The sequence below is a fragment of the Meriones unguiculatus genome, chromosome 11, assembly GCF_030254825.1.
Source record: "Meriones unguiculatus strain TT.TT164.6M chromosome 11, Bangor_MerUng_6.1, whole genome shotgun sequence".
Classification (NCBI taxonomy): domain Eukaryota; kingdom Metazoa; phylum Chordata; class Mammalia; order Rodentia; family Muridae; genus Meriones; species Meriones unguiculatus.
In genome coordinates, this window is record NC_083359.1 from 184,359 (window position 1) to 468,158 (window position 283,800).

Sequence of the window (283,800 nt, forward strand, 5' to 3'; positions counted from 1 at the left end):
GAAAGAGAGAAGATAACAGGAGACCACAGAGGCAGACCTGGCCACAGCACTTGCTCCTAAGCTCCTGGGATCCAGCCTCTCCTGTATTATAGCTGGGTTCCTGCCTTGTGTTTAAGCTTCAGTTTGGAACCAGGTTATACACACTAATGTGCTTGACTGGCTGTTGATAGGGGTCATACACTCACACAGAGGTGCCTGATGGGCCCGACAAAGACAGTATACAAGCCATGCCTACTCTGCCGCCTTCACAGGACATAAGGTTCTAGTTTCTGTGGTTTCACAGACTTATTCTTCTGGGGAATGACACTGGAATCCCAGCATTAAGGAAACCAAATCATACTGAGTATACCCCATAAGGAGTGAGTACCAGTATGTGGCTCAGAGGGACCAAGCAACAGGGCAGTGTCAGGGAACTAGAGTCCAAGATAGATATAAGAGGAAGGGAGCCCCCAATGTGTTTGAAGAATGGGGTGAAGAAAAAATGACATATCTTAAAGCCATAATCTTGGAAAAATTTTGGAGCTGGACCAAGGAGAGGAAAAGAGAACTTGGAGCCATCTTAATAGAAGATGAGTCTGGCTTCTTACAGGACAAGTCCACAAAGGCCTGCTACTCAGGAGAGAGGTCTGGGTGGGAGAGACATCAGTAGCCAGGCAGCAGGTGACACTGAGCTGGGCAGAGTGCTGAATGGGAGCAACAGGCCCAGGTAAGTGCTCTAGGGCCATCTGCAGGATTCTTTCAGAGAGGAGACAATGCTATGAGAGGGGACAGGAGAGCTGTCAGGCTCGTGGAAACCATGGAGAGGAGAACTTGGAGGAGGAAATGGTCTCCAGTGTCCAATGATACAGGGAGGTCAGGAAGGTCAGACAGGATGGGGGCTGAGAAGCTCCCAGTGGATCAGACGGTAGAACCAGCAGGAAGGGATGTGAAGAAAGAAAGATTTGGAGAGGGAAAGACTATGGTATAGGGAAGCCCAGGCAGTGAGTGATGGCTCTTCAGAGTCTGGAAGAGAATAATTTGGGCTTGGGTTGGTGGGATGGAGCAAGGGCACAGAAAAGGGTGTTCAGTTTGGGCAGAGGGGAGGGGAGATGCTGTGTAGACCTGGATGAGAGAGCAGAAAGGGAAGGAACACCCAAAGACCTTGGTGAGGAAGACATTAACTAGGTACCTCCTGGCTTTATCTTCCCCTCCTTCAATATCAGGCTGCCTGGATCCTTCCAGGCATCCTTTGTGATGCCAACCCAAATTCTTACTGTATGTGTCTATCTAAGTGGTGGTCCAGCCTTTGTTTTTACAGAAAGAGTCACAGTGCTTACTACTGTGGAGGGTGAGGGGGCAGCAGAGGCCCAGGACATCTAAGATAGGCTCAACTTTAGTGAAGTTTTCTATGTGACTGACACCCACCGGAGTCATAATCCAGAGTTTCCATGGGGCTGGCTTGAGCAGGATTGCTCTCTAGATCTATCTGTAGATTTAAGGCTTGATAATAAGTACATTTTAAAAACTGTTCCTTTTATTTTTTCTTCTGAGCCCACATGTGGCTTTTAGTAGCTTCCCACCTCTCACCCTTTGATTCTGGCTCTATTCTTGAGGTACTGAAACAGGACAAAGCACTGATGTGGTCTTCCTGTCTTAGGATTGACTGTCCCCTACTCTTACAATAACCCCCAAGGCTTCCCCTGAGTGCACTGATGAGAACTAGGCATCTGCTCCTTGTGCAGCAACAGCTGGTGTTTAAAGGCACCAGCCCCAAGCAGCCTGCCTATATCTGGATTCTGAAGCTGCTTCTTCCTGGACAGAAATGCTGGGTAAGGCAACTCAACCTTTGACGCCAAGTCTCCTAACCTACCTCACCCAGACCTGAGGAAGGTATAGGTGCTTTCAATAATGCCTGGGTCAGAGTGAGTGTCAGTCCCTCCAGAACTGGAGAAGATAGAATAGTCCTTTGAGTCTACATGAGCATGTCTAGTGATGCTTTGATTTTCCAAGATGGACACAGCTGTGGCCCAAGTCTTCATCACAGGCACCTTGTCTGACAAGAAGATACATGAAGCATCTCAAAGAGTCACAATGTCTCATTTAGAAACGGCTGCTTCTGAAGGCCAGCAGGCTGGTTTTTTATTAACCACAGGCTTCTAGCCTGTGTGGCACTCCCAAGACCTCTTGGCTTCTGCTGTTCTGAAGCACAACCTTTGCAGCTGTGTGGAGATTGGCTGACCTCTGCTGTCCACTGTCTGCATAGCATCAACCGAGCTGTCTTTGGACTCCAAATCGGCCCTTTTCTTCCACTATTTTTGACAGTGACTCTCACTAGAAACATATGCTACCCTGAGACTCTATATAGGCATTTTATGAGACAATTTAACTTTTCACTATGAGAACCGATATATAGTATTTTTTTCTATTTTACTCATGAACAAGAAAATGCTGGTTATGACTCAAGTTTACTCAAGATTCCATGTTTACTGGAATCTAAAAACATGGATTCAGTCTACTGATGAGTTCTGAATGAGCTTCCCAACTTTGGTGTGTAACAGGCCACTCCAGGCCTTTACACACCCAAGGCCGGCTGCTCATGCAACCAGAGTGTCATTTCTTTAAATCAATGATCTTAAACCTTTCAAACATCCACTCTGGCCTACATAAAATATTGGTGAAGTCACAATGTTGAAGGTAAGTTGTCATCCCCCGCCCCCCCCACCACCTAGGACAAACTAAAACTAAAAACCTAACTATCAAAATGATGCAAAAATGCATGTTTCTGTACTTTCTGAACTTACCTTCCATTCTACCCTTCAGTTGGATAACTAGGTATTTTGTCCACAATGGAGGAAGTGGACCACCTATAGGTGGATTCATTTATCTGCAGAACTGCCCAAATATCTCAAAGAAGAGAAAGGTATTGTCTTCAGCAGCTCTCCCAAAATGCTGTGCTAGATCAACCTTATGATTTGGTAGAAAGGCCCTATTCTAGAATCTCCACAGGGCACATAATTAGTGTGTAGACACTTTGTAGAGCCACTGAAAGGTTCTATGCATCATCATTTCAGAGTTTCTAATTTGTTGGATGATGCATAATAGGACTGATTCACATTGGAACTCATTATTTTCAATTTTGCTTTGTATTTTGAAGCCAATGAGTTTTTTTAAGCCTTGAATATTTTTGTAGGCTCTTGGCAAAGTCACAGGTCCCAGAATTACAGCTTGCCTTAACTAATGGATAAAGTCACCTTGGGGTTGGGAAGCTCATCAATGAATATATACTAAAGAGCTGTAAACTGCTCTTCTGGCCTTTTTAAAGGACAACATGGACAGGCCACTGACACTAAATATGTGTCTCCACTGGTCAGCTCTGCTGATGAATGGGGACAGTTCCCTGCAGATGACCCAAGGTGCTGTGTGACCAGCAAAGGATTTTAGCTGTTTCTTCATAAAGCAAAGAGATCAGAGGAGCTTGGTGATTTAGAGAATTTTATTTTAGCACCAGAACCCCTATGTAAATGGAACCTAATGAAGCACAGAGCAACCTGGGGTGGACAGGTTTCTTAGTCTAACAGCTACACAGTTAAATTTGTGAGGGATCTCACCCAGTGCCAAGCAGGAATGGATCGGTTTTCTCCATACAATGGTAGGTACAAGTGCCCATGAAATTCTTGAGCCCTTGAACAGACTGGTAGCCAGGCATTATGAACTATGGGATTAGCACCACTAATTCAAACACTCAGGAGGCAGAGGCAGGATGACCAACCTGGTATACATAGTGAGACTCCTGTCTTAAAAAGAAAGGAGTAGGTTGGGAAGAGGCATAGTGGTTTTCGTAACTCTTTGACAAGTAACATATGTTCTGAAACACATGTTTTCTTGATTTATGTCGTCTTTATGCTGTAAAGGATTGTTCACACATGGACAGGGGCAGGGTTGTTGGGTAAATATAAACCAGACTTTTGGGGGGTAAGCAATTATTCTTCCAATAAAACAAGTCAGCAATTTTCTGATGGATTTTAATGGGACTAATGCCTCTTTTGAGAAACCAATTACCTATGTATTCATTTCAATTCAGCCTTGTAAACAAATGGCCCTTAATGTATTTCAACAAGTGTACCAGTCCTTAACTAGATTTCATGTTTTTTTAATAATGATGCCTCACTGTCCACTTCCTGTCACAAGTCCTATTACTAGACACTTATTAGATGGGCTTAGAGAAGCCAACTGTCTCCTTGCTGCAATGCTATATATAGTAAAGACCCTGACTCTTGGCTATAACTAAACTCTCTAGATCCAGCCTACTTTTTCCTCTTCTCCTCCCCACCCCCGAGTGATGTGATGTGTTCTATTTTTTTGTTCAATATCATTTAATTTTTTCCTATATTATTGTATGTATATATGGTAACTCTAAGGATGGATGTACTTGTGTCACAGTGTCCATGTAGAGATCAGAAGACAGCTTTCTTTTTCTCCTTCTACCATGGGTCTGTTGGGGTGGACTGTGATCTGTCAGTCTTACTCAGCAAGTGCTTTTACCTGCTGAGCCATCTCATCAGTCTTGTTTAATTCTTGAAGTAAATTTTACTTCTCTCTCTGTGTGTGTACATGTGTGCAGGTACCTAAGGGGGTAGGAAAAGGGTGATAGATCTCATAGTGCCAAAGTTACAAGCTATTGATAGGTAGGTACCCAACCTGGGAACTCAGAACTAAACTGGGGTCCTCTGTAAGACCAGTAAGTGTTCTTAATCACCCCCCACCTCCATCTATGCTATTTCTACAGCTCCCTTGTTCTTTTTTGTTGTTTTTTTAATACTGTGACCCACTAAATTATTCCTCTATCTTTTAAAAGCTTTGACTGAAAGGTTAAAAATCACTGGAAGGTCAGTTTATGAAGACAGAAACACTGCTGACAACCAGTAAATGAAACCAGAGAAGGAACCAAAATAAAGGCACACAGTGGGAGATGAGAAACTGTCTTTTGATATTAAAAAAAGAGATCTAAAATTCAAAGAGGAATGTGATTCCTAAACTTTAAGAATATGCATGTAGGGGTAGAGAGACAGCTCAGTGGCTGAGGAGAGGACGAGAGTTTGGTTCCTAGCACTCACATCAGGAGGTTCACAGTGGCCTGAAATTCCACCCAAAGAATCTCACTTTCACTGCTGGCCTCCATGGGCATCCGAACACACATACCACACATTCACAAAAACGTATGTGTCAGGAGCCATTCTGTTAAGGCAAAATGCCTTTAATTCATTAGGCAGGGGGCTTTTTGGAAAGGGATCTAGTCTGTACCATGATACACTCCAGAACTGCTTCCAGTCTCTGACACTCATTCTTTGTGCACTGCTGCATCTCTCTTTGCTCTGGTATGGTGTGAATTGTCACTTTCTGGGTATTTACACACTCTGAACAAACTTTCTCTAGGATCTTATTGAAGATGTACTGTAGTCCAGATGAATTAATTCCTAATTATGGAATTCCTGATTGGAGTCAAACAATTTTAAAAGTTAAACTGTTTTAGAACTTAAATAATTTTAGAAAGTTTATGACTGCAATAAATACTTTTGTGGACCTCCAGATGTCTCAGTAGGAGATAGGCTTAAGGCAGATTTTGTAGTCTCAGACAGCCTTCACTCAGAAATCCTGGTATACTCCATAAATACAGGCAAGTTGGTTTAAACTTTCCATGAACCCAAATTATAATGGGACTACCAAGCAATGTCTAATTAAATACAAACCTTAATGTTAAAATATATATAAACTGTTCTGTTTTGTTAATACCTTGTCAACTTATGGCATCATACACTGTCATTTTAAGTTTATTTTGTTTCTTAGAATGAATTATTGTCCTGAACTCACTATAAACTTGGAGATAGCTGAAAAATATGGCAACAAGTCAGTCCTAATTGAAAAAGGCATGTATTCTCATAACTTTTAGACCCTGTTAACCTTTAGGCCTTGTCAACTTCTGTTACTCACTATATACTTATATAATGGATACATGATAAAAAATGTTTAGTTTTAAAACCTGTAACCTATTGTATTTTAGAATTCATCTTTTTTTGTGATTAATTGCCTTTTTGACTATGAGGTAATTCCTTTTCTGGGAGCTTTGTCTCAGAGGTATAAAGCTATGACTATACAATAAACATTGGTAAAACCCTGTTGGCAGAAGCCTAGTGGTGGAAGCCCATTGAATGAAAGCCGATTGGAATTCGCTTCATCCATGAGTTGTAAATATGTATACAGATATGTGTTTACGTGTAAATATGTCTAGCCGCCTGTTTGCATATGCTACATGAGTGTATGTCAATTGTCTGTATATAAAGAGCCCCTTTTGTATTGTCCATTGAATGTATGTATGAATATGTACAGGTCTATGTCTGATTGTTTATGTGGATGTATGGGCTGATACTATAGAACTGGCAGCCTAAATTTGCTACAGTTTCTGCAGAACAGCATAAATTAACATCATTGTCATATGTAAGCTTGTGGGAATTCATTGGCAAAGTTCTTAACTTCATCCACCTTTTCCCTTGAGCATATGTGCATGAATGGTCTTTGCTTACTTTCTCTTCTCCTTTCTTTCTCTTTCTCTTTTTCTTCCTTCCTTCTTCTTTCTTTTTCTTTCTCTCTTTCTTTCTTTCACAATTTACAAACAAGTTAGCAGGTTCAGGATCTAACTATCAGCCTAAGATAAGCAGGAAAAAGTTTACTTTAGCCTGTGGAGGCCTCCACAGCAGCCTGCTTGGTCCTGCGTAGAAGCTAGTCTCAGATCAAAGAGCCCCTTTTTACAAGTAACCTTGCAGTTCTGGCTAGAAGACACCTTTTACAATCTTGGCTGCAGAAAAATAAGGTGACCAGTTAAACTTTTCCCCCTTAGTAATAGTGTAGCCAGTCTCTAGACCTAGAGAAGGAATCCTGGGCTTCCTCTCCTATTTCTTTTTCTTTCTATCATCTTTCGTGATAGGTTGCCTAAGCCATCAGCTCCACGACCCAAGAGATAACGATCCTACCCTAGACTCTCACCAAAGCAGAGAGACTTTGGTAAGCAGACTCTAAAAGACTTTAACACATACGCAAATGGACATAAAGTTAAGTTTTTATTTTTTGAAAAGAATGTATGCAATGCAAATAAAACCTGAGCTTAAAATATTTAGTATCCATAAACAAATAAGTAAAGAAATGAAAAGAAAAATGATCAAAGGCTATGAACATGCAATTTAGAAGATCACAGAATGGAATGACCAAAGCTAACAAACTCAAGGGTAACCTGTAGAGCAGAAATTGCGGACTTCTAAGAACTGATGACTAGCTGGTGCTGCTGTTCTGAGGTTAGGTTTAAAAAACAAAAACAAAACAAAATAATAATAATAAAAAAAAAACTGGATTCTTCAAATAGAAAATTGTCCAGTGTATTTGGCTGCTACTTAGGAAAGGGGACTGCAGCTGCAAGGGTGAAGTGTGGATGGTTTCTGCGAGTTCACAGGAAGCATGGGAAGTACAGTGAAGACAGCAGAAAAAAGCAACTCTGGTCCTCTTCAGAGAATGCATCCTACAGCACCTCCTGTAGATATTTTAAAAGATTCAAGTTGAACTACTAAAGATTAAAAGTGTTAAGTGAAATTTAAAAAAGAATTTAAAAGCCACACTGGATGGCATTTATGACAGGTTAGACTTTGCAGAAAAAAAAAGGTTAATACAAACATGAAAACAGTGCAATATAAAATATCCAATGAAATATGGAGAGGAAAAAACAAAAGAGCATCAGATAAGGGTCAAGTAACCTATTAGACCCATGATTTAGGCCCATAGAGAGGCCAGAAAAAAACATCTGAAGGAATGATGGATCCCAAATTTCTGAATTTTATGAAGATCATAAAGCCAAAGTTTCAAAGACTACAAGCACCCCCAAATACAAGACAAAGGAAATAAAACACATCAAAGTATATCACAAAGTGCTCCACCAACAATACAGAGCAACACCTTGACAGAGGCCATGGGACACCTGTGTAGAGAAGCAAAGGCTAGAGCTTCATTGTTGCTGTTGTTGGAAGCAACACAAACCAGAAGAGAGTGAAGTAATGTCCTAAGTGTTCTGGAAGAGGAAAAAAAAAAAAAAAGAAAAGAAAAGAATTGCTAACCTGTAAATATGTGTTTCACATGTTCTATTCCATAGCACCAATGAGAAAGGGCCCTGAGCAGCGCTGACCAGCAGCCTGGCCAATGTTATGCTAAAGGCAAAGAAGCAACATCACTGCTGAGAACTCCAAAGGAACTCTAAAGATCACCTGACACTGTCATGCTTGGAAGCAACATGTAGACAACACTAGACTGGTTGTCTGAGTATCAGCTCTTCTACCACCATTCAGTCTAGAAAGCTAAATACTTGATTCTCAGCTTCCCTTGCAGCTAAAGGTAACAAGTATGACTCAGCTTGGGTCAGAGATACACTTAGAAGTCTCTGGTAAAAGTTTCTCTTCCCAGCTAAAATGAAAAAACAATGGTAGGAAGAACAATTACCTTGCTCCTTCCTCTGTGTTTTCTACTTTTGAGAATTCAGGAATTTTGGTTTCTTTTAAAAAATGTTATAAGAATGTGCCTTTGTTTTAATCGCAGGTGTAGAGACCTGGGCTGTCTGCAGCAGCTGACCATGATTTGCAGAAAACGTGTTCTAGCAGAAGCACTGTTTTACCAGCTGCAGATAGTTTCTGTGATTGTGTGATGTTTGGAATTTCTGGAACTTTTCAGAGGGTACATAAAAGTGAGCCCCTCCCCCCCCACACCACCAAGAGTCGAGGTGGGTGGTTGTTGATCCTTTAGGGAGGTTTGTTGTGGTTTGCTAGTAGCTGTGGTCGAAGAAGAAAGAAAAGGAAAGAAGACTCAGGGATCTTTTCCTTTCTCTCTCTTGTCTAGTGTTAGGGGGTAAAACTGGGGGGGGGATAAACAGTGGGAAAAAGGGCCCACAAAGTAGCAAAGACCAGCTACATATAATATGTAATTTTATATACATATAAAAGTATATACTTTAATGTTATGTTTATATAATTTAATAGTTTAATATTTATACTAAATATATAGTAAATTATATTATATATTCTTATTTATATATACATATATTAGTGGGGGGGCATATGTGTAGAGGTCAGAGGACAACTTTTGAAAGTCTGTTCTCTTCTTCTATCATGTGAGTCCCTGAAATCAAACTCAGGTTATCAGTCTTGGTGGAGGCACCTTTACACTCTGAGCCACCTTACTGGCCTTGCTTTTTGTTTTTGTTTGTTTTAAGATAGGATCTTGCTATATAGCTTTGGCCATTCTGGTACTTTTTTTTTTAGATGGCCTTGAACTCTTGGCAATCTTCCTAGTCCTGGGATTTCAGGTATGCATCACAACACTCAACCATTTCTTTTCAATAAAATAGGCAGTAAATATTGTAAACCACCTCCAGGTAATAAAAAAAGAAGATTATGGGAATAAGAAGTGACTTTGTTATAAGAATTTGCATTTATTTAGTTTTTCAAACTAACCTAGCTGGTACAACTGAAGGCAAGACACAACTATTACCTATTATAATAAACCCAATTATTAGACTGTGCCATTAAAAGGCTTTTTTGACTACAAATGGAGACTATTGCTCTTCATTCACTATTGTTACACATATTGATTTTAACATTGTATAACATATGCCAAGTACAGCAGCACTATTTCCTACAATGTGAGGAAGACACACAGTGCGGCTAACATTAACACACATGTAACAGGTACATTAACAATTACCTTCATCAACACTGTCATTTTCAAGCTGTGGAATGTGAAATATAGTATTATGGTAAGTACTCATTTCATTACATCTTTTACTTTTTTGATACTTTCTTGCTCTATGTATCTCTCTCTGCATTCCAGCTCTGAAACACAAGTGAAATGTGAAGGAAAAAAAAAAAAAAAAAAAACAAAACAAAAACTAGATAAAAATCTCTTTTACAGGACGAGACGAGGACAACAGAGAATCTGCCAGGATCCTGTGCCCTTCCTGAAGCATCAATGATCCTGAAGCCAGGTGTCTGGCTTTTCCAGAGTCACATTCAGCCAGTCTTCCAGATACTACTAAAATAGGAAACAGAAGCAGTTGTTAATGATGAAAAGACTGTGAGGAATTCTGACATAATTTCTAGGCTAAGAAATGGAAAGGAAAAACAATACAGTATTAAATGTTTCTTTATAAAGCTTTGATTTATTTTGTTACATTGGACAGAAACCACTTTTGTAGTAAAAAAGATTAATAAGGAACACTGTTAAAGAGAAGCAACTGCTTTATTTCAAAACCATTAAGAAAGTTTGTATTTAAGGCACAACTGGGCATGTTAAAAAGCATAAGCTGGAAAAGACTGAGAATTCTTTGTTATTGGCTAATTCTTTGTTAATAGCAGTTTTATGAGAAAGAGAGGTATTAGGGTAGCCTCAGGGTGGTGGTTATAACATCTCTAATAGAACATTTTTTTCTGACCTGAGCCCTCATTCTGGGGATAGCCCAGTAAACTTGCTGGGATTAAATAAGCGCCTGGAAGTGCTCGAAATACTGCTGAATCAGGATCATTTGCAGCCTTCTGTTCTAGGGGTAAATATCACATACAATATTGAAGAGGGCATCACAACTTCTTTCTCTGAGAGCACATGCTATACTTACCAGAAGTTACCATCTCCACATTTCCATGACTATTTTTCAGGCCTCCCACAATCCTGCTATGCAGAAATGAGGGGTTTTCTCAGTAGACCAAGCTCTAGAAAAGTTGCCAGAACCTTCAGTGGTTCTCAGCTTCACTACTACTGACATTCTCAGCACATGGAGTGATTCTGAGTTGGTGAAGGGGTAGGGTGCGGACTTGTGCAGCATAGGCAGTTAGCATCCCTGGCTTCCAGGCACTTGAGGCTAGCAGTGGCACCTTCCATGATGCCTCTGCCATCTAACCCAGGAGACAAAAATCACTCCCAACTTGGAAAGATAGATTTTAAATGTAAACTGCATCTTGCACTTTACTCCCTTGCATCAGTTTTTGATGATCTCAAAATAATAAATGCTTTACTGTGATTTCCAGTACTCTGTATGAACTAGCATCTTCCTCTTTTTTTTTTTTTTTTAATACCATGCCCTCATGTACTAAGTGGTCTTTCTGTTCCATACACATTTTCAGTTTGCTCCCACCTACTTTTTACAAAGGCTTTTCCTTCTGTGTAGAACGCACTGCCCCTTAGATCCTGGTATGGCTCACTGTTCGCCCACACAAATCTCAGATCAAACCAGCAAGGCTTTCCCTGACCATATTCTCTAAAGAAGTCCCCACTCCCTGCCACAAGATACCTTTTCCTTCACAGGGATACAACAGAACATTGTCTTACTTTCCCCTTTGTTGTCTGCCTTTTCACTAGAAGATCTTAGTCTTTTCCACTGCTATAGCTGACATGCTCTGACTAGTTCCCAGTACACAGTAGCTACTCAGTAGCCATCCTCTGCCAACCTCTCCCCTCAGGTCAGTTATCAATGGCTTCCTCTTCACTTCCCTTCCAAGATTATTTTTTATTAATTGACTTGCCTTATTTTTCTAACACCCTCTGACTTAATTTATTAAAAGTGTAGGTGGAACACTGTGTATAAAAACTTAACATGAGAACACTTTCTATGAAATATAAATGAAAGCCAATTAATATTTTATGTAGGTTTCAAGCAGGTATATAATCAGGCCAGCTGTCAAGAATCATAAGTTTGGCCCCTCTCAGCAAATTGCAATTCGTCAAGACATTCTAGAGGGATCTAAGACTACAAAACTTACCTGACATTCTAGAGGAACCTAAGAGTATTAAACTTAACTGGTGTTGAGACTCAGAGTGCCTCTTTGTCCATCGGCTGGGCTCATACAGTCTGAAACCTTTCTGTGTTGGCTTCAAGTTAATAGCAGGATGGTTTAAGGTGCTGCAATGTCAATGTTACCAGCGCCCAGAAACCACAGCCTGTTTCTTATATTGATTTATGGGCTTTTTCCACGAAACCAAAGGCGCTCGGCTCTTCTGGAAGCTGGCTGTCTGGCAACTCTTCAGTCCTGGCTATGGGCCATGGCCTTTGGGTAGCACTTCATCGAGCCATTTTGGCACTCTGGCGAGTGGCTTGCTTGTCCCGTCGGGCTGGGCTCTCTACGCGATGCACAGTAGTCTCCACCCGCAGGGATGACGACGTCTTGACGTGTCGGGAGGACATTTCCGTGCACTGCGAGGAGGTTTCCACGTGCTGAGAGGACACCTCGAGGAATCGAGGGAGTCGCTTCTCGGAGGGAAAGAGGGCGGGGCTCTCTCGGTGGCGCTGGGAGGTCTCCACCTGCCGCGAAGACTTTCGAACCTGCCGGGAGGACGTGTCCACGCGTTGAGATGACGTTTCCTCCCGCTGGGACGACGTCTCCACGCGGACAGTCGACGTCTCCTTGTGGCGGGTGCTTTCCATTCGCGGAGCAGAGGACTTGCTCCTGAGGGGCGAGGCCATCCTGCCGGTCCTCCCTGGTCAGGCGAGACATAGAGGCCCAAGGCTCATCCTGTGTCTCACGGGGAAAGGTGACGTCAGCGTGGCGTGTGACGTCAGCGTGGCGTGTGACGTCAGCGTAGGCAGCGGGACCCAGAGACAGGCAGACTACGAGGTGCTTCGGCACGCCCGGCTCGATACACGCGCGCGCAGCCGACCCCACCCGCAGAGACGGGCGGGGCCTCTGGCCTCACAATAAGGCTGTCCCCGCCCTCGTGTCCCAACCTGCCCCGCGACCGGAAATAAGAGCCGTGGCTTCCGGATCCTCGCTTACCATTTGAGGCTGCGGTTCGGTCGGGTTGGGTAGTGTTAGTGCCTCTCTTCTTGTTATGGCCGCGGCCGTCGCTATGGAGACAGGTGCGTTGTGCCTTGCACCCCGAGTCTTCACCGAGGGAACAGTCCTTCGTCCCGACCTCTTCTCCCGTTTCCCTTTTTCTGCGCAGTGTATCGGGCTTAACTCGTCTTTAGAGTTGGGACCGGCGGGGAGAAGGTGGCGTCCCCTCGGAGTATGGCCCTGTGTGAACATGTTTACTCCTAGGTTGCTCAGACCCTTCCTCCCCTGGCTCCCGGGGCGGGGCGGAGCTGACGGGGTGTACTGGAGTCTTCAACTGTCTGTTCTTTGGAGCTTCTTCCGTGAACTTGCCTGGAATGTCCGTAACCTGAGTATCTTTCTAGTGCGGATCACCGACCTCGCTCCGGTGTTAAATCAGTTTGCATCTTGCTTTCTGTTTTTAAATAGCACTTTGTTTTTGCTTACTGTATCACTGTTAGTAGTTGTGGTTATAACGCTTTAACGGACTGTCCTTTTTCGCTAACGTCCTTCCATAGAGCTCTGCAGGTAGTAAACATCCATCCCATTTATTTTCCTCAACGAACTTTAGAGGATCTCTTTACTGTTCTAATTTTGGAGACAGGGTCTCACTATGTACTGGGCCCGGAACTCCAAATTAGACCGTGCTGGCCGTGAATTCACAGAGATCCGCCTGCCTCTGCCTCTCAAGTGCTGGGATTAAAGGCTTGTTTTGTTTTGCTTTAAATCAGGCTCCGCTCTTAAATTTTTAAGAAAGTCTTTCCTGCACGTTCGAATTTATTTCATACGCAGAACCTCAAATTTCCCTCAAAGGAAGTCTCTTCCGCACTTTGATATTTGTTTATAAATTCATATTACCTATGTATGCATGTATGCTTATCTATTGGGGGACGGTGCATGCCCAGGTCAGAGGACAACTTTCGGGAGTCAGTTGTCTTCCCGCAACCTTGTGGGTTCCAGGCATCTAGCTCAGGTCATCAGACTTTGCTGCAAGCACCTTACCTGCTGAGCTGTCAAACCTGTGGTTTATTTTTGTTTCTACAATTAATATTTGTATAGTGACTTTTATTTGGGGTGATTTTTTTTTTTAACTGTCTTTTCTCCTAGATGATGCTGGAAATCGACTTCGGTTTCAGTTGGAGTTGGAATTTGTGCAATGTTTAGCCAACCCAAATTATCTTAATTGTAAGTTGAGTATATCATTAAGTGCTAGCTGTTGATGATTTCTGAAAGAAGAGATGCAAATTTGTAATAGCATTTACCTTGATATGTTTGAATGGGGTTTTACTTGAGCTGTAGGTATTAACTGACGAGTTTTTAAATTCCTTGTGTTTTGGTGGTACGGTTGTTAAGAAGAGCTACTTTATTTTAGAGATTACAAGTCAGTAGTCCAGCAGTTGGTTGATATAAAGATTGTTTCTTTATGCCTTTCAGTTCTTGCCCAAAGAGGTTACTTCAAAGACAAAGCTTTTGTTAATTATCTTAAGTATTTGCTTTACTGGAAAGAACCAGAATATGCCAAGTATCTAAAGTAAGTTTAATTTTTATAATCCTAAATGTGTATATATTTTATTATAAATACAAAGCACTGATATTTAGCAGTTTTCTGTGTCAAAATGGAAAACTATATTTTGAGTCTTTCTGCTTTTAGTTAAAATAAGATGCTGTCATCTCTTACTTGGATTATTACAGTACTCTCACTTATTTCTGCTATCATTCTTACTTCATTCCCTTCAAATGAAGCCAAACAACTGTCTACGTGGAAGCAAGCTTATTCTCTTAGTAATATCAGTCAGAATTTCTTTTCATTTTGATAAGATCTAGTTAACTGTTTTTGGGAGAGTTCTTATTAGAAGATTATAATGTCACAGACCTGGGTATTGAAAGCCTTAGCCACCTTCAAGTTCAGCCTTTCCAGCAGAGTTGTTGTGAGAGATGATTATCTTCGCTCTGGTTGGAGGCTTTTGCTGAGCGTCTGTCAGCTCTGTTAGAGCAGTTTATTCCATTGATAGGTAGAGGATAGATAGCTGTTCTTTATCTTGTGATCAGATAGACTCTACAGCTCTAACCTGTTTGTAGGTGTTTTTTTTCCCTGTTAATCTTTGCCCTCTTGGAGATAACAGCTATAGATGTATAACCTTCAAGAGATGTTGTGAATTAACCCGTGTTAGGCAACTTCATTATACTACACATGGTTTTAGATTTTTAAAATAGTTGCCCAGATGGGAAGGTTTTATGTAACCGATTTCTCTTGGAACTTGGGAAGAGTGGAGGCCTTCATTTTCCCTGGGCCAGCAGCTGGTTGCAACTGAGAAAAGCTGTCGGCTTTCAGACTTCCCAGCATGTGGCCTGCTTGTTGATGGCTAGTACACGCAGCAGCTGTGTTTCTCTCACATGTCTGTCTTAGGTGCTTTCATTCTTTCTTTTTCTTTCTTTCTTTCTTTCTTAGGTGCTTTCATTCTTTCTTTTTCTTTCTTTCTTTCTTTCTTTTTTTTTTTTTTTTTTTTTTTTTTTTAGTGTCAGTTTCCAGAGTTCTCAGGAACCTTTAGTTATGTGGCAACTCAACAAAATAAACATAGGCCAGGCAAAGTAGTACATGTCTTTAATCCCTACACTTGGAAGAAGCAGGAAAAAATCTGAGTTTGAGGCCAACATGGAATATGTAGTGATACCCTGGTTTAAAAGAACATAATTTGGGGATAGTATAGTTAGAGAGATGATTTTGTGCTTAAGTGCGCTTGCTGCTCTTGCAGTTTGGTTCTTAGCACCCAATGGCAGGTCACATGTCGCTGCTATAAGTTTTGATGCCTTCTGGCCTCTGAAAGCACTGCATACACATGGTACATAGACACAGGCAACAAAAGCCTGTGCAGAGGAAATAAAAATAATTATTTTTTTTTTAACTAAACATAGGCATTTGGGTGTGGGCAGGGTACTATAGACCACATGGCATTTCTCTTCCTCAGGACAATTCAACTTAAGTTATTTACATGAATTGAATGCTGTTACTTGTCTCTTCTGTTTATGTCTTATTTTTTTAAAAGCAAAATGTCTTTCCATTTGTATCTCCTCTATTTCATCCTGTAGACTTAAGAGTTAGTGTGCTGTAGCCTCTCAGAATGTGTCTAATTCCTTGTTCTGTAGTCTAATGTATTGCTACATTGTTGTCTAAAAAATTGATAAGGTACTGAGTAAATGCTACTTTAGGCCATTTTCTTGCTGAGCACATTATTTTGCACACAAAGAAACTAGAATGCCACCTTCCTGATACTCAGAGCTCAGTCAGATGTACCACTGGGAATTAGCCAGTGTAGTGGGAATAGAGCATTCTGAGCTAAGCTACCAATAATTACAGCAGCTCTTTATTTGGAATATAAATAATAAGCCTTTACTGGAAGGGGAAGCATAGCATTGGCTTTGCAGTGACAGCCATAGCCACTTTCACCCCTACCCAATGCCCCCTTCTCATTTTTATCTTATTACTTTCTCATCCTCCCTCCTTTTAAAAGCTCCAGGACAAAATTATTAACATTTATAAGAAAAATATCCCAGTGCAAGTAAGCTGTAAAATTTCTACAGCTGCCCAAAGGAGAAAAAGGAAAGGAGAAGGAAAAAGGCCTTTCCTCTTGAATTAAACTATTATGGAGGACAGCAAGATGGGTGGGGAGGGAAGCCAAGTATGGAAGCCCAAAGTGTTAGGGAAGGCATGCTTAGCATAGAAATGGGAAGAAGGAAAGAGAATGTTGCACTTGACTTTTCTGAGTATTTGCAAAAGGCAGTCAAAAACTGCATTGGAAAGAGATTGCCAGGATCCTCATTTTGATAGGGTATTAATATTAGTCTACTCTGTAGTTTGCAGACCCCATTAGATTCGATTGTGCTACTGATGTCTTGTATCTGCTGAGTCATCCACTTTAGGCTTATATGCTACATTTTATCATCCTCTCTGCTTAGTCTTGAGTTCCTTGTCCACTCCCCATTCCCTACTCCCCACTCACTCAAGCTCTTTCTGTTTCTCATCCTCACTCTGAACAAACAAAGACTTGCTACTATGTTACTTTGTCCTTCTTGGTTTGTCATAATCCAGTCAGATGAAGTCTGTTTGTCCCATTTGTGATGCTAATTTTGATCCATAGTTAGGTGGTGCCTTCCAGTTTTCTCCACATCAAATTACTGTTTTTCTTTTATGTTTAATATATGACTTGTGAGGAAAATACTTTGAGACTATATAGGTATCAATTTTACCCACTAATTTCAGCATTTTTTTTAAATCAAGTAAGCTTAAGGTTAGCCTGCAAAATAATGGGTACATCATGACACTTTCATACATGTGTCATTATACTCTGCTCTCATTTATTCACTCCCTATTTTAGCATTATTGCAGATACTTGCCTCACTGTTTTTACTGAGGAATTTTCCAATTCTATAACAAGGAAATGCATTCCCATGTTATTTACTCATTCAAACATGTATTTGAGAGTCAACTTTTGTTTTCAAGCACACCAGAAGACATCAGATCCTATTACAGATTGTTGTGAGCCACCATGTGGTTGCTGGGAATTGAGCTCAGAACCTCTGGAAGAGCAGCCAGTGCTCTTAACTGCTGAGCCATCTCTTGTCAGCTCCCAGAGTCAACTTTTGGATTGTTTTTATCCAGTGATTTCTCAGCAGAATTGCCTGCTGGAACATCTTTAGATTGGATCTTGTGAATATCTGGCATATTCCTATCCATGTCTAGTACTTCTTTTGATGTAATCTGCATCCATGCTATACTTTGTCCATCTTAACCCTGAAATAAGTTGTTTCAAGGAACTCTGGAAAGTAATATTTGAGAATGAAGCTCTGGAGAGTTTTAAGTATACTCATTGATATTACAGTGTTTTTTTTTTTCCTAGGCCCTATGCATACAAAGCTAGGAACTCCATGTGTGTGTTTATATATGCACACATACATTTATGTGTATTTCTGTGTGTCCATGTGTTAAAAGCCCTGAGGATGAACTAGAGAGGTAGGTCATAGGTTAAGAGCACTACCTATTCTTCCAAAAGACCCAGGTTTGATACCCAGCACCCACATGGCTGCTCACAACCATCAGTAACTTCAGTTCTAGAGGCTCTAGTGCCCTTTTCTGACCTCCATGGGCACTGTGTGTTTGTGATGTATAGACTTACATGTAGGTAAAACACCCATAAACATAAAATAATTTTTTTTAAAAGACCATGAGGACATACTGTTTGCAGTTCCAGCTCAGTGACACAGCATTTATTCTTCCTACCCTTCTCTTTTTTAGATAATCAAATATTTGGCTTCTTTTTACCTTAGTGTACTTATTTGCTCAGTCCTAGAGTATACATTATTTCTTGCTATAATCCCTGTGGAAAATTAGAGCACTGTATTTGTTCATGGTTTATTTTGGAGGAGGCATCTTGCAGTGTGACCCTCAAATTCAGTATTAAGTTTCCTGAATACTGGTAGTATAGGTGTGTGTACCTAGAAATGAATATGGTTCTGTGGAGTTAGTTGATTCACTAAAATAAAGGTTACCCTTTTATAGCTTCTGATGGAAAACCAATAGCTATTTATTAACATATTATTTTCAAAGTCTTCAGAGCCAATGCAATACCTCAGTGGGTACACATGCTTGCCTGTAAGCCTGATGACCTGAGTGTGATCCCTAGGATGCTCATGGTAACCTCCAGAAGTATCCCATGACATGTGCTCACTCTTCTTCCCACACAAACACTAAATGAATGAATGAATGAATGATTTAGGTTAAAAAGTATTCATATACCTAACTTAGAGAACTAGATGTGTATGGTTTACCCGCCAATCGTGACCCTGGCTTTGTAATCTTGGGCAATTTATGTAAGGTTTCTGAACTTTAATTTTCATACTGTTCTAAAATAAAATGGTGGGAGTGACATTTCAAACATGGTAGGCTTGAGATCATTTTTCGGGGAGTATCTGAATTAGAATTTGGATGCCTAAATTGATAATTAACTTATGAACTTAAACCCAGGTACCCTCAGTGTTTACACATGTTAGAACTGCTCCAATATGAACACTTTCGAAAGGAGCTGGTGAATGCTCAATGTGCGAAATTCATTGATGAACAGCAGATTCTACATTGGCAGCACTATTCCCGGAAGCGGATGCGTCTTCAGCAAGCCCTGGCAGAGCAGCAGCAGCAGAATAACACAGCAGGAAAATGAAAAGCTTCGACAGACCAGGCTGTTAGGACATGTATATAATGTATTGCTATTGTACAACACAGAAGATTCTTCTGCCTGCCTTTATTGTGGTAGCACTCAGAACCATTAATGTTATTTTTGGATGGCAAATCTCTTGTTGTTAATAGATTATTTTTGTTAAACCAGGATTGTTGTACTTTGATTTATCTGGGGACTTGTATATTTCAATTGCATTTAACAGAACCAAGTAAATAAGAATGGAAATGTTAGGTGTTTTAGAGCAGTTTAAGAACATGGGGGTGACATACATTTGGGTGATGATCTAAGATGATCTAAGTTGAGATCAGTTGATTCACTCCTCCTGTTTTCAGGAGAGGGGACTGGAGTCAAGGGTCTCTGAACCAGAGTAGGAACTACGTGAAGGCTTCTTTCTGCAGGGAGAACACATTCAGGTGTTCCCTGCTTTGTAAGGTAGCTTAGCTAACGGCGGCAGGGAAAGGCTGGCAGCTAATGACTGACTGGACACTTGTCCTTAGCAATGAGCCTCAAATACCTGTCTCTGGGAAAGTTAGCATATTTTTGACAAATACCACAATTAGGCACTGACTGTTTTAAAACACTTCTTTGAATTCTCTTTTAATCTATTTCAGAAAGGTTTTTATGTGTGTTTGCTTGTGTTTATGTGCACCATGTCCTGGTGCCTCAGGAGGCCAGTTGTGGAGGACATCAAATCTCCTGGAATAGATTTGAAGGTTGTTGTGAGCCACTATGTGGTTCCTGAAACCAAACCCGGATCCTCTGCAGTAAGAACTGTTAACTACTGACCCATCTTTCCAGCTCTAGTTTTATCTTTTCTTGAGACAGGGTCTCAATTTGTAGCCTGGGAACTTGCTATTCTTCCACTTCTATCTCTTGAATACTAGACTTAAAGACAGCTTCTAGGCCTGGCTCACATGCTCCCCACTCCCTTAATTTTATGTGAGTGAATGTTTGGCCTACATGTATGTCTATGTACCACTTGCATGCCTGGTGCTCCTAAAGGCCAGAAGAGTGTCAGATCCCCTGGAACTGGAATTACAGTTTTGGGCTGGCATGTGGGTGCTGGGAATAGAACCCATGTCCTGGAAGAACAGCCAATGCTTTTAATCGCAGAACTACCTCTTCAGTCCACATTCTTATTTATATAAAATAGTTGGGTTTTTCATTTGTGACAAGGTCTGGTTCTGTAGTCTACCCTTGCCTCAAACTTGTGATCTTCTTGCCTCAGCCTCTAAAGTGTTTAAGATTACAGATGTGTGTCACTATATATATGCCTAACACAATTCTTGTTTGAGGAAATTGAGATTTAGACAGTAACTTGCCTATGGCTAGGAGAAGCAGCCTGTGTCACCCCAAGAGAATCATATTTTAGACATTTGTGAAACAAAACTGCCTGAATTAAGCATATGAATTCCATGTGTCTTTCCTAAATGCCTTAGTGAAGTTCTATATTTCAAAAGCAGAAAAGGGGTTTGCAAATACACAGAATTTAAGGTAATAGTGCCTAACTGCTGTAGATTTGGCAGTTAGTTACTTTTTATCTTCAGTATTTCCTCTGAGCTACTTATTCCTACCATATTGAAGACTTATTTTACTCAAACCTTTTAGATAGCCATTTGTAACAACAAAACTAATTGGAGATTTGTATTAATTCTTTATTGTTTAGACATACACTGATTTTAATGTAATTTACTTGTCAATTCAAAGCAAGTATGTGTCTTTTAAGCAAACCAGGAAAGCAAGACAGAACTGCAAATCATCAATTTTTGTTTGTTTGTTTTTGTTTTTCCAGACAGGGTTTCTGTGTAGCCCTGGCTGTCTTGGAATTCGTTCTGTAGTCCAGGCTGGCTTAGAACTCAAGGATTCCCTGCCTCTGCCTCCTGAGTGCTGGGACTAAAGGCGAGTGGCTCCACTGCCTAGGGAAGTCATCAAATCCTAATCTTCGGAGAAGATCATCTCTACAAGGTTGGCCTGAAGGCACTCAGACTCCACAAGTTTTTGAGGCTGTAAAAAGAACAAGTTTTCACATTGCTATGAACGTTAATAGGGGTGGAATGAATTCTACTTTGAATGACAAACTTTTGAATTCATAAATTACACCATCAGAAACTACCAACTAGTTATAACAAGCTTTATTAAATAGTTAGGATATTTGTCTTAAGATGAATCATTAAAACACTTGGCCTGAAGGGCCTTAAACTTCTGTACCAGGAAGCCCCATAGACTGAAAACAAGAGACAGCAAGCTCAGTGTCATCTCTTTCAACTTTAATTTAGGATCCTAGGGGCAGGGCTAAAATAAAGGGAGAAACCTTTTAAACCTGAAAAAAATGGATTTGGAAAACATTGATGTGGGTGTTTTAAGGAATGAGTCAACTTTCTACTGAACGAAATCTTAAAAGTCGCTGAAAAAACACCCCAAACACTAATATCTGCATTACTAATAGTTCATTGGGATTGGTGGAAGAATGAACTCCCAACTTGTGTGTTTCTGATGCACTGAACAATAGTGTGATGTTGGAAATTAAATGTCAAGATCTTTTCAAACATGACTTAAAACAACTTGAGTTTTAACGACATTATAGCCACAACATAAAGGTAGATACTTACTGTTCCATATTTAAGGAGTGTAGGCACTGCAGTTAATTTTAGTTTTTGTCTGAAGTCATTATTTGGGTCTTTCCAGCTGTTCCAAAGGGAAAAAGAATGAAAAATACTATTTGGTTTATTACAGTTTACTATATTTGATCTATATTTAGCATATTAGAAATCATTGCTTTTGCTAACATTTAAACATTTTGAGGACGTGACTTAATGTATCACCCTCTGCAAAATTTACATTCAAAGTGTGGCTTACTAAAACAAATGTAATGGCGATAGAATTCTGAACTTTCCAGATCAAATTAATGATACCACGTGGCTGAACACAGACATTAAGTTTGAATTAAATAACTGTAATTGTTTGGCTTATCAGGCATCACCTAAAAAACCGAGTCTGAGCAATTATCTGAGGTTCTTTACACCCAACTTCTTAATAATCTAGAACATGTCTGGAGATACGGTATACATAATCACTTACTAATCTCTGTCTCCTACTTGGCAGTAGATGAACACGCAGTCTTCAGTAACATGTTTCAACCCCTCTCGAACGACTGGCTCAGCTTTTTAAAAAAGTTAAAAAGGAATTACACATTAACTGCGATAGCCCGCATCCTGCCCTTCCCTGCCCTCTACCATCCCCATTCTTAGACTTTAACCCGCAGTAAGATCGAGGATGTTAATTAAAGTCGGGTGTTCTCTTCTGGACCCTCGTTAAGACACATTAACTCTTAACTCTCGTTAAGAACATCAGAAGCACACATAATTGCTAACGGAAAGACTAACTTGAGTCCGGTCTTTGTCACGAGACACTAGTCATTTGGAGAATTTTAAAGAACCAGGTTCCAAGATCTGAGTCCATGATAAAAATGAGGGCTACCCTTGGCTGGAGCTAATAACGAGAACAAAGGGGACAGCTCAGACTCTTCTTCGGGTCTATGAGACCAAGATCCTCACCTCTTCCTCTACAATCCCGCTCTCTGGCTTTAGCAGGGCCCTTCTGTGCAGCAACCCTCAGTCCCGGTCTTACCTTCCACGCAGTCCGGACACCAGCTCTTCCCTTCAGTATCCTTAGAACCGCTGAAATAGGCGAAAATGGTCTTGCCCTGGTGCTCCTTTACAGCATTATCAAACTCTTCGAAACCGGACACGCTAACCTCGTTAAAGGTGGCCATGGGTGCAGCCCAGAGAGGTGCAGTCCTAAGGCGGTAGGTGCCTTAGGGTCCCGCCGCCTCAAGGCGGGGCCCAAGTAGGGCGTGGACAAGTTTCCGGGTGGGCGGTGCCCCCGGAGAGGAGCAGTGCGGTGCTACGGGAGCCTCGATGGCCATAACTCACCAGGACTGTCCTTTCGGTCTGCTGGAGTTTCTTTTTGGCGCCAGCTCCCTTTATATTTCTGTCTTTGTCCCCACTCTGGCCTCATGTTGTTGTACCGCGACGGTACAACACCTTGCTCCTTAAATGGCTCAGGAAACTCAACCGTTCCCAAGCAGCCCTGCGCCTGTTGCCATGGCGACCGAACGAGCGGCCGGAAGCGAGGCCTAGCTTTGGGTCGCCTGCCTGTCTCCTGGTCGCCGCGCCCAGACCAGGTGGGCTCGGGAATTCTGGGAAGCTGCGTTAGAAAGCGGGGACGAGTGAGAGAAGACTTTGTCCCGGTCTTGCCTTGCAGCTTCGCCCCTCCAATTACCATTCCATTTGTCAGACTTTAGGGGAGCCAGGGCTGGGGCGGTGTCGGGGACTGGGCGGAGGTACGGAGAGAGGTAGGAGGCAGAAAGGCAGCGGGGGCCGGATTCGAGTGTTGTGCGTGCGTGTGTGGTGCACGCTGTCTAGGGGAACAGGTGCAAAGACAGCGTGCCCGAGGTTGCGTTGGGAAAAGGAATTTTTCAGGAGCTGAGCCGGGCACGGGGACCTTTCCCAAGGTTGCGCGGGTGTACGCTGCCAGCGAAGATGCCGCTTCGTTGCGTGGAGGCTGGCAGGTCGCGGCGGGGTGTTCGCTCCCTGTGGGCGAGGAAGTGGTGTGCAGGGCTGACCGGAGGCTTTGTAGTGAGGTGCCGGGCGAAGTCGTCAGTTTGGGGAACGCGCTGTGCAAACATAGGGAGGCTGCAGGATGGTCGGCGGCCTTTGGGGAGGAGGACTACGGAGCCGGCAGGCCCCCCTGGGATAAACAAGGCCTTTGAGAAACCTGGGACTGCAGGCTCGGTTGAGGCAGCAATGGACCCCAGGACAGTGTGGGTGAACGGGGCTGTGGGCCAACCTGAGGTGGTTGGGCCTGCTGGGTCTGTGTGGGTGACTGGATCTGGGAAGGAGGAGCCAGACCATGGGAGTCCACCAAACTGTGAGAAAAATGGTCGTCCAGCAACACTTGGTCACGAGAGCATCCTCGAACTGTGGTTGAAGGTGCAGACTATGAGGGTAGCTTCAGGATGCTGGGAAAGAAGCAGAGTGGAGCTCCATCCTCATCCTGGGGGAGAGGAGCCAGTCGAAAAGGGTATTCCTGGGCGAGCTTCCTGGGTAGAGACCAGCCAAGGTGATGTCACAGGACCCTGGGTGAGAGGACATGCTAGGGCATTCCCCCAGACCTCAGGACTGTCCTCAGCTAGGGGAACAGGGGCAGGTTGTGGGAGAGTCTCCATCTTCTGTAGGCAGGGACAAGCTGGGAAGACGCCTTCTGCTGTGGGTGAGCCTGGGATAGTGGAGAAGGTAGGCTGTGCTGCCTTGGGCCCTTGGGAAAAAAGACAAACTGTGGCAGTGCCTGAGGCCATAGGATGGTCTGAGGCCTTGAAAGGGCCCAGAGCTGGAGAAGTGAGGGAATATGCGAGTACCTCAGGTCTGTGTGGGGGAGGGCAGTCAGTACAGGTTTCTGGGGCTCTGGCAGAAGAAGCTGTGTATGGGCATATGTTATGGGAAAGGGAGCAAATTGTAGGGAGTTCTGATGTGTTGATGGTACTGCCCAGGGCTATGGAAGATGAAACTATCCCCCAAGGGGTCCCAGGGTTGTGGCAAAGGAGACAAGAGGTGGAAGATGTAGGTTCTGGGAGTATTCCTGGCCTAAGAGCCATAGGGCAGCCTGTAGGAGTATCTTGTGCTAGAAAGGGGGGAGCTAAGTGTGGAGGTGACCCAGGGCCATGGGGAGCTGTGCAGGCTGTAGAGCTATCTCCTTCTGAGGAGCAAGAGGCAGGTTCTCAAGATGTCCAAAGCATGTGGGCTAGAGAACGAGCAGTGGGAGCATCCATAGTTTTGGGGAAGGAGGCAGATGATGCAAGTGTTCCAGGACTGTGGGGAACAAGACGGCTGCCAGGCTTACAGACTGTGGTGATACCAGGAGATAAGGAAGAAGAAACCAGCTATGTTTCAGGCTTTGGGGAGAGGCAGCAGGCTCTAGGGTCTCCTCTGGCTGAGCCATTACCAGGAACAGTTATGGAGGAGACACACAGTGAAAATCTCCCAAGCTTTTGGGAAAGGAGGCAGATCATGAGGGAGCAAGAGGCTCAGGAGCCTGCAGCTTTAGGGATACCTGGGGCTGTGGATCAGGATGCTAGTTGTGGGGGTCCCTTATGCCCATATGGGAGGAGGCAGGCTATGGGATTGATTGAGACAGAGGTGATGCCAAAGCACAGATGTGCTACAGAAGGAGTACCCTCAGCTCTGGGTGTACCGGTTGCCTTGTGGGTGTGTCAGGAAAGCAGCTCTACAGATGGTATGAACCTGCCAGAAAGAACTCATGCTGTCTCTGGGAGGCCCATGGCTCCTGAGGAGTGTTCATCTGTGGCAGAGGATGCTGAGTCTGGGTCTCTCCCAGGTTCATGGGGAAGGAGACCAGCTATTGGGGTTCCCATGGCTCCTGAAATACCTGGTTCTGTGGAGGTAGAGGCTGGCTCCAGAGGTTTCCCAGACTTGTCAGGAAGGACACAAACTGTAGGTATAGCTGCAATTGAAGGGGTAGCACCAGCTGGGGTGGACATGGCTCCCAGGGTATCTAGTTCTGTCAGGGAGCACATTAGCGCTAGGAGAATCTCAGATTCCGTAGGAGGTAGGCCAGCTACAGGGGTGTCCATGACTTTGGGATTCCCTTTGTCCACAGGGGATGAGATGCTTTCTGAGAGTTTACAAAGAAGACAGTCTGCCACGATGCCTGTGGCTAGAATTGCCACAAGTATGGGAGTGCCCACAGCTTCTGGGCTCTTTGGATCTCACAGGGTGGTGGACAGTGGCTGTGGAAAAAACTCAGGGATGTGGCAAAGAAGACAAATGACTGAGGTACCTGCTGCTGCCAGAATCTCTAGCCTTGAGAGGGAAGCAGGCTCTGAAGGTGTCTCTGCTCTGTGGAGGGTACACAGTGGAACAGTTTCTGAGGCAGTGAGGGGGCCTTTGCATCAGGGGATGCTTGCAGCTGTTGGGGTTCCTGTGGTCGGACATGTACCTGCTGCAGTGTGGATGACTGGGTCTCCTGGAGAGGAAGCAAGTGTAGGTGACTATGACCTAAAAGGGGTTACAAGACAGTCCATTGAAGGAATAAGGGCATCAGGGGAGGAAACAGGGAGTAGAGGGATCCTGGGATTTGCAGGGAGGGGCCAGGCTATGGGGGTGTCTTACGCCTGTGAGCTTGGTGGCAGGATGTGGGGCAGTCCAAGATCTGCAGGGGAGGATACAACCTATGACAATTTTCCCAGAGTATCTGCAAGGAAAACAACTGTGCTGGCAGTTTCAAAGGAGGACATAGGCCTTGGCCATTTCAGAGGTGATCTGCAGGGGAATGGGAGGAGAGCTATGGAAGGAGTTCCTGAAGCTGGAGTGAGAGAGAATGATTTGGGAGAGAAGGGAGAGGAAGGATTGTGAGGCACCTTCCAGTAGATATGCAGAAAGCATTTGAAAAATGCCTGGGGTTCTGAGAGGGAAGAGGTTGGGCAATGGTTTGTCTTGGGCATAGCTGAAGGAACAGGGATATGTAGAGACCTCATGACTCCTGGAGAGATACTTTGTGACAATATCACAGGGTATATAGGGTAACAAATTGGGAGACTTTTGGAAAGATAGGGAATGCATTACAAGGGAGGACTATCCCAGGACTCTTTATAGCAGAATGGTGAGGGGTGGATGTCCCTGGACTTCTGTTTAAATGTATGTGTGATTGGTGACTTGAGGTGTACAGTCCCAACTCTGGAGCTCATTCTGTGGCTTCAGCTCTAGCCCTGTGGTGCTGGCAGGCCAGTTGGCATTGCCTTACTTGTGTGCCTTCCATCTGCTTCTTGGATTGTGTCTCTGTAGCTTAGAAGCAAGGCATCTTGTACAACTGTCTTTATGTTCCTGCAAATGCATCTGCCTTTAAGAGGATCCAGTTTGTAAACTGCGGATTTGTTTTTTAAATTTTTAAGCTAGGTTTTATCTCTTAACCTGGAATTTCCCGATTGATTTACTATAGGATTCTTTAAGAGAACAAATTCACCACTGTAATTAAAACATCGTTTCTCAAAAAATTGCTCAATACATTCATGTTGAGCTAAATTTAAATTGTTATTCAAAGTACTCCTTGTGGGAAATAAAAGGATAAGACAAGGCCCTCGATTCTCAAGGAGCCTTGTCTAGCTGAGAAGCTGAGACACAGACCATAAAATAGGTAAATAACTATGTGTGGCAACGTCGTTAACCCATGAGTGGCAAGGCCATTCAAGTATGTTAAAAGATCTTTAGAATAGAGAGAACGAGGGTGGAGCTCCTTATAGCTTCCTAGATCATTCAGTAGCTCTGGTCTCATTATGAATGTATACAGAGTAGGGAAAATGGGGGAGCTAAACAGCTAGAAAGCCCTCTGAGCTACTTAAACCCCAGCTTTATTTAAAATCATTAAAGAATATTATCTGAGCCACTTAACAGAGGAAAACATTCTGTTCGTTAGGATTTATTCATATAGAACATGTTTATGAAACTGGTCACAAAAACATTTTGTCATAACAGAACTAATTTCTTACTGTAGACCCTTGGGATTTAAAATGAAAATGGCCCAACAGGTTAATTATCATTAAAATAGTGGCTCCCTATTCTTTTGAAAATGGGAATTTCAAAAAGAGTTGCTTTTATAAATACAAGATGTTGTAGATGGGATATTATATTCCAGAGGGCTTCTCTACCCCAGTTAGTGCTCAAATAATTGAGACAGAGAGCTTTTACATTTTAAAAACGTTAAGGCAGATATCAACCCACCAAGCTGTTTTGTCATTTCCAAGCTATACCCCAAGTTACCTGCCATAATTGTTCCTGCCTGGGCTGCTTTTGTTTCATCAAGCCAGTACTCATGGCCCGATGCTCATGGTCTGTAATGTCCCATGGCAACCTCCTCCTCTGGCTTTCCTCCTTCTCTCCCTCTCTGTAGTTCCCATCTGACCCCAAGCCCAGGAACCTAAGCTCTGTCCACTTCTCCAATTATTGGCTGTCAACAGCTTTATTTAACCAGTGAGAGAATATTGGTGAGCAAAGTTTACACAACATTACTTGGTGTATGTGGGCTACAGTCAGATCTTGGGGGGATGGGGTCAGTAATTTATCATTTGAATGCATAGCACCAGGCCAACCCCCAACAAGAAATAGACCCCTTTCTAAGCAGTCATTCTCCTTGTTATATATGCATGGGATTATGGGTTGCTTAATCTGTTGTTTGAAGATACACTGTTTAATTTCAGACATGTTTTGTTTAAGGGAGATTTGCCTGATGACTAGGCAGTCACTGATGTTCTTTATTACCTGACGTGATGGGACCAAGCCAGCCAGCTTCTACCTGTGTTCGTCTAGCACCCAGTATCCAACTAGATGGAATGAATGACCCCAGGAATCTCCAGATGCAGGTTGTTTTGCTGCTTTTCTTTCAGATATTTATTACAAAGCATTTTAAATATAAAGAAGAATTTAAAAAAAAAAGACATTGAACATTTTGAAGTCATTTTCTAAATTTAGAAATTGTTAATAATTTGCCGTTTTCTATCTCTAAGGTTTGTGGATAAGCTTTCCAAAGGAAGCTACAAATAGTGATGCATTCATTTTAAATATTTTAGAACACTTTAAAAGTGAACTCTCTTACCTAATTTTACCATTATCTCACTTAAGAAAATAACTTAAGAAAGACCTTCTATGTGTGTCTGAGTGTGTGTGCATGTGTGTGCAAGGGTACCTATAGAAGCCAGAAAAGGGCAGTGGCCCCTTCAGGCTAGAGTAAGAAACCCTAACCCTAACCCAGTCTTCAGGCGTGTGAAGAAAAGTTCAGCACTTGCTTTGTGGGTCTAACAGTGGTAGTCCAAATGCTGTGTTTAAAAGTTACAGATTAATTTTTTTCTACTCTTATTTTTTATTGTGGTTGGTTTTGATTCTCTGTTTTCTGTTGGTATTCCTTCCTAGGGTTTTCTGTAGTTTGTATTCCCCCTCCTCCCTGTGTATGTGAAACATTCACATACATTCATGTGGTTCCATTATAAACCTATACACAGGAAAGTGTTGTCCTCTACCTGGTTGTCCTTTTGTTCTTTCTATCCTGTTCCCACTCACACCCTATGGATAACTAATCCTATTAAGTCCCGTTTTTCTTTGTAATTTTCCTTTTGTCCTAAGGACCAGATGCATGCAAATATTCTTATGGTGACTTTTTTTTTTTTTTTTTTTTAATTACAGCTACTCTTTCCCACCTTGTTTTCTAAGAAGTCTCCCCACACCAGCTCCTAGAGCTGTTTCTAGAGACATCCTCATGTCTTACATTTCTAGCACTCTCTTCTGTGGCTATCCCAAAGTTTATTCTATGACCAACCAACCCCATGTGGACATGTAGGTTGATTTCAGTAATTGGCAATTACAAGCCATACACTAGGAAGTAAGCCTTTCTATGTGTACTGTTGGGGGTGCATGTGGATGGTATCCCAGAAGTGATATTAGACTGCTGTGGCCAAAGTAGCTGAATATTGCCAGATTACCCCCAGAAAGGAGTATACCTATGCCCATTACATGCTTATATTCTCCCCCTTTCTCTCCTTTTACTCTCCCTCTTCCCCTGCTCTTTCTTTCATCTGTTCTGTCTTTCCCATTTCCTATGTTTTTTAAAATGTGTATGTGTGTGCCTAAGTGAATTTGTGTGTATTACTCCATGATAATATGTTTCTCCACAGCCTTACCAAAAGCATGTAGTGTTGTACTCTTTTGTGGAATTTCACTGTCTTTATAAGGTTGAACATTTTTTAAAGATTAAAAAATTGTTTTAATTATATGTATGTGTATAGGTGTATGGATATGTGCACATGAGTGTAGGTGTCTGTTGAGGTTAGAAGCTTAGAATCCCTGGAAATAGTATTACAGATGGTGGTGAGCCTGTGCTGGAAATTGAACTTGGGTTTCTTCAAGAACACTGCATGCTTTTAACTGCTGAGACATCTTTCTGGCCCCAAGTTGAACTCCCCAAACCTCTGCAAATATTAAGAGCCTTCTTTTCTTTCACTTTTTTTCCTCTGCCTTTCCCATTTCTTATGGTTTCTTTCTTGATGTGTGTGTGCTTATGTGAGATTATGTGCACCATACATGTACAGGTGTCTGAGAAAACCAATAGAGGATGTTGGATGACCTTGAACTAGAGTTCAGGCAGTTATGAACACCCTAATCTGGTTCTGGGACTTGAACCTATACCCTCTGAAAGCACACTAAGCACACATGGCTGCTGAGCCATCTTTTCCACTGTTGTTCCTTTTTAACCTTGGTTGTTGGGAGCCACAGAGGTCCTTGTACTCACAGAGGAGCACTACAAGAACCACAAATGTTAACCACACAGGGGTGTCTCCTCATTGAAGGAGATCAAATCGGATGGATACTTGCATTCAATCCAGAAGGCCAGGAGTAGATTTTATTAACAACCTGGTGACCTTATTTTGGTATATGTGGAGGCAAACCTCACCCAAATTCCCCAGAATGGTTATTCCAGACTCTTCTCCCTTAAACCATTACCTATCCTTAGGAAAGATGTCACATGTACTTTTAGCTATAGAATCCACCCTCATGCTCACATGCCCTGTATAAAAGAATTTCTGTGTAGTCACATCTTAAGCTTTATTGTGCACCTGGAATTGGGCTGATTGGAATGGCTGTTGCCTGGAAACCTTTTCCCAAATTGTCCTGTTTTGAAAATGCTGACAGTGAACCACCTGGCATTAGACTCCTTGAAGTCTGATCCAAGTTGACAAAGTCAGTCTCCATTGGGTTTTCATTCTTATCTCTTAATGCTATTTGCTTCTATGTATGACACTTCCAGGGACCCCCTCACTCAGTTAAGTGTGTTTATGTATGTGTATATGCATGTACACACACACATATATAGAGAGAGAGCCCTTTGTACTTGCAAGTAATAGTTTCTTCTAGTTTTTCAGTTTTTTTTTTTTTTTTAGGTTTTGTTTGTTCTTTTTTTTTTTGAAACAGTGTTTTTCTATGTAGCTTTTGCTGTCCTGGAACATGAGAAAGCTGGAACTCACAGAGACACCTACCTCTGTCTCCCAAGTGCTGGGATCAAAGGTGTACGCTGCCACCACCACTACCACCTTTGCTGGCTTATTGGGGCTTTTTATTTGTGTGTGTGTGTGTATTTGTTGGTTCTTAATCACAGAGAACTATTTCAAATTTTTTTCATTTTATTTTTTTTAGACAGGGTCTCTCTATATAGCCCTGGCTGTCCTGGAACTTGTTCCGTTGACCAGGCTGGCCTTGAACTCAGAGGTCCGCCTACCTCTGCCTCTAGTGTTAGGATTAAATAGTGTATCACCACTGCCCAGGTAAGAAATTTCTTCTAATGTAGTCATATTTATCACTCACATATCATTTCACTTTCCATCATGTCAAAAATTCTTTTATGAAGCATGAATTTTGAATCATAGCTTAAAGAAACTTTTCTTGTGTTCATTTTACTCCCTCCCCCAGGGTATAGGTCAAATTCTTGGGTTATTGAATTGTCTTTAGAGGAAAGGCTTTCCCCAGATAGGTTACAGATTTCAAGTGCTGTTTTTTTAATCTGTGAGCCTTTCAGGTGTTTTTTTGTTTGTTTGTTTGTTTGTTTGTTTTTCCTTAGAAAAATTTTCCCTACTCCTCTATGATCCACCTTTCCCACAAAAGTTCCTAAACTTTTATCATATACATGTGATTATTTGAGTGCATTTATTGTGAGTGTTGGGATGATCTCCCAATGAAGGTATCCTGAAATGGGGCCACTGAATTCAATGACATAGACTCCCTTACTTTCCTTTAGTAGGTAGGCTCTTTTAAGTTTTAAAGTAAAAAAAAAAATATATATATATATATGTCTCTTGATCTGATAATCCTAGAGCATATTACTTAACCAAAGAAAATAATGTAAAAGCAGAAAAACAAACTAAAAATCCTAACTACACGCCTGTACCCATTAGTGGAAAAACTAAGAATCTAACTGTTCAATACAATGGTAGCTTAGCCTGAAAGGCTGGGTTTCAAAGATTAGAAAATGCAACCTTGAAAGCAGTTCATAAAAGCCATCAGGAATGTGGAAGCATGTTTATGTTTAAATGCAGAGCACTATAAGGCTATCTGTTGTGATGCAATCTAGTAAGAACTTAAGGCTTGGAAGCCTGAGGAACTGGGTTGTTTAGAACAAAGTGCTCATGTGGGTACAGGGTAAAATGTATTTCTAATGACCAGATTAAATTCTCAGGAAGACCTGGGGATAGCATCCAGTGGCTTAGGTCTGCTGTGTGATTTGTGCCTGTGGGGCTGTTTTAAGGAAAGCTCTAATGTAGGATCTTTGTGTCCTGCTAGAAACAAGGCAGATCTGTATTTGGGAGTTGGAGAAATTACTGGTTGCTGCATGAAGCTTTTTAAGTAGCCTTTATAAGCTATAACAGTATTCTATTATTCAGGTGGAAGGCTGTTACTGCAGGAGTAGGTGATTAAGTACAGAACCTTGTATGTGATGTATGTTATGGGCACACCAGAAAAATACCTTTTCATACAAATAATCTTTTGGGTGAAATATTAGGCACTGGAGTGTGTGTGTGTATCAGCTATGTAATATGTTGTTTTTTTTAAATGTGAGTTTTTGTTTATTTCTTACAGAACCAGCTGCAATTTAATAGGAATGTGCCTACACATCCCAGCAACTTGGCAGTCCGATACTTTTCCCCCCATGCGATTAAAATTGAAAAATTGAAACACTCAGACAATGAATTGTATCATTGTAAAGACTTGGACTTTAAAGCTGGAAATGACTTAAGCAGTTCTGTCTCATTTTCTGTCATATCAGAAGAGAAGCTTAGCTATGCTGTCCACCTTGCCAAAAGAGATGTAAAAAGAAGACAGTTTGAAGAACACATGAAAGATCATCTCAAAAGTCAGCCCCATAGTGCTCACAACACCAAGGAGGAAAGGAAGGACTCAAAGAATCAGGATGTCCGCCACTGCAGTCACCAGCCATCCAGAGTAGACATTTCCAGCTCAGGTGCCAAGGTCTATGTGTACACATCTCATCCGGGACGATCAGATCTTACTGTGCCAAATTCACCACCTACCCATGATCCAGGGCTTCAGCCACAGCCAAGAACAGAGGAACACAAAAACCTGTGGGAACAGAAAGGCCTGCTGGAAGTTCAGCGACTCCGAAAGGAATTGAGCAGCTGTATCCATAAAATAGAAGCTGTAACTAAAAGAGGTGAGAAAAACTCGATTCTTCATTTGATGAGATGCCATGGTGTGGTATAAGTCAGTTGCATTCATTTGGGACACCCTTTCCCAACACACACGTATACCACTCAGTTCTGCTACCTCCAGTGAGGTGGTTGGTTCAGAAGAGCTTAGCAACCAATACAAGAGAGTTTAGCTTGGAGTCTGACCTAGGTCTTCTTTCTTTGATGAGTTATCTCTTCTCACTCCCTTGTGTGTGGGTTGCCTGACCTTACATCTAACTCCTGCATCCTAAGCATCCTTGGATATTTGTCTTGTCAATACAGAAGGGCTTCTTGCAAAATTATTTTTAATTTGCTTTAAAAGATTATAGTATATGTGTATTGTAGGTAAACCTGCTTCGTATCTGACCACAGGGTAGAAGAGAAGAAATATAATCATCAGATACCATTTTTATAGTAATTTGTAATCTCAAGGTCCTAGCATTTCCTTGGGAAGTAACAGATTTGGGAATAGAGAGTAGGCTTACTATAGCCAACAAGTAGGATGTCAAGCCCAGCTCTTAGACAATGAGGCATAAAGAGTTGTGTAGCAAAAGGAGCTATTCGGCTAGGATAGTGCATAGTCTAAAATTATATTTTGCACTTAAAGTTTAATTAAAATATGAACATATACATATATACATGTTAGAGAAAAAAATGTAAGTGCCTTATAATGTACCTGTTTGTTGACACAAGGTAAAACTACACACTGAGGATGTGGCTGGACAGGAGACAGGAGGACTGAAAAAGAGATACAGTACGGATGGGTACAGATTCATCTACCTGCTACAAAGAAACTACCAACAGTTGCAGATTAGCAACATCTAAAACAGAAAATATAGGTTCCTGAAGAAAACAACTTCTACACACACACACAAACACACACACACACACATAGCCAGAAAGTCTCCTAAAGAGTCTGTTGTATAATACTTGAGCATTATGGGTGGTTCAGAACATCTCCACAGAACATCCCAGAAGCATTGTGGTTTGTTTCTCATGATATCCCTTAGTGTTAGTCTGTGGCATGACCCAGCCAGATAGTTTAGGTAGAAGCCCAGACTCCCTGGAACAAAATTTTCAGGTCTGCCCTGGTGATCTGGCCTGAAACCTTGAGAACTGAAGCTCTCAGGGGAGGCTGACCTGGCTTACTTTGTTTACTGGAGTATTTCAGTGGGTCACCAGTAATTATTAGAATCACCTTCATAGTGAAGAGTTAAAAACTCCTGCCTAAGCCAGTTCCTGTTCTTACAGGTATGTGAACTTGAATATTTCTCTCTGATATGTAACCCAAAGAGAGGCAGCAATAATTTGGCCTAGAGGCTCCCATTTGACTTCTACCTGTATGTGCAACTTCTGGCTTCAAAGTTTTGTCTTTCTTAGCAGCCTGATTGCCTTTTGTTCTTATTTGACTTTTTGTTTGTTTGTTTGTTTGTTTGTTTGTTTTGGTCTGGTGTTGGGATTTAACCACACATACTTGACAAGTGCTGTACTGCCAAGCTGCACTTCAGCTTGCCTCTTTCATGTGTAACAATTAATGAAGAAATCAAATTCAGAATATATTTACACAAGCAAAGTATTGCTTTTCTCAAACTTGTTAAGAGTTTTGTAAAAAAATCTGTATAAATATATTTGGAAACAGTAGTCTAGAAGAAATGGATAGATTGTATCTCCCCTGGGCAGTCTTCCAGAAATGGTCTGAGCTGATCCTTAAAAAAATACAGAGAGCCAGTGTGTACAAGAGCGTGCTTCTTGACACATAGGTGAAAACTTAGACATTCAGATGATTTTAGCACATCTGTCTTAATGTGCTAGAGAAAGAATTTCTCATTTGGATTCAGGATAAGAAATAATCTCACTTAACTTGAAAATAGTCCAGTAAAGATTTTGCATTGTGGATTTTAGCTCAGTATAAAAGAATTTTGAGACAGTGAAGTCACTATCCAAGTGGAATTTTTTTTGGTGACTTCTGGTGCACAGGAGAGTTTGCTAGCATCTTCCTGTCTCTTCTATCCCTGAGTCTGTACACAGGTCACTCACTCAATATTAACCTTGGCTGTTGGAAGTTACATCTGCTGAGCCAACCTCTGTTTCCATAGTAAGACCTGAGTACTATTACTATTACTCCATTAAGTACTTTAATACTTCTATATGTGGTTTTCAACCTAATGTGGAGAATGCTTTCAGATAGACTGGAAGAAGCTTTGGATCCAGATGAAGAGCATCGAATGCGAGTCAGGAGACAGGAGCAAGCTGTGCGCTGTGCCCGCATGCTCTACGTTCTTCAGCAACAGGTGTGGAAAAGCCAGGGGAGGTAGAGCAAGTGGCCTATTTGGTGATTTCTTAGGGAATTACAATTTTTCTTCTGCACAGAAAGATGCGTATAAAGGGCCCTACATAAATGCTAGGGAATTTTCAGGCTTAATTTCCTAAACTAATGTACTAGTAATTCAGATTCTTTGACAGAAAGATTTTGTGTGTGTGCGTGTGTGTGTGTGTGTGTGTGTGTGATGTGCATCTGACCAAGATAAACTATTGTTTTTGCCTGTTGTTTTTGGGGACATAGAGTATTGAATCTGTTAAAAGACATTTTTCCTTCTGAAAAAGTGCTTGTACATATGAACTTGGTCTTGAAGGGACTTTCCCATTTGCCTTAGGTTTAACATCATTTATTCTTTATTTCATGGTAGAGAATGAAGACTGTTGTCTTTCAAGAAACATTTAATGGTTGGTAAACAAGCATTTGCATTGGATTTTTGTGTATATGTAATGGATTTTTAAAAAAGTTTGTTTTAACTTTTAATTCTTTGTTAATAAACCTTTAAATCTGTTCTGGTCGTTGAAGTTACATGTTGGTTTTTATTGCTTGAACCAAAAGCTATACTTTGTTTGTTTAAAAGCAAAAGCCATGGTTAGATTTTCTTTATTCTTTTTGAATGCTGTGCTCATTTTTATTCTATACCAGCCAGAGATTGCTTTAGGCATGTGCTACACCACAAGCTACATGTATTTCCAGCTGAGATTGCTCAGAAAACAGGAGTCTACCATGTCTGATTTTTACTTAAAGACTTTAGTGGTGCTTAGTAACTCTCTCTCTCTCCATCTCCCTCTCTTTCTCTCGTGTGTATGTGTGTATGAGTGTGGTGTGGAAGGGTCCTACTGTGTAGCCCTGGCTGGCCTAGAACTTAGATAACCACTGTTTCTGCCTTCCTGGTGTTCAAAGATATGTGCCAGTACACCGAGTAGAAAGCGAAACTCTTTAGTGTGGCTCTTAGGACTTAGTGAGCTTGCCCTTCTGTCATTCATGTTCAGTTCTTTGTACACTGGGGACCTGGGGATATCTCTATTAAGCATTGGAAACTTGAAACCAGTCAGTGTGTTGGGGATAGGGGGATGAATGAGAAGCCTTATTCCGGTTTTAAGTGACTTGAATTAATAAGAGTTATGTTTGGGAAAAACAGGGTCTGTTTTTTTCTATAAGAAAGATCAATGGACAGGCATAAAAATTTCATTTCCCCCTTTTCATAAAACAGGTAAAAGAGATCCAGGAAGAATTGGATAAATTAAGTCCACAAAAAATTAAACATACTAAGAAGGTATGTTATAATTCTGATGAATGGTATTAATAGAGTGCATTTTACAGTGTGTTGTCAGGTTTATGTTGGGGACTGAGCTGCTAAATGTTAGTAATGTGGGCTTGCCTTCCAAGGAAAAGGATCTAAAGCAGATTGCTCTGTTGTCACTTCTACCATACAGAAAGGCCACTGTGTATGGCTGTTTCTGGTATACAGACAACAGTAAAGAGAAGAACCTGTTTTTAGAAAACTCGTGGTTTTATAATTCTCTTCTCTGCAAAAAAGGTTTTACAGCAGAGAGCACTCTGTATAGTAGATAGGCTCCAGATATTCTTAAAGGGTGCTGTGAAGTTAGGGAGTCAGAACCTGAAGTGACCATCTCACCATCTCACCATCTCACTGCAGTCACGGGCAGTGTCTAGGCTGGCAGCCGTTCATCGAGGAGCCATCCGGGCCTTACAGGTGTTTGTCGCTCAGTGTACTGGCCGAGGGGAGCAGCCGGTTCCTGCTCGGTGGAGGGAACTGGGCAGCCTTATTCGTCAGCTTTCACTGTGTTCTGCCAAGGTGGATGCTGATCCTTCCGTGCCAGATGTGGTCATAGACATCTTGCAGCAAATCGAGGTATGAAATGGCTCCAGCTTTTGTTAAGGTGCTGTTTCCAGGCGGGGAAATAACTGCCTCTCTTGTTCTAGTCAGTGAGAATACAAGACAGAGCTGCCACCTGTTAACTTTGTGCTTGTCAGAGAATATTATAAGTTTGCGTTTTTATTGCTTTTTACACTGTGATCTTTATTGCATTTCTTTTCTTTGAGTGTGAACCATATGGGATGTCAAGTAACATATACTGTGGCACACATGCCCACATATCATCTATACACACAGTCATAAGTGAATAAAAAGAGGGGAAATAAAAAGAAGGAAAATGGCAAGGAATTCTCAGATTAGTGTTTAATTATCAGTATTTGATCTAGGTAAGTTCTAGAAAAGAAACACTTGGGATACATGAAAGCAAGAACCTCAGATCTTGGGATAACTGGAAACATCTGGCATTCCGCAAATAGCATGCTCTAAAGTAAATGGACAATGGTTTAGTTCACATTGGAAACAGAGATAGCATTAACAATGAGCCCTGGCTTTATAGGTTCATAAGTTTGTGGAGTCCTGCAACACAATTTTATCCTTGCTTCAGTACCCTGACTTGCAGATACATTTGTTACTACTAATTTATATTGTTGCTGTCTTTAAAGCAGAGGTCTGAGAGATCTTTTGAGAGCTGTAATCAATTAGTCACCTATGCCAGTGTTACTTCTGTCATATATTTTCCTCCATAAATAGGAAAAAATAATCCTGTATTAGTAAGCTGTTGGCCCTTGAGGAAGAATGGCATAGTAGGGAGATTTCCCGACAGAAAAACATGTCTGGCTATCCGTAACTAGCCTGTTTTGCTTTTGCAAAAGCCTGTTTTGCTTTTGCAGTCCTGTTGTCTAGCAAATATCTGTTATTAACTTTGGTTACATCCCTGTAGACAGAGCTCACTATCAGGAGTTGAGTGTCAAGTGCAGATCTCAGAACTTTTGACAGCATATCACATCATGTCATTCATTCTCTTTTAACATACTTGTAAGAAATATTTACTGGTCAAAATAGTTTCATTTAGAGGGTCTATCTTCCAAATCCTAGGAAGGCTCTCAAGAGATTGCCCCATACTCTGAGCAAGAGCACCTTTGACTGCATCTTTAGCATAATGTAGATCTCCCCTAGTTTTGAAAGGATTCAGTAATGTAGGAAATTAAATTCTTGTTGATCATCCTTTCCTGACTTACTATCTTGTTTCCATATGTTCCTGTGAACTCAGCCTCCCTGATTGCACTCAGTTGTCTTTCATTTGTACAGACTGGTAACACCTGGTAATGAGTGAGTGGGTGTGACTCAGAGAATGAGGACCTCCTCCTATTAGTGGACCCACTAAATTCCATTAGCTTATGAAAATGTATGTTTAGTATAATGTATTTACTCACATAAAACACTACTTGAGTTTATGAGGTTTTGTTGAATTTTGACACCCTATAAAAAAGCACATACAACTATGTTCTGAAGACTATGGTTAGTTTTAAAGGTGATGATTCTGAATTTAAAGGATAGAGTGCCTCTTAGAAATGGTCATACTTGTAATATCTTTACTGTTGATTTTAACAAACTAAACTATTAAGAGAACTTGTGGAGATTGTCACATGTTGTAAATAATACCAATTTTAAATTAAATGAAACATCTTGTTATTCACTAGAAATAGCCATTTAATGACATATCTCTTTGGAAAGTGTTCTGTTCATTGTTGTGACTAAAGTCATACTCTAGTGGAATAAACTAAGAGAATAATGACCATTTCGTGACAGGCTTTGGAGTCTCTCCTGGAAAAGAAACTGTCACCTAAAAAGGTAAAGAAGTGTTCCATGGAAATTCAGAGCAGATTTTCTAATGGTAGCCAAAAGATCTCAGAGAGGCCAACTGTACTGCCCAAGAGTGAGAGGAGACCCTTGGTCACAAAGAAGACGTTTCTGCAGGAAGCCAGTCGACCTTCTGTGGCAAAGCGGCATCTTGAAGGTATGTGTCCCAAAATGTTACTGTGTGGTATTTTACTCTGTGAAAACAGCTACAGTAGTTACTGCACCACACCAGGAAGTCATGGTTTGTGACCCTGTCCAGGAGCTACCTTGTCCCTAGGATCAGGAAGTAGCAGCCAACATTGTTCTAGGACTGGAGGCTGGAATATGCTTCTCCAGAAGACAGCGAGTAAGTCAGATCCCCATTACTCTATCATAGTGCTAAGTTGACTGTATTGTTCTAGTGTGTGGATGCACACATATGCATTTGACGTTTGTGCATTTCTAGATCCTCATCCTAGAAGTGGGATTGTTAAGTTGTAAGGTATGCACCTTTGAGCAGATGCTGCCAATTTACCCCTTAAAAGTATATGATTATGTTTTGATAAACAGTATTTTATACCTCAGTGGGAAATGGTATCTTACTGTTGTTTATTGCAGTTATGTTCACTTGAGGGCTGTTTGTGGCTTCCTTACCCCTGTGCATATGTCTTCTGTGCAGATTTTCTCTTTTGTATTCTTTATCCCTCTCCTTGTTAGGTTTCATGTCTTTTACTTGTGAATATAAAAGTTCTGTGGATAGTGTAGCTCTTAATCATTTTTTGGTTTGTATGTATTATAAATATTTTCTCCTACTTGGTCACTTATCTTTGGAATTTGTTTATGATGTTACTTTCTGGTATAAAACTAAATTTTATAGGCAAATCTATCAGTCTTACTCATATTTTAATATTTGACAAGACAACTGATTTTTCTTTTTTTAAACATTTCTGGTCAGTTGCTCACCCTGAGAAACATAGAATGAGCTTATTAAGTGCAGGCATGCTGCTGGCACTCTGTTAGCTCATGAGAAAGTGATAGCTGTTGCCAGCAGTCTGAATCAGGTCATGGGGAAGCAGTGGCAGTGCAGTGCGAGTGCACTTCAGTCCTCGTTTTTATACATCAGCCCAGTGTGAGAGCTTTCTTCGTAGGGTTTTTATAAGTTCCTTGGTACAGTACTTCTGCTTTTCTGTTTTATAGTTTTTTATTGTTGTTGTGAATGAAATTTTTTTTATTAATTATGTAATTGGCTATTGCCACTTAAAAGGAAGCTGTTGGGTTTGTACATTGGCCTTAAATCTATGAGTGCCTTGAAGTCTTTTATTATGACACTTTTTTGTTGGATGTGCATAGTCGAAGATTTCTGAAACCAGAGAGCTTTTCTTTTTTGGTGCTAGAGACCTAGCCTTTTCACATGCAGGCAAATGCAGCACCACTGAGCTACACAGCCAGGTATACCCCCATGCCCTAAGTAGAGCCATCCTGCCTATGTTGCTTGGTAACCCAGGCCAGCCTATGACTGAGGCTGACCTGGAGCTTTGCAAAACTCATGTCTTAGACTTCTGGGTGCTAGGTTTACAGGTATGAGCCACAGTATCCTGCTAAGGGATGTGTCTGGTAACTAAATTGTAACATTTATAGTTTTTCATCTTTTAAAATTTCTAATGATAGAATATGATGTATGTTATAAACTGATGTTTTGGATTTGATGGAATAAAGAGTTTTGTCACTTGTTTTTTTTTTTTTTTTTTTTTTTTTCATTTTCCAGATAGATGAAATAATCTGTAAACATTTATAGGTCAAACCAATAAACTAATTTTCCTTTCTAAAAAAAAAAAAAAAAGTCCTATTTTATTTATAATTATAACTAGGATCAGTTGGAATCCATGCACCATGGGTTCCAAGGATTGAATTCAGGTTGTCAATGCATAGTAAGTCCTTCCTATTACCTGATACATCTTTCTAGCACTAATCCTCATTTTTTAAATTGAAGTAGAACATAGAGAAGTGTACAAAGTGCCAGCTCACTGCTGAGCTAATACCAGAAAAGAGAACTCCACAAACATTTAAACTGTCTGCACTGAGACTAGAGTGACTGCAGCTCGGAAATGCCCTTTATCCTCCTCCTTCTTACCCAGCCTCCTGTATGTATTTAATTTTAAAAAATATTTTTGTTTTTAATTATATGTGTGCAGTGCCCATAGAGAGCAGAAGTGGGCAGTGGATCCCCTGGAACTGGAGTTACAGGCAGTTGTGAGTGCCCTGGCATGGGTGTTGAGATGGGCACATGTTCTTAACTTCTGAGTAATCTCCAGCACAGAAGTTAATTTTGCCCCCTTAGATGGCGTGTCACTGTATGGACGAGGCTAGTCTTGAACTGATAGAGATCTGCCTGCCCCTGCCTCCTGAGTGCTGGGATTAAAAGTTTGTGTCACAACGCCTGGCAATTGTTGGTTTTTTGAACCCTGTTGTAGAGCTCTGTATTTAACCTTAGATTAACTGAGAGTAATGACATGTTGAATTTCCTTTGACCTTATTTTGTGATTTTCATTTGTCAAAGTTTGGGGTTTTTCCCTCATTGTAGTTTAATATGTCAACATTTTCTTATGCCACTTTTCTTCAAAAAAAAAAAGTGATCAGAAACTTAAAAGTGTCTCTCTGTTGGTGCATTTGCTCTTCTGTGGACCCTGTACAGCTTAGTGTCCAACTGTAGCCTCAGTGGAGCACTAGGTAATGATAGGAGAAGCAGTGCATTGAGTGTGTGGGAAGGGGGTGCTATAGTTCAGCCCAGGGTCTGGTCCCGCAGATGGAAAGCTCAGCTCCAGAAGACAGCCCCACATGAGAACTATTTGCAGGTCTTGGGTTGTAACGTGACACTCTAAATCTGGGATTGGTGGGATTGCTCACGAACTCACATTTAGTCCTCTTAACAAAGGATATAGGTGAATAGGTTAATAGCCAGATGGGAGATACCTAAGGCCAGGAATGTGGGAGGGGGCATACCACCTCCAGGAACTTATATTTATATAGCAACCCAAAAGCTCTCTGAAGTCTATAATGTAAGAGATTACTTTGGAGCTTCCATCACATAGGCAGGATTGATTGTAACTCAAGCCTTAACCCATGTTTGTTGTATAAAAGCTACAACACATGTTCTACTCTTCCTTGAGGATGGGGGATGGAAGCAGAGTAGGAGGCCCTGTGCTCACTCTCCTTGTGACCTTGAGCAAATGCTTCAATTCTTTTTTTCACCTGAAGAATATTAGTAATCCTGGTCTTCCTACCCTGGGAAGGTACCGTAATGGGGTTCAAATGGATGTGAATTCTGTTAAAACAAACACATGTTTTATCAAACAGGAGGCTTGGTAATAGCTGCTCTATCACCATTACCATGAAGTGAAGCTTTGGCTATAGGTCCCTGGTTTGCAAGTTTCATGCATTTGCTCCTGGAGAGCAGTGTGCTACTCTTTAGGGGTTTTTTGTTTTGTTTTGTTTTATTTTGCTTTGTTTTGTTTTGTTTTGTTTTGTTTTGTTTTGTTTTGTTTTCTTACAATCTTTCAGAAGGCCACATTTTTCTCTTTCTATTTTAGACAGCACTCTTCCTGTTCCTAATTCTTCATTCCAATTTCCTGGAGTTCCTACTCCCTACCCATTACCTCCCAAAATGTCATGGGGAGCCCCAAGGGAGGGAAACTGTCTCTGTGTGATTTGGGATTTATGATTGAGCCTGAATGGATCAACTTCCTTGGATTTAAGTAATTGTTGGCTATCACATTTCTGAGAAGCTTCTGACTATTGATTACCAGTAGTGTACTATGTGAGAACGTAAGGAGCTTTAGGTCTTGTGGCTGCTACTCTAAGCCTCATACTTAGCTCCCTGTGAATTTGCACTGCATTTGAGGGCTGATTAATGCCATTCACAGCTGAAAAGGTGTCAGGACCCAACAGCTAATGCTGCTTCAATAGATGTAATGTTGGGAGTTACTAAACTGCAGATTGAGTACCAGGAGTTAGTCATTCTTCTATCTGGTTTATATTCCTTGCTGTGTGCTTTAAAAACTTGTAAGGAAAGCAATGGTTTTGGGGAATCTGGATCCTGGCCTGCTGCTGCTAAGGAATCTGAATAAAGCCTTCTTTCCTTTGATTTTTAAATATTCTTATTTTTTACTATATCTCGACCAGTTTCCCCTTGATCATTTCCTCCCATTCCTTTCTCCCAACCTTCTCTCTGTCTCCCACCTTCATCTACTCCTCCTCTATTTCCCTTCAGAAAAAGGTTCATATCATCCCATGGATATCAACCAAACATAGCATATCAAGTTGTAATAAGACTAGGCACTTCCCCTTGTATTAGGGCTGCTCAAGGCAATCCAGTATGAATAAAAGGGTCCCAAAAGCAGGTGAAAGAGTCAGAGACATCCCCTGCTCCCACTGTTAAGAGTCTCCCAAGAAGATAAAGCTATACAACTGTAACATATATGCAGAGGGCCTACGTCAGGCACATGCAGGCTTCCTGGTTGTTGGTTCAGTCTCTGTGAGCCACCATGAGCCCAAGTTTATTGATTCTGTAGTGTGATTTTCTTGTGGTGTCTTTGACTCCTTTGGCTCCTACAATCCATCCTCCCTCTCTTCCTCAGGATTCTCCGAGCTCTGCCCAGGTTTCTATCAATTTATGGGTGAAGCCTCTCTGATGACAGTTGGGGTGGGTACCAGTCTATGAGTATAGCAGATATCATTGGGAATCCTTTCATTGATTTTTTTCCTTTTTTCTTTTTTGCCAGTTGTGTTTGGTTCTATCTAAACAGAAAGGACAAAAATAAGTACTGTGTATCTACTGTGCAATTTAAAACATTTTACTCCTGCACTAGTGTTTTCTGAGTTTCCTCCCTCTTCATTTATGATTGTTTGTACTTCATATTTCCCCATTCCAATGGCTATGAATGCTAGCTTATGTCTTGATTTTCCTGGTTACTAATGTTTATCATCTTTTCATGCTGTTATTGATGACTTGTTTTCTGCCTAAATTGTAGTTTTTATACTTTGCCCATTTTTCTGTTGAACTGTTTATTTCCTTTATAGATTTGTAAAAGTTCATCTGTGTATTGATCCCATGTTAGTTACAAGTACTTCAGGGATCTCCTTCCAGATTTGGCTGATTTGTTATGGTGACTTTTTGATCAAACATTGTAAATTCAATGTAAATAAAACCCTACTAAGTCGATTATCATACTTAAGAGTCTTTTCTGTCTTGATGATGTGATGATATTATCTTTTCTTCTTAAAGCTCTGAAGTTTTCTTCCTTTAGGACTTTATGCTGTTGTGAGTTGAGTGCTGTTAGTGTGGGAGTGGATTCCACTTTGATTTTTGATGTGTGGACAGTAGTAGTCCTCAGTTTGCATCTGTTGGTCTGTGGCTCCCATCCTGTGCCATTGGTTCCTGCATCACTGTGCACTGCCTGACCATTGCTGCTCTTACTAAGATTCCCATCTCTGGTCAAGAAAGACTCCTGCCTCCACTTCATCCCCATTTTGTTGTTGTTATTCAAATTTTGAGGGCAAGTTCTTAGAATTTTACTCTTCATGTGAATTTAAAAATTAGGTTTATTATTTTATGTGTGAATGTTTTGCCTGCATGCACATATATGTACCACATGCATGCCTGTTGCCCTCAGATGTCAGAAGAGGGCATTGGATTTCCTGGAACTGAAGTTACAATTTGCTATGAACTGTCTTTGTGGGTGCCGGGAACCTATCCTGGGTGTTCAGTACTCTTAACCGCTGAGCAGTCTGTCTGGCCCCTTCATAAGAATTTTAGGCTCAATTTGTTTAGGTGTGTGTGTGTGTGTGTGTGTGTGTGTGTGTGTGTGTGTTTGTAGAGACTCACTATTGAGCCCTGGCTGACCTGGGACTTGCTATATTGCCCAGACTCGCCTCAGACTCAGAGCTCTGCCTGCCTCTGCTTCCTGAGTGCTGGGAGTAAAAACATGTGCCACCACACCCAGCTGGATCAGTCTGTTTAGATACACACACACACACACACAAATTTCAATTTGATATGCATTTGAAATTTAGGTCACTTGGTGGAGAATTGACATGTTTCAATGTCTAGTCTGTTTGTAAATAAAAACTTGATTCATATTTTCTCTTCTTTTTTCTTCCATGCCACAAAGTGTGTTTTATTTTCATCAATCATACAAATAATTTTCTATTAATATCCCGGGCAAACCGGTGAAATTTGGCAGTCTGATTAGTGAGTGGGGGAAGGTCTGGCTTCAAAGACCCAAAGGCTGGTGGCATAGGCGCAGAGTGCCTGGGTTCACAGTGCAGCTTGTGGCTCACATCCATCTTGCAGGTGGCACTTTCTCCACATCATGAGGAGGTCTTGGAGATCAGAGTTGGATAGGGGAAATCTTCCTAGGCTTTTAGGAAATCTCACTCCTCTTTTCCTGTTCAGTGGTCTCTTTGGTTGGCAGGGTATTCTTCTCCTGTATCTCGGTTTTCTTTAGCTTGGCCTTATCAAAGTTGGCTATGTCTCCTATGTCGGGCATGTCTGCCATTTTCTTGCAACCCTTAGAGTCTCATTCTGAGCTCGCATTCCAGGTGCTCCCACTCATGTTGCTGCAGCAAGAGACCTTGATTCAGATTTTCATTCATGCCCTTTCAATGGCCAGGAATATAACACTAGGACTGCAAAAGCTTTGAAATGTTTTTTGTGAAATTCCTATGAGTTTTTCATTAGATTTCCTCCTCATTTTCTTGGAGGTTTTTTTGGGGGGAGGGGCAGTATTTGTATGTTTGTTGTTGTTTGTGGTTCTAGGACTGGAATCTATGTCCTCATGCATGCTGACACTACCACTTAACCATACACCAGTCCCCACCTTGGAGTTTTTGTTAGCCATGTTAATGGGATATTTTTTCCTATTATATATCTTAAGTAGTTATTTTATGACTTTTGTATGTTGCACTTATGTGTAGATCTTGGCTAAATAGTCTTATTAGTAAGAGTTTTTCTATTCTCCAGTTCTCCTGAGTTATCTATAAAAAAGGTTTATTTTCTTTTTCATAGCCAATTGAATGACATGTGTTCAGAATACAGTTCATACTATATATCAAATATGTTGAGTAGAAAAAAATTGTAAGTGTTTTCATTTTTAAAAAGTGTTTAATCCCACCATTCAGGAGGTAGAGGGTGGTGGATCTCTGAGTTTGAGGCCAGCCTGGTCTACAGAGTTAAGTTCCAGGACAGCCAAGGCTACACAGAGAAACTTTGACTTGAAAAAAATAAAGTTTTTAATCTGAGGATGAAGCGATGGCTCAGTGGTTAAAAGCACTGGCTGATCTTCCAGAGGATCTGGGTTTGGTTCTCAGCACTCAGATGGTAGCTTACATCTATCTATAATTCCAGTTCCAGGAGATCCAAGGGTACCAGGCGTACATGTGGTGCACAGATATATATGCAAGAAAAAAATCACCCATCCACTTAAAATAAATAAATCTACAAAAGTAAAGTAAAATATTTACTTACATGCAATGTTTGTGCACCTGTGCATGCAGCACCCATGGAGTTGAGAAGAAGGCATCAAAAGCCCTGGAACTGAGATTATAGATGGTTGTGAGCCACGGTGTCGGTGCTGGGAACTGAACCCAGGTCCTGTGCAAGAGGATAAAGTGCTTTCAAATACTGAGCCATCTCTGGCTGCAGTATTTCCATTTTAGAAAGACAGTGTCTTAGTTAGGGTTATTATTGCTGTGGTGAAACACCATGACCAAAAGCAACCGGAGGAAAGGATTTTGTTCACAGTTCCATATCAAAAGCAGTGAGGCCAGAAACTAACACAGGTTGGGAACCTGGAGGCAAAAGCTGATGCCGATACAGAGGCCATGGAGGAGTGCTGCTTACTGGCTTGCTCATCATGGCTTGTTTAGCCTGCTTTCTTTTAGAACCTAGGACCATCAGCCTAGGAATACCACCACCCTCAATGGGCTGGTCCTTCCTCCTCAATCGCTAACTTAAAAAAGTGTCCTTAAACTGGATCTTATGGAGGCATTGTCTTTAATTGAGGTTCCCTCCTTTCTGATGATTCTAGTTTGTGTCAAATTGACATAAATCTAGCTAACACAGACAATTTGGCAACCCAGTGGAAATGTGACTAAGATCAGCAGGGGGCCGGTGAAGGGAGTATCTTATAGTCAAAAGATCTAGAGAGGCCAGTCTGGGTAGGAGCAAGAGATAATACAGAATTAGGATCACAAACAAGAACTGGAAAATCAGTAAATGTGGATCCTGATGTTGATGGGATTGGCCATGGTGCTTGGGAATTGGTAATTACACCTGTGGTGGTGTAGGTAATGGGGGTTGTGTGTGTGGCAACAGAGTTCCATGCTTTTCAAAGAGCCAGACTGGAGGGTAGTTTTTAGGTGCTATTCATTCATTCCTCCTCTGTGGATTAAGTAGAATTTCTCCTCTGAAAACTCTGTATAGATGTGTGTCAGCCTGATGTGGAGTTTCCAGTGACTCAGAGGCTGGACAGTGAACTTAATATGTTAGACACAGAGATCCTTCCAGAAGAAGACCCCTCTATATTGGGCCATGGTACTGGCTTCAAGGATGAAGCATCCTTGAAAGCAAAAACACAAGCAGTGAGAAAGAAGACCGTGACAGAGCATGTACCATTTAGGAAGAAAGATGCTTTGGATTCAGCCAGACATCAGCAGGTATGAAGTAATTTCTTTCTTATGATGCATTTATATCCATCTGACTTTGTCCAAGGTCATACAAGCTAATACGGGGTATGACCATCCATTTGGGGCAGATGGATGCCCTGAGCAATCTAAGTTGACTTGATGTAGAGCAATCTAAGTTGACTTAGCTTAATTCCAGGTTTGCTTTTTCTTTTAACAAAAGCCAGTTTGTAATGCTGTTATAGGATAGAACATTCTGTCCTTCCTTGCTTCAGTAAGATCCTAACTAATGTAATACCATGGTCATAATTAGGAAGCTTGTCTTGAAATTCAGTATTTGAAAGTGTTAAGAATTGAGAGGATTTAAGATTCTGTTTTGAGAGATTAGTGGGGGGTGCTATTCTTGGGACAGAATATGGCACAGTGGTTTTAAGAATACTTGTTGTCCTTCTAGAAGACCCAGATTAGGTTTGCAGCACCCACATGGTGGCTCATGGCACCCTGTAACTCCAGTTCTGTGTGGTTCAATGTCCTCTTCTGACCTCCACAAGCTCCTGCATACATGTAGTGAACAGACATATATGCAGGCAAAATACCTGTACACATAATTTTTTTTAAGATTATGTTTCTACTAAAGATAAATACTGATTCATAATTGTTACTGAATATTTAACAGCCTCTGTAGGTGAGTGCTTTTTAATATGGCTTTGGGAGCTATCTGAGTGGTTAAAGCTTGTGATCTGAAGCTATTTTATATTTTAAGTCTCTATCTAAAACTTCCATATGGGGCTGAAGAGATGGCTCAGTGGTTATCACTGACTGCTCTTCCAGAGGACCAGGGTTTGATTCCTAGCACCCACATGGTGCCTCACAACCATCTGTAACTCTAATTCTTCTGGCCTCCATGGGCACCAGGCATGCAAGTGATACACAGATATAGATGCAGGCAAAATACCCATACACAATTAATTAATTAACTGTTTAATTAATTACAAATTAAGCAACAACAACAAAACTTCCTTATGGTCCTTCAATGGAAAACTGGCCAGATGAGCACCTCTGGTCTGAGTACACTTACTGCATTGACTGCCACTCAGTAGTGCTGTCCAGAGACCAGAGACTTAGGTAGCAAGCCTGGGTATTATCACATGACCTTGGAAAAGGAAATTTGGCAGCTTATTATTGCTGTAAAAAAACACCAAACAGGGGAGGAACGGGTTTTTTTGGCCATGAAGGGAAGCCAGGGCAGGAGTTCAAGGCAGGAAACTGGAGACAGGAACTGAAGCAGAGACCACGAGGACTGCTTCTTACTGACTTGCTTTTCATGGATTGCCCAGCCTACTTTGTCATATAACCCAGAACTGCCTACCTGGGAGTGGTACTGCTCACAGTGAGCTGGCTTCTTTCACTTCATTCATTAATCAAGAAAATGGCCCACAAACTTGCCTAGAAGCCAGTCTGATATAGGTACTTTCTCATTTGAAGTTCTTCTTTGTAGAGGACTCTAGTTTGTGTCAAGACAACAAACCACTAATCAAAACAGGCAGTAACCAACAGGTCATGGATTGGGATCAGGTCTTTACTCCTTTCCAAATAAACTTGTAATGGTGTCATTGGGAAGTCAAGATTGAGCCTATAAGAAAGAATTCTACTCGAATGCTCTTCTCAGCCTCATGCCCAATGGTATTTGAAAGTGGTGTGTGTTTCATTGTGGGTAGACTACGATTCAGAAAGTTTAAATATTTTAGTCAAGAATATTTTGTAATTTAAAAAAACCATGGGCTTTTAAAAGGGGAGATTTAATTAAGGAAAAGATAATGAATATTTTAAATATAAATGTAGAAAAGTCAAGGATTCCAGCTCCACCCTCACCGAGGTTTACTTCAGTGTGACTTAGATGTTTCTCACATTTTCCTCAGAGTGCTTTTAGAATGAATGCATGAATGCATGCTTTTAGAATGAGAGGCACTTCACGCTCCAATGAGTCATCTGTTGAAACTTAGAGTGTCTTTGATACTTGTTTGGCTTTGCAATGCATGTTTACTCCTTGCAGGCACTCCACATATCTGAAAAAAAACGACCAAACCAACCCTACAGCAAAAGCAGGTTGCATCAGACAACAGTTTCATCCAGACTAAAAATAAACCGACAGCCTGTGAAAGACTACAGGCCTCCTTGGATACCTCCAAACCCCACATCCCCACCAGCTTCTCCTAAATGGTATGCAAAAGTTCAAGGACTTTGAGATTGCATAGCTTTATTTTCTTCCGCAGATGACACACATTAGAACAGATAACTGCTTATTTAAATAAATGCTTATTTGGGTGAGTGATATGTGAGGTTTTTGTCTTCAAGCCTATTGGTTCCATTTTGTACCTGTCTGTGGGCGGAACACCTCAGTGCCCAGTGGGTATGTGTCAGTGCAGGAAGAATTGTAGACTGTGTTGTCTGCTCTGCGAACAGACTGTGCTTCCCCAAGGCTGGGCATTATATCTCTATCTTAATGTCCAGTACCTACACATACTAGGCATTCACTTAATCTTGGCTGAATGAGTAAATATTTTTTAATAATTGTCATTTTAAGTCAAGTTAGCTGTAAACTCTGAGCTCATCCATAGTTCCCTGACTTTTCCTTATGTTTGGAAGCTAGACATTGTAATGCTGACATTACTTGTTACCCGCCCTTATAGTGTGAGGACAGTATGGAACTGCTATCCCACAGGGCTAGAGAGAAGGTACTGTTCTCGGGGAGCAGGGTCCAGTTTGAAACAGGCTAGGGGGGTGGGATGGCTAAAGATAAAAGGGAGTTTTTGCTAATGTTTGGGAGTCCTTGATGACACAGTGGAAAGAACTAGAAAGATGGTCTAGCAGTGCAAAGGAGGAGACACAAACAGCTATGTGAGAGCAAGGAGAAGGGGACTGACTGCTGGAAGGGCCTGGCTATAGGGAGCCCCCCCTTTCAGGTGTGTATGGTATGAATCTGTGACAGTTCTCACACATCACCCTTGGGAAGGAGAAGGAGCAGTGCCGAAAGAAGCTTATGTGACCAAAAGCTGGATCTTCTGACCGGACTGTGTGTGTGTTGGGGGGGGGTGTTTTATTTTGCTTTCATGACTGTGTTCTGATTTCTTTGTTTTATACGAGTCAATACAGGGTTGTGAGTTGAGTTGGTTGGAATTTGCACTGTTAACCAAATGTACAATATACTAGTTTCTAGACCAGAGGTTCTCAATCTGTGGGTCATGACCCCTTTGGGGTCAAATGACTGTGTCACAAGGGTCACATAGCAGCTACTCTGCATATCAGGTATTTATATTCTGATTCATAACAGTAGCAAAATTACAGTTATGAAGCAGCAATGAAATAACTTTATGGTTGGGGTCACCACAGCATGAGGAACTGTATTAAAAGGTTTCAGCGTTAGGAAGGTTGAGAACCACTGCTCTAGGCAGTACATATGGTATATGAAGACCTGGGGCAGATAAGGCTGCCTGGACCACAGTGCTGTGTGAGACCTAACACAGACACATAGAGGAATGTGACCTGGGATATTAGTAGTGACTGATATATTCAAAGCATATTTTGTTGAAGTACATTCTTTACTCTGTGACAGTCTTTTGTTAATTAAAATACTGACTGCTTCTTTGAGGCAAAGGGATCTTTTCCCTTTGACATTGGGCATGAGAGCTGGAGGATCCCTTCACATTCATTTTTTTTCATGTAGCTGCCAGGCACTGAGCTGTAGATCAGCATTACGTAGTTCTCTTAGGGCGAGTCACGGGAGGTGAATGAATGACTATAAAAGGCATCCTTTCCCATTCTGAGTAGTGCCGCTTGGCTAAAGGTGAAGTCCAGTCCTGGAGATGCTGCAAAGGAAAAGTCCCTACAGCAAGAGGACACCCACGAAGAAAGTCAGTTGGGAGGTGCTACCGAACAAGAAGCAGCCAGGTTTGTATACAGACTGAAGGAAAGCCCTTCTTGCCTTTCGAGTGCCTAAATTAGATGGTTGAACTTCCTATTACACTCTCCAGCTTACCACAAGCTCACCACTCTTTTATTCTCTCTTATTTCATTCATTCAAAGACTTCTATGTTATGTCGTTTGCCAATTTGAACACGGCACAGTTGTGTGCACTATGTACTTTTTTAAAAAGAGCAAATAAGACCATAATCCCAGTCTTTATTTGCAGCCAGTGGGAAATACAAGTAATTAGCTGTGTTTTAAAGAAGAGTGTGGTATACGTACGCCCTAAGATCTGGGCAGGGTTAGAACAGGGAGTGTTTACTTCTTGCTGCAGAGAATAAAGCTTCATGCAAGGAGGACTTGCACAGGCAGGAATAAATGTGAGGAGTATAATGAGAGTGTTCCAAAGGAAGATATCAGTGAAAACAGCTTGCTCTGTATTTGTTTGGCTGAAATTACTGTGGCAATTCTGGGACAGCAGAAATGGAAGTGGGTATTAGGGCTGGGGGAGCTCAGGAGAACAGCAAGGCTCCCGCGTGCAGGAAGCCCCTGCAGGTTCCAGTGTGTGAAGCCCCAGCTCCATCTTCAGCCCTTTAGAGATGAGTGGGCCATTGCAGAACATTCCATTATCCACAAATGAAGGAGTCAAAGCTCTTTACCGTGCATGTACAATAAAGCTGTTTACAGTTAACTTTCCCTTTTGTTTTTATTTGGCTTTTATACACCTACACTGGGCTCTGCTTCTTTTCTAAATAAGTTACATGTCCTGAGAGCAGAAGTGGTTGGCTTTCTTGCTGGCAGCTTTTTGTGTATAAATTAACTTGAAGAACTTTTATGCATAAATATCCTTTTATAGGAATATGTTGTGGGAGCTTCCTGGATACACAATAAATACATTACTTTTTTGAATCCTTTAATAGAGTCAGGATTGGTGCTGGGTTAGGGGGAGGGGCCTCATTTTTCCTCTGTTTCTATGGTAATGACACCCTGTGGCATTGAGGCATGGTTACCGTGATTCTTGTACTATATGTTAGGCTTCCTTGGCCAGATGCTGAGTCTTCCAAAAGATTGAAGGAACTAGAAGAATTTGAAGCCAAAGAGATGGAAAGAATGCGAAAACAGAGGTAAGTATTTGTTTCTAAGGGAAACAAAAAGGCTGACTTGTTCTGACTCCTTGGACAGTGAGTCCAGGTTGTTGATGTCAGTCACACTTGTGCTTACTGGCTTCATGCCTACTTAAGACTGTGAAGCAACCTAGGAGACCTGTGGTAGAGCTGAGATAGAACCTGTCAAGAGATTCCTGACTCTGCTTTGAGGAGAATTGATATGGCTTACTGCACTCTAGGATCATTTGGCTTGAGGCTGAGACTTCTAGAAGAACCAAAGAGTTGGATGAGCTAAAAGCTGAAGAAATGGATACACTTCAAAAATTAAGGTATGTGTTTGCTCCTGAGGAGTGATGGGGTATGTGTTCCTATTTTAATTGATCAATAGAGTTTGAATAGCCTATCTGGACTCTTGATCTCGTGTCATTCCAAAAGTGAGTAATGGAATGGATGAACATTTACATGTTTCTATGTGCACCACATCACAGTTTCCTGGTTGTGTGTTGAGTGTGAAGGAGAATTGCAAAGGCATGTATGATCTGGGGGGAGTTCTGTGTTTGCTTCTTGTTTGCTGCTTTGCGTGCTAGGTGCGTGCCAGTCTTTCTGAGGGTGTGTGGAAGTTCGTGGTGTGTGTGAATAATGAGTGTGGGGATGTTATCGTTTCACATGTTGGCATGAATGCAGTCTGAAGCTTTCAAATGATGTTGCTTTTCCCATTTATCACCTAAGAGTGCTGCCACCTAACAGGCAATAAAGAAATATGCTTCAGATGTAATGGTGCTGATGCGATGCCACTGCCACAGTTGACTAGTTTTATTATTTTTTTTTTCTATCTCTGATAGCCATTCACTGTTTAGTCAAATGAACAAAGCACTGATTGAAACATTTGTGTAATTTTATCGTCATTTGTGACAGCATTCAGTCCCAGTTACTGGGCTGTGGTTCTTTCATTAGAGACCAAGGTGAGTATGGTTAAGATTTCATATAGTCTTAGGATTTGAAGGATACCTCCTACACACATAACTGATACTTCCTGAGTTTTCTGATGTTTCCAAGAGGTGGGCAGCATGTATATGCACACCTCTGTGACGCTGTGGTCACTGCTGTTGGAGGGAGTCTGCTTCCAACTAGCTATTAGAAGGTTGACTGTTTGTGACTCCTATCCGCTTGTTTTTTTACATCTCATATATTACTTTGTATGTGATTTTTTTAAAAATACATGTTGCATACATGTAGAAAGACACACTAAATTCACATATATGGTTCAAAATATTATAAATGCACACTGTGCGTTGCCTCCCATACTAGGTAATATAGTGTAGAAGCTATACCTCCTTTCCCCTAGAGGTACCTACTGCCCTGACTCCTGAGTTTATCTCTTCATTACCTTTGTTCACAAATCTCCTGCTGATATATACATTTCTGCCAACAACCTTAATTTTGGAAATTGGAGTACAAAATTAGCTGACCATGGGAAGAGCAGTTTTGCTGGTATTAGATGAAGACTCAGGAGATTAAGTTGCAGAACCTGGATCATAACCTGACCTTAAGCTTTCCTTGGAGTATTTAAGAGCCCCACCCAGGACTTGTAGAGCCAGGGCACAAGTGAGTCAGGGCAGGCAATGGGGTTTACCACCTCGGGCTGTAGGAAAACTAGGTCCACTGAACTTCTGGAAGCCTAGTCTGGAAAGTGGACTGCCTGGTGCTCTGCCTTCTCTGCTCTGTCTGAGCAGCCTATCAGGATGAGGTGAGGACCCTTAGCAGATAGGTCAGAGGGTCAAGCATGTCATCAGCATCAGGGAAGACAAAACAAGGATTTATGCTAGGTTTGCTCACATGGGTTTCCATGTTGTTTTGTCCCCTTCCTGTTTGTGGTCTTATAGCACAGCCTTATTTAGCTTCTTCTAATAATTGCAATTTTAAAGCTTTATTTGACACTGCAGGTAGTTCTCACCCACATTGGCTGTAGGGTTTTTGTATGTCCGAGATGGGGGCTGTTGGATTATTAGTGGTTTTTGTTGTTTTGTCTGTAGGGTTTTGAATGTGATAACAAGAACATAGATTACTAAAGTATAGAACTTGTTGTTTGGTGATTCCCATCTTCATTTTCTGGACAAAAACATGCAGATATGATAAGAACATTCCTCATACAGTTAAATATACTTGGCCCAGATGGCTTTGTTGAGTCTGGTATCAGTGTGCATATCTGGAATTCCCATCTCCCTATGGAAGATTTCAGATCTCTGGGTGTTTAGGGGGCACACTTGTGGAAGCCTACTTTGTGTATCCCCTTGTGAATGTGGATGTGTTCTTTGATTACCCAGTCTTAATCACTTTTTTGCTGTAATAAAACACCATGACTAAGGCAACTTACCAAAGAAAGCTTACACGTTTCAGAATATTAGACATGATAGCAGCATGAAGGAATGGCTAAGAGTTCACATTTTGTTCTACAAATGGGAGGCAGAGAAAGAGAGAGAGACAGGGACAATGGTAATGGCTTTGGAACCTCAAAGTGCTCCCCAGGTGACACATCTCCTCTGACAAGGCCACACCTCCTAATTCTTCGCAAATAAAACAGTTCCACCAAATGGGACCAGGTATTCAAACGTGAGCTTGTTGGAGCTGTTCTCATTCAAACCACCACAGCAATCTCACTGATGGCAGAATGGACCTTCTTCACCCCTTAAAGGAGCCATTCTGCTAGGTTCTTAAAACCTAGCAGGATGAGCTAGGTGTGCTAGTGTTTACCTATAATCCCAGCACTGGGAAGACCACGGCAGGAAGATTGCCACAAGGCCAGCTCATTTTTGGCTTTGTCTCAAAAAAAAAAAAAAAAAAATACTTAGTTGGAGGGAAAGAAGTATTTTTTTTTTCCAGACATTTCAAATCTAAAAATGTCTGTTCTTTGCTTATATTTGCTAATTTTGTATATCTGTTATCAGCCTTATTATAGAAATCTTACTTGGAAATTATTTTAGTGGAAAATTTGTTAATATTAAACCTTTAATTATTAGATAATTGTAAATTCACACAGTTGTAATAATACAGAAAAATATTGGGTACTCATTTCTTAGCTACCATGTGTAATGTTTTAACAAACCGTTGACTACATATAGCCAGGATAGAGATATTGACACACTGAGGGTACATGTGACTAGCTGACATTGAAATAGTCCAGAACATACCCACCACCACCACCGCCATCCCTCATGTTGCCCTTTTGTAGTCATACATACTTTCCTGCTGCCCCCAGCTACCTCAGAGGTAAGCATGGCAGCTACTAATCCAGAGGCCAGCTTGCAGGAGTCAGTTCTCTCATTCAATTATGGGAATTAAACTCTGGTCATCAGCCTTGGCAGCAAATGCCTTTAGCTACTGAGCCATCTCACCTGCCCTTGAATTGACTTTTTCTTTCCTAATAAAATTTTCTGAAGAGTCATTCTGGTCACTATATTGATTATTCGTTCATTCTTTCTGTTGGTGAGGCAGATCTCATGGTTCATTAATCTTCATAAACAACTGAGGAACATCTGAGTTGTCTTTGGTTTGGTCATTATTATGATGAAAGATTGTATAAACATCCATGTATTGTGTGATGTGCTTTTATTTCTCTATAGTAAATGCCCAGAGTGAATTTGCTGCATTTTGTGTTTCTTGTATATTTTGGGTTTTGTCTTAGTTACTGTTCTATTGCTGTGCAGAGACACCATGATCAATGCAACTCTTATAAAAGAAAGCATTTAATTGGGGGCTTGCTTACAGTTTCAAAAGCTTAGTCCATTATCCTCATGGCAGATAACATGGTGGCAGGCAGGCTTGACGCTGGAGAAGTAGCTGAGAGCTACATGCTGATCTGTAAGCAGAGAGAAGGTGGGGGAGAGAGAGGGAGTAAGGTTCTTTGGTTTCATTTGGAGCAACTGAATCCAAGTCTACCTTTTACAAGACCCCAGGGAATGCATGCAGTCACTGCAGTTGGAGGAGCACTGTCGATTTGTCATTACTTTTTTTTTTTTTTTTTTTTTTTGCCTTTACCTGGAGGAGTTACATGATTATGTGGAATAGGACATTCTAGTTTCTTACTTGAATTTTCAATTTTACTTCTAAACAGTGTCTCTGCTACTGAGTTAGCTGACAAGGTAGAGGAGGCAGTATTGGAGCGATTGAAGCCCCTCTTGATCAAGGCCCAGGTAATTGATTCTCTCATTTGCTTGCCATTGGCAGTTCAGAAATGAAAAAGAGTTGTTACGTAGGTCACACTGACACTTTTTTAGAGAGCCAAGTGTCTCTTTGTTGGTGGGAGGCTGCAGGGCGATGAGCCTGCAGTGCAGAATGCGGTTTCACTGCTGGGGCTCTTTAACACCTCCAGACCACCACACAATATCCACTATCCATGTGTCCTCTTGTAGGTGGGGAATGAGTGGGTATGGGGAAGGGGAAGAGAAGCACTGCTTTTGAGAAGGGTGACATTTTAACTTGGGGAAGGAGTTAAGAGTCTATTTTCCATTCTTTCCAAGTCAATCTATTGATAAAGACAGTGTTCGCCTATTGATCTCCTGGATGCTGGTCTCTGTGACCTTGGTAACTTAGAATGATTGGTTATTTTCCATTTGGAGAGGGAAGTTTGGGGCACTTCTACACAAGCTGGGACTTTCTCAAAGATGAGATGATTTAAGGCATTCCAGTTTAGGTCACCCTCCTGTAAGCTGTAGGGATTCAATAGTGAGGTATGATGGATCCTTCCTGGAAGCAGAAGCCATGTCATTTTCACGTTTATAGATGAGGCCACATAAGAATGTTATGACTTTAATTGATTGAATGGCATTCTGAGACTAAGAAGTGTCAAGTTATTAAAATCCATGGAGATCCTCACATTATTAGCCTGAGAGAGCATCTAGAGCTGGAGCTGTGCATCCTCCTCACGTGGCTATTGAGCAAAGTATACAACAGGCAAGTTGAATGACTACATAACAACATATAGCTATTGTCAGTGTTTGCAAAGTTGAGAGATAAAAAAAAATGTCTGGAGCGCCAAGAACAACACATGACATTTGTTTTCATGAGGACCTTATGCTTTAATTGCTGCAAAAAGCCTAGTGCACCTAGAGCTGATGAATAGTTCCATACAAGTTATTCTCAACATGAATCATTTGTTTTAATATGAATTTGAATTTTTATAATCTATGAATGTATTTGTCCATTTTAATAGAGAGTTAACTCTTCTGTGGAAGTAAATAGTCATTTGAAAGATCGTCCGTCGTGTAATACAGCAGCAGCAGTGGCAGCCCAGCCTGCAGAGCAGGTATGTGTTGTTGGTATTCTGCTATTATTGCATGGTAATGTCTCCAGTCAAAGGAAAATGGTATGCTGATTATTTTGCAAACTACATTATCCTATTCAAAGAGAATGAAAATTATTTTTCTTTTTTTTATTTTTTTTATTTTTTTTTTATTTTTTTTAAATTTTTCATCAATTACACTTTATTCATTCTGCATCCCCCCATAAGCCCCTCCCTCCTCCCCTCCCAATCCCACCCTCCCTCCTCCCTCTGCATGCATGCCACTCCCCAAGTCCACTGATAGGGGAGGTTCTCCTCTCCTTTCTGATCTTAGTCTATCAGTTCACATCAAAAGTGGCTGCATTGTCCTCTACTATGGCCTGGTAAGGCTGCTCCCCAGGGGGAGGCGATCAAAGAGCAGGCCAATCAGATTATGTCAGAGGCAGTCCCTCTTCACATTACTATGTAACCCAATTGGACTCTGAGCTGCCCTGGGCTACATCTGTGCAGGGGTTCTGGGTTATCTCTATGAATAGTCCTTGGTTGGAGTATGAGTCTCTGGGAAGTTCTCTGTGTTCAAATTTTCTGGTTCTGTTGCTCTCCTTGTGGAAACCCTGTCCTCTCCAACTCTTACTATTTCCCAGTTCTTACATAAAATTCCCTTCCCTCTGCCCAACAGTTGCCCATCAGGCTCAGCATCTGCATTGATAGTCTGTAGGGCAGAGGCTTTCAGAGGCCCTCTGTGGTAGGTTCCTAGGTTGTTTCCTGTTTTCTTCTTCTTCTGATGTCCATCCTCTTTGCCTTTCCGGATGGGGATTGGACATTTTAGTTAGGGTCCTCTCTCTTGCTTACATGGTATATACTCACTCATATAGACATACAACATAGGACAAACCCACTAAAACCTGTGCATCTAAAGAAACTAAGCAAGAGAGAAAATTATTTTTCTTATGTGAATATTTAGTTCTGTGTCTGGATCAGCCTTGCGAACAGCTCACAGACATCTCTAGAGCCACAGGAGCTTATTGGTACACTTGGATCTCTTCCCGCATCACAGAGTGTAGATAAACTGTGGCCCTGACTGTTGATGGCCTATGGTAGAAGAATAGCCGCCCTCATTTCCTTCCATTCAGCCTACTTTGGATCATTACTGGCCTAATTTCCTTTCTTCTTAAAGCCTAATGTTTTTGGTAGCCAAGCAAGTTTTGAGTACTCAGTACATGACCATGCCTGGCCTAGCAGAAAGAAAGAAGGTCCAAGATAGAATTGAAAGCATTTGAGAAAAATAAAAATCTCTTTTCTTCTTGTCCAGGCTGATCTTCCTCTGGAGGATTTGCTTTTAATGTTTAGGGGACTGGTCCCTGTCCCTGTCCCTGTCCCTATCTCACTGGCCTTAGGGACTTCTGAGTAGAAGGTCCAAGTTGTATTCCTTTAGTTTTCTAAAGGTTGAAAGAAGGTGCTTGCTCAAAGCAAGTAACAGGCAAATATAAAGGAGTTAGGAGGAAGCAGGAGTGAAGTTTCCTTGGGAGCAACAAGACTATAGATCAAGAACTATTCAACTAATTTAACTGTTAAGCAGGATTTTAGCTGTAGTTTCGTTGTTGTAATTCTTCTGAGCTCCTCTTTTGTGTTGGAGTCCCATGTGAAGTCAGGCTGCTAAGACTGAAACTAAGCCTTCAATGGTCATTACAGTCTTGAGTGTGTGGTGACTTGGTGTATTTTTTGTACAGAGTGACCACTAAAAACCCCTTTTAGACTCCCAGTAAAGTGATGGGCTAGCATTTAACCTAGGAAAGCAGCTCCATAAGGCATTTCAATATGAAAGGAAAACAAAATGAATTACTAATACTAATGGTAACAGGCTTTTTATACACAAATTACTTTGTAGACATTAAATCATCTTTAATACAATTGTTTGAAAGAGAAAACCCATCTCTGTAGAATTCTGGGCTGTTAGAAACATTCTCATTGCAAGAAGTTTTCTAGGTTGTACATAAATATTTAGTGTTAAAAATAACCCAACAGAGTTAGGCGGTGGTGGATCATACTTTCATTCCCAACACTGGTGAGGCAGAGGCAGGCAGATCTTTGTGAGTTTTAGGCCAGCCGGTCTACAGAGTGACAGTATGTTCCAGGACAGTCAAGGCTGCGCAGAGAAATGTCTCAAAAAAACAAAACAAAACAAAAACAAAAAAAACCCAACCAAACAAAAACTAAACAGGCAACTAATGACTGAGAGAGGGAGAATCAGTTTTTCCCAGAGATGAAGCCCCTAATTGATTATCCAAACCAAAGTGGTCAATCCTGGAAATGTATACAAAAGCAACACTGAGTGATCTCAGCAGGTTGTATTTGTGTGTGTGTGTGTGTGTGTGTGTGTGTGAAATAATAAAGTAGAGGCTAGCAGTTTGAGAATAAGAGGAGGGTCATGGAAATGATTGGATAGAGGAAAGGGAAGGGGGAAAGTTTTGTAATTATATTTTAATTAATTTTTTAATTAAGTGGAAAAAATAAAAGTAAGCAAACATTAACTGTGGATATTGTCTTACTGAATTAGGATTTTAAAAAATAATATGTTATCTTAGGAAAGAGCTGAGAACTGTAAACACAGATTCATAGAAAAACTGTCTTTCACCAAATGGTAGTGGTGCACACCTTTAATCCCAGCACCTGGGAGACAGAGGCAGAGGCCAGGAAGATCTCTCAGTTTGAGGGCAGCCTGGTTTAGTGAGTTCTAGGATAGCCAGGGCTACACAGAGAAACCCTGTTTTAAAAAAACAAAACAAGGGGAAAAAAAGTCTTTAAGATGGAAATTATGGCATGCCCCACTACGGCCAGCTATACTCCAGCCAGCTGTACTCCAGCCTGTATAAGTGCAAAACAGTACTCATGCTAACAGACACATTTCTTAATTAATTAGACCGGTCCTGTTGGTATACTGTCTCTAGGTTATTTTTGTAATCTCAACTGATTTTTATTTCTTTAACTTTTATATTTTTTAACTTTATAAAATATTTTTATTTAATAAAATGTTCAATTGGTACAAAAATTAAATAATTAAATATATTTTTTAAAGTTTTAAAAATTCTTTATATCCCAACTGTAGCCCCCTCCCTCCTCTCCTAATCTCATCCTCCCACCCTTTTCTCCCTCTCCCTTCTCCCCTACTCCTCAGAAAAGGGGAGTCCAGGTCTTTTAACTTTTCTTCTTTATTTTTTTCTTTAATTTGTTTCTTTAGATTTTTATTTCTTTAGCATTCATTTACTTTCTGTAAAGTGGAAAGGTTGTTTTCAGTTGCCGTAGTAGTCGTTTTTCACTGAATGTTCTTGTGCTAAGTACTAGACAAGCTTCTTAGTGCCACAGTATAGGTTGGAAGATATGCCCTACTGGACATGTTAATGAGACAGGGGGATCTCTGAGTACCAGGCCAGCCTGGTCTACAGAGTGAGTTCTAGGACAGCCAGGGCTACACTGACAGACAGGGCTACCCTGTCTTTAAAAAAACCAGAAAGAGGAAGAGGAGAGAGAGAGAGAGAGATCACTATGCTTTGGGGTTATAATGATCAACAATAATCCTTAATTTTTTCAGTTTTCTTTATATCACCTTTTCACCATTTCTTCCTTCATTTTATAGGCTTCAGGTGTCATTTCTGAATCCAGAAGTATTTGTCAGCTGGATGACTGTTTGGAAGATACTGCTCATGAGCTCTGGGCTATGACTCATGATAAGATCTTAGGGTCAAAAACTTCAGCCACAATGGGGGACAGCAAGGACAGCCCAGATCTAGAGACCATGATGCTCCGGATGGAGGAAATGGAAGTAAGGTCTTGGGCTGCTGGTCTGTTTTGCCAGTGGGGCTACACCTGTGCTCCTGATCACACTGCTGACACTCAGTGTGGCAGAGCCACAGATCCTGCTTTTAAATCCAAGCTCTGTTGCCAACTAAGTGTAAGACCTTGGGTCAGTCACTTGCCTTGTCTAATACACAGGGTATTTGAGAATAAAAGATGGTATTTAGAACACCATCTGACATATAACTCAGTAAGTGGCCTGTACTGTAATCACTTCATTAACAGTGACTTGTAATTTCAAAAGCATGGAGACCCAGACTTGGTCCCACAGTTTGGACTATTGACTTTTGCATCTATTGTTTATAGGCACCATTCAGTTGCCTGTCAGATCACAGATGTCCTCATCTTTAATTTCTAGACTACTACCTTCAGATTGACTCCTTTTTCTTATAAACTTTTAGACCTCAGACATGAGCCATCCTACTGGATTATTCAAGGGCAGGAACTGTTCACAATTAACTTACCATGATTAGCTCATTTCCTTCTCATTGCTAAATAGGAAATTATAAAGAAGACAATTTTTGGTTATTTTTAAAAGTTTAAAGACGCTCTGTCCTAAAAAAAAAAAAAAAAAAAAAAAAGACGCTCTGTCCTATTCTTTTAACTGCTTTCCCTCTATTGGGGTAACTGTCTAGATCTAAGCTATCCTAAGAAGTAGAAATAGATAGCATCTGTCTGTTTAGAGACAAAACAATAATGAGGTGTAAAATACAGGTAGTCCATAGATGGACAGGGACATGATGTGTCCTCACAGCAAGCTCTAGAAGACAGGCTGGCTGAGGTTGCAGCCATGCTAGTCATGCTGATTCAAGGCTTCTGTCATTAGATGCTCGCTTTCTGTCCCCACAGACACCTGTTCTCATCAGTGTCTGTCTGCTGAACATTTCTAAACTTACTACTTCTGGTTTATAATGAAACTTACGTTTTCTCATAAATTAAACTTTCTTTTTTAAAGAAATACCAGGAGACAGTTCGCCAAAGATATAATAAAATTGTATATGCTGACCCTCACTTACGGATGCACGAAGAAAGAAATGGTAGGTGTTTCTCCCTAACTCCACCTTCAATATTTTACTCTTGAAGTTTTCAAACATACTGACAGGTTGAGAAAAGTTGTCCAGGGATGACCAAAATCTCCACCTTGTCCTGTGAGGTTACCATGTCGCTGTTTACCCCTTTGTCCTCAGTGCATCTCAGCTTTGCATTTCTGATGATCTTCTCTATGCATTTCAAAGTAAATTGTTAGATTTTACTCCAAATGTGCAGCGTCAGCTTCAGTTTCATATTTATTTATGACTTTGTTTTCTGGGGTAAATTTACATATAAGGAAGGGATAGGGCGATAGCTTAGTGAGAGGCTGAAGCAAGAGAATTGACAGAAGTTCCTGGGCCAGCTATGCAATGAGAGAGAGCCTGTCTCAAACAAAGGGGAAAGTCCTCACTTACATCTAAGGTTTCCCTGACCTCCACTCATGTTCCATGCTGGGCCAGTGTCTACATTCTTACATCTGCATCACTCACACTCACACACACTCATGCACCCACACGCATACACAAATTTATTAACTTGAAAAAAATTACATATAATGCACAAAGCTTATGTGTCATTTGAGGAGTTTTGACAAACGGATTTTTTTTCTTACCCAAACTTCTATGTAGATACAGTGCGCACTATTGCTGCAGAAAGTTCCCCATGTCCTTCCCAGTCAGTGCTATACTTTAGGTAACATTGTGCTTAGTGCGTGTTGATTAATGTAGAGATTTAAGCAAGTATGGCCTCTTGCTGGCAGATGTGTTCTTGTGTAGACTCGTTTGGTCAACATAGCATTTTATAGTGTATTGTTGCTTATTTCCTCACTCAAAAATTACTGAATTAGAACACAGATTTATTCTCTTAGAGTTTGAGAGGTCAGAAGGCTGAAAATAAGTCTCAAAAAGAAGTTGAGGTGCTAGAGGAGCTTCCTTTTGGAGGGTTCTGATGAGGATTTGTTCTTTTCAGTTCTTCCAGTTCCTAAGGATGCCTCCATTCCCCACATATGCCTTGTTATTCAGTGTCTGTTTCCATGGTCATCCACTTTTCCTTCTGTAGTCAGGCCTTTATTTGTTTGCCTATAGTGAAGATGCCCATAGTCACATACATAGATTACTGTCCCCACCCATCTCAAGACCTTAAAGTCCCTTCTGCAATAGAGGTAACACAGAATCCAGCTATTGGTTGGAAACATCTCAGGGTCCATTTACCCTACTAGTTATCCCTTTTCTCTATCCCTCCCTATTTCTTCCTGAGTAGTACTCCTTGAAATGTACATACCACATCTAATTTGCATGTTTGCCAGTGGATCTTTGGTTGGTTTCTTCTAGTTTGGGACTATTAAGAATAAATCTTAGGCTCTTCCAGTTCCAGATGCTGTGGGAGCCACAGGTTACCGTGCAGACATGGCCAAGTCCAAGACCACACCACACACAACCAGTCCAACAAATGGCACAGAAATGGCATCAAGAAACCCCGTTAACAAAGATAGGAATCTCCTAAAGTGGTGGACCCCAAGTTCCTGAGGAACATGTACTTTGCCAAGAAGCACAACAAAAAAGGCCCGAAGAAGATGAAGGCAAACAATGCAAAGGCAATGAGTGTGCAAGCAGAGGCCATCAAGGCCTTGTGAAGGCTGCAGCTATTAAGCCCGAGATGCCAAAGGGCCCCAGCCGCAGACTCAGCCATCTGGCTTTTATCGCTCAATCCAAGGTTGGGAAGTGGATTCGAAGCTACATGGCCAAGAGTTGTAGGTTCTGCCAACCAAAGCCCAAAGTTCAAACCAAGGCAGGGGCCACAGCTCCAGCTAAGGCCTGGGCTTTAGCCCTAGCTCAGGCTTCCAAAGGTGCCCAGGCCCAAGCCCCATAGGAAAGGCTTCTGCTAGTGGAAAGACAGAGGGACTGGTGTGACACACCCACCTACACACTATTTACAGATGACCAGTGTCCTATGCTGTTTTTACAAATAAATCTGAGTCAAGATCTGTTAAAGAAAGAAAGAAAGAAAGAAAGAAAGAAAGAAAGAAAGAAAGAAAGAAAGAAAGAAAAGAAAGAAATCTTAGGTGCTCGAGTGGTGGGTAACTGCATTTGTTGCTTTTGCAGAGTACCTTGGAGTTCCCAACACCCACATGAGTGACAGTTGACTGTAACTTCAGTTCCTGGGGATCTGAATCTCTCTTCTGGCCACTGACGCAGCAGGCACACAGTGTACACACATATGTACAGGCAAACACTTACATAGGGCAAAGTAAAAGTTTATTATGAATCTAAAAGAAAACGTGGTGATCTGAAGCTGAGGCAGGAGGATCACGAGTTCTATCCTGGGTACCATATGAATTCCAGGTTAGCCTTGTTTACATACAGACTCTGTCTCAAATCCACTGTAAACATTAATTTATAATCTTTGTATGGGCTATCAGTTTTTATTATTCTTGGACAAATACCTAAGAAGTAGACTTAGACTTGCCAGGTCATGTGCTAAGTTTACAAATTATAAAAGCCTGCCAGACTGTTGCCAAGGAGGCTAAGCCCTGTCAGCTCCCTTCTCCGTTGAGTTTCACTTGCTTCCTCTGACAGCATCAGTCTTATACTATGTCCTTGTAATGAGTCTGGCAAGGGTATTGGTCATCTCATGGTGTTTCCGTTTCATTTTCTTCAAATATTTTTTAGGCTTTCTTGTTACTTTTAGTTATGTGTATGTGCCTTTGGGGTGGGAAGGTGGAGGCACGCAAAGATACTGGATTTCCCCCTAGTGCTATGTCTTTAAGTTGTTGAATTGCCAAGTATGCTGGGAACTGAACTCATGTTCAGTTATGGAACTCTTAGCCACCGAGCCATCAATCCAGCCTTCAATTTCTCTTTCTTGGTGAGTAATACTTTGAACTTTTGCAAGTGATCAGTAGCCAGTTAACATCAGAATAGAAGCCAGCGAAAGTTTTGCATTGGGAACATGGATTTGTTTATATTTCCACAGAAAATGAAAAGCTGTGGATACCATCAAAACTGATAAAGATTAGAACTGAGCAGGAGAGGTCTCCTGAAAACCTTGGCCACTAACCCAAAAAGCACGTAATTCATCATGAATGTCTCTGTTTATAATTTCCCACTATACCCAGTGTAATTATGTCTTAAAAAAAGAAGAGGGAAATATAGTGACAGTTTGGCAATTTTGGTTTCTTTAAGAGCACAACAATATTATAAAAATGTGCTTTTTGTTTTAATCTCAGGTGTAGGGATGTGGGGCTGCTTTGGACTGTCAGCATGAGCTGGCTATGATTTTCCTCATACTCTAGCCAGAGGCATGGTTTTGCCACCTGCAGATAGTTTCAGTGATTGTGTGGCATTTGGAATTCTGGGAACTTTTCAGAGGGTATATAAATGCTAGAGCCCCCCCCCCCCATAGGTGGGGTTGATGGCTGTTGGTCTTTCAGGGGTATTGGTTGTAGTTTGTTAGTAGTCATGTTCAAAGAAACAACAAGAAAGAAATTAGATTCAGGGATCTCTATCTTTCTCTCTCTATATATATATCCCTCTCTCTCCTATCTAACGATGGGGGTTGAAACCAAGGGGGTGGGAATAAAGGGTGGCAAAAAGAAGAACTGAGATAGTAGCAAAATCCAGCTACAGCCAATGCTGTATAATTCTTTATGAGAAGTCCAAAATTTTGTCTGCTTTTTAATTGAGTTATCTTTTATTTTTAATTATATAGATTGTGTGTTCTAGGCATAAGTTCTTGTCAAATATAAGTTTTGTGTTGGTTTGGGTTTTTCTGTGTTTTGTATGTTACAGTGCTGAGGCTTGAACCTTGTGCCTTGCATGTGCACACAGTGTAACTCTGAGCTGTCTTTCCAGCACTGCCTTTTTGTGTGCTACATTCGCATGGTTGTCTGACCAGTGTTCATTGTTACCCTCTCAATTTCAGAACATTTATTTTCACACTCTCTCGACACCAAAACAACCTTCTGTATGCATCAGTGTTTAAGCACCCCCCCTCCACTCCACCAGCAGTTGCTGGCAGCCAACACTCAAGTGGATTTTTACAGATAATTGTTTCCTGTGTGTAGCTTAACTACTTCCTCTTCAATGACGTTAACGTTTTAATTCTGATAAAAACCTCAATCACCTTTATATACGATTTCTTTTTTGTGGCTCAAGGAACCTTTGCCTGCCACTGAGGTGAAAGGATGCTGTTTTCTTCTAGAAGCTGTATGGTTTGTGTGTTTGTTTGTTTTCACTTTAATAGTCCATCTTAGATAGCTGTTTGTGGTTTGAGGAAGAAGCTGGTAGATATTTACTTCTAGTTCCATTTGGTGAAAGAGACTTGGTTTTCTCTTCCATTTTTCAAAACTCAAACATTTACATTGTGGTTGCAGTTGCTAGGCTGCTGCCACAGTTTGCTGGGAAGCGTTAATCGAATCTGTTTGACTCATGTTTGTCTTCCTCACAAAGGAGTAGATGTGGGTGAGGATTACCCCGATGGAACTTAAATTCAGTGCATATTACACTTACCTAGAGATGTGAAGGAAGCTGCAGGTAGGTGTTTGATGCCAGCTTATATCACATGGAGTTATTTCAGGATACAGATTTGGGTCATTGTTTTAGAAAAAGTATTCTCTGTGTTAAATTTTGACAGAAAGATCTAACAGAACACTCATGTGCTCTTTTTAGGTTTGCATTTAGTTGTTCTCGTTACTTGTTACTGACAAACTCTGACCTCTCCCTCATGGGTTGGTAATGGAATTGCTCTTCTGGGCCTGGCTTATGTGATCCTACCTGTGCAGTACTTTTTCTTATACAGGCCAAGCGGCCATAAACAAAAATGCTGAGATTCAGTGTGCTTCCAGAGCCTTAAAGTATTGAACTTTCCAATTTGAGATGCTCAACCAATGAAGCTTATACACATCTCAGAATCTAAACCACTCCTGCATCTGAAACACTTCTGGTCCCAAGCAATTAGAGATACCCAGCCTTAATTTTAGAACTCTCTCCCTTTACCCAGTTCTTGCTTGTAAACTCCCACAGCCCGTTTTAGCAGGCTACAGTTGTTTGTCAAGGTGCCTTAACTTTCCTAATTAAGCCCAGGTCCCCTGAGGCCTAGAATGTTTGTCACTCAGTCATGCTCCCATCGTGCCTACTGAAGGTGCAGCAGGGATCATCCTAATGACTGTGTAGTCAAACAGTTGGCATTTTAACTTTTTTTATTTTTATTTTTTAAGTTGGAGACACAGGAAAGGAATGTGTTTTACTGATGGTTTGGTTATGGGCCACAAAAAGTTAGGTTACATACTGTGAAAGACAATTTTAGGAGGGACTTAGTGTCTTCCTTTCAGGAGGAGAACCTTTAATTATTAGTTGCTGTATAAGTCTCTGTGTAGAGGCTGCATTAACATTTAAGAGGAGTTTTTTAGGGTCTGGGGAGATTGCTTAGCCATACTACTCTTGAAAATGACTGGAATTTGATTCCTAGCACTCAGGCTCAGGCTCAGGCAGCTCTAAACTGCTTATAAATGCAGTTGCATGGCATCCAGTGCCCTCTTCTGGTATTTACAGGCACCTACACTCCAGTGCATATACCCACACATACACATACACAATTTTATTTTATTTTTTTAAAGAGGAGCTCTTTAGAGCACTGAGAACTGAAGTGAGTGCTGGACACATTCCAGCATCATGTGGCCACTGTAGGAATCCAGGAATCTGTCCACTGTAGGAATCCATGCTTGTTAGCTTAGGTACATTACAGAACCAAACTTAAAGTGTCCTTACAGTTATGTGGTGTCTAATCCATTTCTTTCAACTCTGAGAATAACTGAAAATTGGTTGTGCTCAGTAGTGGTAACATTTGTTTTACAAAGGCTGACCTTGTCATTGTTTGTTCCTGACAGTGTGTGACCACAAACATGCATGCACATCAGAAAAAGTATCTTGCTGGAACTTTACCTGAGTGACAGGTTTTTTTCTCCCACTTAAAACACTTTTAAAACTAGAAATCACCTGAAACTCAGGAGAGCTCTCAGGCTAGTTAATAAATTACTGTTTTGACTCTCGTGCAGATTTTTTGCAGCAATGTCCAAAGACCAGTTAGATGAGCTAATTACGTGTTCAAGTCTGAGTGGCTTTCTCCTGCTTCAAAGAGTAATCAGAGCATTTAAAGGTTAAAAAACAAACTCCATGACTTCAAACTCCTTGACTGGCAGCTGGGTCCCAGTAAAATGGTGTCTCCTAAAGCCTTGCACAGACTGGGCAAAGAGTCTCCTGTAGAGCTGGGGAGTAGTGCTCCTTTCTGACTGCAGACTTTTGTTTCTCTGTAACTTTAAAATTCACCTTTGTGTTTGAAGCCCCTCTACACCACTGCCTGTCTCTTAGCGTGTGAGAAAGATAGCTGAGACTTCCTCAAAGCTCACTAGCTACTACCACACTCTTAAGAAGGACACACTTTTTCTTGACAACAGTCATTTTATCCCTGTCCTTTCTAGACCAGAATATCCCAGCAGTAAGTGAAAGGCCTTTGGCTCCCCATCCAATCAAGATCACCAAGACAGCAACTCCCAAGGACCCAGATGTGAACATCTTGTTAGAAAGGCCCTGCAATGCCAAGTAAGTGGCAGTGACACTAAATTCTGCATCCCTTTAGTTCCCATGTGACAGAAGTTGTTTTGAGCCAGGTCTTGCAAACTCTGTGATGGGCTGGTAAAACAATGGTTCTGTGGCGGGCATTGAACACTTGCCTTGTAAGGAAGCCTCCAGGACACTTGGCAGCATTTAGCTGACTTTCAGTCTGCATATACAAGTTGTGCTAACAGTTAGTTTGAGTTTTATTTCTTCTGTGGATCAGGAATGCTTGTAGAGTGGGGGATTGTTATGGTAAAAAAAAAGGGGGGGGAGGGGGAGTAGCCAATGGTGGTAGGGTGCTGAGTTTCCTTCAGTACGAGGAAGACAGCTATTATAGTATAGGAACAGCTTGCCCTTTCTTAACTTTGAATGCCTTCATTCTTCTGTGTTCTCAGCTCACTGGAAGAAAGTGTGGGAACAGCGGAGGGATCAGAGAAAAGGGAGTCCTCCTTTCCCTCTATTGGAGAAGATCTGCATCAGAAGGAAGGCCGAACTCTCCTCTTTGTCTCACCAGGGATGCGGCACAGCATTGGTGATTACTGCAGTCGATTTGAGCGTTTTCTGCGGCTCATATCTCATGAGGCTATAGGCTCCTTCAACCCATGGCTAATAGCTGAAAGGTCAGTAAAATTTCTGTATCTTTGTTTATAGGCCAAGGACCAAATTTTAAGCTTGAAGAGGAGCTGGAGAAAGGACTGACCAAGGACTCGTTCTTTGTTTTGTGGTTCTGGGGTTCCAGTTGCTGCTCATGGGCAGCCTCCCCTGTGAACTGCTCTTCAGAAGCAGGGGCCCATGAAAACAACTTGGGCTCTGCCACTGGGAGGAGTAGAGTGCCCTTGGGTGTCTTTCTGTCAGGCAGACTGTCAGGCTGAGCTCAGGGTGCCATAAAACACTGTAGCCTGAGAGACTTGAAACACAAGATTGTCTTTTTCACAGTCTGGAGGCTGGTAGTTATCTTAAGAACGGAGTGTTTGGTGAGTGTTCCCTTCCTGGCTGGCTGACAGCTGCCTTCTTGCTCTGTCCTCTAGTGACAGAGGTCCTCTGTCTCTTCCTTTTGGGGCACTATTCCCATCATGAGGACTCCACTCTTGTGACCTCATTTGAATTTCATTTCCTTCCAGGCTCAGACCATCACATTGGGAGTTAGGGCTTCAATGTATGAATACAAATACTCAAGTTGGGGTTGATTTCTTGATGCTGTTGGTGAGGAATGTACTCCATCAGAAAGCACAAGTTTTGCTGGGCAGGAAAATAGACATTATGAAACCCTCATGACTGAAACACACTGGCCTTGCACTAGCCAGCAAGCTTCTGACTGCACAGTTCTTACTCACCTCCTCTACCTCCAGGTACCTCCTCTGAGTACCACTTTATTACAATTGCAAAGTGTTTCTTTTCATTGAGCTAAATAGTATTTTTTTCCTTAAATGTGCCTCTTATTTTCATTCTTGTTTTATATATATTTATGAGCTTGTTATATCCTGAGCTGTTTCTCCTTAAGTTATTGGAGGCCATGTGTTGCCCAGGGCAAGATGTGCACTAAGAAAGAAGATGACTTAGGACTTCAGGGCACCTAGATTCCAACACAGGACATCCAGAAAAATCCTAAAACCAGTTACAGAGAAATTGCCAGTGAGCATAGGAAACAGCCAGTCCAGACTGGGAAAGGAAGACAGGGGGCAGGCATCAGGAGGGGTGTTGCTTAAGGAACATATTACTGAAAGGAAACCCTACATTATGCTGCGTGCTGTGCTCAGTGAATGAGAAGTGCATGTGTGTTTCCCTCAGTTTGGTGGAGAAGCAGCAGTGGGAATAAAGAGAGAAGCAAACACAAAGTGGTCACTTCTGTTTCCAGAAATGACACACATAGTGATTTGGACTGCTTCATCCCTGAGGGTAACTGTTAATAGAAAAGCTAGATTAAAAATAAAATGTGTACACTTAAAGGCATCAAGATACTAAACTAGGTAATGAAGAGTAACTAGGGCAGGACCCTGGAGAAGACGGCTCAGCCCACAGTGTGGTGCTGAATAGTTCACTCTGGAGGACAACACTGCCACAGCCTCCTCAGGTCAGAAGACACAGGTTGGAACCAAAAGTACCAAGTTAAGGTTGGTGAAGTTTCTTCACTTTGTTGTTTCTGGTGCTGGTATTGAACCCAGGGCCTTGTATATTCTAGACCACTACTCTACTACTAAGCTACATCACCAGGCCTTGTGTTACTTCCAACTGAAGCCCTGAAAGGTTGCATTCTCTGTAAGTTCAGGTGACCTGATATAAATGGATCTTTTTAGGGTTTCCACTTACTGCCACATCTTCTCAGTTGCTGAGGTGACTCTGGATGCTGATGTTCCCCAGACTCTGTGTGTAAAGAAACATATTTTCTCTGGAGGAAAATCATGTCGCCAGCGGAGACTTAAACAGTGTCTACTTTATAGTGAAAATAGGAAGAGAGAGACAACAATAACAGCACATCCACAGCAGCTCCAAATAGTGAAGCTGTTTACAGACTCAAATAGCTGCCTGTGTGTACATAGAAGTAAAAGACTCAACTTAGCATTTTGCCAGAGGACTGGGAGCTAATTAAAATATAAACATATAGCTGAGGCTAATATTTTATATATGCTTTCTGAAATGAGGAATGTATTGGATAGGCTCAGTAGCAAATTAGATATAGCAGAAGAGAAATTTGGAAGCTTGGAATATGGATCTGTGTGTGTGTGTGTTGCAGAAAGGCAAACTTAAAGATAAAAAAGTAAAGATGAGGTGATTAGAAACAGAAGACCAAGCAGTGTGGTCTATATAGTGAGGTTATGGGCTTAGAAGGAGGGGAGAGTAAGAAAATGAGTCTGAAACAATAACCAGAGAGACAGTGGCTATCATTTCCAAATTAACAAAGGCCATGAAGACATAAGAAGCCCTACAAACCCCAATTAAGTCTGAAAATATTTCCATATGATTTATGTATTAGTTATATAGGAGAAATAGTGATTTATAAGGAAGAAGCCTGGCAGACATCATCACAACTGAGAGGCTAAAGTCAGTAGTCATCATTAAAGGGACAAACATCTGTGGGGAAGCAGTATCCCTTTTTTGGCATCTGTTCTAGAAATATGTAGCTGACGGTGATTGTAAGGGAATACTGGACAACCCTAGATATGGGGACAGTGTGGCGGGGGGAAGCTTTACTCTTCAAGAAATGTTATGGTCATGAAAGAGACTGAGGAATGTATTTTAAATGAAAGTAGTCTAAAGAGGCATGGCAGCTAAATAGCTTGGACTGGATCCTGGACTATAAAAAGTTTTAAGGGCCTTATTTGGATGGTTGGCAAGGTTTGAATAAAGTCTATAGGTAAGATTAGATGATGGGTTTTAGCAGTTACCACAGCTGTCTACGTGGTGTCTTTTCTAGGACACACTGAAGTTCTTGAGAGATACCAGCTCTGCAGCGTACTGTCCCAACAGTTCAAATGAAAATGGCTCTTTGTTGTGTGTACATGTGTGTATGTGTAGGCATCTGGGATTTGGAGAACCCTGACCTTTCCCACAGAGAAAGCATGCACCTTCTCTGAGCGGGGATTGGATCATTTATTTCCAGTTACCTCTATTGTTAGCCATCTTGAGATCCATTTTTGTCTTTTTTGGTGTTCTTGCAGGGTATGGGGATCTAGGTACTACCATCTTAATTCTGGGAGCACCAGACCCCTCACCTTTTTCTTCTCCAGAATGATCTTGGCTCTTCAGGGCTTCTGGATCTTTGCACAATTTCTGAGTTGATTCACTAGGTTTTCATGAATACTGAACAGCTCCGTGTTTGGTTGCCCACGCCTTCAGCTGTGTCCTTTGTCTTCCAGCTTTTCAGATGAGCTGGTAGATGAAGCGCTGGGGGCCGTGGCCGCGGAACTGCAGGATATGTGTGAAGACTATGCAGAAGCTGTGTTCACTTCAGAGTTCCTAGAGGCCGCTGCATGAGAGCTGTCCAGGCAGGGCCCTCAGATCACTGCAGGAGGGACAGCACCACCCCGTGTCAGCCCAAGGGGAATCTTTGTCCTCAGTTGCCCACTGAAGAGAAATGCCAGTGAGGTCATCCTCACACTGTACTCTCTGTCTTGGCAATGGTTCTGGAAGTTATAAAAGGGTGTGTTATATTTATTAGTGCCTGAGGAGCACAAGAGGATTATAATGGTACATTTTCAGAATGTATAATTTTGCTACTGAAATGGTGTGTTCATTCCTCTGACTCAGTTTGGAGATCAAAATGTTTTGAAAGGTAATGGATAAAGATATTTTACATAGGGATTCCAGCCTCTGTTGAACCCACAGGGGTGGGGGTGGGAATTAGTGCTAACCCAAATGTAGTTACTGTTTGGTCCCAGCATCTGGCTCCTGTTGGTCAGTGCCATTCCTCACACTGTCACAGGGTACAGGACTGGGTGGCACACCATGGGAGATGTACTGTGGGAGTGCCACCAAGCCTCTGCTCAGCAGCAGTGGAAGTGGGCGGAGCCAAGCACATCTTTCTCCAAGGCTCACTTCCTAAGGGGTTTTCACACTGTTTCAGTTCCTCATAGTCACTTGTTGCTATTTTGACACATGCTGGTATAAAAGGCATTTCTCTGAATGCAGTAGAGGTTTGAGGACAGGAGAGGGCAGTCCTTCCCCATGCCAGCTCACTCTCCCAGAGGGCAGAAGCTTCTCTTCTCACCACAGAGCATCCAGTCTGGAGGAGGGAGCTAAGGGGATGACTTGAAGACTTTCTGGAGGGAGGTAAGTGGGTGGCTTGAAGACTTCTGAACTGTCCAGAGGACTAAAGACATTCACCTGGCCTTTTGAAGGTCATAGGTCCTATGCCAAGGTTTTTAGAAACTCTGAGTTAAGAAAAAGAAAAGGAATGTGCATAAAAATGAGGCAACTGCCTGGAAAAAAAAGTTTGCTTCAGTTATTTTCATGAGGTTTGGTGAAAGAAATGTGAAGAACAAAGGAAAAGGCATACCCAAGGACTACTGTGAATCTAGCTACTACAGGTGCCCCTGAGTGGCTTCCTGGGATTGTTTCTGAAGTACCAGAAGTTCCAGTGGTGATTTAAGCTTCTTGGTCATACTTATTTGTGCAAAATTGATTTTTATTTAGTATTTTCCTTCTTAATATTACATAACCTCAGAATGTAAAGGGCATCAGGGGATTCATAGGCCTTCATTCTGGAGAGTTAAACGTGTGCACTTGAGCCAATAGAAGCACTTGTCATTGGTAGTGTAGAGTCATTTGTATGGCAGTTTTTACTATGTTTATTAAAAAAAAAATAATAAACTCAGTATTTTAAATTGTGAACATGTCTATTTGAAATAATTTACATTTCCTTTTTCCCACAGGCAATGTGAAATGGGATTTACAGAAACCACTGAGAATACTTTTGTATTTGATATGAACATAGTGGACTATTTGCCACCTCAGAGAAAAATAAATGCTAATAAAACCTAACATTGATTGAGCACATACTAGAGTATTGCTCTAAAGGTGTTCTCTGCACTAACTCAATGCTTGTGTACTCTGTGTGAGACAGATACAATCACACCCCCATTAATAGATTCGAGCAGGAAGGGGTAATTTGGGCCAGCTAGCCAGTGTTCATGAGATATACCATGGTCATGGAATCACTCACTCCCATGAAAATTACTATGTCACTGTGCTCCCACCTCTCCTTGTCCCCACTTTAGTATCCCCAGACACTGCTTCTGGAGCAGTGCCTTTGCTAAGTACTTCCTGCTGCAGCCTGTCCCTGCAGGTCTGGCCCAGCCTCCTGTACAAGGTGATCCCCACTAGCTCAGGTGGTTGAGCCTCACTCATCCCTGCCTTGTGCCCAGGGTCTGCTTCATAGCCCAGACGGCAGCCTCAGTGAGACACAGAAGTGAGGCACAAGGAATAAGGATTTGGAAATGGGAATTAAATCCCCTGACTCTATAAATTCCCCTGCATACAGCCTGGCAACCAGACCACTAGAATTTTTGCTTCATGAACACATGTGAGTCATTCTCTAATTCCTTCGATTTTCTCATGGCATGTTTTAGAGAACCATGCATGAGTTGAGTCTGTTGGTGCTACAAGAGCTCCCCGCAGTTTACTGAGATGCTTGTATGCTCTTTCGTGCTCCCTTCCATAGGCTGACTTTCATTGCCAGGCCAGACTGTGTCTCACCTGTTTAGCCTTGTCTTAGATAGACTTGAGGGCAGGGATTCTGCCTAGCCCAGTGCTGTTGCTCTGCAGGTTCACTTGATTTAATACATAGGGGTTGGATCAGGGTACAGGCCACAGATACCTGTTGACCTTGTGTGATGCCAGCAGATGACCATCTATGAGGGTGCACATTAGTCCCTAGGGTCCACTACATTGGCTTCCAGCTCATTCTGGGAAGCTTGTCTCCCTCTGTTAGACTGGGGGAGGTGGGGAGCTAGGGGATATCTGGCCCAGCTGCTCCTGGGCCTTAGTCTGGCTGCTCCTGTTAATTGGATACGGGGCACAGGATTAGAAAGAGAGGTGAGTGGGGGAGGGAAGGTGACTGTTCCCCTTTCTCCTTGGTGTGATTGCCCTTCCTGCATCAGGGTGGGGTGCTGGAAGAGGATCAAGTGTCGTGAGAGAAAGTTCTCGCCCTTTTCTCTCCACTAAGTCTAGGTCCCTGCATCACTGATTGTGGAACTCCCTGAGAGTGCGCAAAGGAGGCAATGCTAGGAGGGGACCCAGTGGCCACAGGCTGACAGGTGGAAGGGTGATGCAGATCCATATCAGGGAGCTCATCGTGTCCCCTGAGTACAGTGCTAGTGTCTTAGATTAGTGACACTGGTAGGAGTTGTATCCTCACTATGACTCCTGGTCACCACTGAGGTACTCTCTGGAGCAGTAGTTCTTAACCTTCCTAATACTGCAACTCTTTAATACATATCCTCATGTTGTGGTGACCTCCAACCGTAAAATTATTTTCATTGCTACTTCACAACTGTGATTTTGCTACTGTTGTGAATTATATAAATATCTGTTTTCTGATGGTCTTTTGGCAGTTACACCCCACAGGTTGAGAACCACTGCTCTGGAAGTTGCCTCTAAGCAAGCCCCTTCTGCTTGCAAAGCAGAAGGCAAGGGTCTAGCTGTACATCCTTATCAAGGCTGACTTCCCATCGCTCTCAGTTGGTGCTAGAGCTGGTTCTGGTCAGTTTCAGCATGGGTATGTATTTCTGTAGCCGACAGTATGTGCCTGGGTTGGAAGGGCTCCTGTCAGCCATGCTCTATGTTTACTCTTGGTTCTTAGAAAGGGCCTCTCCCATGCTGACTCCTGTGAGTAGCCCATCTTCTCCTCCCATGGGAGTGCTGTGCTGAGTCCTCTCTCTAGCCTGCCAGATCTCTATTTCTATAACATAGGCGCTATTCTGCTTTTACCAGTCCACCCAGGGCCCCATGTGTATCTTCAGTCCAGCCAGAGCTTACACACACCCTATTAGGTGTCCCTCCATTCCTCTGCCCTTCCTACAATGCTGAATGTGCCCAGTCTCTCTTGATGACTTTTTTTTTTCCATCAGGATTTCATGTATCCTCAACAAAGAATGGCCCTAGAGAAGACCTTAGCATCTCTCCTTTCAGTGGCTCTTGACATTGCTGCAGGCCCCTCCCAGGGCATCTGTGCCCAGGCCTCAACAAGATCCAGCCTCTTCCCAAAGAATCATTTATTCCACTGGCCCTGGGTCCTATGGCTTCTGTCTCTCCCTTTCCCACTCCAATACCTTAAAGTCATCGGTGGGGAGCCTCCAAAGGCCTGCCCTGTGGTTTTAAAGTGGCTTTGCACTATCTGCAGCACAGCCGTGAGGCACTCTGGCAGTTTCTGGGGCAGAGCTGTGAGGCAGACTGCCCACCTCCACCTTTGTGCTCTGACAGATATTCTCTTACACAACATGTTTTCTCCACCCCACCAGCAGCAACTACTATGGGCCCTTTGCTTTCACTACAGCCTTCTATCCTGCTCCCTTCTGTTCTTGCTCTTTGGGTTTCTTACCTACACTTGCCAGACACCCTCCCCCACCTTTCTCCTAGTCCCTGCCTGCTGGAGCTCGCTGGCAGAGTCGAACAGTTCCTGAGTGGGGAGTAGTGAGGATTGAAATAAAGCAAAATCACACTACACATGAGATCAGCTCAAGAGGGCTGTCAGTGAGACTGCAGTGTGAGTTTATTCCACAATTCCTTTTTTATAGGCAAAGCAAAAACAAGTCACATCAATACAAGAAAGAAGTTCGTGGAACTGCCAAACTTGTTTTCTAAAACTAATTCCCTATAACAAATGTGGTCCAAGATCACACAAACAAGTTTTAAGGAACTTGGTGAAACTTCTTTTCTCTGTCTTAAGGTGAAGGCCAGGGTGGAAACATGTTTTCACTGCTTTGTTAAGCAGCTTGACAAATAAGCAGCTCTCCACACCTGCCTCCTTACTCAGCCTAGATAGGCATTTTTCCTCCTCAGCTTCTTTCCCAAGCATCCCGCCCACCCATCTACTCCTCTGACTTCTTGGTCTTGGTGAGGTCTCCTAAGACCTACTTGTGGACTGCAGGTCACTGGGCCTGTACTGAAAAGCCCCGTTGTATGTTCCTGCCCCCAGCTGGGGTAGGGCCTTCAGTATCTTTAATCTGCCTCTCAGTGCAGGACAGCCCATGCGCATGGGAAAATTCCAAGGAGATTCTGGCTCAGGTATCTGTGTTCCAGAGGGTAAGAGTTCTGGCCATTTGGACCCTGCCATCCAACACACCCCAACCTCAGGTTCACCAAATCTAAGCTTACTAGAAACGCCCAGCAATCACTGATTACTCAGGTGCACACAGAAAGCAGGGACTGGGGGATATGGAGACTGGGCCACCTATTAGAATTTTTGCAAAATTCTTCAGGTCCCTAAAGATCTCCCAGGAGAGCCACATCTCCAAGATACTGTGTGAGATCAAAGGGCTTTAATCATCACTGACCCCTAATGGAGTTATTTAGAGAGCAAAAGAGGCTGTACTTGTTTTTTAACACTGCCTCACATTTACCCATGGTCTTAAAATTCCTAAGTGCCTTTAGTTATATGCTGTTCTCTATATGTATCATATAACAGCCCCTTTATGTACCATCAATAAGTAGTTAGGTGGTTAAGATCCCCTGTAATTTCCATGCCTTGGTTTCCTAATCTGTGAAATGGGGACAAAAATAAATGACACCTGCCTAAGGTTATCATGAAGAATAGAGGACATGTCCATGAGAACACAGGTCATCCCTGACTGTAAGTTTTGATAATTATTCACTGTTTTTTGTTTTTGTTTTTTTAACAGAACCTGTTAGGAGGGAGCCTTGGGATATACCAAGAAGCTGGGCTCTGGAATGCTCTCCTGACCTCTTTTGTTGTTTTTTCCTGCTTCCTGTCCAGTGTGGATCCTTGCCATGTCCATCTGGACACCTGGCAGCACTTTCCTAACTTTGTTTTTTGCTCCTCTGGGCAGAATATCTGGGGCCTGTTGAGCTGGTCTGCTGTTCTGCCTCAAATCCATGTGTTGTCTAGGGCCTCCGGATCACCAGAACTTTCTAAAGTAGATCACAACCATATGAAGTAGGTGTGATACCAGTCCCATTTTACAGATGGAGAAATTAAAGCTTATGGAAGAAGAACTCGATTAGGGCCATCTAGACAGTGACTAGTCCAGAACTATCAATCTTTATCTTTAACCTCCAGATCTAGTGTTCTTTCACTTTATCACAGTCCTGGATACCAGGGTCTGGGGAAGGGCACTGCAGTACAAGGGGAGTAACAGGAGTTCAAGCCAGACTTGATGAGGACTACTTTGTGATTGGGAAATCTTCAGCTCACTTGGCTACAGTTTTATCTGTAGAATAGAATAATAATCTCTGTATCACTGTTAGTGTGACAGTCAAATGAGGTTGCAGAATTAGAGCACCCAGCCTCCAGGTGATGGAGTGACTTGATTTTTACTATGCTTAATGAAAGCCAGCTTCTGGCAGGGTCCAGCCTAAGCAAGAAAGTAGGAGACAAGTAAGGCAGATTAGGAGATGGAGTAGAAGAAAATGGTGCCTGCAGCTAGACTTGAACTTGGACTCTGTGGCTGGCTGCCTCAAAAAGAGAGGATATATGGCTCAGTGTCTTCATATGCTCAGAACCAAACACAGTGGCAGCCATACAGCAGGACCACAGCAACTACTCACTCCCACTAAAAATGAAGACTGCACTTGCATTTGACAGCTAATTGAGCTAAGAGTCCACTTAATGGCTGTAGTTCAGTGGGTAGCATGCTTGCTTAGCGTGCTCAAAACCTCAGATTCAGTTGCAAGCACCAAGTAAACATCACAGTGGTGCACATCTGTAATCCCAGCACAGAGGATCAAAAATTCAAGGTCCCACATGGAGCCACATGGGCACAAACAGCTTTTAGCATTCACAGCACAAAGACCTTCCTCTTTCCAAGATGGCCCCTGGATCATTGGCTTTGGCCACTTCCAGTAAGGAGAAACAGTCCTAACCCCTCTGCTCTGATTGGTCAGGTCAGAGACACCTGTCCTCTGGAACAGAGGAAGGCTCACCATCATCTGAACAATATGAACTGTACCTGCATGGAAAACGGAGGCCCTATTCTCTGAGACAGGAGGAATTGGTGCTGGCCAAGCAAAAATGACCAGTAAACCTGAAAGAAGTGCACTAGCTCCCTGGTAGAGGCTATAGAGTAGGCCCTTGTCACACCAAAGATCCAAGGTTCAGTCCCAACACAGAAGCTAAACAAACATACCATTGTCTTCAGATGAGGTAATGACAAATTGCAATTTGCACTAATGTTAAAGTTCAGTGTGTACATAGAAATACAAGGTCAGGCAGAACGAAAACAGAGCAGAAGAAAAAAGAAGAAACGGATTCATTTCTACTGAATGAGGACAGCAGTTGGAATGGTCTTCCTAGAGGAGGTGGTATTTGAATTAGACCTTGAAAGAGGGGAAAGGGCCTGCCAGCAGAGGGGACTGTACAGGCAAGGTTTTAATGTCCTGAGGAAGGTAGACACAGGTATGTACTGCATGGTTCAGACAGTATGTGTGCTGGATGGCTTCAGAGGTGAAGCCATTCCACGTCATCTCAGGGCAAATGAACAGGAGATCCTGCTTCATGGCCTGAGGAGGCTAGGTGAATGTTAGGTGGCAGCAATGGTTTCAGCCTTATTCATATTTTCCTTCTGGCAAGGGATTTTATCCAGCTTCAAGATGTCCTTGAACTGGAATAGGCAGCTCCCTCCACCCCCTCGTCCCTCACCCTTCCCTTGAAAGCATGGTTTGCCCTAGATTGCCCTCCAGCTCTCTAATCTTTATTCCATATCTAAATGGGGGAGTCTACTGGGAGCCCCAGGCCCTTGCCAAGTGCTCCATCTGTGTTAATCAGTCCCTAGGAAACCCAATCCTACATACACTCCAGCCTCACAGTAAACTTGGAAAGAGTCTGCAGGCGCCTGGCTTTTACAGTGAATGAGAAAATAGGTTGGGGAACAATGGGAACTGTGTGAAGGGCCTTGCAGAGGGGCAGATACTGAAGGCTGAGTGGCCATGTCAGAGGTAGGGGAGTGGCTATGTCAGGCAGAGAGCCGCACTACAAAGCACTGCAAGCTTATTTTGACTTATTTTGACTCTTTGACTTGTGTGTCTGCTCTGTGTAATGGAGTCTTGGCAAGTCTAAGAGCTGCCCAATCTTCCCCCAGCCCTCTAGCCTTTGTCACCCATTTAGGCAGCTCTCTGGGTAGCATTTAGTTTCAGAAAATCCAGGCATTTGTGGTCATAAATGGTTGGTCAGGTCTTCATGTGAACGGTCCAGGCTGGGTCTTCAAGACCTATGTTTTCTCTGTAAATGTGTCTGTTCTGAGCTGGAGCCTGATACCAACAGGGGAATGCTGTTGTATTGTCTTATTACCTGTATATGTTAAAGGCCACCTGAGCCTGTGAGATAGGATGCTGGCCAGAGAGCTCACCCACAAAAGCTTTTAAATAACTGGTACCTATTTACAGCTCTAAGCAGGAGCAAGCCCTAGATCCCCACATGGACACAAGGGACTGTTTCCATTTGAACAAAGGGATCAAAGCAGGAGTTACTGCTAATTTGAAATGTCAGGATCTTTTAAAACCCAATCAAGTCTGATATGCTGGGGCATACCTGTAATCCCAGCTATTTGGGAGGCTAAGGCATGAGGAGAGGAGCACAAGTGTGAGCAAGCTCAGGCTATGAGTTCATAGCCAATCTGGACAACTTAGGGAGTCCCTGTCTCAGAAGTAAAAAAAAAAAGGGGGGGGATGAGGTAGAGCTCAGTGGTAGAGCCATTATGTAGCACATGCAAGGCCCACTGAAAAACAGAAACACATCAGGTTAAAACCCTGGATTCTTAGAAACACATACACAAGTAAATGCATATACAAATAATCACATAAAAGTATCCACATATATACACAAGCATATGCGTGAAAACATAGGCAACATGAGTGCACACATGTTTCTTTATATATACTTATGTGTGACATACACATGGCCTTGCATGCACATAGAAGATTTCTTGTCCAGTTTTAGGGTCCTGGCCCCACCCTTCAACACTCTAAAGCTATTTATGCGTGTTCCCTGAACCTAGCATTTTTCAGTATCCTACCCAGAGGCAGAAGGGAAGTTATTACACTCTTGTCTGCAGATGAGAACAAAAGCCCAAAGTGGGGTGGGAGTCCCAGGAAATCACAGAAAGTCTGTGTGTGTGTGCGCGCCTTCTTCCCAGCTTGGGGTTGGTTCCACCTCGCCAGCATTTCCTCTGACTGGTTAGCTATTCCTTACTCTCCATGCATAAAATAAAAAACACTTCATACCCCCACCCCAGGAATTTATAATACTTTCACTAACAGGGGAACAGGCAGGGGCTGGGGTGGGATCGAGAAATCACTTCCCAGTTGAGGTCTACAGGATCTTGGCACACTGCTTATAGTTAAGTTCTACTTCAGACAGCTGAAAATCGTAGATGTTCTTATTTCTCCATGAGGAACTATAACAATGTCCTGATATTGAAAACTTCACACACCTTGTATCAACCCAACATGACATCTACAGCCTCTTTGATAGCCTGGCTAGGGCGACCCGTGTTTAACACCTGGAGGTTAAGACCCCTTGGCTGCAGCTTCCTGTGCAGGTGTACTGGACCCCTTCCTGCCGGGGGCTCTGCTGACTGCCCACTGCAGGTTCAGAGTACCTGCCTGGCTCAGTTCACATGCTACAAAGAGGGTGCTGCTGTGTTTCCTGAAGCTCTCGGTAACTTTTAACCTTGGCAGGACTTTGGGAAATTATTGGGTCTATGTGATGAGCTACCCCCACTATTTTTGTTTGAAATTCACAGCGCTAGTTCCCATCACACTTAGGATGGTCTTGGCTGCACTACCTCCTCTTTGTATAATGCACTCACCCATCCTAGCATTGACCAACCAGGCCTGGCCTGAATTAGCAATGCAAAAATGATGATCCTTTCTGAGCCCCTGGCTTTGAGATCATCCCAATGCTCTGGCGTGTAAGGAGAGGTGCTATCTGGCCAAGATCTTTGCTCATAGAAGCGTGGCTGCTATGCTTGCTTGCAGCTCCTGACCCTCTCAAGCTGCCTCGGTTCCTGCTTTCTAAGCCAGACCTTGGGTATTCCTTTTACTCTCTTCAAGAGACTGACAGCTCTTCGGGACTTCTGAGAACCTGAGTGTTCTTACAATAGGAGCACACATGTCATGTGAACCTGTGACTGCTGTAAGCCAGGCAGCCTGAACAGAATTTTCCTGGCAGCAGAGGCCTGAAAATAAACTTCCTCTTAGAGGTAGAGAGGGAAGAAAGGATGGAGGAAGAGGGGAGACATACAGACATACAGACAGACACAGAGACAGAAATAATAGCAGCCAGGGAAGCTTCCTGGGTAAGTGTGAACTAGGAGCCTGGAGGTTCTTTTCTTCAGGTTACTATGGTATTATTACTGTCATAGTTGTGTTTGTGTCTGTGTGTGCGTGTGTCATTTCTGTTCACATGTTTGTGCCTGTGTGCATGCAGTTGTTTATGTGTGTATGTACTGAGGCCAGAGGCTAATGTCAGGTGTCTTCCTCAACTGCTCCTTCACTGTATGTGTGCAGGTGTATTGCAGGTGTGGAGGCACACGTGTAGGTGGCACATGCTTGTGCATGTGGAGGACCAAGACTAACTTTTGATATCTTCCTCAACTGCTCCACCTTAAATATGGAGGTGAGGCCTCTTAATTGAATGAAGAGCTCTCTGATTCAGCTAGTTTAGCTGGCCAGCTTGCTCAGGGGATCCCGTTTCTGCCTTCACATGCTGGAATTACACTTAGAAAGTCCTGTAATTGCCAACGTGAGCGCTGAGAATTTGAAGTTCAGTCCTCAGGTTTTCGGGGGAAGAGCTTTTCTTGCTGAGCAGTCTTCTCAGTCCCACCTCATCAGCCATCCCCCTCTCTGACCTCACTCCCACCGACCATCCTCCACCCCACCCCATCTCCCTCCCCCACCCTCATCCTCCACCCCAACCATGACCTTGCTGTCTGAGCTTGATGTTGTTCACTGAACCTGGAGCTCACCTATTCAGCTGCACTAGTTGGCCAACTTCAAAGATCCTCCCCTTTCTGCCTGCTCAGTGCTGCTGCGCAACTAGAGGACAACAAGGATTGGAACTCGGGTACCCATGCTTTTACAACAAGCACTTTACTGGCAGAGCTGCCTCCCCAGCCACAGGGTTGTTTCGTTTTACAGTCGCCTTTTCACCTGGATTCCAGCTTGCTCAACCATGCAGCATGGTGCTGGGTACTGGGTTGCAGTACGTTGGGCAGAGGCAAGTTTATCCACCCTTCTAACAAATCAGCTCCCTCATTAATGTGAAAGAGGCCGCCTGAGTGGGATTCACTCACCAGGTGCTCTGAGCCTGTCTGGCCCCTCCCCTCTCTGTGCCCTGGTAAATAAATTCTGTGATTGAAAGAGAAAGCACACAGGAACACTTTACTTTTAGCCTTTGCTTCCTGCCCTTGGGGACAGATTTATATAAAATAACCAGGGGGGGGGGGCGGGTTTCTAGAACCACATTTCTATTCCCTGGCAGCCTTTCTGGGCAGAGATATTTCCTTGATGGACTGATCCTTCCCCCTGCAATTTAATTGGCACCTGCTTGGTGAAATGTCTCTCACTGAAGCTTGCCAAGTGGCTGGGAAAGGGATGTTCCCATCTCCGTGATACCAGGAGTCCCTGGGGTGTCCTTTGCCTCGGCATGTAATCTAGTATATCTTTAATAAGTGGAGTCAATTCACTTTCAAAACCGTTGTAAAATTCAGCCTTTTAGTCATTCTGACCAGAAACATTCAAATTGCAATATGAATAGATAGCCCTGCAGCCTGGGAGACCTGCCTGGGAGACCGGCTTAGCAGCTGAACTGATAGCCCTGGGAGGCCTCTGCCCAGAGAAAGGCGCTTACAGCTGTGCTCCAGAGAATCCTGCTGACTCAGAGCCTCTACCTGCCAGGGCACCTCCCTTGGGGATTCGGAAAACCGCAGAATTGTATCTGAGCTGCCAAGGCTCTGAGAACCTGGGGGACCAGTGGGCTTGCAGCAAGCACAGACAAGGAAACACACAGAAACCAGTGTGAACAGCCAACGCTACAGCGGGAGCTGGTGTCAGAGCCCCAGTTTCTCAGTTTCCTGTGTGTGTGTGTGTGCACGTATGATGTTTGTCTGTCTTTGTGTTCGTGTAGGCATGGCACAGATGTGGAGATCAGAGGGCAACTTTCCATCTCAGATTCTGAGGATGGAACTGGAGTTTGAGTAAGAAGTGTGCTGCAAGCATGTTTATCTGCAGCCATCTCACTGGTCGTCTGTCTTCTTCCCTTCTGTGGTTAAAAGGAGAGTGGGCATTGGAAACTTCAGGGTTTGCTTTCTTTGTCACTTATCACAAGCTGTGGAGTCTCAAGAAGGATGTTGAACCTCTCTAAGTGTTGACTACTCTAAAATGAGCATGGTCAGAATGTCTATCGTTCTCTTGACATAAAAATTAAAAGCGATAACCACACTCCTAAAACATGATCTCCTCACCCACCTGTTACTCTTACTGTTTTTATTTAATAAAAACGTGTTGTTACAGTAGAGACTGTGTAGCTAACATGGCCAAGAGTTTCCCAGCTGGCAAAGTTAGGGAACCAGAGCAGACTCTCTACAGGTGAAGGGATTTCTTTCCCAACAAGAGAGAGGTGGAGCTCTCTCTTCTGCCTTATGCACACCAGGCCAGGGATGCTTACTCACATGCAGGCCTGAGATTCATGTTTGGTTTTGCTTTATTTTTATTCTGAGTCAGAGTCTTCTGTATCTCAGGTTGGCCTTTGAACTTAACAGGTAGTGGAGGATGGCCTTGAACTTCTGATCCTCCTGCCTCTACCCACAGAATTACACCCTGGGCCTTCACACATGTTAGGCAAGCACTTTGCCAGCTGTTTTCATTTCTGTTGTAGAAGATGCCTTTCCATTATGACTCCTGTTCAGACTCTCTGTGTTCCTCCCTCTTCCTGTAAAGGTTTGTAGTGGGCAACAAGTGCTTCAGCATGGAGAGCAAAGGTGTTTCTATCTCCAGACTCAATGAGGCTGCAGCTGTAGCCAGGCCTACAGGAGACTCTGACTCCAGGGAAGGGCAGTGGGGTCCTAGGCTACATATCAAAACATGGATCTCAGTCTTATCCAGCCCATGGATCTCAGCCCCTTTGGGGGTCAAATATCAGATATCCTGCATATCAGGTATCTACATTACTATTCATAGTAGTAGCAAAATTACAGTTACAAAATAGTAACAAACTAAGAAACTAGTTTTATGGTTTGGGGTCACCACAACATGAACTGTATTAAAGGGTAAAAGTATTAGGAAGCTTGAGAACCACTGGTCTTAATATCTTATAATCAAACACAGACAGTGTTATAATGCCCCAGGTGCTTGTGGAAATAAAGCATGCATGTCTGAGTTATTTCACATTGGAACGGGCCAAGAGCAGTAGGTATTTATTTCATGTATGAGATAGAAGTGATCCTGATCTTTTTGTACCTTACCTATCTAGTGGGAATGAATGGATATTAGATTAGATTGCTGTTCTCATTGTGCTACTGTGTAGAACCCTCAAAGGTTATTTGGAGAAAATTAGAGAAATAAAATTAAGTACACTGTGAAACAAAATAGTATGCAGCTGACAAAAGGAATAAGACAAATCAAACATTGATCTGCCTGGCATTCTGTTGCACAGGATGGTGACTATGAACAGTGTTGGCATATTTCAAATTAGCTACAAGAGAAGATGTTGAAGGTTCTCACTACAATGAAATGCTACGTGGTTAAGGCGACGAATATGTTAACTATCCTGATTTCATCACTGTATAATGTATACATGTCTCAAAATATTATATAAATGTCTGTCAGAAAAAGAAAACTTTAAAGATAATATTAAAAGGAAGGCTGGTGAGATAGCTCCATGAGTGAAGGAGTTTGCTGGCAAGCCTGTGCATCGAATTTGATCCTCAAGACCCACATGGTGGAAGGAGAGACCCAACCCTTTAAACTAGCCTTCTAAATGCCACACTCTGCATGTAGCATGCAAGCATGTACATATCCATACACACTAACTAAAACTGTACTACTAACAAAAGGAAAAGTAAGATGCAAATATTACCCAATGTGGTATCCCAATGAAATGTCTTTGGGGCAGCGGGGACAGGGTCTCACTATGTATCCCTGGTTGGCCTGAAATTCATGGAAGTCTGCCTGCCTCTGACTCTTCTGGAGCTGGGCAGGGAAGAGGTCCTGGGAGCCAACTGAATGGCTGCGTGAAGTAAGCTCTCTTTCTACCATCTTTCAGCTTAGGACTGCTGCATCTCCCAGCATGCCCCACTGTCTCTGTACTGCCTTTACACTTGACTGTTTAGTGTCTTTGCATGCATGTACATGGAGACAGCTTGAAGTCAGACTAGAAAACATGCACATTTTGGAGAGGATCCTCAGAAGGGGGGAGGGGATTTGGAGGTAAATAAAAGAGGGTGCCCAGACTGGTGGGAGATGCCAGGCTGCCGGAAAGCACAATAGACCCTATTCTACCCAAGCCTTGCTCATCCTGGGTAAAAACAAAAAGACTAACAGTTCGTTGGGCCTCCACAATCCCCTGGGTTTCTCCACTTTGTGTGCCCCTGTCCTTGACAAGAACAATAAGAGATAGAAACAATGAAGGATTCCAGAGCTGCAAAGTCAGAGAGGCAAACCTTACCTGTGTCAGGTAGACAGGAGCCATAATACCTGTAGATGTGTAGATAGCATAATACATGCTGATAAAGCCGCATCTGTTACACAGTCTATTTACACAGTCCCATAGTTTATTCTGCCCTGGCTGATAGTGCTGAATTAATGAGTAACCCCTCCCCCATTTACCTATTGTTTCTTCACTACCTTATCATGTACAACTGTGTTTGATTTTCTGCATCCTAGAATCTATAATAAATAAGTGGGGTGTGTTTGTATTAAAGCAGGAATGGCTAAGTGTAATGTCAGAGCACCTGGAAGTGCTGGTTCACTCTATGCTGCCCGGCACTTCTAGGAGTGCAGAGGAGAAAGCCAATGCTGCTGGGAGTTTTAGATTTTCACCCAGCACCAGGTATAATTTGAAAACATCAGTACTTGCCTGGGGCCAATTTTAATAGTCAGGACCTCAAACAAATGCAAAACACAGGCCCACCTGCAGAAGAACATGATAGAGTAAAACTGTGCGTGTCATCATTTCCATGGGCAGGGAAGACAGGTCCTGGCAGAGCCAACTGGACAGCTGCATGAAGTAAGCCCTCACCTACCGGCCTTCAGTTTAAGACTGCTGCATCATCTCCCTGCCTCCCCTGATACCTTCAAAAAAAAAGAAAGAAAGAAAGAAAAAGAAAGAAAGAAAGAAACACCCATCACTTCTTGAGACCTCCTCTCCCAAATCTTATCTACCAGCACTACTCCAGTAAAATGGAAGACCACTAAGGTGAAAAACAAAACAAAAAAAAACCCCAAAAACACAGTTTCTGAAATCAAAACCTGACAAAGCGGCAGATGAGTTGGTTCATCTACTGCATGCTGGGTGGCCTCAGTCTGAGCCTTGGACCCCATGTGAAGGTAGGAGAGAACTGCCTACACATGCTTGCCATGGTGTTTGTGGCATATGCCCTAATCATAAAGAGTATTTTGAATTTTTTTGCATTTATTTATTTCATGAGTATGAGTGCTAGGCTTGCACATATGTATGTGCACCATGTGTGTGCACAGTGTTCACAAAGATCAGAAGAGGCCGTCAGATTCACTGGAACTGGAGTTAGAGATAGTTGTGAGCCATTATGTGGGTGCTAGGAACCTAACCTGGGTCCTCTGAAAGAGCAGCAAGTACCTTTAACTGCTGAGCCATCTCAGCCCCACAAACAATTATATATATATATATATATATATATATATATATATATATATATATATATTTAAGCAACGGACTAGGTTCAGCTCAACAGGATCCTTCTTTCTTCTTCCTTCCTTTTTCCTCTTGCCTTCCTTCTTCTTTCCAGCTGTCCTTTAACTCTTAGGATGGCAACCACACTTGGCCAGTTCAATAGACTCAGCAGCTTGTCTCCAGCATCTTTTGAACACACAAGGTGCACATGTAGCTAGCTTCTCATCTCTGCAGCCCACTCTGGTGGGATCAGTGTGAAAAAACAATGGGAAGAACACTGATGAGAAAGTGGTTTTGGCCTGTTTATGAGGTAGGGAGCTGTCTTGCCTGCAATCCTCATACACCAGGATCTCGGGTTGACATAATGGGATTTTTCCTGCTTCTTCAGGAGCCCCTGGATGACACAGGGCCTTTCTTAAAGCATCTGCCTTGAAGGTAAGGCCATGGATGCCCATATAGCTAGGGGGATGGCCCTCACCATGGATATTGGGACAGGCATGGTCTACCCTTCTTGGGATAAAGGTGAACATACACAGTAAATCCATCTGTGAAGGAGAAGAAGGAAGGGCACAAGAACAGGGCACACTACACTATGTCCTGGACTCTAGGCAGAAATGGGACAGCCTAAAGCAAGCAAGAAAGGATGAGAAGCTAGCTATCCCCCAGAGCTGCTCTAGGAGTTCCTGAGAGAAACTCGGTGTGGGACTGTTCTGGAGGTCTACAGGCATAAATGGCAATTGAGGGACTTGGAAGTGTGGGAACCAGTAAGGAGGGGCCGACAAAGGCCAAAGCCAGCCAGAGGACCCCTGGGGAAGGGAGCTGCTGGTGGTCCAAGGATAATTATGTTCTAGTGGCTAGGCCTTAGAGGGAGTTAAGAAATGAGACTGTGGAAGCCTGGAAGCGGGAACACAAGCTGGGAGTTTGGGAGAGACTTAGAGAAAGGGTACCAGGCCTCAGGTATGCTTGTCTGTTCCTGTCATCTCATCCTCTTGGCTGTGGCTCATAGCCCCAGCCTTGAAGGTCACTGTGAGTCGCCATGTACCTGCCAGACAGCTCTCTGCCTCTTGGTTGGGTATGCTTTTGCTAACAGGCATGATGGGCTCCAAGGCCACCCTCCACTGGAGTCCATCCCAGAGTGACAGAGACACACCATGTGATCAGGTCATCATCTTGCCCTTGGCTCACTGTATTGTTCTCAAAGTTGCCATGTGAGAGTTGAGCAGAAGCTGTGCCCATGCCCAGATGGTGTGGTAATGCCCAACTCTATCAGCCTTTACAACTAAATCCAGAAAGAAAATGAGCTGGACCAGCCTGGCTGGCTTTCCTTGTGGTCATGCTGGCTCCCCGATCTTGCTTATCATGCCAACGGCTTGAATACCATTTCTCTAGGACTGGTATTCATGCTTGGGGGCTGGCTAGTAAGGGAGCCATCTTGAGACCAGATCCCCCTGCCCACCAGCCTGGAGTTCTACCTTTGGACCACATCTATGCCTGAGCTTGGCCTGGACCCTGTTCCATTTCCCCAGTTCTCCAGGTTTTCATATCTACTTGGGCTGGGGAGTGGCTGGCCACCATGATGGCTGAATCACTGTGAACTCAGAGAAGGAAGCCTTGACACAATCACTCTTCCACCAGCAGCTGGAGGCTTAGGAGACACCACTAGTGGGCGCCAGCTCCTCCCTCCAACTGCCAAGGAGGTCAGCTGCTGCAAATTGCTAGTTATTCTTTTCTTCAATTAAGGATGATTCTTCTGATGCAAGAAGTTAACTCCCATTATACTCTACAGCCCCCAATGTGTTTGTTCTGTCTGAAAGCAGTCACTCCAGGTGTGTGCACAGAAGCTGCCTGAGAGACCAGGCCAGTCTGCTTTCTCACCTGGCCGCTCTGGTCCATTGTTGTTCCATCTGAAGAATGGAATGGGGAGGCCGAGGGATGGCTTTGCAAGTGCCCATCTGTTTGACACAACCCCCTCCTAAGGTCACTGACTAGATTCAGAGAAGGATCTGAGGGGTTCCATCACCTGTAAGCAGGGGTCTTTTCCTGGGTCTGTGTGCATGTGGATGTGAACACAAGTACTCATATACACATGTACTCATGTGTATGCATGTCATGTGCACACATATGTACATGCACACATGTACCCAACACACACACACACACACACACACACACACACACTGCCTAAGAAGCAGGGCTGTTGAGATCATGGTCCTGCTGTGAGTCAAGACTTGGGGTAGTGCTCAGGCCCAGCTGTGTCCCTTCTGTGACAGGTTCATTATGTCTTCTGTAATCAGTGGTGTCACTGTCACCACTCATGTGCCCACAGACTAGGTGAACAAATTGAGACATTGTACAAGCTGCTAGGCCTCTGAAACTCCCACAGCCTCAGGGGAGTGTGAGGACAAGCAGACCCAGAGGGACAGAGCTCAGCCCGAAATGGAGTTCTGTAGGACACTGAATTTTCTTCCTCTGTTCCCTCTGTGTAAATTGGGCATGACACATAATGCCCCAGAGGGCCCATCAAGACTTAACAGAAGTTCATACAGGAAGCCACACACAGAGGGCTCTAACGCCCATCCACTGTAGTTCTCCTGTGGGAAAGGCGTCTTCTCCAGGGTCAGGGGTGGGAAAGGGGGTATCCGTGCCATCCCTGCTAGTGACACAAGCTGGTGTACAGCTTTGAATTCATGACTTTGGGGATTCTGAACTTCCATGTCTACAGGAGTCTGTGTTGCTGTCTGACTCTGGAGTCCTTGGGATTAAAGGGTTTCTTGAGAAGTGAGACATTCATAGCTAAAACTAGGACAGGCAATCTTTGCCGAAGTATGGTGGCTAGCTTCCTGAGTGAAGCCAGGTATGCAGAGAAGATCCTAGGAAACACTGGTTTGGTGGATGAGGCATCAGAAGGCAGAGAAGGTGGGGAGGAGAGGAGAGGTGGGGAGGGAGGGGAGAAGAGGGAGGGAGAGGAGGGAAGGAGAAAGGGGAAGGGAGGAAAGGACAGGGGAAAGGAGAGAGACAAGCATGAGACTTCTGTTAAGGTTAAGAACTGTTTTGTTTTATTTTGTTTTGCTGCTAGCTCTGTGTGAAAGTTTTGGACAGGCTTTTGCATGAGGCACTGAGCTCACTGCCTTTGGTGGAATGGAGAGGGAGAAAAAGGGCTGATTAATGTGGATAGACTCGGGGAGTCAAAGCCCAGTACAGGCTAAGTGTCCACAGAGGCCCTAAGTGCGCTCTGCTCCTATGGGTCAGAGGATAGGATGCTACAATAAAGTTCTGGCTGGCCCAGGGATGGAACTATCTGGTGCACAGGTCGGGTGCTTGGTGTAGACTGTTGGAGAGAAGCAGAGATCAGGTGAGGCCCAGCCATCCTCTGAAGAGCCTGCCAGCATCAGGGAGCCAGGCAGAAGGCTGATCCCACAGAGCTCCCAGAGGTGGCCTATAGTTAAGGCCTATTTTTCAATCATCTAGGCCCCATCTAAAATGACTGGCCATCTCTGTGGATCCCCTGACTTGGGCAGAAACCACAAACAGGTAGGCCTGTTAATTAGAATGCCCGCACTTCCATGAAAAAAGTGTTAGTGGGAGCACTGCTTCCTGCCAGGCCGCTCTTAACCCTGCTCAGTCTGGACCAGTAGGTGGGGTTTGCAGGTTTCATGGGTCCTTTAGTGTTAACAGGACGAAAGCCCTTTTCCTTTGAGGCTAGAGCAGATCCAAGCACCCAGCACCCCTGAAGTCGGATTTGATGGAGAAGTCCCCGCTGCTTCTCATCGCTGCGAGACTTCGTTCTAGGTTTCTCTATCTCTTGAGTCCTAATCTTCCTTGCTCTCACCCTGTCCCTTTCACTGACTCTAACCAGCTCCTATTTCCCTGGATTTCTCTCCCAAGGCTGTTCCTGCCCCAGGAGTGCCTCTTTCTGGCGCCCGTGGCTCAGGGTCACTGCGCCCCAGGCTCGCAGTCCGTGTCTGCATCCATGCCCAGCCCGCAGCGTCTACGAGCTGTGATCCCGAGTCTGCCTACGTCGGCCGTTCCGCGCGGGTCGTGGTCTCGGTGGCCGCAGCCGGTGGGCTGCGCCTCCCGCGCGCTGCGGTGGCCGCGCGGCTCGGGCGGGGGTGCGGGCCCGCGGGGGCGGTGTCGGGCGCCTTCCGTCGTCAGTCCCTCCCCGGCGGCGCGGAGGGGGGCGGCGCGGCCGCCGCTCGGCGCCTTTAAGGGAGCGGGAGGGAGCGGCGAGGCGGCGGCGGTTGCGGTGGAGGCGGCCGAGCGATCGGGGCGGGGGCGCGGGGCGCGGCGCCCAGAGAGTCCACTCCGGCCGGAGGCGCCGTAGCCGGGCCGGGAGCTAGCAGCTCAGCGGAGCCCGCCGCCCCGGACATGGCCAAAGCGGGAGGCGCAGGTGAGCGCGGCGCGGGGCGAGCGGCGGGAGGGATCAGGCGGCCCAGGTAAACCCCTCTCCAGGTGGGCGGAGGCGCCAGACCTTGGCGACCCGGCCGGACCTCCGGGCGTGCATAAGGATTCCGTGTGCCCCGCGTCCTTCCCGCGCCCCCGGTCACCTCGCGGGACACCGCATCTCGCTCGCCCCGCTGCAGAGGGTCAGGTCTGCCGCTCCCCTGTCCATTCTGACAGCGAGGAGCTGTCGCTGCCCTCCGGGAAACTGGGGAGTAGACCCCGGCCGGGACTCAAAGGGGATGTCCCGCAGCCGCCGATCCATCCCACGCCTCGCCACGCAAACCAGGACGCGCCCCCTTGTTCTGTCACTCTGTATCCTGGGTGCGACAGTCCCTAGCCCCTGCTACCAGCTGATTCAGGAGACCCGGGTTTACGGTCAGGCTGCTGAAGGGGTACTTCACAGCTCGGGAGCACCCTGCCCCCCACCGGACCCCAAGGCAGAGCCTCAGGTGCCAGGCTAAGCAGGCGGGGCCTCTGCTGGGGTCCCATGGGCTCTGTCTGCTCTTCCACAAGCCTAGCGCTGTAGCCCAGGTTTGCAGGGAGTGGGTGTTAGTCGTTCCTTCATTCATCCAGCCAGGCTTCATTCACCAGCATCTGCTCTGGTGCCAGGCCCTGAGTGAGTCAGACCCCCACTCCTCACTCTGCGAAATGAGCCCCCTCAATGCATTGGAAGGCCAAGCTGAGGAAAGCCTGTGTTCATAGTGCTGGCCACATATGGGCGAGGTTGGCCCCAGCAGTCCTGAGCTTGGGAGCTGGTGTGTGAGAATCTGCCATGAACTCACACCCAGCCTGTGACGTTGGCAGGTGCCATGCCATCCCTGTGGGGCCTGGTGTGAACCTCACCTCTCCAAGACCCATGGGCATGGCAAAGATGGAATGAATGTGGTCACCTATCTGCACTCTAGATGTGAGTGCCACTGAGCTGCCTGGGACTCTGGGACAGGTCCCAATCCTCAGCCATGCACTGGCCTTGTGACTCAGGTGCCTGATACTTCCAGCTATTACACAGAAATCCTGTCAGGGACAGAGGCTAGTTGTGTGAGACAGAAGAACCAATGCACCTAAACACCCCTTTCCCACTTCCCTCCCCTCCCCTCTTGGGGGAGGCACAGTGAAATGACACCAGGAGGCTGGAAAAGGCTCTCTGCCCCTTCTTTCTCCTGTCTTGGTCCCTTCCCACCCCTGCTCTTCACAAAGGGAGAGCATGGGTCTCTGCTGCCCACTCTGCATGTGTTCTGTTCATGTGCGTGCACAGGTCTGAATGCCTGGATCCAAGTCTCTTGCCAGGACACCACCACCACCACAGCAACGGCAGTTAAAGCAAGCCCTTCTTGCACTGTGCACCAAGGAATCTGCTAAAGCCATTTACTGCCCCATGATCCTCCCAGGTAGACAGGCACTCCCCTTTTTAAAACTCCCTCACGGTGGCTGGGCCAAGCCTGGATGTGAGGCCAAGCTTTTTGGACACTAAGGAATCTTTCCACTCCCTCCTCATTCTGGGAGAGGGGTAGCCCCAAGTGCTATGCATTTGCTGGTGGGCCTCTAGGCCCCCGGCTGAGGTCCGTGGGGGATAGCACCCAGTGGAGGGTATAGAAACTGCCAGGCCTTCCAGCACTGCTGTCTGGAGCTGCTCTACTACTTTTGGATCTCACACTCAGTCCTTCCCTTCAAGGCAAGCCAGACTCCTCTCCTCTGTGACTCACCTTCCTGGTGCCTCTGTCCCTTACTCAGCTGCCACCCCAAGGAGCCCTGCCGATGACCTCTGGCAAGATCTGACTACTCTTCCCTTCTCAGCTCTTCCAGGCAACTTATCAGCTTGAAAACATCCTTTCTCTTCTTGAGCTGCCTAAACCCAGTGACTTGAAAATGCATAGTATGGAGGAAAGTCTAATTCCTCTCACCAACCACATTTATGTTGAATTATATAGATAAGCTTCGGAAGAGAGGGAGCCAAGTCCTTCTATTCATAACTGGGAAACTGAGGCCCAAGGAAGGATGCATAAAAGAGAGAGAGAGAGGTGGTAGTTCATTATCAGCTACAGATCAAAAGGCAGAAGGGTCAGGCCTCCACTCTGAGAGGTGAGACTAGGGTGAGGGGAGATTGTGCAGGCCTAGAGTGGAGGTTGTAGGAAATCCTGCCCATGAGTGAGGGGCTGCTTCCCAATTTGTGTGGAGTTTCTTTGAACACTGGGCTGCTGAGGGAGGAGATGGCTTTGGGTGCTGGGGCCAATGTGATGAGTCCAGGTCATCACTCCATGGTGAATGATGGTGCTAGAGCTGTACAGTGCATAGCCTGAGCATCCAGCCGTAGCTGTGCCAGCTGTGCCAGGAGTGGAAGGAAGGCAGTTCAAGGGCTTTTGTGTAGCTAGGAGAACCCAGGCACAAGAGAAAATGTAATCAGATCCCAGAAAGGATGAGATTAATTTGCAGAGAGTAGATCCAACTTGATTATTACCAGTTTTCAACCTCTGTGTGGCAATCTCAGCCACACAGGAATCATTACAGTTAGCCATCTCCAGTACTTGGAGAGGAAGAACACTTCATGGTCTTGCTCAGTGGACAAAGAAGACAGGATGAAAAACAGTGATTGTGAGAAGGAGGTGGGGAGAACAGGACTGGCGTTTTATAAAGGAAATGATGATTTTTTTATACAGAGCCACCCCTGAGCTAGAGGAGGCAGCAGGTTGGAGCAGTGAGTGAAGGCTGGGTTCCCTAACTGGATCTTCAGGGCCAGCAGAGTTTGGACAAAATAATGGCAAGAGCCAGGTTTCCTGATTCTGCAGAAGCTTGAACAAAGGCTGGGAGGCTGGATAAAGGGGAGAAAAGCAAATGTTCCAGGCTGCTACAGAGAAATGCAGCTGTCTGGGGTGCCAGGTTCTTAGAGGCTTAGTGCAGAGGTCAGAAGGAACTCTAGAGAACATGGGGACCAACAGAAAGGCAGTAAGATTTGTGCATTTGGACAAATCCCTTTGGCACAATGTGAAAGCTCTGGGGGCTGGAGGGCTGCCAGCATGGGAGCTGCCTCTGTTGGGAAGGGCTTGCTCTGCCTTTGCCAGCAGTCCTGCCCGTCCCTTCCTGTGAACCTTGCTATGGCCCTCTCTTTGTACCCTAGTGGGACAGAAGGGCTGGTTTGTCCCCAGCCAAGTGCAAGTAGGAGACCTGGGTTCTTAGGCTATGCAGAAACACAGCAGGAGCCAATAGAGTTTGTGAAGCTCTAGAAGAAGGGCAGGAATGTTTGGAGAGCCCAGAGCCCATGCCACAGGGCTGGGCGGGCATTCCAGGCTTGAGGAACCAGTTTATGCTATTTCCAGGTGTTGGCCTCTGCTCCTAAGAGGAGGAGCTGCTGGAGGACAGCAAGCCTAGTCACCAACAACAGTAAAAATTTCCAGTTTGAGGTTGGGGGTTGGGCAGGGGAGCTTGTTTTCAGATACCCAGGTTCAAAGCACTGATTAACAAGGGGACACTGAGGCCTGGGTGTGTGCTCAGCGTCACAGGAAAAGGAAATAGCAGACATGAGTCTAGGGGGTGGGTATGTGCTCACACACCTGCTCCCTTTGGCAGGGCCCAGGGCCCAGGGGCCCGAGAGAGGAAACAACCAGAATTTTGGGGAAGGACCAGGGCTGGGACTCACTGAACTTTGGGAAGATGGCTGTGGGAGAATGAAGGCACATCTGAGAAACTCCTAGGCCTATGAAACCAGGATAATGTCCCTGTGTATCTTGGGAAGTCTATCACCTCTGCAAGGAGACTGCAGTCTCCCTTTGCAATGTCAGACTCCAGGACTTCCTCAAACCCTGCCTTTAGGAAGCCTTCCTGGACTTGCTGCAGCCGGGCAGCACCTAGGTTGTTGTGGGAAAATGTGGCTGGCACACAGGCCAAAGTTTGAGACCCTTCCTGGCTCCAGTATGTGACCCTGGGCCTGGAGGTTCTCCCTCTCACTGGAGGCCTCTGTTCCTTGGTCTGTGTTGGAAAGAGAGCAGTGGAGACATACTAAGATGGCTTGATATCCTCTCCAGTGTTTTCTGGGGCTGTGTCTGCAGTTGATAGATAGAGTGCATCGCAACAAACTATGGTAGTTCATAGAAGAAGTTTGGAGACTTCTAGTTCACTTGTTAAAAATTCATAAAGGGAGGCTAAAGAGATAGCTCAGTGGTTAAGAGCATTTGTTGCTCTTGAAATGGAGCCAAGTTCAATTCCCAGCACCAACATGGGGATTCACCAACATATGTAACTCCAGTTCCAGGGGATCTGATGCTCTCTCCTAACCCCCATGGGCACACACACACACACACACACACACACACACACACGTAAGCCAAACACTTACACATAAAAAAGCATGAATAAATCTAATTTAAGAATTTATAGTGGGGCGCAGAGTCCAAACAGGCAAAGGGCCCCAGAATCAAGGGCAAACCAAGGCTTTGGGAATTTGAGGCTTCTGAGAAAGAACCAGCCACTTCCCAGGAATGCTCTGAGATGCCAGCTTGTGAAAGGGAGGACAGGACTAGGAGTTTGCAACTGGCTCCTTTTTATGGAAGTCCTTAGCATTATTCCCCTTCTGATGGCCTGATAGCATCTCTTTGCAGAAGTGGGGCTGGAGGTTAGAAGGAGTACGGGTGGGGATAGATGCACAACCAGTGTTGCTCCTGTTTTGTAGATGGGGAAATCTGAATCCCAAACAGATTGAGTGTCTGGTTCTAGATGCCCCTTGGACTTGGAAGCATCTAACACTGTATTGTTTGGCCTGGCATGGGTTGACCTTGAACTGCCCCCTCTGAGACTTGACTTTTGCATCTGTAAGAAGGGCAGAAGAGCATCCGTTCAGGAGGGGCTGGAAGTCCTGCACGGCTTTAGCTGAGCTCTTTCTTCCCTACCTGCCCTCTCCCTGGGGTCTATCTATCTTTGCTGTTCTAGAAAAGGGCCTCGCCTCTCCCATCTCACCTCATGTGCATGGGATTTGGGAGAGCTGAGGATTGAGGATCCCTGGGGAGCACAGCCTAAGCCTTATAGGGGTCTCTGATTCTACCTTGTCACCAGAGCCTCGTGGAAGGGGGTGGCCAGGGCCCCCCTTAGGGAGAGGTTTGGAGGTGGAAGGGGGGTAGGAGAGAATGCATAGCAAATAAGTTTGGAAATCAAATGAGATCTGAGCTCCCCACCCACTCCCTCAAATCTCTCTACTCGCTCTTTAAAATTCTTGTTTTCTAAAGAGAAAGAAAATGCTAAATTGCACCCCCTTTCCCAAGGAATGGGAGCCTTAGTGAGTCACTCCGGAGGTAAATGCCACCTCCAAGGTCCCACGTGTGCCTGCGGAGGTCTGCACAGCTGTGTGGCCACAACCCCGAACTGGGGTACACATGTGTGTGATAGGGGCCTCCTGCTTGTTTTGTTTCTGGGTGGGCACTAGGTCCCTGCAGGGGAGCCCAGTCAGCTGGCCTGCTTCCTCCAGTGTACCCCAGGTGGGGCAGGTATTGGGCCAATATAGCAATCACCATTCATTTGAGGCTGTTGAGGTGTGTTTGGTGGCAGGGTGGGGCTGTCTGTGCTGGAGTGCTTCACAGTATAGGTGCATTTGAGGCACCGGTGTGTGTGTGGGGGGGGGTAGTGAGAAGTTGGCTCATGTAGCTTTCTGTGGGAAGCTGATAGGGTGGTCTCCTGGTGTCAGGTTGGCCTTGGCTAGGTGTATTGGGGCGGGCGAGGCCAGTGAGGAGGTGTGCCATCTCCCCGTGACCCATTATTCTGGAGGGAGGAGAAGTAGTCCGTCTGTTGGCTGAGGATGCCAAACAAGGGTTGAAAGCAAAAATAGAAACACACTGGGCTCTGTCTGGGAGGGGCACTGAGTTCTGGTGGATGGAGAGGCTTCTCCTGAGCCGGCTGTTGCTGACACTGTGTTTGTTCGGCTCTGCGTATTTACAGAGTGTGACACTGCCCTCTTGCCCTCCTCAGGGACAGACTTGGATCTACAGACTCTCTGTGACCATAGCTCAAGGTGGACTGGAAGCTGGAAGGCTCTAAGCATGTTTTAGCCACCTGTCTTCATGCATACATTGGTCACACATTTGACCTTTCCTGGATTGTTCCAGATTGGTCCCAGGTGTCATCCTCTTGGATAAGAACTCCCTTTGTCTCTGCTGTGGCTTCCCCTCATGAGCCTGGTCTGAGCTAAGCAATTCTGTAGTCACTCCTAGCAGCATAGGGAGCTATTTTGAGCCTCCTATTAGGGCCTGGTGTGGGGAATGTGTTTATCCTTTGCTGTGTTTTGTTTTCTTCTTGTGTAGTATAATCTGGGGCAGTGCCTTTGGGGCTTCCCTGAAACACTGGCAATTCCTGGCCCTGTGACTTGGCTCCAAATGGAGGGACCTGAAGGCAGAGATCACCTTGAGGTCCATCTTTACAATCTGGGAGCTGCAGGTAGAATGGGGTGTCCATGTGAAGTCACACTGGCTGTTGCTGGGATGTGACAGGCAACTGTCCTCTCCTGCTGTTTGCCTCCTGCCATGGGAGCCTTTGATGCCCTAACCAAGCTGCTCACTGAAGTGGTGGTCCCTGCAAGAAGGTACAACATCCTACAAAGAGCCTCTGGCTCTGCCCTGGCTTCCTTGCTCACTGGCTGATGCATAGATGTTAAATTCTTATTTTCTGGTCTTTATAAAGGGGTCTTGGGATGATTAGGGAGAATTCCACCTTCTGTCTTAACACTCTGGGCTGCCCCATGTCTTCCCACAAGTAGGTGTGGTGGCAAGTGCTCTGGAGAATTTCCTACAGGGTAGGGGAGACAGCTTCTGCCTTCTGGAGCAAGAGTCTGGTGGGACATAGAGGGGACATCTGGGCCTCTGGGAAATTGTTCCAAAGATTTCAGAACTGTTGGGAGCCTAATTGGCAGAGAAAATGAAAGTACAATAGATAGCAAAAGCTATTAATCACTAATTATCTCCTAAATAAGGTAATTAAGGGGTATTTAAATGGCATATTTATAAGATATCAGCAGGTCTTCAAAAGCACATCATCCCCAAAGCAACCAGTTTGGCCAAGTAGGCCAGAGATGGAGGCCAAGGTCCTAGCCCCACATTGAACCCACCCTTACCTTTCCTCCTGAACTTTAGGGATCCTAAGCCCTCCTGCAAGGACATCTCTGCAATGTGGAAAAGCGACAGGTCACAGAAACCCCTGCAGTGTATAAAATGCAATGCAGCATCTACAGTGTGCTACAAAAAGATTCTTTAGGCATGTCCAACCCTATGACATTGTGGCATGGTGTTGTCACCTACAAAGGTAATGCTTGAGGTTTGTACAATGGAGTAATAAAATAAAAATCTCCTAATAGAGTAAATATATTTACAATTTTGTTTTAGACACTTATAGCTCTCCTTGGCCACTTGTGGTCTGTGGGCCACAGGTTGGATATACTTACAAATTATTTTATGTGGCTCTAGGTCTAGACTGAGTTGTGTATTGCCAGATCTGGGTTTCTCCTGTACCTATGCTTGCCACTTGTGTGACTGGATTAAACCTGGGGGTGTGGTCATACTCATGGTCTAGTTTGAGGTTAGCCTACACTAATGGTTGAGTCTAAGATTTAAGACATGGTTGAGGTCAAGATTTAGGCTGTGGTTGGTTAATGGACCCTAGTTGCTGTCAGGATGATCCTGTATCTTAAAGAATTATCCCCAGCCCTTGAGTGTGAGCCCCATGGGCTTGGCCTTGTTGGTTGTCCTGAAAAAGGATCCCTCCTTGGGTCCTTTAGGATGTTGACTCCTGGGGCTGGGTACCATAGCAGACAGACTCCTTGGGGTTCCTGACAGTCCCCTGAAAGAGATCAGCACACAGCTCATCAGTGGCACATCTAGCATTTTTAGGAGATAGTTAGGACTGTTTCTATAGCAACCAACCCCCGACCAGCACTGGTTTCCTTCAATAATGCTTTTCTGAAAGCAGCTTCTCCTGGCCTCTCATCCCTCCCTGGGTGACCACACAGCCCCTTCAAGGCCAAGCATGAGTTGGTTGACCCTGGACTGGCTGGTCTCCATTCTTGCCCTGACCCACAAAAGGGGCTCTCCAGAGAACAACCTTCCTTAGGTCCTTTCAGCGCTGTTACATGTGGAGCCCTGAGAGAATTCTTTCCACACAGCCCTGTGCAGGGAGAGACTAAGGCCTAGAGAGGGCTCCTGTTAGCCGTCTGCTTAGGGGGAACCCATGCTCCAGAGGGCAGGATGACAGAGATGCAGACATTGGCTGTGGTGGAACACTGGTGAGGAATCAGGCACCAAGCTGGCCTGAGAGCAGGGAAGCTTCCCCTTCTTATAGCAGGAATGGGTTGGAAAATGGAGGCCCCAGCAAAGGCCCGGAGGAAGTGAGAGAAGCATGAAAGGTTCTGCCTGGGACCAGATGGTGGGAGGATGGGCTGGGAGCAAATGGAATGAGAGGAGGAGAAAAGAGAAGCAGCTCCCATTCCAGGGGCCCCAGGAGAGTGGCCTATGCTTAGAAGTTTCCGCTTAAGAAATAAGCAGAGAAAAGCCCTTGAATAATCATGGCTTATTTCCATTTAACATGCTCCTTTACTTACTATTTATTTTTCACTTTATTTATTGTACGTGTGTGTGTGCAAGTGTGTGTGTATGAGTGTGTGCCTGTGTGTGTGAGAAAGAGATAGAGAGAGGGATAGACAGAGAGAGAAAGAGAGAGAGAGGGAGAGAGAGGGAGAGAGAGGGAGGGAGAAATCAGAGGACTACTTGCAAGTTCTGGTTCTCTCATTCCACAATGTAGGTTCTGGGGATCAAACAAGGGTCATCAGGCTCTCACAGTAAGCGCCTTTACTCACTGAGCCATCTTGACAGCCCCTTAATAAGCCCTGTTATGGCAGCAATGGAGACTGGGTACTGTGCTGAACTTTCCTCAAAATATTCACTTATTTACCCTCTTTATTGCCTGTGATGTAAGTACAGCCATTATCTCTGTTTTACAGAGGCAAAACTGAGAAGCAGAATGATTGGGAAATAGCTAAGCTGGGAACCAGGTCAATGGAAGTGGGCAGGTTCCCTGGAGGGAGGAGAAGGAAGAGGAGGAGGAGGAGGAGGAGGAGGAGGAGGAGGAGGAGGAGGAGGAGGAGGAGGAGGAGGAGGAGGAGGAGGAGGAGGAATTGGGGGAAGAAGGTGAGGGGGAAGAGGGGGAGGAGGAGAAGGAAGAGGGAGAGGAAGAGGAGGGAATGGAAGCAGAATCAGTGGTAAGGAGGCAGCTTTCTTGGAGTTAGTCACCTGTCTGTCTGTGGAGCCTTCTGGAGGCCATACTCCATATGCTGACTGCTGACTCTGAGGCCTTAAGGCTGTCATGAGGATCAGAGGATCAGTGATGTGTGTGTGTGTGTGTGTGTGTGTGTGTGTTCCCAGGCCTGGTCATTTCGACCACACTGATGGCTACAAGTTAGACGTAACACTGGCTTATAGAGCATGATGTGCATGGCGGTGGGTGTCTAAAGGCTATGACCTCAGCTCCGTACTGCCTTCTCTGTTGACTCACTGGGGTTCCAGTGCCACCAGGACAGTTTCAGATGTGGTGGGGCAAAAGTCACTGCCAGCCAGGCAGGTGTTGGTATAGACAGGCCTAGGGCTGTACACCCAGGCCATGCTCAGAGGCACTTGCTTTATCTTGGGATCTAGGAATCATGAGTGTTCCTGGATACCTAACAGTCATAGCTCGCAGCAAATGTCCATGGTCCTTCCCTTATTCTGACTTTCTGAGTTACTAACTTTGGGACAGGGACTTCTATGTCTTCTTTGCCTGGAAATGGGTGTCACTGTGTCCATGTCATTCCATGGCCCTACCCTGACAGCCTGGTCAGCCCTGCTTTTTCTTCCTTTGAGGCTCAGCTTGGGTCTCTCCTTGGGGTGAGGGTCACCCCTGTGTGACCTTGCCTGGCCTGTTTATATGGGATCTGGCCCAAGGACCAAGCTCCTTGCCCTCTGCTCCAAGCAGGGCAGAGCATGGATGAGCCCTGACCAGAACCCACAAAAGCCAGGATGGCTCCAGTTCCTCTCTGTTCTCCTCTCCTCCCCCCAGGCACCATCTGGCCTAAGGTCTGGCTCAGGAAGCATTGGCCTAAACTTCTGCCTCCTTCCTGTGCGGTGGCTTCCACTCTGGACAGGGCTCCTAAGTACAGGGCAGTGATTCCTTAAAGCTGAGCCTTGGTCCTTAGACAGGCCTGACTGAAGGTCCTTAGGACAGGTCAGAAAGCTCCTATCTGGTTGTATGTCTGCCTTTCTGTCCATGATAGATGTGGAGACTAGATGGAGTCCGTGATCTGAGCCGATGCAGGAAAAATCTGGCCTGTTGCATGGTCTTGGAGACTATGCTGGGCCTGGGGTAGGAGGCTGATGGGGCTGGAGGCAGAATAGGGATTAGGCCCCCTCCTGTGGGCCCAGGAGCCTTGATGCTGATTTGGGGGTTTAGGTAATTGTGGTTCTCAGGCAGAGACAAGCTGAACCTTGGCAGCCATAAGCCTGAGGGAGTTCCCTGGCAGCAGCTAGACACTTCTTGGGTATTTCCCTGAGTCAAAACTTGGTTCTATTGATGACAAAGGCCCCCTCCAGGCAGTGGTCTAGAAACTCTGGTGGCTTGTCTTAAATTTAAACATTATAATGTTGAGGTAAGGCTCATGAGCCCACTTTAGAGATGAAGAAAACCGAGGCTCAGAGAGGAGGCTAATTTGCTTTGAATCTTAGAGAATTGAGTGAATGTCACTCAAAAGCCCATGTTCTAAGCTCTGTGCAGAGCTTTTACCAGTGCCTGGCAACTGATTTCCTATAATGTAGGAATAATCCTAGGAAGGCAGAGTGGGGAGTTCATGCCCCTCAAGGAACACACACGCACACGAGCCCACACACACACACTTCATGTGTCTGGTCTTTCTCTTCATTCAGTTTCCAGCTTGCCTGATAACTTTCCCAAGCAGTCTCCCCCTCAGACAACATCCTTGGCTGGTCTTTTTTTTGAAATATGATCTTTGCCATTTGTTAGAAATCAGCTTATTGGAGGGTTCATCAACAAACTGCTCTCTCTCATCCGGAAACAAGTTGCTTCTTTTTAATATATGTAAAATATGTACATATGTGTGTGTTCACATTTATTTATTTATCTATTTATTTATTTATTTATTTATCTATTTATTTATTTATTTATGTGCATGCACATACATACATGCACATGTCTGTGTGTAAGCAGTTGTTTGCCACAACATTCAAGGAATTGATTTTCTTCAATTGTGTGGGGTCCAAGACCAAACGTGGTCGTCAAACTTGATGGCAATCACTCTAACCTCCTGAGCTATCTTACTGGCCTTGACAGCTGCCTCTTAGCATATCTACTGTTATAAGTCTATCTGTCTGTCTGTCTGTCTGTCTGTCTGTCTATCTATTTTTGTTTTGTTTTGTTTTGTTTTGAGACAGGGTCTCCTGTGTAGCCTTGGCTGTCCTAGAACTCCCTCTGTAGACCAGGCTGGCCTCGAACTCAGAGACCCACCTGACTCTGCCTCCTCAGTGATGGAATTAAAGGCATGTGCTACCACTGCCTGGCTTATTTTTTAATTATTTTTTAAAGACAGGATATCACTATGTATCTCTGGCTGGCATGGAATTCACTGTATACACCAAGCTAGCTCAGAACTGGCAGATATATCTGTCTACCTCTGAGTACTGAGATTAAAGGTGTTCTATCATACCAGGCTACAGGTTCTTTTTATATTATACATATATAGCTGGAGTCTCTTGTCACCTTTACAGAGGTTGTTTTAGGTAGACACCCAGTGGTAGAGAAGAAAGACCTGGTGTCTTCTTTAAGCAAATGCACAGTACACATTAAAAAGGTTCAGGCATGCAGTTTGAATGCAAGTAGGCTAATCATAAATAAGTCAACGTGCAATTGGAAACAAATTCAAAGAAGCTTTGAACACAGAGGAAGTGAAGGACTCATCAGAGAGGAGAGTTGCTGTGAGCTACAGGAGAAGGGAGCTGCCAGGTTGGTTCACACGGAAAGCTAGCATGAGCCAAGTGCTTTTGATGAGCAAGGTGGGGTGACAGAGCCATGCATGTTTATATATCAATATATGACATGTATTCATATAGGCTGTATGATAATTTTAATAACTGACATCTGTTTCTTGAGAAAACTGTATTAATTACATTAAAGTAAGTTTCAGACAAATCTAAATGACTTTTAAATTCTTAATTTTTCCAGATTTATTTTTATTTCCATGTATATGTGTCTGTGCACATGAATAAAGGATCTTTGCAGGGCAAAGGAGTCAGATACACTCTGAGCTGAAGTTATAAGCAGTTGGGAGCCTCCTGATATAGGAATAGAAGTTACACCCTTTGCAAGAGCAGTATGTGTTTTTAAATTCTGCTGCTTCTCTCTAGCCCCATTGGTTGAGTCTTAGAGTCACAAAACTCTATGCATATATTTGAAGATAAATACAATAATATTTACTATATCACAAAAATATTTAGGTATATATCAAATCCTAGCTGTTTGTTATCAGTGTATAGTGTGTTTTGTGTATGAATCTTGGTTCCTGGTGTCATATTATACTCAGTTGGTTTCCTTTCTGTAGAGTTTTGGCTTTCTGTATAGATGATCATATGACCTCAAGATAAACACAGGTTTCTTTCTTGTTTTTTCAATCTGTATTTTCCATTTTAAAAAGTTGCCTTATTGCACTAGCTCAAAACTTCCATCCATTTGGAAAATAGTCTCGTATCCATGGTAGAAAGTCAGTCATGGTACACCTATATCCAGACCTTCAGGAAACCCAGGCCTCGAGGGGAGGGGAACTGAGCACCCCTGTCCTGTTGAAATTTCAAGGGGCTCCATTGATAGTATGGGACAGACACCTTTGCGTCTAGAGGTGATTCCACACTGGTGCTTCCTGTGACCTCTGCCCTTTTGTGTTTCAGAATGTTCTCTCTCTTGGCTGCAAACCATAGAGCATAACCTGGGTATGTGTTTGGGAGTTTGTGCTGGGCAGGGCAGGAGAGCTGCCCTCTCCAGAAACTGTTCATGTACAGAGTGGGGGCAGTGCTAGCATCCTGCAGGTTGGTGGGGGGGTGGTAAACTGGGGCCATAGCAGGTTCTCCTCAGAGCGCTTTGTAAGGTGCTCCCTGCCTGAGGCTGGGGAAGTGACTACCTCTCACAGTTCTTGGTACCTACTGTATGCCAGATGGATTCCTAAAGATTCAGAGTTAATTTTTTTCCCATGGGGGATCCTCTATCAGGTTTCTCATCATACAGATGGAACATTGTTGATGCTAGTGCCTAGCTCTCTGTGGGGAAAGGATGTGAGAGTCTGATGGCCAAAGCCTCATGCCCCACATACATAGTGATTTTGCTCTTTTTCACTGAACATGCGCTGACTGCAGGATGCAGCCTTATTTTACATATCAGCAAGGAGAAGGATGCTACTTTGCCCATAGTATACCATCACTGGGTGGTCATCACCCAGTTCCAAAGATGTTAATGTGGGAAGGTACATCTTAGACTGACAAATTAGACAAAAATCTCAGTAGTCATATCAAATTATGTACGCAGTATCAAAGCTGAGTTTCCTCTTTCCTCTGCCTCTTATCAAATTCCACTCCATAGAGATAATGTTTATAAATGGCATCTTGATGTGTGTCCTCCCAAACATTTTAACACCTCTGGAAGAATATTTATGTAATAATTACTGTTCTAAACACTTTATCTTTGCAAGACATGATGCTAAGTTTCTCAAGCATTTTGTTTAATCTTTGCAATAAGCTCACTCATAAGGCTGGCATGGGCTAGCTCCACAGTATAGAGAGGAAACTGAGGCGCAGAGAGGAGAGGCAACTCACCTGACATCACACAGCTTCTAAGAGACAAGGCCTGAGCTCTGAACCAACATGCCACATATATCCCTCAGTATGCAGGTATATCAAAACAAAGTTAAAAATGTTCTAGAACTTTCTTGTGTGTATATCTGCTAATCATTCTCCATGGACATCTTTCTATGTCAATGCCTAAAGTGTTCATCCTTTCAACAGTTGCTGGGAATTCTCTCATACGGCTGTATGTGGATGTGTGTAGCTCATCTCCTGCAGATAACACTGGTTTTTTTCTTGCAGTATGAGTATCACTGAAATACTATGATGATCAATTTACACTTCTGTCTTTGAGAACTTCCCTGAGAAAATTACCAGGTTGATTTTCTTCTACTACTTCCATGGATTTCATTCTATAATAAGATTGCAATCTACCTGCAATCTCTTGCATCTCACACACCTTGGAGTGTGTATGCAGCAGACTCAACATGCATGCTGCTCCCAAAGTGCCGAGTAGGGAGGACTAGAAAACAGGTGTGGGTACTGGCTGTGTTCTTGGTCTACCTCTCTTTGGCCTCAGGGCACAAAGTAAGTTGGGGCAGAGTTTGTTGTAAGGGACCACTCTCGGTGTCCATGTTTCCTGCCTGCTCTGGAGGGCCCTTAGCCCTGCATGCTGCTCTCTGAGGAGACTAATGTAGTAGCTGTTGCCATTTCTGAGCTTCTTGAGACTCAGTCACTGAATACACAACTTCTTATCCATTCATCTGGAGAATGATCGTCTTTGGTGGAAAACTGAGCCTGGGATGGAAAGGGAATGGCTTTCAGATTGCTAGTGGCAGAGACAGGGCACATCCTCAATCACGTCCCTCTTTACTTGGATGTGTGTAGCGCTGAGTCCTGCCGTTATGGCCTGCATGTGCTGTGTGGGGCTGACATCTCTGGTGGTCATCAGGATGTCTGGCATTCCCAATGACTTGCCTTGGCCAATGGAATGGAAACAGAGCATGCCATTTCTGGGCAGAAGAGTTTAAAACTGGGCATGATTTTCTGTTTCCTTGCTTCTCTGGACCTTGACATCTCATTTTGAGATGGTGACATCATAAGATGGTGGTCCCTTGGAGCAAGCATGATGAAAAGAGCCTCATCTGACCCACAAAGGGGAGGTGAATCACTGTTGCTATAAACAGCTGATATAATTTCTTACCACAGCTCAACTTCTGCTGATTGATAAGTCTCTTAGCTTCCCCCAGCTCTTTCCCTGTGGAGCTTCCTCAGGGAGAGCTTTTGGATGAAAATGAAAACACTGGTGAGAGGGCTTAGCGTGGTCTGAGGCTACAGAGGGGGAGAACACAGGTGTAGAGAATGTAGCCTTTGTTCGAGGGGCTCAGCACTGGCCGCATTGTGTTGGGGCACCCTCTCACATGTTCTCTTTGGTAGGTGGTCCTTCCCCGGGCGGTGGTGCCTCCTGGCACCTTCGGAGTGTCCTCAGTGATTCGGTGGAGAGTTCAGATGATGAATTCTTTGATGCTAGAGGTAAGTGAACTCCGTTTCCACATCACTGGGAAATCATTGTAGAAATCCTAAAAAGTGGGTCCATGCTAAGGATGAGAGCCTTCTCTACTCACACTTCTAGAAATCCTAAAAAGTGGGTCCGTGCTAAGGATGAGAGCCTTCTCTGCTCACACTTCTAGAAATCCTAAAAAGTGGGTCCGTGCTAAGGATGAGAGCCTTCTCTGCTCACACTTGCAGTTTCATGTTCTATACTTAGACGATTGGTGAAAATAGGGGCCCAGTACTGACCTGCTCAGTCTTTGGAACTTTTTGTTTGCTTTGTTTGCTTGTTTTGTTTTTTGTTTTTTTGTTTTTTGTTTTTTTCCAGACAGGGCTTTTCTTTGTATCCGTGGCTGTCCTGGACTTGCCTTGTAGACCAGGCTGGCCTCAAATTCACAGAGATCTGCCTGCCTCTGCCTCCCTAAGTGCTGTGATTACAGGTGTGTGCTACCTCGCCCAGCTCTTTGGAATATTTTTAAAGCCCCTAATGTTTTCCAGGTGCTCAGGATACCATGAGATACAATTGGTCTGTTTGCTGCTCTTATAAGCATATAGCCTATCTTGAGAGGCAAACATCAGATGATGATACAAAAGGAAACACAGTTCCTGGTGGGAGTGATGTCATCTAGTAGAAAATACCAGCTGACGAGGGAACGCACCCAGGGCACTTTGATGTGGTTGGATGTCCTTTCTGCAGAGCCAAGAAATAGGAGCTTGTCAGGTGAGGGGAAGAAAGATCCTTCCAGACAGATGTGACAGCAGGCATAGTGGCTCAGAACTAGGAAAGACGGACAAATATTTGGGGCTCTGAAGGAAGGCCAATGCAGTGATGGTGGTGGCGGGGTTGTACCAGGGAAAAGGACTAATAGACAAGATTGGTCTGGGATGCGTATAGTACCTACGTGGCTTCTAAGACAGGCCTCAGAGATATGGAGAGAGCTGCCAGTGATACTCAGGGGAGCTGTGGCAGATAGCGGCCATCCAGATGGTAGCCAGCGGGACTTCAAGAGCTGCATTTCAGGTAGGGAGAACACGGGAGCCAAGGGGTGATTATACCAGGCAGATGCAGGGATGGGAGGTGAGTCAACCTGGAATTATGAGGGAAGAAAGAGTAGCTGTGCTGAGCTAGGCTGCTAGCCTGACCCTGGCTTAAGAGGGTCCCAGTGCTTTTTAGCCTTGTGGGTTCCACTCTGGGACATCTCTAAGGTTAGGGTGTTGACTTATTTGAAATGGGGCTGGCTTGAAATGTCTGGTAAACATGATCTTGAGGACAGACAAATGGTGCTGGACAGCTTGTAGACCTAGAACAGGACAGCAGGGACTGCTCTGAACATGATCTTCACTTTGGATTCAGGAAGGCCATTCTCCATTTTGGGGTCTGAGTTTCCCTATCAGCTCTGTATGTCCCCAGCTGGAGAATATTTCCAAAATATTGGGGTTCAGGGACTTCTAGGAAGCCTGGCTGGATGCCATGGGACTGTCCCCACTCAAGCTTTCCACATCCTTGGCTATCAGAGAAGCCTCTCCCCAGTGCTGTCCCTAAACCAGCCTAGGGGCTCATTTTCCATCTTCCTTTGGTGTCTGATTGGAGTAGTTTCCAGGGCTGCATTTCTCCATAGCAACTAGCCCACAGTATGACAACATGCTTCAATATTTTGATAGGCGGAAGAGTTTTGTTTCACTATTTTGCAGTTCATCAGGTCTGTGTGTCCCTAGCTGCTATGATGACATTGCTGCAGAAGGCAAGCATCTGTGGGTGGCCCCCAGTCAAGTCCCTCCAGTGAGCAGCTGAAAACCTCCCTGCTGCCATCCCTGGGACCATTGTCTCTCTCAGCATCCCTCAGCTGTGTCTGTTCTCCTCTCCCCAGTCTCTGTGAATTTGGCCTTGCCATGTGTTGCCCTGTCTCCATGGTGGAGATGTCTGTTCCTCCCTCCCTTTGCCTTGTCATCTCCTCCTCACCCCTCCATTCTAGCAGGATCCTAGACTCTCTCTCAGGGTGTAGCCTCAAACACAGATCATATAAGAGGTGGGATGCCCCTCAAGATCTTGTGTGTCTGTGTGTGTGTATGAACAATAGAAGTCAACCTAGAATGTCAATCCTCAGGTTCTATCCACCTTGATTTTGGAGACAGGGTCTTTCATTGGCCTGGGGCACACAAGTTAGGCACACAAACCAGGCTAGCCAAAGAGACCCAGAAACCAACGTGTCTCTACCTCTCCAGCTCTGGAAGTACAAATGACCCAGCATTTTATTTGGTTGTTGGGAATTAAACCAAGTCTTTATGTTCACACAGCAAGTGCTTTACTAGCAAAGCTGCCTTCCCAGCCCAGCCCATTTTACAATGTGAGAAAATCAGGTATGGGGTTCATTTAGGGCCACAGAATGTAGCAGATCAGGGAGTATAATTCTACCTCGTGTATCTCTTCTTTCACAAGTATTTATTGAGTATTTGTTCAACCAGTGTTAGGCTCCATCCTCAGTGTAGAGATTGAAGACAGATCCCATTCTGTTTCCATCTTCATGGAGCTATGGCTTGGATAAAGGTGGAAAGGAGGAAAATGCACAAACAGATAAAATACATTGAGAATTTCTATGAAAACAACCCAAAGCAGTAGATACGTCACTGTAAAGGATGTTTGAATGGCAGGCAAGCACACGAACAATCGGTCATCAAGCAAAGGCAAATCAAATTGCAAAGAGGGCTGGAAGGGAGGCTCAGATAGGAGAGTGTTTGCCTTGCAAACCCAGGGATCTGAGTTCAATCCCAGCACTCACATAAAGACACTAGGCATTGTTGTAATCCCAGAACTGGGTAGACTGGAAAAAGAATCCTCAGTGCTCACTGGCCAGCCTACCTCATCTAATTGATGAGCTCTGGGCTAGGGAAAGACTGTGTCTCAAGGAAGTGGACGTGTTCCTGAGCATGATGCTGAGGATTTCCTTTGGTCTTCATATGCAAACATTATAAAAACAAACAAACAAAAAGCTGTAAATATGGGTTGGTGAGATGACTCATCAGGGAAAGGTACTTGTTGCCAAGCTTGATGACCTGAGTTTGATCCTGGGAACTAATGTGGTGGAAGGAGAGAATCAACTCCTGAGAGTTGCCCTCTGACCTCCACATGTGTTTTGTGCTACAAGAATACCCCTCCTCCATATGCATACAAGATAAACAAATATAAATATAATGAATTGTTTAACGATACCACTATGTACCTAACAGAATGGTTTGTTAAAACAGCTGGCTGGAATGTGGAAGAATGGGTCCTTTCAAACTATTCTTGGGAGAAATGGACAATTTCAGAAAACTGAGGGCAGCTACTGAAAAAGGGTGGGAGTGCAGATCAGTGTCGAGGCCCTGAGCACGCACAGTGGCCTGGGCTTGAGCACCAGTCCTTTTCTGCTGGGTGTTTATACAAGTTAAGGGAAATGTTATGCCAGTTTAATTTATTTTAGCTGCAACCTGAAAACATCCCAAAATGAAAACCAGTGAGTGAATGGATAAACAGAGTCTGGTCCAGAAAAAAGGAATGGCTAAAGCATGCAACAGTGTGGACAAGATCAGAATAAGTCACTGTGACAGGAAACAAGTCTGACTGAAGCAGAGCACACTGGGTGACTGCCCTGACAAAACACTCTAGAAAATGCCAAGCAGCCCACAGGGACAGGAGCAGATCAATGGTTTCTCAGAGTAGGAAGGAGGGTGAAAACAACAGGAGAAAACTGGGTGTGATGGGTTTGCAATTACTGTCTTGCAGTATCTACAGTTGTCAAAATAGCGCACTATTTTATTTATTTATTTATTCATTAATTCATTAATTTCCCTCAAATTTTTACTAGGAGATTTAAATTTACATAATACAAACTAATGAAAGTTGAAAGGCATCAAGATCAAAATAAAATTTTCTAGAAATTGCTGTTTTTGTGGCCTGTGATGTCCAGGTACATTCATCCCCTCACTGAGATGGGTACCTGTTTCTTTTGGTTCTCCTCCATGGTGTCTAAATATACACCCCTCTTTCTATGAATACACATGACTAAGCTCAGCTTGGCTTTACAGAGCCTGCAAAGGGACACCCTCCCCATCACAGGCCACCAACCTTCTGTCCTTTATCCATCATCTCTGTTCTTTTTTTTTTTTATGCTTAGAGCTAGTCTAGTCCCCCTGTCTCTGCTTCACTTGAGGCTGTGGCCTGTGGAACTGGACGCTGGGCGGCAGAGTCCGTTCATGGATGTAGCTCCCTCCCTTTCACAGCAGCGAGGAAGATGGTGCTGGGATTAATAACCCCATTTTACAGAAGACTCTAAGGCAAGGTCAGGTCTCATAGCTGATGAGGGGCTTAGATCAGGTTTTCCCTTTTCGGTTGGGCTTCTGCTGTGAACACATGGACTCTCAGAGACTCTAAGTTGGAACAAGAGGGGAGAAGAAAATGTGTGGTCTGAGGGCCGAGATCTTCATGGTAGTGTCAGTGACTGGCTGCCTTCTGGGTTCAGGCACGTCTCAAACTTCCGGCTGGAGTTCTCTAGAAGACAATAGAGATGTAGCCATTTAGCCCATGGGTGAAGAGGGAGGAAGCCATGGGGAGTAGAGTGGTGATTGCTGGACAGAAGAGCTATCATAGATGCAAACAACAGGGGTCTCTAATACCCTGCTCTCATCCCATATTAGGGTATAGGAGAGAGGGAATGCCTTGACGTTTCTGGTGGTGGGTGGGGTGGGGACTACCAGCAATGTGACAGAGAATTAGTAGAGAGAAGTCCAAGAGATAGGCTCTATTTTCGGGCAAGGAGAAGATGAGGATCAAACAACAAGCATTCTTGAAAAGGTCCTTGGAAAGACTGGCTTTGTGAGCCCGCCTGATAAGGATGATGTTGGACAACCAACTAGAGAACGTGACAAATAATCTGCCCCATGAGCTGGAGAGTCCCTGAGCCCTGGGAAGGAAGAAAGGCACCTGATAGCTCTGGTGGCTGGGCTTACAGGGCACTCCCAGACTTTGGCCAGGGGCAGAGTCATGCTGAGGTTAAGGTCAGAGTTGTACTGGTGGAGAGAGAGGCTCAGCATGGAGCTTAGCTTGGGAAAGACTGGAGATCCACCATGTGACATAGATACCATAGCCATGTCTGCACCTGTGTTTTTTCTCTGTTCCTCAGAGGGGAGAGAACCCATTGTTTCCAGAGTAAAGATCTGAAGGATAAATGTGAAGAGTGGAAACAGGCCAGAATTCTAGAGGGAGGGAAAGGCAAGAGACTTTGGAGGGGTGGCTTGGAGGAGAGGAGAACAGAGAGTGACAGGGAGAGGGAGAAACCAAGGAGAGATTCGAGATAGCGGAAGGAAAGAAAGCAGGAGGGAGTGGGGAGCACACACACACACTAAAGAGAAGAGAAGAGAAGAGAGAGAGAGAGAGAGAGAGAGAGAGAGAGAACAGAAGCCAGCATGCTCAGAGCTAGGGAGCCTGGGCAGAACCCCAGGTCCCTGACAGCCTTACGTACATTCCTTGGATGGAACTTCCTGCATTGTAGGAAACACTAAGTAGCTTGTACAGAGCACCTGCTGCCTGCCTGGTACCAGACTTGGCACTCACTCTCTGGTCTTCCCACACTGGAGTTCTTTATGATGGTACCTTTCACATCGCTGGCTTCCTGTGGGACGAGGTGACATCTCACACACACAGTGCATGCTTAGGAGTTTGTTTGCTGCAGTATAATTGCTGGAATGCGTAAAGAAAACCTGCTTGCTTGGTAATCAGCTAAGCCAAGAGACTGAATTAAGGCATGTGCCACTATGCCTGGCTTAACCTCTTTGTGATTCTGCTTCCTCAAGGATAATGCCACCTTATATTTTTGCACAGTGTTTTTAGCTTCTGTAGTTCCTTCAAATTTATTATGCTATTGTCCCTGTGGCAGCATTCCAGAGGAGTTAGAGAGCTAGACATTTTATTGCTGTTTAAGGGACAAGAAAACAGAAATAGCAGTTTGGTGGGAGGGGGCATGCATGTAAAAACAAAGCTCATAGCTTGTACAATCTGCACTAGAACCTGGTCAGAGCTCTGCCCAGTATTGTGGATTTGTGCATATGTGTGCATGTGGAAGCCAGAGGCTGACATTGGGTACCTTCTTTGATGACTCTTCATCTTCATTTTTTGAGACAGGGTCTCTCACTCTACCTGAAACTCAATTTAGCAAGGCTGTCTGGGTAAAAAGCTTCAAGAACCCACTTGTCTCTTCCCCAGAACTCTCAGCACTGGGGCTGCAGGAATGTGCTGCTATTCATTTTTTTTTTTTGGTAGGTTTTGGATATCTGAACTCAGGCTTTCATGCTTGTGTAGTAGGACTAGTAGGACTTTACTGACAGAGCCATCCTTAGCCCCATTTTTTTGCCCCTTTTTATAGGAATATAATTAATTTCCTTTTTGTTTTTGCTTTATGTGGTTTGACAGACAGTCTTATGTAATCCAGGCTCGGTCTGTAACCAATGCTACCTCCACCACTTGAGTGCTAGGATTGCAGACAGGCACTACCACATCTGGCTTATGAATTAATATTTGTAAATCAATTATACTGATCTCACTAGTAAAAGTTTCATAAGGACTGTTATATCAATCAAACAAATAACACAATAAGGCAAGAGGCATCAGAAATAGTATCTGGATTACTGAGTGCTGGTGTGAGTCAGAATGTTGGCCAGCTCCTAAAGCCTTTGGTCCACCATATTGGTTGCTGGAGAAACCCTCTGCCAGAGAGGCAGATATCAGCCTGTATTCTTCATTTTCCTGAGCCTGGAGGCTCTCCCCCACACCCTTGCTGTCTGTGAAGTAAAGGAAGGCACAAAGCTGTTCACCACGAAGGCTCATCTCGGGGTGGAAGGTGGCATTGAGAAGCATGTCCACTCCCACAAGTGTGCTCCTGTAGATACATTCCTTCTCAGGATGAGAGACTGTGTCATATGTGTGTTTCTGGAGATAGGAGACCCAGAGGCTTGTGTGTAGTATGGACAGGGGTTATGGCCCCACTAGTTCTTCCCAAAATAAGTGTTAAGGACAGAGATAGGGCTGGGGGAGTTGAGCAGGGAATGGAAGCCTCAAAAGGTTCCTGTAGTTGAGAAGGAAGATAAGGTCTCCATGTAGCTCACAAAGCTTAGAACCAGAAGGCTTTCCCTACCCCTTCCTCAGAGCTGCTCCTGTAGCCCTCCAGCTACGACCAGCCTATGCCCTGCTGGTGAATTACTTGTCAGGAGAAGAAATAAGCACAGTGTCTCTTATCTCTAGGCACCCTCTGTGCATCAAGGCTCTGACACCCTGCATCTCATCTGGTCCTTCCCAGAACTATATGAGTTGGACATTGCCTGTCTCATTTTACTGATGGGAAAATGGAGGTTCATAGAAGTAAATCATATTCCTGAAGAAAAACTATGGGCAAATAATGAGGTTTTGGTCCTTTCTTTCCAAGAAATGCTAGTTTCAGTGTTAAGAGTAGATGACTGTCTCCTTGTCACTTTTTTTGCTATAGCACATAGGACTCTGGTGAGTCACAAGCATCAAGGCCTTATTGCAGTGACAAATTCCTCAACAGTTTAGTCCTGTTATTGAAGCTACAGTCTTGGGTGGAGGATAGCTCAGTGGTAGAGCACTTGTCTGGCATGTGTAGAGCCCTGAGTTCTATCTCTTGCAGTGCAAAAAAAAAATGCTGAAGTCTATTTCAACTTATGATTGAAATGAGCACTCCCTCAGACACCAGCTCTGGTTCAGGCTACCTATACCCAGCCCTCTCTGCTAACATTCATCTTTCACCTTCCCGCAGAGGAGGTGGCTGAAGGGAAGAATGCCATCCTTATTGGAATGAGCCAGTGGAGCTCCAATGATCTGGTGGAGCAGATTGAGACCATGGGGAAGCTGGATGAGCATCAAGGTGAGCCTCTGCCTCTCCCAAGGCCTGGCTGTGAGTTGTGTGTTACAGGGTGGGAGTGAGCTGCCCATTGGACCTGGGATCTACAGAAACTCTTTGGGGGTACCTGTGAGGCTGCCTGGGGCAAAACAACTCCAGGGCACTTCAGAGGGTACTTCCTTTGTTCATAGAGTGGCACTTAGGAGCATAGGTAATTAAGGGCAATATAGGTCAAACTGATAGAGTTCCAGGCCTATGGATTAGATCATTTAGATAAGATAGGTTCCCAGGAACTAACCCATGCACAAGACCTGCACAGATCCCTTCCCAAAGCAGTCATAGCCTGATCACTTCCTACCAGGCTCCATCTTTAAGAGGTCCCACTGTCTCCCAGTGCTATTACATTGGGTACTAAGCTCCCAGCACATGAACCTTTGGGAGTAAACACATTTCATTCCCCCCCATCCTTTCTCCCTCTTGACATAGATAGTTTCAGTCTGGGCCAGAGTTGCTAAGTGGTCAAAGCTATCCCATCAGGAGCTAGGGAAGGTGGTATTGGCCCAGCCCAAGAGAATGGCCATCCTGATCCAGCACCCACTCCCTTTCTTATCTTATATCCCTTCACCTTTGGGCCAGAGCTTATCCCACCTATGCATTCTGAGAGATGGGTAGGCTCAAACTGTTGTTTTCATTTTATGAATGAAAAAGCTGTGAGAAGCTGTGTCTGAGTCTTATTTAAGGTCCTTCTAGTCTAGGACAAATTTCTAAATTGGCTTTAAGGCCAGATGCAGATTGGATCCTTCTTTGAAAGTGGCAATGGTCTAGAGAACATTTAAAGACTGGGCCCTGCTGGCCTGGCTTGTGGTCTTGGGAGACAGTGCTTCAGCCACATGTTTACAGATGGGTCCTCAGCCTGCTCTTTACTTCGCCCCAGAGCTCAGGAGTCCAGAATGGGTCACATATTCTGGATCCTCCTCTCCAACCATGCTTGGTAGCTACAAAAAAGACAAAACCAGGTTTGTACTCACCACTAAGTTGGCCTTCCCTCCTCACTTCCACCCCCACCTGTCTGCTGAAGCTTTCGTGACTCAGACCCAGTGTGAGCTCAGCAGGGGTGAGGGAGATGCAGTGTGAACTGTGAGGGTGGTGTGGTGGGGGGAAGGGTGTCAGGAAGCAGAAGGGAGGTCTGTGGGCCAGGCAGAGCCCTCACAGTCTAAGGTCTGGACAGGAGCCTCAGTGCTGTTGCACCCCAGCCCCTCTCCTGAACCTTGGTCTCCTCAGCTGCAGTAATAAGGGTGTGAGAATTATGAGATAATCCTTGCAGAAATGAGCTCAGTCACAGCTCGTTGTAATGATGGAGTAGACAGTCTTGCACAAGCATAGCTGTAGCATAGCAAAAGCCTTGTGGTGGTGCGCAGTCAAGCCAGGGCAATGCGTGAGTGGTCTGCCTGCAAGGGCTGGTGCCATTGCCCCGCACACCCCCACTACCGTGCTCCCTACAGAACAGGGAGCAGGAAATGAAACGGGTATTCAGAAGGGCAAGCCAGCTGCATTTCAGGTTCCCACTTTCAGAGTCTCACTTTCTTATGGATTCATAATATGAGTTGCTTTAACACAAGGGATATACATGTAAAATTTCACTTCAGAGATCAATTGTGGAGCCTCTGTAGGAGCGTAGCCTTATGCTAGGTGCAGGGGAAACAAAGATAGACCAGACTGCATCTTTATCCTTGGGACCTGCAGCAGTGTCAGGAAGCTGTGCAGTGAGGCAGGCTGAGCAAAGGGCTGAAGAAGGAGGCTCTGGGGACAATTCCAGGCAGAAGGACTTCTGAGTGTGCCTGCTGGAACAGAACTGATGGTCTAAGCAGGCCGACACTCCTGCCTGCTTCAAGCTTTCTACCCTTCAACTCACACCTCATGCCAGGGAGCTCTTTCACAGTGTGCCCTGGCCAGTCACCTTACCTCCAGCTAAGACCTTGTAGGATCTCTGTCTGTTGGTAGCATCCCGTCTGGATGACTCAAAGACCCTTCCTGCTCTGCTGCTTTGGAATGTAGCTGACCTACCTCTGCCGCTTGAACTACCATTTGCATCTGTCCATCTCCATTTCTATCATGCCACACAGGTACTTCTCAATCATCTGAACATCCAGCCCTCAAGGGTGCTGACTCTGGGGAGAGTGCACCTGTGTGCACATGCTCCTGGGCTATATTCACTTCTTTCCTTTGTTGTGAATACATCTAGCTCACCTTGTTTATTCTGTGGGGTTCTTCATGTTCTAGATCATGTCTCCAGAGAGACTGAATTTGCCCCTCTCTCCTTTCTTTCTTTTTCTTTCTTTCTTTTGACAAGGTCTCTCTCTGTAGCCCTTCTTCTCCTGGGACTCATTATGTAGACCAGGCTGGCTCAAACTCATAGGGATCCTCCTGCCTCTGCCTCCTGAGTGCTGGAATTAAAGGTGTGTGCTACCATGTCTGACTGCTCTTTTCTTTCTCTGAACTGGAAGGTTTCATTCACCTTAAAATTTCTTATGCTAAATTTACAGTTCACGTTTTCTATTCCCCATGGGTAGTATAAATTTAGACCCCACACCCATACGTGGCAAGGCCTTGGGTGTTAATTACTCATGTGTGACTTTTCTTTCTCACTCTCTGCTGCTGCCTCAAAGGAATGGTGCTGAGTGTGTGTATACGTATATGTGTTTAAGTGTACATGTGTGTTTGCGTGTGTTTTTATGTTGTGTGCATTTCTGTATGGATGTATGTATTGTACATGTACATGTTTGTGTGTTTTTGTGTAAATTTGTGTGTCTGCATTTGTGTGTATGTGTGTTTGTATGTATATATGTTGTGTAATTGTATGTATGTGTGCATATGTGTGAATGTTCCTTTATGGCTGTCACATCCCTTCAAGGATCCACTTTAGCTCCTCACTATCCACAGACTGGGGTCAAATCTGGGGTTAGCAGTTTGTACTTAGCTTCTAGCCTCCACCACTGGATTCCAAGATCCTGGGTCTTCTCTGTGTAGCTCTTGTCGTCCTCTTCAGTGCACTTCTGTCTTTGCTTCTGTCCTTTGTCTGTTATTACTTTTCACTGTAGGCCTGGCTACATATTCACATATTGGGTGATGTGTATTTCACTAAACAGAAACTCTTCAGCATCAACTCTGCGTACTTTAATTATTATTTGACCATTACTTGTCCTATTTTTACTTAGTATTTTTTTTTTTGCTGTAGTAAAATCCACATAACATAAAGTATGTTAAGTGTCAAGCTCAGTAGCACTAAGTCATATTGCTGTCAGCTGTTACCATGCATCTTTGAAACTTTGTTTCAGACTGACTGGCTGAGTTGAGCACAGTCCCCACTCCTCAGCCCCTGACAAGTAGCAGCTGGCTTTCTTCGCCAGGTCCCTCAAAAGCAGAATCATACAATGTTCTGCCCCTTTGTGTGTGGCTTTTTTCATTAACATAATGTTTTTGAGATTCATCCATGTTGTACCACAAATCAGGACCTTATTCCATTTTGTGGCTGAATAACTTTCCATTATCTATATATCCATTGTGTTTATCCATTCATCTGTTGATGGACATTCAGGTTGCGTCTTTTTTTTTCCTTTTGTGATTAATGTGGCTGTGAACGTTAGTGTACAAATATTCACAATCACCTTCTTTCTTGAATACATTCTTGTTGGAAGAAAAGCAAACAATAAAAAAAAGCCAAAACTGTTCCTTTCCTGTCCCTTCCACCGCATACCTTATTGCACAGCTTTCTAGTGTGCATAGTTCAATGGCTCAAAATACACATTAGTATTGCAAACCTCTTTTTAAAAAACTTAACAGTGGTCTTGGAGAGCTCTTCCTATGGGAAACAGATTCATTCTATTCTTTTTACCTGTACTATTGCATAATAGACACGCTATCACTTGCATAAACATTCTGTAGTGACAGACATTGACATATTTCATTGTTAAAAGGGGTGCTTGAAGAGTCAGTGTTTTAAAAGATTACATGTGCTTGTGCATGTCTGTGTGGGCATGAGCACGTTGCCCATAGAGGCTGGAAGAGGGCATCAGGTCTCTTGGAGCTGGAGATATAGGTGGTTGTAAGCTTCCTGACATGGCTCTGCAAACCAAACTCAGGTCCTCTGCTCTAAGAGCAGGGTGCACTCTCAGCTGCTGAACTCACTCCGCAGCACCTTTTCTGAATTCTCTTCTTATGGTTGTTGTGTGTGTTTTGAAACAAGGTCTCTTTTGTGGCCCTGGCTGTCCTGGAACTTACTTTATAGGCCATGCTGGACTTGAACTCACAGAGAACTCATAGAGATCTGCTTGCCTCTGCCTCCAGAGTGCCTAATTTTCTTAAATACACCCCCCATCTTTTATTGGAATATTTATTTGTTTCTATTTATAAGGGAGTCTTTACACATTCTGCAGGCAATTCTTTTCCTGTGATCTAATTGGTTTCTTTCTTTTACCATGACTGTGGCTCAATACCCGACAGGAAGCAACCTAAAGGAGGAAGGAGTTCTTTTGTCTCAGGGTACGATCTGTCCAAAAAGGGGCATCGTCTTCCTGAATCAGAACAAGAAAAAAGAATATGCCTAAACTCCGCTGGCTTTTTCCTTTCCTTTCCTTTCCCTTTCCCTTTTCTTTTTTCCCCTTTCCCTTTTCCTTTTTCCTTTTCCTTTTTCCTCTCCTTTTTCCTTTCCTTTTCCTTTCCCTTCCCTTCCCTTCCCTCCTCTCCCCTCCCCTCCCCTTCCCTTCCTTTACTTTTTCTCTTTTCCTTTCCATCTTTCTTTCTTTTTTTAAAAACAGGTGTCTATATGTATGGTATGTGTGCATGTGTGTTGCATGTTTACATGAGTGAATGCACACTTGTGTGTAAGAGACCAGAGTTTGACATTAGGTATCTTCCCCAATCATTTTCTACTTTGTATATTGAGACAGAGGCTCTTGGAGTTTACTCATTTGGCTAGTCTGGCTAGCTAGCTTGTCAGGAGCTGATATTACAGGCAGCCTGCAGATCCACCCACGTTTGTGTGACTGCTGAGGGTCTGAACTCAGGTCCTCACACTTGTGCACAGAGTGAAGGCTTCCCAGCCTCTCCTTTTGTCCTGTTCGTTCAGTCTGGAACTCCAGTTAGTGGGATGGTGCCCACATTTGAGGTGGGTCTTCCTCCCTCTTTAGAAACCCTTCACAGAGACCCTTACAGATGCAAAATTGTGCCACACTAATGCCCTAGACTTTTGGTAGTGCAATAAAATTGACAATCAAAATTAACCACCACAGCTGTTTATTTGAAATTTTGCTTCTTTGAAATCTTGTACTAGCACTAACAGTTTGTCAGCTGATCCTTTCGGGTTTTCAATGTGCCATATTATTTAAAAATCTTAGCAGTTATATTCTTGCCAATATTTATACTACTTATTTTTCTTTTATATTGCATTGCATAGTGATCTTAGAATTTTGCCTCCATATTTACTCCCATCTCCATTACAGGGTAGCTCACTATAAAAGGTAATTTATTTATTTTTGTTTCTGTGTATATGTGCCTGTGAGAACTTATGTACATGATATGCATGCAGTTGCCTACAGAGGCCAGAAGAGGACATCAGATAATCTGTGCGCTGCAATGTAGGTGCTGGGAACTGAACCTGTGGCCTCTGGAAGAGCAACACATGCTCTTAATCACTAAGTCATCTCTCCAGCCCCAGCATTCTATGTTTAATGCCGAAATCACAATTCACAATAAAAATATCGCATATATTTACAATAGGTGCTTGAGCTGTTTAGCGTCCCAGTGAGGTCAGTACCTCACAGCAGAAGTGATAGCAGGCTCTGGTTTAATTCTGATTGCAGTGGCATAATCAGAACATCACCCACTTTACCAGTAAGTACAGTCTGCCTTATGGTTTCAGAAATGCCCACCATCAGGTTGAAAAAAATTCTAAGTAAAATCATGTCTTTCCCTGTTTCCATTGTTATGTATCCATTTCCCCATCATTCTTAATTTTTTTTTTGCCAAAGACCAATTTTAATTAAAAAAAATGGTTCTTAGTTTTATTTCTAATCAGCTCTACTATCAACTCTTTTTTTCCTATTTAATTTACATAAATTGATATTTTATTTCATGACTTCTTCCTGCTTACTCTCCAAGTGATGCAATTTAGAGAGAGAATAGAAAACACTCACTGGCCATTTCTGAGCTTTGGAGGGATTATTTTTTAACAGGAGATTAATTTTGCAACCATGAATTTTTTTTCCTTAAAGGGAATCCCCAAATTGCACAAGTTTTAATCACCCCAAATCATGTATCCTGGCCACTGGTCCATCTGACAGGGTCTGAATAAAGAGTCTCTTCACTCAGTCATGTCCAAGGTGCTCAGAACCTCAATATTTTCTTTTTGATCTAATGAGTATTCAGAACCATTCTTATAAATCTTGGTGCACAGATTATTTTTATTGTTAATTTGTGATTTTTAGTCCTTGGGATGTTTGACTTTTAAGTATTATTCCTTTGAAGTCCTTTCTTCTTTAACACATTTTTTTTCATCTCTGAATAATCCATACAATTTTTGTTTTGTTTTTTGAGACAAGATCTCTATGTAGCTCTAGTTGTCCAGGAACTTGTTATATAGAGTAGGCTGGCCTTGAACTCATAGAGGCCCACCTGCCTCTGCCCCCCTAGTGCTGGGATTAAAGATGTGTCCACCATTCTGGGCTTCCATACACATTTTTAAAAATAAACTTTTTCTGCATGTAGGTTCTAGTTTCTCCATCTATTAGGCCAAACATATCAGCCAGTACAGTTTCTCGCTCCATCATGTGGGTTCTTGAATCACATACAGGTCCTTAGGCTTGGTAGCAAGCAGCTTTGCCCTCTAAACCATCTGGCCTGTTCCACAAGTCCGCTTGGTTCTAAACCTTTGCTTTGCCTTTGAATACAACATCTCTTACATACAGGAGATCTTGGCTCTCTTGGCATGCAGTGTCTCTGGTGAGCAGTTTGAGGGAAATGTAATCCTCATTCCTTTGTGGATAACCTGGGGTTCCTGTTCCTGAAGCTGCGAATGCTCCAGTGTCAGCTCTTTGCACTCTGCTCACACTGTTTTCTGAATGAGATTCACTGGCATTGTTTGCGTGCTGCCACCCACTCTCATTGCTGGGAAGTTCCCTTTTCATGTACCCTTAATTCAAGTAATTTTCCTGTTTGTTCTTCCAGTGCTTATGCCAGATTGATGCAGGAATGTTTGTAGCCACATTTCTACTTGTTTCCTCCCCAACCCCTTCTTTTGAGACAGGGTCTCACTATATATCTCTGGCTTTCTTGAAACTCATTATATAAACTAGGCTGGCCTTGAATGCATATCTCTGGCTTACTTGAAACTCATTATATAAACTAGGCTGGCCTTGAACTCATACATCTGCTTGCTCCTATCTTCCAAGTGCTGGGATTGAAGGCTGCGCCACCACTCCTGGCTAACTTGTCTGTATTCCTATTTCTTGGTTCTGTTTAGGTTCTGGACATTTTTTTTCCCCAGTCTAAACAGCGGCTTGTCCATTTTCTTCACATCAGTGTTTTCTGTTTTGCTGGCTGGCATCTGTGGAGCTGAGTTTTCTTTCAGCAATCATCTTTCCACTTACTTATGCTCTCAAACAGCTCCCCAAACAACCTGGCATTGAGTCATAGAGACCACAGGTTCATTCTATGTTTTCTGATGTTCCGTTTTGCCTGCTCTATTAAATTTCATAGTTTTCTGTTGATTGGAGATGGGTGAGAACAGACCACATACTTAAGGTAGAATTAATTAGTCAAGGATTGAAAGTGAGATTACAGCACAGGGCGGGGCGATCTGATTCTATTTTCTAAGGAACATGCAGCTGCTGCGAACACTGTCCAAGCAAAATACCTTTTGCCAAAATCTATTTTTAAATCAAGGTATAATGCATAGGTCATACAATTCACTCTTTCAAAGTGTACATCCCAGTGACTTTCATACCTCTGTGCATAGCCACCACTGTTGCCTAGTTCCAGAACGCTGTCCCCCAAAGAAACTCCATCCAGATTTGTAATCACTCCTGCCCTCACCGGTGGAATCCAGCAGATGTGGCTCTTTGTGTGACTTCTTTCCTTTGTGATGTTTCTGAGAATCACCTGTATTTCGGCACATATTGGTACTCCATTGCATCTTACGGCTGCATGTTACTCCATTCTGTTTGTTCACCCATTTATCAGTTGAATAGCATTGAAATTGTTTCCACTTTTAGGCTATTGTTAATAACTGTGTGTGTGTCCCATGTCAGTGTCCATGACCCCATTCTCCCTGCATGTGTGTATGCTCCTGCAACCAGCTCTCTTGATAAATACCTAAGAGTTAGACCTTTTGTACAATGTGGTAATTTTGGTTAACTTTTTAAAGAACTGCCAGAGTCTTCCAAAGAAGTGCCCATTTCACATTCCCCCTGGTGACATCAAAAGGCCCTGGTTTCCAGATCCTCATCAATGCTTGATGCTCATATCCTCTGCCTTTTAGGTTATAGCCTCCTAGTGAGTGCTTTGACTAGATACTTCCCCAGTGATTAGTGATGTTAGTGTTTATTGGTCATTTGCTTTTCTTTTTGGAGAACTTTATACTCAAATCCTTTGACCACTGGATGTCGTTATGCTGTTGAGCTGTAAGAGGCCCTGATGCATCCCAACACTGAAATCTGACTGGATACATGAGTTACAGATATTTCCCTCAACTTCCTGGTTGCTGTTTCATTTATCCAACAGTGTCTTTTGAAGCGCAAACATTTAAATTTTTCTTGAAGTCCAATTAATCCATTTTCATTGTCTGTGCTTTTGGTCCTGTATCCAAGAAATCATTACCTAACACAAGAGCATGATGATTTATATGTTTTAAGAATTTTATAGTTTTAGATCTTATATTTAGGTTTTTAAAATCAATGTATGTGGACTTTGTTTCTATGTATGATATGAGGTAGGGATTCAACTTTTTCTTAACTGTTTTTTTTTTTAATTTTTAAAGTTTTATGTGTATCTGCATTTCTGTGTGTGAAGGAGGCTAGAGGAATCAGATTCACTGAAGGTGAAATTACAGGTGCTTGTGAGCTGTCTGGTGAGGGTGTTGGCACCCAAACTCAGGTCCTCTGTAAGTCCAGCAAGTGCTCTTAACCACCAAGCTGTCTCTCCCACCCCTCAGCTATTTTGTTTTTGTACATAGATAACCAGCTGTCCCAGCACCATGTGTTGAGAAGACTTTCCTACACCTTGAATTGCTTGAGCATCCTTGTCAAAGCCGGCTGGTCATAGGCATATGAATTTATTTTCAAATGTTCCATCGTACTCTGCTTATGTTTATGTGCCAGGGAGTTCTGTATCTTTACAATGAGCTTGAAATCAGATGTGGGACATCAACCACTTTGGTTTTTTTCAAGATTGTTCTGACTGGTCTGTATTCCTATATGAAATTTAAGGTGAGGTTGCTCATTTCTGCAAAGGGGCCAGCTGGGACTGTGCTGAGTCCAGAGATCAGCTGGAGTCTTACCTTTAAGGCACTATCAGTACTAACCCATCAATATGGAATGTCTTTAATTTACTTATTTCTTTAAAGTTAATGTGTGTCTGTATGTGTATGTGTGCATGTACATGTATATGTGAGAGTGTGGTATATGCTCATGTATGTGCACAGAGCTAGTGGAGGATGTCAGGTGTCCTGCTCCATCATTCTCCTCTATTTGATTGAGGCAGGGTCTCCCAGTGAAGCTGGAGTGGGGCTGCTTGCTGGCAAGCCCACGTTCTTCCTGCGTCTGCCTCCTGCAGCTCTGGGGCACCAGCACATGCAGCCGCTCTGCTTTTTGCAAGGGTGCCAGGATTTGCAATCTAGTCCTTCTGCTTGCGTAGCAAGTGCTCTGACCTACTGCGCCATCTCTCCAGCTCCCTCTTCTTTAATTTCTTTCAACAATGCTTTATAGTTTTTAATAAACAAGTCTGAACACTTGTTTTATTAAATTCACTTCTCAACATTTTTTATTGTAACTGGAATTGTTCCTTAATTTCATTTTCAGGCTGTTTATAGCAAATATGTGGTAATGCAACTGACCTTGTATGTTGATCATTTCTGTGTGTATACTGAAACCCTGATAGACCCACCTGTGTGTGTGTGTGTGTGTGTGTGTGTGTGTGTGTGTAAGAGCAGAAGTATTCCTTAATTTTGCTATACATAAGGCTGTATAGAAGTAGTTTTGCATCTTTCTTTACAGTCTGGTTAAATTTTATTTCTCCTTGTTGCCTAATTTCCCTGACTAGGTCCACTAATATTGAATAGAAGTGGGAAAAACAGTCTTGTCTTATTCCTGATCATTTGCGGATGTTTTCAGCCTCTTATCATTACATGTTAATTGCAGTGTCTTTTATTTATTTTTATGTAAATGAGTGTTTTGCTACATGTCCGTCTTTGTACCACATTCATGCCTGGTACTGCAGAGGTCAGGACAGGGGGCTGGATCACCTGGAAATGGAGTTAGGAATAGTAAACTTTGAGTGCTGGGAATTGGACCCAGGTCCTTTGCAAGAACAGCAAGTATTCTTAACTTCTGAGCCATCTCTTTAGACCCAGTTTTGGTTGAGTCTTGGTTGAGTCTTTGGTTGGTCTTCGTCTGGTTGAGAAAGTTTGCTCACATTCCTAGATTGTTGAGGATTATTATTGTTTGAAGGTGTTGGGTCTCTTTGCTATATTTGATTTTTATACATTCAGTCATCTTTTGAGTTCCTTGACAGCTTCTGCCATATTGTTAACCTCTTATGCTCAGAGTTCATATCTTCCAGAATCATTTATACTAATAGTCTATGAGTTATCCCTAAAGAGATGTCTATGATCTGAGCTCTTTTTATTCCTTGACAATCACATCATCACTGATGGTAAAGAAGCAGTCAGTGGCTAGAAATCCTTGATGAATTTCTTTGCCTCTGGCTTTGTGAAAAGCACTGGTCCCTAGCTGTTCATTCCCAACTTTGGTTTATGTCCCTGCATCTAAATACATGGTTTCTGAAGAGTTGTCCCTGGGCCAATGGCATTAGCATCACTTGGGGACATGTGGAAAATGTGAGGGAAGGAGTCCCACTGAGCCATACAGAGCCAGCCAAATTCTAGAAGAGCTCAGGGGCTGTTTTAACTAGTCCCCTAAGGGACTCTGATGCATGTTCAAACTTAAGAGTGATTAAGGATTATGATGGTGAGCTGGTTCTGGGGATGCACAGCTCCATTTCCCTCTACTCGCTTGGCTTCAGTCATTGAGTTTGATATCTTTCTTGCACAGCTTTGGCTTTCCTTTCATGTTTAGCAATATTTGGCTTTGTGTTCCACTTTGTTTGTAGTTGCCTGTTAGCAGAGCTCTGAGTGATGGAATCTGTCTATTTAGCACAACCTGCTGTCATGTGATTATTAGGGAGAGCTGGCAAACACTACAGGGTGAATAGCTCAGCTCCTGAGTTATTCCTCCTGTGTATTTCCAGCTTCGCAGGGTGTCCTGTGCCTCAGGTGTCCACCTTTTCTCACATATGGAGATGGACAGTTTTGCTTGGCATATTCAGGGATCAGGCAAGGCTCCTTGCACTGGATCATGCTTTGTGGATGTTCTAATTATTGCAGAATTCTGGGGCTCTGGTGCCCCAGAGCCTGGTGCATCCTGAGCCTGCTGTGTTCCCTGAGCATGCCTCAGTTCTTTCCCTTACAGCTGAGCTTAGGCCCACTTTTCTGCTCAGCTGCATTTCTGGGTATTTGTTCTTTGTAGTCACACAAGGCTCCATACTGAGAAGTGTCCACAGTCCATGTTATGCTATGCTGTCACTATCTTGAAATCCTAAATGATTTTGAATAAAGTTTTTTTTTTAAGATTTATTAATTATGTATAGAATGTTCTGTCTGCATGTACACCTGCACACCAGAAGAGGGCACTAGTTCTCATTATAGATGGTTGTGAGCCACCATGTGGTTGCTGGGAATTGAACTCAGGACCTCTGGAAGAGCAGTCAGTGCTCCTAACCTCTGAGCCATCTCTCCAGCCCTCAATAAAGAGTTTTAACCTTCCATTTTGCCCTGGGTCTTGCCAATTCTGTAGCCATTCCTAGCACCATCCTTCAGAACTTTTACTTTTTTTGGGGGGAGGGGGTACTGCACAGTTTTTGTTTTCAGAGGACATTCCTTCTTATTTTTCATTGCTGCTGGAGATTTATACGGAAGTATTTTCTATCCTTGGTAGAGATTTGGGGCAGAAGAAAAAGTCTGGGTCATGCAATCAATTTATTGTCTTCATTCTCCACTACTGTGATGTTCCTAAACTAGGAGAGCAGCAACATTGTGCTTCTGTGGTAGTGAAAGCTGGAGTCATTGCTCCCCGCAGAGTGGAGAATAAAGCCCCCCATCCCGCATGCATGACCATCCTTGTCCCCCACAGTTGTCATTAGAGTTCATTCTAATATGAGGCATTAGATGGGGAATGACAAAGGGATGGTATAGTTTTGGGGAGGAGGCAGGGAAAGGAAGCTGAAGCTGGAGGTCCTGTATGGAAGCTGAAGAAGTAGGGGCTTTCTTGGGAATGGCTTTGGGTCTGTGAAATATCCTAAGCATGGTAGTGATAACCTAGTTTTGGTGGAGCTCATTACAAAAAGCAAGATGGAAGGCCAGAAGAGCAGCCCAGGCCCTAGCCACTATGGGCTGGGGATTGGAAGGAGTGAACTTTAAAACCTGAAATTCAGTGGCACTCATCATTTGGGAAATAACATGTTTAGGAGGCACAGGCGAGTCTCTGCACACCAGCCTCTTTTACTAACTGAACTAATGGCTGGCCTGAGCCATTAGTTTAGGGCTCCCAAGGCCAGTAATAGGAGAGTATAGAGCACCTAGGAGCTTCAGCATTCTGTGCTATGGAAGAATTCCCAGATCCTTCCCCAGGGTCTGAAATCCTCCCCAGAAGCCACTCAGCCTTCTTTTTAAAAAATTTCCCACTAATTAATTTATTTATTCACTTTACATCCCAATCAAAGCCTCTCTCCTCTCCTCCCAGTCCCACCCTCCCACCATCTTTCCCATTCCCCCCCTCCCCTTCTCCTCAAGAAAGGGGAACCTTCTCCCCCATACCAACCCAACAGAACCAACCTCCCTCTGAATGCAGCTAGCAGCTTCTCTTGTTCTGCGTGTTTGCTGAAAGAGATCAGTTCAGAGTTAAAAGGTTTTGCTTCTCTTCTGGAGAGAGCTTGTGGTTTTCTGGAAGACTGGTGGGCAGAAGAAAAAGGTCACTTAAGAAGTCATTAGCAAGGGCTGGAAGTGTCTTCGTTGGGGGACATGCTGTGACCAAACTCCCCAGAATGTATGAACTTGGAAAAGCCAAGATTTATGGGACTACAGCCTGGAGCAGCAGTGACCCCCCAACTCCTAGCTCCCAGTCCCCAGCCTCTAATCCTGAGCCCTAAGCCCTAATCCCAGGCTCCAGCCCACAGCTCACTGCCTGCAGCCTTCAGCAGTCCCGCATAACTATCCTGCTTATTGGAGCTTCTGTTAACTTCTGTGACATAAGCAAGCTTAAGCTGAAGCAAAATGGTTGGGCCCAGGGGCCCTGGAAAGTTCTAGGCCAAGTGGGGTCTCATTTAGACAACGCTGAGCCAGCTGCACATTTGGTTAATGGCCCACGTCCTGGGAGTCTACTAATCAGGAAACCATGTTTCTCAGCTTAGATGATTCCTCTAGCATTGGTGGTGGCTCTGAGGGGAGGTAAAGCTGGTCTGGGCTGAGCGGGCAAGGCCAGCCTGCTGCTGTTGTCCCCCACCACTACGTATACATCATTTATGTTGTGGACAGTAGGCCCACCATGTTCTATAATCCTAGCACACTGGATGGTGATGGTGGTGGGGTGGCTGAGCAGGATGATTTTAATTCCAGGCTAGCCTGGGCTATACAGTTAGACCCTCTTTCACAAAACAAGGGGATTAATCAGGTTGGAGAAAGACAAGGTAGGGGAGGTGGCAAACATAATCATAAAGCATTATATATAGCTATAAAATATCAAAGAACAAAATTAATAAAGAAAAACAAATGACAATAGCAAAGAACAGACTCAACTTGGCCTACTTCAGCACCCAGTCTCACTGGGTACCTGGCTCCAGCATCACTGTAGGGGAACTAAGTCTGCAGGAACCACTGGCCAGTCTCGACACCTTTTGCTAGTAGTTCCTTCTCTGCTCTCTTCCTACCCACCCTCAGCCTCTCTGTCTTGAAGACTCTCCTCTCACCTCCTGAGCCCTCCTGGGAAGTCACAGCCTAGGCAAGGGGAAGAGGAGGGTAATGGGAGTGATAATACTCCATCAGAACTAGGGGTCGTCGTGGCCAAGTGATGGAGCCCTATTGAGTCTCTATCTTCTTATTTGTGAGGGGCCTGTTTTACACAGGTGGAAGCTACAGTTATTTCAGGTGTGGAGAGCACAGGACACCACAAAAACTCCTGCATTCCTAGGTATAGCCTGCTTAGTTTATGTAGCAGTAGCCATGCTCTTGGCTGTGAGATCTCTGAGCTTGGCTCTGCTCTCCTTCCCTAACACTCCCTTCTTCAAATCTATGCACATCCTGTGCCCCAGTATCTCAAGCTCAAAGGCCTCCTGGCTTCTCCTACTCTCTACATCCCAGCTTCCAAGGGACTCTCAGGCCCTTGCGCTACTTCTCCAGTAGATAATCTTGCTGGTGAAACTCCTGCCCCAGCTCAAGGCTGTACTTGCTTTATGGTCATGAGATCTCTGAATGGGACCAGCAGCACGTAAAGGGTGTAGGTGTGGAACTTCTGTGGCCTGGGGTGAACCTGTGGTGCTGAACCAGAATGGTGTCCCTTACCTGGTAGGTACATAAGAAATGCCAGGACATTTTTATTATAGTCAGGGCTGTTGCCAAAGCTCCAAAGAGTCCTTGGTTTGGGTTTTACTATTCTAAGTTCTGAATTATTTTATCTGCAGTTTTGTAGTTTGTGAGTGAAGTCTGACATGTCATGTACCCAAGCCTGAGGCTTTGTTGCATGTGGTCCTGCACTGCAACACCCCAAGGCCTCCCAAGATGGGTACTTTCCCTTCCTCAGTCCTATCCAGCCATCCTGTGCCACCTCTCCCCCCCCTCCAATAGGAGCCTGGGCACAGGCAAGGTGGGGGCAGATGTTTCCTCCTGTTGGGCGTTCATAGGCTGGCAGCGTCACAGTATATTCTTGAGTATAACTCAGAGGAAGTAAGCTGTTACCCATTCTATCCAGGAAGCAAGTGCTCCCTTCCTGGGGATAAGCACTCTTGTCAGTCCTGGATGGGAAGGCAGATGTATCACTCCACTCCCCAGCTGTCCATTAGGTGCAGTGGTTGGCAGAGGCTAGCAGTGGAGGACTTGGGAGATGGTGGGCTTCCAGAGTGGGTGTTCTATCTCAGAAAGTGGGGGTTCCAGACCACTGAGTCACTACTGTGCTCACAAGGAACCCTGAGTGTGAGGGAGCACATACTGGCATAGAGAGTCTTCAGAATGAAGTTGGCATCTTTGGTGTTCTTCTTGCTTTCTGGGCAGAGCCATTGCTGTTCCTTTTTCCCAGAACCCAGATAACTAATGTAGCTGGCCTCAGTGCGATAGAAGCAGCAGGATCTTGGAATGTGGAGGATATTGAGTTGCTGTTGCCCCCAAACTTGGCTTTTTTACCTATTATATTCAAAGAAATGGGCTTCCTGCCCAGGGTCACCCGCCCCTGCATCCTGCCTCCCCTGGACTTGGCATGCCTTGAGCATGGTGTTTGCTGACTGCTTGCGGCACCCTGTTTTTTTCTCTTTCTTTGGAAGCTCAAATTATGGCTCTGCTGGAGGCCTTGTGGGGCTTCAGCTGAAAATGGTCCCCCATCCCCATCCATCATGGCCAACTGCATTCATGCCCCATGCAGAGGTTTTCTTGCCCTGTGCACAGTTTTCTCTTCATCTCTGTATCACCCATGGCCCTTGGCACCATGAGTGGGAAACAGGATGTGTGACCTCATTTCTGCATTATAGAAAGTGACTTTGCCAAGATGCACCTATGCTCTGTGGCCTCAGGTGATGCTCAAGAGTGATACCTATCATCACTGTCTGATCCTGAGTTTTCTCTGGTTTCTGTCTGTATCTGGGTTACTCTCATTCCTTGAACACAGTATGTGGCCATCTCATCATGCTGGATAGAGGCCACTCCATGAAGGTCCAGGCCTCTCTTCTCCAACTGGATTCTTATTGGACACAGAATCTGTGCTGCCACTGGCACTAGAGAGCACTTTGAGTTCTCACACACATTAGCCATTGGCTCTGTTCATCTGGCTCCACTCTGTGTTGTGATGAAGACAACAGACAAGGTCATGAGCCAGTTGTCACAAGTAAATTAGTAAATAATCAGTAACAGTAAGGGCAAACTGGCATGGTGGCACATGCCTTTGATCTCAGCATGAGAAAAGCTAAGGGCAGGCAGATCTCTGAGCTCAAAGCCAGCCTGGTCTGCATAGAGTTCCAGGCCAGAGAGGGCTACATAGTGAGACCCTGTCTCAAAAATAAACAACAACAACAAAAGGCAGTCCTCACAAAGTGAGTGTTTGTTAACTGCCTGCCTGTGTTTTAAGAGCTCCAAGTACTCACTGTATACTCATCCTCTGAGTAAGTTACCAGTGTGACCCTCGATCCTAGAAGACTGTGGCACATGGCTATGTAGACACAGGCTCCCATGGACACAGTAAGTGAAGGACAGATAGTGTTTGACCTCGAGGCTTTCTGTATCTAGAGCATCTCTAGAGAGCATTGTGTCCATACAGTTTTGTAGGAATGAAGCTCAGAGAGTGAGAGGCAGGTGTGTCGGGTCACACAGTGGGTTGGTGTGAACCAAATCCTAGCCTTCAGACCCCAGTTGGATGCTCTATCCATTCTGAGGAGGAGAGAAACAGGGACTTTGATCCAGGTGACATGAGCCCTGGAGGCAGATGTGGCAGGCAGAGGCCGTGGAAACAGGGACTGTGATGGTGATGTCTTGGATCACAACTGTAGAGTCAGATACATTTGGAAGAGGAGTCACAGCAGGACTGGCTGGGAAAACAGAAATATTTTCCTGATGGCATTGCCCTGGAGTCCTGTGGGGGAGGGGACAGGGCAGCCTCACATGGTCTAGGAGATCTTGGCGGGTGTGTGTGTGTGTGTGTGTGTGTGTGTGTGTCCTGCCTTGCCCTGAACACTTGCTTGGAGAACCAGGTTGCTTCTATGTATTGGGGGTGGGGCAACTCAGAGTTACTCAGGAAGTCCTAGTCATGGAGAATGTGGGATGTCCACAGAAGCCAGAGGCAGCAGGATGCACTGACCCAAAACTGAGGAGAGAAGCTTGGGTGGAGGGAAATCTAAAACTGCTGCCTAAACACAGTGCCCAGCTCAGACCCTCATAGGCGCAGTGAAGGGAAAAGAGGCAACACCTGTCAGCCCTGCCCCATAAGGTAGGAGAGGAGAAGAGGACCCAGCTACGGGAAGGCTAAGGTCAAAGGCATCACAAAGGAGCTAACCAGTACTCACCAATGGTGTCTTCTGGGGGCTTAGGGCTGGGTCTCACACAAAGGTGGGAAACTTGAGTGATGCCCCTGCCACCCTTGGCTCTGGAGTGGCACTGGCAATTGCCAGCAGCTCCCCAGGGAGTGCTGCATCGCTGCAGCCAGACCAGGGATCCAGCTGCTCATCTCCTTCTTGTTTCCACAGGAGACGGGGCCACAGCGTGCACGTCCAGCATCTTGCAGGAGAAACAGCGTGAGTTACACCTGGCCCCATGGAGCCCTTTCCTTCCATTAGATGAGTGGTGGCCCCCGGGTCCCCTCTCTGGCTTAGCATTCCAAGGGTGAAAGGTTCTCCCCCATCTTGCTCCTAGGCAGGAACGGAAAGCCTAGGGCCCCTCAGCCTGGATTTAGGCAGCTTTCCTGAGACCCTGGGGTTTCTAAGCTGATAATGCTGGGTAGTTCTGCTGTCAGAGCTGGCGCTATGGCAAGAGGCTGAAGACTGTGATAGGGCAGAGCAGACAGGACCACTGAAGGTTTGGTGACTGTCCTTTTCCTGGGGATGGAGACTGGGAGGGACTGGGAAGGCAGACTTCTTGAGCCTTGTTGGACATCAACATTTGGATGCCAACTTGCAGCAGACATAATTGGCCCTGACCAAGATCAGAGTGAATGAGGTCGCTCAAGGCTGTGCTCCAGAGCATGCTCCCTTTAAAATATGTTCTACTTTCCAGATATTGTGATTGTGTGTGTGCATGTGTGCACGCATGAGGTAGAGACATCTCTCTGGAGTTGATTCTCTCCTATCATGGGTTCTGGGAATCAAACTCAGGTTCAGGCTTGCACAGCAAGTGCCTCTACCATTTAGTTGAGTGATCTCACCAGTCCTAGACATGCTGCTCCTTAAGATTCCCTCCCAGAATGGCTGACTCTGCAGTCAGGATCCTGGGATTGAATTCTGGGGTTTCCTGATGTCTTGATTTCTTCTGCCAGTTTTCTTAGGAAGGTGGGTATGGGATTGGATGTGCCAAGGTCATGTCAGCATGCTGACCACATGTCCCATGGACATACCAGGTAGATTTGGTGGGCAGCATCTGTGTCAGATCTTGTCTTTAATATGGCAATATTGACTTCCATATAAGGCTGAGTTTGGAACAAGGGCTCGGAACTCCTTCATTTTTCTGCCTGCTGTTCTGCTTATAGCTATTGCTTTGGGAAGGCTCGACCCATTTTGCTTCCTAGCTCTCCAGGCCCCAGCCTGAAACCTTCCCTTAAGCTCTCTCCTCCTCAGCTGAGCTTCTGTGGAGGGTGTGTCGACACCAGCATCCACAACCGGTGGTCCCCAATGTCACAATGCAGACAAAGGCACTGCTGCCCTGAACAGCTGGTGACTGTGAGCCTGTCAGGAGCAGCCCCAGGCTCTTATCTCCATCATATCAGCAAACAGAAAGGACAAGGTGCCAGGAAAGAGAGGCAGACAAATTTGTGCCTGCAGGTTCTTAATTTATAGAGCTGACAGCGTGGTGACACAGAGACTAAGGCCATTAATGAAAAGAGTTGGTTACAGAATTTGCAAGCCACTACAGTGGCAAGCAGGGAGTGATGGAGGCCCTAGCCCTGGCTGCAGTTTGTGTGTGTTTTGGGTAGGTGGGTGGAAGTTCTTTGGAGAAGGAGGGCAGGAGAACAGCTTGTGACTGGTGGTCTAAATAATGACAGGGTTTTCACTCTGCTGGTCCCTAGATATCTGGCACCTGGCCCTGGTTGCCTCAGGGCAGAAGAAGACAAGCTTGGTGGCTGGGTATGGATTGAGGTGTGGCTGGCTGGTTTTGAAAGGCATATTCATAGGCAAGTTTGGTTTCTGTCTGAATTAGCCCATTTAGGATTGCCCGTGTCTCACTGACCAGGACATGTGGAACCGCCAAGAAGTAAAACAAAACAACAGCCCCCTCTCCCCCATTGTAAATTGTAAGGGTGGGAAGAGCCCAGATCAACTGTACTGGGATTCCTTGTTTGTTTATTTTATATTTATTTTAGAGACAGAGTTTCACTGTATAGTCCGAGCTGGCCTCCAACTTTTGCCAATCCTCCTGTCTCAGCTTCCCAAGTGCTGGGAGTACAGGCACGTACCATTATGACTTGCTGCTGTAGCAGTCACTTGGAGGTGAAAACTAGCCACTTGCAATAGGCTTTGTCCCCAGGAGGTAGGTCACAGCTCCCTTTACCCACGTCCCCACATACACAGTTGAATTGACAAAATGCTTAGTGTCTCCTGAGCCTCCCTGGGGAAACACTGAATTTCAGTAGCAGCAAAATCTTTTTTATTTCATGGTTATAGATTTTGGTCAAAATTATATTGCTGAAAGCTGCCATTGTATCTTGCTCCTTGAGGATATTTTTATGAAGGAAAGAATATCAGTTGTTGTGCACAAGAATTTTAGAGCCATAAAATCTATATCTCGGAGGCCGACTGGGCCAATGCTACCCAAGCTGAAATCCAGTATGTTGGGAAGGGAGGGGACTTACATTGTACCATGCTTTTCTATGACGGCAAAAGTCTTTAGCTGAGAGCAAAGCTTTTCACATAGCTCTACAATTATGTCCTGCCAACAATTTCAGACATTAAAATCATTTTTCTTTTATGAAGTGATGTTGGTAATTTATGGTAATGTGTTTGTTTATTTTTAATCCTAAATGGGCAAAATAAAAGTTTGTGACCTGAATTTAAAAAGGCTCTATCCATGGGTTATGTTTAGACTTGGGTGTTTTAAAACTCTGAAAATAAGATACTGCTCTGGGCGATCCGCCTGGGAGTGGCGCTGTGCTGTCAGGCTTTAAAGGTCTGCGGTTTGCAGCCTTGTGTTTCTCTTTAGTTACGGTGACGCTTTGGGCAAGTTACCTAACCCCTCAGAGTCTCGTTATATGTATTGTATGTGGAAAGATGGCTGAACTCTGCTTTCTTGGTTGGCTGTGTAAGAGGTGCATGGGAAGGGTCTTGTAATTCTCAATTATACCTTGCATTTGCATAAGCTTTCACAGCTGGAAGCCCTGGGCCAGCTGTGAGGGTACATCTTATGAAGCTCAGTTGTGTTGTGGCTTATCCTATGGCTGCCTGGTTTGCCGTCATGGAAGCAGTGTTTTTCCTCTGTTATGGTTAGGATATGAAGAGCAACTAGTTCCACCCCCAGTGCCCCTCCCCTCATCCTGTAGCCATGGGGTCATAGGAAGAAGGCTTGGTCTCCACCTGGAGCATCCAATCACTGAGAAGTGATGGATTTATAATGTGATATTGTCACTGGGAGGTGGCAGCAATTACAGGAGTCATATTCCTGGGGGTTCTATCTTGTCCCTAGCTTCTTGCCCCCCAGCCCCACCCCTTCCTGACCACCTTGAGGTGAACAACTTTGTAATTTCACATCTTTCTGCCATGATGTTCTACCTCAGCACAGCACAGATATATCTAAGTCCCAATAAACCCTCACACGGTTACAGTGTTTCTCCTTGACAGTCTGTCACAATAACAAAAAGCTGGCTAACTGGTAGGAGATTGCTAGGCCTATGTTTAGTACCTCTGGTACTTGTGTGTTCAGGATCCCCTGATGCTTGTGGCTTCCACACAGTCCTGGCATTCCCTGCTATTGGACAGATGGTCTGGAAGCCCACGACCACTTGTGCTATTTAGAACCAAGTGGAAAGAAACTGGGGAGCACTCTCGGTGTGGGGACAGGATAGGGGTATGGACTCAGGAGCAGGGGGCCTGGGCCATTCCTTTTAGTTTGCCTTGCAGTCATTGCCAGGACTGGGGCCCAGCCCTCTCTTCTGTTGGCACATGGAGTCCCTGTGGGTCTGTTATTTGAGGTATTTCTGCTGCTGCCTCTTTGCCACTTTGTTTCCTTTGTCCACATCTCTTTGTGTTTCTGCCTGTCACTGCCTGATGATCACAGGGACATTTTCAGATACTTTCCATGTTCCCGAGTGAGCACTTCCCTGGATGTGGGTCCTGAGGGACCAAAGCTCACTGCTCTATTTTTCTCTTCAGAGAGAAAAGTACCATTCTCCACAAATCCAAAGTTCAAACCCCGGCTCCTTTTCCATTTTTACCACCACTTTGCCAAATTGGACCCCAGGGCAGCACACTGCCTCCAGCAGAACTTCGGCTCACCTCCTTCACTCTGCCCTATCCCTTATCTGAAGGAAGCCCAGGCTTCTTTTGCCTAGCCTGCCCTGGCAGGCCTCCATGCTGGCCTCCATGCCTCCAGCATGTCCTTAAGAGTGGCAGCGAGGCCTTTGTAGGAAACCTGGGCCTTCTAGCCATGTTGGCCTTACTCACATGCTGCTCAGTTGCTCCCTGATCCCTGTCTGCCCCCCTTTTCCTCCCATCGGGGTTTCTCCTCTGTTGCAGTTTGGATGTTAATTGTGTGTGCACATAACTCCTGTCCTTTCTAGCAAATGAACTCCTATGGCACATGCTTCTCACAGGAGAATGGGGAAGTCCAAGATTCACCATCTCAGTATCCCTGTGGAGGAGAGAGGCACCCCCTTTCCTGGCAGATGAAGGATGCAGGTCCCTAGGGAGCCTCTCTCACTTCCCCTTCATGGCTGCAGAGACCGGAAGACACGTCCTGTACTTGCCATAAGCTTCCCGCATCATCTATAGGACATGAAGCCCACTGCCTCTACTCATACACCACACAAGTGTCATGTGGGAATATGAGACATTGATCCCAAAGACCTCCCCTGTCACTCTGACTCAGTAGCTACTTGGTATGGTGGGAGCTTCCCAGGCTTTCCTTTCTGATACCCATTAAATCTGGATCTTGGAAGGGCTGAAACCATGATTTCAGGGTCACAATGTGAAAACAAAGATGAACTGGAGCAGTTAACTTCTAAGGAAGGCAGGCATTCTGTTCTCTGTCCTCCACCAACGTCAGGGTTTAAACATGCCTGCTCAGTCTGGATCTAAGTTGCCTTCTTTGCAGTTGCCTCAAGTACTGGGGGAAGTACTCTGCCCATCATGTCACACAGTTTCTTTCTGAAGGACCAGTTTCGTTACCACTCATCAAACCTCCCCTCCATCCCCACCTCTCTGGGTCCAGACTGTTTGTAAGGGGGGACATGTGAGGACTTTGGAAGCTTCCTCTGCATGGAAAAGTTTTACCTACTGTAGCCCACAGCGTTGGGCCTGGCCTATAGGGCATACAACAGGAACTTGACACACTGGCTGTCAACTGGCTTTCCCAAGGGCCAATGCATGTGGGAGAGCTAAGCACAGCCATGTTTGCAGATCAGGGTGGGTGCTTCCTAACTTCCTCTAGTCCCCAGACCAGAACCTGGCAGTGATCAATACTAGTTTTTGGTCCCAGACTGACTCTGCATCTTCATCCTTACCCTAACCTCTGTTAAGCCTAAATGTATTCGGGGGCTGAGTCCAGACACTGGCCCCTGGCTCTAGTTTGAGCTTGGATCCTCAATTTAAATGGAAATGATGAAGGCATCCTGGCATCATCTTCCCCACTGGACAAGGTTGCTGTTGTACCCCATTGCCTAGGCTTCCTTCCCTACAAACCTGTAGATCATAGTCCACTGGGATGACTCCCAGGCACAGTGTGCAAAGCCCCTTGTCCACAGCTGGTCTCCCCTCCTCCGCCTGGTAACTGGTATCTTTTCCTGGCCTGTGTGGGCAGCTTGCTGAGCACAGCTGCAGACAGGCTATATTTAGCCGGCTTTAATGAGCTCAGGGTGGCAGACGTCCGCCTTGGGAGCACTTTTCTTGCATGTGTGCGTATGTTTGGGCCTGGCATGCTCCCTTCCTTTGTGCTTGTACACGAATGCATCCCCCAACCCTTTGGTTGTGCACTAGTATGTGGCAGTGAACTGGTTTGCTTGTTTACCTGGGGCTGGTGCATGCTTGTGTGCACAGTTGCAGGTCTCTGCAAAGCCTCTCTGTTGTGTTGGGGCTGTGCGCAGTTCTGACGCTTGTGCAGAATGGGAACAAATCATTAGTTTGTTCACTTGTTTGTTGAAGAAATATTTAATCATGAATACCTTTATTAGCCAGGGCCATGATAGTCTCTGGGGATAAAACAGAGCAGAGCCTAATGAACATAGTCTATCTGTTAAGGATGTTATAGTCCTTAACAGAGCTTTCCCTCTAGCCAGTCCGGGACCTCTGACTGAGTCACAGGCTGCATTCTACATCTCTGTGAGCTCACGGTATCCTCGGTTGGGAGCTGGTGGAGAGCCCTCAAATAACTATAGAATTACAATTGTGGGCTGAAGAGATGGCTCAGAAGATAATGGTGCTTACTGCCAAGGCAGACAACCTAAGATTTATCCTTGGAACTAGCATGGTAGGAGAGAATCAATTGCATGTGCATACTCATGTGTACATGTGTGTGCATGAACACACACACACACATTTGTAAGGATTTCTGGGCTAGAGAGTTGGCTTAGCATTTAAGAGGACTGGCTTTTCTTCCAGAGGACCTGGGTTCAATTCCCAGCACCGACATGGCAGCTTCAACCATCTCTAACTCCAGATCCAGGTACTCCAACACCCTCTCCTGGCCTCCACAGGCACAGGCATGCAGGAGCACACAGACACACCTGCAGGCAGAATACCTACAACACTAAATAAAAATTAAAAAAATAAAGACAATTGTAAAGATTTGTTCCAGGAAAGAGATTTATGCTGCTTTTTGGGGAAGGGAGGGAGAGGATGAGACATGCTCTCCTCTCAAGGAGAAAGGAACATGGATGTTTCTGTAAGAAATGTGGGCACATGGGCAGTATGAAAAAGTCCAGGCATAAGAAACAGAGGTACAAGGGCCCCGTAGTGAGAGGGATGTTTGCCAACTGCCTGAAAGGCAGAAATGGCTGAGTTTGGAAGAAAGGAGGAAATGGTAGTAGAGGTAGGCAAAGTAAGGGCTGTGGGAAGACTGTGGTTGACAAAGAAGTGTGAAGCAAGAAGAAAGGTGGGCCTAGAGGATACCGTGAGCTCACAGAGATGTAGAATGCAGCCTGTGACTCAGTCAGAGGTCCCGGACTGGCTAGAGGGAAGGCTCACAAACCACATGGCAGGAGGAGAGCCTTGCAAAGAGATCAGTTCACAGATGACCCAGTTGGCATCCATAAGGGCAGCTTCCTGAAGAGTTCCCGGCACAGGAGCACCCCTCCTTTCCTCAGTTCTCCTATAGCAGCTCCCATGGCTCAACATTACCAGAAGCCATGGAGCCTTCTCTTCAGGGGCAGGACTAAGGGTGTTAGGTCGGTGGGATGGAGCGGTGGAGAGCATTTGAGCAGACCACTGACTTGGTGTGGCGAAACCACAGAGAGCATGAGTTTGGGTTCCCACCTAGCTGAGCAGAGGAAGGGCCCTTCTTTGTGAGCACACAGGGATCTCCTTCCCTAATTTTTCTGTCACTGTCCCTGGGGATCTGCGTCTCCTCCAGCACTGATTGGTGTGTGCAGCCCTGCGTGCTGCACATATGAGCAGGCCCACACTGGAGGCACAGTGACCTTTAACCCAGCCTCTGGTCTCTTTTTTGTCTCCATCTGTAGCTCTCAGTGGATTCCTGGGTCTCAAGGTATCCAGGCCTTGGGAGTTCCCCTCCCTCATGGAATTGCGAAGGGCCCAGCCCAGGTCTCCATCCTCCCCTCAACTGGGTTGGTGAGGCGGGAACCTTTTATTTCAACTTGAAGATTCCTATTGGGTGATCAAATCATCTTTTCCTGCTAACAAAGGGAAAACATGAGCTGGGGAGCTTTGCCATAAACCTTGAGGCAAAGGAGAAGTTGGAACAGACAGAAAATATAAAGTCGTATCTCAGAAAGGAAAAATAAATCACATTGTTACGTGCACATTGAAAATATTCTTAGTTTTGATCTTTTTTTTTTTTCTCCTGAGTAGGCCATGCATGAACAAGGTAAAAACTCAAAAGGCATGAATGATGACGCATGCACCTCCCTCTCTCCCTCTCTGTGCCTAGCTTGGCTCACCCAGCCCTTCTTCACAGACGTGAAGAGGATGACGAGTGTTTCATGTCCCAATCCAGACTCTGCAAACATGAACATATCCATAAATATTCACTTCCATATATATTTTTATATATACCCCACGCAGATGGGAGCAGTTGGTGTGCATTTCCCCCCTTGTCTTCTGTGGATAATATACCATGATTCCCTTCCTGTTTCAGAAAATTTACAGCACTTAGATTTGTTGATCTTGGCCTTGAGTATGTGCTAGATCTCTGTGATATGTTTTATTTAGCTTGTCCACTATAGGCCACTGCCATCATTCAGTGCTGTAAGCAGCTGTGGTTAATGGGGTACTTGTAACGTGTTTGCCACGTGGACTTGGCCTTGCTGGGTCACTGTCAGATGGCCCTCTTGAGAAGTTGCATTGGTTTTCACTCACACCAGAAAGGAATGCAGAAAACCTGCTTTTTCACAGGGTGTTGGTAGTGGCTGATCTGAGAAACACAAACAAGGAATTGTGGGTGATTTCAGTAAACTTTAGGGTTCTCAGCACCTTTTTATGTGTGAGAGTCATTTCCTGTTCCTTGTCTAGGAGCCCCAGAGATTAGGAAGAATGGCTGAAGAGGGCTTGGGCTGGATGAGGTGGCTGCATTCCATTGTGAGAGTGTGGACTTCCAGGCAAGCAAGTCCAGGGATGACTAGACAAGGAATATTCAGACTCCACTATCCCAGTAAGCTCCTGTACCCAATGACAGGGAGTGCCTGTTTTCCCTCCCACCTCTGGCTCTTTGTGTGGGGACAGGGCTGTGGAAGAGGAGACATTGGAAAACTGCAGAGATGACCCCTTTCTTACTCCCTTAACTTTAGGAAGAAAGAAGTCTGACTTGTGGCCTGGTTCAAATCCTGTGCATATCAGTTGTTTGAGCACACAAGCCTGTGGGGACATTCTATACTCAAGCCTTCCACTCCATCTGGAGAAAAGTCTGTAAACTTTTCCAGTCTTGGTTTTCTCTGTGAGATGGTTAGGACATCCTGGCTTCTCAGGAGAACGTGAAGATTGTCCTAGCCACAGGGTGATGACTGGGCACTTGAGAAGAGACCTGTGTTAAGTACAGTAGGCTCAGTGAGGACACCAGGGCTAGGGCTGCCACACCCTTCTGGCCATCTCAAGATGGTGGCTTTCTATCCCTGACATGGGTTTCCTTAGCTGAGTTGTTTCTTTGAGCTGTTCATTTGTTGGGCTCATTTATGATACCCAACAGCATGTTCTTAAGAGCTGGAGAGATGCTCAGAGGTTAAGAGCACTGGCTGCTCTTCCTAGAGGTTCTGAGTTCAATTCCCAGCAACATGGTGGCTCACAACCATCTGTAATAATATCTGGTGTCTTCTTCTGGCCTGCACGTGTACATGCAGATAGAACATTGTTTACATAATAAATAAAATATTAAAAAAAGAGGTAGGGTCTAGGGCCCAGACCCTTGTCAGGATCAACAGTCAAGCTTTCATCTGGCTAGGATCCATTTAAAGCCACTGGTTCACTGAAGGTCTATACACAAGACCTGGTAGCTAGGCAAAGTCAGGTGGATACAATTGGGTTTTGATCCTGAGAGGGTTAACAAGGCACAGGATCCTCCCCCTAACCCTGAATGGACATTCCATCCCAGCATCCCTACCAAGTGGATATTGCATAACTTGCTTATATAACCTGGGTGGAGAACTCCCTGCCTGCAGGCCAGCATAGGCCACTGTGAACAGCTATAACACTTCCAAAGTGTGCTCAACCCAGAGATACTCACCCTGCCATGACATGTTGCCCTGCCCTCCATTCCCTTGGCTCAAACGTGGCTCAGCATGCATCTATAAGTGGCTTTGCAGTGTAGATCTGTGGTTTGGCTCTTCACTGTGGATCTGTGGTGTGGAACTACAGTGTGGATTTATTGAGTGATCTGTAGCATGGGTCTCTGGAGTGGTTCTGTGCTGTGGATCGATAGTTTGAATCTGCAGGGTGTATCCACAGAGTCAGTACGTCTGGTGGGGAATATATGGCTCTGCAGTGTGCAGCAGCAGCATTAATTTCTGTTGTAAATCTGCTGTGGAAATCAGCATGGAGTTCTACAGCATGGACCTGCAGGTGGATTCTGCAGCCTGGGCATGCACTGTGGATCGGCATTCCCACTTGGGTCCACTTTTTTTCAATTGGGCCACTAGACTTTCTACAGCTTTCCTGACAACTTAGCAGGCTCCAGATATGTCTTCAGTGTGGCCTGAAGTCCTCATATTGAACTGTAATTCTGGTTTGGGAAATCTCATTGTGTAGCCCTGAATTATGTGACTAGACTTGGACAAATGGCCTAGAATGTGGCCATTTTTAGACATGTGACTTAGACTTGGTCACATGACTAGGTTTTTGCTCACATGATCCTTCAAGCTTGAAATCATTTTTGTAGATGGCTTACAATCATCTATAAAAAGATCTGGTGTCTTCTTCTGGTGTGCAGGTGTACATGCAGATAGAATATTGTATACATAATAAATAAAATATTTAAAAAAATAGCTCCCAGGAAAGGTTCATTGGATAGGAAATTTCTCTGTTTTCTGAGAGTCCAGGAACTTTCTGGAAAAGACCTGTGACTTTCTCTGCTTTCTGCTGGCTTGTCTGCATTGTGCTACAGGAGATCAGGAGATCAGGCCACACCTATTGTTTTGGCTCAGGGTTTCATAGGTGTCAGTTTACGATCTGGAGCCTGGGTGGCACAGTGTTGGGAAGTGTGGTGGAGAACCTACTGCTGTCCAGGAAGCAAAAGGAAGGACAGGAAGGGGCTGGAGGTCCCAGAGACAGTTCAAGGCCACGGTGCTTCCTCCCACCAGACCCCATTTCCCAGTAGAACTGCAGCTTGGGGACCAAACCTTCAACACATGGGCACTAGTGGGACATTCAAGATCTATTTTAGAGTGAGAGAACAAAGCCATTTGGTTGGTGCAAAACTGTGCTTCTATACGCATGAGTGATTCTATGTCTTATAGGCATTTATTTCCCTTTCAGGACAGGCTACATGGTCGTAGGCTATGTCAGAAAGCTGACATAGCTCAGTTCAACCTATAGGTAGCTGGTAGAGGTGATAGTCACTGCCAGGGGACTGGCAGGATGGAAAATGAAACTGGGTCCCAGCATGAGTGGCAAGAGAGTGGGGACAGATGCTTTGCTTGGGGAACCAAGCACGTGGGTGCTGACCTTGGCTTTTGTCTCTGGAGCAGTGTGGCACATATGGTAATTAGAAGGGCTGATCATGATCTGTGATTTCCAAGGGTATGATTATGCAAAAATAGCTTCTATTCTTCTGCCAGCAGAAGGAGCCATGGTGAGCAGGGTGGGTCACCATCCCAGAGCTGGGGCTGGCAGCAGACACTGAAGTAGCTGGCCTGCCTCAAAGCCCATCATAAAACATTGTCACAAAACCAGCTTACCTGCCCTAAGTCTAGGCCTAGTAGGAACCTAGGCCATGCAAACAGAAATGAACAGGTGGTAGAAAGAAACAGGTGGCTGATGACCAGGCCCTGGGGCCATTTGCAGGTGGCTTTCCACCACCCAGGATCCTTTGCTAGCATCTCATCCCCCAAAAGCCTGGGGATTCTCCAGCTGTGGAACAATGCACAACTCAGGAGGTACTCACATTCCCAGAGCAACTAAATTCTAGCTCCTCCAGGGACTTGCTTAGGGAATTATGCTTCCCAGAAGGGGGGGGGGGCTTTTCCCTGAACCTGGTGTCTCCAGGGGCTTGAGCAGCTCAGAGAGGCTGTGTAGCTGTGAACACCTGGGAACATCACTTTTAAATAGTTCTTACAAAAATGCCAGATCCTAAAAGTTGATAAGTTCTCCTTTTACCATGCCTCTAGTTTAAGAGAAAATAAAGTAACCCTAGCAGATCAGCATAGTGAGATAACCATCATGGTCTAGGAGACTTGCCAGAAAAAGTGGCAATTTTGAATTGAGTTTTGCAGAATACATAGGAGTTTTCAGGTCTACAAAGGCAGGAAAGGCTCAGAGGCACAAAGTTCATCATAAGCAAAAGTGACAAGAAGTAGAAGAGTTCTGTCCTGTGGGAGAATCAGATTCAGATTATTGTGGGAAGTTCTTAAAAGGACTGGCTTTACTGGGTGTGGAGGTACATGCTGTAATCTCAGGATGCAAAGGGCTGATGCAGGCCCCATGTGGTGGCACACATCTTTAATCCCAGAACTTGGGAAGCAGAGGCAGGTAGATCACTGAGTTTGAGGCCAGCCTGATCTACAAAGCAAGTTCCAGGACACCAGGGCTACATTGAGAAACCCTGTCTCAGGAGTTAAAAAAAAAAAAAAAAAAAGGCTGAGGCAGGAGGATTGCCAAGGACTGGAAGCAAGCCTGGAATACATAGTGACAGCAACAATAGCAAAAAGCAAAGCCTCAGGGGGACAGACAGAGGGCAGGCAACAGGGCAGTCTTAAGGCTACTTGTCAGCTTGTTCACAGAGGCCTCTGCTATCCTGCCAGTGACTCTGGTCCTGGCAGGAAGTACTTAAGGGACCAGAGTCTGTATCTACCGGGCAAGATCTCCTGTCCCCCTGGCTGAGAGTGCAACATCTGTGGCTCTACGCAGGAAGCAAACTACATAGACCCCAAATGCAGAAGAAGGGAGACACTTCCTGGTGGGAAGGCAGGGAAGTGATACTGCAGATGCCCCTACCCATCCTCTAGCCCTCAGCTCTTATCCCTACTATTGAGAATTGCTCCAGCGTCATCGATGGCCAAGATGCCAAGTGCATCCACCCATTCCAAGAGTGTTGTGTGGGCCCCAGGGAGCTTATACTAGGCAGTGAAGATGCAGGATTCAGCCCTCACCTAGCAGAGGGCATGGTGCCTGGGAGACAGCAGGACCCTCATGTCTTCCCTGCAAGTTATTTATAGCCACGCAATGGTAATTTGTGGCAATCACAGCATTTAATCCTGTAATCACACTGCAAGCAGGCACCCAGCCCAGTGAGGTCGGTGAGCCTGCCAGGACTTGGCATCAGGACAGGGAGTGTGGAGGCGGTGGGTGATGTCCCTATCAGCCTCCATCTTATCTTGTCAGCTATGCCCCACCCCCTGCACCATAAATAATAAGAATAACAATAGCATCCAACACATATCAGAGGTGTCATATTCCATGCCTTGTTCTAAAGCCATAGGAACTCGCTTACCCTCATTGCTGCCCTATAAGGGAGTCATGTTACTACTGTGGTGAGAAAACAGGCTTAGGTCACACAGCTGGTAAGAGCTGTGTCTTTGGTTTCAAAGCCTATGGTTTTGGAGACTGTAGTCTTAGAAGTGAAGATGACCCATCTACCCCCTTTCCACCCCTGCTCTTGACCTCAGCCCTGCTGACACTCTGTGTTCCTCCATGCACCTGCTCCAGAGGAGCACTCATGCTCAAGAGGCCACACACACAAGGCTACTTTTTACTTTGTGTTGGTGTTGGCCTCTTTCCCAGCACTCTTCCCCCAGTGACAAACGGTTTCATGTAGAAAGAGGACTTGGGCAGCAAATCTGGACTCAATTTATTAGTTGCTCTCTGCATTTTGCTTCTGCAGGAGTGGGGGCAGCCTGCAGCTTGCAGTGCAGAAGGGCAGGGCACTGCTTGGCTGAGTGCCATCTTAAATGGAGGTGGGGCCCCCTAGCGGAGATTTCTTGGCCTTACTTGTTATGTGGCTGGCCCAAATGCCTGGGATGTGTAAACTACACAATTTAGAGTTTACTCATCTGTAAAATGGGACTAAGGACAAGAGACATCTAAACTAAGAAGGCAGCTGGGGAAATGGATGAGTTGACACATGCTAACCCTTGATAAGGGCTCAGTGAAGTGAGCCCATTCCTATTGTCTGTTACTATCATGCTGTCCTGAGTGCAGAACCTAAGCCTCCCCTATTCAGGCTCAGGGCCAGGTCTTTTGTAGTGAGAAAAAGACAGAAGGGCTAGGGGGAAGAGTGGGCCTGAGGTTCAGTCTTTGTACCCAGGAGGCAGGGACAGTAGGCTGGTGAATTCCATGCCAGCTAGGCTAGTTAGGTAGACCTTGTCTCAATAAAAGTACAAAACAAAAGCAAGAAGATGGCTCACGCCATGCAAATGTGAGTGTCTGAGTTCAAATCCTTAGAACTCACATAAAGCTGGACTGTGTCGATAATTCCATTGTTCTTACTGCAAGATGGGAAGTTGAGAAGCTTCCAGATGACCCTGTCTCAGACAAGGTGAAAGTTGAGGATCGATGCCTGAGGTTGTCTTCTGACCTCCACATGCAGGCTGTAGCATACACACACACACACACACACACACACACACACACACACACGCATGCACAAACTTACCCTATATAAACAATGACAGAAACAGGCGGGAGAGTTAGAAAGTGGCAGGCAGAGGCAGGCCTCAGTTTGTCCTGGCCTCCTCCTCTTAAGAACCAAACTTCCCCCATTCAGGGAACAATTTTCATCCACACGGAAGCAGCTCAGAGCTCATGAAGCAGTTGCGCCTAGCCCAGGGCTGTGTCTGCAAGAACCGGATAGTTCAGAACTGCTCTTCTTAGCTGAGAACAACTCCTTGTCTAGAATTGTTGGCAGATAGTTCTCCCTGGACCAATGTTGACTCAAACCTAGGTTGTTTATGGATGTCAACAGAGCTATGGGAAGGACCCCTACAATCCTGTAGAGGTGAGAAGGGAATGAGGGGTTATGTTAATCTAGAATGGGATTCTGCATGAGAAGGAAAGTTCCCTATCAACAGAGGCAAAAGAGTGCTTTACAGTTTACGTCACACACAGGCAATAGTATCTATCTCCTGGGGGGAGGAGAAAGGAGGCATGGTTAGATGAAAAGAGGACTTGGGGTAGCAGGCATTGTTTCAGTAAATGGTGGCTGAGGGATATCTGAGATCACTTTCCATATGACATACAATGTTAAAGCAAGGGTTGGCACGTTCTGCTGGAAAAGTTGAGGGAATAAATATTTTAGGGTTTGAGGGCTGTGAGTCTGTTGTCACTACTGAAGTCAGGCTGTCATGTGGAAGCAGCCAAAATGATATGGAAAGGGAAAAGCTGACTGTGTTCTAAGGAAAGTTTATTTACAAAAAATGTGGCAGGTTCTATCCTTGACGATATACCCCTGTATTAGAGCAATGAGAGCTCAGGACCCAGAAGCACTTCCTAGAGGAGATGTTGGGTTAGACCACTAGCAGGAGTGAGAAGTGCACTTCTTCATGACACAAAGCTCCTGGTTGATGCCAATGTCAGGCCACATGGTGGCCTTCCCTTTCTGAGTGGTTTCCTTCCCCTGGACCATGGTCCTATAGTTCAAAGCCTTGCTATCTCACTAAGAGCGTCAGCCAAGTTTGGTTGTTTTAATTATTTGGGGTGGGAATGGAACCCAGGGCCTTGTGCATGTTAGGCAATTTTGCTCTACCTCTGAGCTGCATTCCTAGTCCCAAGCAGATATTTTTTAAAGTATGCATGCATGTGTGCACATACACACACATTAAAGAAGGCTGAGACTGGGATTTAACACAGCATTTAAGAACACTTATTCTTGCAGAAGATATGGGTTCAATTATTAGCACCTACATGGTAGCTCACAACTGGAGTTTGTAACTCCAGTTCCAGGGGATATGATGTCCTGCATTCTTCTGACCTTCATGGACAACAGGGGAACACGTGTTACACAGATACACATTAAGGCAAAATACTCATAGACCTTAAAACAAACAATCAACAGGCTGGCAAAATGGTTCAGCTGATAAAGGCACTTGCTACTAAGTCTGATAACCCGAGTTCAATCCCTGGGACCCACATGATCAAAGGAGAGTGATGACTGCTGTGGATTGTCCTCTGCATACACACACACACACACACACACACACAAATAAATAAACAATGTAATAAAAGAAAAAATTAACAACAACCTCCTGACTCCCCAAAGCAGGAAAACAAAAATAAAAAATGGAAATTCTCTAATGAGTGCCAGGCTTGCACAGTGGTAAAGGCTGAGAAGTCCTGTAATATGTGGGTCATCCAAAGCACATGAAATATAGTGGTGCAGCTTTTGTCTAAGTCCAGAGAGCCTGAGCTCCAAGGGAGCCAGGGATGCTAGTCCCTAACTCCAGGCAGAAGGTAGAGACTCAGAAACACAGTATTCCAAGGCTGCACCTTGACCATCCCAACCGTCTGTTTTATTCCGACCTCAGCAGAAGTGCCTGCCTGCTCCAGGGACTGAAGCTTCTCAACTCAGCCCTGTGGTCAGAGCTAAACCCTCCTGGAAGCTCCTCAGAGCACCACCCTTACCCCCTTCAGGGGGCACAGGGCATCTCTTAGTCTGGTCACACTTTTTCAGATGAACCACAGCAACTTCTCCACCTGTTCTCAAGGGACAGGTCCCTGAATGTCTTATGGACTCTAGAAGGACTGCTATTACTGGGGAAGTAAGCAGGACAGCACTTTCTTAGGACTCCCTGTCTCTTTTGTGATGAAAAGCCCTCAGACTGGCTTCTTTTCCTTAGAAGGGCTAAGCCAATTTGTGTTGTATAGGCTCCAGAGACGAGAGCCTGGGCTGGGGGATGCTCTCTAGCTCCTGTCTATAATTCTAGCTTCCAAATAAACTGGAGCTGACCTTATGTGGCCAGCTACGCCTAGGAACTGCTGGTGCAGTGGGAGCCTGCTGCATTCTTCCTCTGTCCTCTCTGCAGGAGAATTGTATCGGGTGTCCCTTAGAAGGCAGCGGTTCCCAGCCCAAGGAAGCATCGAGATCCATGAAGACGGCGAGGTGCGCTGGGTTTTGGAGGCATCCAATCCATCTGTAGCCAGCATCGTAGGAAGAACCCTAGGAGGGGAGACAGCTACCTAGCTTCCATCCTGTTCTTTGCTGTATGACCTTTGGGTAGCTCCCTGCTGTTCTCTGGGCTTCAGGCTCCCATAGGCACAAGAAGAGTCACTCTAGACTCATCTTGCTGTGCTATCCATTGAAGATCTGGCCTTCCTAGTAGCCTTCTGCATGGTCCAGAGTCCTACAGCAGTTGTGGAGTGTCAGCCATGGACCCCATGTCTCTGTGCTTGTGCATCCTGGGTCCCTGCTACCTGCCTGTCTCTATCCATGCCATGTTCCTCTCAGGAAGGCTGCTCACAGCGCTCCTGCAAGACACATGTCCTTCTGCTGGTGCTGCATGGGGGCAACATTCTGGACACTGGCTCTGGTGACCCTTCCTGCAAGGCGGCCGACATTCACACCTTCAGCTCTGTGCTGGAGAAGGTCACACGTGCCCACTTTCCTGCTGCCCTGGGACACATCCTCATCAAATTCGTCCCTTGTCCTGCCATCTGCTCGGAGGCTTTCTCGCTCGTCTCTAAGTGAGTCATTTTGGCTTGTTTGCACCAGCTGAGTTTGGTGTGGGAGGTGTAAGTGGAGGGGATACCCCTGCCTCGGGGGCACCTGCTGAGGCCTGTCTGGTGTCAAGTCAGAATTGTTGTGGGTATCTCTAGTGGGATATGGTCATTACGAGTCATCTGTCAGGGACCTGGACTCCCCACGCCAGCCCAGATCCATTTCCTGTGCTTCAGTTTGAATGAAACAAGGAACAGGCCTTAAGAGATTTGTCCATTTCCCCCAGCCATTCAGAGAACAGAGCTGGGAGTCACATTCAGTCTCACTCTGGAGAACAGCCGTAGTGGTACTCTGATGGAGGTAGCCCGCAGCACAGCTGGCACAGTTAGGGAAGACTTTTTAGAGAAGTTGGCTTGAATGTCATAGTGTGGCTAAGTGTTGTCCTCTTCAGTAGCCTGGACTTGATCCTGGCTCTGTGACCTTGGGGAACTATGGTACTTCTTCCTACCTCAAGTCCCCCATCTGTAAAATGGAGGTGGTAATGTTACTGACTGACTTCTAGAGAGTAAGAATGCTGGTGCTGGTGTGCAGGTGGGTTAGTGCCCTCATAGATCCGGGCTGTCACTGGCTATAGCCCTGACCTCCTTCTAGGGCCAGGGAGACACTCAGCCTGTTTCCTGTTGGTGGAAAATGTCCTGTCCTAGCTCACAGCCAGCTGGTAGGAGCTGGGAGGAAAAGGATGGTATGTCAGAAGCACAGGCTGAGCAGTCAGCCACTTCCTGCAAGTGCCAGTACATCGCTCCCACTGTGGACCCACACACCAGTGAGGGACAGACTGAGAGACCAAGGGCTCTGTGGGAGTGGAGTCTTATGGAGACATTCCACCCGCCCTGCCAGGACTTGAGAGCTTCAATGCTTCAGGTGTCACTCTTGGAATAGCTGAAGGTGGGTACCTGGAGCCAGTTCGACACCTGCTTTCTTTCCAATTGTCTGCAAAACAGGCTTTGTGTACCTGCAGGGCCCACATGCCCTAAACATCGAGTAAATTATCCAGACTGAGCAGGGAGGCCAGACTTTCCTGCAGGTGGGGTAAAAAGGAGCTGTTGGCACCCCTGTCTCACCCTCTCCTTATATGACATCAGAAAATCCCTCCTTCAAGTCTCTCTCCCAGGCTTTCTTCTTTGGGACATGCTCACTGTCCCATGAGAAGGGGAGCCTATGTGCTTAGCTTCAGCCAAATGGGGCTCTGAGCCCAGGGGCTCCAGTGTGGGATGGACCTGAGGGCCCTGTCTTTCACTACCAATGGCTCAGGTCTAGCAGGGGCTGGACATTCCCCTTCCTTCTTTCTTCCTGAATGGTGCTCAGAGGCTGATTTCCTGGGTTCCCAGGATGCCCTCAGATGGATCTCCATTAGAGATAGACGACAGGAAGCCGGTTAGGTCTATGGCTTCCCAGCTTAGCCTCTTCCCCCAGTTTATTGTGTGACCCATGTCACAGGCAAGATGTGCAGGCTCCTGTGCAGCAGCTGAGTGGGTGGAGCCCTGGATTCCGAGTCTTAGACAGGGCTTGCTGCTGCTCTTCTGTTGTAGGATTAAGGAGCAGCTGAGCCTGTGGCAAGGCTCCAGTCCCTCACACTTGCAGCAGCCCCAGAGTTAATCTTGCTAGTCAAGACCCCTGCCTCTCACCCACCCCCAGGATAGCTGACCTCCAGAGCTGGGTCATTCCTATCTCCGGGAAGACGGATGGCCAGGCCATTTGAGGGGACAGCAGGAGGGAGCTTACTTCTCCCCCAGGCAGCTCTTGCTAGGGCCATTAATCACCCGTAATCACTGCTGGGAGGGAGCTCCTTCTCGGCTAATTAAAATCTCTCCGGCTGCAATCGAGGCCTGTTTCCTCCAATTTGTGTTCTTTGGAGATGAGAAATGGTTGGTGGGGCCTGCCTTGCACACTGCTAGGACTCTGCCACCTGCTGAGGGTGCCTGAGGCCTGTCACTTGTCCTGGATTCTGTTGGTTCTTACCCCAGTTGCTCTGAGTCTTAGACACTCTGGAGCTAGGCATGTTGGGTAAGGGCAGGCTATTGGCCCAGAGTAGGAAGTTCTCAGACTCCCTCTGTGTCTGTCCAGCTAGGCCCAACAAAGCATCAGGGTTGGGTGTGCAAGGGTGGAGGCAAGGGCAAATCTGGGTAGGGATGGGACGTCATGTAGGTCTGAGTTGCCCAGAGAGGGAGGAGGGCCTTCCTAGGAGGGAGATGGAGGGATGCAGTGTCCTCTGGTGGAGTTCTATGTGGGAGGCCCCAGCCCTCTCTGCAAAACTGATGAAGCAGAGTAACGTAGAGCATAGCATCATACATGCAGCTAGGTATCACCTTTACCCGGGAGCCATTGTCCCATCTCCTATGATCTATGAGCCCTCACTGCACCTTCTCAGCTTCTCCAAAGCTTCTCTTGAGAGTCTGATTTAGCCTGTTCCTCCTCCAGGAAGTCTACCACAATGCTGCTTACCCACATGGCTCTACATTAGCCAATTTTCTAACTTCTCTCAGAACTGGGGTATTTCTAGAATCCTGCTAGACAGCATGGCTGTGCTACACTGCAGGCTCGTGTAGGCAGGCATATGTGGAGTCAGCCCAGCCATGAGTCCTAATCCTTTCCCCCTTGCCCCATTGTTTGTAATTTGCTTCATGGTACTTACCCTGGGTCCTTAAATTTTTTTGGAGCTGGGCATGGTGCAAAGAGCCCAAAGGCCCAAGCCACCCATTTCTTGGTCCTGGCTAGGCTGACTTTGGGCCCCCTGTCTGCAGCCTGAACCCCTATAGCCACGATGAGGGCTGCCTCAGCACCAGCCAGGACCACGTTCCTCTGGCTGCCCTTCCCCTGCTGGCCATCTCCTCCCCACAGTACCAGGATGCTGTTGCCACGGTCATCGAGCGAGCCAACCACATCTATGGCGAGTTTCTCAAGTCCTCTGATGGGATTGGCTTCAGTGGGCAGGTAGGGCATCCTGCTTTCTCTCACTCTGTGCCAACTTCTACCTTGTTTCCTTATTCTTTTGTGGGAACATGCCCCTATTCCAGCTGGATGTGGGGTGAGAGGGCTTTGGGCAAGCCTGCAGCCCAGCTGTGCCTCTGCAGGTGTGTCTCATCGGGGACTGTGTGGGCGGCCTCCTGGCTTTCGATGCCATCTGCTACAGTGCGGGGCCCTCAGGGGACAGCCCTGGCAGCAGCAGCCGGAAGGGGAGCATCAGCAGTACCCAGGTGTGGCCAGGCTGGGGGATGGAGAGGGGTATGTCTCTATGTGTGTCTTATAAGAACAGAGGAGCAGCTGGCACCCCAGGAAGGGTAGTGCTGCATGTTCATGTTGGCGTTATGGTGTCTGTGGTACAAAGGGTTATGGGAATAGCAAGAGCATGGTAGCACAGACCCAGAGGCCCAGAGGATGCCTGCTAATGTCTCCCTAGACAGCTGCCTAGTGCCCTGACTGGGTGGTCCATCCCTGTGGCCATAGGAGATTGCCTGTGCCTAAGTCATCACCTACCACCATGAGCATATGTTTGGCAAGGAGGGTGGTGGTGGTTACTTATGCCAAGGGGAGGAGGCCAGGCCCCAGGGCCCCCATGATTGCTATGCTCTCTGCTCAAGGACACCCCTGTGGTGGTGGAGGAGGACTGCAGTCTGGCCAGCAGCAAGCGTCTCAGCAAGAGCAACATCGATGTCTCCAGTGGAGTGGATGATGAGGACCCCAAGAGGCCGTTGCCACGGAAACAGAGTGATGCCTCCTCATACGACTGTGAGGCAGTAACCCAGCATCACGCCTTCCTCTCAAGGTAACCCCTCCCTGCTGCTGCTTTCACATCAATGTTCACAAGAGCAGGGATCCCAGCTCTGAGTCACCAGCAGCCTGTGAGCAGCCAATCCTCCTTGACACTTCCACAGGGCCCATGGACAACATGGGATTTGTGGTACCAAGGCTTCATGTCATTGGCCCTGCATCCATACCAGAGAATTTTCTGTTTGTCTCTGCAGACACTGGAGATAGTCTGCTCTGCCCCTCTGGCCTTTGGCTTCCTCTCCAGCCACGTTGGTATATCCTGGAGAATGTAGTGAGGTCATAGATGGGTATGCTTGGTGGACTACCCCAGCCTTCATACTCATAGTTTCTCAGGAAAGGAGATGTCACATCACTGGTACCTGAAGACCTGGGGCCAGCATCCTGCTCTTCCTGTCCTCACCCCGGTGTCTTGGACATGGCAAACACCATAAACTACCCTTTCAGTTTCCAGACGGGATGGTTGAGGAGCAGCTAAACGTACCATCTGCACATTGATTCCAGAGAGAAATAAGTACTGAACGTGGACCCAAATTGGTGGGGTTGGGAGAGTCTTTTTCTCTTCATTACCCTTCAATTCTCTCCTTTCTGCCCACCTCCACTTTTCCTTGCTTGCTCCCTAACTGACAAGTATTATGGCATCATCATAACATCATAACAGTGTTTCTTTAAAACATAATTTATATGTACTTTTACTAAAAAAAAAATAAAACAAACAAAAAACCCAAAGCCTCTTACACTGTTAACCTTTCCCCCATATATTTAAAAGTATTTGGTAAATATTCCTAATGCAATATAAATTTAGATGAAAAACTACTTTCTCAATCCCACTAATTAAATATTTTTTTCCAGTGCTTTGCTGTTATAAAAAGTGTTATGCTGAGCATATTTTAAAAAATGGTTATTTTTAGTTTTATATGTATATGTATGTGCAAGAACCAGCAGAGGCCAGGAAGAGCCCTGACTCCCCTGGAGCTGGAGGTTCAGGTGGCTGTGAGCTGTCTGATGGTGGGTGCTGGGAGCCAGGTGTCTGTCAGATCATAATGCTCTTGAACACTGAACCATTTCTCCAGCTCCCATGCCGGAGACCTTTGTGCAGAAACATTAATGTATGCGATAGACTTACAGTAGCCCATTGTTTTGTATACTGTGGTTTCCACTTACCTATGATCTGACAATATTAAGCAGAAAGTTATAGAGGTAAATCAGCTCTAAATTGTAAGTTGTATGCTCTACAGAGTAGCATGATGACGTCTCGTTGTCCTGCTCTAGGCAGGGATCACTCCTTGTCCAATTTGTCCACTATGTGTATGCTGCTTGCCTGTTGCTCACTTGGCTGCCATCTCAGGAATCAGATCCACTGTCAGGGTACCACAGTGCCTGTGTTCACTTGATCCTTGCTTTACTTTGTAATGGTCCCAAAGGTCGAGTAAATGATGATGCTGGCAACTTAGATCTGACAAAGAGAAGCTTCATGTGTCCCCTCTAAGAGGACAATTACAATATTTTGCAAGAGACATTTATGCAACTTTTATTACAATATAGTTATAATTGTTATATTTTATTATTAATTGTTCTCTTAATATGCCTAGTGTATAAATCAAAATTTATCCTGGGTACATTAACTATAGGAAAAGCATTCTATACAAAGGGTTTGGCATGTTCACTGAGGTCTTGGGATGTAGCCCTATAGATGAGTCCCTCTGTATTTCCTGCAGAAGGAGGTGGAATACGAGATGAGACTGGCAGGTTCTGCAGGGTTAAGCTTTGAATGTTAAGGCTCCTCTATCAACTCAGCCTCTGGAACAGCATCCATGTACAAAGGAGGGCTGTGAGGTGAAAATCTCAACATTTCAGGTTCATCCTTGAAGTAGCCTATAGGAAAGCCCAAATCTGAAAAGTGCTCAGACATCTGCGTTGATCAGTAGCGAGCCCAACATGGCCAGCTTTCCCCTCTGGTGCAGGAACAGATGGCTGTTTCTCTGGCAATTAAGTAGTTGGCACTTGTTCAGGGACCATGCCAAACATGAAATATACATGGTTAAACTTCATCATTATTGGCTGAGAGCAGGAGGCAGTGCGTGAAGACTGGGTGCCCTCTCTGCCCCCCGGCTCACTCCTGAGGGTGGACTCTGCGCCTGTAGCATTTGAACTTTCACTTTGACAGGATTCTCCAACACAAGTATTTTAGATAAATTTGCTTCCAGAAGTTGACTGATACACCATGTAGTCTCCCTGCCATGGTTTAAGCCTATACTGTTCCTGGTGCTTGTTGGAAGGCCAGGGAGGCAGCCTTGGCTTCAGAGCTCAGCTCTACATCTGTGGCTAAACACAATGTAGACATTTTGGAGTACATTGGGCTCGTGGGATGAGAATGTGAGAGCCTACATTGTCAAGGGAAGTGCGGAGGCCAGGCTGTTTGCACCTGTGCCTGGAGTAACGGTAAAAATGCTAGTGCTCACAGCAGCAGCAGCAGTAGCCAGCTGGCCTATGCACTAGCCAGGATGGGCTCCTCCTGTGGAAAGTGCAGGGATTTTGTGGCTGTTAGAAAGAGCGTGAGGGGCAGGCCTGGCTCAGGTGCTCAGCCAGGTTGCAGCATATCCTAGCTACACATATTGCCTAATCATGATCTGTGGCTATCCGACATGGCAGAATAAATCCAGGTGGCGGGTGCACCTGGATCACAAAGTCTTTTAGACTCACCATCTGGTCCTGTGCAGAAAATGTTTGCTGAACTCTGCTCCAGCCAAATGTTGGCCAGGCCTGGTGGTCAATGCTGGGAGTCACCAGCTTGTGTGGATGGTGTTTACAGTGGACTCTGGTTCTAAGCCCCATTCTGGTGATAGAGGGTTGAGCACCCTGCTCCCAGAATGATTCTGTGCTGCAAAGTGGACACTCCCACAGTCCTGGTCCTCCTATGAACTGCCCTCCCTCCCTCTGATAGCATCCACTCCAGTGTGCTGAAGGATGAGGCTGAGGATCCTGCAGCTCGCACACCCCAGCTCTCTGAGGTCAGCCTGGGTCGCTTCGACTTTGATGTGTCTGACTTCTTCCTCTTCGGCTCACCCCTGGGGCTGGTCCTGGCCATGCGGAGGACAGTGCTGCCTGGGATAGATGGTGGGTATGGGTAGGCCAGTGGCTCAGGAGATCAAACTGGGGGAGTGAGAGGGTGGACAGAGTGATGGAGGCAAGGTAGACATACAGAAATGATAGAAACTATGGGAGAGGACAGGCAGCTTTCCTAGCTTGGACAAAGGGGAGGCAGCTTGGTGAACTTCACTCTCCCTTCCACTTGCCCCTAGATTACTTGCTCCTCTGTCCTGCAGTCACACCCCATGAGAAAGTAGGCAACAAACATTCACCCAATCACAGCAAACCCTCCTGTGCTGTGCCCAGCAGACTTCCTGCAGCCAGATGGGTCTCAGAATCTCTCTACCCAAACTAGCACTGGATGCTTTTGCCTTGTAACACCTGAAGCCTAAAGCTCTTTACAGCTCTTACAAAGCAGACACATGCTGCTATTTGACCAGCATGCACCTTCCAGAGGGTCTGAGGATAGGCTGTCCTTCATCGCTCTCTGCTGAGGCTCTTAAGTGAGGAGCTGAATGGAGGGGCAGAACTCATGATATCAGTGTTGCAGAGGAGATTTACAGTTCTCTGAGTGCAGCAGACCCAAGCCCCTGACCCAGGACTGCCAGGAGGCAAAGGCCTTCATGGAGACACCTGCTGGCCAGTGTAAGAAATGCCTCACCTGATCTAACCTTCAGAGCTCCTGATCAAATGGCCTCTAACTTGACTAAGGGGACTTGGATTGGCTTCGTAAATCGGGCTGTGGCTGAGTAGTGGTTAGAGGAACTTAAAGAAGTATCCCAGTGTGAACAGTGGAAGGAGGGTCTTGTAGTCTGAGGAAGGAGAGCAGCAAGCTTGCAGATGCTCACCAGGGCTGCAGTGTTGTATGCCTATAATGGTGTCCCTAGGTGGGGCGATTGGCAAAGCCTTCAATGCCAAACTGAGCATTAGGTTTCTGGGTAGTGCGATGGCTAGTTTTCTGTCAAATTGACACGAGCTAGAATCATCCGAGAGGAGGGAACCACCACTGAGAAAGTGCCTCCATGAGACTGTCCTCTAGGCAAGACTGAGCATTTTCATAAATGATGATTCATGTGGAAGGCCCCAACCCACTGTGGGTGGTCCTGTCCCTGGGTGGGTGGTCCTGGGGTATATTAGAAACCAAACTGAGTAAGCCAGTAAGCAGCACTCCTCCATGGCTTCTGCTTCAGTTCCTGCCTCCAGGTTCCTGCCTTGAGTTCCTGCCCTGACTTCCCCCAGTGATGGAGTGTGACCAGAGAGTTGTAAGATGAAATAAACCCTTTCCTCCCCAAGTTGCTTTTGGTCATGGTGTTTTTGCACAGGAATACAAAACCCTAACTAAGATTGGTAGCAAGGACCCAGGGGAGGTTCCTGAGCAGGAGAGAAGGCTACTCAAGCTTCATTCCAGGGAGCCTTTTAGAGCCATAAGAAAGGGGCTTTGCATGTGTCTGATCAGAAGAGAAGGCTACTCAAGCTTCATTCTAGGGAGTCCTTTGGAGCCATAAGAACAGGGCTTCTGCATGTATCTTCTTCCTACCCACCCAGGTTTCCAGATGCGTCCTGCCTGTAGCCAGGTCTACAGCTTCTTCCACTGTGCAGATCCCTCTGCTTCACGGCTTGAGCCACTGCTGGAGCCCAAGTTCCACCTGGTGCCTCCTGTCAGTGTGCCTCGCTACCAGAGGTTTCCCTTGGGTGATGGACAGTCCCTCCTGCTCGGTACGTCCTGGGGCTGTGAGAGTGTGCTGAGTTGGAGGCTGGTAGGTTCTGGGAATATTCTTTCTGGATCAACCTCTCAAACTGTCAGATATAGGGTGGCTCACAGGAGCAGGGGTGTGCTGTTAGAGAGTGGGCAGGAAGCAAGCTGGCTTCAGTGCTATAGGGTAGCTGCTATGTGAAGGACCTTCTCTGTGCTAGGCATGTTGGTGCCAGGGCTTTGCCCACCACCCCTACTGGCAGGCTTCCATTTGAGCTGGAATAATGGTGGAATTGTTGATCTGAGGGCAAGTCAAGGGTGCATGCCCAGTGCTGTTTCCCAGTGCCCATCCCAGACGCTGCAAAGATACATCCTGGTGGAATTCATGGAAGGGGTGGCTTCTGGATAGGGCCTGGAGGAGGGGTGTATTTGGATAGGTGGAGAGGTATTGGAAGGATAATAAGAGAAGGTAGGTTGGTTAGAGAAGGACCACTGGCTTCTGGGTTCAAAGGGATATGTATGTGACTGGGGATATGCCCAAAGGAGGCCCAAAATGGACAGCCAGGCACTTGGCAGTCTTGGTGCCGTAGCTTCGTATCACCATTGAGGAACTCCAGCCTAAAGGTTTTCAGAGGTTTTGGCCAGAGACGAGGGGATGCTGTACCTGTGATTCATTTCAGGTTTAAAACTTAACCCCTTCTTCTTCCTCATCTCAAAGGGATATATTTGTCTGGGACTTCTAGCAAAAGCAAGGCTCCAAAGCTTGCTTCTGTTACTCTGATATTTCCTTCAAAACAGGGATCCCCAACCTTAGAGGTTCCCCCATCCAGCTTACAGGCTGAAGTCATATCCATACATTTTCACCACAGCATGTGCCTGTGTGGATCTGGGGAGAAGTTTGATGAGAGAGGACATGGTTAGGCATTACACCTTGACCTCAGCTAGGCCTTAGGGCCAAGCACCCAGGCTTCCCTGTAGCTTTTTGGAGATAGGGTGGTGTTGAGATTACCACTTATGTCTATGTCACCCACATTTTGTACTATGCTGGTGTAGGGGTGGGGGAATGGGGTGCTGGTGGCCTGCTAGGCCTGGGCTGGCTTCTCTGCATTTCCAGTCTCTTGCCCAGCATGGGGCTGGCACTGTAAACCATTCTGTTGGAGACTCAATGCTTGCCCTGACCTTGCAATTCCCCCTCCAGCTGATGCCCTGCACACCCACAGCCCCCTATTCCTGGAGGGCAGCTCCCGGGGAAGTCCCCCGCTTCTGGATGCCCCTGCCTCGCCCCCTCAGGCCCCAAGATTCCAGCGCCCAGGACGGAGGCTAAGCGAAGGCAGCTCCCATAGCGACAGTTCAGAGTCCTCGGACAGCCTGGCACCTCTGGGTGCCTCCCGCAGTGAGTGAGGTCCTTTTGGGGTCAAGCCTGCATTGAGGGACAGGAACCTTCTCTGGGTGGTGGGTCCAAGAAGAGCTGTTGTGGCAGGCTCTTGGGTTGGGAGGAGTTGTGAAAGAAGTCATGGTGACATTCCTGTCTTTGGGAAAAGGAGGGGGGTGGCTATATGGTGGTGGGTGGAGGACTGATCTGGTTTCCCTCTGAGTCCTTGCTGATTTACTCGGTGAAGCTCTGAACTAGGACAGAGCCTTGACTGTATCAGTTAGGACTATGTTTCCCCCATCCTTGAACTCAGTGCTGGGTACTAAATCCAAGGGCCTTAATATGCTAGGCCCTTGGCATGCTAGGCAAACAAGACCAGCTTAGTCTTAGTTGCAACCTTTGAGTTCTGATTTTGAATGGAGCTTTGACCTCTGACCATGACCTGTGCCTGAGTTTTGACTTCATACATAGTCTTGACCTGTGACCCTATACAGGTCTCTGATCTCTTAGCATACACTATGCCCTGCCCTTTGCAGACAGACTGATTCCTGACCTTGGAGAGAGCTCCTGGGAAATTACCGTGGAGCTGCGCCCTGGGGTGCACCATGACTGTCTCCATAAGCCTGGTCTTCCTTCTGTGGCTAGTTGTGATCCCATGTCTTAGTGGAGGGTAATCAGAAGGGCTGGGAAAGGGCAGGAGTCCCCTCCCCATACAGCTCATTCAGGGCAGGTGCTGTGGCCCCAAATTTGTGGGCACATCTCCACTGAGTGCCTGTTGGCTTTTGGCCATTCTGTCCTCACGTCTCTCTTGGCTCTTCAGTCACAGCCAAGTGGTGGGGAACCAAGAGGATCGACTATGCCCTATACTGCCCTGATGTCCTCACCGCCTTCCCCACTGTGGCCCTGCCCCACCTCTTCCACGCCAGCTACTGGGAGTCTACTGATGTGGTCGCCTTCATCTTGAGACAGGTACTGTGGCTCCCTTATTGGGCCCAGCCTGTTGAACCTTCTAGGGAATCATAGACTTCTCCTGTGGCCACATGGAATGGTTGGCCTCTATCTGACACAGCTGGGAAAGCACTGGGGCACTGTTGCCAAGAGAAGGTGACAATCCAGAGAAGGGGTTCCTTTAAGAACACTGACTTTCTAGATGATTAAGTAGAACCTGCAAATGAAGCCATGTCTGTGTGTCAACATGGAGGGGCTGGAGCAATGCATGCCTGGTCCCTCTGGGTCTCAGTGTCTTTGTCCTTAAAAAGGAATGGCAGGAAGGCCAGAACCTGGAGGTAGGAGGGCAGAGAGTTGGGGTCAGTTCTGAAGGTCTGGTGTGGTTTAACCTGGGTATGGCTGGGATGTGAGCAAGGGAGATTTACCAGCTGACCCAGGCTTTGAGAAGGAAGCTTTGGGACTGCTGTCAGCGGGTCTATGAAAGGAAGCAAAAACAGTATAAGAGCCTCATCAGGGCATGACAGCTTGGACTAGGTGCCAAGGGGCGATGACACATGGATTCTAGTGGCAGTACATACTGAGGTCTGAGCTGAGGGAAGAAGCCAGTTAAATGGTCTTGTCTTTTCATTAGTAACCATGGGAGCCACTTCCTAGGGCTTTGCCAGAGCAGGGCTGGGCTAAGGGAGTCAAGGCTGTACTTCTGAAGGTGAGACACATGGTAGGTGCTGGGGGCAGTGAGTTTGGAGCTTGGGAAGGCATCAGGACTAGAGATGAAAATGTGGTTTTCATCAGACCTTGGTTGTTCTTGAAAACCCATAAGGATACCGGTTCAGAGACAAGTCTGGATCTCCCCAGGGAGATGAGGAAGATCCATTTGAAGGGATGGTTCTCCCCACAACTTGGAGGAGAACCTGGAACAAGTAGACAGGAGGCATGGAAGTCCAAGTAACAGCAGAAGTGGCTTCAGTGGAGTGCGGGGGACAGAAGCTGTTGGGGTAGAGAGAGGAGAGGAGTCAGGTGAAGAAGGAAATGCTGCTGAAGCAATGGCCTTGAGAAGGGGACAGGGCTGAGTCAGGGCTCCAGCTGGCCTTAGGCAAAGGTCGCCTGTAATATAGGAGTAAAGGCAGAGAACAAACAAATGCTAAGTAGGTAGCTGCAGAATTCAGGCATGAAGGTCAGAGGCTGCCCCCAAATCAGAGCTACCAAAGGGATAGTTCTCTGGCTCCAGCTGTCCAGACAAGCAGGAAGAGAGACAACTCCCGGGGTCCCATCAGGATTTAAGCAATGTAGCAGGGAGGCCAGAAGCAGGGACTGGCTAGCTACTGTCTGGGGATGCAGAAGGACTTCATTTACATGAAATGTCCAGAACAGGTGAGTCTGCAGAGGCCAACTCACCAGAACATGCTAACAAACCCCTTCCCACTTTTGGCCAGGTGATGCGTTATGAGAGTGCAAGTGTGAAGGAGAGCACTGGACTGGACCCCACAGCTCTGAGTCCCACTAACCCCCGTGAGAAGTGGCTGCGCAAGCGGACCCAGGTCAAGTTGCGGGTAAGCTTGCTGCAGTTGTTTGCTGGGCAGGTGATCTTGGGAGTGTGGGCAGCCATGTGCCAGACGAAACCTTGGTTTGCCTGGTAGAGCTGTCTCCACTCCAGCTGGGCTGAGTGCTTATATGAAGGAGCAGGTGTGAGTTCCAGGGTCTGGTTCCCCCTGGAGGTCCAGGGTTCTGGAGTTAGTAAGAGCAGGACAGTTGTGGAAGGGCTGCTTCATGCCAGGCTTCCGAAGACATGGACTTGACATGGAAGACCTTGTCTGTGTCCTAGGCCTCTCAGCCGTTGGGTAGGGCTTCAGATGATCCTTGCCACAACAGGAATGTACACACCAAGTCGAAAATGGTTGGGATTGCCAGGGCAGGTCACATCAGGCTTCTCTACAGATGGAGCTCCTCTGTAGGATATTGGGGGATAAAGAGGAATGGGGAAAGCATACCCCCTTTTATTCTCTCAGCAAACATCACCAATGCCCATTCTGTCTCAGTCCCTGTGCTGGGATGATGTGCAGTCTGAGGCTGTACCAACACAGCATTTCTGTGTGAGAAGGAACATCAAGCGTGGGTCCTACAAAGACAGAATGACCAATGCTCCATGAAACATCGGTTCTGGGCATGAGCATACTTATTGAGATATGATTCACCTATCATATAATTCAGACGGTTACAGTGTCAAATTCAATGGATTTTAGTACATTCATAGTTGTATTTGAGCCCCCCCCAACAGTAAGTTTTAGAACATTTTTGTCACCTCATAAAGGACACCTCCCTCCCCCCCGCAACTCTCTTCCCTTCCCTGCTGCCTCTGGCTCCTCCCCGAGTAACCAGCCAGTTACCTGAAGCCTTACCCATGCTCAGTGAGGTCACATATGTGTTTATGTCGGCTTTCTTTCACTTAGCATGTTTCCAGGGTTCACCCATGCTATGTCACGTGTAAGAACATGCCTCCTTCTCCGACTGGATACTGTTCTACTGTAGCTACATATTCTGCTCCTCTAGTTGTCAGCTGATGGCCGTTCGGGTTGCTTCTACCTGTTGGCTCTTTTGAATAATACTGCTTTACATATTCATCCGCACGTTTTGTGTGGGCATATATTTTCATTTCCTTGGGTATAGATAGGGAGTGGTAATTCTACATTTAATCTCTTAGGGACTACCTTACCGCTTTCTACAGTGGTGGCCCCATTTTATTCCCACCAGCAGTGTCTGAGAGTTCTGATTTTGGCACATGCTCCGAAATCAGCATCATTATTGTCTGTCTCTTTGACCCTGGATATCTTAGTGCATGACAATCCCACACACTAAGCACATGCTTACTTCCAAGCCCCTAACCGTCCTCTGCAGTGCTCTCATTTTAAAGGAACCTCCAATCCCATGCCAAGTCAGGTTCCATGTGGGGGTGGGAGGGTGTTCCCAAAGTCTAGTGTTAGTGAGTTCTGCAGAGGTTTGTTGGGATGAATCACATGGCCTCACAAGCTGAGAGGAGGTGGACACCACATCTTTGGGGAGCCAATAGAAGTAGGGAGTGGAGCTGAGTCTGTTGCTAGGGGATGGGCCAGAGTTTGGGAACAAAAAGACATCCATGGGTGGAGGAGGGGCATCAGGAAAGCAAAATGCAGAGCCGCTTCTGCACGACTTAGCTCGGGTGCCACACTCAGGTTTGGACTTCCGGGGAAGCTGTGGGATGCTGGCCAGGTTAGGTCAGACCTCTGCATTGTAGAGACAGAGGATCTGTCAGGAGGCAGCCCTGAAATATGGTGATCCATTAGGACACTTGTAGCAGAGTCCAAACGATCCACCTGTGGGCCTGGCACACGCAGAGACATAACCAATGTGAAGTAGAAAGGTCACCAGATTGAGGGACTGGGATCTCAAAGGCCATCCTGAGACTGGTACACAGTTGGGGCCAACACAGGACTTGGAGCTGCAGAATGAATGACGCAGAACTGAAGGAAAGGAGCACTGAGATAGTGAGGGAAGGACTCACCAATGGGCACCTGAGTATCCTGTGAGGGGCTGAGGTTTCAGAGAAAGGAGATCTGGAAGGCAGTCAGCTGATCAGTGTGATGTTCTGGCCAGGCTCACAAACCTGTCTATATTATTATGTATTTGAAATTTTCCGTTATAAGAAGGACCTATGGTAAATGGCTGTTTATGCAGAAGGAAGAACCAAAGGTGACTGGGTAGTTTCCAGCCCAGGAATTTAAAAACAAATGTCAGGCTATAAAGGCCAGTTGTCACTTCAGGAGGTGTGCAGAATCAAAAGCACAAGGCATGCCTCTGTGAGCAGCCTAAGAAACAGTGTGCTAACTCACAGTCTGTTTCTGGAATTCTAGTGTCAGGAGCTCATGGGACAGCTGATCCACTTGGGCCACACCCTGGAAGCCATTCTTACAAGGCCTTGTCTGCAAAGGCTGAGCCAGGTTGCTTCTTTCTGTCCTTGTAGAATGTTACTGCGAACCATCGTGCTAATGATGTAATCGCTGCTGAAGATGGCCCTCAAGTCCTAGTAGGGCGCTTCATGTATGGTCCTCTTGACATGGTGGCTCTGACTGGAGAGAAGGTGAGCATCCTTGGCTCATCTGCCCCATCTGACTCACAGCACCACAGGCCAGAAAGAATGTTGGACACATCTGTGTTGGAGCACAGCACAGGAGCACTCTCCCTGCCCATCGAATCAGAACAAGAGATAAGGGGAACTTGGTACCTTCAGAGAGGTGGGGGAGCCAGTGTGGTTGCCACGTGGAGGGAGGGTGATAGGGAACTCTAGGATACAGAAGGCAGGAACCTTTCCCCAGGGGTTTGTTGTCTTGGCTGCTAAGCACGTGGCCCTTCAGGAGGTTCCTTGCTCCTCCACTGGCTGCAGGTGGACATCCTGGTGATGACAGAGCCATCATCAGGCCGCTGGGTCCACCTGGACACAGAGATCACCAACAACAGTGGCAGAATCACATACAGTGTGCCCCGGCCCAGGCGTCTGGGGGTTGGTGTCTACCCTGTGAAGATGGTGGTCAGGTAGGACCAGGATGTCTGTGAGTACTTTCTCATGGTGGACTTTTGGGGTGGCTCTCCTGTCCATATGTGGCTGGAAAACAGAGTTTATTTCTGTTTGGAGAGGGAAAGGTATCAGGAGGCACCACAAAGACCCTGACCCCAGACTGACTGATTTCAGCTGCCACCTGATCTCAGGCCAATACCTTTCAGGGGTGACCAGACCTGTGCGATGAGCTACCTCACGGTGCTGCCCCGAGGCATGGAGTGTGTTGTGTTCAGCATCGACGGGTCCTTTGCAGCCAGTGTGTCTATTATGGGAAGTGACCCCAAGGTCCGGCCAGGAGCAGTGGATGTTGTTCGGTGAGTGTCACCTCCTCTAAGGAAGATGTCTCCTCAGGGCAGGAGCCAGAAGCTTTGGGGGAAGTGCATTGATTCCGGCCCCCCCCCCCAGGCTTTCTCTAGGACTTCTGAGGATCTGTGACTATAAGCATTGCAAAATTCTGGCTTTACTTTGAATTCACTGAGGGGTTTTGGGGAGATCAATCCCTCTTAGATAGATTTTAGCTCATTTGTTCCTCCCTCCCCTTCTCTTCTCCTGGGCCTCTCTTCACCTTTTCCCTGAGGTCAACTCTAGACCAGGCTCTGTTTGGGGTTCTGCTGTAAAGATTGCTGCTGGGAGGAGAATCTGAGACCAGTGGAGGAAAATAAGGAATGAGAAAAGCTCATCTGTGACAATAGAGGCACAGACCCCAAGAATGGACAGGAATGGCAGTTTGTGGCAGCTGGGGTGGGGTCTGTCCTACCTTGCTTGGGGAGAGAAGCTGGGCCAACTTCTGGTCTGGGCTCCCGAGGGACAGTCGTCCTCCAGCTGCTTTCTGTTCCATAGGAGAGGTTCTGGCCAGCCTGCTGGGACGTTTGGCTGGTTTATCCCACAGTAGGAGCGAGGGCTGTGCTCTCTCACTCTGTGGCTCCTGACTCCTTCACCACAGGCCACCACATCTTGCTGTTTTCCAGAGTCTGCCTTTAACGAGCCCAACACAGACCCTGTCTGCCTGGGTGTACCTCTCGTAATTCTCAGCATCCCTGTAACACCTGACTTTAGAGCTTCCCAGATGATCAGATCACCCTGTGGCCTTAGAAAGCCCAATCTATGGCAGACAGTCGTTGGTTAGTGCAGAAGCACCTGCCTAGTTCTACCTTATCAGTACCTTAGGCATCCATGGAAAATAGAGCAAAGATCTGATTCTGCCTGGGAAGTGGGGGAGGGTGGAGTTTCCTGGAAGAAGGATATTGAAGGATGAAGATGTAGACATGTTGGCTGTCCAGAGGAGGGTCCTGGGCCAGGAGCACAAGGCTATTACAGGATTGGCAGAGCACCCTTGTGTGGAGAGGAATATTCTACTCACCAGGGAAGAATCCAAGCGCAGAGGGAAGCCTTGAAATATTACCTCAGCCCTAGGTAACTAGGCACAGTTTTAAGCAAAGGAGCAACAGAGTTGGGTTTGTGGTTTATAGCAATCTCTATGGAAACAGTCAAGGATGATAATGAAACCAACTCTGCCAGGCATACCATGCCAAACTGCCTTTATCCTTGAGACAACCCCACGGAGGTGTTTGGATGATTATCCCCATTCTTACAGATGGGGAGAACTGAAGGTGTGTGTGTGTGTGTGTGTGTGTGTGTGTGTGTATAACTAGTTGCACAAGGTCAGGTCCAAGTGGGAAGCCCAGGGGGAAAGTGGCCACCGAGGACTTTGTAGTGGTCCAGGGGAAGGATGGGGCCAGAGCTGAGGACACTGAACGTTGGGGCAAAGCCTCTGGCCTAGGAATATTGGAAGCTTTCTTTTCGGTGAATAAGGTGGAAGTGGGAGAGGGAAAGGGGAGGAATGAGGTAGGAGTCCTCACAGGCCATCCCAATGTCCACTACTCACCAAGGGCGAGGACTTGAGCTCCCCCTTACCCTTCCTGCTGGCTTCTCCGGAGGGCAGCAGCAGTCAGGGCAAGCCCTTGGGCAGCGGGCGGCCTGCAGGGAGGCCGAGCTGGACCCAGCGATGCCATCTTGCCAGGCACTGGCAGGACCTGGGCTACATGATCCTTTACATCACGGGGCGGCCGGACATGCAGAAGCAGCGGGTGGTGTCGTGGCTCTCCCAGCACAACTTCCCACAGGGCATGATCTTCTTCTCGGACGGACTGGTGCACGACCCGCTAAGGCAGAAGGCCATCTTCCTACGCAACCTCATGCAGGAGGTGAGTGCTGGGCTGCGCCACACCCACGCGAAGGCGGGGCCTCAGAGGCAGGCCTAATTAGCAGAGTGGCCAATTCAGGACCCTCTTCTTTCCTCAGTCCTAAGGGGTTAGTCACCGAAGTCCCTGGCTGGTATAGGGGAGGGAAACACATTTTGAGATGGAGTGTGTGGTGCTCTAACAGACCCTGGAGGCAGGTGTCGTCTCCACCGACAGACCCATGCTTTATCACTCCCTGACTCCAAGGTCTAAATTCTTATCTCTACATCAGTAGGTATCTCAGTGCCTGTTGAAACGTTTCAGGCTTGGGTGTGTTCCTCGCTGCCTGGTGCTGGCGCCTCTAGCCTGCTTTCTTGAATCTGTTACCCAGAGCTGATATTCTGTAGCTGCACCTGGGAATGATTAGAAAGGCAAATTCATGGGCTCAGCTAGGCAGCAGAATCTCTGAGAGGAGGCTGGGATATCTTTGTGTTAACTCCTCCAGGGTTTCTGATGCTTTGGGGATGGGTTTGGGGTTGGGGGGTTAGGAGAAGTGGGGGTTGTGGGGGAGAGGGGAGAGGGGAAAAGAGAGACTCATAAGTGGAGAGCAGGAGTAGACAAATGGAAACTACATGAGTTCAAATTTTGGTGTCCATAAATAAAGTTTTATTGGCACACAGCCAAGCTCATCTGTTTATGTATTGTCTGTGGTTGCCTTTCCGATGCATTGGGAGAGCTGAGTCGAGTTGCTGCGTCAGAGCTCAAAGCCTAAAATATTTACTATTTGGCTTTTCAAAGAAAAAGTCTGCCAATCCCTGATCTAGAGAAAGAAAGGCATGCAAATTGACAATTACTGGTGTGTGGCAGAAAAGGGCAATATTGGCAAACAGGAAGAGGGCTTAGGTTCACCTGGAAAAGCCCGAGTGGCTTCTAGCAGGTAATAACTTCTAGGCTTAGTCTTGACATATGAGTATGAATTGTCAGGTAGACAATGGAATGGCATTCCTCAGGCTGGACCTGGGGAAATACAAAGAGGTTAACATGGAAGTGAAATCAAGCTTTATTTGGGCATAGCACTGAGGGGGACACATGTGCCATAGTGGTTTATGGGACTATTCAAAGAAATTGAGGTAAGGGGAATTTTTTAAAGGCAAAAAGGGAGAAGAATGACAAAATATATCCTAAGACATTACTGTTTGGCTGAAACAAGTAATAACAATGATGACCTCAGTCTGAGGATGATGGACAGTTGCTGAGTGGATGCACTTGGAGAAGTACTGCTTCTGTAAGATTACTGTCAACTTTTAAAAATTTAATTTTTATATTTTAGATCATGTCTCACTGTATAACCCTGGCTTGCCTAGACTCCCAAAGTAGACCAGGCTAGCCTCAAACTCACAGAGATCCATCTGCTTCTACCTCCCAAGTGCTCAGATTAAAGGCATGTACTACAATGCTTAGACAGTGTAGGCTTTTGTGTACGGCTGTTGTACTGGCAGATTATGTGTATATGTATATTTGTGCATGCATGTATGTGTGCATGCATCTGTGCATGAGAAAGAGAGAGAGAAAGTTATGAGGCCAACATAACTGAGAATATTTCCTTTATCATATCTTGGCTTTGTGCTTTTGATGGGGTTGATGACTCAAGTGATTCCATCTTGATTTTGACAACTTTCACTAGATGCAAAGGTGCAGGGGTGAGAAGAAGCTGGAGCTGCAGGACTAGAGAATGGGGGTATGTGGGGGCAGGGTCAGATCAAGGACAGGTGAGAGCTGAGGCCCTAGATATTATGAGAGACCCAAGCTTGGTAGGTTTTAGAGACCCCAGAAAACAGACCAAGATCTTGGACTGTCTGCTGGGGGCAGTGTGGAGCAATGGGTGAGTCTGAAGTAGGGCAGTGACAGCATTTAATTTGGGTTGTAGAAAGATCCTTCTGGCTGATCATTGGAGAGCATACTGAAACAAGGAAATGAGGAAGGGTATTTAGGAGGCTGTTACTTCAACAAAAGAAAGATGGTTAGAATCCAGATGGTAAGTACGAGATGGAGAGAAAGGCACAAAGTCAGGAGAATTAGTTGATGCCATTGCCAGGACTTGGAAATTGCTGATTATGGGCAAGGAGCTCTCAGATATCCCATTGCTTGGCCAGGGGATATCAAGGTGCCATTGAATTTATTTGGGTTGCTCAAGATGTAGCTCCAGGATTTGGGGCAAGATGATACACAATTGATGCTCAACAAGTGCTAGTAGAATGAATGAATGAATAAATAAATAAATTGATGGAATGAAAAGGGATACAGGAGGAGGACCAGGTAGGGAGAAGATGAGGTCAGACAGGGACATGAGGAGCCTGACAGGACCATGGATCATGAGCCGTGTGAGTGCCAGCACATGGAACAGTGCAGCAGCCTGGGCTGCAGAGTTAGTGGAGTTGTGTGGAGACAGGCATCCTGTAGGAATGGTTGGAACCAGGCGGCTGTGTTGGGCTTCTGAGAGCAGCATGAAGAGCCATGAGAACATGGAGGACAGTTGGAGATAACGAGGGCCAGGAGAGGGAGGGTTTCAAACAGACAGAGCCTTTTGTCTGAAAGTGGGACAGTGACAGCTGTCTGCCAGCTGAAGACTAGCCAGTGGATGCCCTTGGTGAGGAAAGACCAAGGGGACAGAACAGCGGGGCACAGAGGGAAGGTGGGTCTTATCCTGAAGCAGTTTGTGAGGGTGGAGGGTAGCAGGCTTCACATGGACATTGTCTTCATCACCTTTCTTTCTGTCCTTATGACAGACACCTGAGACATTGACTTGTGGGAGGAAGGGCTTATTTGGCTCATGGTTTTAGAGGAGTCAGTGTGTGGTCCACTGGCTGCGTTGCTGTAGGTCCACAGTGCAAGTAAAATACAGTGGTGGGAATGGGTGGAAGAAGAAGGCTGCATGGCTGGGGTGGCCAAGGGACAGAGCAAGCTTCCTGCAATGAGGCCTCACCTAAGTCCATTCAGCTATGGACTCATCAATGGGTCAACCTCATTCATGAAGTTAGCACATATCAACTAGTCACGTCTCGATGGCACCGCCAACTGGAGACCGGGCTTACTTCACTTCATATTTGCACCACAACTGACAGTAAGTCATCCCAGTGACGATGGTGCACTTAAAAGGAAGGAAAGTGCAGCCCAGATTCAAGTCTCCTGTTTTAGTTAGGGTTACTGCTGTTGCTGTGCTGAGAAACCATTCTCAAGAGCAAGTTGGGGGGAAAGGATTTATTTAATCTTAAACTTCCATATCATACATAGTTAATCACTGAAGAAAGTCAGGTCTGGAGCTCAAACAGGGTGGGAGCCCAGAGGCAGGAGCTGATGCAGAGGCCATGGAGGGGGCTGCTCACTGGCTTGCTCATCATGGCTTGCTCAGTGTGCTTTCTCATAGAAGCCCAGGGATGGCACCACCCACAATGGTCTGGGCCCTCCTCCATGAATCACTAATTAAGAAAATGCCCTGCAGCCAGATCTTATGGAGACATTTTCTCAATGGAGGCTCCCTCATTTCGGGTGTCTTAGCTTGTGTCAAGCTGACATACAACTAGCCAGCACATCCTCAGTAAACATGGTAGGGGGATACTGATAGGAGAAACACAGTGAGAGTAGTTGGGTAGTGAGCACCACTAGTTGAGTAGATGGGAGGTTAAGGTGATGAACTAAAAGAAAGCACCCTTAGAACAAGAAGGGCCAATCTTTAAATTGGGTCTGGACTTTTGGGGAGCTCATCAGACCAGCTATCAGGAGACAGGAGGCACATGGCCAGCCTAGAGCTTGCCTCCAGTTTAGGGTCCATAATGCATAGACCTAGAACCAAAGGGACACTTGGCCCTGCTGTGGCAGGCATGTGGGGTGCGTGGGTGGGGGTGGCGATGGGCAGTGGTGTCAGTGGGTAATGTGGGCATTCCCTGGTAGAGCAATGGAACCCTGTCTCAGATCTAAGGTGAGGAACTGGGCAGGGCGGGGCAGTCGTCTGAGGGATGGCTCTAAAGCCAAGGTGGAATAACGCTTGGTGTCTGAGTGCAGATGAAGTGTTCCCTAGCAGGGGCTCCCTCGGCCTTTCTCCCTCTTCACCAGCTTTGTGTTTCAGTGCTTCATCAAAATCACTGCTGCCTACGGCTCCACGAAAGACATCTCTGTCTACAGCGTGCTGGGCCTCCCTGCCTCCCAGATCTTCATTGTGGGCCGGCCCACCAAGAAGTACCAATCCCAGTGCCAGGTGCGTGTCAGGTGGGTGGGTGGGGGACGGGGCAGCTTCAGTTACTTGCTTGTCCCGTCATTGGCTCATTCGTTCATCTCTGTTGAGCAAGTCTTGGTCCATGCCCCCTGCTGGACGTAGGGGAGAATCCAAGTGGAGGCAGATGTAATGGCATCTAGGGAAAGAGAAAACAATGACTTGTATATAGCACACCAGGTGCCATTCTGAACGACAGAATGATGGGGCTCTGGAGATGAGCCGCAAACTTAGACTCCAGGGCAAAGCTGGCTTCGGGCGAAGGGAGTGGGGTGGGGACTAAGAACAGTCAGGTAAAGAGAGCCCGGGGTGTGGTAGAGCGCAAGAGGTGCCCGGTGGCCCACGGGAATCCTGGAACGGTAATGAGCCTCTCTGCTACTCCATTTGCGGTCCTGGAGAAGCTGCAGCGTCTCTCGGGGATGTCCTAGGGAAGTGCGATGTCGGGGGCAGGGTCGGTGCGAGCCTGACGCTTGTTCCCTCCACAGTTCTTGAGTGAAGGCTACGCTGCACACCTGGCGGCACTGGAGTCTAGCCACCGGTCTCGCCCTAAGAAGAACAACTCGCGCATGATCCTGCGCAAGGGCAGCTTCGGGCTACACGCGCAGCCGGAGTTTCTGCGCAAGCGCAACCACCTGCGCAGGACCATGTCGGTGCAGCAGCCCGACCCACCGGCCACCAACCCCAAGCCCGAGCGGGCGCAGAGCCAGCCCGAGTCCGACAAGGACCACGAGCGGCCGCTGCCCGCGCTCAGTTGGGCGCGTGGGCCCCCCAAGTTCGAGTCGGTGCCCTGAGGGGTGGGCGGTGCTCAGAACAGTGGGCGCAGCTAGGCGTCCCGCAGGGACGGAAAGGGTTGCCTTCTCCCCGACACAGGCATTTTCCTGCTTTTTCCCTCCCGTGTCTGTCCAGCAGTGTCCGACCAGAGCAGGGAGGGACCTTGCCCTGACATTGGGGAGCTCTCTGGGCTGCGATGGGGTGAATTCCGGGGTATCTCGGTGAAGCCGCCGCCGCCTCACAACGCCTGTGCCCACAAGCTGGAGTCAGGGGTAATGTGTGCGTGTGTGACCCTGGGGCCAAGCCTGCCTGTGCCCAATGTTTGGGTAAAGTCGACCATCTTTCTGAGTCCCGAGGTTTCTGTAGCCGCACTAGGCAGGCTCTAACAAGAGAAGACCCCAGCGCAAGAGAGGTTGCAGGCAGAGCAACTTGACTGTCTTTAGAGGAGTGAGCGGCATTTGTACCTGCCCTCCTTGAGACATCCGGGCCACCACTTTGGGGCTGGCCGTCTCATGACACAGAGAGATCACTTTATGGGAGAGGATATTCCCTGGGTCCAATATATGTATGTGGAGTCTGTCCACAACCCTGGGGACCGGGCCTGGTGCTGACTGTCCGTCTTGCAGCTGTCCTTTGTCCTCCTTGTTCTCAGTATCCTTATTCTCCTGTGGCCCTTGAGGACAGTCCTCTTCCTTGAGTCTTGCCTTGTGTGGACTCAGGTCCCAGGTGGTCTGGCTGTGTGCCCTTGAGTCTGTAGCATACCTACTCTGGGCCCTGCCTTTTTTCTGTAAGTAAGAGGGGGGCTCCTGGCTGAGATGGGTACTAGGTTTGAATCCTAGGCTGTCCAGCGTTTCCTGCTCTCTGGGGATTTTCAGGATGTCCAGTGGGCTTCCTCCTCATCCCATCCACTCCCTGTCCTGGGAGAGGGCCTGAATGGGAGCCCAGCACCTCAGAGAAGGGAAGCCACTACTTCATGGGGAGCAAGCTAGTTTGTGTTGCATGGAGGGAAACAGAAACTGCTTCCCTTCACCAACAAAAGGGGACAACATGGCTGCCCCTTCCGAAGCTCTGCTCAGACTATTTCCCTTTAGGTTTCTGGAACACACAGAGCTGAAATCTTGGGTTCTGGAGGTTCATGGTATATTGGCTCAAACTGTTGTATTCTCTTCCTCTCCCTGGTTTGGTTTGAGCCTGGAACCTCCTCTAGGTTAGGCAGACCCTTTAGGGTGGTGGCAGGTGTGGGGTTATCCTTGCTGCCAAGCCCTCCACCTTGGCGCAGGCCTCCCCTTGCTCCTTGGCTCAGGCTGATACCTGTTGCATGGCTGCCTGGGTGTCTTGGAGCCCTCTGGGCTGCCACTGAGGCCAGGGCCAAATATCTGTGTACACAGCAGGCACCTGTCAGCCCAGTGTTGCTTCTGCCCAATGTCTACCTCTTGCAGCTCCCGTGCAGCCCGCAGTGGCTGCTGATGGGAGTGACTGGCACCATGTTGTGAGTTGCCCAGAAGACTGGGTGTCTCACTGGGGCTGGAGGGGGTGTGGGTTCCCAATACCCACCTGCTCTTTCTACTCAAAGGTCTTCTCCAGCCTGCCAGCTCCTGTTCCCTCTGCCCATCCTGTCTCATCTGCCAGCTCTCCCACTGCATTATTAGCACTGCACTTGGCAAATCAAACCCAGCACTGCCAGGGGGGCTGCAGAGAGGCAAGGAAGTATGGGACCAGCTTCAGCTTCCACTGTCCCACCTCCTAAAAGTTCATAGCTGGCCCCTGCCCCATCATTCTTGCCTATCTTTTTGGCACCAGCTCATGTGGCATAGCCACCTCAATCCCAGTCCTTTCCTCTACTGAGCTTGGGCAGACCTGATTGATTCTCTCACAAGCCCTTCATCTCCTTGCAGCAGGAGCCAGAGTCTAACTTTCAAATTATAAATGTTTAGCCTCTTCCTTTCCTGAGAGCCCCAGCCTATATGTGAGTGGGGAGCCCCCAGGGAGTCTGGAGCCAGTGACAGAGCTCTGTGGGTCAGAGCCAGACAGAGGCCCCACCCCTCTTTTGCTAAAGCCCCACATTGGGGCTTGGATGACCCCTTTTGTGAGATGGCGCTAGTATACAGGTGTTGTGAACACCACCCTAGGAGCTACGGCTGGCATGTGTGAAGTATGCGCTCGCTCTGAGAACACCTCAGTACTTCTTCCTGGCAACTTCTCCTGCGCTTTCTACTAGTGCTTTGTTCAGTTAAGTCAGAGGCAAAAGGAACTGATTCCTAGTGTTCTCCAGAGAGGGGTGCTGTTGCCTCCTCCAGTAGCTCTGTGACACCCTCCCCTCCTTCCAGCTGTTTTTTAGAGACTCTAGCTCCTGGTGTGCCTGCTCTCCAGCTGCTGGAAACATGTTCCTGCTTGACCAAAGTTCCCATATCTGAGTGGCATGTTTGTTTTCCCCATGTGGTGGCTGTCCCGACCTGGTTGAGGGATGCCTGACACCTTCCCTTATCCCTTCTCCTGTTGTGGGTTGCTGGAGTCTGCTCCTCCAGCCTCATGCCCCACCCCCACCCCAAAGACTGACCCCTCCCTGAAACACCACAAAATGTTTTTAAAAAGTAAATTATTTTCATGCATTCAGACGAACAGCCTTCCTGCCTGGGTGCTGGGCTATAACAAATACATCTGAACCCCAGTATTTCTGAGATTACTGGGGTAGTCCTCTGAAGGAGGGGAGGCTGTATCTAATGGTTTTTAAACTGTACTTTGGGCCCTTTGCAGCCCAGAGCTCTGCCCCTGAAGTGTCCTGAAGACAAAACATGGCACCCATCTTTTAATTGAAGACTGGACCCTGCCAGACTGGTGCACCCAACCAGGTCTGGAGAAGGTGCCACTTTTGCAGACATACTCCCCAATCAGCTCAGGTGAAGCCCCACCCGGGAGGGGTGCCCTGACTGTAGGAGCCTTGCAGTTGACCCCGCCTTAAACAACCAACTTTCCAGTGGAACCCCTGGGGTTCCATTCCAAGTGCTCTGGAAAAAAATTAAAAAAAAAAAAAATCCCCTTCTCTTTTCTCCTGGGCTTGGGAGGAATTTCTTAAATACCCAGTTAAACATTTAGTACAAGTAGCAAGGCCCTGCTGAGTTCTGATCTTGCTAGGAAACTAACAGTGAGGTTGAGAAGAAAATCAGTTTGATTCCACCCTCTGGGGGCAAGGAAGAGGTGGGGGACACTGAGGAGCCGCAGGCCATAGGAGAGTGGCCAGCATGGGACATGCCCTCTCAGACCCAGACCCACTGTCCTTTTCTTTGTTTACTCAGTGGTGGCGGCCGGTCTGACCTTGTCTGCGATCTGCCTGTCCCTGTGTGTAACTTCTAGTACTCTCTGTGATGGATGGTTCTGTGGTAGAAAAGGCTTATTATAGTCCTCATGGCTGCCTTGTACAAAATCTGTTAGAAAAGAAAATGTAAAAATACTATTTCTAACAAGACAAAAACAGCATAATGGAGTTAAAAGATTTTTACAATTGGTCTTGATTTTGATGTGAGCTGTTTTTAACTCTAAAACATTGTCACTTAAATAAAACCTTATTTGCCTTTAAGATGTGCTTTGTTTTGGACTAAGTCAAAAAGCTTTTTCTTTTACTCTGGTTCCCTCTGAGAGAAGGACAGGAGCAGAGGGGACTGGAGGAGAGGGGCACAAAGCTGAGCTCCAAACCTATGGCTGTGTTACTCAGTGTGGTGTCAGAATATAAATATATATATAATTCCAAGCATCAAAAGCATTATGAAAAAGCAATGTGATCTAGGAAAGTGACACAATGGTATCTTTTTAATAAAATGACACAGCAGATTTCTTAAATAATTTACAAAGGACAGAAACTGCTCTTGAATGGTGCTCCCACACCGAGCTTATACACAGGCTTCATGAGCCTAGGTCTGCACAGTCTCAAAATTATCTTCTCTCTTCCTGGTGGTGGGGAGGAGCAGGGGTAAAAGTGGGATGACTCCTGCAGGGCCTTGGTCCTAGTTACAAGGCTCAGAACGATCTAGCATCTTCTGGTACATTCCTAATATGGATGGGCAGCTATGAGGCTGGAGACCAGGATGAGCGTGCCAAAGTCCAAGAGTCCCCTGGGGGAACATGGGCGATTCCCATCACCTCTTCAACATCTTCCTAAATCACTCTCAGGCTGTGGCCAGTGCCTACTAATGGGCTCAGATATGGCTGAAGTAGTTTTCTAGAACCCATGTTAGTCAAGTCCTTGTTAGCAGCATCCTGGTGAATGTTGATGAGCCCATTGCCACCTCCTGCAAGTTCATGGGGTGGGTGTCATGGATATTTTGGTGGCTTGGTGGCTGGACAGAGCATGTCTCCTGTAAGAGAGCTTCTGTTGTGTGTCTTCCAGTTCTCAAGGCAGGGGATGTAGGACGCTATAGCTCTCCTCTCCAAATTGAGAGGCTGGAAGGTGGATTTCAGTCCTTTGAAATCACAGGGAGCTGATGTGATCAGTAACAGTAGCAGCTTTGGCTGAGGAAAGTAGAAGGCTCAGATACACTCCCTCTCTGCTTTGTACCCACCTACCCTGTAACCAGTTTACTAAATCTGTCCAACCTCTTTAGCACTCCTACAAGTGTGCATGCATACTTATATGTAGAGGAGGGGGGGAATGGAGGGAGAGACTGAGAAAGAGGGAGGAGCATTACCTGTAGGATGCTTGCTGTCCTCATTCATGAATAAGAGAGATAGTCATGTCACCACTAGAGACAGAGAAGGGGAGGGGATAGGGACTGATGACCTGGGATGCTTCATGTTCTGAAGGTATCCCAGCACAGATCAGACAAAACCAGAACCTGGATGCATGGTGGGAACATGGCCACAGGGGACATATGACCTAAGAACCCTTTGTGGCCATTATACAAATGGGAGTATAGTTTCCAAATTAGGGTAGATCCAAAGTCAAGGCTCTGTCCCTAGGTTGGAGTCCAGAGCAGATAGACCAGGGACTCCATAGCAACCATGTTGCTTTTGCCAAGTTTATGGGTAGACAGGGTATAGAGGAGCCATGAAGGGTACTGGAGAAAGGAAGCAGGTACCCAGCAACATAGGTTAAGGAGTGGGTGAAGGTGGGAGCCCAAGGCCTGAAGGGTTTAGTGTACCCGTCATCCTCCTCCCAGGAGGCTGACACAGAGGGACAGGGACTGGTCTTGGTCATGTGGCAGGTTGGTGTTGGAACCAGCACCCTCTCTAGAAATACAGTGTAGCTCAAGGGGCCCATGGCCATTTCATCCTGACCCCAGGATGCAGCTCACCTTTCTTCAGCCTTGATGGCTTTGTCCAGCTTTTGGGACAGCTTCTGGAGATGCTGGATTCCAGCTCCCACAGGCTCTAGGTCGCTGTCAGAGTCACTGAACACAAGGAGATATCACAGCAGGGGTTAGCAAGAGCCCTGAGTGGGGCCCAGGTGACCCTGGCGGACTAGGAAAACTTTACTACATCTTTACTTTGGGGTGCGACATGCAAGCATGTGAGGCTGAGCCCTGGGCAATTATTTTGCAGTTCAGTGGGGCTGCTGTTGGTCTTGCATCTGTGCCTCATTCATCAAGATGTCTCCCACTTAGAAGGAAGTGGTACTCATCTCCTATTCCTTTTATAGGTAGGGAAACTGAGGCCCAGAGAGGTTTTTCTCATGTCCTCACTAGCTTTGGGGCAGACTTGGGCCAGAACAAGGATGTGATGGATCAGGGTGTCTTCTCCCCAGGTAGTACCATGGAGACTTATGGGACAGAAAGCGAAATCATGCTAGGCTCAGAGACTACTTGCCTGGGAGAGCAAAGAGGGTCTGTAGAGGAACAGGGGCTCTTCAGGGCAGCCTCCCTCCTTAGCCGCTGATGTCGATGGGAGTGTGGGCCCATCTGGCCAGAGAGGCGAGTGTGCCCCCCAGCTCTGGCATCCCGGCTGGCCCTGCATAGCCGAGTGTTCTTCTGGTTCAGACTGAGGGGCGGGGACCCTCTGTCTTTCTGGGCTCCTCGCTTCCTCCTCACTTTCACTTGTGTTTCCATCAGCCACTTGGTACCACTTTGGCAGGACTCCTGGATCCTCTGTGATGGGTACATGTGAGAAGGTTAGCATAGATAGGACAAAGGTGAGCTACCAACCTCCAGCCATCCCTCCAGTCCAGGGCCGGTCCCACAAACCCAGTCTGCTGTTAGTCTCAAGAGTGACAGTGAGATGTTATTCTCCTGTAAGACCTTCCCAGAGACACACAACAGGGAACAGCAAGAAGATCACTCTACATCTAAGGCCCCAGGCAGAGACTAACTCAGAGTGAGGGAGGCTCAGTTTCCTAGATACTGCCTCATTTGCTATTCTGCTCTGGTCCCATTCCTTCTTTTCCCTCCTCCACAACTCCTTCAATGATAGCTCGGACTATAGCACTTAGTTGTTCTAACGCCTTCTACGGCTCCCTATAATCTACAGGGCTGAGTGCCAGCTCTTGGACCCTTTACATGTGCTGGATCAAACAGTGTGCTAGCCTGTCTTTTCCAGAAGTTGGAGCAAGGCCCAGGTGGCCCTAGAGAGGAGGTCACATTCCACTGTTTCGAGCCATGGATGTGGAAAGCAGCCTTAGAGCTCTTCCAAGTCAGAGCTTGACTTTGGCTAGGAGACCTCTCTGTGAAGTTGCCAGAAGCTTCTGCTCTGGCAACTACACCATTAGAACGTCCAGCAAGGTGCCAAGGAGGCCCAGTCCCCCTTCTCTCCTTGGAGGTCTGCTCATTCTCATAGCTTCTGTCTTTCCCAGGGACATCTGTCCACATCTCCAGCTCCAGGTTAAAAGGCCTATATGGGGTCAGTGAGACAGCTTAGCGGTCAGTGAGACAGCTTCGTGGGCAGAGCTTCTTGCCACCAAACCTGACAGCTCAAGCTTGATTTCCTACCCCTGCACACTGTCCTTTGACCTCCAGATGAGTACCACCACATGAATGCTCCTCCCATAAAGAAATATAGACATTTAAATAACTATTGAAAAGGATATCTTCCTGGAAGCCTCCTGGGCACACTGCTCCCAAACAACACCCCTCAAATCTGCCTTCTGAATGGCTCAGGAAATTGTACCCTTCTGCAAGCCCAGCTCCTCTGCCTTTTCCTACCAAGCAGCTGACAGCCAAGGTATAATAGACTGACTGGGAGACTTTAACAGGGGTTAGCACATGGGATCTCCTCCCCTACTATGTGACTGCTTAGTCTTTACACTGAGGCCTCTTCTCTTCAGCTGCCAGGCTGGACACACACCATCCTATTGGTTCTGTGTCTCCACATAACTCCCCTTTCCCGAGCGATCTTGGAAGAGTCACCTACCCTAGGAAGTCCTTATGCACTAACCCTGCGACTAGGTAGCCATTTCTTGCAATTTCCTATCATCTGATGGAACAGGTCACCTTGCATGGTGAGCACCAGTTTTCTTCCATGACCTTTCTCACTCAACTCACTGGTTTGTTGGGAAGCAACTGGGGTGCGGGGGAAATAACAAGGACCTAATCAAACTCCAAGATCCCACGAGGATAGGAGCTATCAGCTCCAGGGACACCTCTGTAAACAGGCGGCTGGTGGTGTCGTTACCTGGGACATGGCACCCAAGGCGCTTTTGGCTGGACGACTCTGCTGCTCTGCCTCTGGGGTTTCCAGGCGTTTCCAGGAGGGGCCATTTCCGAGGTTGAGGCTGACCGCTCTCAGTGGCAGCCTCCTTTGGAACTGTCTGCACAGGGAGCCCAGGGGACCGGTCTCCAGATGACCCCCAGAAGACCGGGTCACCTCCTTGTCTAGCTGTTCTTCCTTCAGGAGTGACCGTCTGCGCACGGAGGCCGTCATGACCTGCCACTGAGACGCCATGTGCTTGGTCCAGTCTCCTCTGACGGCTGGATCCTGGGGAGGTCAAGAGGTCAACAAAGTACTCCCTGGCGCTATTTCCGGGGCCCTGGGAACTAGGGAAAAGATGAAGTGGAACCTCTTGAGGTAGGCCTGTTGGGCAATTGTGGATGCCAGAAAGATGTTCGTGGGGGCGTCATGGTCAGCAGCTGCCTCAGTTGCAAGGCAGCAATTGTCTGTCTTCCATCCCAGACTCCCTCCCGGAGGCTCAGCGGAGAGGCACAGAGGCCACCGAGCCTCGGCGCTTATACAAGGCACCATCAGCAAGCGGCTCTTTCACAGATTCGAGCTCCTCTCCGGAGCAAACTCTGCCCACCTACCCTCGGATCCGATGGGGCGCTTGCAATCCCCAGACACCCCCTTTGGGTTGCAGGTCCTGTCCAGAGCCCCCTAGCCCGCTTCCCGGTCAAAGATGCCCGTGAGAACCCCTCACCAAGCCCCACGGTGTCCCTGCGCGCTCACCTCCCTGTTTGGTACCCGGGACCCGAAGATAGATACCCGCTCCTTGCCCACCCTGGCCGATTTCAAACTCCGCGAGGCCCCGCCCTGGCCCAGCGCACGCAGCCCATTCGCCCTATCAGCCCTCCGCCTCTGCCGCCCCTGGATTTCGATTGGTCTCTTTCTCTAGCTACAACAAATCGTGCTTTAGGATTGGCCGGACCCACTCCCAAACGTCGTTCGGGCCTGGATCGCCACCGGCCGCTGTCACCGCCCAGCTCCTCCCCTCCCCACATCTTGGCTGCTTGGTTTCCAGCGGTCTCGGCTAGTCCTTCTCAAGCTCAGGCTCTCCCTAGAGACTGCCAGTGAGGGTGCTTTGCGGGATGCTGCGAGGGCCACGCAGGGCACCCTTCCAGACCTTCACCTAACTTGTGTCTCGCGTCCCTTAGTTTTGTCAGAACTTTGGCTGGGGCTGCCAAGCTCTGGGTTCCCTGTGAAGTTTTGTTTCAAATTCCCCGCCTAATCCTCTTCCTTCCCGAGAGATGACCCTGCCCCCGTCTGTTCCTCAAACTCACCGCCAGGCTGGCGCCCGAGGAAGTCTGTCTCAGAGGAGGGGACAGACTGTAGACCACACTTCCCACCCAGTTCCTCTGCTGGTCTTGCCCCAGCCATCTTTCCATCCTCCTTTAGTCTCCTAGCAAGAGAACAAAGCAAAGCAAACAACGAAAACAAGACGACGACGACAACAAAACAGCCTGGATCGCCTTTTCCTATGTTTAAAAGGATTTCACTTTTTTTAATGTGTCTCTGTGTAGATTTGTCTGAGGGGGTGGGGCAGAAAAGGAAGTCAGATCCTCCGGAGCTGGAGTTAGTGGAGGTTGTGAGGCACCCATGTGGGTGCTTAAAAAGAACAACAAACACACCACCAACAAAAAACAGGGCCTCCACGTTAACTCAGGGTGGCCTGTACCTGGCCACACTCCTGGCTCAGCCTCCCCAGCATTGAAATCAAGGGCGTGTGTGTGCCACGCAATGGGGCCTTCTTAACAGATTCTCAAGGAGGCATCACTCCCTCCTCTTCACTTGCCTAAGCCTGGGGGGCAGGACTCCTAGAAACTCTTCAGGCCTCTTCATGATGTGAGGGTTGTCTGGCCCTCTCCTTAAACCTCCGTGTTCACCCCCCAATCCCCCATGTCTCCTCCTTTGTCTCCGTAAACCCATTTTTCCCACAATGCCACACAACTCCATAAGGTAGCTGGGGTATAGGGAGCTTGGCCACATATTTCACTCAGAACGAATGTGCAGTGGAGTGAAAGATCCAACTGCCCTCTCTGCAGGAGCAGGGCCTATGCGACCAGGGCTGACCCCTCACTGTTGCTCCTCAGCCCTCTCACCTCTTTCCCCAGTCTGGATCTCTCCCCTGACTCCTGAAGCCAGGGCTTTCACCTCCTGCTGGCTACTTAAAGCCAAGGGACCCAAGGGGAAGACACTCTGGTCCCCTCCCCCAAGGTCTTCCTAATCTTACCAGTGGGAAATTATGATTTATTAAACTCTGCTAAAAATAAGCTGCAAAGGTCCATGTCTCATTTCCATGGGTCTCAAGTTTAGTGTGTGTGAAGATGAGTATTTCCAGATCAAATCTCCAATAATCAGTCAGAGAACTACATGTTATCTAAACCTGAGACCCAGGGAATGAGCTGGCCAGGCAGAACATGTTTGTATTTATGTGTTTGTAGGCACTTGTCTTTGACTGTGTGTTCGTGATTTTTGTTTTTTTGCACAAGGCATATCATGTTCAAGGCCACTCGTTGAAAGAAACCTGACACAGACACATGTGCAACCCTAAACAAATCTTCATAGAATGCCTTGTGACTGAGTGATTTGCTCCGAGAGGCTTTATCGTGCCCAGTGACAGTGGGTATAGGCTGGGGTTTACAAACTGCTGCTCTCATTTGCTTGTTAACTTTGCCCCTAGCCTCTCCTTCGTGGCAATGTTTACCAGGAATCACAAATGCTTGTTTCTCAACCTGCTTGCATTAGGCCACTTGTGTTTGTGATCATAATCAGGAAATACATGCAATGAATCAGACAGAGGAAGAGAGTGGTTTCTATGAAGACAGAATTCAAAGTGAGGGTATGACTCAATGAAGACGAAACCCTGGGAAATGAATTTCCCAGATGTCGTCTCCTCAGCTCTTGCTGCAGTGCTGGCATGTCAAGGTACCCATAATAATAGCTTATATTTTCTGAGCCCTCCCATGCGTCAGACGTTCAGCTAGGTGCACCGGCATTCTTCCTCATCAGTTTTCATGGCAGCTCTAGAAACTCAGATCTATTTTTATTCTCATTTCTGATGACGAAACTGGAGATTCAGACAGGCGAGATCCTGGGTCTCTGACTCTGAGCCCCGTGTTCCTCTCTTTGGGTCACACATCCTTGTTAAGCAGTTGGAGTGTGTGCGTGCATGCATGCGTGGAAAGCATTCTCAATGCGCACAGCTCTCTACCCTTTTGCCACTTGGAGACGGAACTAGCCAACCAGGTTAATGAAGGGAGGTCTCCATGGCAACGAAAGAAGGCAGAAGAAGTATCTTCTGAATGGGAAGCTGCCCCTTCAGCCTGACGTAGAGAGTGGCTGGGGCAGGGCTCCACACAGGCGCGGTGCTTTGATGAGGGGCAGGTCCAGGGTCTCTTGCTCCACTGGAGGAAGACAATAAATCGAGAAGTACAGTGAGATTCAGCTCTCCATTTTCCTCTTCAGAGGGGGAAGGGAGGGAGAGGAGGGGTCCTCCAGCAGCCCCTCTCCCCCCAAGCTTCCTCTTCAGTCACAAAGCTTTCACCAGTTCTCTCCACACCCAGAATTATCACACCTCACAGGAAAACTGACTTCCAACAGTTACTATGTACAGAATGCCATGGTCACGAAGAGCCAGGGACCATGGGAAGTGGAAGGGGCACCAGATTCTTACCTGGGTTGAAGGTTGGGTTCCTCACATATGTGGCATTCTAGCTGAGGCACTGGGTGTGGGGTGATGTCAGGAACATTGTCCATTCCAGGACTCACTGGAGTAAGGCTGAGAGCAGAGAGCAGGCCTAGGGTGGGAGCCAGGAGCAGAGACTCAGAGTTTAGGGCAGGAGCTTAGACTGAATCTGAACGAGAGTGGGAAGTCAGCTGGATTTGGGGAGAGGAGCAGATGACTGGAATCATATTCCAAAGAGATTTTGGAAAGATGGGAGGCAGTGGTCTAAATAGGTAATGTACTACCCCCACCCGCTGCAGGGAAGCCTGGCCTCTGCAATCTCGTTGCCCCCTTCCTTTGCTGTGTGTGTGTGTTTTTTTATTTTTATTTTTTGACTTTCTACAAAATAAGATTCGGAAACAGTAGCAAAGAGTGAAGCATTGTGAGATGGAGCATGAGGGTCCTTTTCTCCCATTGCTCATCCAAACAGGAAAGAGAAATTGTGTTAGAACAAGCCATTATAAAGCCTTGGACAAGACTACCCTCCAGGTCAGGGGAGGGTACTGCAGGCAGCTCAGAGTCAGTGGTGGGCTCTGGAGTGTGTTCTTTCTCTCTTACTGTGGTCATGGCAGACACTTTGATTTCCCTGCCTGCCCATTCTACTTCCTCAGCAACATGCCCTGTTAGCTGCCGTGTGGCTGGAGAAAGATGCAAGAGGAAAAGGTCTGTACGCCTCTCTGAGACTGGCCCCAAACAGGGGAGCTGGCACTCAGGGAGGACGGTCTAGAATCCCAGGTTGCAGCCTCTTCTTCTGACCAGTTGGCCTAGGTTTGTGGTTCTTTAAGGCAAGGACTTCTAATGGAAATCTAGACTTTTGAGGGTGCTGGATTTCCCCAGAACCCTGGCCTTCCTGGAAAAGGGAGTTGAGGAAGGGTGGATTGGAGGCACTCAAGGCCATGAGGCCATTAACGTTGATGTAGGAAGCTCTGATTGGCTTTTAGCCAGCTACACTGTCTCCCTGTGGCAAGGTAAGTGTTTTCTCTCGGGGTCTACAAATCAGTGTAGGACTGCTTTTCTTGTGCTTAGAATCCTTCATCGGCCTTAAGCTTTGGGAGAGAAGCACGAGAATTTGAGCTGGCCACAAGGTGGCGCAAAACGCCAAGTCGACACATTTCATTTTCTCTTTTAGTCCCCAAGGGCTGAGGGGCACCTCTCAGAACCCAAGGGCTGAGACTCTCCATAGGGCTGGGGAAAGCCCTGTCCCCTAGCCAGACCTTAGAGAGGAGGTAGAAGCTCAACGCTAGGAGCTCCTCAGTTTGCCCCGGAATGTCCCAACCTCTTTTAGTTACCCCGAAACCAGAAACAACGCTGCTGTCTGTCCTCTGTCCACTCCTCCTAGACCCCAGGAAGAGAGGAGCAGAGAAAAACGGACAAGGTCATCACCGCGGGCACAAGAAGGGCAAAGGTGGCTTTGGGCGTCCTTTCTTTCCTCAGGCCTCTCCTGCTGCCTGCTTTTTCCCTTCTCTCCTCACAGAAACATCCGTGGACCTCTTTTTGTTGAAGTGGCACAAAAGCAAAGCCTGGTGTCGTCACTGTGGGTGCCAGACAAGGGATTTTCGTCAACTGAGGAATCCTGAGTACGGTGGAAGTTGAAGTCTGTAGCGACTAGACTCCATACCTTTCTCCCATCTTCCCTCCCTGCTCGGAAATCCTCTAGGTGTCCTCCGCTGAGGTGGGATTATCTAGGCTCACACAGGCCTCTTCCTGGGTGTCAGCTGCACCTGCTTTGCGAGGGATTATCTAGGCCCTCACAAGCCTCTCCCCTACCTGCAGCATGGATGTCTCTCTGCTCCTCAACGTGGAGGGAGTCAAGAAGACCATACTGCATGGAGGAGTTGGGGAGCTCCCCAACTTCATCACTGGCTCCCGAGTGAGTATCTACCCCCCCCCACAGGGCCCCCACCATCCCTTTCTGTGTTTCAGCTGTTCCCAGGGCATTGCAAATAGCTTTTGGCTCTGCCCTAATGCAACCAGGCAGACCTTTGCTGGAATTGCCTGTCCTAGCCCCCCAGGCTGCTCTGCTTTGCCGTTTATAAACAGAATTTTTTGGTCATTTTCAGGGTAACTTTAGTGTGGGCTAAAGAGGATGGGTTTGTGGGAATGTTCCAGAGATACAAATGTCAAGTGAGTAGGAAGGAACCTCAGGAGTTGTGGTGTTTGTCCCCCTTGCTTTTGATGGGTTTCCCAGGTGGATGAACACATCCCTGGACATTTGAGTTTATTGGGGAAGGAACTTCTGACCCTTGGCTGTGAGAAATGAGCATGGGATTCGATGGAAAGGATTGCATGGGGATAGTCTGAGGCACCTTATCTTAACAGGTGTGGGCGAGCTAACAACAAGGACAGCTCTGGAGCCTGTGGCGGTGGGGGGGGCGCTGCTGGAATTTGGGAGGTGTGTCTGCTTATGGGCCTTCTGCTCTGTCAGGTGACCTTTCATTTCCGAACAATGAAGTGCGATGAGGAGCGCACAGTGATTGACGACAGCAGGCAGGTGGGCCAGCCCATGAGCATCATCATCGGCAACATGTTCAAGCTGGAGGTGTGGGAGACCCTGCTGACGTCCATGCGGCTCGGAGAGGTGGCCGAGTTCTGGTGTGACACCATCGTAAGTAGGCTGCGTGGCTCTTTCTCCATTGGGCTCCCTCACAGTCTTCCTAGAGCTCTCAAGGCTCAGGAAAGTTAGGGTAAAACAAGTCTCTGCAGGTGAAGCCTCAGTCCGCATTCTCTGCCATTACAAACATGGCACCCAGCCCTCAAAGTGGCCTCAAAGTGATGTGGAGGGGGAGAGTATGGTTGGCTTGGGAGTTCTGGGAGCATGAGGCCTTGTATGGTGGGAGAGGGCCCCTCTTCCTTTTTTGCTCAACATTGTAGATCCTGGAGACTTGTGCCATGGGCACTTTTTGCCCTCCCCATACTCCCTATACTAACAACTCGTTGACACAGTTCGTATTTACAGCAATCATAAACCGTCTTTACAACTTCTTGTTTTGTGATTTGGAGAGACAAGTGTTTCTTAGAGAAACTTTCAAACACGCAAAATTCAAGAAAAAAAAAAAAGTTGTTCCTGCTGCCTAGGCCTGCCACTATCAAATCCATGACCCTATCTTGTATCCTCTTCCTTCCAGGGTACTCCCCTTCCTTATCCCGCATGATGTGGGCAAATTCCAGACATCATGCCAACTCCTATGGGAATGCTAGAATTTGTGACTTTGAAATTATAGGACATTTAAAAAACTCACAGTATCATAATTAAATCTTCAGAAAACCCAAACAGTCTCTTCATGCTTTCTAATTGCCTGGCACGGTTAGAATTTTCTGACCATCTCATTTACTGCCTTTTAAAAGATTTTTATCTCCCAAGTATGTGTACACATGTGTATCTATGTGCATCATTCACGCAAGTGCATGTGCTCAAAGAGAACAGAAGAGGGTGTTGGGGCCCCAGGAGCTGGGGTTGCAGATGGTTTTGGTGTGTTGTACAGGCAATTCAGCTGGCCTGCCACTAGGGTCCTGAAAAAGTCCTGTGTCAGTACTTGCATCCTATGACATCATCTGGGTCAGGTGCTTATGGCCAGTCTGTCTCTCCCTATCTCTCTCCCTCTCTCTCTTGCTCCTCTTTTGCTCTCTCCTCCTTTTCTGTCTGGGCTTCCCCTTCCCCATCCCCTCTTTCCTCTCTCTCTCTCCCTCTCCACCCAATAAATATCTTTCATACCAGCTCTCTCCTATGCATGGTATATTTTTAAATATGTCCCAACATTTGGTGTTGCGACTCAGATATAGGTCCTTCTAGCTGCCATGCGGGACTGGCCAGCTACGAGGTCATACTGCCTGGGGTGCTAGAATCCTATTTTATTTGGATTTTCCTGCTATGACAGATTTGGTCTCAACCCCTCTGGCACCTGGCCGAGTACATAGCCCATCACTGCTGCTACCCTTGGACCGCCGGTTCCTGCCGCAGTGTGCCAAGCCACCATGGTCATTGTGTACCTGTCCCTCTGCCTGTGGTCGCTCTCTCGGTTTTGTTTTTTTTTTTTTTTTTTTATAAATGAGTAGCATTTCCGTGTTCAGTTAGGATCCAAACAATGTCAATGTGTTAGGCTTTGGCAGTGTGGCGCTGTGTCTCCTCTCTCCCTGGGCTCTCCGGCCTCTTCTGGGCTGTGGAGGGAACTGGGTTGTGGAGGGTTGTGGTCTGGTAGAGATGCATATTTGGATTCTGCTGGTTGCTTCCAAAGGTAATTGTCTGACATCTTCCTTTATTTCTTGTAGTTTTGAAAAAAAAAATGAGTTTTAGCCTAAAGGGCTTGAAAAGATTCTAATTGTTTCTTCCTCCTCTCCTTCTCACCCCTTTATTTTTGTGCAGAGTCTCTTTTGTCCAGGCTGTGTAGATGTGTAGATGAGGATGGCCTTGAAGTTCTGATCCTCCTGTCTCTACCACCCAGATTCTGCTCTATGTAGTACTAAGGATCAAACCCAGGGATGTGTGCTCGCCAGGCAAGCACTCTACTAACCGAGTTCCACCCCAGCCTTTGTTTAAAGTCACAGATATCTCTGTGAACTTCTCACCCAGGGCCCCACTGTGCCTGCCTATCTCATGCATGATTAAGATTGATGGGTGAGTTTAGGTGTTGACAAGCTGAGCAGTCCATCACAAAGCTCCCCCTGGATTTTCACAGTGGATGGTGGATAGATACTCTTTACTTCATGGGGAGCTAATGACCTTTTTGAAAGAGCAGTTTGGAGGAGAGATAGATTGCATTTGAGATGTATTCTATAAGTGTGGAGTGACCTGGAGAGATTCTCTCTCCTCTTGCCACCATGTCTTCTCATCTGTAAATGAACAAATGGCATGTTGAGGCCTATTTTGAGAGTCTCAGGATATGGTATAAATGAGCAGAAGTCATAGTATGTATAAGGTGATTAAAAGGGAGAAGCTGTTATTTTGAGCTAGAAGAATATTGGAGATTCCTTCAACCTGCTTCAGTTTGAACAAGTTGAGGGGCAGGATCAAGTGGGATCCTTAGCCTTCTTGTTGGTGCCTGCATTTCTAATAGAACCAGACTACAGAGCCGCCCTCTACCAGCAGGGGATGCCATGCCTCACAGTACTCCTGTGTGTTCTCCAGTACACAGGAGCTCAGTATCTTTTCTTTGCAACAGGCCCAGTGTTACCTTTTTTTATCTTAATGTCCTTTAACTTAACAATGTATCCCTGCCAGTTCAGGACTTCATCCAGTTGGTTTATTCTGTGATATGTTAACTAGAACCATCCCTCTTGCCTTTGCTCTCAGTAAGGCACTCCTGACCTTGTGATACCTCTGTATACCTACTTCAGGCTTTTTGTTCTACAAGGATTTGTCACCAGCAAAAGCTTCCTACCTCCTTGGAGTGCATATTTGCTAATGTGGTAGGCTGCATGAACAGAAGTCAGTCAATACGATCTTGATTAGTTGATTGATCTGTTGTTTGCAAAGCCTCAAGCTGCTGCTTCCTCCAGGAGCTGTCTTGTGACTCTGTTGTCTTTTGGCCACTTCAGCAGTCAAAGATGTGCATCTCATAGTTGGTAATTTTTAGAACATAATGACTGTTGGTTTTCCCAGTGCTCATGGCTTTTATGAATGTGCATGTGGATCACTTGTCTACCTATACAGCCATACTTTATCCAGCAATATCTCCATCTGTCTACTTATCTATCCAGGCATCAGTTTATTTATCCTTCTCGTCAACCAATGTTCAGTCAAAATCCAGTCTTTCATCACTAAACCTCCCACACTCCCATATATTTATCCATCTACTCACTCACTCATCCATCCATTGTTGAATTAAGGGTTTTTTCTATGCCCCCTCTAACTCTCAAATAATAAGATGGATAACTGTTACATTTATTAACAAGCTTCAAAGCATTATAGCTGGGCAGATTCTCATCTAGTCTAACTCAACTATGCTAGCCTGGCTACTTCCCAGCCATGTGCCCTGTTACCTGTCCTTTAGTCACTCTGACCACTCCTGCTCCATATTTGTCTTTACGGTAACTCCACATGGCCTGATGACCTTCTCTCCTGTCTCCCCACCAACCTGAGACCCCAAGACTAGAAAGTCTTGCTTACTGTCTCCTCTGCCCAGTCATTGGCTCTTAAGCTTCTTTATTAACCAATCAGAGATAATTGGAGAACATTCTTTCCACAATATTGAAATAGGAAATTCTTTGACAATCATGACAATGCCCATGTCTGCACTGCAACCTGATCTTGGGGCACAGAAATCAGCATGTGAGCACACAGTGAACCCCAACAATGCATCCATCCATCCATCCATCCATCCATCCATCCATTCACTCATCAAGTTTTCCTTCCCACGTCTCAATTCAATCAATGTTCATTTACAATTAAGATTCTTTGTTTTTGTTCTTGTCTGTGTGTCTGTGCATTTGTAGGGGTCAGAGGTCATGACCAAACTTGGATGGCCATCCTCACCATCCACTTTTTTTGAGATGATCTCTTGTTGCTCACTGCTGAGTACACCAGGCTAACAGGCTTTCGAGTTTCCAGGGATTCTTCTGCTTCTGCTTTCCATCTGCCACCAGGGATCTGAACTTGGGTCCTCACACCTGTGCAGCAAGCACTTTCCCCACCTTCCACAATTTCTTTAGCACCAACAATCCAGTTTTTTTTAAACCACTGTCTTTATACTGTATATTATTTTCTCTGATTTCTTCCTCCTCCTCCCCCTTTCTTTCTTACATTCTCAAGCCTTTACTAGGCACCTGATTTGGCCTGTTTTCTGTGTTAGGAATGGTACAGGTGGTCTCCAACCCTGGAGGAACTGAATTCTGTAGGAGTAGACCCTTATCCCTTTAGAGTGCAAGGCAACCAGGACATGGCATAGAGAACAAGGTCAGAGTGCTATGGGGTCACAAAAGGGGGAAAGCTAACTGCTTTAGAGTCTTTGGAGAACTTCTCCAGGAGGGTGACACTGGCTTTGGTTTTGAAAAATAAGTAGGAGATCACACGCTGTGCTGACTAGTTTTATGTCAACTTGACACAAGCGAGAGTTATTTTAGAAGAGGGAATCTCAACTAAGAAAATGCTCCCACTAGATTGGCTTGTAGGGGCGTTTTCATGATTGATGATTGTCTTGGGAGGACCTAGGCCTTGTGGATGGTCCTGCCCCTAGGCTGGCAGTAGCAGGATGTTGGGTGATTGGATTCTGGACTCTAGTACAGCTCTGCACTCACCTGTTAACACTGTGTTTAGACAGTGGCAACAAACTTGAAAAACCAGACCCTCAAACTCAAAACACAGTGAAGGATGAAGGGAGGATCAAGCTGGGAGTCAGTGAATGTGCTCTGTGATACTGCAGGTGGCATCTTCCAGTGCAGACAGGGCCTTGGCCTCAGAGCAAAGAGGAAACCATGGTGCTGGACTCCCTGATTGGCTGAGTCCTCAGAAGCCTAGAGCCCAAGGTGACAATGCCAGTCCCTATAGCCTGGATCCCTCTCTTTCTCAAAGTTGCTTCTAGGAAACTGAAGGCCTGCCTTGTCCCCAACATTGGCTCCTTTCTCTGGATTCTCTCCTGCTCCTGATGTCATTCTACAAGCCTGGGCATGAGATGGGGCCTGCCAGGTTGACAGGTGTCTAGCAGGGTACAGCCTTGGTTGGAGGTCCTGCTCTAATGGCTTCAGTGGGTTCCTCCTAGAAGCAAGTTGGTAGGAGGTGGGTGCTCCCTCCCTTAGCCTTGCCCTAATCCTTCAGGCACCTGCCATCTGGCCTTGCCTCTCAGAAGTCAGCCCAGGGCATCTGGGCTAATCCAGGCCAGTGGGGGTGGGGAAGGTGACCTTCAACCTTCAGCTTCTGTCCTCTCCACCAGTACCAGAGGGACTGAAATTGCTTTGAAGGGGTCTGTGCTGGGCAACTTCACCTCTGTGGAGATTTGCTCTGAGGCTCAACTGGAAAGCTGAGGCCCAGCATGGAGCAGGCCTTGCTGAACCCCAAGGTCCAACTCCAACTGGATGGAGTTGAATCAGACCAGCTATGCCTTTGCATTGTCACATTTGATGGCTCACTCAGATCTGGGACCCTGCTCCCTCCACTGCTGCATGCTGGGAGCCTTGGGCTGGTGGGGCTCAAGGGTTCCCTGCAGGAAGAAATGTGCTGTACTGACCTGTACTGGCTATAGAGGCAATCTGTGGCTGAAGTCACAGCTTGAGGCAGGTTTGGATGCCGCCGTGCTGATCCACGCCTAGCTGTGTAGTCTTGAGCAAGTTGCTTAACCTCTCTGGGCTTCTGCGTTATTTATCATCTGTAGCACAGGGATAGTCACAGTGGCTCTTTTGATGGGTGGTCATAAGGACTAGAGCTGCTGACCAGTATAAAGCAGTTGTTGGTACACCAAGAAACGGAGTTATTCTGGGGGTGTCCTGGGAGAGCTGGACTCTGTTTTGAGGGGTGCAGCATGGGCCGGGTGTGACCTGACCTGGCTAGATCTGAACAGACAGCTGAGACTGCCCCTCCATTTCTCCTGCAGCACACAGGTGTCTACCCTATGTTGTCCCGAAGCCTGCGGCAGTTGGCTGAGGGCAAGGATCCCACAAACTGGCATGTGCACACGTGTGGGCTGGCCAACATGTTTGCATACCATACTCTGGGCTATGAGGACCTGGATGAGCTGCAGAAGGAGCCACAGCCTCTCATCTTCCTGATCGAGCTGCTGCAGGTGGGAGCCAGGTGTGGGAAGCTGGCCCAGGTCAGGACAGGATGCAGCCCTCCCATCCATGGCCATTTCACATGACTCTGTATAAAACAAGAGGTTGGTCAGGGACCCCAGCAGAACTCAAAGCTGCAAACACCCTCTCCCACCAAAAGAAAAGCTCATTTAGAATCAATGTTTGAAAACCGAGATTTAATCTTATTTTTGAAGCATTTTTTATTGAATTGGTCATCTGCTTCCATTTCTGCAAGATTTAAAGCTGCATCTTCTTCCATGGTTCCTGTGATTTGTGGGTTTGGGCTTGAGTCTGGCACAGTGAAAGACCCTGCATGGAGCTGGAAGAACTAGGCTTAAGATCAGGTCAGAACTTATGACCAACGTTGAGGGGTAACCTGAGGGTTGTATGGGAGAGTAAGCTAAAAAAGAACAGCCGTGTCTGTGCGCTGAGCAAGAACATCCCTTCCAAGATGCTCTTTGTAGAACTACATGTTTGTGTTATTATGATGACAAATTCCCACCAGATGGCAATAAAAGCGTCTTGTGCTAACACAGTGAGTGCTCATGACAATTTTCCAACTATTGAAAGTAACTCTCCTAAAGAAAGCAGCCTTTTCACAATTTACCCAAAGGTACTGACTTGCTTAGGGCAGGGCTGGGCCTTGTTGTTTCCTTCCTCTGTTCTCAAGGTCTTAACCAGCCTGACACTGGTGTGGAGCGCCACTGTGGGACATGGCAAACCTTGGGGCGGTCTTGACTGGTCCTTGACTGGCTAACACGCAGCTTCTGGGCTAGGTGGAGGCCCCGAATGAGTACCAGCGGGAGACGTGGAACCTGAATAATGAAGAGAAGATGCAGGCTGTGCCTCTCCTTCATGGGGAAGGCAACAGGCTCTACAAGCTGGGCCGCTATGATCAGGCTGCCACCAAGTACCAGGAGGCCATCGTGTGCCTGAGGAACCTTCAGACTAAGGTGTGGGTTTACCTCCGGCTGGGAGGGCTGAGATGAGCTTTATGGAGCTGGTGGCTGAGCTTCTGTTCCACAGGAGAAGCCCTGGGAGGTTGAGTGGCTGAAGCTGGAGAAGATGATCAACACGCTGATCCTCAACTACTGCCAATGTCTGCTGAAGAAGGAGGAGTACTACGAGGTCCTGGAGCACACTAGTGACATTCTACGACACCACCCAGGTGCAGCCCTGGCAGGGGTGGGGAGATGGGGTTGAAGGAGTAGGAGTGAGGCTGAGGGAGTGGGGGTGGGGGACTGGGAGTAGGGGAGTGAGAGTGAGGGAGTGGGAGGGGGTAGGGCAAGCCAGGCCCCAGACACCTTCCAAGGCCTTAGTGGAGACCTTTCCCGCCCTGTAAGGCACAGAAACTTGTCTTCCCCCAGTGGATTTCCCTGAGCCTGCAACTGCACTGTATGTGCTTCTGGGTGGGTGATATTTACTGGGGGAGGCGCTTGTTTCAGACTTCGGCTGACTGTCTAGTCCATGCTCACTTGGCACTTGTGATTCTCCTGCCGTGGCCTCCAGAGCTCTGGGCTTTTAGGTGTGACCCATTAAACCAGGCTGTAGGGAGGTGGTTTTAAGATCTTATTTATTTTTATGTTTTCAAATGTGCATATGGCTGTGTATGAATCTGGAGTAGCAGCCAGGCTTTGAAAGGAGGCCAGCAATCTAGAGACAAATGTGAAGTCGACGCTGAAAGCCAGCCTGTGGCAGTGTCTGAGAAGGTTTTTGACTAATGCTAAGAGTAACAGCACACGCTTGCTCCACATACGAAGTCCTCCACCATTAGTATCGCACTGAGCCTCACAGGGGCTCAGATAGGTCAGGTCCAAGGACAGGGTCTGATAGTCACAAAGGTTGGGTCCTCAGTGGGAACAATAAGGAGTTCTGAAAATGAAATTGGTCAAAAGACTTGGGGAGGAGCGGAGGCTGGGAGGTCTGATGCCAGGGCTCTCTGGGGAGGGCTGGCTGGGTGCAGCTTGCTCCTCCCTGCAGGGATTGTGAAGGCCTACTATGTGCGCGCACGCGCCCACGCGGAGGTGTGGAATGCTGAGGAGGCCAAGGCGGACCTGGAGAAAGTGCTGGAGTTGGAGCCATCCATGCGCAAGGCTGTTCTCAGGGAACTGCGGCTGTTGGAGAGCCGCCTGGCGGACAAGCAGGAGGAGGAACGGCAGCGCTGCCGGAACATGCTGGGATAGGCTGGGCTGGGCCGGGCTAGGTTAGGCTAGGCTAGACTGCCTTAGGTTGGGTAGGAGCTGCAGGATGAAGCACTGGGCTGAGGGCTGGGGCTATGGACTGGGGCACCATGCCCACACTACTCTACTTGCTGCATGGCGCTTCAGGGCAGTGTCCTTGGCTACTAGGAGGCTGCCCGTGAGTCCTCTTCACTCCGACAACTTGCAGGCCACCAGTGTAGCAGGCATAGTCTGGGCATTCCTGGTTCAATCAATCAGGGCTTAGATGTCACTTTTTAGCACAGATTCATGCTAAATTATATTAAGACTAATTTCTGAGGGTTGGGATATAGCTCAGTGGTAGAGAGCTTGTTTAGCAAACCTGGAGTCCTGGCGTTTAACTCCAGCATAAATAAATAGATATACACATACATAAATGCATTTTGTGGGATCAAAGTCATAGCTGTCCATGGGAAATCAAAAGCACCCTCCAAAGGCCCCCAAATTAACAAAGGGCACAGGAAAGCTACCATTCTTCAGCTCAGGTGTAATAATCAAACTTATTTTAACTTGTGTGTTTATATGCTGCTTGGATACAGGTTTCCAAGGAGGCCAGATGAGGGCTTGCAGTCCTGTAAAGCTAGAGTTACAGGTGTCTGTGAGCTGCCCTGTGGGTGCTGGGAACCAAACTCGGGGCCTCTGGAAGAGCAGCAAGTGCTCTTAACTGTTCTCCAGTCACAAATTAAAAATATTTTTAATCAGCACTCACAGTATTAGTTTTCATTGTATTGTTTTCAAATAAAATTAGTTTTTAAAAATTCTCCCCCAACCCTTTCCATCATGCCCCTCTGCTTCCATTTTAGTCTGTATCATGCTCCAGTACTGATTTCAACTGGGGCTCCCGCACCCTTTCTCCTGGGCTTAGGTAGCTGTATTTTGGGATTTCTGATTCTCTTGGTTCTTTTTTGTCATTTTATAGTGGCGAGACATAAAACCTCTCAGAATGTCACTGACCTCGGTGCCTCTGGGGACTCCCAGGAGAGGGTGACAGTGCCAGAAGCCACTGTCTGGGACATACTTCCTTTCCCACCATGCTTACAGTTAGCATCCACCTTGAGCTCTGCAAACAGATGAGGTCTCTGCCTGGTGCTCAGGCTCACTCCAAAATCTGAAAAAAAAAAAAAAAAAAAACCCGAAAAAAACAAATCAATAAACAACATTTGCATGATTGTGGCTGTGCCAGTGTGTTCCCTGCTGGGCTTTGATTGCAATTCTCCCAATTCTTTGATCTGCAGGCCACCAGAATGAGGGTGCTCCTGGCAACTAGAGGTTAGCGCTCCTAGCCTAGGAGGTAAGGTGGCTCACTGAGTCTCCTAGGCCACCTGTGTCCATGGCGAGCGGGAGTCGGGAGAGGACAGAGGAAGGGACGCCGTGATCTGCAGAAGCACAGGGAGGAGTGTCATGAGGCCACAGAGCCCTGGATTGTGAGCAGGAGGGAGGACAGAAGGACCTCCCTCACCCCCCGCAGCGCTGCCCCAGGAGCCTGGATGGTACACAGCACTGAAGCATCTCTGAAGTACTTGAGGAGCAAGAAGCATTGAAGGGCCAGAAATGATGGCTCCAGACTTCCCCTCTCCTCTCCTCCTCCTCTCCTCCACCCACCCCCATTCTCTCCTCTCTTTCCTTCCCCCTTTCTTCTATCCTCTCTCTTTCCACTATCCTCTTTCTTCTCACTATGAGGCCTAGGATGGCCCGGAGCTTTGCAGTCCTCCTGTGTCTACTTTCCAAGTGCTGGAACAGCAGGCGTGGGATTGTCTGGAATGCTTTTTCATGCGCTGTCCCCTCCATTGCATTCCTTCTGCAGACAGAGAAGATCTCACCTTGTTTGTCAATATACAGCTCATAGCTTCCAAGCTTCCCAACATGGACAATGCCCCAAATCATCTCAGGGCCCTGCTTGGTCTTATCTGGCTCTCTTAAGTGGAGATCCTTGCTTCTGATGCCCCAGGATATTTATAAGCCTAAGAACAAAGAAGGCTGGGGCGCAGAACAACTGTAGACTACAGTGTGGGGTACACTGGAGAGAGTCCTCTTGTCACTGGCACCCAAAGATGATGAGGGAACAATGAAAGTCCTTTTTTTTTTCTTTTTTCTCACTAGCACAGAAAGTGTGCTTCGGAAGTGGCAGAGATGAGGTCAGTTATCCATCCATGGCCCTGCTGCTTGCCTGGGATTCCTTATGTGCTCTGAAAATAGTCTCCTATGAGGACCTGGCTGGAAGAATTTGAGGTGTGTATGTGTGTCTCACAGGTAGCCCCCTAGGAGGTTCCTTTCTTAAAATCTAACCAGACGGTGCCGTTTTCAAGAGGCCAGCAGGGGGCAGCAGATAACAAGCAGCTTGAGGTGCCTGGGGGTCTGATGACATTCTCCATCTCCTTTGACCACTCCTGATACCTGCAGAGTGGTCACAGCCAAGAGGACACTTAGACCCATAGAATGAGATCACTGAAAGACTAGGGGCCCAGGGACAGCCTAGTTCCCATTGGCTTTGTAAACATTGGGAAACCGAGGCTTGGAGAATCAAACCTGGTAGACCCCAGATGAGCACTCAGGTTTTGCACTACTGACTAGAACTTTTTGTGCTACTTTGGGCTGCTTGGCAGCTGGTCCATGCTGGGAATGATGCATTAGAAAGGGAGAAAGAAGGGGAGAAAACTGTAAAACTCACACAATGAAGCATTCTGCATGGGAACAGTTAGAAAGGCCAAGACAGGGTCCTGTGTAGATTCCTCAGCCATCTTCTCTCCTCTTAGAGTCAACACAGCCTAGTTAGGGTATTTGAGCCAGGTGTGAGCCGCTGTTTGAACTGTGTCCTAAACTGTGTCCTAAAGACCCAGTGACTCTCTGGTCATATGGGGTTCTCCCATCCTTCTCCGGTATGCTAGGACCTGTAGCTGCTGTAAGCAAGGTACTACAAACAGTGGCTGAAAATGACACAACTCTTCTAGTTCTGAGGACAGAGGTCCTGGAATGGGCCAGCCTGCAGTCCTTTATAGACTCTCCTGGGAGAATCTGCCTTGCTTTCTCCAGCTTCTAGAGACCTCTATACTCATTGGCTCCTGGCTCCCTCCTCCCCATCCAAACCAAGACTGGGAACATCTTCCAGTCTCTCTGTGTCCCTGGCCTGTCACCATCTCTGTGTCTCTGACCTTTCCATCTTTCCCTTATGGGACCCTTGGTATGATGCTGGGCCTACCTGGATAGCTCAGCACACTGTCCCCACCTTGGCACTCTTGCATTGACCACACTTTCAGTCTGGTACCGTGTAAACTATATGCAAGCTCTGGGAATGGGGAAATGTGCATGACTGGGGGAGGGCATCACCCATCTCAGCACTGTCAGCTAGTCTCCACTGTCCTCATCCACCATGCTATGTTCCCTGAAGCCTGTATACACACACCATGGCTCCTTCACCTCTATTCTGCTTGGATTGACTAACAAGTGGTTCCAGGAACTCCTCAGGTAGAATGGAGATTTGTGGGCATTTGTTTCTCCAAGTTCCTCCTTCCTGGATTTAGATGGGCAGCTGCTGTGATCTTTGATCCCTGGTCCCAATGGCTTCCTGGCTCTAGCTTTTGAAGACCCTAGAGTGTACATGGGCCCTTCAAACCTGCATGTGGCCATGGATCCCACTCTCTAGTCTCCTGATGTTTACCATCCCATGTTTCTTCCACTTTCCTTCATCTCCTCCATTGTACACTCACAGATCTTTTGAATGGATCCACTCCACTTCTGTCAGGTATCCTTCAGGCTGGAGGGCAGTGGCAGGGCTGAGAGTGAGCCAGCAACATGTTCAGGTGGCATAGTCAGGCAAAGCAGAGTCAGGATTGGACTTCAGCCAATCCAGAACTCACAAAGGGGACTAGAGGTGTCATTCTCCTTTCTTATTTCATCCTCACCCCTTAGTGGAACTTCTCTCTGTAGATATCATCTTATGGCTTCAAGTGAAGGACTGTTTTCTGGGAACACAGTCTTAGGGTCCATATCATTGCAGGTGGGACTCTGCAAGTGTGACAAGCTCATGTCTAGTGTTTGCTTGTCACGAGGCCAAGGCACCTGTGAGAAACAGCAGGGCAGCCTTGGTCATGTTGAATCGACAAAACAGTTCAATAGCTCTGTGTTTTACAGAGGGATTGCTTAGCAGCAGAGGAGTGTAATAACCATAAACCCCCGACTGTCTTCTCCTCACCTCAAGATGGGCCTCATAGCTCCACTTGTCACAGGAGCCACCATTCTGGGAGGCAGGTAGCCCACCTACGTTGGTCACACAGCTATAAGGGGCAGAGGCCAGAAGTGATGTACAGGGTTAGGGCCTGTGTGAAAGGTCATTAGGTGGGTGTGGGATGAACAGAACTTGGTTCTCTCTCTCTCTCTCTCTCTCTCTCTCTCTCTCTCTCTCTCTCTCTCTCTCTCCCTCCCTCCCTCTCTCCCCACAGGTTATGTGGCCAAGGTTATCCTTAATCTCTGGATCCTTCTGCCTCTACCTCAAATGTGTTCGAATTACTGGCATGTATCACCATGCCTGGCTGACACTTCTTTTAATTTCCTGTAGGCCATTGTTCTTGACAGTAGTTTAGGGTGAGAGGAGCCTGAGACACAGGGGCTACTGTGTCTTACCTATAGTAACTATTGTCACATGATTTTCTGGGATGCTAAGAAGAAATGTTTGTTCACCCCAAATAGAGACAATATGAGAAGGCTGAAAAGATGCTGCTTAAGTTCTGCTTGATAGACCAATGAGCATGCTTGGGTTTCTTATAGAGCATGGGGCACTCCAGGGCAGCTACTCTATGGGGAAGTCCTCTGGGCAACTCATGGGCAGCTATACACTGAAGAGTCCCACCCCACTCAAATTTTTACCTCAGGGAAGAGAGGCCCTTGATCCTTCTAGTGCAAAGCCAGAGAATCCTGGCATCATCATGGCATCATGACAGTCTTCAGGAGGCTGGTGTCCAGTATTACTTTCTCTGACAGCTGGCATCTGGGCTCTCCCTCCCTGGACTTGCCAGGTTTTGTAGCTGGAGGCACCATGTTGAACGTCATGGTCTGTGAGGGTAGTATCATACTGCTTGTTGGGGAAGCCATTTGGAGTTCTGCCTTTTCCCTCCCACTTCTTCCCTGAAGGAAGCACCCATGCTTACTTCCCATGTCCTGAGTCTGCTCAGCAACTGGCCTAATTTTGACCACTCTATCCTTTCTGCTATTCTCATTAGTGAGAGACTCTGATGAGCAAGGAATCTCACCTTCTCTCTCACCACCAATAAAAATATCTGCAGATGAGCTTGCATGCTTGTGCTTCCTCAGCATCGTCAAGGCTGGTGGCCCCACCCTCAGCAGTGCCGCAGGGCAGGGGTGGGATGCAAGCATGAGCCACTCATGTCTCTTCTCCCCCGAGAGAACCATGGACAACCCCTTGAAAAATTCATCTCCATGCTGCCTGGGGCAAAGACCCTTAGAAACGTACCAGTCTAACATGCTGCAGAGGGGGAAACTGAGGCTCAGCAACAAGAGTCCAAGAGGGAAGCAGAAAGTCTGGCAGGACAGGGCTGGACCATTTGTTGGCATCTGGTCTGGTCTGGTCATCTCTGTAAACTCATTCATGATCTTTAAGTTTTTTTTAAACTTCTTTTTTTAGATGACAGCAGTTTTATTTAGGTTTTAGATGCTGTTATTGCCTTGTTCTTGCAGCCCTGGGGATGGAACCCAGACCTTGCCCATATTGGGCAAGTGGTTGACCATTTGTAGCCATAGCCTCGCCGTTTTCTTTCTGTTGTAGCCTCTACTCTGCTGGCATTAGAGAGCTTTCTCCCGTGGCTATTATCGTTATTTCTGTGTGCCTGTATGTGTGTGGGCATGCATGTGTGGAGGCCAGAGGACAACCTGAGGGATCAGCTCTCTCCTTCTACCACGCAGGACCTGGGATCCTCATCTTGATGGCTGCGTGGGGATATGTGCACATGCGTGCAGGCACCCTTGGTGGCCAGAAGTGTCAGACCCTCTTGGAGGTGGAGTTACAGGCAGTTGTGAGCAGCTTGACATGGCTGCTGGGAACCAAACTCAGTTCCTTAGCATATATATATATGTTCTTGACTGCTGAGCCATCTCTCAAGCTCCCCCCTTGAAACTTTATTTTGTCTTAATTTCTTCTTCTCTTAAAAGCATCACTCCTGTTCTTCCCATCCTCCTCCTCTCTCTTCATTCCTTCATTTCTTTCTTTCTCTTTCTAAGATTTATTTTTATTTTATGTTTAAAGATATTTGTCTGTGTGTATGTCTCTGTACTTATTTGTGCCTTGTACTTGTAGAGGCCAGAAGAAGGCATTGGATCTTCTGGAACTGGAGTTACAGATGGTTGTTAGCTGCCGTGTGTGAACTGAACACTGACCCAGATTCTCTACAAGAGCAGCCAATGATCTTAACTTCAGCCCCTCCCTCTCATTTCTTTTGAGCCTCTGGCTTGTGGCCTCCCAGAGCAGGCTGCTGTTAGTCAGCTCCCCAGCTCCAAGACTCCCTTAGGAAGGGAAAGGGAGACAGCTTCTACCAGGCTAGGTTCCTGACCTCAGGCCTGCTAGATCCTGGTGTAGCTAAGGAGGCATGCAGACTCTGGCCAGTCCCTAGGTAGGGAAGGCAGAGGTTTATTTTTGTTTTTCAAGACAGGGTTTCTCTGTGTAGCTCTCTGTGTAGCCCTGGCTGTCTCGCTCTGTATACCAGGCTGGCCTGTTAACTCAGAGATCTGCCGGCCTGCACTACCACTGAGAAGGAGGTTTGGGTAATTCAGATTAAAAAAGCTTGGTGGTGGAAGGAACCTGCTAGCACCCCCTTTTGGCATATGGCTGTAAATACAGTACATATGTGCAGTGCTTACCAGTTCCCAGTAGATGGCAGGAAAGAGATGGAAGAAGGCACCTCTGTCTAATTTTCATAGTTCTCACACTGACCACGTCAGAAGCGGTGAGTCAGCCCAGTTGACCCATGGATTTTAGTTTTGAAAGGCAGGGCTTGGAGATGTCCAGTTCTGACTCTAGACAGTATCGGGGTGGGGGGAGTCCAAACTGGATGTGACAGCCAGATGATGCTGGGACCTTTTGTCATTCTTTCCAACTGAACATTATTAAAGCAGCTTATGAAAGAAAGTGGTTGGTTAATATAGAAGGAAGGGTATTGTGCTCTGGGCTGGCCACCCCAAAGGTTTGGAGAGGTTCTCTATTAATTTTTTAATTTTTTTTTTTTGAGGAGATTTTTATTCTTGGTGTTCTAGACAAATGAATCTGTCACCTGGGCTTCTGTATGGTAGGCAAAGATGAGTCTCATCTTTCAGCTGGAACAAGATTTCCTGCTCCTCTTAATAGTTTACTTGCATTTTGGTTTTTTACAAACCTTGATACTGATCTCTGTAGAATGAGCACAGGTTTAAACTCCCACTAATGGTGAAGAACGGCTCTCCCCTTTTCCACATCCTTTCTGACATTTGTTGTCATTGTTTCCTTGATGACAATTGTGGGGCAAAAAATATTCTCAAGGCAGTTTTAATTGTTATTTTCCTAGTGGCTGAGGGTGCCGAACACATTTTCAATAGTTATGGGCCATTCAAGTTTCCTTTTTTGAGAAGATGCGCTCTTTTCAGCACATGATTTCTTTTCGTCGGATGATTGTGTTTCTGGAACTTTACTTTCTGCTGAGCGTCCCCTCCCTCCACCCCCAGCCACGTTCCTCAAGTCGCCTGCAGAGGGCACTGTTGCAGGATGGCATTTTGGACCTCTATGAAGCCTGGACTGTCACTGCTCAACTGATTTAATCTTTTCAGCATTTTTTTTTTTTTTCCCTGAGACAGGGTTTCTCTGTTTAACAGCCTTGGCTGCCTGGACTCACTTTGTAGACCAGGGTGGCCCTGAACTCACAGAGATTCGTCTGCTGCTGCCTCCTAGAGTGCTGGGTTTACAGGCATGGGCTAACCACACTCAGCCTTTTCAGCAATTTTTACAGTGTACCTCCTACTTTATGGTTAGAGAATTTGAAGTAGGGTGTCCAGGGCCAGTGTTTACAGTAGGTGGACTTACTGGCTTCAGACTTGAGCTGTCATTCCTGATGTCCCTGCATCTCACAACTTGACCTGCAGCCTTCCCCTCTGAAACATTTCCCCTCTGCATGGCGGCATATCAGTGATCTTCAAAACTATGGTAACTGTTCTGTTCCTCTTTGGATCCCTTGGCTGTCCCCTTGCCTCTGACAAGGAGTCACTGTTGCCAGTCTGTGGCGATAATGCCATTTTCTGGTGCTAATGACCAGCCAGAGGTCCCCTCAGATACCATCTGAGAGACACCTGTCCTTATGTCTCCACATCTGAGCCTTGAATGTGGAGGCTGAGAGCAAGGGATAGTCAGACAGGACTGGGTTCCGAACCAGTTCTGAACATTTACTATCTGCATGACTGTTACACACACACACACACACACACACACACAGAGGCATGCATGAATGCACGCATGCATGAGCACAATTTTAGGTCTAAATTCTGTAGGTGAAAGAACATGATGTGATGCTTGTCTTTCCAAGTCTTGCTTATTCCAATTACTGATCTCTACTTCTACCCATTGTCGTGAGAATGTCATCATCATTTCTCTTTACGTATGGATAAAATCCTACCGTGCATGTGGCCACATTATCTTTCTCCAGTCATCTGTTGAGGCTCATCCAAGCTGGAGTGAGCAGGCACCTCTCCAGTGTGTTGTGGTGACATAGTCGGGTCATATGATGGCTCTATTTTTAACTCTTTAAAAAACATGTATTTATTTAGGAAGGGAGAAGGGATTTGCCACAGCACATGACAACATGAAGGGGTGGCTTCTCCCCTTCCAAAAGACAGTGGTTTGATACTGCAAGGCAGTTGGCAAGGCCTTAGCCATAGGCATGTTATTGGGCCTAAGGGCCTATTCCATCCTTGTGAAAGGGCATGCTACATTTTGTCCTTTCTTTCACACGTATTTTTACTTCCCCTACTCCTACACACTCCCATATTGACTTCCATAATGGTTACACAAGTTTACATTATCGTCAGCTGTGTGATTTTGTACAGTTTGCTCAACATCTCTGAGTTACTGCTTCATTTGCACACCGGTCTGAATTCTTGATAGGCTGACCTGACCATTGTGATACACAGTGTCTGCTTGTTAGGCACAACACCTGGAGTCTTTTGAGTTCACCTTGCTACACCTGGCATCCCTAGCCCTCCATCTTCTCAGATGGCCTCTGCATTCCCTACTAGATCTAGCTTTAGGTGACAGTGAACATGGCAGCTTCCCTGCTCTGCCAGCTCCACAATGAGGAATATCCAGCTTGTTGGCCTTGGAAGCTGCTGTTTGCTCTGTCAGTGTGCAACCTTTCACTATTGTCCTTTTCTGTGATAAATATTCCAAGTGGCCAGTGAGCAGCCTTCAGCTCTTTCACAGCTTCTTTTTAAGACCCCTTTGAGGAATTCAAAGCAAGACAAGTGACACAGACTCCTATCTCAGTATTCATCCTGCTAGTAACTTCACATCTGTCTTAGAAATACTGCTATTTCCTGTTCTGTGAAGCCACAGCTCTGGCTGACCCCTCCCGTCTGCACAGGAGTTCCCAGCTGCTGTCCTGGGAAGATCCTGAAAGATGTCCTTTGGCCTTGTAAGAGTAGGAGGCTTGGTGGGGGGGGGGGGGGCAGCAGCAGAGGGTTTTCCTCCTATCCATTAAGCTGCAGCTGTTCCTACAGTTGTTTCTTCCATCCCACCCAGGCCTCAATGGAAACCAGTGTCTGACTACAGGGTAGATGGAACGGGAAGGTGGGGAATTCTTGTCTATGTTACAATGACGTTTGCTTCCCTTGGTAAGGGTCTCCATTATCAAGGATGAGTAAACGAATTTGGTTATTTCTGGAGGAGTTAAAAGCAAATTGTGAGAAACCCCTGGCAGGCAAGGTAGATGTCCTGGAAGCTGCTCCCCTGACCCCTGGCAGCTGCCCTGTGCTTCTGGCTTCCATGACCTTTATCCTAGCTTGTGGATCAGGGTGGAGGCATGCAGACCACTTCTAGCCTTGGCTCAGAGAACCCTTATGAAACTCCTTCCTCTCTGCTCACCAAAAAGGTAGCAGTGTCTGGGAGGCTCCTGGGCAGATGGTGGAGCCTGGGTACACAGAAAACCTGGATGGAGAGGTGATTCATGCAACTGTGAGATGTAAACCAGTGTGCCTTTGTCCCGTGAGATGGCCTGCTGCCTTTCCAGACCACCTTCAAGTCTTTTTTATTGAGGATATCCGGTGTTTTTAGTCTGCTTTCTTAGTTAGAGCTTCTCTTGTTGTGATGAAGCACAGCGACTAGAAGCAATGTGGAGAGGAAAGGGTTTATTAACGTGCGGTTCCCTTCATCATCAAAAGCAGGAGGGCAGGGACTCACAGGGCGGGAATCTGGAGGCAGGAGCTGATACAGAGGCCAAGAGGGAATGTTGCTCACTGGCTTGTTCCTCACGGCTTGCTCAGCCTGCTATCTTATAGACCCCAGGACCACCAGTCCAGGACAGCATCCCCGCAAGGGGCTAGGTCCCCCCCAGCAATCACTATGTCTCTAATATCAGTCAGGGGCAGAGCAGATGGCAGTCCTTTCTTCATCCTAGCTTAATGCCTGGCTTGGTGGCCAAAGCTGTTTTATGCCTAGGACACTTAAAAATCACATCAAATCAAAGACAGACAGAGACCCGTGTTCAGCCATGATACACAGTGAGGGTGGGGGAAGGTGTCGGCAGACCTTCCCTCCACTCCACGGCACAGGAGGGCCACAGACACACAGACCCTGCCTACCACTCTGCAGTGCGTCGAGGGAGGAGGAAGACAGACCTGCTGATACCATACCACCCACAGACCTGCCCTCTGGTGCTCAGCACAGGTGGGCTGTACACATTGCTTGCCACCACACCACACAGCTCAGACTGAGGATGTCACTCAGGGCCTGGTCAGCCTGCGGAGGGAGCCACCACAGTGTGCGAGTATGTGGTGGACTGACTGGAGGTAAAGAGAGGTGGAGCAGCTTGAGCATTATGAAGAGAGGCAGACCCGGAGTGGGGGAGAGGAGTAGCCTGTTGTGGGTGGCCAGTCCGGCTACCTGGGGCCATGGTGAAGTCCCAGCCCAAGCTGAGGGCCATGTCTGGGTCTGTGGCTGCCCAGCAGCAGGGTCAGTGTTGATGCTCATATCACCATTAGAGAACATGTGGACGTCCCTGGCTAGGGCAGCCATGAAGATGTTCAGAGACTGTGTAGAGCTGTTGCTACCCTTCACTGGCTTTGGTGCTCCGGAGAACTGGCCCCACCTCTCACCAGAGATAGCACTCAGGAGAGGGGCCCTGTACCATTGAAGGACAAAGCTAAGAGGACTGGACATTTGAAGTCAGCCTGGTTGACATAGCAAAAACAGAACTCATACAAATGCCAGGGAGAGTAAGAGCCATCCTGGATCCTGGACAGGACATGGGCGTGATCTGTAGCAGTGTCAGAATGAGAGTTTAGGACACAGAGTGCAAATGCTGATAAGCATGGGGGTGGGGGGAAGGCCACTGGTTTGTGGATATCTGTCCATGGGGAAGGGGAGCTCTTACTTTGTGGGGGCACAGTTGCTTGTTGGGGAGGGAAGGGAGGCAGGGGCCTGGGGGAAGGTACTAGAGGGTAGGGTAGGGAAGAGCACACCCAGTGAGCTGCCCATTAATCGTTGTTTGATAGAGGGGATCTACTGACCATGAAGCAGTCGCTTACCCATGGGCTTCTGGATTATCTCCTCTCTCTGCTTCCCACCTAGCCATATGGTTGGGGAGGTTACAACGAGTGCTCCTACATTGATTCTGTGGGTTCCGGGTTGCCAGGCTTCAGTGGCAAGTGCTTTTACCCACCAAGCCACCTGGTCTACCCTGGGCTGACTTTTTGAGATGCCCCTTTCCTTGGACGATGGAGAGTCCCTTTACTGGGCCTGCTGCCCTAGAAGTGCCTCTGGTGTCTTTTGCTGGAAACACTTCCCTCTCTTCTTGGAATCTAACTGAGCCACTTCTTTGGGGGCCCAGACCCCATTATTGAGAAATGGTAAAACTCTCTGTGGTGGCCCTATTAGAAGGTATAGCCTTGCTGGGGTAACTGTGGCCTTGTTGGAGGAAATGTGTCATTGGAAGTGGGCTTTGAGGTTTCAGATGCTCAAGCCAGGCCCAGTGTCTCTCTCTCTTCCTGTACCTGCTGATCCAGAAGTAGAACTCTCAATTTCTTCTCCAGGCATGTCTGTCTGTGTGCTGCCATGCTTCTGGCCATGATGACCATGGACTAAACCTCTGAACCTGGAATCCAGCTCCAATTAAATGTTCTCCTTTATAGGAGTTGCCATGGCCATGGTGTCTCTTCACAGTAATAGAAACCCTAACTAAGGCACTCTATGGTAAGCTTGAATATAGCCCAACCACTGCCCATATCCTAATCCCCAGTAAGTGTGAATAAAAACATTTATGGGAAAAAGGTATTGGGTTGCTAATGAGCTATTTAAAAATGACAAATTTTCCCTGAGTCTTCTGGCCATGCTCAACATACATTGAGAGTCTTTCAAATGGACAAGGAAAGAGAGAGATAGCCTCATGGAGGCATGGGAAAGACTTGGCTTTGAAGATGGAGAAAGGGTATAGACAGGCTTCAAATGAAAGAGTCCAATCACTCCAGCACATCCAGTCACCAGGAACCTAGCTCTCTCTGTACCTTAGGCTCAATTCAGTAAGTCCTGTCTTGTAACTCTGATCTCACAATGTATGATAATAAATGTTTTTGTTTTAAGTCATTGGTTGTGGACAATTGCTCCACCAGCCACAGAAAGCCAACCTGGCTCAGTAGTATGTATAGTTTCGGTCTTGAGGAGAGTAACCAGCACAGATCTCAGATGGGGAAGTTTGTTGCTGAGCTTCCAGGATGTTGGTTCAAAATTTAGCTGGTATTTATCAGTCAGTATCATCCTGAGCCAAGTCAAGGCGAAGGTTTGGCCTAAGTTTCATCCCACACTGAATTTTTTTTCTAGACTCTCTTCTTCATGGACCACAGAATCAGGACATTTTCATCTACTTGCAACTTCTGCCTTTCTTCCTATCCTCCCTGCATCTTTATTGCCTCACTTTTCCTTCCCTTCCCTTCCCTTCCCTTCCCTTCCCTTCCCTTCCCTTCCCTTCCCTTCCCTTCCCTTCCCTTCCCTTCCCTTCCCTTCCCTTCCCTTCCCTTCCCTTCCCTTCCCTTCCCTTCCCTTCCACTCTCCTTCACTTCCCTCCCATCCCCTTCCTTTCCCTTCTTTCCTCTTTTCTTCTCTTCCTTCCCTTCTCCTCTCCTTCTCTCCCTTCCCTTCTCTCCTCTCCCTTTTCTTCCCTCCCTTTCCTTCCCTTTTCTCCCCTTCCCTTCCACTCTCCTCCCCTTCTCTCCACTCCTTTTTCCTTTCCTTTTCTCCCCATCCCCTTCACTTCCCTTCCTTCTCCTTCTCTTCCCTTCATTTCTCCTCTCCTCCCCTTCGCTCCACTCTTTTCCCTCCCCTCCCATTCCTTTTCCCCCCTTCCTTTCCTTCTCCCCTCCCTCCTTTTTCCTTCATTTCCCTTCCTTTCTCCCCACCCCCTTTGTTTCTCCTCCCTTTTCCTTCCCTTCCTCCCCTTCCTCTTTCCTTTGAGACAGGATTGATTTCAAGCCACTCTCTCACCATGTAGCTCAGACACTGGCCTCAAGCTTACCATCCCCCTGTTTAGTCTATCATGTGTTGGGATGCAAGCTTGTATTCTCACACCATTCTCCTTTCTCATCCTTCCATTTCATAGCTCTTGTTCTATGAATCATTTTATGCCCTTAACATGCATCTCATGACTCTATTCATGCCTGACACTTTGTGGGGAGTCCTTACGCTCCACACACTCTTCCAGGTACCTTCCATAGTGTAAAACCTTAATTCTCATTGTCTTTGGAGCACTCAGGACATTTGAAATACAGAAAGAGAAGGATGGCCATCATGTTTCTCAGGGAGTTCTACTGTGTTCAGTCAGCAGCTCTGCTCAGTCACAAGAGACAAGGGCCCTGCCTTTGTACATCTGAGTTCATGCTCTCCAGGGCCTGGCCGCCCACCCCAAGGGAAGCAAAACTGCTCAGCAGTAATCACGGCCCCTTGTTTGAATGAAGGTCAGAGTCACAATAGCCTTTTAGCATTAGGTAATTCTAAAGTTTGTAGATGGAGGCTGTAACTTTGAGGTCTGGAGAGTTGGCTCAGCAGGAAGAGAATCTAGAGAAGTAAGAGCACCTTCCCATTAAAATCACGATTGTTCTGTAAGTAAATCTGAGTAGGAGGAGGAAGCATCTAATTAGAACTATAACGACACCCCCAGCCTGCTCTCCCTTTGCTCTCTGTTGTTCAGACTGATTTTATTTTTCAAATTGCCAATTTAAAAACATCCATTTGAAAGGTACACAATTTTCAATTTTGGCTTCAGTCTCACTGTAAGGAAGCATCTGTTGCCACTGGGTTTTTCTCCTCTCAGTCTGCTGCAGCCGTGTTAAAAATCCACCCAGGGAGGGAATGTGCATTCCAGTTTTGTGTGAAGAAAAACTAAAATGACTAAGTGCAGTGCAAACCATTTAGAGAGAGGCGAAGTTGGGAACAGAAGGAAGGAACCTGGGTACCTGCTGCTCATTACAGCTTGGCAGATCACAGGTCAGTGTCTCCTGCAAAAAATCCTGCAATGCATGCTTGAGGATGGTTGAACCTGAGACCTTACATGGGCTTACAGGGGCTTGTGAGACCTGAGTTCAAGCTTCAGAGCCCACTAATAAGCCAAGTATGGCGGCATGTGTCTGTAAGTCCAGGGCTGGGGAAGGGGAGACAGGAGGATTGCTGGGTTAGACCTGCTTCAAAAAATAAGATGGAAATCGATGGAGGAAAACACACACACACACACACACACACACACACACACACACGCACAGTCATACAAAGTCTTTGTTCTTGAAAAAGTGCAGAACTGCAGAAAAAAATACATTTCTTTCTAAAATATTCTACCTGGCAATTAGTGTTCAATATAAGAAAAGGTGTGTTTAAAATTGAAGCAGCTCTATAAACCGATACTCAAACATTAGTTCCAATTTAATTGCTTCACTGTGGGCACAGTGGATATTTCAGAGCACAGAACAAGTATCACCTCGACAGGCATCTAACTGAACAGCATGCCAAGTGCTGCCTTGGCCGAGTGAATGACGCACACACCACCCTCCAGTAGTGTGCCCTGTGCCAGCCTTCAGCTCCTCCTCTTCTCCTGGGGCTCTGGCCATCTAATCAATGCTGTGTATAGGGCTGCCTGTATCTAGCACACAGTGGGTAAGGAATCTGGGCATTCTTACAGAACATTTTAGCCTACTCCAAACCAGGTGTCAGTTTTACTAAGCCTGGAACTGCAGATTTCAAGTGCTGTCTGTTCCTGTCCTGTGAAAGGAACATACTCAGCCCCTAGATGCCACTTCCTAGCTCGGTTTTTGCATTCCTATCCACCTGGCACAGTTAAGTCACCATTTTTTCTGTTGGTACTTCTGGTTTGTGCCACCATACCTCATTGCAGGGCCAGCGATACAGCATGGCCCTTTTTTGCTTGTCTGTGCTTGGAGCTCTCTTCTGCTTTGTTTGATGAGCTCATCCTGTGTCCATAGCCTTGAACAGCAGGGATATAATGATGAGTCCCACATTCCGATTTCTCTCCTAGGCTTCACCTGTGGTCTCCAGACTGGATGGGTATCACATCATCTTCTTAACATACCCACCTGGCCATTTACTCAGGTCCCAACCTCAGTAGTCCTAAAACACAGCTCTTAATCCTTCATCCCACGGTGGTGGATGCTTTTCTTACCCAAGTTCCCAGGGCTCCACTTGTTGATTGTACAGAAGCTTGGTAGGGAAGAGGCTCTTTCTACCCGGCTCTCACCACCCCCACATTCAGCCTCTGCAAATGACACCCATTATCTATCAGCAGCTATCTCCACTGGCCCCTCAGTTCATGTCCCATTGGCTCCTTGCCAGGTGTCACAGCGTGCCCCATAATTGGCCTTTCCCTTCACCACTGCTCCCTAACAGTCTGCTTCAAGACAGCAGCTGAACAGTTCTTTCCGAATATGACTTCAAGTTTAGCTGCTGCTTTAGGCCTTTCTGTGGCCATATGAGCCACTATGAGGACACACAAGGCCAGAGGGGTTTCTTGACCTGCTAGGTGCCCTCTCACCTTGGTTAGGGTTTGCATTGCTGTGAAGAGACACCAGGGCCACAGCAGCTATTATAAAGGAAGGCATTTAATTAAGGGTTTGCTTACAATTTCGTGGCAGGGAACATGGGGCACACAGGCAGACACGCTACTGGAGAGCTGAGAGTCAACGTGGGTCTGCAGGCAGCAGGAAGAGAGGCTCTGGGCCTGGCTTGAGCATTTGAAACCCAAGGCCTCCAACAAAGCCTCACCTCCTGACCCAGCTCAGATAGTGCCACTCCCCAGTGACCGTGCATTTAAATACACGAGCCTATAGGGATCATTCCTATTCAAACTATCGCATTCCACTCCCTGGCCCCTATAGGCTTGTAGCCATATCAGAATGCAAAAATGCATTCAGCCCAACTTTAAAATTTCCCATAGTCTATCACAGCCTCAAAACTGTTTAAAAGTCCAAACTACTTTTCTTCTCAGAACCTCCTTGGTCACTCTGTCCTGCTGCTCCCAGACACCCTCATGGCTTCCCCATCCATCTTTCAGGATTTTCTAGCTGCCTTGACTGAACACTCTCCCTGAAGCCCAGCCTCCATCCTCACCTTGGCATTCTGCATATGATTGTTCCCATAGCACTACCTCTGACTAGCACCCAGGTTCTTGACCTGTGGATCATGCCATGTGGCGTCCTGTAACTGAATGTGGGTTGAGATTGCAAACAATTTGGCAACAATGAAAAGTTTTTGAATAGTCAGTGGTCAAAATTAGTTCAAAATCAAATGCTCATTGAGTCTGAGGTGTTCCTGGCAGTGCTTAGCTGCATTGTAACGAGTGACTTCACAGCAGCCTTGACACTGAACATACAAGATGCCCACACACACTTCAGTGTTGTTATGTCCCACAACACCAACCAACACTACTGCACCCTTGGCTCACATTCAAGGCTGTTGTATGTTCTGAACTGTAGTGTTTTAGCTGTAGGTGCTAACACAGTAGTTTGCTCATAGAACACGAAGACTTTTCTAATCCTCATTCTTCAGCATGCATCAAAGTAGTGTGGTGAAACGCCCATCCACACCGGGCTACAGGACCCCACAAGGCATGACCTACAGTTCAAGAACCTGGGTGCTAGTCAGAGGTAGTCTAAGGGGTACAATAACATGCAGATGGGGTATATGGAGTTAGAATGCTTAGCTTTAAAAAATATCTCTCTTTGAGTGGTTGAGTTGAAGTCCACTAAAAAGAAGTTGCCAAATGAAGTTTGGCTTCTAATTAGAACAAAATTCCCAACAGTCTTTGTTGTGGCCCTAAATGTATTTTTGCCATTTTGGGCTATGTATTTATGCAAAGTGATATTCTCAGCATTGATTGTAAAATACTGATCAGCCTGGAAGAATCTTAAACATGCGCTGTGTCCTGCATTGTCAAACATTCACCCAAGACTTCTTTTTGTAAAAATGAGCCACACATCCATCTCAGCGTGTCACTAAATGGTTAAATTGTATTTACCAATGACTTGTCTAGAACACATTTCTTTATAATTCACTATTATTAAATGCTTAATGCATAATTATTTTATATGCCTATGTACCTGGGTCCTATAAAAGTTTTCTGGGTGAAAGGAGCCATGCATGGGAAGAATTTCAGAGTCATGCTCTGACATGTCACAGATCCTGCTGGTTTCCATTACTGCCCAGTTTCCTCATGAAGGTAGAGGTATTTTTGTTTCATTTATTGCTATGTTTCTAGTGCTTAGGATGGGGTCTAACCATTAGAAGATGTCCAGCAAATGATGGCCAAGGAGGGATTTGCTGAGCTGTGGAGATAATCTTGTGGCAACTCTTACCAAATACTTCTAAATACTGTGTACTTAGGAAACACAATATGATTTCCAGCATATCCAGTAATTAAGTAATCTACCCATTTAAATTTTGTTCCTTCTCTTTTCATGGGGACAGAATGCTCTTATCTCCCTGATGATTTGAATGATAAGGTTTTAGCTTTGCTCCCTGTGTTGGCTCTATTTCATCAGTTCCCTTTTCTCTCTTTCTCATATAATGGGCATCTCCCATCTGTCTAGAGATCTTCCTGACCTATGTATAATGGAGACTGATATATGTATATGCATAAATGGATATAAATCACACATATATGTATTTTATTTTTGTTTTTATGTGCATGGGTGTTTTGCTTGCATGTATGTCTGGCACCATATGGGCACAATGCCCTCAGAAGCTAGAAAAGGATATCAGATTCCCTGAAACTAAAGTTACAGATGGTTGTGAGCCAATAATTGGGTACTGAAAATAAAACCTGAGTTTTCTGGAAGAGCAGCCAGTGCTCTTAACCACCAGGCTACTTCTCCAGCTCCAAGAGTGAGATATATTTTAAAAATAGTTTTCATTCTGTGTATATATCTGTTGTCTGTGTATGTGAGTGCAGCTCCTGCAGAGGCCAGAAGAATGTGTTGTATCCATTGGAGCTGGAGGTACAAGCAGTTGTGAAGATGTGGGGGGTTGGAACCAAACCCAAATTCTCTATAAGGACGCACCATTGAGCCATCATTCCAGCCACTGAAGGACATCTAAACCATTGACTACGTCTCTGCAGATGAAGGAAGCTCACAGTGGCTAGAGAATCAGGAATAGGGGCTTAACCATAGAATATAGAATGGTGTTGGAGTTGGGGGTCCTCCAGTGTCTGGGCCTTTCAGGCTATGCAGAGCCTGAAAAAATATGTCTGGCTGGCAGCAATTGGGACAGAGGGCTGAGACCTTGTTTGGCATTTAGTATATGGACTTTCACTCCTCTGATCAGCAGCTGATCAGCAGGTGTCCCGGGTCAGGTGGCTCTTTGTGTGCATCTCCCTAATCAATCATTCCTACCTGAGGATGGAAAGCGCCCGGCTGCTGAAGGAGGACCCTGGCAGGTCTGGACATCCTTACTTTGTTCACTACCCATGTTTGGTCCAGGATGGTTCAGATGACCAAGGTCCCCTAATGTGTCTAATTCCTGAAACTTCCTGGGTGTGGGCACTGTATGCTGCCCACTCACTCCCTCATTCTGGGTCTCCTGGATGCAGTCATTGAGGCACGTTTGTGTCACACAGACTCCCTGGGCAGTTTGTGACCACATCACTGCTTCAGACTGTCTCAGTGTCACCTTCCTCCATCCCATTTACTGCCTGGGATTTCAGGTTTGGGGAGCAGCAGGGGTCATTGTGCAGAATAAGTTTGTCCGCAAGACGCTTCCCTTGAGGCTTGACTTACCTATCACTGCCTTTCTGACGGTTTTAACTCCCCTTACCGGCTGCCTTTGTCTGTGTCCAGAGAAGCTGCCTGTGAACAACATATACTTTCTGATTTCCAGTCTGGCTAGACAAGCTTTCAGAGGTGGAATGGTGAGAAAAAAACGGTCGGTTCGCTCCAATTAGCTTCTTCTTTTTATTGTCTTGGGCTAGCTGTTGTACCTCTTGGCTTGCAGGCCTGTCTCCCTGCTCTCTCTTTATCTCTCTCACTGTGTTCTTCCTCTTCCATTAGCAAGAAAGCAAGAACAGCCCCCAGGCCTGACTGGTGGCGTCCCTCCCACATCTTTGTACCAGTGTGCTTATCTAGAGTTGTTGCCTCTCCTGGCCTGGGCCGTCGTTTCCAAGGGAGCCTCCTCAGCCTCAGGGAGCCTCTCTGCTCCTAACTCCTTCTTCCTAACATCTTAGCTCAGGTGTTACTCTCAAGATCACTTCTTATGTTTTATTTCTCCTCTTCTTGCCCCTCCATGGAATTTGGGGTGGCGTGAGCTATGTTTAATCTTCTACTATCTCCTCCACCAGGCTGACTTCCAAGCTGTAGGGATGAGTCTTCTACTTACACTTCTACCCTCAAAGTGTTTGTGGGGTTAGTAAGTGGCTTCCCCGACCAAGTGATGGAAAGCCCCTTCCCTAAGCCTTTCAGGATGATGTCTCAGCATCAGTCGTCCAGCATCTTGTGCTACTCTATATCTTGCTCTGTGGTTGCTGGTGGCAGCACCTGCTGCCTGTCCCTCCGCTGAATGATGTAGCCAATTTTCTTTTGAATACAGTAGGTGCCCAATAAGAAGTTGAGCAGTAAATAATGTCTGACTGCATGGTTTAGAGAGAGACTTTGTTTATCTAGAGCTGGAGAGCAGATGCCCTGTGTGGCTTGTTCAATCATTTCCCAGTGAGTTCTTTGTTGTTTTATTTTAGTGTTGTTTTTCTGAAGGGCTGTTCCTCCTTAGGCTTGCAGAGGTGGCTTTGAACCAGCTTGATCAAACTGCTAGCAGCTGTGTGAGAGGAAAACTCACTACCCAGGGAGAAAGAAGCTGGAGCAAGGGAAAGCAGACACCCCCGAATTGAGAAAACTCAAGAATACTACAGCAACAATGCCACCTTGCTGAGTGGCACTGAGGTAGAGCTGAATCAGGACTGCAGCCTCTCTGGGGAGGGCCAGAGGCTAACAGAGACCTTTTTGGTCAGGACCAGGTGTCAACTGCCCAGCTGTCTCTGGCACTGCTATTCTTATGTCACCCCTGCAAGCTAACTGTCTCCACCCCTTTTTATTCCTTCCTCCAGCGGCAGAAGGGTGGCAAAGTATCTAGGTTTTGGGGACAAGTAGGACGGTGCTGAGTGCTGGTTTTGGTTCTGCCCTTTCTAGCATACAACCTTAACTCTGATCGCTCCAAGTTGCAGTCCCCTCACGTGCCAGGCAGGGAGCACAGGGACGCTTGGTGCTGGTGGCTGTGGGAGCAGCCGCTCGTTAATGGAGACTAGCAATTGGTGCAGTACAGGAGGCTGGAGGTATTCTAGGCTTGACTTTTTGTGGTGCTTCAAGCCCTGAATGGGGAGAGTGAGGGCTAGTTTGGTCAGCCTGAATTAGTTCGGTCAGTAGCAGAGGGGAGGTTTTGATTTTGTTAAACAGAGTCTGGGATTTCATGTGTCAGTGTGCTGCCTGGCAATTAAAATCCAGAGAGTTTAATCTGAAGAGAGTTCCAGCTTCGTTGTTTGCCCTTTTAATCTTGTCTGTTGCCATGGGAACAGCAAGTGATTGCAATCACCACTGTTTGTATTGTGAGCCTGCTTCCATCAATGTGGCTTTTGAAAAACAAGAAATAAAAATCTTGACTTTTGCACACCACTCATTACTATTCGGGACTAGAACCAGGAAGTTCCATCAAATGCTTCCTTCCCATGCTCTGAAATTCCCACCAGCCCCATTTCTGACCTGCTTTCTTTCTGCTACTTCAGCCAGGTGGCTCTGCCATGTGCTCAGTGCATTACCAGGCAGGGCAGATGCAGGGTGAGCTGGGAACCAGAGCTGGGAACAAAGAACTGGCTGCTGAGCTTCCCTCAAAGAGTGATAGATATGCAAGGGGTTGCTTTAGTTCCTCCAGCTCATGGATGTTAGTTTTTAATTTTTACCTTTATTTACTTATTTACTTTGAGCATGTGTAGTTGTGCTCATACATGTGAGTGTGTCAGCACAGGCGAGTGCTTGCCACAGCACATGTATGGAGGTTGGACGATAACCCTGGATGCTGGACTTTTCTTTCTGTCTTGTTTTTCGACAGGGCCTCTCTTTTGCTGTTCCCTGCTGTGTGTTCCAGGATTTCTGGGAATTCTCCTGTCTGTGCTTCCATTTCATTATAGGAGTGCTGAGATTATAGATGTGGATTCTGGGGATTCAAACCCAGGTCTTCACACTTGCTCAGCAAGCACTTCGCCATCTCCCCAGCTCCTCATGAAAGTTGTATTAGCTGCTCATCATCTCAACTGTGATCACTTCCTGAAGATGAGGAAGAGATGCTGCCCAGGGCTAGTGTCCTTGTGAAATGATGGGCTGGGACCAGCAGTCCCAAGTGTGTAGGTCTGAGAAGTGTGAGGGTTTTTTTTTTGGGGGGAGGGGGCTGCTGGCCACCTATAAGGTTACAGCAGTGTCCTGTCCATCTTCTGTCTCCTGCTGGTCTTGAGATCCAAAGGCTCCACGGCCTAGAGGGAGATTACTTCAGCCTCCTTTCAGGGACCCTGAATACCCCTGCCTCCTCTTCCAGCTTACAGAATGGTTTATGGCGAGAATGTGAAAATGTTGGCCTAATGCCCAGACCTAATTGATTAAAGCATTTTTCTTCGAGAAGAGAGAGACTCCAGTGAGCATTGATCTCACTCTGGTGTGTAACAGCTGAGAATAAACTGTTGGGTGAGGAAGGGACTTGACAGAGGTCAGGGGATAAGAGCGTCTCCTGGCCCTGGCAGGTTGTTTTGTGTAAATTTGGCCTCATTGCAAGACATGCCTCAGGCTGCTTCATTTCATAAACCTTGAAAAGATGAAGCCCCTTGATCTGAAATGCATACATACCTCATATCATGTCTCTTTAGAGAAGATACAAGCTGATGCAATGTGTGTTACATTCTAGAAATGCATACTGACTGGCTGCAAATGTTCTCAGGTTAGCACCACAGGCCAGGAGAAAGTTGAACTCTTCTTGAATTCATAATTAGTTCTGATCTCAAGGCCTGGGTCTGGCATCTTTCAGTTGTGTGATTGCGAGGGACCAAGTCACATGGCAAACCTTCAGTCTTGTTCTATGGTGTGAAGAAAGAGGGTGCTTTGAAGTTGAATGGTTCCCACAGGCTCATGTGTGGGGACTTTAGTTCCCCTCATGGTGTAATGCTATGGGAGTTTGAGGAAACTCTGAGATGTGGGGCCTATCCCACTCTGGGCTGGATCTTTGGAGGTTACATTCATTTCTGGTGTCCCTCTGCATTTTCTGCTTCCTGGTTGTCTCATGTGAGGAGTCTCTGTCCTCAGCTTAGTTAGGATGTCTATTTCGTAATAATAATATAACAACAACAACAACAACAATAATAATAAAAGTCCAAATGTAACCTGGGGAGGAAAAGGTTCACTTTGTCTCGCAGCTTATAATCCATCATCCGGTAAAGTCAAGACAGGGACTCAGGGCTGGAACCTGGATGCTGGAACTGCTGCACAGGCCATGGAGGAATACCGCCTACCAACTTACCCAGACTACTTCCTTAGAGCACTCAGGACCACCAGCCCACGGGTGGCACCCTGACAGTGAGCAGAGCCCACATCAATCACCAATCAAGAAAATGCACAAGCTTTCCCACACATCAACCTAGTGGGGTCTTTTCTCAGCTGAAGTTCCTTCTTCCTGGATGTCTCCAGCTTGTGTCAGGTGACAAAGAACTGGGCTGTATGGTCCCACGCTCCCATGGCCACTAACACCACCAGGCTTTCCCACCAGAATGAACTTGGACTCCTTTGAAACAGTGAACCTGAAATTGTTTCTGTGAGGCTTTGTGGTCCCAGTGATATAAAAGCAATGAACACAGAGGACTCCCCTGGTCTACCTTGGATCATTTACGAGGTTTCACGTGAGCTTATGACACAGGTGCACGTGAAAAGCAACGGAGAATGATTACAATTACGCCATGGCGATTGTCCACACAGATTCTTAGAGTCAGGTCTCCCAGCTCTCAGGGGAACTAGAATTCCTCAGGCAGATCTGGAGAATAGCTGAGGGAGCAAAGTTTCAGTCCTTTCTTCATGTTTTGGTGTTTACACAGACTGAGCCAGATTCTAGAAAAACTACAGAGTGGTGTTCCTTCCGGAGACAAACCAGTTCATGCTTCCCTGCCTCAAAGCCCTCCCTGGCAGTCAGCATCTTTCACTGATGGCCACAAGCCCTGCCCTCTCTGACTGTGTTTTATCCTTCCTTCCTTCCTTCCTTCCTTCCTTCCTTCCTTCCTTCCTTCCTTCCTTCCTTCCTTCCTTCCTTCCCTATTCTTTCCTTCCTTTCCTCTTTCTTCCCTCCTTCACTTCTCTTCCTTTCCTTGTTTTTTTTTCCTACTCCCTGCTCCTCCTTCTGCCTCCTGACTCTCTACTTCCTCTTTCTCCCTCCTCCTTCTCTTCCTCCTTCAACTAAGTCTTACTATGTATCTATAGCGAGCCTGGAACTCACTATGTAGACCAGCTGGCCTTGAACTCAGAGAGCCACCTTTGTCTGTCTCTGGCATGCTGGGATGAAAGAAGTGCACCACTATGCCCCTCTCGCGTTTTTGGCAAGGTGTTGCTGCTGCCCAGGCTAGTCTCTAACTCCTATGCTCAGCTATTCTCCTACTTCCTACTACCTCCTCCCTAATGCTGGGCCCACAGGTGAGCGCCACTGTGTCTATTTGTTCTTATACAAAGCAGCCCTCTGGTAAATAAAGTGTTGCTAGGACACGGTCACTTCCACTTATCTCTGTCTTGTCTGTAACTGAATTTGTAGAACAATAGTGGAGCTGAATCGTTGCAACAGAGGCTGTGTGATCTACACAGCCCAACCTGAAAATGTCTGGCTGTATACAGGAAAAGTCTGGCCTGAGTGTCCTCCTTTGCCAGATGGCAGCCACCTCACCTTGAGCTGTGCTGGACTGGCACAGCTAGTCCACAGCTAGTGCAGGACTACAGCAGATGTCTAAGAAGCCCCTCTTATCTTATCTTGTATCTTGGTGGGGTTGATTCTGGGGTGTCACTCTGCACTGCAGAGCTCGGCTCCTCTGCTAAGCCTTTCCTCTGCCTCTTCTGTCTCTGTTTTCTGTCCATTTCAGCATCTGGTGACAAAACACAGGTACCAGAACTCTTCTCCGTGGCTGTTTCTAAGGTTCTTGTCTTTTCTTTTGGTAGTTCCAGGGACAAACTTAGGGTGTCTGACATCCTAGCTCATTACTCTATCATAAGGTACTATCTAAAGCGTTCAACCATCAAGCTCACCCCATGACTTATTTTAAGTCACTAGAACCTTTCCTACAATCTCCTGAGTGGAAGCCCAATTTTTAAACAGATAGAATCAAGTGTATGAGTACGTATGTGTGCATGTGTGTATGTGGTGTGTGTGTGTATAGGTGGTGTGTATGTGTGCATGTGTGTGTGTTTATGTGTGTATGTGGTATGTGTGTGTGTTTATGTGTGTGTATCTGTATGTGGTATGTGGTGTATGTGTGGTGGGGTCCAGGAACTTTGTCTTCCCGTCTTTCTTTGTTAGTTCCATATCAGTGCTCCCAGATTCCAAGGATTCCAAAGGACCGTGGTAAGTCAGTGTCTGGAGGAGTCCATAGCAGAATTTAGCAGCGGGAACTGTTGTAACTGTCAGTGCCCCCAGCTTCGGCTTTCCCAGGGCAGTGTAAAGAGCATTTATACCCGCAGCAGCTGTAGTGAGAGCTTCTGCATGAGATTATTCTGGAAAGCCTAGGATCCTGATGCTGTGTGAGAGGGTGTCACTCTGCCACTCATGGTGAGGTCCACGTGTGCCTCGTGTCTCCCTGAGGTGGACAGGCATGTGGCAAGGTGGACGAGATAGAGGAGATGCTTTAGGAAGTGAAGGCCCTGATCATGCACTCTGAGGACCCACTTCTCGCTCTGACACCCTTGGGTGGGAAGGATAGGGTGCCCTGAGAGCTGCCACCCTGGTTGGGGTTGGAGAAGGACTCCTGGCTCTTTCCCTCTCATCTGGAGGCAGTGGAGCCCCCCTCCTCTCTGCTAATCTCAGAGCTATATGAGTCTAAGAGACAACCAGAGAGACAGTTTGTTGTTAAAATGACCAAGTTCACTTTGGGCACATAGAAAAGAGAGAGAGAAAGAAAAAAAAGCTATTTCCTAGTGTCTAAATCTCATTAAAAAAGCAATTTTGCAATCAATTACAGTGCAATTTAGCCACTAACTGTTTAATTATATATTTTAAAATAAGCAGAAACAGAAGATACGGCCAGAGTGAGTTTGTTCTTCCTGTCCCCATCCTAGGAGCCAGGCAGAGAGAAACTGTCTTTGGATGAGGTTTGGGCAGCAGGATGAGTGGTTGGCTTTCCAAGTCAGTACTAGCCGGAGGAGGCAGCTGCACTCAGAGCAGCCAGAGACATTCATTTTTCCTATAAGAGCTTGGACCTTTCTTATTCTGTCATGCACTATAAAAATTGTATAATTCTGTGTGGCTTTTATTAAAGGAACATTATTTCTATAAATTATTTTTTAATGCTGTGGAAGAATTTGCCTTCTGGAACCATCTTGGTAAAAATAATCTGCAGATGAAATAGAGACTCAGGCCTACAGAGTGCTGGAAATATCAATGTATGGAAAAGAGAAGTTGCACACACCTGTAATCTAGCACTCAGGAGGCAGAGGCAGGCAGATCTTTGAGTTTGAGGCCAGCCTCATCTACAGAGTGAGTCTCAGGATAACCAGAGATACACAGAGAAACTCTGTTTCAGAAAAAGAAAGAAAGGAAGAAAGAAAGGAAGAAAGAAAGAAAGAAAGAAAGAAAGAAAGAAAGAAAGAAAGAAAGAAAAGGGAAGGGAAGGGAAGGGAAGGGAAGGGAAGGAAAGGAAAGGAAAGGAAAGGAAAGGAAAGGAAAGGAAAGGAAAGGAAAGGAAAGGAAAGGAAAGGAAAGGAAAGGAAAGGAAAAAGAGGACCAGCTGGGACAGGTCTAGTTAGCCTCAAGGGAAAAGGACATGGGATAAACTAGGAGGGGCAGGGTCTGGAGTTGCTTGAGTGGAGGTGGGTGTTGACTGGTCCACTTCTGCCTGGAAGACAAGGGGGACTAGTCCCCAGGGGCTTCTGTGCATTAACTCTCCCATCCCAACTCTCATCCAAGCAAAGAGTAAGGTAACCCTGAGCAGATACACAAATCCATTTGGGTCACCCCTTGGTGCATTCTCACCCACAGGGTTCTGTTTCTGCTCTGTGATTTGCCTTGCACTTACATCTTGTACCTTTGGTCCCAAGATTCACACACTCACACACTGTCTAGTTGTAGACAGTGACTTCTTCTTTCTCTCTGTGTGTGTCTGTGTGTGTGTGTGCTTGCACACGTACACCAGAGGACAACTGCCAGCTTCATTATCCACTTTGTTTTTTGAGACAAGGTCTCTCATTGGCCTGTAGCTCCCCAAGAGGTGGTGTTGAATGGCCTGAAATCCCAAGAGCTATGCTGGGATTGCAGGCATGTGTCACTATGCCTGGCCTTTTGAATGTGGGTCCTGCGGATTAAACTCGGGTCCTTGTGCTTGTCAGCCTAGCTGTTTCTAAAATTGTGCTTCTGCCACATGGGGGCTGACAGATGCAGTGATGTTACTCAGGGAAATGTTGCTTTTCAGCTGCAGCTTTAGCTGGAAGTCCACAGAGCCTTGGCCATGGGCTGTGTTCACAGAAGTCTTTCAACATAAGAAGTCCAATGTCAAGAATCTCTTTTCCCTATTCTTGGACCAAGAGTCACATTGGCCCCAGCATGGACTGTAATTCTGGTTGCAGGTCAAAGATGTTCCTCAACCATGGATTGCATTTGACCCCCTTTCCAGAATGAGGTCTAGCCTTGGACCAAATGCAAGACCAGATAGAGCTGTGATGTCTGCATTGTGTAAGCCATAAGCTAGCTGTCCTCGCTTTCTCCCAAGTACTCCCCACCATCATTTCCCCAGGTGAAATGTCTTCCCACCCTGAGATCTGATTTGTACCTTGCTTCTGGGTCCATTCACCTTGGAACCTCTGGAGGTGAGGAGAAGGTGCTAGAGGCTCCCTGTGTTCTAACTGCTGTTCTGGGAAATGTGCAAAGGAGGCCTGTGGAGGAGGAGGAGGTGCTGGCTTTGGGAGCTGTGAAGAGTGATGATGGAAAAAGCTGACGAAGGGATGACTACCCTTGGTGTGTGCAGTGGTCCAAGGCCTTAGAAGAAGTGTTTGGTCCACATCACCTCACAGACCCTCACACACAGTGTTGGTGAGTCAGGATTCTTAAGTTTCCCACTTCACAGAGGGTCCGCTGAGTGGGCTGGTATCTTACTGACTCAGGCAAGTCAAACTTTGGCCTTTGTGGCTTCATGAAAGATGCTTGAAACCTCAAGCTGTTTGCTAAGAATGACAGCAACAGGTGGTGATGAGGTCCAATTTGCACTTTGGGAAGATGATTTGGGGGGAAGAGTGTCCATGCTTGAAAGAGACTGGAGGCTGGAGGCAGGTGAGGAGGCTACTGCAGATTCAGCTGTGAATTCTGGTGAGAAGCCATGCAGCCAGTGGTCCCATTTGAACTCATTTGAAGACACAGATGTGTCAAGAGACACATGAAGACCCACTGTTGCTCCTTGGCCCCAGCTTCTTCCCTTTGGCTGGAGTGCACCTCCTGAGACAGCCTTGGCCACTCTGTTTACCCTCTGGCTAATTTCTGATCTGATTGGCTATGAGATGTGCGATGCAGACAGGGCACATAATTATGTATTGATTTCCTAACAAAGGTGCACAGCCTTGAGTGGCCATGGAGCTTTTGTGGCCCTACATAAACACAGCTAGAGGAGCAGGAGGGTTTGATTGAGGAAGTCAGAAGAGTCAGTGATGTGATCAATGGCCCACAGGACTGAAAGCAGCTAGAGTGGAAACAGACAGGAGCCACGTGGGGATTCAGAAGCATCAGAAGTTGGCTTGGAGAGAGCATGAGCTGGGATACAGAATCCTGCTCTCAGCCTCCATCAGTGGCCAGGTGAACAGAGAAGACTCTTTGTCCATCTGCCCCTTTCTCTCCCCCAGCACAGCTTTCTCCAATTTCTCCCAGTTGATTAAGCTTTGTGGTACTTTGCCAGATGGCATGTCCCCCGTTTTCTCAGGTCTCCAGGGACTGTCTGGAACATGGGCCAAGCTCTCTTACCTCAAAATTATATTAAGGAGTTTAATTAACAGAAATTACTCCACAAGCCGTACATCACACGGAGGGCGCCACATGCAGACACTGGCAGGGCCTTGACTATTTCCCCGTGGCTCTGGGCACCTGGTAATACCATCCACAGTCATCAGATCAAGCTGGGACGTTCTCTTGTTCAAATAAAAGTCAAGGAGAAGGCTCGTGGCTTCCAAAGGGAAATCTCAAGGCAACTTCCGGGCCAGACTTTCTCAGCAGAGACACCTGATTTCTTCTCCCTTCTACCACAGAAAGGTAAGTCTTCTAGCAGAGATTTCCAACAAATGCCTGCCTGCCACCTTCATGGCCTCATAGTGGGGTCCATGAGACAACGTGGCTTGCCCTGTGTGGAAGGGGTCGCGTTCTTGACTATGAGAGGTGTGGAAGCTGGAGGGCTACAGCTGCTTCTTTCATTGTCTTTCCTAACCTTTCTGAGACACTTGCTTTTCTCCCCAAACCTCAGTGTTGGTTCTGCTGGGTGATGCATGCTCTCTGATGATGCCCTGGAGCTTTTCACAGAACGGGTCTGTGGTAGTAGCCTTGTAACACTTCCCTGGCTAGCTGTGTTCCTAGTGGCCACCTCAGACTTCAGCATGTGATTAAGATAGAGAATGCCTAGTTCTCTGCTGTTCTCCACAATATCCCTCATCTTGGGGTACCACAAATGCCCAGCTAGACATTCTGGTGGGAGCATAACTTGTTTGCAGTCACCTGAATATGGAAGGCAATCTCTTTGGCTTAGTTTTTAATCTGTGCTGACTAGTGGAGGACACAGCTATGGAAATCAGGGGAAATCTAGGTTTGGCTTTATTCTGAACAATTCCAACAGTTGATCCCCATTTTGAAGTCACTGATGGCAATGATGTTCGTAATGTCTGAGTCATCCTTGTAACCTTCCTGTGTCACTCCACACATGCTGCTCTGCATATAAACACAGAAGGCTAATTACATCATGATGTCTCCCAGTGCAATGAAGCCCAAGCATCTACATATTGAAATGCATATTAAAGTGCTTCCTGTGTCTCTTATATGGTGTGTGACAAATTACTTTTATTTTGTGCTTTTAAACATTTGCCTGTCAGTTGGCTCTGTTTTCTCTGTACTTTGATCTGAAGTGCAGTGAAAGGCGCCATGGCTGGGTGTGTAATGTCCATGAAATGCCACCTTCTAGGTATGATTCCTACTGATTTATAGGAAGACCAATCTTTTTATCCTAGTTAGACTTCCAAGCTCATTAAATGAGACCCACTCACTTTAGAAAAGGCAATGTCTTTTGTTCAGTGAATCACCACAACTGTTACCCTTTGTGATGGCTGGGCTTGGTTGTCAACTTGACCACATCTGGAATGAACCACAATCCAGAAATGAAGGGCACACCTGTGAGAGAGTCTTCGTTGGGTTTGAAGTAGGTGAATCTACTTTTAGTCTGGTCCTTTGAAATAGGAAGACACAAACCTTTGACCACGTTTTGAGTTGGGAAGACTGGCTACACACCTTCTGCCAAAGCCTATATAAGGACATAGAAGAAGGAAGCTTTTTGTCTGCTTGCCCTCACCTTGATAACACAGCCATTCTTTCACTGGCATTAGAGCCTACTTCTTCCGGACTCCAGCACACACTGAAGACCAGCTGAGACATCCATTCTTGTGGACTGAACAACTACTGGATTCTTGGGCTTTCCATTCACAGCTAGCCATTGTTGGACTAACTGGACTGTAGCCTCCAAGTCATCCCAATAAATCCTCTTTATATGTACAGAGGGATATTCATTCTGTAAGTTCTGTTGCTCTAGAGAACCCTGATTAGTACATCTTCCTTGAAACACACTCCGACAAAAACACCCAGAAGAGTGCTTGGCTAAATATCTGAGCACCACATAGTCCAGTCAACTCAAGTAAAATGAATCATTAAATGGGATTCTATGACTTTCAAGACTTCAGTGCTTCTGTGTCTACCCTCCTTGGGACCACCCATCAGTCAAAGAAGATAGATAAGTCTGGAGGAGGATAGAGGTGAATGGAGAGCACCTGTTTTCAGCCATATTAACCCCCAAACATGATAACAAAGCCACCCACACTTCCTGTCCCAGCTAACCTTTTAGGTTTTGCAGGTGCCTGGAGAACCTAGCAGAATCATCTCCAACTCAGCTAAAGAAAAACATGAAAAATAATAAGTTATTTTTCGACCACTAAGTTTTGTGCTGGTTTGCTATAGACTAGTAATTAACTAGTATAGGAGTTTTACAAAAATATTTGATTGTTAGAAAAGGTTAAGAGTCACGGGTGAAGTCAAACGAATATATATTGAGCCCATGGTGTATGCTGGACAGAGCATTGTGTGGCAGAGACTGGAAGATACAGTTTTAAGGCTGGGGTTTTAATGGAAGAATACTGAAGGCTACTGTTAACTTGTAGTCATATAAGGGACTTGGCTTTGAGATAAGGTAGAAGCTATTACAGTAACCAGGATCAAAGACCAAGGCAGGATAGGATCTCAGTCAGGAAGGATCAGGGTGAAACAGGGTCACCTCCAGGCGAGTCTCCCACACCACCAACTCCAGCTTGCCAACTCTAGATCTCAGAGTCTGGCAGCCTGAGCTGATGGGTGAGGGGCAGAGAAAAGCTTCTTTCCTTGGGCTGTGTGTAAGTTCCTTTCTGTACCTGTAACAACAGCGCCTGACAGAAAGAGCTTAGGAAAAGAAAGGGTTGTTTAGGGTCACAGTTTTAGGGTTTTTGGTCTGTCAAGGTGGAGAAAGCGGAGTGGAGAAGGTGCTCTATCCAAGACAGAGGGAGTGTGGGGCAGTAGCTTGGCTCATGTGGTGACAATCATGGAACAGAGTACTTGGAACCAGAACCAGAGTCAGGTCTAATCTTCGAAGGCCTGTCCACCAGTGGCTACTGCTATCTCCTAAAGGCTGCACAGTCGTCAATATCACCCCATGAGCTGGGGACTGAGTGTTCAAAAATGCCTATGGGAGGACATTCCACTTTCAGTTCTAACAGGCATTGGCAAATCTATAGTAAGAAAATAGCAAATTCTAGTACAAATATAAACCAGTCCCATAAGATTCTGATTTTTCCTGTGGTGGTTACTGGCTCTATCTATCTATCTATCTATCTATCTATCTATCTATCAGAAATAGAATATTACTTACAAATAAACTTCTTTGGATTTATTTCCAGTTAAAATATTTTTACTTTAAATTATATGTATGTGGGTAGGTGTGTGCGTATGCGTGCCTGTAGAGGCCAGCGGTATCTGAAGTCCCTGGACCTGGAGTTCTGGGTGGTTGTGAGCCACCTGAAGGGGGTATTGGGAATCGAACTTCAGTCTTCTGCAAGAGCATACATGTCATAATGCTGAACCATCTTTCCAGCCCAACTTTCAGTTTCAATAGTGATTTATGTCAGCTTTTTTTTTTTTTTTTTTTTTTTTCAGATGATAATTGTGAGCCTTGGGCAAAACTGCTTATAGATATTGCCAAGTGCCCTGTAGTGGGCAGACAATGAAAGGTATTCTAGCCTGGATGAGATGCCTGTTTAGAAAAGGCAGAATGGGACCGGGCCTTAGGCTGAGGGTCTGTCTTACTAGCATAGAGTTCAAGACTTTGAGGGTGGATGGTGGCTGGCAGTCCGAAGGCTGAGACAAGGTGCCACTGGATCAAAATAAGCACATCCCTCAAATTTCTGGCTAATCTCTGAAATATACAGGGGCAAGACCAAGGAATTAGGAAAAACCAAACCAAAACCAAAAAAAAAAAACAAAAAACAAAAAAAACGAGCATCTCTTGCTGACGGGCTAAAGCAGTTGAGCACAAAGTTTTTAGGGAACAAGAGTGGAGTATGGATTCTGTCAAGTTAGTGAGGCTTTGTAGAATCTTCACTTTTCCTTCCAGTGGACCTTCAGAGGGTTCTCATTGTGGTAGGAGAGCCTGCATGTCTAGGGACTCATGTGAGCGAGAGAGAACTAAAGCAGATCTACTGTAACAACAACTGGCTCTTCAGGAGTTCAGGGTGGTTATCTAGTAACTTGACCGCCTGTTAAAACAAAACCCAGCCTCGGAGGAAATAAAGAACTTAGAGTCTCTGCAATGTACCACCCACACTGAAGAGTATACAGCTAAGAACCGCTGGGTACAAAGAAGCAGGAGAATGTGACTGACGTCACAGGAAAAACAAAACACATCTAAAATGACTCAAATTGGAATTAGTTGACAAAAAATTCTTTTAAAAGAAGTTATTAAAACACACATATACTTGGGGACTGAAGAGATAGATGGCTCTGCAGTTAAGAGCATTTGTTGCTCTTCCAGAGGACATGGGTTCAGCAACTAGCACCTACACTGTGGTTAAAAATCAGTTGTAATTCTAGTTACAACTGGGTATCTGCCTTGGCCTCCTCTGGCATCAGGCATGCACATGGTGTACATATATCCAGGCAGGCAAGACACTCATACTCATAAAAAAAATATAAATAAATAAATCTAAAAATAAAACAAACAAACAAAAAAACACAAGACAGCCAAGCCAAAACACATGGATACAATCCCCATGACAAATACACAGGAAGAAGGGGAAAGACATAGGAATGAATTAGAAATTTCAGAATCTTAAAGTGAAATAGGAAATGAAATGGGCTTAATAGCAAATTGGAGATGGCAGTGAAATTGAACAGATGCATGAAATTGAAGATAGATCAAAGAAATTAATTATTCAATTTGTAAAGAAGAAAGAAATGGTTGAGATAAAGTCACACATGGCCTTAGTATCATGTGAGACAGCTCAAAGTGGTTGTCGTATGTGTGATTAATTAGACTAGAGAGGAGAAATGTATAGAAAAAACACTGTCCCAAGTTTACCCCAATTTTGTGAAATACAGCTCCAAGAAACACAGAAAACCCTATAGTTAGATAAATGCATAGAAGAAGCTATCTGGGCATATCAACATTAAATCATCAAAAAACAAAAAGAGGGAGACACTGAAAGCAGAGACAAGAAAGCTTCACACGCAGGGTACCACTGATGCTGGTGATACTGTACTTCCATCCAAATGGCAGAGATCTTGAAACACAGTGATGTTGTTGGCATGCTGAAAGACAAAAACAAACAGCCCAGGCAGCCATTGCAAAATTCTGCATCCAGTGAAAAATATCCACTTCATATCAAAGAAAGGCATTATCCAGCCGTTTCAGATGAACAAAAACTGAGTAGACACTCACAATACAAAATGCTGAGGGAAATTCTTCAAGATAGGAGATAGCAACTAAGAGAAAGAGTGAGGATACCAGGAATGGTGAGATGAGACAAAATAGAGAGACCGGGCTATCTTTCTCTCTGAATATTTCTTTGAAAGAGGAATGACTGTAGTCTCTTGTATTGAGGGTTACAAAGCACAGCAAAGGAGGGTGTGTGACCAGAGCAGCATAGAGGCAGGTGTTGGCCACCAGTTACATCACACAAGACTCTTGTGTTAAAAGGAAAAACACTTGAGGTCCCCAACATCACTGATATCCAGGTATCCATTCAGTTGAAGTGACAGAATCCAGGATAGGACCAGCCATCCCAATAGTCCAAAGAATTCAACAAGAGACAGGGACCAGAAGGCCTTCACCACAGGGCTTCTGGTGTTTTGAGAGCACCCAGAGCTCAGAGCAGGGACTACATGGAAGCAGAGAGAAGTTGATCTTCATGGCCTTTTTGAACTGAGGTAAGCTTTGAATTGCTATCTCTTTCCCTCCTTACATCTTACACACACACACACACACACACAAAATGGCAGTTCAGAGAAGTGAACTTTAAAAAAAAATTATATTAATTTATTTACTTTACATCCTTAGGGTGCTTTCTCCCTCCCTTCCTCCAGTCTCCCCCACTTCCCCTCCTTCCCCCTCCCACTTGTCCCCCCCCCCAAAAAAAAAGAGGGGAGCTACTCCCTTCCTCCCCATTAACCTTCCCCAGCACATCAAGTCACATCAGGACTGAGGGTATCTTCACCCCTTAAGGCCAGGCAAGGTAGCACTGCCAGGGGGAAGCAATCCAAAAGCAGGCAATAGAGTCCATGTTAGAAACAGCCCCCCCCCCGCCCCCCGCCCCCAGGCAACCCACGTGAAGACCGAGCAGCCTAATCGGCAATATATGTGCAGGGGCCTAGGTCCAGATCATGCGTGCTCCTTAGTTGATGTCTCAGTGTCTGAAAGCCCCCATGGGAGTGGGGTAGTTGTTTCTGTTGGTCTTCTTGTGGGGTTCTTGTCTCCTCCAGGTCCTTCCATCTTTCCCCTAACACTTCTGCAGGACTCCAGAGTTCTGCTCATGCTTGGCTGCAAGTTCCAGCATCTGTCACGATCCATCCTCTGCTGACTGGAGCCTCCTAGACTACAGTCAAGTTAGGCTCCTGTCTGAAAGTGTAGCAGAGGATCATTGTTAGTGTCAGGGGCTGGCTGTCCACCGTGGGGTGGGTCTCAGCTTGGGACATTTATTGGTTGGACCTTTTCTCAACCTTTGTTCCCACGTTATCCCTGCACTTCTTATAGGCAGGTAATTTTTGTTGGTGGGTTGTTGTTCCCCTCCTTCCAAGAAGAGAAACTGGGGGGGTGTGGGTGTGGATGGGGACATCTCTTTGTCAAACGGGGGAGGCCTGTGTCAGGATAAGCTCCTGAAAGGATATGGATGTGGCTCTGTTAGGCCCAGGGAGACCCCAATTTGCAGGGTAAGATGAAGAGAACTCAGGAGACCGGATTATAGATGCAATAGCAAGAGGTTTATTTGCGCCATCGCACGATGTGGCTGCCCCCCCCCCCCAAAACCAGCGAGGAACAGCCAGGAGAGACAGAAGGCTGAGGTTTTAAAGGAAGGAGCGCAGGAATCGCGGAGGTTGCAAGCTTGGCGAACTGGATTGGGTAGAGTAGTTGACTTTCAAAATGATTGGTTCATTTTAGGCGCGAAGTCCATCTGGTCCCGCCCGGATGTGGGTAGGGGAGCTCTGACATCTGGACCGGTTACCAGGCAACGTTATCTCATATTGCAGATCTGGACACTCCTCCTCAGCGGGGAAAAGACCTTTCACATTCCTTGGCAACAGGGTGGGGCTTGTCTCAATTCACCTCCTGCTTTCTGGAAAGGTACCAGGAGATCTTAGTTTAACGTGGGGTACAAAATTTATAAAGAAACCTGTAAAGCTAGCCTGTTCCTTTCAGCTCTAGCTGAGACTCCTAAGGAGAAAGGTCATGAAGACTGAAGTGAGAGAACTTTTTATCTACTGAAGTCAGCTAGTTTGACCATACCCAGGAGTAACAGAGCCCAGGTCTTCAGGTTCTGAGCCTGTGTCCCTGTGTCCTCTACCCCATGTCCATGTCCCTAAACTTCTCTCCAGAGGCTTTGTGAAGATGGTTGGGGGTAGGGAGCTGGCTCCCCAGGCATGTGGAGATCATCTCACTAAAAATGAGATTACAATACCGCTCACCTCCTGTTCCCCAGGCAGCATGGATATGCTACTATTTTTACTGTAGGGAGGACTCTCCCAGGCACCCTGATACAGCTGGGCACCTAGCCTCTATCTTGTTTCCATCAACATAATCTGTTTGGAACATGAGATTGGGCTTTTCCCTGAACCCTTATCGCTAATAGGATCAGTGGATTCTGCAGGCTGTGGGGTGATGCAGTGAGCATGCTCAACCACGGTGGGAAACGGCTGTCTCTGGGGCTGCAGCTCTGCTAGCGCCACACCAAGCTTTTTGTATCCAGGAGAGGAGAGTTCTGCAGGACCTCGTTGCTCCTGGACAGCCTTGCATCAGGCTGTAGTTCTAATTGAAAGCCCTGACTACCAGAGGATGCTAGTTCCGTGTAGAGCCTCCAGAGTTGTTATCCTTGTACTTCTGGAAGCTTCTCTCATCGTATATGACATTTATCTCTCATTAGATGTTTTTCCCCTCTTGCTATAACAAATCAAAGGATTTTAAATAAATTTGCCTTTGAAATGATTTGGTCAAAAGAGACTGATTCAATTCCACATTCTAAACTGCTCAATTCACAAATCAGTGCAATGGCCAACTTTATAAGCTCTAGACATTTTATTCAATTTGATTTTTCAGTTTTCTTTTCATCTTTTGGAACCAATCCTTCTTTTCTAGGCCTTCAATTTTTTTTTTTTTTTTTTTTTTTTTTGCCGTAGGCATTTCTAGCTTGCACCTAATGGATAAGGAGTCTTACATATGAAAGAAAGAAGCCAGAACACCTGGAGCTCCTGCCTCAGTCCTGCAGGTTGTTAGCTGTGCACCCTTGGGTGGGACTCTGAGCTTTGGCTTTCTTAGCTGGCTAGGGAGCAAGAGTGCAGTGGACACGCTGCATCCTACAGCCCAAGCTGTTGCTTTCTGGGACATGCTGAATGGCAGGTAGCTTGGTGCAGAAGAGTTCAGGCCTTTGAGTGCGGTAGCTGGAGATCAAATTTCCAAGGAGGGTTAGCCACCTGGAATCCAAGCCAGGTGCTGGGGCTTCTGTTGCCGGGCAACAGCATCTTTGTTTTGCTGTGACTCAGTTGGGAGTAGCCACACATGACTTCCTGCCTTTGCTGCTGACTCCTCCATCTTCCTGTTTCCTGGAGTACAGTCTTAGTCACCACTTGGGACTCTCCTCATCTCCTGTTCAGGGGCTGCCTCTAACCCAGCCTTTGGGGTGCACTGAAGGCATAATCAGTTCTACTTCCATGTGCACCGGCAGGAACTGAATGAGTGTCTACGCAGGGTAGGAAAATAGACAAGGAGCACTGCAAAAGCCTGAACCCCCTGTAAGCCCTTCCAGAGTTCTTAAGGTGTGTGAAATGTGCTTCTCCTTTATATCTCCTCATGATGGCTTCAGGTAACTTCTATCACTGTCACGAGCCTCTTTTCAGCAACCATGCAGAGCAACTTACCAGCTCTCAGAATGCTTGTACAAACAAAATAGTATCACACTTTGTCAGATTCTGTTTTTCCTTTATTTATTCATTTAGGACTGGTTTCTGAAATGCCTTCACTTCTGGAAGGCATTTGCCCACACTAAGGTAAGTGTTAGGGGCTTGTTCTACAGTGTTGAAGTGGGGGTGGTGGCTTATGTGATTAAGTCATCACTCTGGGGAGGGATTATTGTTGGTGCTGAGGGAAAGTTAGTATTCAAGGGACTTAGAGAGATGGCTCTGCAGTTAGGAGTACTGGCTGCTCTTGTGGAGGACCTGGGTTCAATTCGTAGCAACCATATGGCAGCTCACAATTGTAACTTCAGTTCCAGAGAGTTTTTCAGAGAGTGGATTGTTGTAAATTGAAGTCACCCCGTGAGCTTGGGTTTTTTCTGAATTCATAAACCCTTTCTCTTTTAGCTTCTCTGCCACGTATGGAAGGGACCCTCACCAGAAACACTTTTTGGTTTTCAGCCTCCCAAACTATACCTAAACTTTTCTTCTTTAGAAAGTACCTAGCACAGGTATTTTGCTACGTGAGATGGATAGGATACCTGACTTACCTATCTTGGAAGGGGGCTCCAGTAACCCTTTGGTCAATAGACAGTTGGCTGTGGTCACAGTGCTGCTGTTCAATGTAACAGACACTTTTCTTATAGTTGTAATAAAATACTTGATAAAGGGGCTAGAGAGATGGCTCAGAGGTCAAGAGCGTTGGCTGTTCTTCCAAAAGTCCTGAGTTCAATTCCCAGCAACCATGTGGTGGCTCACATATTACTGTCTGTAATGAGGTCTGGTGCCCTCTTCTGGTGTTCAGGCCTGCATGCAGGCAGAATATACATAATAAATAAATAAATCTTAAAAAAATACTTGATAAAAGAAACTTAAAGGAAAATAAAGGACTTAGTTTGGCTTACAGATGGAGGGTACACTTTCATCATGGTGGCAGGAGTGAGGCAGCCAGTCCTGTTGTATCTGCTGTCAGAAAGCAGAAAGATGGTTCATGTGTTCTCATTCCCCCCCTTCTCCCCCTAGTATGGGACTCCAGCTCATGGGCTGGCACCTGCATGAAGGCCAGGTCTTCCCTCCCCAGCTAAACTTCTCTGGAAACAGTCTCAGATATACATAGAAGTATGCCTCCTAGTGATTCACCAATCTAGTAACTTGACAATAAAGAGAAATCAAATTCACCAAAACAAATTTTCCCCTTCTTCCTGGATGGGCCATTCAGCTGGACATGATTTCCCAGGCTCTCTTCTAGTTGGGTGGCCTTCACGGTGGCATATACATGCACTTTCTGAGCTAAGATTCATATTCTTTAACAACCCCTGCCACCATGTGATTGAGGGATAACTCATAGGTGAGATGCTCATTTCCAGTGTACAGGTTGGAGCATGGTTTCACTACCAGGTCGTGTAGAGCGCCACAGGCACCTTAGAGCATTTGCCCTTCTGAAGTGTCTTCTCATGCCTTTTCAGTAAATCTCTCACACCCCAGTTAGGGGTGGGGTGAAAACCAGTGAATTCTAGGATGTCAGATACACCGATTTATGTGCCATGCAGTATTGGGCTGGGTGGTTTTGCTTCATATGACTTGAAAATTTAACCATGTTGTTTGGATCTGTAGCTACCCCCCACGCCCCGTTTTCTGTTGAGCGGCCCTCCATCCATTGTATGAACATGCTACAAGTTGTAATGGACATTTGACTTGTTTGCAATTTTGGCTACAGGGGTTAAAGCTAGGCACACCCGTGTCCAGTCTCCGTGTGCATCTGTATTTTCAGTAATGAAATTGCTGAGTCACACAAGTGAATATTTAAACAAGAAAATGCTAATCTGTTTTCTGCAGTGATTGCTCCAGTCCAGTTGGCAACATAGGAAAGTTAGGGTATTCCATATCATCACCAAGACTTGATAACTGCAGTCCATTTAATTTTAGGCCACCAGTGGGAGTATCATAGTATTTACTGTGGTTTAATTTGTATTTTTTTTTTTTATCACTAACTCTATCAAGCATCTTCAATGTGTTTCTTGGCCATTTGAGTATCTGCTTTTGTAAATACCTTAAAAACATCTCCTCATTTCAATTATTTTGGTCTTACTATTACTGAGCTTTGAATGTACATTGGATGCAAGACTTTTGCCAGATATGTCCCCCCCCGCCCCCATGGCTTGACCTCTCATTCTGTTAATAGAATTCATTGAAATGGAGATGTATTTATTTCCATGCAGTCCAGTTTCTGGACCTATTGACATTTTCTTTGACGATTTGGTGTTGTCTTAGGTATCTTTTCTTTGAAGTCATTGAGCCAAAAGTATACAAAGAATATGTAGGTATTCTTTTCTGCCTCCTGCCTTCCATTTTCTCTGACTTTAAGTAACAGGTAACACTAAAACTTTGGGGGCTAGAAAAGAGATAATATGAAAAGTGTATAGGACCCTGGGACTGAGTTACTGCCTGAGGGAGAGTCACCATCCAGGACCATATCTTTGAACTGGAAAACATGAGGCAGGAACGAATGCCAATTACATTTGAACCATTAACGTTTGCATATCTGTTTGTGCTTTTTCTTTTTTGTTCGTATGTTTTTCAAGAAAGGGTTTCTCTGTGTAACCCTGGCTGTCCTGAAATTGCTCTGGAGACCAGGCTGGCCTTGAACTCAGAGATCCACCTGCCCCTGCCTCCCAACTGCTAGGATTAAAGATGTGTGCACCACACTGGGCCTTCCAGGCTTACTTGGTATGTCAGCCTCACATGCTCTAGAACTCACTAATTCTCCAGTGTGCAGATTGTCAGCACACCGTGGCTTTCTTCCTTCGTGCTCTTTATTCCTTTATTATCCCCAGTTATGCCTATCAGCTTATGTGGCTCTCCATTGGTTTCATCTCTGGGGGATTGTCTTCTAACTCTGCCTTGCCATGGTAGTATCATGTTTCCCAAATAAGGTTGAGTTTTATCCTACCAACTTCCCACTGAATACTTTGTTATTGTGATGCAGATCTGTGACAGGTCCGTTCCTAATCTCTTTTATAATTTATGTTGGCTAGTTTTTATTTGTTTTATGCTTGTTTTGTTGAAGCAGATTATAAAACCTGTATTATTTACTTTTCTTTTGCTGTGGTAAAAGACCATGACCAAAGGCAACTTCAGGAAGGAAAAGCTTGTTTTGGTTCACAGTTCTGGAAGCCTAGAGTCTATAACATCAGGAAAGGCATGGTGTGCTGGAAGCCTCAGGAAGCTGGCTGATCACATTTCCATTTACATGCATGAGGATGGAATGAAGAGAGAGAGAGAGAGAGAGAAAATAAGGAGTGAAGAGAGCCTATAAATTCACAAAGCCCATCCCCAGTGACATACTTCCTCCAGCAAAGCCCCACCTCCTAAAGGTCTGCCCCTCAGCAGTGCCATCAACTGGGAGCCAGGTCAGTGAGGGGAACATTTCTCATTCAGCCTGCCATGCTCACACATCAGTACGGTGAGAAAGGAGATTTCCGGTAGCCTTCAGCATTCTCCTTCAGCCCATTACGTTCATCCCTTCTGTCCTGAATTTTGTGCTTATCATTCTTCAGCTTCTCTTTACAATTCAGTTTCACCTTTAAAGTGTGTCTCATGATTTATGCTTTCAATAGCATTGTGTGAGTGTACTGAGAAATAATGTAGATATAAAACTTACCCATTCAGAGGCAGAGTTCAATGGCAGTAAATTTATTTAGTTGCACAACTGTCTAGTTTTAGACTATTTCCATCGAAAGACTCCTTGTTCTCGTTCTCTATCATTTAAAAGCACATTTGAAGGTTGGTGTGATGACACATACCTGTAATCTCAGCATTCGAGGGGTGGAGCCAGGGGGATCACACAGCTAGACCCAGTCTGTACTGTATTGTGAGATACTGTTTCAAAACCCAGGGGTTGGACTGTAGCTCAGTAGTGGAAAACTTGCAGAGCAAGCATGAGGCCCTGGACCTTTAACACCTCAAAAAAGATGTATTGTTGTGGGTGTGATAATTGACATTAAGAATTTTTATTGTAGGGATCTCATGAAACTGAAAAGTGTCTGTAAAGCAAAGGACACTGTCATTTCAGAACAAAACCACAGACTACAGACTGGGAAAGGATCTTCACCAATCCTATATCGGACAGAGGGCTAATATCCAGAATATATAAACAACTCAAGAAGTTAAATAGCAAAAAACCAAGTAACCCAATTTAAAAATGGGGTACAGAGCTAAAGAGAGAATTCTCAATAGAGGAATGTCAGATGGCAGGGAAACACTTAAAGAAATGCTCAACATCCCTAGTCATCAGGGAAATGCAAATCAAAACAACCCCAAGATTTTACCTTATACCCATCAGAATGGCTACAATCAAAAACTCAAGTGAGAACATGTTCTGGAGAGGATATGGAGAAAGGAGAATCCTCCTCCATTGCTGGGAATGTAAACTGGTACAATCACTTTGGAAATCAATCTGGCTCTTTCTCAGACAATTAGGAATAGTGTTTCCTCAAGATCCAGCTACAGCACTCCTAGGCATATATCCAAAAGATGCTCAAGTACACAACAAAGACATTTACTCAACCTTGTTTGTAGCAGCTTTATTTGTTATAGTCAGAAGCTGGAATCAACTTAGATGTCCCTCAACGGAGGAATGGATACAGAAATTGTGGTACATTTACACAGTGGAATACTACTCAGCAATTGAAAACAAGGAAATCATGAAACTTGCAGGCAAATGGTGGGAACTAGAAAAGATCATCTTGAATGAGTTATCTCAGAAGCAGAAAGAAACACATGGTATATACTCACTTATAAGTGGATATTAGGCATATAATATAGGATAAACATATTAAAATCTGTACACCTAAAGAAGGAGGAAGAACCTGGGTAAGATGATCAATCTTCATGCAGAAGGGCAAAAGGGATGGACATCTGAAGAGGGAGAAAACAGGGAAGAGGACAGGAGCCTACAACAGAGGGCAGTTGAAAGACTTTACCCAGAAAGGTATTGAAGGAGATGCTGAGACTCATAGCCAAACTTTGGGCAGAGTGCAGGGAATCTTATGAAAGAAGGGGAAGATAGAAAGACCTGAAGGGGACAGGAGCCCACAAGGAGAGCAACAGATCAGAAGTTGTGGGCTCAGGGGTCTTTTCTGAGACTGATACTCCAACCAAGGACCATGTGTGGAGATAACCTAGAACCCCTGCACAGATGTAGCCCATGGCAGCTCAGTATCCAAATGAGTTCCCTAGTAATGGGAACAGGAACTGTCTCTGACATGAATTCAGTGGCTCATCCTTTGATCACCTCAGCCTTAACAGGCCACAGAGGAAAACAATGCAGCCAGTCCTGATGAGACCTGATAGGCTAGGGTCAAAGGGAAGGGGAGGAGGACCTCCCCTATCAGTGGACTTGGGGAGGGACATGGGAGGAGATGAGGGAGGGAAGGTAGGATTGGGAGGGGCTAAGGGAGGGGGCTACAGCAGGGATACAAAGTGAATAAACCCTAATTTATAAAAATATAAACAAATTTTTAAAAAGTGAAAAACTGAATTTTTATTCTGGGGGCTATTGTCTTCATTGTGGATTATTTTTGTATGACTGTGTGTGTGTGTGTACATATGTATATGAATGTGTCTCTGTATGTATGTGTGTGTTCACCTGTGCTGGTACATGTGGAGGCCAGAGGCTGACAGCTAGATGTCTTCTTCATTGACGTCTGCACTTTATTTTAAGACGTGGTCTCTCATGGAACCTGGATCTTGCTGCTTCTGCTAGACTGGAGCGAACCCCTGGGATCCGCCTGTCTTTGCCCTGAAGACCTAGGATTACAAGCAGGTGCCAGCTCTTCACACAGGTGCTGGAGATCCAAACCCAGCCTCTCAGGCTTTCACAGCAAGCATTTCACCTGGACGTCACCTCCCCAGCCCCCATGAGATACTATTTTAAGCCTTTTTCCCATTTTAAAAATGAATATATTTAAAAATTTCGTGTTTACTGTATTTACATCACCACTTTCCCTCCGCACCCTCCCTCTAACCCTTCACATGTCTTCCTCCCTGCTCCTCTCAAATTCATGGCCTTTCCAAACTTATCATATGTATTAATAAATATGTAAGTACAATCTGCTGAGTCCATTTGGTGTTGTTCATGTGTATCTGCTTTTAGAACTGGTCAGTTGGCCCTGGGTAGCTAGCGAGGGGACTCATCAATGGGGAGGGCTACTTCTCCTTCTCTCAGCAGCCGGTAATTGCCTGTAGCTCCTTTTATCCATTTTGGACAGTGTACTTTTTCTTTTTGCTGTTGATTAATAGTTCTTTGTATAGTCTGGGATAAGTCCCTTGTTAGATATTTGCATTGTGATTTTTTTTCCCCTCAGGTTGTGGATGCTTGTTAATTCTGCTAACAGTGTATTTTGAGGAGTGGAAATTTAGTCAGGATTAACTTATTGTTGTCTTCACCAATTCTCAAAGACATCCTTTTGTCTTCTCTGGGGGCTTTTTCTACAGTCTGTTTGGTTTGGGTTTACCGTTTATGGTCTAGAGCACTGGCTCTAGGCAAAAGGATAGATGTGCTACATCTCCAATTACTTTTCATACCTGGAATTAAGTAGGAATTAAGATTTTTTCTATGTGATTATAATTATTCTGGGGCCACCGTGGGGAAGACCTCCTTTTCCTTGTTGAGTTTGCTTGGCTGAACAATGACCTTACACGTGTCTCCGCCTTGCAGTGTGTTCTGCATTGTCTACTTGTTCTGCCTGTTCTTGTACCCAAACCACACCGAACTTGACTGAGATTGTTATGGAATGAGTTGAAGCCAGCAGCTCACTTCTTTTGCCATTTTTAGTTTTTCAAATCCTCCAACAGGCTAATTGAACAGGAGTCGAAATTTTAACGGTATTAAGCTTTTGCACAAGTGTGGAATGTCTTTGCACTTATTCGGGTCTTTAAAAAAATCCTTCAGCAACGAATAGCAGTTCTCAGTAACATGGATTTGCAACTTTTAATTTGACTTATTTCTAAATAATAAAAAATTTCTATTGCCCATGGTAATTTTAGGAGTTTTTATTCAATATATTTTTGCTAATAGGTAAGACAAGAAGTGATTTTTGGGTAATGACATTTTGCCCCGTGAGACTGATGAATTAATTCTGGTGTATTTTTGGAGATTACCTATTCACAGCAACTTTCCTGGGGTGTGGTCACAGTTTTACTGAAAAACATTTTTGAAATTCATTATTTGGGAATCTCACATCACTGATCTTGATCTTGCTCACCTCCCAGACTTCCCATGCCATGTCCCATTCCTCTGTAACCTCCTCTCCCTCCAAAAAACCAAATCCATTTTGTATGGTCTGTATATTCACTGGAGTGTAGTCAAATTCCCAGTGTCCAGCCCCAAAAGGGAGGATGTCTTTCTCTGCCTGCATCTGTGCCAGAAGCCATCAGCTGAGGAGAGCTAAGTGGTGGCTGGATATGGGTGGGAGCAGCTCTGCTGCATCTCAGCCACTGCCTGCACCAGCGTGCTGTCTGTAGGTAAAAGGAAGGACCAACTCTCCCTTGAGGGCCGGCCGGGGCCAGCTTTCCTGTGCCCACAGACATTAACATGGCTTCGGAGGCCCCCTCCACAGGCTTTGGTGGTCACATGGGCTGCAGACACCAACACAGCCCTTAGCTGTATCAGGATCTCAGCGGCTGCATGAACCATGAGCCTCAACATGGCCTCAGATGGTCACACATGCCAACAGCTTTACTTCTTAACTTCCAATATCTATGACTTATTTTTCTTGTCTTATTTAATGGTCTTATGTTTTCAGTATATGTTTAAAACAACACTTTTGTCATTACTTCTTTTGTAATTTCTTGGTACGTTTTAACATGAAATCAAAGGTTTCTAGGCCATTTTTTTTTAATTAAAAATAAAGTTAGTTTCATACACTGTATTCTGACCATGGTTTTTCCATCTTCATCTCCTCCCATATCTTCCACATATCCCATGTCCAACTCCATACCTTCTTTCTCTCTCTTAAAAACCACAAACAGGCAAAACAAACACGGTTAAAGCAAAATGTACAGTATAGCAACCACCAACAACAAGAAATTAAGAAAGAGCACAAGAAAGGTGTGTGCATGCACACTCTGCATGTACACACACACACACCCCATAAAACCCATTGCTGTTAATTTTTAGACACTTTGAAGTTTCCGCCATGAGATGGGATATCATAAGGCACTAAAAAGCCATCATTACAATTTAAAAAGTCACAGTACAAACATCCAGACTTATCTCTCCAGGATATATCAACAACATTTAGTAGTGTGAATTACATTAAATCTCTCCCTTGTTCTATTAGTTTTTGTGAGTGTCATAGCTTGCATTTTTCAGTTGGTCTTTTTCAGACATTTCTAACGTTCACTCAGTAAACTCTGTGCCCTATTGCATCCTTCGGCACTTGGTTAAGTCTTGTGGAACTCGTTCTCTATTACATTTAATTTGATAATCTTTTCGTAGGATTAAAACACATCTCTCTAGTCTCTGCCAGCTTTGGTACTGAGTTATTTTTGCTTCAGTAAATGAGTTGAGAAATTGATTTCTCAACTTGATTTTCTAGGAGTTTGTTTAATATTGGCATTGTTTCTTCATAAAATATTTGACAAAATTTATTAAGTTCCATGGGTTTTTAAGTTCTCTTTGTAGAAATTTTTTTTGTTAAACTAGGTGCAGTGGTGCCCACCTGTAACCCCAGCACTCAGGAAGGCAGAGGCAGCCGATCTCTGTGAGTTCGAGGCCAGCTTGATCTACAAAGTGAGTTCAGGACAGCCAGGGCTACACAAAGAAACCCTGTCTCTAGAAAAACAAAACATTTTTTTTGTTTGTTTGTTAAAAATTAGAAGTGAACAAATATAGGTTAAATTGGATTAAAATTTTATGTTTTGTTCATTTGGGTGAGTTGTTTTCCAAGGAACTTGTGCATTTTGCTTAGTTGTCAACTTCATGACTTAGAATTATTCAGAATATTTTCATTTTTAAACTTAGGAATGGAGTCTGGAGTGGTGACCCTTCCTAATACTGGTGGAATGTGTTTTCTCTCCTTCCCCACAGTCCTGGGGGTATCTGTTTAGTTTTCATCTTTTTGTTTGTTTGTTTGACTTCTTTTTTTTTTTTATATATTTTTTTCTACATTTATTTTTTTATTTTTATTTTTTTTTCAATGCAGTTTATTCAGGAACATTGAACAATCCTCGGACCCCGGGGAAAGCCAGCCCACAGCTTAAATAGCCTCTGGGTAGCCAACCCAGGCTATGGCAAATCGCTCAACCTGGCTGTCAATGAAAGTATGCTGGACTTTGTGTCACTAGCAAACAACATGAGAATTTTTCCTGTGCTGCAAATCTGTCTAAACAATTGTCGAGCTATATTTTAGGTAATTGTTTGACTTCTTAAAAATTTCAGTTTGTTTACTTTACATCCCAAGGTGCCCCCTCCCTCCTCTTCTCCCAGTTTTTAATCTTTTCAGAGGAACAACTTGGACCAATTTTCTCATCATTGCTTCTGCACCTTTGATTTTTTCTTTACGAGGTTAGGCTTTGAGAGCTCCCCCTCCTCAGCAAGCTGGCCGTGCCCGTTAGATTTTAGTGTTGCTTTCGTTATCGCTTATTTTCCAATTTCCCTTGCAATTTCTTCATCGATCTGTGGTTTACTTAAAAGCGTTTGTTTAATTTCCTGAATCTTGGTGCATTCCTTTTAAATTTAATTCCACACGACCAGAGACTGTACCTTGAATGATTTTTAATCATTAAAAACTTGCCAAGATGTGCTCTTTTGTGAAGCACGTGGCTTGCTTGGCGAGGAGTTTCCGTGTGCCTGAAAAGGATGTGAATTCTATTGTGAGTGGACTGATATGCAAATATCAGTGAGGTCACCTTAGAGGACGGTATTAACCCTTCTGTATTCTTATAGCTATGATGAGCTTGTGGACATGTGGAGAGCAGCAGCTCTGTTTTAGGAATGCTGACTAGGCAGACGATTCCTCTGTAATAGATGGATATAGATTTGCTAGCACATTCAGCAGAGGCCCCCTCATGCTACAATCATGTCTAGCTAAACCCTCAGGTTAGCAGAAGGACCCTGGCATAAGACTCCTGGACTCGGGTAATTCATCTTGTTCTTGTGCTCCTCTGATTCTGGGAGTACAAGAAGACAGGGTAAACTTTCACCAAGGAGGACACTATCATTGCCCGATGCTTGAATTGAATATTCTGGGACACATGGCTTATTTGGTGCCTTAGACGAGGGATTTGATGAACTGTGAGCAGTGCACCTAAGCTAGAATTTAGCGTATTCGGTGGGCAGCACACACGGACTCGAGCATGCACATTGAGTCACTCACCCGAGGATTTCACACACTCGGAGGGGTATGTGAAATGAGCTGAGTAGATCATTTGGAGACTTGATAAATTCAATATGTAACTCGCTCAAGGATTAGGTATGTTCAGAGCACCTGGGCACCGGCTGTGCTCAGAGGCTCGCTCTCCCGAGGGTTCTCGGCAACAGGCAGTTTCCTTGGGCACAGAGCACGCCCAGTGGGTTGTTCATTTAGACATTGAGCCTGTACAGGGAGTAACTTCCCTAGGCGAGCTGGGGGCACTTTTTATTGCTTAGCTCTAATCCTTGAGGCTTTGGTCCTAGAGCACCCAGGACTTAACTGCAAAATGCAGAGGTTAGAATTGTCAGAACCCAACCCTTCATTGAACAGGTGAAAAAGCCTGGCAGCCCAGAAGTTCCGAACTGGTCAAGATCACTCTGTCAGTGTTTGAGCACGGGTGAGACACCCTGCATGGTCTTCTACAGCACCTCACATGTTCTCCAGAACCTTAGACAACCCGTGTCAGCTGATTTTTAGTGATCAAGCAGGGAGGATGGGGATGAAGAGGCCTCCTGAGGATGTCTGTTAGAGGAGAAGCCAGGGGAGGGAGGACACTCTGTTGCCCATCTTGCTGTCCTCTGAGGACTGATTTACCGGGGATTGAGGTCAGAGTTTATAACAGGAGAACAGGGGATTTGTGGCTTAATTACCCTGAACAACTGGGAAGGCAAGGAGGAGAGGAAAGCCCTTCAGAAGGAACGGTAATTATTTGTGTACAGAAATCACAGTGCTCATTGCAAAATGTTTGCATACTCTTGTGTATCCAGGAGCGTGCTACAGACGTGTGCATTTTAGAACAGTTTATCGGGCCTATCTCTCAATCTGTCGGAAAGTGGTATTGCCATAAGAGTCTGATGGTTTATTTCTGTTTAAGCAAAAAGTAAATTATCTGGCCCATTAATATCTGGGCTCTCTAATCCATTATTAGAGGAGAAAAGTAAAACCCCTGCACTAAGATGAATGTTTGCTTTTAAGATGATTAGTAATGCCAGGCCCCTGGCACATTGCTCACACTGCTACCGGCCTCTGTGGGGGAAGAACAGACTGGAGCATCAGGGGCTGTGGTTCAGCGTTCACTCGGTGACCCTTCTGTTTCTCCCCTCTTCCAGAGCCCAGGCTCTGCCTCCACACCCTGTGATGCCAAAAACGGTGCGATCACTGAAGGACAAATAGCCACAGCCTCAAAATGGCAGCTGGTTTGCCCAGCCCCACGTCTGTTTTTTCCTGTGTGAGGGTGGCTTTCCCCTGGGGCTGAGTGGTCCATGCCCCTTGGATCCTTCCACTGCAAGGTGCTGCTCCAGCTGTGTGGCCAGTTATTTTTGTGAGCTCCAGGGAGCCTCACAGTGGCCAGAGGAGTAGGTCTTGGAGCCACTGCCCACAGCACAGAAGGAGGGGCTCCTGCCCTCAGGCAGGCAGGCAGGCAGGCAGGCATTGTTTACTATGGACAGACAGCAGGCTGCGTTTCCCTAATTTCCCAGAGAGCTCATTTTACGCTCTGCTAAAAGCTCAATGAGCTGGTACAAAAGCTGGGAGGCCCTCCTGCTTCCAGCTGGATGGTTGGGGGAAGGGGGGCTGAGCAGGCACTCTGCTGGGGACCAGGCATTCAGAGCCAAGATGCAGGGGCAGGGGGTCTCCTCCTATTGTCTCTCCCCTCACCTCTCCCCTTTTCTTTCCACTTTCCCTTTCATTTTTCTCTCCCCTCTGTCTCATTTTCCTTCCTTCTTTCCTTCTTTCTGTTTATGTAGCCCAGCTTAGTCTTAAACACACGTTCCTTCTGCCTCAGCCTCTTGCATATTGAGGTCATAGCATACCCAACTGTGCCTTCCTTTTGTTTATTATTCCATATCTTAAAATTCTTGTTGTTCTTTTATTTATGGATATAATATAGATTAAAATTCATGACAGGAAACATAGACAGTACAAGCCCATCTACCAGTATGTAATCAGTTATTTATATTTTTCCTGTGTGTAGTTATATATTTATTATAGGTAAAATACAAAAAATACAATTCAGTTCTTTGTATTATAAAATTTGATAATATTTTGTGACATAGATTTTAGAGATTACTCTTTTCCTAATTAGTAATCTATTACATATTTTTTTATTACTCAAGTATCTTTGAAAAATTTTTGAAAAGATAGCTTTTAATGGCTCATAGAGTCTGTGTGTGGAATATTAGGCATTCAATTGTATTATGCATTTGGATGTCTTCCAGTTATTCCAGCTTTATAAATAAGACTTTGATAAATATCTCTGTGGATATTATTTTTGCTGATTACATTTTATTTTCTTCCCTGTGTATGTATTTCTATAAATGGATTTGTTGGCTCATTTTTAGTTTTTTGATAATCAAAGAAATGTATTTTACAATAATGTGAAGTGTATGTGTGTATGTCATATAAATGTTAGAAATATTATGTTTTGAAAAACTGTGTAACACAAATACCACGGCTTATGGGAAAATGGGTTTGAAGCAGATAACTCAAAAATTATGTTACACCGTGGCCATGGCACGATAAAAAAATAACAATCCTAATAAAAATGCTATTTAAAAATTAATTACATTCACAATAAATCAAGAAACTACACCACTAAAATGTTGGACTTTTCCGATCGCAGGTTGCTTTCTGGGAAGGGTGTCAGAAAGGCTCACGGTGAGGAGCATCTTTCAGAAAGATGGTTCAGGAAAATGAGGGGAAAAGTAGTATGCAGTCAGCAACAGGAGCTTTCAGGGCAGAACACAAAGCCAAGCCACGGAGGGCAGGGGAAGCAGTCAGGGGAGAGCTTCAAACTTAGCAGCTGTAACCTGTGGCTTAAAATGACATTCCCTAAACTTTTTTCTTCCTCAAGACCCTTTTTGCTATAAAATTTAATTTTTACAACTACATTTATTCATTCACTCATTTATTTAGTGTGTGTGGTATGCACATGGTGGTGTCTGTGTGGAGGTCAGAGGACAGCTCTCGGGAATTGGTTCTCCCCTTCCACCATGTGGGTCCTGGGGCTTGAAGTCAAGTTATCATCCCTGGCAGGAAGTGTCATTACCTGCTGCTCCATCTTGCTGGACTTTGCTAGAGACATTTTTATGTGACCCTGGGCATATAGGTACAAGCCCAAGCATTTACTAGAGTAATAAATCATGAAGAAGTATATTTTAAAAAGACTTTTTTGGTTACATAAAATTTTTTTGTCTTATAAAAGATGAAAGAAAACTGACAAACTAATAGGATGAGTATGTTTGTTTGACATAATATAATCCTAAAATATACTAACTTGATACTTACATGTTAATGAATAGGAAAATGCTTTTTTAAAAAACATTTTTTATTTTAATTTTTATTAATTACACTTTATTCACTTTGTATCCCCCCCATAAACCCCTCCCTCCTTCCCTCCCAATCCCACCTCCCCTCCCCCTTCTGCATGCATGCCCCTTCCCAAGTCCACTGATAGGGGAGGTCTTCCTCTCCAAAGATTTATTTATACAGTATTCTGCCTGCACGTGTGGCTGAATGCCAGAAGAGGGCACCAGATCTCATTATAGATGGTTATGAGCCACCATGTGTTTGCTGGGAATTGAACTCAGGACCTTTGGAAGAACAGCCAGTGCTCTTAACCTCTGAGCCATCTCTCCAGCCCAGGAAAATACTTTAAAAGTCTTTATTTATTTTGTAATTAGACTATTACATGCCTTTAAGGGGAAAAAAAGGATATACAGTGAAACACTGTGATTCATAACTCATGGCAGACTCAAATCCAGGTGTGTTAGAGTTGCAAAGTATAGCCCAATGCCTGTTGGGTGTTTGGAACCAAGCCTGTGGTGAATTTGCAGATACAACAGGGCAAGTACTGATAAAAATACTTTGATTTTGACCTTTGTTGCCAAGGTTTTAATGCTCACTCCCATTCAGTTTTGAGGCCCCCATGAGGTCCTATGAGGTCCTGACTCACAGTATAAGGTATTTTGGCTTGCTTAGAACTCCAGGAAGCATGGCAGTGGTCCTCTAGGCTCCGTGATGTCTCGCTTTTCTGTGCCCATTATGTATGAGCTTGTTTTCATTGGTGTCAAGAGAGATCATTCCTTTAGATTTCCACTGTTGTGTGTAACAGAGGACGACTCTGCACAACACAGAGTTCTTAGACCTTGTTAAGATTTGCCAGTTCAGGGCTGGGAGATGGCTTCTTGGATAAAGCCCTTGTCTTATAAATGTCAGTACCTGAGTCTGTCCCCAGATCCCACCTGAGAATGCTGGGCATGTGACATGTGATTATAACTACAGCTCTATAAAGGCAGTGATGGGGAGTCCTGGAGGTTCAAAGACCAAATAGTCTAGGCTAATTGGTGCGCTCCAGGCTGATGAGAGACCTGTCTTAGAGGAGGTGGACAGAGTTTTTAAAATGACATCCAAGATTGCCAATGGGTTGCCGAACACACACACACGCACGCACGCACGCACGCACGCACGTGCATTTTGGCAATGTAATGGCTTAATGCTGTATTGAATATTTCCAAATGGTTAAAATTATCTCAGACATTCCACCACAATGAAACAGTCAGTTGAAGAAGTAATGGGCATACTAAAAATTTACATAATATATGTGTGTTAATGGAAACCCCACATCACTCCCACAAATATGCACGACTATGTGTTAATTAGGAACAATTTTTTAAATAGAAAAAAAGCAAACGATTCTGGTCTTGTTTTACTTTATGTTGCTGTGATACAGCACCATAATTAAAAGCTGTGAGAGCGGGTACACAGCACAGGTGCTACAGTCCACCATGAAGGGAAGCTGAGACAGGAACTCACGACAGGAACCCAGAGGCAGTAACTAAAGTGGAGACCAGGGCAGACTGCTGCTCACTGGCCCGCGCCCCTTGGCTTGCTCAGCTGCCTTCATATGCCATGAGGGCCGTTAGCCCAGGCCTGGCCCTATTCCAGTGGTCTGCACCTCACATCAATATTAGTAAGGAAACTGTCCTACATACCCACCTGCAGGCCAGTCTAATGGAGGCATTTTCTCAATTGACATTCTCTCTTCTGACCCTGGCTTGTATCAAGCTGACAAAAATCAAACAAGTAAAACAAACAAACAAAAACTCCCTATCAACCAGGACAAATCCTCACCAACTGTGATAGTTCATTTTACAGTGTATATTTTTAATTACTGGGGATGTGAGCTATTTCTTCCATATTCTGTTGCCAATTCCACATCTTCTATGCTGCTTATTTTTCTATTGGAGTCTTGGTGTCTTTTTAGTTTATGTTTTGCTGTATATGATGGTTGTCAGCCCTTTGTCTTGGTTACGTCCTGTTTAGTCTGTGGCTAACCTCTTGTCTAGGTTCGTGGCTCTTTTGAGGGACAGGTGTTTGGAATGTCGTCATCAAATCTCTACTGCTTTACCGAGTCATCCATCTCTTTCTGCTTGAACAGCTCTTTTTCGTTCAGCAATCACTTAACATATTTACACATATCCTCTCCCTGAATTTTTTTAATTCATTTTTGAAATATCTAGCTTTTCAGCTTAGCTCAGTATTTATTCTTACACACGGTGTAATGATCAAGTAATTTTTTTTCTCTAATATTGAAAAATTCCTCAGCATTCAAAAGGTTACATCTGTTCTTATAAACTTCAGATGCTTCTGATGTCACACATTCTGTATTATTTTGAATGGGCCCATGTAAAAATGATACCTCTCAATCCACAGATCTGCAGCCAATGTTTCCTCAGTACACTCCTACTTTAATTATGCTAATCTTGTACTTGAAAATCTTGGAGGGTACTTGTACTTTAGTTAGGTCCCTATTGTTGATAAAACACCACAACTCGGGGGAGGAAATGGTTAATTTCATCCTATGGCTTGTACTCTGTTTTTCAGGGAAATCAGGGAAGTAATTTAAGGCAGGATCCTGGAGGCAGGAACTGAAGAAGACACCATGGAGGAATCGTGCTTCCTTCCTTGCTCCTCATGATGAGTCTGTCTCTTTCCTTTCTTTCTATTTCTGTTTATATTTGTAAAGTAGATAAAAAGCTTCTTAGTTTATAGACTGCAGAAAGCCTCTGCAGGCTGGACTGTGGATGAGCCAAAGGTTCTGGACCCGCTTTCTGGATTGTGTTTGTTTTAGAGGGCTGTTGGAATTAAGTCTCATAGACAATACTGCTTAAAACAATATGGATTTATTGTTCCACCGTCCTGGAGGCAAGAAGTCTGAGGCCAGGGCAGCACGGTGCTCCTTGTAGAACAGCGGGAGAACACTTCCTCATTTCTGTCTAGCTTTCAATGTGTCCTTGGCTAATGCTGTGTCACTCCAGTCCTGGTGTCTGTTATCACGTATTCTCCTTGTTCCTGTGTCTTCACATGTCTTCTTGTAAGAACACCAGCCACACTGGATGAAGAACCTACCTTGTTCCAGTGTGACCTCATCTTGTTTTCTTTTAATTTTTTTATAATTTATCCACGTTATATCCTGATTATAGCCCACTCTCTCATCTCTTCCCTCTCCTTCCCTCCCTCTCCCTGCTATCCTCCTCCCCTAGTCCACTGAAAGAGGAAGCTCTTCTCCTTTGCCACCTGACCCTATCAAGTTTTATCGGGACTGCCTGGATCCTCTTCCTCTGTGGCCTGGCAAGGACCTACCACCATGGGGAAGTGATCAGAGAGCAAGTGTTCCTGTCAAAGATAGCCCCTGCTTCCTTTACTTGAGGACCCAGGTGGAGACTGGGCTGCCTATAAGCCACATCTGAGTATGGCTCTAGGTCCTTTCCCTACATGGTCCTTGATGCAGTCTCTGAAGGGACCCCTGGGGGCAGAGCTTTTTGGCTTTGTTGGTCTCCTTGTGGAGCTTCTGTCCTTATGGGCCCTTCTATCCCACCCCACTTCTTCCATAAGACTCCCTGCCCTCTCCCCAAAGTTTGCCAGTGAGTCTCTGCATCTGCTTTGATCCCCTGTTGGGTGGTGGAGTCTTTCATAGGACATCTGTGGTAGGCTCCCATCCTGTTCCTTCTCTTCTACTGCTTCTGGTGTCTATCCTGTTTGCCATTCTGAATGAGAATTAAACATCCTCCCCAGGCGGTCTTTGGGTCCGCCTTGTTGCTTTAGCTTCTTTAGGTCTGTGGGTTGTGATATGTTTTTCCTATATTATGTGACTAATATCCACTTATAAGTGAGTATATACCATGAGTGTCTTTCTGGTTCTGGGTTACCTCATTCAAGAAGATCTTTTACAGTTCTATCCATTTGCCTGCAAATTTCACAATTTCCTTGTTTTTAATAGCTGAGTAGTATTCCATTGTGTAAATGTGCCACAGTTTCTGTATTCATTCCTCCTTTGAAGGTCATCTGGGTTATTTCCAGTTTCTGGCTATTACAAATAAAGCCACTATGAACATAGTTGAGCAATGTCCTTGTATGGTGGAGCATCTTTCAGGAATATGCCCAGGAGTGGTATAGCTGGGTCTTGAGGTAGCACTATTCCTAATTTTCTGAGAAAGTGACAGACTGATTTCCAAAGTGGTTGTACAAGTTTACATTCCCACCAGCAATGGAGGAGGGTTCCCCTTTCTCCACATCCTCTCCAGCATGTGTTGTCACTTGAGTTTTTGATCTTCACCATTCTGATGGGTGTGAGATGGAATCTCAGAGCCTTTTTGAATTGCATTTTTTTTCCTGGTGACTAAGAACATTGAGCATTTCAGTTTCTCCGTCATTCTGTATTCTATATTCTATGTTCTTCTGTTAAGAATTCTCTTTTTAGCTCTGTACCTCATTTTCAATTGGATTACTTGGTTTGCCGGTGTTTAATTTCTTGAGTTCTTTATATATTCTAGATATTAACCATCTATCAGATGTAGTGTTGGTGAAGATCTTTTCCCAGTCTGTAGGCTGCCATTTTGTTCTAGTGACAGTGTCCTTTGACTTACAGGAACTTTTCAGTTTCATGAGGTCCCATTTATTGATGGTTGATCTTAGAGCCTGAGCTTTCGGTATTCTGTTTAGGAAGTTGTCTCCTGTGCCAATGAGGTCAAGGGGTGACCTCATCTTAATGCATTTATCCGCAACATTTCTATTTTTCAAATAAGGCCACATTTTGAGTCTGAGAGGGTAGAATTGCACATTATATAGTTTTTTTGAGGGGGAGCACAGAGGAGTCAGGTTCAACCTATCAGTTAATAATGCCAATCAATTAATTTGAGACTAATATAATACAGAAGTTTTTTCAGTGTTTAATACTGAATATATACACATTCTAAAGCAATTAATTTTGTAACAGTAAACTAATTCTCATAAACCTAAAATAATTTTATTTATCCATTAATATAATTTAAAATTTGTCTTGCTGCTAAACACATGAGATTTATGCCTTATGTTCTTAAATGAACTTGATCTTTAGTTTTATTGTATGGTTCTTCCAAGCAATATGTAGCTTAGATTTCTGTACTTGTCTATGCATGGAAACAGCTTTCACAGTATGTAAATTAACCATAGTGGGAAAATATGAAAGAAGTCACCAGTAAAACTATCAGGTCCTGTGGCCTTTTACATTTATCTACCATTTTGAAATAATTTTTCAAATTCTGAATTTACTCCTTAGTTATAGCCCCATCTCTCTTTGTGGATGGACATATCTTGAACCATCAGGACAATTATTTGGAGGTCTGCAAGTTCCCTCTTGTACTGGCTGTCATGTGAAGTGGACAGGTACTCCCAACTGAATATAAGAGCAAAGATAGGGTTTAGTTATCAGTGATCACTTCAGGGGAATAAGTGATGCAAGGTTTAGGAATTGACCTGCACAAGCCTGGGGCAGGCCACAGCCACCCCAGAAATGTCTGTACATACTGGAGTACATGTGTGGCAAGAGCATCTCAGGGGAGTCACTGTGCTGCTATTCTGTCAGTGGATGGTGCCACCAGAGTCACTGGGGCAAGGTGGGGCTCACAGCTGTTGACCACAACTGTCCTCAGCCTTCACTAGACCCTGACAACCCAGGCAGCCATTTTGCAGCCTAGCTAGGCATACTCAGGGCTCACCTGTTTCCTGCACCCACAGGTAATGTGGCCAGACTGATCCTACGAAAATGGGATTTCTGGCTGTTCTTCGGAGCTGCTGGATCCAACATGCTTTCCCATATGCCTGGACCTTCTTGTAATTCTTCCATCTGTTTCTGGGAAATGTGAAGGAGTGTAATGATCTTTTCTGGGGTTATTAAACCGACAGCTGTTGTCATTAATGGAGGACAGTCTTTACTGCGGTGAGCAAACGCTAGTCATAACTCCAGCCTGTTGTTTGTGCTCTCAGTAATGACTAGTGCATTTGTCTCAAGACCGGGGTTATGAACACCAGGGGTTCTAATGCCAGCTTTGAACATGATTCATTTTCAAAGCATGGACGCCTTCACTTTTTTGTGTGTGTGTGTGTGTGTACTGCAGGCAGCTTTCAAGGCAAAAAAAAAAAAAAAAATGTATAATTGGCAAACAAAATCCAATCTCCCAGCCATTGGCTTTCTTTGAAAATGAAGGAGTCTGGGTACTAAAAAGCCAAGATTACATTTTACTGCGAGTTTCAAATTATGGTTCATCTTTTTGTTGGAATGTTAGAGGCAGACAGAAACCAGCATTTACAGTTTGAATTGGAGATTTTTCCCCTATACTGTCACAGTTGGAAAGTAGGAGGCGGGACTGAGCGCCATGAGCAAACAGGGAAGAAAAGGCTGATCAGGAAACCTCCCCATCCCACCACATCTTCTGCCCCAAGGACAGAGTGGCTCTCACTGCCTTGAGGTGTGGTCTTTGGGGTTCATATGTTCCAGGAGCAGGAGATGTGCAGTTCTTGTTTTGACAGGTGGCAGTTTGTGATACACAGAGAAGGAAAGAGAGTGAAGTGAAGAGAGACATGGGAGAGATGTTTTATGGCACAGCCTTTGGAGGAGATAGACGGAGGAGACTGCTTACTGCATCCTGGTAGCTCCTATGAGTCTTCCCTGGGCATTAGATTCTTAAGTGGGGCTCTGACAGTGCTGGGCGGACAAACCTCTGCACAGAACTGGTGCTGGTGAGGAGCTGGGGTGCACGTAGCCAGTGATGAGATGGATCCAAGAAGCCCACCTCTAAGGTTGCAGTGGCTGTTGATGACACACTTGAGCCCCTGAAGCTCTTTATGCATCTCAGACCATATGCATTGGAGGTGGAGGTAGGCCCTTAGAGGTTTGCCCTGAACCCTGGATTAGACAGATCTGAATTTGACCCTAGGTCTAGGGGATTAGGTCCAATGACAGGTTTAAGGCTTTTGTTTGAAGCTCTCTGTTCAAGGGTGTGAAAAGTCAAAGCCTGGAGTCCATATGGTTGTCTCCATATGGTTAGGAGGACCAGGGTTTGATTCCCAGCTTCCAGGTTGCATGGCTGACAGCTGCTTATAAAACCCTAGCTCCAGGGAATATGAGCTCTCTCCTGTACTGTCCTTCCCACACGTACATATAATTGAAATAAAAATAAAATAAATTTAAAATCATAGCCCACATCAGAAGGTGGAGTGCTCAGCAGGTGGTGGGTGGAAGAAATAAAGGAGGGCATGGCTGACACGAAAGGTCATTGTCAAGCTCTCTGTAGTTATAGGGTTTTGTGATGGAAGTTTCGATTTCTTTAAAACTCACTTATGTCATGTAAACATGTTTTTGTTTTAATCCCAAGTGTGGGATTTCAGTTTGTCCACAGCTGATTATTGCCTCCTGCAGGGCGTGGTCTTTGTCAGCTGGTAATGGACTGAGTCCTGGAGCTCACGGAGCAGTATGGTCTAAGACTCTGTGGAAGATAAATAGGGGAGCCCTGAGAGAAAAGAGGGGCATGTGGCAGTTTGGCGAGAACAGAGGACAGTGTGGCAGCTTGGAGAGACATGGGAGAGATGTTTTATGGCACAGCCTTTGGAGGAGATAGACGGAGGAGACTGCTTACTGTGTTTGTTGCTGACGGAGACTGGTGTAGTCCCAAGAGAACCCATCAACCCTAAACAGCCAGGAGAAGTAAAAGGGTCTGTGCTCTCTCTCCCCACTAACCTTCTCTCTCTTACCTAGGGTGAAAGAGTTGGTGGACTGGAGGGAGAGGCTTAAATACCCCAAATAAAGTAGAGTTTAAAACTAGTGCAACAGGGTCTGCTCAATATGTCTTTTTTCTCCACCCACTTGGAAGTACTTAGGATATCAGAATATGTCCTAAGTACATATTCTGGACACTGTAGAGGCCTGGGAGTCTAGAGGACCCTGGGAATCTGCCCCTAAGCATCCTGTGTTCTAGCAGGGAGATAAACACTCAAACCACAAGACGCCGTTGACAAGTATGGATCCCTGTGGGGTGCTACCTGGGAACAGAGGAGTGGTACCCATTCCAGTCTTGGCAGGGATCAGCGAAGGTTGCCTGGGGGATGTGACTACCATCTCGTGCTAAAGGACAAGCAGGCTTCATGTAGCCTGCAGAGGGTGGAAAACATTCCAAGCCGAGATGTAGCTGTAGTACAAGTGTCCCCGCTTCAGCGCCCCAGTTTGCAGCAGGGTGTGGTGGGGAGCCAGGAAGAGCAAGGGGCTAAGCTGTAGAGGGAGGCCAGGGAGAAAAGTCTTAGTTATGTATTATGACTTCCCCACGTTGGCTGCAGCCGTATCTCTAAGTGCTTCGCTGGTGTGTGTGTGATTTTTTCCTATTGCCCTTGCACACTGTCCTATGTACCAATTGGATTATAAAATCAGGGCAAGTGGGAACTAAGTGGTGCCCTGCTGCTTGCTTGGGAGCTGTCAGTGCTGCCAAGAGCTTCAGTCACCCAACAAGATGTCTCCCACCATGTCTCTGTATTGTGAGGGAGCAAAAAAAGAAAAACCTCTTTGATGTAGCTGTGTTTACTCCCACCAGAAAGCGAGAGAAGGGACTACCTGGCTGGGATGACCACTTTGGGGCAGATTCTCTGCAGGAACTTTATCCCATGGCATTTCTCCACTTTCCTGTCCTCAGGGTGATTGGCCCGAGATGGTGGCCTCAGATCATCTTCTCTAGTGGGCACCGTAGAGCACCTGCCTAGTGCACACAGGACCGAGGTTTGACTCCAAGAACTCCACATCAAACAAACCAACAAGCGTTAACAACAGAAGCATCAAAGAAGGAAAACCACGGGCAGACTTTTCCTGAGGAAATCACTTCCACTGGGAGAAGCTGGGAGCCGCTGACCTTGTCCTGAGAAGCCTCACCTTGAGGAAAACATTTCTCCAGCCTGAGCCGTACATATCCTTCTTTTGAAATAAAAATACTCTCAAGAAATCTTTCCTCTCGAGGACTTTCTATGCTAGTGCTATTAAAACCTGTACACACAGAAGCCCTGGAGTAAATCCCTTCTGCTGACGGCTCTCAGATGGCCAGAAAAACAAAACAATGGACAAATTATAGAATAGTGAATTAAAAGAAATCAATAAAATTCAAATTAAAAGCATTGATTTAATAAGATGTTGTTTTAGCCCGCCTACTTCACAGCTTTCCCCTCGAGCTTGGAGTGTGGTCTCTAGTGAGCCTGGGGGCCATCCAGCCACCATTCTCGCTCTTCTTTGCTGTAGCCACTGGGGAAGTGGGGAAGGCCGTTGGTGGGCGGAGGACTGTAGTCCCTTGTTCTGAGCTTACCATAATCAAGAAAAATAACTGAATTGGATGTGGGCTCTCAAATCTTGGGGCATTATTTTTTAACCCTGCCTCCAAAACTAACCCTTTCCCTTACACACACACACACACACACACACACACACACACAGAGAGAGAGAGAGAGAGAGAGAGAGAGAGAGAGAGAGGGAGGGAGAGGGAGAGGGAGAGGGAGAGAGAGAGAGAGAGAGAGAGGAATGCATGCTTAAAGACCACTGAGAAAGAGGCAGATCCTGGCCTTATGGAGCTGGTGAGAGAACTGGGCTCAAGGGCGTTCATGCAATTCTTCTTCTCATTCACCTGAGGTATGAGAACGGAGACCTCAGAGATGTGGGCAGTCTAGATGCCCAGGGGAGGGTCGAGCATTTGAACATAAATAGATCATATTTGAGGGTGGAGGGTTGGGAAAGCAGGCCACTGGCAGGTGCAGGTGCTCATATGGGGGGATCTCAGTAAAGGCAGCCTTGGATAAGAGGCATCGACTCCCACACAGCCTGCCTGGGTCCAGGGTGATGCTGATTCTGCCTAGGGGATCTTGGAAAAGCAGACAGTCAGGGAGGGTGGCCTGCCCTTCCCAACTCCCACTCTGCTGTTCTTTCTCACCTTCAGGTTATTTGATCAATGTATGGTGGATGTTAGACTGTCTTTCAGCAAATCTCAAGACAGAAGATAGGTGAGACAAACCAGCTACACCATAGGCAAAACCTCTGAAGTGTTTATTCAACCAACAGACACTTAGGCCTGGAATGAGGGGTCAAGCAGGAAATAATATCAAGGGATCCAGGGAGGAAATAAACCATGAGTATAAACCAGTGTGGTACAAGGTCAAGATGAGATGTGTGCATGAGAGTGGGAGAGAGGAGAGATTCTCAGAGAGCTTTTAAGATGGGGGATCTCTGAGGGTGGCTGCAAGAAGCTGTGCAGAGGTGTGGGCTAGTCGTGGGCCCAGGGAACAGCAGGCAGGCAGGCTTGTGTGTGTGTGTGTGTGTGTGTGTGTGTGTGTGTGTGTGTTTGTGGGAGACGTGGAGAACCAGGCAGAAGAACTGAGGCTATCTCCTGTAGTCTAGCCAGAGTCTAGTTTTCTGAGCATGGGTAGGTTGTTATAGCTTATAACCATCTGCCTGCTGCTTCATCTGCCTGGAGGGAGTGTGGGAACATGGAAAGGGGAGAGGTCAGAGAGGATGGCAGCTATCTGAAGGAGGGCAGCCAGGGCCTTGGAGAGGGGCAAAGATGGAGACAAAGGCACAGCGGCTGCATCACATCACTCACTCTCCTCACCCAACTCCTGTCTTCTCTCCTTCGGTAGCACATGCAGAAAATCCTCCTCTTTCCTGGTCCTGGTGCTGAAAAGTCTGTCAGAAGCAGGATCTACAAAGTGCATAAGGATTTGGAAGACACCTGTGACAACCACCATGTGTGCCTTCAGTTCTACCCCTAGGTATTCTGCTGTGTGCCGCCCACCCCAGTTCCAAATCTGCAGAACATCCCTGTCTTCCAAAGTCCGACCTTGACCTGAAAGCTGTTTTTGACCAAAGCACTAACCGAGAGTGACATAAGCCAGGCATGCACACCACGGCAGAGCTTATAGGTGGCGTACCCATCTGTGTGCTTAACAGCAAGTCACACAGTGAGCCGTGCTAGTTATAACCCCCTTGTCCTCCACAAGGAATTAGAGAGCCACCTGAGAAGGATGCTACAGCTCGCTTAGCTAACCCTATGTCACGTTTGCTGTTCCTCTTTCAGCGTGCTCCAAGACATGTCTGCCCAAGCCTCTCAATATCGTGGCCTTACATTCTCTCTCTTCACCTTCACCAGACCTGCTAAGGCTAGAACCAGGCACAGGTACCTTAGTGGTGGCTGCCAACTACCACATAGACTGAATGCCTACAAGTGAGTGCTCACTGAGTTTATCCAAAATGAAATTCCCAGTGTGCTGATGCTTCAAGTTCAGTTTCCACGCAGCAAGCATGCACCAGGCATTTTCATGGCCCAGACCTTTGGTTCTGCATAGGGCAGTCTCCCCAACCCCCATGCACTACCCTCTGTCCCCAAAGCTCTCTTATGCAGAATACTCTGCCACCTACTTAATCCCAAACTCATACCTCTTTACTTCTTACCTCTCCAAGCACCGTGGTTGCTGCATCTCTGCTAGCTTGTTTCTACATGTTTCTCTTTGTGTCTGCATCTTTTTGACCTGATTTTAGTGGTGATTGAAGGCACTTCTTCTGTCCCAGCTTACTGATTGAATATGCAGCAATTGACGCTACATCTTCCTATTAGTCACAGCCTCTTTTAGCAAGGTATGTGTGCGCTTGTATGTGTACATACATGTGTGAATGTGTGCATTGTATGCACATGTTTATGTGTGTAACTGTGTGTGCATGTGCGTGTGTGCACATGTGTGCAAATGTGTGTGTGTTGTGCAGAGGGGATGGATGTTCTGTTCGTTGTTATCGTTGTGGTTTCCTGACTTCCTATATAGGAAGGATTTAGACATGCCAAGCTGTTTCAGTCTGTGAATAGTTGAGCTAAAGACAACTTTCAGCTGTACTTTGATGTACACTTTGCATATGACTGAGCAAACATTAATCAACTATCTTGAATGAATATCATTGTTTTTGTTTGCACTGCTGGGATACTTGGCAGTCAAGACAGGGAGTAGCTGAGCCCCTTTCCAAGAGGTTTTCTGGGTTCTGCCACTCTCTGTTGAGTTGAACCCCTTCAGGCCAGAGTGTATAGACCGTCTGGAGCAGGCCTGGCTTCAGGAAAGAATCTGCTGTCAGACACGTAATGAAAGGGGCCAGGCTCCTTGGAGCGCATCATTCCCACATGGGCCGTCTGGTGTGGGGTTGCAGTCCCATTTGGTGTGACTCAGACTGGTAAGAGATTCATTTATTTATTTACTTACTTATTTAAGCTCAATTGGAGGCAGTGTTCAACTCCCACATCTGGGCCTAGGACCAGAAGTCTACATCTGAAGTGTCCCCTTGCAGGAGGTCTTCATCTTTCTCATCCCACAAGTGGCCCCTGAGCACCCGTTAGGTGCCAGATGCAGTCCTGAATGTGAGGGAAGCCGACAGAGACCCTGCTCTCTGGAGACTGACACTGAAGGGCCATGAGGAAACGTCAGGAGAAATAGCATTATTCTGCACCCTGGTAAATGTTTGCAGTTATTTGAATCTGTCAGCGCTTGTTGAGGGCGCACTTAAGACTTGTATACTTCCCTCAGCGCAGGCCTTACTTCCAGGCAGAAAGCGATTGGAGGTAAACATGAACTGGCTAGCACACATGCGGGATGTTCTGCAGTGCCGTGCAGTCTGCGACTGCTTTGAGCACATCAAGGAAGGACATGGCTTGGAGCACTGATGCACTGTTGGAGAGGAGGTGAAAGGAAAATTTTCAAAATGTTACTGAATCTGCGAGTATTCTTTGTTCAGTTTTTTCAACTTGCCTTGCTTTTGAATAGTTTCATGACGTGTCGGGGAAATGCCATAGAAATGAAATAGTTATGAACACAGAGACTCTTGAAGTGGTCTCTGCCCTATGCGGCTTACATTCTAGCAGCAGGAGAAATGTTTGGTATGTTGAAGAGTGAGACATAATTAGAAGAAAAATGAAGTAGCCAGTGGGAGGAGCCTGTTGGGAGAGGGGATGAGTGCTTGTCAAGGAAGCTGGACAGCATAGGCATGAGATCTCAGCACACAGAGATGAGTCTCTGCAGAGAGGCTATGGCCACATGCATGGATGGTCAGAAGACAGGGGGCCTGCTGAGCTGGGAGGGAGGCCGTGCGAGGCCTCTGGGCATATGTGTGTGGGGTGTAGCACTTTTAGAACCATGGCTCCTATGCTGAGGTAGATGGAAGCCACTGCAGAGGGGTAGGAGAATGAGATAAGAGACCTCAATCTTAAGAGACTCAGCCCTATGTGTGGGGCAGAGTGTATGTGGGAGGGAATCACCGGTCACTGCAAAGGACAGAGGCAAGACAATGGAGATTTTTAGGTTCCTGAAAAACATCATTGGGTTCCTGATGTCTTTTCATGGATTTTCTTGCAGTCATGAGGAAGGGAAGACAGAGAAAAGCCTAGGTGACCTATTGGAGGGTGAGTCTCTGGGCAGCAGAAGAGAAGGGGAAGAGAGAGCAGGGGGGAGAGATGTCACCAGTGTGCTTCCAGAACCAGTGTGAGGGCTCCAGAAAGAACTGGAACTGGGTGTAAATCAAAGCGGCCTCCAGTTACAGGCTTATGTCACAGCTGGGGCCAGACATCAGACGTCAGAGGACCAGCCTGGACTAGTTTTGTTGGGACCTGAGGATAAACCTGGTTCCTGAGCTAGGTCGTAAAGGAGACTGTGGTAAACCTACCAGCAGTATGTCCAGCCAGCCCATCCTTGGCCTCTTGTGGGCAGTGCATTCTCACAAACAATGCTAGCTATACCTGCCCAGAGGGCATGCTGATGTGTTTGTTAGAAGGTGATCATTTTCTACTGACGCCATGCACAGCCATGGTCAGGTCTGCATCGGGGAGCAGGCCTGCAGAAGGTCACAGAATAAGGCCTTTGTCATCATCTGAAGTAAACATCCACCCTGGAAACTGTTCTGGTCTCAAGCAGGAAAAGGTTCTGTATAAATGTGGGCCCAGCCTTGCCCCTGTTTACCAGCAAGGTGTGGCTCACTGTCTCTTCCTGCATCTTCTCTTTGATCTGTTTTCACTGGATTCTGATCAGTTACTATGTCAACCTGTGAAAGGTGAGAAAGGGACCCCATCTTGAGACCAGGTCTAAGATAGTGACTGCTCCCCCTTTAAAACCTCCTTGCCCCCAGATAGCCTTAGACCCACTCTCTGGGACTGAGGCTGAAGAATCAGAACCACCAGGCTTCGAAGGCAGGGGTGAATACTGCCCTGTGTCTCAGTACAGTAGGCTAGTACCAGCTGGTGAGGCTTGGGGTCAGCTGCCCATTGGCTCTGATGGTCTGAAGACCAGAGGGTTTGGCACTATTGAACTGGAAGTAGAAAGAATACACTTGGCTGAGTGAAGAACTTGGCCAGGATGAAGCCAGAATCCTGGAGAGGCCCAGTGACTCTGTTTGTAACTCTGTTCTTTGAGATGGGCTGGACTTTCCAGCTCAGATGAGACCTAGGATATTCTTGAACACACACACACACACACACACACACCCACCACACATGCTTTACTGCCACTACCATCACCACCACGACCAATGGAGGATTATATTGATTGTCAACATTTTGTGATAACTAAAATATAATAATAATACTGTTAATTAAGCAAAAGAAGGGGGAAAATCTCCTCTGTAAATATAGTTTCCAGGAGACAGAGGAAGAAATTACACTGTAACACGTGAAGATGCTAATTTGTTATTTGTTGCACATGTGCTATGAATATCCTGGGACCATGCCAGCCCTGAGTGTTGGATTGCTTTTTTCTACTTAATGGACTCAGCCCTCTCCGCCTTCTTGTTGAGTAAAGACTTTAAATGAGGGCTAGAAACGTGATCAGAAGGGAAGCTTTTTCTTCTTCTGTTATTTCAAGACAGACAATAAAAACATGATTTTGTAAAGGGAAAAGAGTGATCTACAATTATCTGCATTTAAGAGATACACAGCGAAGGCATCTTTGTCCCGTGGTGCTTCTAGAAATAGCAAGTGAAGAAAAAGCAAATCTTTAGTTGGCTGGGATGGGAAGCAATTGGCTGGGTGGTTCTGATCCATTCCCAAACCATGCTTTAAGTGGCTGGCGTTCCGGGTCATTGCATATGGCGTGGGCCACAGTGAGGCTGCACCAGCTCCCAGCATCCCTCTCCTCTCCTGAGTAGATGGAGTGCTGAAATATATCTGTGATTGAAAATACTTAAGTGTGAGGCCTCCAGCGCTTTCCCCTTTCAAGGTGACAGTAATTGAAGGATGGTGCCATGCGAATCTGACATTTATAATCTGGCTAAGGAAAAGGTCAGCTTCCTTTTGGAGCTGCACCGGAGCCAGCGGGAAAAGAGTCCTGAGATGTCACAGCGTGTTTCTGAGGTTTCCGGTGGTGCTTTGATTTAATAACAGCTTCAGTTTGCAATGTATAATTATAACCTTCCCAACTCTCCATGGTGTGAAGTGACAGGACTCTAAAGAAATAAAGCCATCACTTCCTCTACAGAGAGGCTCACATGGAGGCCCCCCAGAGCCCGGGGCAAATGGCCTGCCTGAGAAGGAAACTGCTTTCCTCCTCGGATGGCCATTGGTGCTGTGGGGTTCTTGAAGGTTTGGACCAGAACACTACATGCAGGGCTTCGTCTGAGGGCCAAAGGGAAGCCTCAGGCTTGTGTTTGATGTCTTGAGAGTTTTTGATGAATTGGGCGGAAGGGAGAGGGAAGGTCAGAGGGATGGAGAAATGGGATAAAGCCCACCAGCAACATCCTTTCTCCTTTAGGGAATTTATAAATGGACAGTGTTTCTTTAAGGCAAGGCCCAGCTACCAAGAGGAGCCACTATGTGCACTGTGTAACAGAGTCAGTCACAGAGACCAAGATGGCTGGGGACAAGAACCTGTTGACACACAGAACAGAGTTTGAGATAATGAATCCAGGGCGCTCTCAGGGATTAAAGACATGTCCCATTCCTGTGTGGGAATTTCATCCAGTGTTGCTTGCCCAGGTTTGTGTTTTAAAACTGATGTATTTTTATTTTATGTGTACAAGTGCTTTAACTGCGTGTGTGTGTGTGTGTGTGTGTGTGTGTGTGTTGTGTCCATGAAGGCCAATAGACAGATCCTGTGGATCTGGAGTTACTGATTCCCAACATCTACAAGGCCTGCTCATGCCGGGTTCTCTCAGGTCAAAGAACATATGGTAGCTGTTGTTCTGGGCATTGGGTCTCACAATGAGAAAGGTGCTGTGGACCAAGGGTGGGAGTAACAGTTCCGGAGCTGGGTCATCCTGGGTGCCTGTCGGGGAGGGCCTGATGTGCTCTTCTGGGAAACCAGATGTAGATATAAAGTCCATGGATGGAAGGAAGCTCTGCTCTCATACCACCAGACACTCGTCACAATGATGCATGCTCATGAGATGTCTGGGGTGGGGACAGTGCTTGGAATTTTGGGGTCAGAGTTCAGCTTTATGCAATCAATGAGCAGGTCTTAATTCTAAGGTTAGGGCAAGTTCACTGTTTGGCTTCAGGAAGGCAGGGCAATAAAGGCTAAAGCACGGCCAGTGTTGCAGCTTGATAAGTGGTCAATCTGTGAACTCAAGGGTTTCACCATCAGTAAGAAAACTTCCTCAAGCTAGTCCTTTTCCACAGCTGAGCCACATGGTGGTTTTCATCACAGGGTGGAGTTTACATTAGTTAAAGATATTCTTTTGTGATTTAGACTTCCAGAGGAAAGCAGTGTTGATTAGCTTGGCTGGAGTCAGGCGCTCAAACCTGCAGCCATCAATCACTGTGGCCAGCTGGGAGTGGTGGCCTCTAAAGGCCAAAGGGGGACAGTTACTTTCTTACCATTATGACAAAATACTTGACAGAAGCAACTGAAGGGAAGGAGTTTTCTTCATCTTATTAGGCTCCTGGTTCCAGAAGAGTGGGCTATGTGAAGGGGAGGAGTAGTGGAGTAGCTAGCTCCACAGTGGTGGGAGGGGACTGCAGCAGGTCCTCACATTGCTCAACAGGATCCAGAGACATGACTGGAAGCCTCAAAGGTTGCTGGCTGCACCTCCACTTTACAGCTTCCAACTAACCCCCTAATAGCACCATCAGCTGGGGTGCAGGTTCACACACAGGAGCCTATAGAATACACTGTAGATCAAGCTGTGACGTGCACTGGGCTGTGATTCTAGAAAAGGGAATGCCGTATGAACCAGGAGCCCTCCTAGCCACAGGTGTTTTCAGTAGCATTCCAGCATGCTTCCTGGGGTGTCAGAGGACCCCAGGTACCAATGATGAATGAACAGAAATTGGCAGAGAGACAGAAGGGAGGGAAGTCTAAAAGCAGTAAAATAAAGTAACCTGCCTTTCTCCGTTTCCATTTTCTCTTGTGTAGAGCTGGCATCAGGCTGGACTCAGCATAGAGTCGTGGGAAGTGAACATAAAGGACTTAGCACTGGGAAGTACTGTGAACATAAAGGACTTAGCACTGGGAAGTGCTGTGAGCATAAAGGACTTAGCACTGGGAAGTGCTGTGAGCATAAAGGACTTAGCACTGGGAAGTGCTGTGAGCATAAAGGACTTAGCACTGGGAAGTACTGTGAACATGAAGGACTTAGCACTGGGAAGTGCTGTGAGCATAAAGGACTTAGCACTGGGAAGTGCTGTGAGCATAAAGGACTTAGCACTGGGAAGTGCTGTGAACATAAAGGACTTAGCACTGGGAAGTGCTGTGAACATAAAGGACTTAGCACTGGGAAGTGCTGTGAACATAAAGGACTTAGCACTGGGAAGTGCTGTGAACATAAAGGACTTAGCACTGGGAAGTGCTGTGAACATAAAGGACTTAGCACTGGGAAGTGCTGTGAGCATAAAGGACTTAGCACTGGGAAGTGCTGTGAACATGAAGGACTTAGCACTGGGAAGTGCTGTGAGCATAAAGGACTTAGCACTGGGAAGTGCTGTGAGCATAAAGGACTTAGCACTGGGAAGTGCTGTGAGCATAAAGGACTTAGCACTGGGAAGTGCTGTGAGCATGAAGGACTTAGCACTGGGAAGTGCTGTGAACATGAAGGATTTAGCACTGGGAAGTGCTGTGAGCATGAAGGACTTAGCACTGGGAAGTGCTGTGAGCATAAAGGACTTAGCACTGGGAAGTGCTGTGAGCATGAAGGACTTAGCACTGGGAAGTGCTGTGAGCATTAAGGACTTAGCACTGGGAAGTGCTGTGAGCATGAAGGACTTAGCACTGGGAAGTGCTGTGAGCATGAAGGACTTAGCACTGGGAAGTGCTGTGAGCATAAAGGACTTAGCACTGGGAAGTGCTGTGAACATGAAGGACTTAGCACTGGGAAGTGCTGTGAGCATGAAGGACTTAGCACTGGGAAGTGCTGTGAGCATGAAGGACTTAGCACTGGGAAGTGCTGTGAGCATGAAGGACTTAGCACAGCTTAGAGTGTGGTAGAGCTCGACGCCAGATGTTCACATTCGCATCGTAACTATTGCTGTCGAGACCTGAAAAACCCTTACACACTGGCTAGAAGATGCGGCAGACCCAGGTACAGCAGGGAAAAATGTCAGAACACCATGGATACGCACACACAGACTCACACAGACACACACTCAAAGGAAGAGAGAGAGAGAGAGAGAGAGGCAGAAAGAGACACACAGAGAGAAACTAAACCTTTCTGAAAGAGGAAAGGAAAAGTAGAGAAACAAATTCTTCATAAAACAGCAAATGTGAGCAATACCAAATTCAAGAACACAAGGAGTCACATAGCCCAGGCTCCAGGGGAAAACAATTTAAAGCTAGAATTACATACCAAGCCAATGCCCTGGAGGGCAAAGATATTTTCAGGTATTGAGGACTCAGAAAGTATGCTTTTTGTAAGCTATCTGAAAAAAAAAAAAAAAAAAAAAAAGACTGGAAACAGGAATGATGAATGGAAAATGACATTAGGATATGAAATGAAATGGCATGCAAAATATAAGTAAAATTCAGTTAAAAATGAATCATACTTGATCCTTAAAATCATAGCTCGAATGACAATTTTAGGTGCTGTAAGTGTGGAAGAGAGTACAAGGTCAGGGAGAGGCTGAAGTAAAGCAAAGGGCATTTGGAAATCTAAGCATGGCTATATCTAGACGTTGCTAGATAACAGAAGGTTCTGGAAGACTAGAGAATATTAGCAGAGAGAATACTAGCTATTTGAGGGAAAATAGGCTCAGATATTTGGCTTGTGCAATAATCAGTAGGAGAAGTGGGTGTGACTGAGGGTCAAGGGACACAAAGAAAAGAAGCAGAACACAGAGAAAAGAAAAGGGCAGGAAGCCAAAGTGACTTGGCTTGTACTAAGGGAAACATGAAGTTAGACCACAGCAGCCCATGTAGCGTATTCTGGGAAGTAGAACCAGAACAGAGATGACTCTGGGTGTGGCTAAGAGAGAGATGGCAAGAGCTGTTCTGGGCAAAACTAAACAAGAAGAAAATGAAGGAGGGAGAGGAAGAAAAGTTACTTTTCCTTAATGGCGAGGAAGTTTTTTTTGCTGGTTTTAGTTCAGTTACAAGATTGTAGGTTTCCATGGTTTTTCATACTCCCCTCACCTTGGTTGTCCTCCTCCCAGTATTCTTGACTCCCCTATTTCCTCCTTCCTACGTAAGCTTTCTAGATGCCTTTCTGTTCCCCTCTATACTTTTATATTACTACTATCTGCCTTTCTACTGAGCACTTTCAGGTATCTTCTTTCTAGGTTTCTGGTTTTTACAGAACTCTTAGGTTCAATGCCTTAAACCAGAAATTCAAAACTAGAATCCACTTATGAGAGAGGACATGTGGCATTTGTCTTTCTGGGCCCAGATGACCTCATCATTACATGTTTTTTTCAGTCTCATCCATTTACTTGTATGTTTTATAATTCCATTTTTCCTTATAGCTGAATAAAAATCCATTGTACATAGGTGCCCATTTTCATTATCCATTCATCAGTTGACTTTATTTCCTAGCTCCTTTGACTAAAGCAAAAGGTACTTTTATATTAATATTAGATAGAGCGTAACTCAAGAGAAAAGTATTGGAAGGGATAAAGAGAGCTAATATGTACTGATGGATTGTTTAACCAGCCATTGGAGACAAGAGTACAGAACCTTCAGATGGACTGTCTAGTCAGCCATTGGTGACAAGAGTATGGAATCTTTAGAAACCCAACAGTAAGCACACACACAGAAAGTGTTCCCTAATGTTGACATGTATGCGACATGTATGGCATGTATGAAAATTTCAGAGCCTGATCAACACAGACCTCTGCTTATGCAGCACCTAAAAAAGTTCTATGACCCCACAAAATACCCAGTTTTATCCTTAAACAATGGGGAGGAAGGGTCACCGAAGCCAAATACCTTATGAAGGAACAGAAACTGCATTGCTAACATTACTAAACTTAGAGAGGTTGGACTTGATTTTTTTTTTTTTTTAACAAAGTCTCTCTACATAGTAATCATAGCTGTCCTGGAACTCAAAAGATCTAAAAGTAATTCTTCATCTTCACAATTATCACCCACCCTGCTTTAGACATGGTTCATGTCTCACTCTGTAGCTGAGGCTGCTCTTGAACTCACAATACCATCTCAGACTCCTGAGTGCTGGGATGCTCAATGGAAATAGCTTATCTTTATTTTAGTAAATGAACAAATTAATGAATATTTTTTGAGGCAGAGTCTTGCTGGCAGTCCTCTTGCACTTGCAGCCTTCAGCTTGTCTCAGCCTCAACGCTGGCATTAGAGGGATGGACCACCATGCATGGCCCAAATTGTCTTTAAATTTGGCACTTGGTGGAAGAGGGAGTCTTTTAAGCAACCCATTTGTTTATATCATATTGTCGCACATAAACATGCATGTTAAATCACCGCATGCATCATAGTCAGAAATGCACCATCCCTAGCTCCTTCTTGTTTCCTAACTCTGCTTCCTGTCTGCCAGAAAATGAGCATCTCTGTGTGACCACACCCTCCTTGCCACGATGCTCTGCCTCACCATTTCCCAGGGACACTGGTGCCACCAGAGCCTCTGAAACTGTGAGCCAAGTAAACCTATCCTCCTTTAGATAGTTTGGTATCTCTCTCAGTAAGAATAAATCAAAACTGATTAACATCCCAGGCAGTCTGTCTCTAGGCAAGTCACTTAATGATTTTAACCCTCAGTTTTTTCACTGTAAAACAAAGGAAACAGCACCAGCTTCCTTAAATGTTATTTTATTTGGGGGTTTGTTTTTGGAATTGAATGTGATGTTACATCGGAAACTTAGTAGAGCTTATGGTGATAATGTTAGTGGCTGCAGCATTTGTTGTTGCTGCTATAGCTGTTGGAATATTCGTTCATACTGTGGGCACTGCAGACACAGAAGTCCCTTTCCGTGTCTTCAGCAGAGCGAGCACCAGGTATAGGAGTAGAATTTGAGTTTGTTCCCAGTTACAGCTCTTACTCCTTTAATCTTGTATATGGAGCAATCACAGATTGTGTCAGTTAGAATCTCACTGACTGCAGCAGTCACAGCTGATAATTTGCTTTTCTTCATTTAAGCAGCTCTCCCTGGGCTACTCATGTTCCTCGGTGGTCTTGAAAACAAAGGCTTTTTTTGGGGGATGAGAATTCCTAAAGTGTGCTTGCTTGTTTTCCCTTCCTTCCTTCCTTCCTTCCTTCCTTCCTTCCTTCCTTCCTTCCTTCCTTCCTTCCTTCCTCCCTCCCTCCCTCCCTCCCTCCCTCCCTTCCTTTCTCTTTCTTTCTTTCTTTCTTTCTTTCTTTCTTTCTTTCTTTCTTTCTTTCTTTCTTTCTTTCTTTCTTTCCTTCTTTCTTTCTTCTTTTCTGTTGTAGCAAATCAAATGAGTATTGGGCTATATATTATTTGTTATTATTATTATTTGTCCTATAATTATTGTGGTGGTATTATTTAACCTGCTATCACAAATAATAAGACACACACACCTGTTAGATTTTATAATTGCCTTATTATATTGGGCCAGGCAGATATTTCTACTTATGCTGTCTCAATAACTTCACCATTAATCTCCCAGCCCTCATCCAATACCATCTGCCTTAACCATCCTCATCTGGGCTACCTCCCATCCATAATCTTATAAATACTTGCTTATATTTGGTGTTGTTTCTATCCGTGCCATTCTTGGAGTCCTTCCTCCTGGCCCACGTGGTTTCTTCTCCATGCAAGTCCAAGGTGGTGTTCTCCTTTCTCCTCTCTTCCCATCCATCTCTTTTCCATGCGTTTCCTGTCCTCAAAAGCCCAGGAACCTTAACTGCACCTACCCCATTCTGCCCTGCCCAAGTATAGGCCTTTAATCAACCAATTAGGTATGATGTCTTAGGCAGGTTTATAAAACAAGGATAGGTGTACCCAGGCAGCAACCAGATCTTGAGGGTCAGTAATTAGCATCAAGATACAAGCATCAGACCAAACCCCAAAACTTATTTTTGTTTTTTTTGAGACAAAAATCCTTGACTTTGTAGCCTTAACTGTCCTGGACTTGCTTTGAAGAACAGGCTGACCTCAAACTCACAGAGATCCACCTGCCTCTGCCTGCTGAGTGCTAGGATTGCAGGCATGTGCCACCGTGCCTGGCTAAGTGTGTTTTCTTATTCCATTGCCCATCACAACCAAATACAGGCCTTAGCAAAGAAAGGCCTGTGATCTTATCCAGAGGGACTGCCCCAGCAGAATGGCTAGAACAATGTCAGCCAGAACACTTGCTCAATTTGTTCCCTAGTTATAGAATTTAGTAACTCAGTTAGACCTGTTTTATTTTATTTTTGAGACAGGGTTGTTCACTGTAGCCCAGGCTGACCTTGAACTCCTGATCTTCCTCTATCAGACACCTAAGTGCTATTAAACCCATTTTGGATAGGTCTTTAAAAGCTAAAGCATTCCTGGTCATATATCCAAAAGAAATAAAACCCAACATGCAATAGGATATGGACATACTCACGCTTATCACAATATTATTCAAAATACCCGAGATAAGGGACCAGTCTAGGTGCCCATCAATGAATCGATAAAGAAAATGGGGCAAATGGATACAATGAAGCATTACTAAGGATAAAGAAAGATGAAGTCTTGTCATCTGTGGCCAGATGGATGGAGCTGGAGGGCGTCACATCCAGTGAAATAAGCCAGTCCCAGGAAGACAGATACTACAGGAAGGCAGTCCTGCTCATATGCAGATATCCTTTTAAAAAGTCAATTAGAATAGTGGCTGCTAGAGACTGGGAAGGGTGTCATGGCAGGGATGGTGAGGTGGAAGAGGGTGCACAGATATGATCACTACACATCATATGCATATAAAGATCAATGTGAATTTCATTACTACATAATTGATATGAGGTAATAACACAAGGCAAGATATTGAAAGTATACACAAAACTAGGGAGTACAGTGCATTGAACTGCTAGGACCCAGTGTCAACAGCTATCAACTAATGCCCAACATTTTATTCCCACTCTACTTCAATCCATTCATTTTTCTTTTTCTTTTTAATTCTGTTCTGGGAATTGAACCCAGGACCTTGAGCATGTTAGGCAAGCACTCCACTACTGAGCTACAGCCCAAGCCCTTTGCATATGTTTTGTGCATGTCCTGTATTTTACAAGTCAGGTCTTGGTTGAACCTATACACAGTGGATGCTGCCTCTCAGGAGAATAACTAACCCTGGGTCCAGACTCCTGATGTTGGGTAATAGGCCCAGCCTGGATGCTCCTGCTCTATAGAGCCACACGCCACCTACATAGGAGGCACTTCCGAGAACCACAGTCCAGCTTTACATGAAAGAATTAGGTGAGCTCTTACTTCACACTGTACTCACAGCAAGTACTTAGCACCATGCCTTAATAAAATCAGTAAAACCAGGCCATTCTGTTATTACAGACTGGGAGAGTTGTCTACACACACAAAATTTCAAGAGCTGGTTAGCAGTGTCTAGATACTTTTGGTCTGTCTTCTCTACCTTAGCAGTCTGGGGCAGCAGGAAAAACAGCAGCTGACTTCAAAGGCAGAGACAGCATGGCTACCATTTACAAGAACAGTGATTAGCCATAACAAGTGACCTTGGAGGAGAGCCTCCTCGAGACCTGGGACACTTTGGCATGGAGCATCTGAGCCAGTATGAAGGCTGGTTTTATGTAAACTTGACACAAGTTAGTCATTTAAAAGAGCAAACCTCAACTGAGAAAATGTTCCACCAGATTGGCCTGTGGACGAACCTGTGCAGGCATTTTCACAACTGACAATTGAAAAGAGGCTGTGGGCAGTGACATCTCTAGACTGGTGGTCCTGGGGCTATAACAAAGCAGGCCAGACAGTGAGGAGCAAGCCAGTGAGCAGCACCCCTCCATCGCTTCTGTGTCAGTTCTCGCCTCCAGGCTCCTGCCGTGCTTGGGTTCCTTCCCCAACTTCCTTTGATGATGAACCATGATAGGGAAATGTAAATAAAATAAACCTTTTAGTCCATAAGTTGCTTATTATGGTCATGGTGTTTCATCACAATAATAGAAACCTACCTAAGTAAGACAAGCAGTGTCTGATACCGTGCTTGTGCTGGTGTCTGTTCTATCGACAATGGCCTTACCTGCTTTTCAGTCTCACTAAGCCTAAAACTGGACCCAATATTTCAATAAAAGCCTCATTTAAGTTACAAACTGTGGGAGGATTAATAACATGTTTATTGACAAAATTAATTATCGAGTGAGTTTCAGGGTCCATACGTAATGATTTCCACATTGTCCTCATTAATGGACTTCCTCTGTAGGCATTGCAACTGCTATTCAAATTGGCTGCCTGTAGCAGCTACCAGAATCTCAGTGAAGGGCTCATTATTTTTGCATATTTCATGCTTCATTTTCTTCTGAAAATGATCCACATTAGCTAATTGTAGATGTGTTGTTCAGGTCACGGCTGTGTGGTGTGAACTCTGTACAAGAGTGATGGATCTTGTCTCTTCTGGCTCAGGGAAGGTGCCCTCGGGCTGTGACATAGAGGCTGCAGGAGGGAGATGGCACCCGAGCACCCAGCAAGTGGGAGGCCAGGCTGTGCTCTAATTTGAGTGAGCTGAGCACAGATCCTGTAGGATGCATGTTTCAGAAAGATGGGCATGTCTGCTCCCTCTGCTTTTGCGCCTGTCCTTGTATTTCCCCGTCAATGTTCTCAAAGGTTTGGTGGGGTAGAGTGCCTTGTCTTTCCATTTCACTTGGGAGAACCAAAGAAGGAAACGTGTTTTCTTAAGTTATATAGAGACAATGGGGGAAAAAAAAAGAAAACAAGCCAGATACCAGTTCTGGAGGAGCTTAGTCTCCTGGACTCACACAAATTTTTCTGACTGTTATAATACCACATCTTCTGGGTGTCTTTAATTCCAGGTGACTCTGGCTGGCCAATCAGAACATTCCATGGAGAGATACTCCCACTTACACATAATCCTCATTCACGATTGTTGACAGCATTTGTGTTAACCTTAGGATGGTGTGAGCGAAATGCCAGACATAAGCAACTTAAAGGTTTATCTGGCTGCTGGTTTCAAAGGGTGCCCTCCACAGAGGGTTGGCAGAACATCATGCCAGTCACCTCAGCACTTGTGAGGTAAAAGCAGGAGGCTCAGGACTTCAGCTACATAGTGAATTTGAGGCCTAACTAGGCTACACAAGACCCCATCAAAAGACAAAAATCAAATAAAACATACAACATACAAAAGCAGCCACAAACAAAATAGAATAGAGCGAAGATTCCAGACAGAGGAGGGAGAGTGCACAAGGGCCTTGTGGAGGGAGCCAGTGACATTAGATAGTTTTGAAGGCTTACTCTGGTGTGAATAACTGTAGGTGTGGAAGGTGGTTAGCACATGTGAGGAGCAATGCCTGCTTGTGAGGGCCACTTATCTAAAGCTGAAATGCCCAACAGAGACCCAGATTCCCCCCAGGACAGAAACATGGCCTCCAATTTACTGTCCTGACCAGACTCAGAAGGTACTGAGACATCTTCCTGGGACATATATTTTAAAAAGAAGTCACCACGACTCTCTATACCTCATCCTCCTGCAGCAGAACAGTGGACAGTAACACTCTTGCCCAGAGCATCACAGCCTCAGCATCTCCATATAATTTCAAAAAAATAAAATCTACTAAATTACCTTTTCCTAGAGCATCAAACTAAATATTTCCTAATGAGTCGGGACTTCATTTTTCTTCCTTTGTGATGCTGTTGGAGTTGGTGACAATTACAACACAAATTTGTCTCACATTCTCAGCGGGAAATAATGAGGGAGAAAGTGGTTTTGACAAATAATTATGGGTGAGCCAATGTGAATACACCAGGATGTTTACTGGATGGGGAGTGTGTGAACAGTGAGCTCCTGAGGGCCTTTGGAGTGGGAGGGCGTTGAGGGTGACTGTCCTTGTGCTAGCATGACACAGCTATGAATGGTTTCTGTATAGTCAGTTCAAACTGGGAATTTCTTGCTGCTGTGGGGAGTTGCTAGTTTCTTCCTCCTGTGTGGGATGGGAACTGGGACAGGTAATTTGTGTGATGTCCTGATCTACTCCACACTCAGGACCCTATCCTGGAGTGTCCTCAGGAAAGTTTTGAGTGGGGTCAGGCTTAGGGTTTAATTTGAACCAGCAGTTGCTCTGTGGAGTTCGTGTGGCTAACGTGCAGATCTTCAGTCAGAAGCTGAGTTCGTATACAGTATTTCTCTTCCTCCAATGATTTCACTGTTGAGGCTTCAGCTATCCAACATTACCTGGGGCCTGAAAATCCTAAATGGAAAATTACAGAAGAATCAGTGCTTAGTTCTCAGTAGCTCGCCTTCTGAGTAGCCGGATGGAATTCCATCTACCCACTGTCTCCACTATTCCGGAGGGGACACCCAATGCAGTGCAGCATGCCCTCATTGTGAGCCCCAGAGTCTCTTAAACTGCAGCTGGTGAGCCCATGTGGGGTCATGTAACTGAATGTGAGGTTGCAAAAACTTGGCAGGGGCAGGAAAACAGCCAACAACAAATGCTGTCAAGAATGTGGGGGAAGGGAAACATTCACTGTTGCTGGGATTGCAAACTGGTGCAGCCACCATGGAAATCAGCATGAAGGATTCTCAAAAAGCAAAGAGTAAATGTACCACATGATCCAGTAATACTACTCTATGCCCAAAGGACTGGCCATCCTCTCCATAGATATTTGCTCAGCCACGTTCACTGTTGCTCTACTCACAATGGCTAGGAAATGGAAGCAACATAAATGTCCTTCAACTGATGAATTGATAATGAAGATGTGTATATACACAACTGTGGAGAAAAATAAAATAATAAAATTTGCAGGTAAATGAATGAACTACAAACCAAACAAGGTAGCCCAGGCACAGAAAGACAAATGCAGCATATTCTTTCTTATTTGTGGGTCTTTTTCAAATCTTTTTATTTATTAATTTTCAAATTTATTTAAATTCATACATTCACTCTAAATCCAGATCATAGTCCCCTCCCTCTTCTCCTCTAGTTGGTGTGTGGGAGCTCCTCTTTTCTTTTTCAAATCTTTAGACATGAGTATGTAACGTCTAGTAACTTCAGAAGCCAGTAAGAAGTTTCTGAACATGCAGTGACCAAATGTTAACTCAAAATTACCCAGGGTCTTGCGTGACGAGCCTGTGGCATGACTTCTCTGGCAGCCCCTGTCCATGCTGTACCGTCTGGGTCGTGAGACACAACATGCACTTTTCGCACCACGTGTGCTGACTTGCCACACGGCCCCAGCAAATAAACAGCTCAGACTGGAGGCTACTGTACCCACAAACTGCAGAGCTTTTCGTACACACAAATGTTTCTGCTTTATAGAAATGGAAGAGCTTGTTTATGAAGAGTGAAGACTGATCCTACTTTCCATCATTCCTCAGCATGTATCAAATTTGTATCTTTTTGAATTGGATTTTGTTAGAATATTTGATTAGAAACTGCTAGATGAGTTGCTGACTTGAACTTCATTAAAATAAAAAAGAAAATGAAACATTAAATGAATTCTGGCCTGGGATTGGGACAGAAGTTCCAAGAGTTTCTGAGATGGCCCTGAAGTCTTCTGCCACTGTCTTCCCTCTACACGCAAAACAGAGATCTCAGCATCAAAATATTGATCAATTCTGAAAACTTTTGAAGAGGCTGCATGTCCTGTAGCATCAAATACATAGCCAAGACTTAATTATAAATAAGTCAATGTATCCATCTCATTAGTACATGAATTTGCTTTAGACTCTAACACGTGGTAAAATTATATGTATTCTAAAGAATTATTTAAGATAAGTTCCTTCATTATTTATTCTTAGTAAACACCTCTTACCCAAGGTTGTGTTAAATCTCTGGAGGGGCTGTGATTTTGTTCAGTCAACAGATGTGTGCCCAGCCAGCACTCACAGTCCTGGGATCCATCCCAGCATGGTGCAGACTGGGTGGGTGGCAACTGCCTGTAATGCTGGAACTCGGGAGTGGACACAATAGGGTCAAGATCATCTTGGGCTACATAGCAAGGTCAGTCTGGATTTGAGAAATCTTTATTTGTTTTTTTTTTTTTTTTCTGTTGGTGAAAAGGGATCACAAGAGCAAGGAGGTCTGTGTAACCTCCTTCCTCCAGCTCTTGGCGGCTGCTGGCCACCAGCAGATGCTGCAGCGCCTGTGTTCAAGCAGCCTTATTTTCACCTAGCAAAGTCTCCAGCTCAGGCAATTTGAATATGCTAAATAGAGGCCATACAGTTGCTCCCTTTAAGGGAAGCGTTTTTCAGCTTAATAAGGGAGGTAAGTTGATTATACACTGGTTGCTAAGCCCCATAGTAAGAGCTGATCTGCCAATGAGGCTGGGAAGAAGGGAAAGGCATTTCCCGTGCTTTCGTTGTTGTATTTCTGGCTGCAGAGGTAACAGCCACAGGGTGACAAGGGTATAGTGGGGAAGAGAGAGTTACTGTCCAGGGCAGGCCATGCTGGGGCAGGCGGGACTGGCCCATGACCTTCTAATGAGGACACTCTCATGGCATGGAATGGGTGAGGCAGTCAGAACAGTGGCTGTCTACCAGCTCATCACAGCAGTGACTGTTTGCTGGTCTTACCGAGGTGCATTCTGAAGCCTGTGTTGCTCCCGGCTGTCCATCCCCACCCCTGACTTGACCTCACCATGGCCCAGACAGCATGCTGAGTTTTCTCCCATCATCTCTGCTGGACTGCATGTGAATGCATATGTGTGCATGAGGCAGGTGCACACATTCTCTGCCTTTCCAGGCTTGTGCTCACTCCTACCCATACACTGTATGCAGTGTGCATTCCAAGTGCTAGTCTGACATGGGACACTAAGAGCTAGCCAGAGTATGGTGACCATATAGGAGCTGCATCTTCAGGCTCTTCTGGAGCACAGTAAGTCAAGTGGCCATGTAGCTGATTCTGCCTCTGTGGGATATGAATGAAAGGGCCACAGGCAACTTTTATGTCATCAGCACAAAGACAAAGTTATTTGACTTTCCACATTGTATTGTTTATTTGGTGTGAAACAACGGAAATGGAAGTTCATGCCTTGAGTGTGGGTGTGGCTCTGCCGGGTCCTTGGATGACTGTGTGGAGAGGGACCGTTTTCTCTACTTAGGGTCCTACATGTCTCTGTGAGAGTAGAAAGCTATTTCATGTAGTTTTGAATTGTGTGTGTGTATGAGGACAGAGACAGAGAGGGAGGAGAGGGGAGAGAGAGAGAGAGAGAGAGAGAGAGAGAGAGAGAGAGAGAGGGAGAGGCACATCACGCATGAGGCATGTTTGAAGACAGTCTGGAGGAGCTGGCTCTCTTATTGGTACTGGGGATGGAACTCGGGTGCTCAGGCTGAGGCCACATTACCTGCTGAGCCACGTCGCCAGCCCAGCAGCTGCACTTCTGAGTCTGTAGACTAACTAAGTCCGTGTGCTGGCTCCACCCACAGATCCCACAGTTGTCTCCCTTGAACTTGGCCTCTCCTCTGAGCTTAGCGGTAGCTCCTGTGAGTGGCAGCCCCTACATTTTACAGACAGCTGGAGCAATGGAAGTTCAGAGAGGGCAGAGGACTGTCGAAGGTTGCAGGAACAGAGCATGAACAACTGTCCGGGTCCCAGCCTCCAGTGTGGCTTGTTCACAGATGCCAGGCTTTTGCCTGTAGCACTTGGAATCAAGACCATAATGTTGTTATTAAAATATTTACTTGAATGAAAAATTTCTATTACCTGAAACTCATGTATTATAGATGGAATCAGTAGCTTAGAAGGAAATACACAAGAAGAATCACTTTAATAACAAAAGCTATGCAGATAAATTCCTCATTTCAGCAAGCTCTTGGCGGTCCCAAATAAATATATCATTTTTATCAGGCAAGTGCTCTAGAAACAGCGTCTTTGAGAAATATGTCAAAATAATCTCCCTGGCTGTGCTCCCTTCTGGAGGAAGAAAATATGATTGTGACAGCAAAAAGAACGATTAAAAAGGATTTCCTCACTACAGTGTAAACTACCACAAATAAGCCTCTAAGTGGCAGGAGGAAGCTGCTTGGGGTCAGAAGTCAGGGGTCCCTCCTCTGGCCTCCTACCTCTGTGACCACCCTTCCTCTCCCACAAGCCTTCAGTGCCTTTTTAGGAGGAAATTTAGGGTAGTCTTTTAGGAGGAAATTTCTATAATGCAGAGTGCCACGCAAAAATAAAGTGCGACTCGATTTATTTAGCAGGGTCACCCTTTACGGTTTAAGGCAAGAAAGGCAGGAGTCGGGAAACCTGCAGATGGATCTAAGAAGCCTGTAATTGGCCGGCGAGTGAAGCATGTGCATGCGCTCACACACTCCATTCTGTTCCGTAAGTGCTTCATCATCATCGTCATCCCAGGCCTGGGGCCCTTCTTCTTTTCCCCATATCAAGCATTAGACTGCCGTATCCACCATCTAACCCTTTGCTACTCAAGACACTCTCTGCCCACCTACACAGTGACCTTTGCAAATCAGGACACGGGCTGACCGCATTCTCCATGAGGGACTCCATGCCCATCCCCTCCTTCTTCCTGCCCATCCGAGCTTCCCAAAGGACAAGCCTTTATCACCCCCTCTCAAAACCTTCGTGTACTCCACAAGAAGACCTACAGGGTCACCTAACATGGACCAATGGGGTCTCACAGAGACTGAACCACTAACCAAAGAGCATTCATGGCCTGACAGCTCCTACATCCCCTGGACTTATGTAGCAGACGTGCAGCGTGGGCTTAGGTGGCTCTCCCAACAACAGGAGCCAGGGCCCTGTCTGACTCTGATGCCTCCCCTACCTGCCCTCAGTGGGAGAGGATGCACCTAGTCCTGCTGCTACGTAATGTGCCAGGGTGGCATAGTACGCAAGGGAACCTCTCGCTTCTCTGAGGAGGAGAGGGGAGAATAGGGAGAAGAGGTGGGGGGGAGCTGGGGACTGGGAGGAGAGGAAGGGGGCTTGCAATTAGAATGTAAAGTGAATACACAAATAAATAAATAAGTAACCTTCTATAGGACAAGGTCCAAGCTCTTCGCTTTGACATTTAAGGTCCCTTGTACCTCTCTAACCCCAGAAACGCTCAGCGTAGGCAAAAGACTCAGCAGCCTCCACACAGGCGCCGCCCTCCAAATCCTGTACCCGCTCAAGCAGTCGTCTCTGAGACTGGTGTTTTCTTTCTTCTTCTGAGTGGTAGCTGGTACCCTGAGTCCAATACAAGTGCCTCTTCCACACAAGCCTCTGGATCCTTGGAGGAGGGGCCAGGCTTTCTTTCCTGGACTCCTCCCAGAATCCTCTTGGTGCCTTCTGCCCAAGCTCTCTGAGCTGTAGGTCCCTGTCCAAGTCTAGGGCAGGAAGGTGTAGGAGATGCAGAGCCAAACTCCTGCCCTTAGGGTGAGCAGCATTGCTTTCACAGCCTCAGCAAGCACCAGCATGCTTGGAAGATTGAGGAATGGGCAAACAGATGGGGTGAAGTGCGTGTGTGTGTGTGTGTGTGTGTGTGTGTGGTGAAAATGCCCCTCCCCTTTAGCAGAAACATCATTATTTCAAGTCCGACTCAAGAAATAAACTCTTCTTCCCACAGTTGTCTGCCTGTGTCTATCCCCATAGCAACCCTCAGTCCTCACCAAGCCCACAGGGCCTATATGGAAGGAGCAGGGACGCATCAAAAGACCATGCTGTTTTGCTTTGTATTACTGTCTGGTGTCCTTCTGCTTTTGTAGGTTCCCAAGACTTTGAGAGCTCCAGCATCTGAAGATGAATCGCAGACCAATCCATCACCATCACATGCCACTCAGGTGAGCACAGGCAGCCTCTAAATACATATGTATCTTTCCCATGAAGGAAAGTGGGGATGATCTGAGCTATAACTGTATTAATGTTTCTGATCCCATGAGGAGCCTGTACCTGCAGGGCCTGCAAAAGGGCAGTAAGTGACTGTCTTCAAGGGAGAAAAATATCTAGTGTGTGAGGCTGGGGCTTCACAGAAGGCTCCATGGACCCCAAAGCCTGAGCTCTCTGCATGATACTTGCTTAGAGAGTGTATGTGTGTGTTTTTTTGCTGCATGCTGTGTCACGCTGAGCCTGCAGACCATACAATAGCACAATATCACTGATTCATAAAACTAGCCCGAGAAGACAGAAGTAAGGAATGCTTTGTTACAGAGGAGGGACTGGAAGAAATTGGCCACTGGTTTCTCATCAGCTGTGCCCAATGATACTGTCCGACCCACACAGTGACTGGGCTGTGCATATGTGCCAAGAATTAACCTTGTAAACTCACTTCTGAACAACTACCACTATACAGTTTAGTTAATTAAGGTATTCACAAGGGATGGGTGGTGGAGAAGATTATACTGTTTCTTTATAGTGTGTGTGTGTGTGTGTGCGCGCATGCGTGTACACACACACACACGTGCGCGCGCCTATTGGCAGCCCCACTAGCAATGAAGCCTCTCAATTTCTCCAGAAATTAAGCCAGCTTTCCATTATCAGATTGTTTCTAAATGTGTAAAGGTCTGGATTTTGACATCACAGCCTCATTTCTTCAAGAAAGAGACAGCCTGACAAGTTGTTTTGTCTCACACTCATTTGAGCAGAACATTTTGAGGAATGTCCCTGTGTATGAAAAGATGCTGCTGGGCAGGAGAGATGTCCACTGTGACCAAACATCATGGATATTTGCAAGCAATTGCTCCAGCAGGACAAGAGGAGAGGCATTCCTAGCTCCAGGCTTCGGCAACAGGGGGTTTGCTCCAAGGTGGGTGTGGGAGGACATCAGGTGGCATACGGTGGCCATTCTGCACACCTCTGTCACACACTGTTATAACACATGCTGTTATACACTGACCTGAAGTCAACCACTTCTGCCCAAGAATGTGTTCCTCAGCAGCAGCGGCCTCCCTGGGAAGGCTGTCCGGCTCACGCAGTGACAGCCCCCAGGGCTCAGGACTCTGTGGACACAGCTTGATTGGTCCACGGTGAGAACAGGCCTCTCAAGCTGGACCAAGAAGATTCTTCCTCCCAGAGACTAATGATCTTGAATCAAGATGAGCAGGACCAGGGAGTCCTTGACCTTGAATGGCCCTTGACAGTGGCAGGTTCCTTAGATGAAGGGGAACTAATTCTTAGAGTCCAGCCATGGAACCAATTCCAGGGTTGAATCCTACCTTGACACCAAGTTATGATCCTAGGGTTGTAAGCCTCAGTCAGGGATTTACTCTCTGGCTTTTGTTACACAACCTGAAAAATACAAATCAGGTAAAACAGAAAAAAAAAATGTCATGGGAATGATTATTGTGAAGCCACTTTTGCTGGCTGTGAAACATCTAGATGTTTGCTGAAAATATTAATGGAGTCTTGTTTTGAAAAGATAGGTCTGAGATATGGCTGAAAACTCAAGGGACAAAGAAGGAATGACATTATCAGGTACAATGAGGTAATGACTATAGACATATTAGAGGGAGGAGGAAGCTGATAGCGGGATGGGGGATGAGGAGTCTCAGAAGATGGGAATCCCAGGTGCTCTGGAGAACAGTGCCCACTTTCTTCTCAGGGTGCTGTCACAGAACCCAGATGCAGCCAGCCTTGCTCAGCAACCCCCAGGAGCTCCAGTGCACACCACACACAAGGTGCTGTGGACTGCTCTGTGTTGGGGAAGCAGAAGCCCCGTGCTGAGCCTCCTTATCTTTGTTGTGTTAATCAGCTTTTCGTTCTTGTGACGAAATACCAGAGAACATTAACTTAAAAGAAGAGGGTTGCTCTGGCTCAGACTGCCAGAAGTTTTAGTTTATGATCGCTTGCTTTGGACCTGTGGTGAACCCGCCATGGCAGGAGCCCGAAGCAGAGAAGTTGCTCACCTCATGTGTCAGGAAGCAAAGGGAGATGAGAAAGTTCTGTACTTCCATGAGCATGTCCCCAGTGACCTGATTCTCCCCACTCCCACACCTAGGCTCCACCTCTTAAAGCTTCCAACAGAACAAAGGCTGGGACAAAGGCTTCTGGAGACATTTCACAATTGAAGCCCAGCAGTTGGCAAGCCTAGACATCCAAATGGGCCCTGTCAGGCTGTGGCGATGGCTCAGCTGTTAAAGGCTCAGAACCAAAATGACGCATGGGCCAGGTCAGCCTCTTTAGTGATGAGACATGAGCTCTCACCTCTGCTGTTTGGACCACAACGTATCTTTTTAGAAGAACATTCCAGACTCTGTCAGGTATCTTCTGGGAAGTGAATCTAGTTTTCAGGCCATAGTTCAAGAGTCTTGGTCCTTCCAGCAGCAGACATGTTCAAAGTCAAGGTCCCTCATGGGCCCATTAGTTACCCCAACATTTTCCCATCACCCTTGACATTCAGTGATGAATAAGAAAGTGACTGCTGTTAGGTTGATCTTGTTCTTTTAGAAGAGAACTTTTGTCTCTTTCTGAAAATTTCTCTTTAACAGAAAGGCCAGTATTTTCTTTTCGTGTGTTTATATAGAGTCTATTGTCACTGTTCTTTTCCATTGCTACATTGTGAATGAAACTATACAGTACATGTAAACAGGGGGCTACAAATTTGTTCTGAT

At 45.8% G+C, this 283,800-nt stretch overlaps 9 protein-coding genes and 1 non-coding gene across 30 annotated transcripts; 5 read left to right on the top strand and 5 right to left on the bottom strand.

Moving 5' to 3' along the window:
• Window positions 1-7,072: 7,072 nt before the first annotated feature.
• C11H17orf100 (chromosome 11 C17orf100 homolog) lies at window positions 7,073-12,747 on the bottom strand. 11 transcript variants are annotated; one of them, XM_060363355.1, is made up of 5 exons: window positions 11,817-12,747; window positions 10,496-10,600; window positions 9,769-10,095; window positions 8,133-8,222; window positions 7,073-7,555 (listed from the first exon to the last, which is right to left on the bottom strand). In XM_060363355.1, exon 1 carries the CDS (start codon window positions 12,515-12,517, stop codon window positions 12,116-12,118), a length of 402 nt encoding a protein of 133 aa, XP_060219338.1. In that variant the 5' UTR covers window positions 12,518-12,747; the 3' UTR covers window positions 7,073-7,555; window positions 8,133-8,222; window positions 9,769-10,095; window positions 10,496-10,600; window positions 11,817-12,115. The 11 variants fall into 11 exon arrangements, with proteins under 11 accessions (XP_060219338.1, XP_060219337.1, XP_060219335.1 ...); XM_060363354.1 differs by lacking the exon at window positions 8,133-8,222; XM_060363352.1 differs by having other exon boundaries at window positions 7,073-8,222.
• A 10-nt stretch (window positions 12,748-12,757) lies between these two features.
• Window positions 12,758-19,240, top strand: Med31 (mediator complex subunit 31). The gene is made up of 4 exons (XM_021641663.2): window positions 12,758-12,910; window positions 13,971-14,048; window positions 14,298-14,394; window positions 18,883-19,240. The coding sequence occupies exons 1-4, from the start codon at window positions 12,883-12,885 to the stop codon at window positions 19,073-19,075; spliced, it is 396 nt and encodes a 131-aa protein (XP_021497338.1). The 5' UTR covers window positions 12,758-12,882; the 3' UTR covers window positions 19,076-19,240.
• Window positions 19,241-20,727: 1,487 nt separating this feature from the next.
• On the bottom strand, window positions 20,728-22,865 carry Txndc17 (thioredoxin domain containing 17). The gene is made up of 4 exons (XM_021641669.2): window positions 22,721-22,865; window positions 22,172-22,253; window positions 21,703-21,778; window positions 20,728-21,097 (listed from the first exon to the last, which is right to left on the bottom strand). Exons 1-4 carry the CDS (start codon window positions 22,863-22,865, stop codon window positions 21,029-21,031), a joined length of 372 nt encoding a protein of 123 aa, XP_021497344.1. The 3' UTR covers window positions 20,728-21,028.
• A 272-nt stretch (window positions 22,866-23,137) lies between these two features.
• Window positions 23,138-75,398, top strand: Kiaa0753 (KIAA0753 ortholog). Of its 5 annotated transcripts, none has more exons than XM_021641664.2 (19): window positions 23,138-23,276; window positions 28,378-28,523; window positions 32,782-33,373; window positions 35,574-35,680; window positions 36,920-36,982; window positions 37,367-37,582; window positions 39,356-39,563; window positions 47,865-48,097; window positions 50,118-50,284; window positions 51,893-52,012; window positions 53,062-53,151; window positions 53,373-53,462; window positions 57,245-57,323; window positions 58,343-58,435; window positions 62,046-62,231; window positions 63,219-63,300; window positions 69,768-69,888; window positions 70,299-70,523; window positions 73,758-75,398. In XM_021641664.2, the coding sequence occupies exons 2-19, from the start codon at window positions 28,431-28,433 to the stop codon at window positions 73,873-73,875; spliced, it is 2,883 nt and encodes a 960-aa protein (XP_021497339.1). In that variant the 5' UTR covers window positions 23,138-23,276; window positions 28,378-28,430; the 3' UTR covers window positions 73,876-75,398. The 5 variants fall into 5 exon arrangements, with proteins under 5 accessions (XP_021497339.1, XP_060219327.1, XP_060219326.1 ...); XM_060363344.1 differs by lacking the exon at window positions 23,138-23,276 and adding an exon at window positions 23,291-23,447; XM_060363343.1 differs by lacking the exon at window positions 23,138-23,276 and adding an exon at window positions 27,163-27,301.
• LOC132646257 (collagen alpha-1(I) chain) lies at window positions 23,458-26,527 on the top strand. The gene has a single exon (XM_060363342.1). It carries the CDS (start codon window positions 23,635-23,637, stop codon window positions 26,521-26,523), a length of 2,889 nt encoding a protein of 962 aa, XP_060219325.1. The 5' UTR covers window positions 23,458-23,634; the 3' UTR covers window positions 26,524-26,527.
• LOC110551231 (thymosin beta-10-like) lies at window positions 45,805-45,939 on the bottom strand. Its single transcript, XM_060363341.1, has one exon. The coding sequence runs from the start codon at window positions 45,937-45,939 to the stop codon at window positions 45,805-45,807; it is 135 nt and encodes a 44-aa protein (XP_060219324.1).
• Window positions 75,399-93,612: 18,214 nt separating the features above from the next.
• Window positions 93,613-178,354, top strand: Pitpnm3 (PITPNM family member 3). 4 transcript variants are annotated; one of them, XM_060363360.1, is made up of 21 exons: window positions 93,613-93,827; window positions 106,825-106,866; window positions 109,147-109,242; window positions 117,063-117,170; window positions 134,907-134,954; window positions 151,415-151,491; window positions 151,837-152,072; window positions 154,848-155,037; window positions 155,178-155,300; window positions 155,685-155,869; window positions 158,816-158,988; window positions 160,507-160,677; window positions 161,853-162,047; window positions 162,847-162,995; window positions 164,408-164,524; window positions 166,969-167,085; window positions 167,389-167,537; window positions 167,727-167,876; window positions 169,583-169,766; window positions 173,853-173,994; window positions 174,495-174,637. In XM_060363360.1, the coding sequence occupies exons 1-21, from the start codon at window positions 93,806-93,808 to the stop codon at window positions 174,503-174,505; spliced, it is 2,685 nt and encodes an 894-aa protein (XP_060219343.1). In that variant the 5' UTR covers window positions 93,613-93,805; the 3' UTR covers window positions 174,506-174,637. The 4 variants fall into 4 exon arrangements, with proteins under 4 accessions (XP_060219343.1, XP_060219341.1, XP_060219340.1 ...); XM_060363357.1 differs by having other exon boundaries at window positions 93,615-93,827; window positions 173,866-173,994; window positions 174,495-178,354; XM_060363358.1 differs by lacking the exon at window positions 155,178-155,300 and having other exon boundaries at window positions 93,614-93,827; window positions 173,866-173,994; window positions 174,495-178,354.
• Window positions 173,993-183,211, bottom strand: Pimreg (PICALM interacting mitotic regulator). 4 transcript variants are annotated; one of them, XM_060363361.1, is made up of 6 exons: window positions 183,142-183,211; window positions 182,374-182,676; window positions 180,577-180,854; window positions 180,066-180,161; window positions 179,460-179,513; window positions 174,012-174,148 (listed from the first exon to the last, which is right to left on the bottom strand). In XM_060363361.1, the coding sequence occupies exons 2-5, from the start codon at window positions 182,641-182,643 to the stop codon at window positions 179,480-179,482; spliced, it is 678 nt and encodes a 225-aa protein (XP_060219344.1). In that variant the 5' UTR covers window positions 182,644-182,676; window positions 183,142-183,211; the 3' UTR covers window positions 174,012-174,148; window positions 179,460-179,479. The 4 variants fall into 4 exon arrangements, with proteins under 4 accessions (XP_021497332.1, XP_060219344.1, XP_021497333.1 ...); XM_021641658.2 differs by lacking the exon at window positions 174,012-174,148 and adding an exon at window positions 178,557-179,283; XM_021641657.2 differs by lacking the exon at window positions 179,460-179,513 and having other exon boundaries at window positions 173,993-174,148.
• Window positions 183,212-187,858: 4,647 nt separating this feature from the next.
• On the top strand, window positions 187,859-197,575 carry Aipl1 (aryl hydrocarbon receptor interacting protein like 1). Its single transcript, XM_021641672.1, has 6 exons — window positions 187,859-188,006; window positions 188,562-188,741; window positions 194,656-194,844; window positions 195,631-195,807; window positions 195,881-196,022; window positions 196,835-197,575. The coding sequence occupies exons 1-6, from the start codon at window positions 187,911-187,913 to the stop codon at window positions 197,035-197,037; spliced, it is 987 nt and encodes a 328-aa protein (XP_021497347.1). The 5' UTR covers window positions 187,859-187,910; the 3' UTR covers window positions 197,038-197,575.
• An 8,351-nt stretch (window positions 197,576-205,926) lies between these two features.
• On the bottom strand, window positions 205,927-206,050 carry LOC132646627 (U6atac minor spliceosomal RNA). Its single transcript, XR_009584881.1, has one exon. It is a non-coding gene; the product is annotated as a U6atac minor spliceosomal RNA (small nuclear RNA).
• Window positions 206,051-283,800: the final 77,750 nt, after the last annotated feature.

Excerpts from the sequence above, each read along its gene's own strand:
- Pimreg (XM_021641657.2), bottom strand. The coding sequence starts at position 182,643 with ATGGCGTCTCAGTGGCAGGTCATGACGGCCTCCGTGCGCAGACGGTCA. Across the intron at positions 180,162-180,576 it reads GACCCTCTTTGCTCTCCCAG|TGACTCTGACAGCGACCTAG; the intron begins GCAAGTAGTCTC and ends CCTTGTGTTCAG. Across the intron at positions 174,149-180,065 it reads GCCATCAAGGCTGAAGAAAG|ATGCCATTACATCTGCCTCC; the intron begins GTGAGCTGCATC and ends CTCTTTCCCTAG.
- Pitpnm3 (XM_060363357.1), top strand. The coding sequence starts at position 93,806 with ATGGCCAAAGCGGGAGGCGCAG. Across the intron at positions 152,073-154,847 it reads GCTTTCTCGCTCGTCTCTAA|CCTGAACCCCTATAGCCACG; the intron begins GTGAGTCATTTT and ends CCCTGTCTGCAG. Across the intron at positions 167,877-169,582 it reads GGAGCAGTGGATGTTGTTCG|GCACTGGCAGGACCTGGGCT; the intron begins GTGAGTGTCACC and ends CCATCTTGCCAG.
- LOC132646257 (XM_060363342.1), top strand. The coding sequence starts at position 23,635 with ATGCCGCTTCGTTGCGTGGAGGCTGGCAGGTCGCGGCGGGGTGTTCGC.
- Aipl1 (XM_021641672.1), top strand. The coding sequence starts at position 187,911 with ATGGATGTCTCTCTGCTCCTCAACGTGGAGGGAGTCAAGAAGACCATA. Across the intron at positions 194,845-195,630 it reads TCCTGATCGAGCTGCTGCAG|GTGGAGGCCCCGAATGAGTA; the intron begins GTGGGAGCCAGG and ends CTTCTGGGCTAG. Across the intron at positions 196,023-196,834 it reads CATTCTACGACACCACCCAG|GGATTGTGAAGGCCTACTAT; the intron begins GTGCAGCCCTGG and ends TCCTCCCTGCAG.
- LOC110551231 (XM_060363341.1), bottom strand. The coding sequence starts at position 45,939 with ATGGCAGACATGCCCGACATAGGAGACATAGCCAACTTTGATAAGGCC.
- Med31 (XM_021641663.2), top strand. The coding sequence starts at position 12,883 with ATGGCCGCGGCCGTCGCTATGGAGACAG. Across the intron at positions 12,911-13,970 it reads GGCCGTCGCTATGGAGACAG|ATGATGCTGGAAATCGACTT; the intron begins GTGCGTTGTGCC and ends CTTTTCTCCTAG. Across the intron at positions 14,049-14,297 it reads CAACCCAAATTATCTTAATT|TTCTTGCCCAAAGAGGTTAC; the intron begins GTAAGTTGAGTA and ends TATGCCTTTCAG.
- C11H17orf100 (XM_060363349.1), bottom strand. The coding sequence starts at position 12,517 with ATGGCCTCGCCCCTCAGGAGCAAGTCCTCTGCTCCGCGAATGGAAAGC.
- Txndc17 (XM_021641669.2), bottom strand. The coding sequence starts at position 22,865 with ATGGCCACCTTTAACGAGGTTAGCGTGTCCGGTTTCGAAGAGTTTGAT. Across the intron at positions 22,254-22,720 it reads GTGTCCGGACTGCGTGGAAG|CTGAGCCAGTCGTTCGAGAG; the intron begins GTAAGACCGGGA and ends TTTTTTAAAAAG. Across the intron at positions 21,779-22,171 it reads CAAGTAGGAGACAGAGATTA|CTGGAAAGACCCAAATAATG; the intron begins GTAAGTGATTAT and ends CCTTTGGAACAG.
- Kiaa0753 (XM_021641664.2), top strand. The coding sequence starts at position 28,431 with ATGGGACCAAGCCAGCCAGCTTCTACCTGTGTTCGTCTAGCACCCAGT. Across the intron at positions 39,564-47,864 it reads GGCAAAGCGGCATCTTGAAG|ATGTGTGTCAGCCTGATGTG; the intron begins GTATGTGTCCCA and ends AACTCTGTATAG. Across the intron at positions 69,889-70,298 it reads GAAAGGCCCTGCAATGCCAA|CTCACTGGAAGAAAGTGTGG; the intron begins GTAAGTGGCAGT and ends CTGTGTTCTCAG.